Below are 288,358 nucleotides of genomic sequence, written 5' to 3'. Positions count from 1 at the left end.
CCATGGGTAGCCAGGCTCTTGATGTTCCAGTTGTGAAAAGCAGTTCCTGGTTTCCTGCCTAGTCTGTCAGAAGGGCAGGGGAACCAGAGTGCAGGGGTGAGGGAAACACCTCCTTTCTCTGGTAGAGAAAGGCTCTCTCTGAGGAATGTAGAGGAAGAATGCTTAATCACACCCCCGCTGGAATTGCACGCTGCGTTACTTCTCTGGTTAATGTTCTGAAAAGGAAAGTATTCTCTCTAATCGCCCTTCCCTTGTGCTAAGCTGCATTTTAAAATCTAAATTCCATCCAAACCATTTTAAAGGGGAGAAAGTCTTCTCAAAGGCCACCAATTTTGCCACGGCAACTGATCCCTTTCTACAGCTCCTGGGCTACTCTGTAAGAGTTAACATTACAGAGCTGTGGGTTAGAACTTCTGAGTACTCCTTCAGGGACACACACACACACACACACACACACACACACACACACACACTCGTGGGTGCACCTATACAATTTAACTCTGCCCAAATCCATCCCTGGCTTGGCAGCCTCCTTCCCTTTGTCCTGTACACCATCCATTCACATAGCTGTGTCTCAGCTGCACTAGAACACTCACTACCACCCTCCACATCCCCACCACATGATTACCACAAACCAATCCCTCAAGCTTCTCTTCCTCATTTCTCCAAGACCCATGTTAAAGGCTGTCCCTTCAGGAATCCTTTCCCCAAGTCTACTGAGGGGGAAGCAATCCCTCAGTTTCTGAAGCTCCTGTTTGCCTCTCCCCTCCTCTTTGTCCCTGCTTCTTGACGTAATCTTCATCCTTCCACGTCAGGGGATTCAGATTTCATCAGAACAAGGACTTGGTGTTGCCGAGGTTGCTCCTAGGCTGGGTTCTTAATGCAGAACTTTGAAGGTTGAGAGGGACCATAAAGAGCAAACTAAAAATAGAAGGAATATAAATGAGAAACCATGAGGAGTTCGAGACAAGAGGGGGATAATGAGCACTATAATCAGACAGGGAGCCAAGAAGTGAACGTAGAGACCACAACATGGTGCTCCTTCAGAAAAGCCCAGGAAGTGAGAGAACTTGGAATTCTCGGAAGGGGCAACGGCTGGAAACGTTAAACATCCTATTGCTATGGTCAAAGAAGAGACTTATGGGTACTGGGAGCTATTTCTAGAAACAATCTTAATCCTATATACTTGTTAGACTCTCTTGGGGCTTTCATAGTAATACATCCATGGAAGCCCTCCCCAGGCTATTTAAGACAGAACTAGGAGGAGTGAGGAAAGGGGTTGCACACAGAGTATGTGTCTGTTGTCTTAGTACTTTGGGGCAACGATACAGACACAGAAAGTATGAACTGAAAAGAGGTCATCGCTGTGTCTGTGGACTACGGACCACAGCTGACTATGTGGATATTCTCTCAAACTCCTTGCCATAAGGAATTTGGAAACTCTTGAAGAACTAGGTTTAAGAGGCCTACACCTCTCTAAGCAGGGCTTACCATAGGAGTCTGGTAGGGGCCCAGAAGGCAAGGATGCTTGTAGAAACGTGGAGAATGGCGCTCACACATTTCCAGTTGGAAGCAGGACCTGCACTAGAAGATACCCAGTTTACACTCAGGGAGCACCAAGGCCTATGTCACTATTAGCAGCAACACGGGATGAAACGAGTCTATGTCACTGGGGTACAGATGCCAAGGCTACCCTGAGATGCTCCTAAGTCTCACGGCTACAAGAGCATGGCCAGTTATGGGGAGAAAAGGAGGGCGGCTCCAGCAACACCCAGGGACTGGAAATCATGCTGCTCGCCATGTGTCAGGCTCTGCCTGACGCTGGGCCTGTGCTGGGGGGTCCCATCTGTGAGTTCATTCAGCTCTGCTCACGGGCATTCTGTACCAGACACTGGATATCAGCAGAGCAGCCCTGGCCTTGAGTTCAAGACGAAACCTGTGGCTAGCTGCCTTGCCTTGCTCCGTACTGAGCTTTCCCTACTACACCATCAATATTTCCCTAACTCTGTTCTGTTGTCTCTGGCATTAAGTTTCACCCTAGTTGGCCCAGTAGTGGGAGTGAAGTTCAAACCTGAACATAATTCTCCCTGCGCCCCCCCCCGCCCCCGTGTGTTTGTGCCCATGCGATACTGGGAGTTACAGGAGCTTCTGGGTGACAGTCAGCACTTCCCTTCCTGCCTCCCTCAGTGCATCTTTTCGTTTTGTTACTCTAGAAGAAGGCACAGTGGTCTCTCACCTGACCTCCTTGGCTCTTATGGAATAGTTTGGTGCATAAATAACTGTTCTGGTTGGCATTTCTGCAGAGAGACATCAACAGTCTTGCCCTGCAGACAAAATGTCCTGCCTCCTGCACTGAGTTGATACATTGTTTCCTGGTGAACTGAACATAGCATCTTTGAAAACAATAAAATGGATATTTTGTGAGTTATTTATATAACCTGAGAAGAGAGCAAATAGCAGGAACTCAGTGTCTACTCTCACTTTCAAACTGTTTCCTCTTGTCTTTCATATAGAATGCCTGAGGGGGAAAAGCTATGTTTCTGTATCTAAAAGCCTGAATGAAGCAACTCAGTGCTGTAAATAGCTGGTCCTCATTAGGCTTTGGTTGATAAAAGATACAAAGAAGAAACGCAGATGGTCCACAAGCCTAAGAAAAGACAGTTCACATCCCTAACATCAGAGTACTGACCAAAACCACCGAGAGGAACACTTCACCACAGAGGACCACAAGCACACACACAGCACACAGTAACAAGAAACATGAGTGGCTATAAGTGGGCGTGCCATGGAAACAGAATAATAAGTCCTCAAATGATTGAAGAAGAATCACCTTGGGACCTAACGGTTGAACTTGATCAGAAAGACTTAGAATGGAACCCTAAAGGGACAAGTGTAACAATGCTGGCTGCAATACTATTTAAAATAGTCAAGCCTTGGAAGCACCCCAGATGGCCACATTAGAGGAATGCATTAAGGAGAGGTGGTGCCTCCCGCCCTAGAATATCTTCAGTCTTGCTTTGCTTTGCTTGGAATGCACGCCCTCCCACCTCCACCCCCACCCCAATAGGCTCACATGTTTGAACACTTGGTCCCAAGCTGATGGTGCTGTTGGGGAAGGCTGTGGAACCTTCAGAAGCTAGAACCGTGCTGGAAGAAGGGAGTCACTAGGGACGGTCTGACATCTTACAGGTCTGTAGGCCAGCCTCACTTCCTTCTTGTCCTCTGCTTTTGTGAGCAGCTGTCCTCCTGTTCCCACCACCCCGCCTTCCCCACTGTGAACTGTTAAGTCTGAGTGAACCTGTCCTCCCTTAAACGGCTTCTTGTCAGGTCGCAGCCATCAGAGTAACCAATGCAGACCTTAACAAGAATCCAGGCATACACAACAACATGGCCGGAGCTCTCTTGTTAAACAAAACAAGCTCTTTACAAAAAGATGAATCCTAGGCAGATGCCCTCACACCTGAAGTATCCAGCCTCTGAGAAGGTGGGGCATGGCTGTGAGGATGTGGCCAGGCAGAGTGGGATGATGGATTAGTTTCAGGTTCGTGAGATGACTAGGGATCTGCTGCATTTAACCTGAAATGCTCACAGAGTTAGATGAAAACTTGTGACTTTCTACCATAATATTTTTAAAGAAAAGCACACAGGACACCAATGAGAACTAGTGCGGAGTTAGCACAGGGCCGTTCTGCCTTCTCGATTTATATCGTGAATTGTGCTGGAACCCGGCAGCCCTGGGGCCTGTAGATGAGAGGCAGTGAGGCTCTCAAAGGAGCAGTCGGCAGAGCCCGCTAGACCATTAGAGATGGCACCATCATTTGCCACTTAGTTCAGAGCTTCTTGCCTTTGACTGATTTTGGGATGAGGGCCTGCCTGTGCCGCATCTGTTAGGTTCCAGTGGCTTGCTTATCTAGGCTCCTCCTGACCCGAGCTGCTCTCATAAGAGCTTCTTCCAGTCAGTAGCTGTATTCAGCAGAACTTAACACAGATGTGAGTTAAGAGAACAGGTACCACATTCGCCTTGGTGGGTAACCTCAGCGGTGGCGCTGTACAGAAGACAGGAAGTGTGTCCAAGTGCACTACTGTAAAATGTGAGGTGAAGGTCATAGCATTTTTAACACCTTTTGGGGGGTTTTATTGCATTTTTAATTTATATTTTAAACGTTATCCCATTTCCTGGTCTAACCTCTAGAAACCCTCTATCCCACCCTCCTCCCAACCCCCCAGCTTCTATGAGGGTGCTCCCTCACCGACCCACCCACTTCCTCCCTGCCCTGACATTCCCCTACACTGGGGCATCAAGCCTTGACAGGTTCAAGAGCCTCTCCTCCCACTGATACCTGACAAGGCCATCCTCTGCTACATATGTGGATGGAGCCACAGGTCAGTCCATATGTACTCTTCGGATGGTGGTTTAATCCCTGGGAGCTCTGGTTGGTTGGCATTGTTGTTCTTATGGGGTCTCAAGCCCCTTCAAGCTCTTTCAATCCTCTCTCTAACTCCTCCACTGGGAACCCAATTCTCAGTTCAATAGTTGGCTGCTAGCATTCGCCTCTGTATTTGTCATGCCTTGGTGCAGCCTCTCAGGAGACAGCTATATCATGCTCCTGTCAGCATGCACTTCTTGGCATTCACAATGTTGTCTGAGTTTGGTGGCTGTATATGGAATGCATCCCCAGGCGGGGCAGGCTCTGGATGGCCTTTCAGTCTCTGCTCCACACTTTGTCTTCGTATTTCCTCCTATGAGTATTTTTGTTCCCCCTTCTAAGAAGGTCTGAAGCATCCACACTTTGCTCGCCTTTCTTCTTGAGCATCATATGGTCTGTGGATTGTATCTTGTGTAATCCAAGCTTTTGGGCTAATATCCACTTATCAGTGAGTGCATACCATGTGTGTTCTTTTGTGATTGGGTTACCTCACTCAGGATGATATTTTCTAGCTCATTCCATTTGCCTATGAATTTCATGAAGTCATTGTTTTTCATAGCTGTGTAGTACTCCATTGTGTAAATATACCACGTTTTTTAAATCCATTCCTCTGTTGAGAGACATCTGGGTTCTTTCCAGCTTCTGGCAATTATAAATAAGGCTGCTATGAACATGGTGGAGCATATGTCCTTGTTATATGTTGGAGCATTTTTGGGATCATAGCATTCTTAATGCTTTCTTCAGATACCGAACAAGTTAGCAAGCCCAGCGGTGCCCAGAGCCCCACACGCCACCCAGTTGTGCAGCCTCTATGTTGTATATCTGAATGGACGGCCAGAAAGGAAAAGTCACAGTCAAGGCCTGCCCCTCTAGAAAGTTATGATCTAGTAAAATTGCAATATGCTATCATGTGGATGAAGGACCTTAAAATTACTGACGTCATAAGAGGGTAATACAAACATGGATAAGACCATCGACTGAGTTAGATGCCTCAGGTAGGGGGACTTTTAAAACAAGAATTCCTACCTGTCCCATCTTCAGTACCCTAGTATAAAAACTAAATTACGTAAACTGCAGCCTGCTTTGCTCAAATGTGTATTAAATTTGTTCCCTTTTTAATGTTATCTATAAAGAAGGTACATTATAGGAACTATCACATCTTACTGAGATAGGATAAATTTTGTTTCCCTACTTAGGAAGAAAAGGCGCACCGTTAACTCAGTTTATAACAAGGTGACAATAGACCCCGCTGATCCTCTGAGAGATCTCACAGGAGTATGTTTGAAAAACAATCAAAACACAACAACTAAGGCTCATGCAGGAGGCTGCATGACAGAACGCAGCACATCCCCGCAGCTGCTTCTGTATAAATGGATGACACGACCAAGTCATGCTGTGGTTAAGGGGAGATCTGGGCTGGGGGGGGGGGGGGGGGGGGCCTGGGGACAGCCAGAGACATCTGGAAGAATCCAGAAGAGAAAGAGAAAAGAATAGACTGAGCATGACCAGCAGACTGGACCAAGGGAGAAGCTATAACAGGGTGGATGGGGAAGGAAGGAGTATGAGGGGGAGACAGGGAGGAAGAGGAGAGGAGCAGAAGAGAGGAGAAGAGGCCTGAGGAGAGAGGAGAGAAGGGGGGAGGGAGGGTGGGAGGGAGAGAGAGAGAGAGAGGAAGAAGAAGAGGAGGAGGAGGAGGAGAAGGAGAGGAAGAAGAGAGAAGAGAGGAGAAGAGGCCTGAGGAGAGAGGAGAGAAGGGGGGAGGGAGGGTGGGAGGGAGAGAGAGAGAGAGAGAGAGAGAGAGAGAGAGAGAAGAGAGGAAGAAGAAGAGGAGGAGGAGGAGAGGAAGAAGAGAGAAGAGAGGAGAAGAGGCCTGAGGAGAGAGGAGAGAAGGGGGAGGTGGGGTGGGAGGGAGAGAGAGAGAGAGAAGCCTGTGAGCTAGGATGCTAACATGGACTTTGAAATGTGTAGCAGGTACGGAGGTACTGAAGGAGCCTGAAGGGCAGACAGCACGGGCTTTGATATACTAATAGACACCACAGGAAGCCATATGTCCCTTTTGCCAAAGTTAAGGGAACCTACTTAATAGACTGTTCTTGGCTCCAACCTCCCACTTTTAACCTGGAGAAATGGATGTGCCTCAGTGTCTGAGCCTCACCGACACCACAGGACCCGCTTCTAAATCAGAAAAGAGAATGGGGACCAATAGAGACATCGTATTTACGTATATGCGCGATTCAGCTTATTTTTTACGACTCCCTCCACTTTCCTCAGTTTGTTTTTAAGCTGCACTGACGCCATTTCTCAAGGAAACAGAGAGCTGTATAATCTCACAGCACAGCTCTCTGACAGCTTTAAAGCTCATAGGCCCTCCAATAACTCAGAACCCAAGGGCATCTCTGTATTTTATTTATGTGGAGGAAGCCCAGTCACAGGGAAACCCAAGCCACTTCTGACATCACTCTGGCTCCGTAAGACGAGTTTCTGAGAACTGGGCCTGGAAGGTTTCTGTGGCTGGTGGCAGAACGGACCTATATATAGCACAGTGACTACAGACAGTGACTCATCCACAGAAGCAGAGCAGGCTGACGATCAGGAGGGATTCCCTCACCACCAGGAGACTGTCTTCAGCGGCATCCCCAGACAAAGCAGACTCCTGTGGCTCTAAGAGCTTCCACCCTGGGGAAACCCTGGAGTTGGTGACTTTAAGGGGAATCAGTGAAACGCCCTAGTTATTATCCCTTCTGTTACCAACCAGACCAGGCAGGCCTCCAGGAACTCCTAATCAGGGAGAGACATCTCAAGCCTGCAGGAGGACGATGTCTGTGAGGAGGATAGCTGAGGAATGAAAGACGCAAAGGGAATTTCTCACTGCCTCGCCTAAAAAGCAAGAACCAAGGTCGCAGGTTCTCCTCCGTCTAGTCGTGCTATGATTCGGCTTGGAGACCAGGCAACAGCCACCTCCCAGAAATCCTGGACTGTTCAGTTGAAGTTTGGAACAGACATGTTTAGAGAGTGCTATACCTAGTCTTCAGGACCGCTGTGGCCAAGCTGAGGGGAGTCATTCATATTCACCCTGTCCTTTCAGGGTGCATTCCCTTCTTTCCTTCCTTCCTCCCTTCTTTCCTCCCTTCCTTTCGTTCTTCCTCCTCATCTTCTTCCTTTTTTAACATTGGCATCATTCGATGAGTCTTTGGTATAGAAAACAGAGACTACCTAAATGAATCAGAATACTATTTAAAACCTTGGTCTCTAACAAGGCAGTTTGAATAGGACATCCTTAAGGCCCCGGTAGGTTTTGAGCCAAGGGTGAAAAAACTATTCAAAGGCAACACCGAGTATGAAAATGTATTATACAAACAGAGTCGTGGCACGTAAATAAGTAATTTGATTCACGTATGGGTTGAGGATGGCTTTCGATTGGAAAAAGAGAAAATTTGGACATCCTTTACCTGGCGAATTTCTCTCTTGTGAAAGATTTGTTGATCCTTTGGCATAAGAATCCTACAGCCTTCATTATCAGCCCCAAAATAGAAAACAGTGTTTGGAAAGAGAAATGATGGCATATTTCATAGGCCAAAGGACCACCCGATCGTAGTGTGAGCGTCTCATTGCCAAGAGCACAAGCGTGTGGAAAATTACAGACATAAATTCTGAAACGCATCGGTGTTCAGTGAGATCCTCAGTACTTAGGGGTCTCATTTTCCTCTTCTGAACCAAATAAGAAAACATTGAGGCGTCCTTCTAATGCTTGAGAAGAAGCAGAACATTGATAGTTTTGTTCCTCCGTATACTCTTAGAGAGTGTCATCGGGTACAGCCTCGCAGTCTGCACCCTTGGAACTGGCTGGTTTTCTTCATCAAGTTCTAATAGAGCCCCCGTGCCCACGCCCACCCCCACACACAACTCGGGGTGGAGAAACGGTGTTAAAGCTGTAAGGTGCTGTCCCACAACCACTGCAACATCGTGGAATTGCAGTCCTCTCTGCAACCGTTAGTCACAGGAGAGAGCAGGTTACAGAGCCCTCGACAGAGATCTGTGGTGGGCGAGCATTTCAGAGAGGGATTCAGGCAGGAATAACCCCACAGAGTTAGCCCAGGTAGGAGTGCTAAGTGCAGGCCTCAGCCCTTCCTGCTCTGAGTCGGAAATGAACTGAACCTGCTCACCACCTATCTCCGAATATGTCTCTAGTTTGCAACGGTCCCTCCCATTGGTCAAGCTAGTAACCCGGAAGTGATTGTGTGGACACTTCTCTTTGAGCTCATGGGTCTCTTTCACGCCTTCAAACACAGGCAGGTTATCACAAGTCTGGAGGCAAAATCTCGAAGGTGCTGCTTTTTCTCTTGTTTGTTTTTAATTCCCCCGTGTTTTCTGTATTTATTGGAAATTCCTCTGAAATAATTTAAGGCCGGGAGTAGATTTACTCTCGGGCTCATCCTCAAATGGGTGGAGCCCAAGACGAACCCCTGCTCTGCCCCAGACACCGTAAAGTGTGGTGCACCCGTCGGTGAGAGCTCAAGCAGGGTATGTGTGAGAGGGAACAAGAAGATACTAGCATTGTGTCTTTTCCAGGTAGTGAGAAATTCTAGCAGTCCCCCTACTGGTGGGGGTGGGGTTGGAGTGGGAGTTAGAGAGGCCCCAGAAACAGGACTGCCCCAGTACCTGATAAAGAAAACCCAGAGAACCTATTCTGGACTTCCCCTATGATTGGCAGCAGAGGAGGAGGGAGAGGAGCCAAGGTGGCAGAAGTGGAAGACAGATGACAAAGTCATCATGAGAAAAATCCAAGAAATCTCAGTAGCTTTAGCCGGGCGGTCTGCTGCTGGGCCACATCTACGCTGACGAGACTCCACTGAGAGGCAAATCTGTTCATTTACTGTCCCAGGAAGTTCCCTGCCTCAGCCTCCCAAGACTTCAGAGCAAGACACACACCCAGGGGAGGACCCCATTGCCCTCGTTTTAATAGCCCTTCTAGATTAATGTCATCTATGAGACAAGCTAATCGTCCTGACTGATTTTTTTTCCCCTCTCTAATTAAGACCAGACACACAGAACACACAGCCACAGGGGGCAGCCTGAGGCTAGTTGTAAGAAATGGGCTATTCTCTGACCAGTGTGTCAAACTTCTCTCTGGTAGTGTGACATTAGTCTACATATGACACAGAGCTAGAAGCAACCACAAATACTTAACTGGTGATGCGGGGTCTTTAAGCTATGTCACATGGCCCATTAATATATTTAATGTTACAAACCAACATGTAGTATGTGACTTTTAAATTATTTAGTCCATATATGTTCTCATTAAGGATGAACATTTTAATGTCAAATGTATGATACCATCTAAGAACTAGTATGGCTTAATTCTATTAGTAAAAACTAATTTAGAAGTCATTATCCATTTTAATTGCGTATTTTGATTTAGATTGTTCCTGCTCTCCAAATCAGAAAATGGCTGCCACCACTATTCCATCGGCCCAAAGCTAACATTGTTCTTTCTTATTAGCGCTTTCATAAATTACCTGATGGGGAAGATTGATTAAAAATAACCTTCACAGGACTCCCAGTGTGGCCCCATGATTTGGACACAGTTAATCCTGTCAGAAATCAGTGCTGATATTTAGCTCCAAATGGAGCTGTTGGCTAATTCTGTCCCCCTGGTTACAATGTTTAGCCTGGAGTAGTACATACGGAAGACACCTTAAACTTGATAGCTGAGCAGCCTTCCCTGTAATGCCCCAGGATCCTTGGGTCTGACTCCTTCTGGCCCCACCCTGCTTTGACATCACATTCCTAGCTGCTCCGTTACTCGACTGTGTATTCATTTTTCAGCTTCTATAGCTTCGAGACTACCAGGTCTGGGGCACCAGACACCATCTGGTTCCTGACCTTGGCTTGGAAAGGAAGGGTACAACAGTTCAGGTATCACAAGGCATATGTGTTAGAGCTGAGCATAGGACAAGCCGGACATGGGATGTCATATCTCCCACCCAGTGTGTCTGTCACGTGGAATAAAGCTTCAGACTCCCCTAAATATCCTCCGTGGAAGTCAGACGCAGTTCACCAGCAAACGAGCAGAGCGTTCTCTGACCTTGGTAGCTAATAAGCGTGTTACCATAGTCACTAAAGACCTTCAATTACAGGAAAAGCCGGAGCGTTTCACAGGGAGGCTGAGGTGTGTCAGTTATACACAAATGGCACTTCCTCTAGCTCAGGCTCCAGTCACAAAAGCTGTGGAGCCCAGTGGAAAAGAACAAACAGACAAACAAATACAGTAGCTGGAAGCAAACAGACTGCTGCCCAGGGCCTTCCCTCACACTGTTTGAGATGTAAAAGGAGCAGGAAAGCAAGCTTCAGACCAGCACTGAGATCACTATCACCCGGTGCTCTTCTTTTCAAGAGACCTCAGTGTAGTCTGTGCCTTAAGGGTCAAGGAGATGACACAGTAGGAAGGTCAGGGGATCCTGAGGTGCTAACTCATTTTTATTTTTGTACCCATCTAATGCTTAGCAATTTAAAAACTAAGGCGTCTTGATTTGCTTCCTCGATCTTTGTTAAGAGAACTGCACAGCTGTAGATGAAATTGAAGTTCAGCTCTGCTTAGTCCTGTCTTCAGATCTCAGAGGGAGGCAAAGAGGGCCATCCCATACATGTGCGTAACCATAAAATTGTTGACTGGAACACAAAAGGCTCAGGAGAATACCATCATTATTCAGATACATTAACACAAAAATGTATTCCTAAGAAGCATCCCTGTATCTTCATAGCACTCCGTGTGCAAGTCTATTAAAGTTCACCGTGGTCATTTCTTTGGGTGCTCTCCTTCCCTAGAATGTGACCTCTACAAGGTCAAAAGAGAAGGTTCGGAACACACATGCCATTCCCAGGGGCTGGCCTGTTGTTCTGCCCCGAGGATGAGGATAATTTCCTCACTGTTTGAATAGAGGGCGAAGCAGAAACAGGGGGCAGAGTTCAGTACACGGCTGTTGCTCTCTTATATACCTCTGACTCTTCCATTTAGAGTCGTCCATCCCAAAGGAAATGCCTGACTCTTTCCAATCTTGTTTGGCTTTAATTCCTACTTGTATCAAAACACGACACTAAAGTCCTTAGTATGGCACCTTGACATTGCCAGTGATTCAGTCGTTATTTCAGTGGTAGTCCTATATGTCACCTGCTTTACACACACACACACACATAACCTTACACACAGACTCATACACATATACACACACTTGCACACATATACACACACTCATGCACACCTACATACTCACACACACTTGCATACACACATAAATACACACACACACACACAACAGTGGCAAGCTACCTTATCTAGTTCATTGACACTGGTATTCTTCTAGTAGACACTCCAAATCAAAATATTTGTTATGGAGGATAATTATCTCTCACTCTATTCCCACACCCATCAGTCTTCCATAATGCTATGATAAAAACAAGGCAAAAATAGAAACCATATTATAATTCTACGTTAAGGTTAAACAAGATGGGACCGGAGAGATGGCTCAGCAGTTTGGGAGCATATACTGCCCTTTCCACATTCCATTCCCAGTGCCCTCGTCCAGCAGCCACAGCCGCCTGTAACTCCAGTCCCCAGCCTCCACCGGTACCAACACTCTCGTGCACACTCACACACAGAGGCACATAATTAAGAATAATAAATCTTTAATTTACAACAAAAGATTAAATATGGCTCTTGGCCAAGGAGATGGTTCCTGGGTACTTGCTAAGTTTGTCAACCTGAGCTCCAAACCCAGGACGACATGGTGGAAAGGGAGAGCACAGTATCCTCTGACCCCTACAGGCATTCCTCCACAGATCCGCGTGCACATGTGCACACAGGCTCACACGCTCCCCTGTACACACATGCTACTAAAAGCAGCAATGTGTCTGCTCAGGATTAACTGATGACACACCTGGAAAGAGAGAGAAGGCCTTGGAAGTTTGGGTCCTGAAAAGGAAATAATAGAACTGTAGATCAGGCCTTCTCCTGTTACCTTCAGTCAAGCTACCCTGGCAAGATGAAAGGATTCAAGGAAAGAGCTTGAACTTAAATGGATAAAGATTTACCCAGGACCAACTGTCCTGGTGCAGTCACTGTGTACATGGCTTCTGGTTTTGCTTCCAGTTAAGAGTTTGGGGGGGGGGGGAATTAAGCTTAATAAAACTAATAATTATATCAACACACATTTTGGGGGCTCAGACTTAACCCTCCTAACGTCTATAACTTGCTTCTTGGCACATTGTGAACGTATTTCCTGTGTCCCAGGGAGAGATGTTGCCAAAAATAAAAAATAAAAATGGGTTGTTCTTTGCTCATCCTGAGCCAATGACAGCGGGAAGTGTTGACTGTGGAGACTTTGGCCACTCAGCAGTTACAAATCCCTTTGACTTGCTTGACTCATTCAAGCTTAAATGCTAAAAAAGCAGAAAGGTAACAACAGCTAGCCTCTGAGACACCCTGTATCCAGCTTTGTCCATGATTCCAAGTGGATATAAACAGAGATTGTGGTCAGAGATTGTGGTCAGGAGGCCAGCTGACCCAAAGCTTACAACAGATCCTACTGAAACTTTCGCCAGCACACGGGTCCAGAGAGCTCACCGTGCTGTGCAGATAGATATCTCCCAGCCCAAATTCCACCGTGAACGCCAGGGCCACTGAGGAACCTGGGAGAGACGCCACAGCCTTTTACAGCAATTTCAGTTTTGAAAACACATCCCCAAGTAATAGACTTGATAAGCAAGCCTTTTCTCAGGAAGTGAAATAAATAAGAAAAGGTCCTTGCTCTATAAAAGCCTTTGTCTGACTGTTTCCTACAAGGCAGTTTTATAAAGAAGGTAGTGGATGAGGATAACATTTAACAGTTAAGAAACGAAGGCCTAGGGTTGGGGATTTAGCTCAGTGGTAGAGCGCTTGCCTAGGAAGCACAAGGCCCTGGGTTCATCCCCAGCTCCAAAAAAAGAAAAAGGAAAAGAAGAAGAAGAAGAAGAAAAAAAAGAAACGAAGGCCTAAAGAGATGAAACAGTTCCCCCAAAGGTCTCACAGGCAGTAAACTGTAGACAATGTACTTGAACCCAAATTCTTTCCACCTCATTGTGCCCTGCTGGCCTGATTCAAAGCTTTCCTGTGCTCTTCAGGGTTTGCTGGTGTCCCAGCATGGCGTCTATGTTGAGGTATGGCTGACCCCCTGGGTCTCTGCTTCTGGCAACTGTGTCAGACAGCTCCATTGTGTGTAAGCAGACATTCTTAGTTTTCATAGTTTGCATCTGCACATAGCTGATCGATGTGGGATATTTCTATGAGATTTAGTCCTGTCTGAGGCCTTTAGAGGGCCTCTTAGGAACTGGTGATCTTTTGGACAACCACCAGTAATAACCGCTCTTACTTAATTGCACGCTGGCTCCATGACTGTGTGCTCCACGGGGTGCCTTAACTTCTTCAGCTCATTCAGATATCACAATGACTCATCAGAGGCAGGAACTATCAACATTCACGTGGCTAAGAGAGGAAGATTTTTGGTGATCTGTCCCATTGGGGGAAATGATCTGGGAACAGAACTTGTGTCATTTGGACTCACAGTCCAGACATTTAAACCCTGCACTACGATCGCAGTAGGCCCCATGCCTTCCTAGACAACCTGTGAGATATCTAGAATTCAAACACACTATGGGCCATTACAGAGAATGTTGACTTTCAGGGAAATAACCAACTTGCCTTGGCCCTGGGCCTCAAAGGTAAGACATGTCTGAAGGACTGAAAAGAGATGTCATTTTAGTTCCTTAAAACGATCCCATTGTCCCTCCTTGGGTAATTCATCAAACTTGGGAATCAAAGAGCAGCGTTCCCAACCACGGGCAGCTGGAGACAAGTTCTTCCGATGCTTTCTCAGTAGGGTCAACCTCCTCCCATGGAGAAAGGAAGAATATATTATTTGACATCTCTGATGGCCTTATCCCCAAGTTGAGTCTTCTTTTGTCCTTTAAAAATGGCCCCTGAGTCTACGGCCATACCACCCTGAACGCGCCCGATCTCGTCTGATCTCGGAAGCAAAAATGGCCCCTGAGCTGGGATGCTGACACAATGCCTATGACCCAGCACTTTGGAAGCAGAGGCAGGAGGATCAGGAGTTCGGGATCACCTCTGGCCGCACAGCAAGTCCAAGGCCAGCCCAGGCTACATGGGGCCATGTTTTAGAAAGGGAAGAAACAGGGGTTGGGGATTTAGCTCAGTGGTAGAGCGCTTGCCTAGAAAGCGCAAGGCCCTGGGTTCGGTCCCCAGCTCCGGGAAAAAAAAAAAAAAAGGGAAGAAACAAAGGAAATACCCCAAGTAAAAAGGCCCACTAGACCTTCCTTTTCCACTGGCCCCTATAACACTGTAGTCGCTGGTCTATGGGAGTCTTACAGCTGTGGTTTCCCCTGTGCCTGACCCTTGCTTTGCCCCAGATAGCTCTCTGAGTAGGAGATGTGGGAGGAAAAGCTACTTTAAAGTGATATGTTCAAGGAGCGACACCAAGGAAAAACCAGCAGGTTGTATAGGCTATAGGCTGTAATCCCAGCCCACCAGCTGCCTCTCAAGGTGCTAACTTCCCACGCCGGTAAGAGCCAGGCAGAGCAAGCTGACCAAGGGTCTAGTGGAAGCAGTGAGTCTTGCTGTGCTGCTGTGGTAACTGAGTCTCGGGGTCAGCAATCTTGGTGGGTTTGTCTTAATGTCGGAGCTCTCTTGGAAGCAACTTCAGAGGAGAAGTACGTGGTCTCTGGGACTAAAACAAAAGTATCTCATTTCCCCTTCCCAGGCACCTCAAGCAGCCCTCCAAGCAGCCAGCAGACCCATCTGGGACACAGTGGAGAACAATGAGCAAACACACACAGCTTAGACCTCTAACGCCTCCCCAAGTTCGCCTCTCTCATCCACGCATAGGGCGGGCTGGGGATCCTTTGCCAGTCTAGGCCCACCAAGAGAACCCAGTAGGGTGACCTGGCCAATGCAGACAACGTGAAGGACATCTATGCGATTAGAAGGTCACCGGGGTCACTCGACTGCTTTCTAGCCAGTTCCTTCCCTTCTGTGCTCTGAGCATAAAGTAGAATAAGCTGAAGTCCTGCTTGCTCACCAACACGACCCAGGATCACTAATTCTCCCATTGTGTTCGTTTGGGGAAAATATATGCAAAAATAGCCCTGCTCCACTAGCCCCAGCAGGGCGTCTCCAGAATGCCCGAGCCAAAGCAGTCTCTGCAACGATTATAATGGTGGATTACGACTTCCCTGGTCAAGTGTGTATTAGACCAGCAGTGGGCTGGAAGCTGCCCTCTGAGTCACTCTCAACGCACAGAACGGGATCAACAGGTCACTTAGAGGCTCATCCACCAGAAGCACAGACTTAGAAAGCAAGTCTGAGGTGGCAGTAGAGCAGGGGGGCGGAGCCAGTCTGAGGCTGCAGTAGAGCAGGGGGCGGAGCCAGTCTGAGGCAGCAGTAGGGGGGGGGGGGGGTCGGAGCCAGGTCTGAGGCAGCAGTAGAGCAGGGGGCAGAGCTGGGTCCAGGACCTCAAGGCTGAGCAGTGATGAGCATAAGCCATTGCCCTTGGAGGGCGTTCACATTTGTCAAGCATTCTCTCCAGTTCATTCGTCTCCAACGCCTTCGCATTCTTCTGGCATAATCACCGTCCCTTTTGTCAACACAAAGTGATTGTCTAAACGACTCAATCAGATTGTGCCATGGGCGACCATTTCTGTATATTATGATTTATTGCCCGTTTGGCCCCAAAGTGCCAGGTACATTCAACAGAAGACACACATTGAAAGAAAGCGTTTTGGTTTTTTTTTTTTCCTTCCCGCTCTGGAGGCCCACAAAATAACAGCAACCCACTCAGGGGAAAGGAAAGATTATCTACGCTGCAGAGGGTCAGTGGCTAAGGACAGCTAGAGAAGGAACTTTAATTTTCCAGTTGACAAAGAACAGGATTCTTGTATTGCAATTTGGTCCTTCCACTGACCTAGAACACAGAGTAGCGTGATAAAGGAGAGGGGACTCCTGGCTTTCACCAAGTCAGAAAAGCATTTGTCACGGCTGCCTGAGAGCACGACGGGAGGCAGGAATCCAATGCTAGCATCCCTCGTCCCCTGCCCTGTCCCTCCGAGCTGGCATTTTAGGGTCTGAATAAATGGTTATTTAAGTGAATCATGCTTGAATAACTCAGCTACTTATGTTTCCCATTAGTAATGAAATCTACAATTTAGGATCTGAAGTTGGAAGCCAGGGTTCAGGGTGGCTGTTTTTAACTATTCGGGGAAGAGCCCATGTCTGTGTGTGTGTGTGTGTGTGTGTGTGTGTGTGTGTGTGTGTGTGTGTGTGGTGTAGGTGTGGAGTACTGTATGTATAGTGCAAAGAAGAGAGTGTGTTCGCATGTGGAAGGCAGAGATTAATATCCCGTGTCTTTCCTCAACTCCTCCTCCACTTTTATTTTATTTTGTAAGACTTATTGGTTTGTGTTAGCTTATTTATACCACATTCATGCCAGAGCCCATGGATGCCCTGGGGCTGGAGTTACAGGTAGTTGTGAGCCACCCGCTATGGGTGCAGGGAACCCATCCTGGTCGTCGGTAAGAACTGTAAGCATCCCCAACCTCTGGGCCGTTTCTCCAGCCCCCTCCACCTTTAACCTCTCACGGAGAGCCTGAGGCTCGACCTCCCTGCCTCCAGCCCAGAGTTCCCCCTCACTTTTAAGTCTTCCTTGTGGTGTTGCCAGTGAAAGAAAGGAGAAGCTGGGGACTAGCTACAGTGTCTGGCCCAGCTGGAAAAGCCTCAGGAACATATCCACTGGATTAATGGACTCCAAGTTGCTTGCTGTGACAATAACTAATTGACTAATATTAGGATTTTAAAAATCTCATGTGTGAATACTAGAGTCATTTGTAGAATCACTTATAATGTCCATAGCATAGGTACCACTCTCCAGTGGTAGAGGAGACGGTGAAGGTGTGGTTTCCACCCTCCTGACTGACCTATCTTCTGAATGTCTTCTTGGGCTGCGGATCCCAATAACACAGCAGGAGATACACTGACTTATGAAACCCACTAAGTAATACACCGTGCTCTCCCTGGAGTTCAGAAGCACGGATTGGCTGGTGAAGCTAAGACTCCCTCCTCCTTCAGAGACCCAGCGTGGGCTTCAGTGCCCACCGCTCCCAGCTGCCCCTTCCTCCCTCAGCTTCAGTTCAAGTGCCCCCTGCTGCTCCCGGGGTGATCCGACCACTACCGAGTCTTTCAGAATCTAGCTAACACCTTAAATCATAATGGTCTTGTGCAGTGCCGGGGAGTGCGGTCAAACACGATTCTCACTCAGGCGTCCAGTGGCGTGAAGGTAGCTCCCTTTGGGGTACAGGAGATTGGACCTAGAGCTTTGTGCGTGCCGTGTTTACTCTACCTCAGAGGTATACCCCAGGAACCCTTTCCACATTGTGTTTTGGAACAGTCTCCCCGAGTCACCCAGGCTGGCCTTATATGTGTGACGCTCCCACCTCCACTCCTCATTCAGTTAACTCTCTGTGGCAAGATGCTTCTTTCTGGTAGAATCTGTATTTTAGGAAAGGGAGACGTGTTTACCTAAGAGCTCCTCAGTAAATTACAGCAGGTGTGACAGAAACAAAAGAGGAAAAGAAAACGGGGAACAGCTACTTCATTAAAAAGTAGGAAGAGATGCTTCTGCTTCTGAGGTGACAAGGACGATTAAGGGTGTATTACTGCTTAAAGTGCATTATTCTATATTTGCGTATGCTTACACAGACACACAGACACACGCCAATATAAAAGCGCCGTTAGGCTGCATCAGAAGATAGATGAGCCCCTTCTTTCTAAAGCCAGCCCAGCTCACTGCCTTCTCCACCCACACTCCCCTCTGCCCACCAGGCATAGTGAAGGCCTGTCTAGAGGGAGGGAAGAGACTGATCTGAAATGGTCTCACCAGACAGCTGTGAGCCTGTTTGTCCTCCAGTCACAGTTAGGGTGCTTCTGCCCCTGAGATCCTGAGAGCCCCTTGGGGACCCCTGACCTATTCCCCATTATGCTTTCCAATTTCCAGTGCTTCCTGCCCTATGCTCTACATTGCTCACCTGTACAGCCCAACAGCGCGTGGCCATGACTCCTGCCTGGTGTCACCGCCTCATAGTACTGTTTGGTCCTCCTTGCCAATGAGATTCCTAAACACCTGCATGGCGGACCTCACAGTGCTGTTCTCTACAAATGAGGAAGCCCCACCCCAGCTTCTTCTCCTATCACCTCACACCTCACCCCAGAGTGTTAATGAAAAGCTTGCTTTCGCTGTAAAATGAGAGACAGAGAGCTGGTTTATCTTGTTTCGTGCTGTTTGCAAAGAACTACTTAAAAGAGAAGTTAATTAAAATGAGAGAGATGATTTTTCCTGCCAGATAAAATTGTAACCAACCTAGTCTTCCCGTAAGACCTTCTCCTAGCGAAGGCCTCCTGCAGCCCCTAAATGAAGCAAGCACTGTGTGAGGTATTTCTGTAGTGTTTTCTCTTTGAACTTCCCTTTAGTGACAACACTACGGTTGGTACCACTTGCCCGCATCTGCCTCTTACCGTAAGCTCCACAAATGCCAAGAACACCACTGCCCCCATGCCCAGGTCTCAAGTGCTGACTTCACACGTTGCCTGCCACAGAGTAGAAGCTCAATTTTAATTAACTACAAGATCAATCGTATTTCTCCGCCTAAAGAGGAATCCAACTTCTACTTGCCGGTACCGATAAAATGAAAAGGAACTCCATCTGTTGGCCAAAAATCATCTAAAATGACTCCGATAAGAAACAACACACATTTAATAAGTTCTAATTCAAGTCTAATTTATTTGTCGATATCAGTGGATTGACTCACCTGTTTAGATGAGGAGGGGACATTTGCCGTTCTTATTCTCCTGTTTAAAAGCCCCTGGCTCTCCACTTTCTAGGGTAAAATTCTGATTCTCCACAAGCCACTGGTCTTTACTGCCTTGAGCACATCCACAGCACACTGAGCCTGCTTCTGAAGTCCTCTCCCTGCTCTCTGTGTCTAGTACGTAGTCTTGTCCCTTCAACCCCAAACTTAAGCTTCCCTTGGGCCCCACCTACAGTTCTCTCCCTACCTAGGTTGCACACTCTATCACTGCCACTAGGAGCCTGTCCCCGCCAGTGGGGACCCAGTTATTCAGGGTCCCGAAGGGGCGCTACCCTTGGGCCTAAATGGGGGGCGAGAGAAGAAGGAGACCAAGCAAGATTCTGTTGTCAAGGTCTCGTTTATTGGGGTGAATGTTACAGCTTTTAAGGCTTTCAGGTAGGGGGAGTGTCCTTTGTGAAACACAGAGGAGGGGGAGGTGCGGATATAGGTAGTGATAGCTGGAGGCAAAGAGGTCAGGCGGTAGAGACACTGGGTGTTGATTCAGGAGGTAACAGGTATCTGCTAAGGGAGCTGAGGCATCCCTTGAATGTTATCTTCCTGTGCCGTAAATTCATGGGAGAGGCTTTCATTCAACAATCTTAAGACTTATGGCAGTCATCTTAGGGGTGAATATCTGTGGCCAAACAGCCCAGAGTCACCTAGCCACTTTGAGCCATGCAGTCAAAAAGCGGCTAGGCCCAAATCCAATACGGCTCCGTGCATCTCCCCCATTTTTCTTTTATAAAAGACCATTAGGTGGAAGTAGTGGTCTGAGAGAGATCAGACATGCCTCACAGAGTGCCCAGCTCGGCCATGGTGAGCCACTCTTGCAGTTAGGACTGCACCCCAATGGCTAGGAATGAACTTATGCTGTAACACACCGTTCTGGGCTATACGTGTGTGTTTATTGGGGGAGAAACTGGGCAGAGGAGCATTTGACCGGCCCATACATTTAAACGGGGTGTAGCCACCTCTGTCTTAGGATCGACCTCTCAAACCCCAGCCTTATCCATCATAGGATCACCTTGTCGCCCCCAAGGTTCCTGTCTTAGATTGGTCAAGGGTCAGAGGAAGTTGCCCGTCCCTGAGGATAGCTACATTGGATCATCTTCTCATTCCTCTTACTTGAGCCCAGGGGCGAAAGAGTAGGAGCCAGATGGCATTAATATAAGAGATTGTGGAAATTGAGCCTCTCCCGATAAGTAGTGGGCACCTCATCTGGTTCTCCTCAGCTGCTATGGCCATACCACCAAGGGCCTAGTCATGCCTCTCCTGTAATAAAATTTAGAATTCCCAATTGTTAGCAACTACTCCAGAAAGTTCACCCACTGTGCTTGCTTAACAATAGCACCAGTTAAGGCAGCAAGAGTAGCCAGGGGAATGAGGGGGGCAGGGGTAACAGCTGGAGTCCAGTCTTCTCCAGAACGCAGCAGTGCACAGAGGGTCTGAGCATAGGCCGTGGTGGGACGGGAACACGCAGTGGTAACACTGACTGTAGCAACGCCAAAATTTCTGTGATGACAAAAGATGAGGGGGAATCTTCCATATTCCTCCAAGGACACAGGAATGACTCCAGGGACCCGAACCAGGAGAGCTGAATCTTCATGCTCCCAGGATCAGCATGTCTCACCAGACACTCAGGCAGCTGGCACACTCCTGTAGCATCCTGTAGAAAAAAACACAAAGATTCCCTCTTCCCCGTATAAAATATCTGAACAGGGTCACGCCAATATGTGGATCTTTCTATTTCACCTAGGCAGAAGTATGCCTAGTTGTAGGATGCCATAAACTCAGAGTGTTTCTTGGCATCCAAATTTTAAAATTGAAATAAAAGGAGCATATTTTAGAATACAGGGATAACTCCCCCTTTTTTATTTACTAAAATATTGTTAAAATATTATTTATTAAGATAAGTCCTTGAGGATTAAATTGAGGACACTGAGCACTTGTATTTATAAATTGACTTTTATACCAAATTATTGTCTCCAGCATTACTGTTTTGGATATATAAAGAATGAGATTTTTTGACTAACTGTTCCTATGTAAGGCCTATAATCTGTCTGGTATCATTGTCCTCCCTTGTTAAGGGGTCTAGGCAATCCAGTTTGAGTTCTTAAATGGCCTATAAAGGAACAGTACTTAGTGCTCTTAACCACTGAGCCATCTCTCCAGCCCCTCACTAGCTTTATTTACCTAAACATAAGCATTAATTAGAGATGCCAAATCCTATAAATATTGTCCAGATTTAGTCACACTAGAAATCCCTGAGCCGGCAGGGTGAGGCTAGGAGTTGAAAGTAAGCAAATGGAGTCTTCCTCTTTTCAAGAGGGTGTGTTATCAACTCCATTACCATTTTCAAAGAGCTGGGTCTATGGTTTTGTTTAGTTGTCTGAGCCAGAGCACTGAAAGGACAGTGAGTTGTCAGACAATTCACACTGAAATCACTCATTGATTTTAAGTAGAAAACCTGTCTCTAATATAGCATTAAGTAATTGTATAATTTGAGGGCTAGTAGTATCTAAAAAGGGAAACTTTTTAATCAACTGTAAACCATAAGCCATACATTGGCTATCAGTATATGACTTAAAAGCTTGATTTTTTTTTAAAAAATACAGTGGCTACAGCACGTAATTTAATAATCTGTGCTAAAGCAGGGGAAACTGAAGAGAATAAACAAGTGATCTAATCATACATGTAGCCTTTTCATTAGATGAACCACCTATAAATATAGTAAGCTCATTTCCTATGGGTTGTATGCACATATTTATAGGAAATACAAAAGCATGTAAAGAGTAAAATTATCAATTTTGTCTGAGATTTGTATATGTGATAGGCCAAATATCAGTATTTTGTAATAACCAATTTAATTGTTGTTTGGAATAAGATATGTTTTACCAGACTCTCTCTAGTCAGGATCCAAAGACTAAAATATAACTCTAAAAGAACGCATATGCAAAAACACTTTACCATTACCTTGTCCCTTTTTTATTACAAGTTTTACTTAAGCTAGCCCCACACTGTTTAAAATTAACCAGGGACACCTTTCATCAATAAAACAAAAAAACTTGATTAAATCCTTTTTCTTTACTCTTAATCCTCTCTCCCTGAGTGAGCGCTTGATCTCTCCTATGAAACAAGCCTCCTTAGACAATACCTTCCCCATGGCGATGGGATGACACTTATTCGACCGGTCTTACCTCCCTCTCCAGCAATGCACGAGCGATGTAGCCTGAAGAGTCCTCAATCTCTCCGCGGATCCCCTGTCTCCGTCGTCCGGTAGTTGGCCGTACTTCGGGGTCCCTGTGTTCGGGCGCCACTTGTCCCCGCCAGCGGGGACCCAGTTATTCAGGGTCCCGAAGGGGCGCTACCCTTGGGCCTAAATAGGGGGCGAGAGAAGAAGGAGACCAAGCAAGATTCTGTTGTCAAGGTCTCGTTTATTGGGGTGAATGTTACAGCTTTTAAGGCTTTCAGTAGGGGGAGTGTCCTTTGTGAAACACAGAGGAGGGGGAGGTGCGGATATAGGTAGTGATAGCTGGAGGCAAAGAGGTCAGGCGGTAGAGACACTGGGTGTTGATTCAGGAGGTAACAGGTATCTGCTAAGGGAGCTGAGGCATCCCTTGAATGTTATCTTCCTGTGCCGTAAATTCATGGGAGAGGCTTTCATTCAACAATCTTAAGACTTATGGCAGTCATCTTAGGGGTGAATATCTGTGGCCAAACAGCCCAGAGTCACCTAGCCACTTTGAGCCATGCAGTCAAAAAGCAGCTAGGCCCAAATCCAATACGGCTCCGTGCAGGAGCCCAGACTCTTAAAAAGAACCCTGAGTCCTTGAGGGTACCGAGTGCCTCTTACTTATCTCTCAGGGCCTCCTGCAGTCTGCATGGAGTTTCACAGAAATACCCAGAATCTGGTCTCTCTTCACCAACCAGGTCTAAGCATTTTCTGCTTGAGCTGCCACAGCTGCGTCCCGCTCAGAGTGGATTCCACCTGGAACTGGTTCTACCTTTAGCAGCCACACTGAACCTCACTACTAGTTTCCAGTCTCTGTACAACACAGTGCCTTTTATTACGGTATTGTATGCACACTCGGGTAACACTGTATTTGATCATATCCACTGGCCTCCCTTCTGCCCCAGCCCTGTGCTCTTTTCCCTCTCAAGTAGTCTCTTCTGCTTTTCTGTAAGACAGATAGATAGGCAATAGATTGATAGATGATAGAGATAATAGGTGATAGACTGATTAATAGATGAGAGATAGATGATAGGTGATAGATAGATAGATAGATAGATAGATAGATAGATAGATAGATAGATAGCAAGAGTGATTCTGTATTGAGAAAAGACACAAAATCCCCTCCCCACTATTCAACCTGTCTCCCACTCTCTCTTCTTAAGACCATTTTATCTCCTATGGTCACTTTCTATCTTCATGTCATTTTTTAATCTATACTTTTTGCATATGAGAGAAACATGCAATACTCGTTTTTTCTAAGTCTACTTTATTGTGCTTAGCACGATGACTTCCCGTTCCATCCTTGACTTCACAAGTGACATAATTCTATCCTAAATAAATTTCCCCCTATCTCTCTGTCCTTCTACCCCTCCCCACACACAAGCATTTTTCTCTACCCATTCACTTATTCATTCATTCATTCAACCATTAACATCTAGAGTAGTCCTATATCTTGGCTGTTGTGAGTACAATAAGAAACACAGATGTGCCAGTCTCTATGTGGTACACTCACTTAGATGCCGTCTCAGTCATGGGGGCTGGCTTACAGGCTCAGAGGTTCAGTCCATTATCAAGGTGGAAGCATGGCAGCATGCAGGCAGACATAGTGCTGGAGATGCAGAGAGTTCTACATCTTCATCCTAAGGCAAGGAGGAGACTGACTTCTGCGGGTAGCCAGGGTGGGGGTCTCTTCCACACTTCCTGGAGCTTACACATAGGACCTCAAAGCCCACCCCTTAGTGACACACTTCCTCCAACAAGGCCACACCTACTCCAACAAGGCCACACCTACTCCAATAAGGCCACACCCACTCCAACAAAGCCACACCTCCTGTGTGATAGTTTGCATGTTTGGCCCAGGGAGTGGCACTATTAGAAGGTGTGGCCTTGTTGGAGTAGGTGTGTCACTGTGGGGTGGGCTTGGAGACCCTCCTCCTAGCTGCCTGAGGATGCTCAGTCTGTTCCTGGCTTCCTTCAGGTGAAGATGTAGAACTCAGCTCTTCCTGCACCAGGCCTGCCTGGATGCTGCCTTGCTCCCACCTTGATGATAATGGACTGAACCTCTGAACTTGTAACCAGCCCCAATGAAATGTTGTACTTTATAAAACTTGCATTGATCATGGTGTCTGTTCACAGCAATAAAACCCTAAAAAAGACATCCTAATAATGCCACTCCCTGGGCCGAACAAATTCAAACCACCACAGATTTCTCTGGGTAACCCAGGAGTTGTATAGCTGGATCATATTATAATTCCATTTCTAGTGTTTTGAGGAGACTCCATACCGACTGACATATTGTCACACACATGCGTGTGCACACCCACACACCCACACGCACGCACGCACACCCACACACGCACGTGTGTGTGTGCACATCCTTGCTAGCATTGCCCACTGCTGACCTTTCTTTAGGTCCTCTTTACAAAGTCCTTCCTATGTCTGAGTCTTCGAGCACTTTCCCCACCTAGTCCTCCAGCCGTTTCAATGGCTCAGGTCTTAGAGTCTTCCAACTATTTGGAGCTGGACTCCTGTGGGTCTGGAAGAAAGAGCAGCAAAGGGCAAATGGGACCTCAAGAGATTAAAACACCACACAGCAGAGAAAGCCTCAGCCGAGGTGAGAGAGTGGAACCTCGCCCCATTTCTCTGAGCAGAGCCGTCTCGTTTCTCCTGCATGTGTCTCTGTAATCGCTGTTAAAAGCCACGTAGCTGTGGCTCTGTGGGTTTATTCTGGGTCCTCTATTCTATCCCATGTATCTGTGTGTCCATTTTTGCGCCAAAACCATGCTTTTCTTTGTTACAATGGCTCTGCCGTGTAATTTGAAATCGAGTATTATACTTCTGCATCGTTATTTTCCTCAGGATCGCTTTGGTTCTAGGGCACCTTCCATACTTCCCAGAGAATTTTAGACATTTTAGGTATTTTAGGTGTATGGTAATAATCCTCAGGAGGCTGAGGAAAGAGGACTTCTTGGAGTTTGGGGCTAGCCTGGCCTACACAGTGAGTTTCAGTACAGTCCTGACTATGCTGTGAAGTTCTGCCTCAAAAACCAAGAAACAAACTATTTGTAATATACAAACCCTATTTATAATAGTTTTAAAATGTGTAGGAAGTGGGTAGCGGTGGGGTACACCACTAATCCCAGCACCCTGGAAGCAGAGGCAGTAGCATCTGTGTGAGTTCGAGGCCAGTCTGGTCTGTAGAACAAGTTTCAGGATTATTATCGAACACCAAAGTTCCAGCTATTAATGGTGTTTTCCCTTGTTTTCTTTCTCAGAAAGTTTGTGCATATCTAGAAAAAAAAATCACTAATCTTTGTTGATTTTAAAAAGTGTTGCTTCGAGCTTCGTTGAATCTGAGAGGTTTTTGGTGGAGTCTTTGGGGGTCTTTTTAGTACAGGATCCTACAGTGTGAAAACAGATAATCTAACTTCTTTCCTACGCACCCAGTCTTCCTCCTTCCTCTCACTTTGCTGTGCTAGCTAAGATTTTGAGCATCACATTGAATAAAGGTGAAAAGAAGAGGCACCATGTTCTCCTTACAGATTTTAGGGGAAACGTTCTCAGTTTCGCCCCCTCCAGCATAATGTCGTATATAGCCTGAGTTATTCTTTCATTATGAAGTATATTGTAAAATCCACATTAGCCTTCTTAAATGCCGTTTCTCTGCTTGAAACCATTCGATGGTTTCCACTGCCTTTAGACTGTAACCCACTCCTGTGTAACCCACTGTGTCCATGTGTTGTTGTCCCTTCCTCTGACTTCCAGTCTCTGTCTCTCTGTGCACATACAAACTCTGTCTCCTGAGCATCTTTGTGTGGAATGTCTGTGGCCAGGGTAACCGCACACCTGCTTCTCCTCTCTATTCAACTGCTTGATGCCACCTTCCCACCCCACCCCCACCTAAATCTGCACCCACACCCCACTGCCTGAACTTCACTTTCTTCTTTGCCCCGATTCGTATGAGGCTTTCCATCAGTACCTACGTGCACATTAACTCTTCGTCTCTTGCACGACGGTGGAAAGGCCCAGGAAGATGGAAACGCTACCATTCCGCAGGTCCATTTTCAGGGCACAGAGCTGAGCGGCACAGAAAGTAGAAGCTGACTTTGTTCACTTTAAAAAGCAAGACGAACAGAGAGGCTGGGTACTGGGTGAGGGGTAGGGAAGAAAGGAAAGGGCTTCTGAAGGATAAAGAGGAGGCTCTTCAGTGATCATCACTGGCTGCTCTTGCTCAAGACCCGAGTTCCATTCCTAGCACTTCACAGAAGCGCACGGCTGCCTGTCAATGCAGTTCCGGGAACAAGCTGCCCTCTTCCGGCTTTGCCGGATATGACATGCACACACTGCACAGACACACATCTGGGTAAGACATGCATACACATAACGAAGAAAAGAAAGAGGGAAGGAAAATAAATAATAAAGCTGGCTATGTATTAAGTTGTCTTGTGACAGCCTTGAAAGATCTGGTACCAAGACTGCCTGCTCTAGACCTAAGGTTTGGCTTCCACCACCATTTCTACTTTTTAAAATGGGCCAAAATATTTGAGAGGTGGATGCGCTTTGTCCTCTGAGGCCATATTGACAGAGAATCACCTGTTGCATATCTGGTGTGGGCTTTACCCTAGAAGGGCTTCCCCTGTAATCTTGGTCCTGAACTCTATCCATGAACCATTCCCAGAGGAGCCAAAAGCCTCTGAGGAAGATTACTTGAGTCACCCTACAGGTGGGTATAAATTTAGACCCCAGTAGGCTCTGATGGCTAGTCCCAAACCAGTGATCACACAGATTCTCCTGTTTAAATTAGAGGGGTCACTAACCGAAGAGAAAATAGGATAGGAAGGGATAGGAGGAGGGATTGATAGGGGTGACATGGAGAGGGATGGCTTTATGGGTGTGTATGAGACAGTCGAAGATGTAACCGTTACAAAGAATTTCAGATCAACAAAATAACAATGATATCATCACTATCATGATCCAAACACAGATCAGTTCCACAGCCTCTAACAGCATCTTAGCCCCCTCGCCACCAGAGTCAAGCTGTTCCCACCCCCTAGCTCCCGGAAGCTCGCCTGTTTGAGAACCTGGGATAAATGGGGCCAGTTGCATACTCGATCACCTTCTGAATCCGACGTGCTTTTCCTTCCGTTTAACATAATACATCTGAGATCCGCTTGTGTTTGTGGGTGCATGACTAATTTGCTTCACTTCATAGCCGAATAAGATCCCACTGTGCTTATCCATTTGCCAGTGGATGGACATCTGAGCTGTTTCATTGGTGGTAAAATTCACCATTAAAAAAAATACACACGAAAAATCACACTAAAACTCCACACAAAGGTCTTTATGTGGATGTAAGATTTTTATCATACCGAAGCAAGTCAGTTGGATGATAAATAAATGTTTAACTTTTTAGGAAACTGCCACAGTACCATAAGTTGCTATTCATTTCCACATACAGGGCAGGAGAGGGTCTGTGGTTCTATTTTCATTTGCACGGTTACTGCTCCTTAGCTCTCTCCAGTAGGGAAATGAGTATCTTCCCCTTAAACTCTTAACTGTCCTGTCCCTACTGACAATTGCCCATCTTTCTCATGTGCTTACTTGCCACCCACATACCATCTCAGCTAAGTGTCAATTCCTACCTTCTCCTCACTTTATAAAACTAGCTTCACAGTGTCGGCTTGCGAGCTAGTGTCTGTATGAGCGAACGTCAGGTCCATATACCTCATTCTGTCAGACCTTCACAATCTGGGAGGGAAAGAAAAGAGGCTTTATTCCATGTTGCCGAGAGAAATGGAGGCTGAGAAGGCTTCTGTGGCTTGCCAACTTCACATGTGAGACAGACCTAGAGCCAGAAGCAAGACTTCCCAATCCACACTCGCCACAACTTTGTGAGCTAACTCTTCCAGAAGACAGGCAGGGCAGGACTCTACTCCACCCTCCCTGTGGAGATCACTCTTCCAACTGGCTCCCAACTCCTGCAAAACTGCCCAGGACTTCACCTTCCCTCTCTTCAACCTCTCCGCCCCACCGACCCCCCAGCAGATGCTTGGGGACACTCTACCAACAAACTGTCCCCTGACTTTTCTACTACCTCGGTTTTTTTTTTGTTTGTTTGTTTGTTTGTTTGTTTAGTCAGATTTTGTACCACATGCTGCCTAAAACTTGCAAACCTTCCTTCTGCTCCGCCTCCCAAGTGCTGCAATTCCAGACATAGCCACTTCACCAAGTGATTAGGGTGGTGGTGTGAGGGAGTTGTTTGTGTGCTTTTGCGTTTCAAGTAGTATTAAGGACATCATCTCTTCCTGCACTGCTTTTGCTGTTTAGAAAGATTAAAATCAGGCTCTGGCCTTGGGCTCTGCATTATGGTGTCATTCACCCGGGCTTTCTAGCCGAGTGGTCCTGGCAGATTTCTTCATTGATTTAAGCTCTAGTTCTCTAACTAGTGGGATAGGGATAACAGACCGTAGTTCTCAGAGGTGCCATGAGGGTTAGAAGGTAACGTTCAGGATATGCACAGCAGTACTAACTCCTATAGATCGCTCACTGGTCCCAGTCCCATCATTAGGAACCCTGGCCCACCCTGAGGACTGCCTTTCTACTGGGGGAGGGGGGAGCCCAGGTGGTGCCTTGATTCATACTTTCAAAATGAGCGTGGACATGAAGCTTCAATGGGCAAGTGCAGCAGCTTTAAATGTTACAATGTTGCAGTGTCTAGTTTACGTCTTCTGAGAGTGAAAGTGAAACAGATACTTGTGTAAAGGCTATTAGCAACAGCTCCCAACTGGAAATGGTGCTTTGGAAAGGGCAGAAATACCATAAATAATCAATCTGTTCAGAAATTATGAACATATATCTTTCCTATTTAGATTTTGTTACCAAAAGTGATGATTGAAGAGATACAAATGAACCTATACAGTTTGAAACCAACCCTTGCAAAGCTTCTATTAACCAAATGGCTTTGATCTTAATAATATTTCTATTTTCTCTAATAGTCTAAGTTGGAAGCAAATGGATTCCATTAGAGCCACATCAGTATTCTCTAACCCCAGTCACTTGTAGCACTCAACAGGAAACGTGTATAGCAAGAAGTAGTCCCAATCCATACATCACTTTGGCAAGACAATTTTAGCAAGTTAGAAGTAAAAGGATTCGTGTGTCAAACTCCGTGTTCCCAATGTCTAACGTGAGTATTTTCAACTCAATTCTGGCCCAAGGAGTGGCAATAAGAGGAACAGTTTCAAATAGATGCCACTATCCCTGCCCCCGAAAGATCCAGGTTTATTGTCTGTTGAATCCTACCCATGTCTCCAGCATTTTCACAGCTCAACACAGTAACCATAATGACTGTCCGTCTGAGTCCAGTGTTCAGATAAATGACATTTCAGAGTCCCCATTAGGAAAACCAATAGATCTGCTTCTGATGGCCACTTCAGATGCAAGTCTCTGTTCATCACTCCAGAAGAGCAATTGAGTCCCTACTCTCAATAAGAACTATACGCAACAAAGGCAGCGTCGAGCAGGAACGCGGTCAGGAGGCTGTTCCGCACCCTTCTCTATTACCTACTGGCTTGGATGTGCAGCCCTTAACAAGTCACCTAACCTTCCTTCCTTAGCGTCACCCTCTGTAAAATGCGTCAGCCTGTGTGTGTGATGTGAGTTCAGTTCACGGGGTCTGGTACCTCACTCAGTGCTAGGGATGTTAGTAGCAGTACCAAACAAATTCTGCTGCTATTATCCTCCTGAACATCATAATCTAAAAGCCACCCCCTGCCCCCAGTATTGCCCTGTGCCTGGGATATGCACCTATCAGGAAAAGCAATGTAGAGACCCAGGAATTCAGAGGCCAGCCAACCATGAGGCCAAGCTGGATGCCTGGAGCTATCTATGGTAAAACAGGAGTAGATGATAGGTTCTCTTTCTCCTACCACAGTCTCTGGGTCCCTACTGAGAGTCTCCCCACCTTAGTCCTCCACAAAGGTTAACATCAACTCTTGACTTGTAGTCAAACTCTCTGCCACTGAGACACACCTCCAGCATTCTTCCTTTATTTGGATTATGTGTTCTCCAGTGTACAGATTTTTTTTTCACTGACCATAAGAGCCATCTGAAAAGAGATTTACTGCAACAAACATTGTATTCCCCTCAGGTCAGATCCTTGGTTACGATCATTTTGGTGGCATTTCATAAAGTAAGATGTTGAAATACAATCCCTACATAAGACGTTTAGAAGGAGGTTTTAGTGCGTGCATGTGTACATACATGCATGTGTGTGTGTGATGGCACATGAACACCCAGGTTTGTGTGTGTGTGTGTGTGTGTGTGTGTGTGTGTGTGTGTGTGTGTGTGTGTGTGTGTGTATGTACACCTGTGGAGATCACAAGGCAACTTTATAGAGTTGGTTCTCTCCCTCCATCTTTCCATGGATTCCAAGTGTCGAACTCACATCTCCAGGAATATACAGCAAACACCTTTCCTGCCTAACCATCTTATCAACTCAAGGAGGTTTTTTTTTTTAACCTCAACATATAAAGTGAACTTAGTTTGTTAATATTGCTGCTCTCCTAACAAGATAATTTAACAGACCATATATCTTATAATTCAAAAAATAACTGTGTGAACATAATGCGTATTATATATAAAAATACAAACTTGGGCATCGATCAGTGTGTATTCCAGAGGAGAAAAGAACTTAGTAGAAATAAAAGTGGGGGCAGCAGTGGTACACACCTTTAATCCCAATGCCCAGGAGGCAGAGGCAGGTGGATCTCTCTGTGAGTTCCAGGCCAGCCTAGTCTACAGAGCAATTTCTAGGACAGCCAGGGCTACACAGAGAAACCAAATAAAGCGAAACAAAAGAAAGAAGTGAAAGTAGGAAGGGTAAAAAAATGTGATCCTAACTTAAGAGGAGGACCGTCTCTCTCGCGTTGTAGCTTAAGATGTTTGGCATCTCCTTTATCTGTGGTCCTCTTCAGAATATTCCACAGCACAGTGGCCAGCGGCCCCAGGGAGGAAGCTTTTCCGGCAGCTGGTAAGACCGATGAGGAAAGGACAACTGCAAAATTCCAAGAGAGCTGACTCTGTCCTTGGAGCCAGAGCCTCGGTCTGCTCCTCTCCCTCCTGATCAGTCACCAGGAGAGCGGCGAACTGTTCCCAGCATGCTCTCTGAGCAGCGAACTGTTCCCAGCATGCTCTCTGTTGCTTCCTTTCCTCTTCCTGCATCACTTTCCTCCCCTCCCCAGATGTCTTTTCTGACTAACTCAGTCACCATCATCTTTCCTCTCAAAACAGATGCAAGTCACAGACACAAAAGTACTTCTGACAGACTAGACCTTAAATGTGAATCTTCTGCCCTGAAGTGGTGTCAGACCTTCCATTTCTATTCGTGGAATAGATTTTCATCCACATATCAAATATTCATCAAGCACTCATTTTTTGTGTGTGTCAAGCACCATCCTGGTTTTTTTGGTCCACTGTGATAAACAAGACCAGTATGGTCATTGTCTTTATGAAACATACAACTAGTAATCTGGACTGATGTCAATCAAGTAAATAGCAAAAACACGTAAGTACTATGAGGATATAAAACAGGACGCCATTGAAGAGTCCCGCTTACTATATATTGGAATTCTCTGGAATAATATTCAAGAGCTAGGGAGGGTGAAGGAGACCCCCCATGCCCCCACCTCGCCCCCACCTCGCCCCCACCTCGCCCCCACCTCGCCCCCACCTCGCCCCCACCTCGCCCCCACCCCTTATGTGAGCAGCTAGGAGTGCCTAAGTCAGCAAGCAGGGCAGTTGACAGTAGCATCCCAGGGTGAGCTTTCTGCACTTGAGAACAATTTGGGTGTGTGTGGGGTGGGGTGGGGGAATGGAGCCAAAGCTAGTGAGAACATCAGGACCCAGATCCTGAAGGCTCTCGTAGACTAGTTAAATCATCTTGCATTTTAATCTAAAAGCAGTGAAAATCCAGTGAAGGTTCAGACAAGAACTTGTTTATCAAAGATACTGTCACAGATGTTATGCGGAGACTCACTAGAGGAACTCAGGCATGGAGGCAATGAGAAGGGTGGCTTATGGCAGTAAAGCAGGTGACAGCCATTTCTGCAGCCCCTCTGTCTAAAACAATATCCCTCCATCCAGTGGCTTCCTGGCGCCAAGCCAATCCCTTGTACAGACAGGTAGGGGTTCACCATTGCTGTGCCTCTCTGAACAGTGCTCAAGTTTTTAGAATTTAGAACTTTTACTCTCCCCAAGGGAAGATGTCCACACGGGCCTTCTTTTAAACATGGCGGTCTTGCTCATCCTACATTAGCTGCGTCCTCCCAGGGGCTGACCTGTGTCTGAGGGTGAAGGTGGAGTATTTGAATAGAGCCTGTGCATGTCTGAAGACAGGGCTAGGCAGACACTTTGTATTTGTGAGATCCAAGAAAGTTGGGGACCAAGGGTGACACCATGTGATGACAGTACCATTCGCCCAGGAGAGACAAGGAGGCACGAAGAGTAGCTTGGAAGGGAAGGTTCCTGGCTTTTACTTGAGAAGGTGCCAGTGTATTTTTCAAGGAGAGGTATCAAGAAGACAGATGGATGAACCAATGTAGAGCCATTGGGAGGGACAGAGCTCAACAGGAACACTTTCGTTCCAGCTTCACAAGTAAGAGAACGTTCGGGAGATGCTATCGTGAGGAAAGACTAAATCCCGGATGAGGTCAGGGGAAAGACGGAGGGTAGAAAGTGGGAGTCGAGGTGGCAGGAAGTGCCGAGTACAGCCTGTTTACGGAAATACTCGGCCGCGGTATGGGAAGGGGAACTCACAGAAGTATCCTCTGGAGCTGACACTAAAGTATCACTGGGCTCAGTAGGTAGGAGAGGGAACACTGATGACGACAGTTCGGTTTTAGCTACTGTGCCTGGGACACTGTTTGTACAGAGGGGCTACAGAAATCCCAGCAGCCCACCTGTGGCTCATTTCAACGTCATAAGACTCTCTGCTGCAGTTCCTCTTAGAACATCGAGGAGAAGCTGTGGAGCCATCTTTCTCGAGTGCTTCACAATGTATATAATCACACTTCTCAGCCCGTGCTACGCCCATGACCTAGGCCTGTGCCAGGCCCATGCCAAACACCTCAGCCCATGTGGGACCAATGGTCACGCACCTCCGCTCAGCCGGTGCTGTGCCGATAACCATACTCCTTGGCCTGTGCAGGGCCCATGATCAAACTCTTTAGCCTGTGCCCAGGTACAAGAAAGAAAACAGAAAACGTGGCCAGAACGAAGTTTGAGTAATTCTTTCACTATGAATCACGATATCATGAATATTAGCATTTGAGAGAGTGGAGAAGGTTCCTCCTGTCCCCAGTTCGGGTCACCTGGCACAGTGGTGACTGGACAAGGTGTACAGAAGAAGGGCTGCCCACTGAGGTGCCTTGTGGAGCTCCGAAAGCTCACGCCGGTGTGCGCATCGCATGTCCAGCATGGAACCATGAAGTGTCTTTATATAGATATAAAAAATATACATGTATATTGATTTCTACCTCTGAAATACTTTATACAAAGTTAATTTTAATTTCTGGCTGATATTTTTTTAATAGGTGGTAGCTTAGAACACAAAAACTTTCCACTTCTCCTTCAGTTAAGTATTTAATTGCCTATTAAAATCTCTTGAAAAACTCTTTTTATAGTAAGGTTTGTATTTGTAGATAAGCCCGTCTTGTAGCTTATCATAAGGAATGACTGGAGATAAGAAAAGGCAGATACTTCAGTGTATGAATTAATGTTTTCCACCATCTGACCAGACCTCTCCTGTCCAATACCACACATGTGGTGGGTAAGATTTCAAGGAACAAATGCTAAGTACTCTGTTGGGAGATGGGGCTGGTCCCTTTTAGACAGGATGGTCACTAAGGTCTGGTTCTCTTGTTTTAATCTTATTTGCATGTCAATAGGCTGGGACAATTTTCTCACTCAGTAAAAAAGGGTTTTCTTTACCCAAAACGTTACTCTAGAGTGCCCATTCTATAATTTTCATCAAGCTACTTAACCTCTCACTGCCTTCTTCAGGAATTGGTGTAAATAACGTCAGCCTTCTCCTTGCATCTCAGAAGTGATATTTTGGCCAGCTAATTGACTCAACCATATGCGAATAATGGGGGGATGAGCTATTAACATGTAAACCACCATCATCATGGTCCTGGGCAGAAATTACTACTGGCAAACTCTGCTAGGTATTTTGAATGTGTGTTTAAGTGTTTAAGGCAACATTTTTACCTACACTGGCAAGTTGCCACTTTCTATCGATGCTAGTTTGGTTTTTAACTATAGCCCTCAGTAGGGTTCCACTGAACACATCCACTAATTCCAGACTATTCAAACCAAGGATACTTGGTTTCCAATGTGAAAAGATTCATGGACATCAGTTTATGAAGAAGAGGAAGATAACACTGTACCCAGAGTAAGCAGTTCAGATCTCACAGCAAAAGAGAAAGTTTGTACAACTAATCTGATATTTTAAAGGTGGCCAGAATTGTTGGGGAAAATGGCAACTCCATTGTCCTCTCTTTCTCCTCATCTAAGTCACCATCACCACCAAGTACTATATAAAAATTCCCAACTTTAAAACAAAGCAGACTCCTGGTATTCATGGACTGGATACACTCAAGATCACTGGCCCCTGTTACAGAGGCCAGAAATTCAATCACAGCCTTCAACCGGATGAGGGGCGAGGGAGAGGATCTTAGCTACTAATGGAGAAGAATCACCAGCTACCCAGAATTCAATATAAAGGTAGCTTGTGTCCCACACACACAATGCCTTAGAGAAAATAACACTCTGAAATATTATAAAACTTGAGAATTTCAAGGGTCCTAAGACATATTCCTCATGAATATCAAGGGTTCCTGTATTGAATTTCCCTGCTTTATTTTGCCTTAGGGTAAGAAAATTCAACGTTAATGTTCTTGTTCGCGGTCGTAACTAACTCATTGAATCCTAACACATCCGTCCCTTACTTGGTTTCTGGCCAGTGTTTTGTTTTATGACATATATGTTTTTCATATTTTTCACATATATGAAAATATATTTTTCAATACTTTTTGGAAGTAAACATAGTAAATCCTCAAGATCCTCAACAGACATAAAGCTTGACTCTCTAGAAACAGTTCCGTTTATCTTAGTCTAGGAGCCATCCATGTTGAAACCACAAAAAAAAAAAAATCAAAGACAATGATTTTCTTTTTAGGGCACGAGAGCAATGATAGTTTTCAGATGAATCAATCCAAATCCCAAAATGATTAGGCAATTGCTGAGAATTGTGCTTTGAGCGACCCCTAACGGTTAAGAAAATCACTCTCCCGACTCCTTCGAGGAGGGCTCAGATCCCGGCTGTTAACTACTCCCCAGAATCGCCTAGGGCCTGCTAAAAAGAGACAAGCACCGGGTCGCTTCACTGGGACCTGCTGGCCGGGTCGCCGGGCAACCTGTATTTTCATGACCACCGTGAAGTCTGAGACCCGCTGATGTATTGTCAAATCTGTGTCCGTGCTTAGGTGTGACCCCAGAAGTAGAGCAGACCGGGGCAAAGGGATTAGAATAGGCCCGAGCTGGGCTTTGAACTCCTGTGCAATGGAGGCTTGGGTCGGGTGGGGGACGGAAGCCCTGGGAGAGGCTGGCTGCCCTCTGGGCAGTGGTGGGTGTGTGTGGCAGGGCCCTTGAGAGCAGCCACTTGGCTGCCAGCCCCGGTCCCCAGCGAAGGCAATTGGAGCGCAGGGACGCGGCTCGCACTAACGCCTGTGCTTCCTGTCCACAGACGAACCCTACGCCTGGAGCGCTGCCGCTGCCGCCGCCCCAGGCCTGCCGGAAGTAGGCGTCTCCCTCGAAGACATCCTCTCTCCATTCTCTCCATCACATCCAGCCCCACCCTCCGACCCTTCCCACCAGATAGGCCCAGACCCAACTTGGGATATCCAAAGGGAACACGACGTTAGGAAACCAAAGGAGCTTTCGGCCGGCGGCCAGAAGAAGCAGCGCCTGGGGGAGCAGAGGGAGCGCTCGGCGAGCCCGCAGCGCAGTGCAAGGCCCAGGCTGGAGGAGGTGCCAGGCGGCCAGGGGCGGCCCGAGGCCGGCAGGCCCGCCTCGGAGGCGGCCGATGGAAAGGAGGCGCTGCGCGGCCGGCGCGAGGGCCCCGGGGCCGCGGGCGCGCGGGAGGCCGAGGCCAAGGTGGGCGTGCGCTCGGGGGCCCGACCCGCAGCACGGCCCACGGGGGGCGGCCTGGCGCGCAAAGCGGCGGTGGCACCGGGGCCCTGGAAGGTGCCGGGCTCCGACAAGCTGCCGGGCGCCCTGCAGCCTGGCGCCTCGGCCGCGGGCAGATGAGCCCCGAGGCGGGGCCCCCGCCCGCCTCCCCGCAGGCCGATCTTCCTGGGTTCCGTCTGACGGCGTTTTAATTTATTTCCACTGTCACACGCATAGATCTACACGAGGCGCCGAGGCCCGGGAGCACCGGCGTGCGACGCGCGTGGGCGGCACGGCAGGGTGTGCGCGCAGGCAGACCTAAACTGATCCTAAAGCCCCCGGTTCCATGGTGGGAGCTTTGGCAGCTATGGAAGAACCAAAATCACGCAAACATCACAGAGAGACAGTGCAGTGTAGCTTTAGTTTAAAAAGAGAAAAGAAAAAAGTTCCCCCCACTGCATGAAGGATTTGGATGTCATCCAAACTTTATATCAAGAAACTGGACAAGTTCAGAGCAATCACAAACTGGAATATCGCCTTAAAAAAAAAAATCAAACTGCACGGAGCAAGCGGAAACTGAGACAAGATTATATCTTTTAATTGATCTAAAGTGTTGTAAATAAGTCGTTCTTGACATATCTAGACAGGGGTTAAAGGGTTTCTTTGAGACATCCAGAACTGTTCGCCCATGATACTGATACGTTTCCATGGCTCCCCCTTAGGCATCCACCGACGGTATTAGCAGCATCGTTCCCTGCCTACTGCAGGATGAGTTAGAAACCTAGTGAATTCATTGGTGTGGTGCCATTTTTACTGCCATTTCTGTGGTCAAGTCACATTTCTGTACATTTTCCGTAGTAGGGAAAAAAAAGGTTTAAAAATTGTATCCTAGGGAACAGTTTGCCGTAAGTCAGAATTTTGCAGGTTAGCTCGTAGATCTTAATTGGTTTTCCTCTAAAATAATGAGTTTGATAATCAAAAGACCATAATCTGTTTAATCGAGATTGACAGCGCTGCAGGTCCTTCCTGAAAAGGCCTTCCTGCCATCCCAGGCACTCGGAGATACGTAGCTGCTCTGTTAGCAATCTTCTATTTTACCTATTTTATGTCTTATTTTAAAGCTCTTCATTTGCACTTTGACAAAGTATTTGTCCTATATTTCTCAAATTAGAATCTCTAATATTGAAAGCATTATGATAACTAATTTATTTTCATTAAAGAACATGAGTCCTTTGGCATTCCTTTCTGCTTTCCTTATTTGATCTCCCTTTTGTTTCCATCTGGTTAGCTTTCGCCTTATATTCGCTAATGGTTTTTGTCACACTAACGATCTATAGATGCGCCTTTATGTTCCTGGGTTACCATCTCAGGTCAGTGATTGTCCCAGTAGTAAAAACTGTCGAACATTTACTTCAGTCAGCTATCCATTGGTATTTATTGTAGCTGCACATATTAAAAGACAAAATGTCTAAAGGCATTTTGCCATGAATATGTTTTGTATATGTGAGGCTTCAACCCTTCGGATATTCTGCCCCTTACACAAGTTCCAAAGCAAGTAAGACCCATCCCTCTCACTTGTCAAGTGAGTAAAAGGGGTCCGTCGAGCAGGGTCACAGGGAACTGCTGTCTCAAATGAGTCTCCCCCACTCTCTGGGCACTACCTAGTTTAATTTCCATCAGACATAAAGATAGTTCCACAAGCCAATATGGTCAAAAGCCTCATGTGAGGGGTATTGCAGCTTGTAAAAGTAATTTCCAAAATGAAACACATTCATCATAAACAAAAGCACAAACACATGTAGCGGTTTTAGACTTTTTGTTTAATCTCAATTCGTCTTTCTCCCCTGGACTAGAAATCCAGTCTAGTTTGCCATTAATTTATTGACTCTGGGTTTGGACAATGCTTCTGTAGTGTAACTGCACGTCCCAGTACTGTATCCTCTGACCTTTATTTTTTCACACGTTACAAAAGGAAAAGAGTGAAGATTACCCTTGCATAAACTCTAATTTGCACAGTTCACAGCTACTACTTGTGCAGTAGTTGCTTTATGCGGCTGTAATCTATAACCCGTGAAGACAGCACATCATCTAAAATCTCATTCCAAATAATATTTCTGTGTAGTGTTAGCTGTGAATTTACCCTGTACAGCTGTATCTCTATAAATATAATTCCGTGTATTAATAGTCACAGAAAGACTGTAAGTGAGCAACTATTTTTATGAAACGCACCACTATGGATAAATTAACTTTTACAGAAATCTTGTTTACTGTATGATATTCTAAAACACTGTCAAATAAAATATATATCCAAAAATCTTTTCCTTTTTCAGCTATATAAACCGTGTGTTAATTTTAATTTAGTAAGGATCAGGGGTTATTTTATTATTTATTACTTACTATTTATTTGGTTGGTTGGGTTTTGTTTTGGTTTTGGTTTTTTGTTCATTTGAGACATGTTTTCTCTGTGTAGCCCTGGCTGGCCTGAAACTCACTCTGTAGACCAGGCTGGCCTCGAACTCACAGAGATCCACCTGCCTCTGGCTCCTGAGTGCTGGGATTAAAGGCATGTGCCACCACTTCCCATCCCACCCCACAGCCCCCACCCCGGCTTTTTAAAGCTGTCCCTTTTTTCCCCCATAGATTTCTAAAGTATAACTTTAATGACCAAAATAGAACTTCTTTGAGACTTCAATACATGGAGAGAGCCTTTTTTTTTTTTTCTCAGTAAACTGAAAGAAATCACCTCATGCTGTCTTATGCTGATATCACTTATGTTTTGGCCATATGGTTACTATATGAACACCTTAAATCCTTTTATGGGAAGTTATAGCATCAACATATATAACAGCAGTATTTCAATCCCAAACCAATGGCTGATTATCAGTTTTACCTTACACAGGAGAAAGATCCACGTCGGGGGGTTAGTCATGGAATTTTCGACCCAAGAGAACAGTTCTCAGCAACTGCTGCAAGGACTTTCCCCCCATTACATTAACAGAAGACCTAAAAGCCCAAACCTGTCAATCTTTCACTCCAGTACTATTTCCTTTATTAAACCAATCAGTTTCAGAAGTGAGGCAGGAAGTGGGAAATCAAACACTCTTTGAAATTGTGCAGTTTTGTCTTATTTTTAAAGGTGGACATGGTTAATTTACATTTTTTAAGAGCCAGTGAACAAGAAGACTAACACACATCCCTGACAAGCCACGAGCAGGCCGCAGCTGCCTCCAGCCTACCCATTTGCAACGGCTGTCTTGGAACACCAGCCAGCCCAGAGGCAGGGAAGCCTGTGACTTGCCTGGAAAAACTTCTGAAGCCTTTGCTGGCACAAGGCTCTCCACCAGCAGTCGACCCACCATTTCTGCAGCAGGGCGGGTGTGCTGAAATTCAGTCGGCCGACGCTTGTGTGGGACCTGAGTGTTATTTGGAAGTTTATAATCTTAGTAAGTTTTCCCCAGTGTGCAAGCTCATATCCGAACATGTATCTTTTCCACCCTTGTTTTGTTTTTTGTCTTGTTTTATTTGGGTTTTTTTGTTTGTTTTTGTTTTTGTTTGTTGTTGTTTAAGGCAAACTCACAGCAAAATAACCGAATAGCATCCCTACTAGTAGCAGGATTCTACTAGAACAAACTTCTTCAGACAACGTAGTCCCAGAGGGTGCCTATAAAGCCCCAAGAAAATGAGGGCACTCTGTCCAACAATAGGTTCAGAAGCGCATCTAGTTCATGTGGGGCCCTAATTAAATATATAGTGATTATGATTATTATCCGTAATAATAGCTATGGTTGTAAGCATTCGTGTATAAACAGTAGGGTAACACCCTAGAATTAAACAGAACCCTTGCTGGGCCTTCTGGAGCATGCTGCCCATGAGACACAACCTTGGGCACTCTGCAGCAACTCAGCTTTCCGTCACCACAGCTGGGGAAGGTTAACAGTAAGTTCCAGGGAGAGCCTCGCTCTTTCTGAGGGTTTTGAGAAGAGTTTGATGGAGCCCCACCTCCTAGGGTTCGGTGGGGGCCGCGTGGGACTAACTCCTAGAAAGGAACTTCATCTGGGAAAACCTAAGGCCACAAAACAATTTTGGATCTCCTGAAGATGGGAGTAAATTTCCTAAGACTGAGGAGATGGGACGGTTTGGTAGGTGGAAGCGCCCTGGAACTCACAGTGAAAGGAGAGAACTCTGGAAAAGTGTCGTCCTCCTTGGGTCCTCCTGCGGCACCCACACATTCAAATCCATATGCGTATATCATATACACATAGTAGCAGTAGTAAAGTTTAATGGAGATCTTAAAACTCTAACAAAATGTGTCCATCCATGTGAAAGACATCTTTGCGATCTCATTCTAGCTAAGACGCCTTCACGCCACATCCGGGTGAATGTGAACCTTGCAGGCAATAACCAGGACGGAAAGCATTTAATCCATTTCATCAAATTCTGTTCTGTTCTTGCCTTCCGCTTGATCTCTGGCGCAGGCTGCATTCAGTGCCACTGCATCGCTGTATGGTGTGAATATTTTTAAGTAGTCCCAAACAGAGGTCTGAGGGAAGCAACCTTCAGGGAATTACACCAAACCGGCAAAGCCACGCACAGCAGCAGGGCATGCCCCTCTGTTCATTTAGGAGCCCATCTTTCAAGCTAAGACACTTTCAAGCTACACACTCATCTGAATTCTAAAATCAAGGCAGGCTGTCTATGCTGTGCGATTTGGCTAAGTCAGGGTTCTTCTGTTGAATTAATCACTTGGCCGTTCAGCTTGATCACAAAGCCTGGATTTGATAGGCAATTGCATTATACAGGAGAACTTTTCCATAAATGGTTTCTAATATACAAGTAGGAATTTAAAATGAAAATATATTTAAAGTACCCATGCAAGAAGAAATACCACCTTAAAACATTAGAATTCACGATTAAGACAATAGAAAAGGGGCCAGCTATTCGGCTTAGTAGGTAGAGCCTGAGGTATGAGTTCAATTCCTGAATCCTACATGAAGAGTTGACTTTGGAGCATATGCTGTCTGCTGAACTCTTAACATGGTCTCTATACTACATAAAATTAACAAATAGAATTAAATATTAATTCAGGTTGTAGCTCAGCTATAAGCAGAGTGGTCACCTTGCATACGGGAAACTCACCAGCTTTAAACTGAGTTTTGAGGTCAGTCTGGGCTACATGAAACCATCTCAAAAATTACAGATATTAAATTAGAAATGAAATTATATCTAAAGTTATTTCAGGACTATGTGTTCATAGATAAACCTCCTTCATTTAGTACATGTGCTGATTTGAATAGGTGTGGCCACCCCAGAGACTCGTCTCTTGGAATGCTCGCCCCACAGGAAGTGACACTATTAGGAGGTGTGGCCGTGTTAGAGGAAGTGCGTCACTATGGGGGCGGGCTTCGGGGGCGGGCTTCGAGGTCGGGCTTCGAGGTCCGGCTTCGTCGAGGTCTCCTATGCTCAAGCTGTGCTCAGTGTACATATACACAGTCTTCTCCTTGCTGCCTTTGGATTAAGATGAAGAACTCTCAGCTGCTTCTCCAGCACCGTGTCTGCCCGCAGGCTGTCAAGCGTCCCACCATGACGATAATGGACTAAGTCTCTGAAACTGTAAGCCAACCCCAATGAAATGTTTTCCTTTAGAAGAGCTGCCTTGGTCATGGAATCTCTTCACAGCAATGAAACCCTAACTAAAACAGTACATACGTGTTCTTAAAAGTTGTTGGGAACATTACAGGTAAACATAATCCAGCCTGTAGTCTCGGTCTGTCTGTTCTCTAGGTAGGGGACCAAGACATTGACAGTCAAAATGCAGAATTCTACAGGATGCATGCATAATTAGAAGAGGTCCTGGATAATTGGCTATTTTTTTTCTTTTTTTGGTGATTTTTAAGGAACGCCTTGATTTTAAGAGGCAGAAAGGTATAAGAACAGCTTAAGTAAAAGAAAAAAAATCCTATTTCTATGGAATTGGGAAATTTAAAAGACTGTTGGGGGAATTGGAAGCCAGTATTTTGACTGAGAGAATGGGGGAGTGTGCAGATGCAGAGAACGACGAAGCACAATGCTGCTTGCAAATCACGGGAAAGGAAAATCAGCACAGGACTCTGCAGATCAGTCTCAGCCACTGCTCAGAAGTCCATGCATGCGCAAAAGAGACGATCCGGCAGGCGCTTCCTCAGTCAGGGTGAAAATAAAGAGGCCTGCACTCATGGACTAGAGACAGCGAGCTCCATTGGGCTACAGAGAAGGAAGACAGGCAGACCTTGGGATCAGTAATGGTCAGTAGTGGGGAATAATATAGACTTAAAGCCTGGGCGAATGGTGAAAGATCTACCTGGGGCTTCACTAAGGTTTCGGCATGCAAAGGTTGAGGTTAGCCAGCCAGTTAACCAGCCAGTGGTTGAGGTTAACCAGCCAGTTAACCAGCCAGTGGTTGAGGTTAACCAGCCAGTTAACCAGCCAGTGGTTGAGGTTAACCAACCAGTTAACAAGCTAGTGGTTGAGGTTAACCAGCCAGTGGTTGAGGTTAACCAGCCAGTGGTTGAGGTTAACCAGCCAGTTAACCAGCCAGTGGTTGAGGTTAACCAGCCAGTTAACCAGCCAGTGGTTGAGGTTAACCAGCCAGTTAACCAGCCAGTGGTTGAGGTTAACCAGCCAGTGGTTGAGGTTAACCAGCCAGTTAACCAGCCAGTGGTTGAGGTTAACCAGCCAGTTAACAAGCTAGTGGTTGAGGTTAACCAGCCAGTGGTTGAGGTTAAACAGCCAATTAACCAGCCAGTGGTTGAGGTTAACCAGCCAGTGGTTGTGTACCACAACGGGTTTGCTTCAAACCTGGTATGGATGGAGACTGAGGCCCTCCTACCCCACCTCCAGAGTCACATGTTATCAAGTAGGATGGGCCCTGCGCATCAAGATTTTTAGAAAAACTTCTCAAGGAGCCTTAATTGTGAAGCCCACCACCTTAGAAGGAGGGAGGGAAAGGTAGTGTTTTAAAGGTAGAGAAAGGGCAAGACCACACTTTGGAGGCTGGTACAGAAAGATGGGTCAAGAAGGAGTCGTTAGTGAGAGTGGACACTACGACCATGTCTTCTAGGGACGATACGGTTCACCAAATATGGGATGGCTGTTAGCATCCACACCTGCAACAGTGTTGCTCGAGGTAGGACCAAGTACTTTGATTACTGGAGGATCCAGAGAAGCTTGGGTAAGGAAGCAGGAACCATGAGGACCTAGGGCACTGTCAGCTCAGAGGGAAGGTTGGACAGAAGGTGATGGCTACTTTTGGTTCAGACACAATGTTTTCCCTTCTTTCAGCTCAGAAGGTGACAGAGAAGGGGACAAACAGAGGGTGTGGATGTCAGAAGTCCCAGGGGAAATGGAGGGAGGAAGGAAAGAGGCTCGCATAGGGATGGGGAGATGTTGAAGGAAAGCATTTTTCCCAAGATGGTAAAACCTAACGGATTTAGAGAAACATTGGGTCAAGGAAAGAGAACAATCAGATTAAAGAAGTTCACGTCACCCTGTAGGTTATACATGCAACACTAAACACAAGAAAAGACTTTCCTAGATGCCTGAATCAAGAGAACACAAAAGGAAACAAGAGAACAGTAAGGACGGGGGACCTTCGTGGAGCCAAGTCAATCCCAGGTCTGCCTTACGGCAAAGCCTGGTGCTTCCTAAATGCAGCTCTTGAGCAAATGAATATTCTTCTAAAACAGCATTCTGTGAGCACAAGCAATTTAAAACCACTGTTTATCTGCTAGGTTTCAGAAGCAGGAGATGCTGTCCTTGAGACTCCCTGGGGCCTGCTCTGCATAACTCATAGGCTCCTGTGCAGACCTGGTCCCACCCCAACCCTGGTCTTGGGCTAAGAGCCAAGAGCGTGACAGACGGGGTTAACCTGACATTAGAGTTATGGCTCTGGATGTTTATAGACACTGAACCCCTCTAATAGGACACTACAAATATCTCCATTTGGTCCTCAAACTATGTAAAATGGGAATAGAAAATATTTTGTTTTCAGACATGGAAAAGCCGTATGCCTGGAGACGAACCAAGGTCGCACAGCTACAGAGAAGCCCAACACACAGCCCCCAAATGCAAAGCCAAGGAGGAGGAGGAGAGCCAACAGAGTGGGCGGATTGTAGGGGCTCATACATTGCTCAGAAGGAAGCATCGACAGTGGTCCCAGTGCTGTAGTGCCAAACGTGGGGGCCTTCTCACGTCAAGTGACTAAAAATAGCTCTTAACTGAAGAACTGAGATGAATTAATGAAAGCACGCCACACTTAAAAATATCTGCAAACCATTTGTCTTTAGGCAAAGGCCACATGCAGCCAAGCAAGCCTGCTGAGCCTCTGAGGAGGGGAGTGTCATAAACACATGAAAGAAGGCCACAAAGCTTGGGGGAACACGGCTGGGTAGCCATAGAGTGCTTCAAAAGAGACACGACCGTGGCTACCAATATCCATCTGCCCCATGGCCTTCCAAAGAGGCATAGGAAAAGAAGACTCGGTATATTTCCTCATTACTTCTTTGTCACCTAAGAATCCTTGAGTTTTTGCTTCTTCAACTGGGTTTCCAACTCCACGATGCCCTTAAAGTTCCTCGGCAAAACGTGATCACACACAACTGCTATCAGGCAAGACCGAGAACACACAAACAGGGCCCCACACGGGTACACACAAGAGAGATCCACACCGACAGATATGAAGGTCAGTATGCATACACCCGGGAACCCCCGTCTTAACATTCATGACTAACTAGCAGATAGAGTCATTTTGAAAGCAGGAGCGTGTGTAACCAGCTTTCAAGCTGAGAACAGTTGAGGGTGCCTTAGTTGAACCTGACAGAGTGCATATCTCGCAGGTGTATTTACCAGTACTAGCACCACGGATGGAAAGGTATGTAAACACTACCAGTAGCACCCCAAATGTCCACAGATTCCTCCTCGTTGGCATCCATGGAGACTGGCACTCGGGCAGTGGAACTACACCAGCAGGTTGCTGGTTTCACAGGTCCAGTGTGCCGAGAGATAGAAGATAAACCAGATCAGGGAGCATCAGTGGAGAAAGGTGTCAGGGAAAGCTCCTCAGGAGGGAGCTGGAGGCTCTACTGAATGTGAGGAATGTCGGGGCCTCCCACAGCACCCCCATAGCAGAGACCACAGAGCCCAGGCCAGAGGAGGCCAAGGTGACCAAAGACGGTCCTGGTTTGAAACTGGATACTGTGCTCTGGCAAATCTTCAACTCTGGACAGCTTACTCACCTACAGGGGACTGACAGGGCCTGGGAGGCACAGATGAGGGGACTTTGACAGAAGCCAGTCACCCAGGATGCAGAGGACCAGAGAAAGCATATGGATCCATAGAACATGGATCATATGGGGGAATAATAGGCTTTGTCCAAGCCTTAGGCAGCAAGAAGCTACTGATTGTGTGTGTGTGTGTGTGTGTGTGTGTGTGTGTGTGTGTGTGTGTGTGTACATGAGGGGGGATTAAAGGACAATGGAGTGTGTCAGGCAATTTTGGGGTTTTGTGTCGCGCACCTAATGTCCCTCCAGTAAGAACGACGCGCGGCAACAGGATTCTTCTGCGAACAAGCCTTTACTGTGTTACAGCTCTTCTCAGTGTTACAGCTCTTCTCAGTGTTACAGCTCTTCTTAGTGTTACAGCTCTCTTGAACAGGGACTCCGAGCAGCAAAGTCGCTAGACTTATATACACAACAGTATGCTAATTATCTCTCAGGGATTGGTGGGGCTTGGATCACCCCACTACTTGTCCTCCAGTGATTGGCGGAGAATGAATCACCTCATTAGCATATTAACGGTCAACTGACACCTGGTGCATAAACCGCACATGTGCAGTACCGCTGTTCACCACTAGAGGGAGCCCTAGCAAGGGGACAAGCCTGCACATGCGCAGTAAGTCGTTTATATCCAGACAAGGCTGGATGTCGGCGCCATCTTTGTTTCGCCGCACCGCTCTCTACAGTTTTGGTTTTGGTTTTTCCTTGTCCCCCAGCCCCCTTTAAAGACAAGATCTCTCACTGGCCTGGATAGGCTAAGCTGACTGGACAGGGATCTGCCTGCCTCTGCTTTCTCAGCTCTGGAATTACAAGTGGATATCACCACACTTGGCTTCCCTGATGGGCAAGCAGAGCTCCGAGTTCAAAGCCAGCCTGGTACAGAGCAAGTTCCAGGTAGAGAAAGGCTTACGTCGTCCAGGAATGGTGGCACACTACTTCAATCCCAAACAATGGAAGTCAACTTAGTTTGCAGAAGGAAGCAAGCACCCATGTTTGAAAGCGATGTCTAATTGAGCGTCAGACAAAGTGACAAATCAGAGGAAGACTTGACACAGAATAGGATATGCCCAACTCACCCAAGAAAGGAGAGGAAGCTACTGAAGGGGCAGTGAGAGAAGGAGGTAGAGGCAAGTATTAGCAGGAGAGTTTTACAGAGTCAGGTTACAGAGAGAACAGGCTAGACACAGGCGAAGACAGAAGGAGGCAGAGAATGAGAAGGAGCCAGAAGATTAGAACAGACTGCCAGAGTTAGTGTGAGGCCAAGCAGAGCAATTCAGTAAGAAACTAAGAGAGGCCAGATTAAATCAGCATGAAGTTTGAGCCACAACAGCTGAGTTGAACCAGCCAGCCACAGTTCAGAAAGAACTAGAAAGGGTGAGCTTATTCAGCAGTAAGCCTCAGAGGCTGAAAACATTCTAGGCCTGGACAAGACTCTGCAGAGGCTGGAAGCTTCCAGGACTAGGCCTAGGTTAGCAGACAGAGGCAGGAGAATTACAACAGGTGAATAAAAGTAGCTTTTACATCCCCCATGGGTGTGGCTGACTATGTTAGTGGCCGTTTCTGGTAAGAGTGGCAGACTGCCGTTTTCTCTCCAGTTTGCAGCTGTGTCTACAAAAGTCTGGCCCAGAAGCCCGTTCTCTGAGCATCACTTGAGAAGAAAGCTAGTTTCCGGGGCTCATCCAGGAGCTTTCTCTATAGCAAACCCTGCAGTTATTTCCCCTAGATTGTTCTTGCTTGTACACAGGCTCAGTCTCATCCTTGAAACCAGGAGGACCTGAGCAGGCTTGGCCTCAACTCTATTTCAGGAAGTCAAGGCCAGGGCCAGAGTGATGGCAACAGCCCTTCTTCAGGCCTTCCTTGCTCAAACCGCAGAGAGACTTTCCATGAATATTCTTGGCTATATTCTAGCACACCAGCGCCAGCTGGTCAGGACCCTTAGATGCACTTGGCCAAGCCACTGCAAAAGTTTGCTGGAATTGTGCAATAGTTTTCTGCCAGTTCAGCACCCACATTCCCTCTGCTTCTCTGTTGCAACAGCCTCTCCTCCAGAATGCATACACGCACGCACACATGCACGCGCACGATCACACATGCACTCTTCTCATTCGATTTCCTGCAATACATGTCAACAGCCTTTAAGTGGAAAGTGGAAACACTTTAGGGGTGAACCATTCTGCTCAGCTTCAGCCCTGCATCCTATACCAAAACCTGATACTCAGACCTTTGGCAGAGTGACTCAAGCTTCAGGTAGGACCTCTCCAGACCCAAGAGCCTTCTGGTCTCTTCTCTTCTGACCCTCCCACCAGAAGACTCACATTACTCCTGACAGTCCTGTAGGCATAAATGTTTTGCAACCTACTTTTACTAAGGGTTCAACCTCTCCTCGGCAGCCACAGACTAGTCCTCTCGGCAGGCAGACATCAGGTGCGACCCAGCAGCTGCAGTTCAATCCTGAAGAAACCACAGGGCTTGCCAACCGGCCTGAGGGGAGGCCACAGGACCTCACAAGCAGTTCTTGAGCAAGTTTCTCTCTAAGATGGCTTCACCACAAGTTGAGCTCAACAATGCTACATAAGGTGAGCCAATGCACGCTTGTCTTAGCATAGAGTACGGAGCCAGAGCAAACCAAACCAAGGCTCAGTGCTCGTCTCCCACTGTCTGTGGGGTCAAGCATCCTTTCACGTGTTCGCTATAACAAAACATCCTTCTACCTGTGTCTGCTTCAGAAAAACATTCCCGTGTCTGCTTTAGCAAGACAGCCTTTCACCTGTGTGCTCCAGCAAGACATCATGTGACATCATAACTGACTGTCCAAAGAAACTAGAAGCTTCCATTTCACAGTCCCCAGATATAAATTAATTACTTTTAATCCCCCCTCTTTTACTACTGTTGTTAAATACCTTAAAAAAGAAAAAAAAGATTTATGCCTGGTGTGTTAGCACACGCCTTTAATCCCAGGATTAAGAGGCAGGTGGATCGATTTAAGTTCAAGGGCAGCCTGGTCTACATAGTGAGGTTCAGGCCAGCAAAGCTACACAGTGAGGTCCTTTCCTTAAAAAACAAAAAGTGTGTGTATGATTGTGTGTATATGATTGTGTGTGTGTGATTGTGTGTGTGTGATTGTGTGTGTGTGATTGCATGTGTGTGATTGCGTGTGTGTGATTGTGTGATTGTGTGATTATATGTGTGTGATTGTGTGTATATGATTGTGTGTATGTGTCTGTGCGTGATTGTGTGTGTATGACTGTATGTGTGTGATTGTGTGTGTGATTGTGTGTGTATGATTGTGTATGTGTGATTGTGTGTGTATGATTGTATGTGTGTGATTATGTGTGTATGATTATGTGTGTGAATTTGTGGGTGTGTGTGTGTGCACTCCCGCCATGTCTGTGTGTGAGTTACGTGTTCTCACCTGTGCACACATGCACACAGAGGCCAGGAGAGGATGCCAAGGGTCTTCCTCCACCACACTTTACCTGTGCCTCCCTGAATCTAGGGCTCATGTTTTCTGAAGTGGGCGGCAAGTGCCTCTGCCACGCTCAGACCTGGGCTTAGAAGAGGGCAAGAAATGCCCTCCTTGTGACCTGGGTGTGGGGATCCAAACCCTGGTTGTTGGGATGGCTTGCCAAATAGGTTTAGCTGCTGAGCCAAGTCTCCACGTCCTGTTTTAATCTTGAGTCAACAAATACAAAACAAGACTGCTCTTTCCTAAGGGGTGCGTCATCAAGTGGCACAGGACAAGGGTTGGGTGAGGCTCAGGGTATAATTAGGTGCAGGTCTTTTAAAGCATAAAGCAGGACCCAGGACTCAGGCACACATAATAAGGGGTGGAGGGACAACTCTGTCTTTAGTCAACATGATGCTTAAGAAATGACAGCCAGGTATCAGATAATTACCTTATGACAGAAGAGTCACCTAAAGCTTATTTCCCTCCCAGGGACTAGGCCAGGGGTTTCCCTCCATCTACTGAGCTGGAGCTTCATGCTTCTGTCCTCCTCGCCTTCTGAAAGAATAGTCTGAGCACCAGTGGGTGGCCCTGCTACCTCCAGGGGAGTGCTGGCTAGGGTTAGGGATCCCACCTAGGGTCAGATCTGCACCCTGACAGAGTGCCCCAGACACACAAAGCCTTGGAAAGCAGGGCCCTGGAACCTCAGAGCCTGTAACCTCCAGACAGCTAAAAAGTAATGGAGTCCCAGATCCCTGCCATTCATATTCTATTGAAATCCAGTGAGTCCCTGGGAGAGCTTTGAAATGTATCCCAGTCCAGCACAGCTACAAACCAGAGAGCCACAGGACAAGCTTTAACAGACAAACAGCCATTTCAGCCCCAAGTGATGGACAGATAGACATTTCTGACCCAAGAATACTCTACACTTTCCCACTGTGAGGGAGAATATGTCTTCATTTTCCCTAGAAACTGTCTCAGAAGAAAGGCATTGTGGGGATTTTCCCAGTCCCCACTGTAAAGTTGTTGCTCTGTGTCCCGACATTCTGACCTGCAGATGTTTTCCCACAATGCATCATATCCACCCAGTACCTGCTTCTCACCTCTCCTCCATTCCCCAGTCACCTCATCTTCTGAACAAAGCCAAGGCATTTGACCACACATCAACAAACCTTCTTTATAAAGTGTTGGGTAAGAACTATGGCTTCCCAGGCCATGTTGCCTCTGTTAATGATTAGCTCCACCACTGTGGCCTGAGAAGAGCCACAGGCAAAACAGAGATGAGTTCTCATGGTACAAATGCCATGCGAGAAGACACAGCTCCTTAGTAAGCAACTTGATGCCTGACTCCAAGGAAAATAGAAACTTCCCAAGGGCAGGGGTTGTTACTGTCCCATTCCTTGATCTGGTCCTGGCTTCAGAGATGGAGACTGAAGGACAGGGAAATGGCAGGCACATAGACAGTAGCACAGAACAGTGCAGAAGCATAGTCACACATCTATGGCCAGCGACTTCAGCAAAGACACAACGGCAATTCAGTGGAGGAGGTCATGCGTTTCAACAGCTGAGATCCTCGTGTCAGGGGAAAAAAATACATCTTCATTTTTTTTACATCTCGTACTACACGCCACGTTTAACTTAAAACGGGTCATGGGGTCAGTTGGATAGCTTTACGGGCAAAGACAATTGTTACCAACCCTGACCACTGAAGTTCCAGCCCAAGTCACACAGGGAAGAAGAGAACTAATGTGGGTAAGCTCTCCTCTGAGATCCATATGTACACTGTACCACCCACACGCCCACTGTAATGGTTGGAATGGGGACGGCTCCCAAGGGCTCTTATATTTGAATGGTGCCTATGGCTTTGTTGGAGGAAGTGTATTACTAGGGGTGAGCTTGGAGGTTTCAAAAGACTGAGATCATATCACTATCTCTCTCCTCCTCCTCCCCTTCCCTGTCTCTCTCCCTCCCTCTCCTGCCCCCCCTTCCCTTCCCCCTCCCCCTCCCCCTCTCCCTCTCCCTCTCCCTCTCCCCTTCCCTCTCCACCTGAGTCTTATACTTGTATATTAGGATGTAGGCTCTCAGCTATTACTGCGGTGCCATGCCTGCCCGCCTGCCTGCCTGCTGCCATGCTCCCTCCATGACAGTCATGGACTCACCCTCTGACACTGAAAGCCCCTTAGAAACTCTTCTTCAGGTACCCTTGGTCAGGGTATCTTAGCGCAGCAATGGAAAAGTAACTGGGACACCCACACAGAACACATAAAATAAGTAATTTTAAAATTTTAACGGATTTTTGACCTCTTGGTCAAAACCTAAATATTTGATAAGTTGAACTTAAAAAATTTATATCTCTTATCTTCAAAAGACAATAAAAATTAAAAAGAAAACATATCGGGAAACCATAAACACGAACCTATGATAAAAGCCTCATGCCAGAACATTGAGTCCAAAAAGTCAGTAACAAAAACAATTCCATTTTTAAAAGAGATATTAGTAATTAGGGATATCAAAAGCCAAACAGAAAGAGCGATTTTTTTTATCATCAATAATGGCTCCATCTTTTAAATTGACATGAACTACTGATCAAAATGCAGCAAGGCATAACCAGCTAGGAAAATCATTTGGCAGCCCTTCTTACAAAGCTAAAACATGGTTACCTAGCAGTCCCACTCTAAGGTGTCAACTCAAGAGAAATGAACATTAAATCCATATGAAAACCTGTATACAAATGCTTTTGCTGACTCTAACTCCATTTCCCAAGACCCAGAAACGATTCAGATATCCTTCAACTCGTGAATGCACAGCCAACTTGCAGAAAGTCTTTACGAGAGGACACCACTCGCCAAGAGAAAGGAATACATTTATATTCAAGGGACACGGTTTCTTGGACACTTTTCTATATCTGTGAAAAGACACCATGACCAAGGCAATGTACAAAAGGAAGCATCTAATCAGGAACTTGCTTCCAGGTTCAGAGTCCATGATCGTCATGGCAGGATGAGTGGTGGCAGGCAGGCAGGCAGGCAGGCAGGCAGGCAGGGCACTGGGGCAGCCACTGAGGTCTTACATCTGATCCATAAGCACAAAGCAGAGAAAGCTACCTGGGGATGGTATGGCCTTTAAAACCTTAAAGCTTGCACCCAGGGGTTGGGGATTTAGCTCAGTGGTAGAGCGCTTGCCTAGGAAGCGCAAGGCCCTGGGTTCGGTCCCCAGCTCTGGAAAAAAAAAAAAAAAAAAGAACCAAAAAAAAAAAAAAAAAAAGCTTGCTCCCAGTGACACACCTTATCCAAGAAGGCTAATCCCTCCCAAACCGTTCCATCAGCGGGGGATCAAGCATTCAAATACATGAGCCTAAGTGGGCCATTCTCATTCACATCCCCACACATGGATTAGTACCAGCTCCATTTACATGAAGCGAAACACTCCAGGGTAAAAGCTACATAATATAGTCCTATTTGTGTGATATTCTATAGATTGAATGAGTGGTGGGAACTAAAGAGAAAGCACAAAAATGAAGACAGCCTAAGGCTTCAGGTAGGGAAACCGTTGATCACAAAGTAGACTGAGAGAGCTTCTTGGGCAGCAAAACTGGCTTCTATCTTGACTGTAGTGGTGGTTAAATGGCTTTGTGTTTGTCAGAATACACAGAACTATAAACTTATAAAGATGAATTGTACTTCAGGAAACTGGGAAGAGAATTTCAGAAAGTGATCATTTATGCATACAATTCTAGTACATAACAAAATGGCATTTCATTCTTTGCATACACCACTTATCTCCTTACACACACCATGCATGCATATACACACACACGTGCACGCACATACAGGCATGCATACACACCCATGGAGGCATGCACACACAGACACAGACACACACTAACCTGCACAAGCATGCATCTCACACGCACACATGCATACATGTGCACACGTGTGCACACACATGCACACGTTCACAACCTGTCTGGTTACACCCAGTTATATTCATCTTCTAAGAGTATCTTCCTTTGCTTTGCACATATTACCCCTCTTTGGATACCCACCTGGCTTTCTCCTTTATTTTTTTCCTCCTGGCTTATGTTGTAGTGTTATTTCCAGTAATCGACCCATATTCGTAGACACTCTAATCTCCCTGGTTTTGCTGCAGGAGAAAATAAGCAAGCTGACGCATTAACCTGACCTGTGGATATGCATCTGTCACTGTAGATGTAGCCACTGAAACACTGTGGATTCCTCTTAGGCTTCTCTAGCCCTGTGCCATCACAACACCTGCAAAGGTTGAGGAAGACAGTGGAAACCAGAAAGATGGCTAACCTCCAGCTGAAGAGCAAAAGGTGACACTAACCACGTCATCAGAAGTCAAGTCTGGGGCTAATATCCAAAATATACAAAGAACTCAAGAAGTTAGACTCCAGAGAGCCAAATAACCCTATTAAAAATAGGGTACAGAGCTAAACAGTACATTCTCAGCTGAGGCTTATTGAATGGACAAAAAGCACCTAAAGAAATGTTCAACATTCTTAATCATCAGGGAAATGCAAATCAAAACAACCATGAGATCCCACCTCACACCAGTCAGAATGGCGAAGATCAAAAACTCAGGTGACAACTGATGCTGGTGAGGATGTGGAGAAAGAGGAACACTACTCCATTGTTGGTGGGATTGCAGACTGGTACAACCATTCTGGAAATCAGTCCAGAGGTTCCTCAGAAAAGTGGACATTGAACTACCTGAGGACCCAGCTATATCTCTCCTGGGCATATATCCAAAAGATGCTACAACATACAACAAAGACACATGCTCCACTATGTTCATAGCAGCCTTATTTATAATAGCCAGAAGCTGCAAAGAACTCAGATGCCCTTCAACAGAGGAACAGATACAGAAAATGTGGTACATCTACACAATGGAGTACTACTCAGCTATCAAAAATAATGACTTCATGAAATTCATAGGCAAATGAATGAACTAGAAAATATCATCCTGAGCGAGGTAACCCAATCACAGAAAAACACACTTGGTTTGCACTCATTGATAGGTGGATATTAACCCAAAAGCTGAAACTACCCAAGATGCAATCCACAGACCACAGGAAGTTCAAGAAGGATGACCAAAATGTGGATGCTCCCACTTCTTCTTAAAAGGGGGAAAAATCCATAGGAGGGAATATGGAAGCAAAATTTAGAACAGTGACTGAAGGAATGGCCATTCAGAGCCTGACACACATGTGGCCCATATATATATACACACACACAGCCACCAAAACCAGATAAGATTGATGAAGCTAAAAAATGCATGCTGAAAGGGGCCGGATATAGATCTCTCCTGAGAGACACATCCAGAGCACGTCTAATACAGAGGTCAATGCTAGCAGCAAACCACTGAACTGAGAACAGGACCCCTGTTGAAGGAATCAGAGAAAAGACTGAAAGAGCTGAAGGAGCTTGCAACCCCATATAAACAAAAATGCCAAGTGACCAGAGCTTCCAGGGACTAAACCACTACCGAAAGACTATACATGGATTGATCCAGGGCTCCAACTGCATATGTAGCAATGAATAGCCTTGTTGGGGCACCAGTGGAAGGGGAAGCCCTTGGTCCTGCCAAGGTTGGACCCTCAGTGCAGGAAAATATGGGGAGGCAGTGAGGGGGATGGATGGGGGCTTATGGACAGGAAACCAGGAAAGGGAGTAACATTTGAAATGTAAGTAAAGAAATATATCTAATAAAAATGTAAATTAAAAAAAAAGAAGTCAAGTCTGCCCACCTGGGGTCAAGTAAAGACCCTATGTACCAAGGGGGAAGCTATACTATTAATGACCAAGTTTCCATGGGGCTGTAATAGACCCATTCATTCAGCTGGAGACAGGATTACATTTAATTTTTCCTTGGGATTTAAATTACTTCCTATTTGTATAGAACATCATAACATTTGTGTTCTGATTAAAGTCTAATAGGGACTTACAGTCTATAAAATATTCAAACTACTAATCATATGGGTCTCTTTTCAAGCTATCCTTTAGATTTTTCTGATCAATATTATAATGTAACCAATAGTACTCGACATGGTTCAGATCCTTGTTCTTGACGGCAGAGTATTACACACGATGCTTTCACTGTTCTAATACAATTGTCAGGGTTGGGGATTTGGCTCAGTGGTAGAGCGCTTGCCTAGCAAGCGCAAGGCCCTGGGTTCAATCCCCAGCTCTGAAAAAAAAAAAAAAAAAAGAACTGAAAAGAAAAAAAAGACAGGAGTCTAATACAATTGTCTTGCTTATAGGCTACTCCTGCATCAGATTACCTGCAACATCTCAAATCAAAACCACTCTGGATATCCTCCTAATGGAAAACAAAAGGGGGAGAGATATCAGAACGCAGTCCAAGAATGGAGTCATGAGAGGATTCTGAACGCTAATGAGTACATTCCGAGAAAAATAGACAAGAGTCTTGTAACCCATTTCCCCAAAACATGAACTTGTTCTTGGATGGTTTTGTGCCCCTCCTGGGTGTGGGGGATAAGAGTGAGTTTACTTCAGCTATTATTCATGTGGTATGATGGAGAAACACTATTTTGCCGTGTGTGGACTGTCCTTGTGAGTGAACACCTTACTCATGTGATTCTTCTTAAGCTCAGGGTATAAATTGTCTGGTGCTCTGAATAAAGTCAGCTGTTTCCTAAGACTTTAGTCTGTCTCATTTCTAGGCCCCGATCTCCCAGGTTCATACCACCAACAAGAGCAGTGCATACCGCATGACTTGTCTTTTATAATACCAAAAGAAAAAAGGCAGTGATGGCAGGATGTTACTTTCTTGATGAGCTCCATTTTTTTTTAATCAATAGTTATTTATTGAGCACCTTCTGAATGCCAGATACTATCATAAGCAACAGGGAAACAGAAATCAGGGCAGCTAAATTCTCTGAATCTCATGAGTACATTATTATATTTCTATTCGTGAAGTTTTTAAGAAAGCATGTTATATACTATTACATGTAGTGTACTTATACATAACAGTCTATATACTATAATAACATGTATATATGACAATATATACATCATTTTGGTTATTTAAACTATATAGATACCATTTTACTAGTATGCACACACATTCATACACACACACACACACACACACACACACACACACACACACACAGCTTTTGCTTTTTAGAGACCAGGGTCTCATGTACCCAAGAGAGGTTACCTGTGTGGCTGTTATGACAGATCTGGAAAATGCAATAGAATTACCAGCTGAAAAGAATGAGACAGTTATCGGTGACAGGGAGCAAACTTCCAAGGTGCATTTTGTAAGCAATATACAAATAGCCTTGACCTGACTATAGCAGAATATAACCTTCAAGGTTTTTCTTTTGAGGCTGGGTCTTGATCCCTGGCCGTCCAGAACCCACTATGTAGACCAGGCTGACCTTGAACTCAGAGACCCACCTGTCTCTGCCTCCCAAGTACCAGAATTAAAGGTATGTGCCATCATGACCAGCATCTTGACCTCTTTTTTTTTTAAATTTAGAGAATACTTTATTAGTTTTTGTAATCAAACCCACGTAGATAAGACCTTACATATTTAATACAGTGTGTTACCCCTGTACAAATGGAAAAAACTTAAGTTCAACATTTCTAGACCAATATGGCTGTTAATTTCTGTACAGTGCCAACTCAACACAGTAAACGGGGATACTTTTTTCCAAAGTTGACAGCACAGCTAAAGTTTCAAAAAATTCAAATTATATATCTGTATATATATATTTATATTTATATAAAAAGACCAATAATAGCAGTGTGTTATGCATCAACAGCAGCAACAGCTTTTCCAGGTTCTGCAGTCATCTGAACAAAACTGTAGAGACATCCAGCACACTCCATTAAAAAAAAAAAAAGTAAAAAAACAAAACCCGAGAAAACAGCACAGTTCTGTTACTCTTGTGGTACCTGGCACCATTTTTTTTTTAAATTAGCTTCTCAATCATCATCTGGAAAGAAAACATTCTGAGCAACATCATTAAAAACAGTTCTGATAAAGCACTGTCACTACTACGTATCATAAAGCAGGTACAAGCTATTTTACATCCACAGAGGTATGATACAGTACTGTCGTACATCTATAATACTAGAGGATACAATTTAAAAGGCATTATTTGAGACTTGATTCTACTTTTCCAGCAGAGGGCCCAAAGGATGGTGTGACACAGCTTTGTAAAGAAACATACTCTAGACAGGATTTCCTTTCACTAGTGGCACAGTTCTAAGGATTCATTCTCTCCATGAATGTCAGCTAAAACCGTTATTAAAAAAATAAAATATCGGGGTTGGGGATTTAGCTCAGTGGTAGAGCGCTTGCCTAGGAAGCGCAAGGCCCTGGGTTCGGTCCCCAGCTCCGAAAAAAAAAGAACCAAAAAAAAAAAAATGAAATATCCCTAGAACAAAACCGTATAACCACCGGATTCACATGAAGATGACCTGGTGGAGACAAGCTGGACCTCACCTTACCAACAAGCTATCAAATCTGTTATGTTTAAACAGTGAGACCTCCAAGGAAGGAGATGCCAAGTAGTGCTTCAAAGCTTCGGACCACAATCAAACACAGCATCCTTTTCAACAGAAGCAGAAGCTCATCTGAATATGCTCAAGGATGCTGACATCAACATTTAATCATCTCCTCACTCATCCAGGAAGAAGGGGAGATCAGTTACTACTGTACTTTATTGTGTTCAACCAAATCACCATGTTACAAAAATAGCAAGCTGCCATAATAAAAAATAAGGCTCCTCTATCCAGCACCAGATAGCACCACTTTACTTTCAAGCCTAGAAATTGCACATGTGTGTATAAACCAACCGAAGATGAGGATTGAGAGTTCATCTTGGTGGATTTTTCCTTTGATGAATATGAAGTGTCCTTCCTTATCTTTTTTGATGACTTTTAATTGAAAATTGATTTTATTTGATATTAGAATGGCTACTCCAGCTTGCTTCTTCTGACCATTTGCTTGGAAAGTTGTTTTCCAGCCTTTCACTCTGAGGTAGTGTCTGTCTTTGTCTCTGAGGTGTGTTTCCTGTAGGCAGCAGAATGCAGGGTCCTCATTGTGTATCCAGTTTGTTAATCTATGTCTTTTTATTGGGGAGTTGAGGCCATTGATGTTGAGAGATATTAAGGAATAGTGATTATTGCTTCCTGCTATATTCATATTTGGATGTGAGGTTATGTTTGTGTGCTTTTCTTCTCTTTGTTTTGTTGCCAAGATGATTAGTTTCTTGCTTCTTCTAGGGTATAGCTTGCCTCATTATGTTGGGCTTTACCCTTTATTATCCTTTGTAGTGCTGGACTTGTAGAAAGACATTGTGTAAATTTGGTTTTGTCATGGAATATCTTGGTTTCTCCATCTATGTCAATTGAGAGTTTTGCAGGATACAGTAACCTAGGCTGGCATTTGTGCTCTCTTAGGGTCTGTATGACATCTGTCCAGGATCTTCTGGCCTTCATAGTTTCTGGCGAAAAGTCTGGTGTGATTCTGATAGGTCTGCCTTTATATGTTACTTGACCTTTTCCCCTTACTGCTTTCAATATTCTTTCTTTATCTTGTGCATTTGGTGTTTTGACAACTATGTGACGGGAGGTGTTTCTTTTCTGGTCCAATCTATTTGGAGTTCTGTAGGCTTCTTGTATGCCTATGGGCATCTCTTTTTTTAGGCTAGGGAAGTTTTCCTCCATGATTTTGTTGAAGATATTTACTGGTCCTTTGAGCTGGGAGTCTTCACTCTCTTCTATACCTATTATCCTTAGGTTTGATCTTCTCATTGAGTCCCGGATTTCCTGCATGTTTTGGACCAGTAGCCTTTTCTGCTTTACATTATCTTTGACAGTTGAGTCAATGATTTCTATGGAATCTTCTGCTCCTGAGATCCTCTCTTCCATCTCTTGTACTCTGTTGGTGAAGCTTGTATCTACAGCTCCTTGTCTTTTCTTTTGATTTTCTATGTCCAGGGTTGTTTCCATGTGTTCTTTCTTGATTGCTTCTATCTCCATTTTTAATTCCTTCAACTGTTTGATTGTGTTTTCCTGGAATTCTTTCAGGGATTTTTGCGATTCCTCTCTGCAGGCCTCTACTTGTTCTCTAAGGGAGTTCTTTATGTCTTTCTTGAAGTCCTCCAGCATCATGATCAAATATGATTTTGAAACTAGATCTTGCTTTTCTGGTGTGTTTGGATATTCCGTGTTTGCTTTGGTGGGAGAATTGGGCTCCGATGATGCCATGTAGTCTTGGTCTCTGTTGCTTGGGTTCCTGCGCTTGCCTCTCGCCATCAGATTATCTCTAGTGTTACTTTGTTCTGCTATTTCTGACCGTGGCTAGACTGTCCTATAAGCCTGTGTGTCAGGAGTGCTGTAGACCTGTTTTCCTGTTTTCTTTCAGCCAGTTATGGGGACAGAGTGTTCTGCTTTCGGGCGTGTAGTTTTTCCTCTCTACAGGTCTTCAGCTGTTCCTGTGGGCCTGTGTCTTGAGTTCACCAGGCAGGTTTCTTGCAGGGGAAAAGTTGGTCCTACCTGCGGTTCCAAGGCTCAAGTTTGCTCGTGGGGTACTGCCTAAGTCCTCTCCGCTGTGGCAGCAACCGGGAAAATCTGTGCCGCTCCTTCCGGGAGCCTCCGTGCACCAGGGTTCCAGATGGCGTTTGGTGTTTTCCTCTGGCGTCTGGATGTGCACAGAGTGCAGTCTCTTCTGGTTTCCCAGGCGCGTCTGCCTCTCTGAAGGTTCAGCTCTCCCTCCCACGGGATTTGGGTGCAGAGAACTGTTTATCTGGTCTGTTTCCTTCAGGTTCCGGCAGTGTCTCAGGCGCAGAGGTCCTGCCGCTCCCGGGCCCTCCCCTACGGGAACCCAGAGGCCTTATACAGTTGCCTCTTGGGCCAGGGATGTGGGCAGGGGTGGGCAGTGTTGGTGGTCTCCTCCGCTCTGCAGCCTCAGGAGTGCCCACCTGACCAGGCGGTTGGGTCTCTCTCCCACGGGGTTTGGGAGCAGGGAGCTGCTGCCGATGAGCTCCATTTTATGGGCAGACAGTGACACTCTTGAAATGATGCTGTACACTGTGACTCCATCTTGGTAGACCACAGCGCAGGCTATTTAGTCCTTGCTGCCTTGAGCAGTAGGTGGCCACGTCCTAAGGTGGTCAACGGAACTGAAGTCCAGTAGTATCTAAGTTAGTATATGGGAAACAGCCTTCCAGAAGATCCTTAGTCACATGATCGTAGGATGTGAGCTGTGCCAGAGTATGGATATGCTCAGGAGAGGATGGCTCCAGACAAGTCTCCAAATGAGGATGGTGCTGGCAGACACTTTGCCTGCGTCCTGTGGAAACCTGAACGGGGGGCTCAGGTGAACTGGAGATGCAGTCCTTCTTTGGAGGTTTTCTGTGCCCCCTTCGCTCCCACATAACTGACACTGAGACCTGGTATCTTTATTAACAAGCTGCAAATCTAAGTTGGGCAGGTTCTAGGCTATTCTAACCTTCTAATCTACGTACATTCACAACACACACACACACACACACACACACACACACACACACTTTCAGTTTGAGTCTCACCCTGACTTGCTCTGCCCCATGTGTGTCCTCATGGAAAAATCACTTCGCAACCATCATACTCTGCCTCGTGGCCACCTCTTCTTTTCCTTCCTCTTCTCCCTCCCTGGGACCCGTGGCTGGGATCAGAAGTCCAGCCTTCCTATCTCTTCTGCCCAGCTAATTGGCTGACCAGCTCTTTATTGACCAATCAGAAGGCGTTGGAGAAGAATGTTTACAAAGCACTAGAATGGGTGATGCTTCGTAAAAATAACAAGACCAAAGTCCGTACTCTGCTCTTTGCTGGTACAGAAATCAGCATTTGAATAATACAACCTCTAAACAGTGCCCAAAAATATTATTCCCACATGGTATCCCCAAAGGAACCATGAGATAATAAATGCACTCGCTATTTTTACTGTGTGCAGTCATTTGCTATACAGACATATAGAAAACAAATATGCCCCCTACCTTCAAAGGGCACGCCCTTACCCTTTCTCTCCCCTGCTCTTTGAGACAGGATCTTACTATGTAGCCCAGGCTGGACTTAAGCCAGCAATCCTCCTGCCTCAGCTTTCTCAATTCTGGGATTATAGATATATACCACTATGCCCAGTTCACTTTTTAATTATTTTCTTTAGCACTTACAACCATTTAACATTTAATGTAGTTCTTTATGTAAAATGTAAACTGTTAATGTTAAATGTAAATGTAAAAACATTTGTTTTAATTTTATTACATTTTTATGTACTCTCCCCCCCCGTGTGTGTGTGTGTGTGTGTGTGTGTATGTGTGTGTGTGTGTACACATGCCATAACATCCGTGTGGAGGTCAGAGGACCTCACAGAAATCAACATTCTGCTTCCACATGGGTCCTAGAAACCAAACTCAGGTTGTCAAGTGTTTGGGCAAGCACCTTACACTCGAGCCATCTCACCAGGTTGTCAAGTGTTTGGGCAAGCACCTTACACTCGAGCCATCTCACCAGCGCATTTAGCAATCTTCTGCTGGACTCACGTGCCAGGCTGACACAGCGTGCTTCTCTCATGACTCCCAAATAAGATTCCTACCAACAAAGGGCTTTTGGTCCTTTTCCCCATCCATCCTTCTCAGTGCCTTCAAACGCCTCCATGGATACTTGCCGTGTGGAGGAAGGGAGACATACTGCTACTTCTGTCACTTCAGTGGAAGAGTGTATTCCACTTACATCTCTCGGAGGTAAGACGTCACGAAGGAAATGGTTGCCCTTTTGCCAGCTTGTTACCGGAGGCCCGCTGAAGGGCTGGTTGCCCAAGTTGCTGCTTCTTGTAAGTCTGCTTCCTTCTAGGGGTAAATGACCATTCCTCAGAGCACCTTTCTTCTAGACCTTTGGACTTGACTCACGCTTTAAAGGTTTTTAAAATTAGGCATACATATGTGTGTGTGCACACAAGTTTACATGCAATGCCTGTACGCCTCAGAGGCCAGAAAGGGTGGGGAACTGGAGTTCCAGGTGGGTGTGAGCACCTTATGGAGTCTGAACCCAGATCTTCTGCATGACCAGTGAACTCTTAACCATGAAGCCGCCTCTCTGCCCCTCAGCCAGCATTTTTTTTTTTTTTGGTTCTTTTTTTCAGAGCTGGGAACCGAACCCAGGGCTTTGCGCTTCCTAGGCAAGCGCTCTACCACTGAGCTAAATCCCCAACCCTCAGCCAGCATTTTCAATACATTTCACACCGTGTCTGAGCGCGCACAACCAATCGTTTCGCACACGGGTCCTTATTCTTTCATAAACCCTCCTGCAGCTGCATCTCCGTTCTGAGATTTCTCCAGGACCACTATTGAAATCAAGAAAACACCCCAGCTAACCCCCATGAGGTCGGAGCCACTGGGCTGGCAAGCTTCCCCAAGGTCAGGTGTCTCTGGCTCTGACGTTGTTCTTTCTGATGAATAAGATGTCCCACTTCTTCTGAGCTTCAAGGGAAGCAGAACAATCTGCCTTAGCAGCCCGACAAGTTAGGGCAGAGTCGGCCTGAGGAGGAGGCACCCCACTCTGCTGGTGCAGAGCGTGACCAAGGCCTGAGACCTTTCATCATCGCCGTGGTGTAAGCGCTACTCTATTTCAGACTATTCGCAATTCATCTTTAATCGTGGTCACGTCTCGGGGGCCTAAATGGGCTCTGAGTCACCAGCATTTGGCTCCCACATCTCTGATCACAAAGTGTTAAAAAGAATTAAGACATTAGCCGCCTTATGTGGCTCCAACTGCCATAGCTTGCGAAGCTAATGAAAAATTATGGTAAAGCACTTTGTCATATAGCGCAGACTAATCAGGAAGCACAGACAGGCTGATGTTGATGAAGTGCCATTAACTTATGGCATAAAACGCCACCTGCGGGTAAATCTGGATCTAATTGCCTCTGCGAGTGGTTTTCTCTTAATTTGGATGTGCAATGAATCCTAAGAACGGCGAACGGTAGAGATAAAGATGTCCCAGCTTCAATACCGGCTTGATTCTAAGTGCTTCTGTCCTACAGCACGCAGCAGTGCAAGAACACTTGTTAACTTCCCTTCTGAAGTGCATGTTAGGCACGATCTCAACTACACCCTTCAGCCTGAGAAAACAATGGGCTGGCACCGTGCTCCATGCCTGCCTTGCCCAGAGTTAAGATGCCAGGCCATAGAGGCAGGGATTCTGCAAGACAAAGAAGCCAGAAGAAGTCTATGGAGGTCTATAGTGTTTCTTCCTGAATTTCTCTGCTAAGGTAGCAATATCCAGTCACTGTGTAGAAGCAACAGAAAAACTCCCATGTGGGAATCTTTACAGAACTGCAGGCCTAGGGGTGGGGACACTGTGGTAAAATCAAAGAGGCGTGAAACACTTTAATTAGAAACTGTCTTACAGCAGAAATAATGTGGTGAATCCCCCTTGCACAACGTACAGCTTCAACTTTCACAAAGGTTTTCTTCTTGCTTTAACTACCCAGGGGTGTGTGTGTGTGTGTGTGTGTGTGTGTGTGTGTGTGTGTGTTTTAGAATGTACCTATACTCTGAATGTGCCCTCTGGAATTCATGGGTTAGAAACTTAATTCTGAATGAAACCAGGTGCACTTTGTGGATGTGTTTAAGTCATAAGGGCTGGGCCTCCAAGAGTGGATTGATATCATTGCAAGTAATGTTTGCAGGGCTGAAGGGTACCGTTGAGTGGTAGAAAATGTGCCTAGAATGCACAAAGATTCCAGGTTCGATCCCTAGCACAGATGGGAGGAGGGAAACATGAAGAGAATGGGTTTCCTTGTTACCTTTTCCACCCTCAGATCCTGTAAGGACTCGCATTAAGAAAGACATCTTCCACGTATTAGGACGTGCTTCTGTAGAAAGAGTCAGAGGGGACAGCTGCGAGTTCCACACCATGTGACTTAACCTGGCCTCAGCTGGTGAGGGGACATAGAGCCAAGCACTAGGTAACGCCATAAACTTATCCTACAGTGGAGAGACTTGTTTTGTTTTGTTTCGTTTTTATCGGAGATGAGTTTGCTCCATCAGTCTAGTTCGGGGAGACTGTCCCTTTTTTGTCTTAACAGATGTCACCTGATTTCTCAGAGCTGGAGGATCTGTGACCTAGCAATTACAATACACTGTCCCTTCACACAAGCCCACAAAGGAATTCCTTTACAGTGTTACCACACATTGAATACTGAGCACCTGTTTGATTTTTTTCTTTGAATGGGATAAGCTAGTTTCTTTGTCGATGAATCTGTGGCCATCACTCTTGTCAAAGCTCAGCAGTGTGAAGCTTTGTATTAACACCCTCTCTAATTCTAACACTCCATGCTTTGTTCCTCTCTCTCTTTCTTGTTTCTTCAAAAAATTTTGAGTCATCGTATTGCATCCCTATATCTGCGAAGGCAGAGGTAAACTAGTGAATTCATTAGCACTAATTCTCTGAAAATTACACACATAAAATGTATTATAAATTTTGTACCTATAAATGTAGTTTACAATAATAGTAAAAAAAATTGTAAAATATGCATTTTAACCTTAAAATCCCATAATATTATCACAAAGGGGACCCCTGATCATTACAGAAAGCTTATCAATGGGTTTTTTTAATTGCAAATTCACAGACACCAGGACCTCCAAACAATTTAGATTAGCAACAACTACACATCTATAATTCCAGTGCCCAGGAGATAAAGGTAGAAGGACCATGAGTTTGAGGTCAGCTTGCACTAAATAATTCTACCTTGTCTGAAAGTTTGGTGACTCAAGCAGGTGTTTCTCACACACAAATGGCCTCCATGTATGTGAGAAAGTGCTCAATATCACAAATCATTAGAGAGATGCAAATCAAAGTCGCTTTGCTGCACCTAAAATAGTAAAAGGACTGAAGATCATAGGCAGCAGTCCCAGCTGAGGCCAGAGAACTGAGAACGCTAAGCCCTACATATCAAGACTCCATTTTAGAAGGCCAAGATGCAGACAATACAATGGGACGAGTCTTCCCACATCAATCATTAGTCAAAAACCAAAACAAACAATCAAAACCACAGCCCACCAACTACTCTGGTGGAGGAAACCTCTTCCTACGTGACTCCAGTTCATGTAAAATTGACAAAAACTAACAAGTACAATTCACCCATTGTTAACCTAACACGCAAATATGTCACTATTAAACCATAACCTTTTCTTTCTCACTTATCCTCAAGATTTCACGTCGATATTGCATTGTAAAACATAGTACAGCTATTACATGTCCACGGCCTTTAAAAACTTCAAATGCTTTACAAGTTCAAAGTCTTGTTTTAAGTTCCTGTAAAAAAATATGTAAAAATATATTTTTTTTCTCACTCCAAAAAAGGAAGAGGCAGGGCGTAAAAACAATCACACCTAAGCAAAACCAAGGGCCAACAGTATGAACAGCTCAGGATCTGGGACTCATTTATTGTCTTCTGAACTCCAAAGCATCTGTGGAACCTACTTCCTAAGCTCTGCCATCCCCAGCAGACACAGCTTGTCTAGGAGGCTCGGGATGGCCCTACTCCATAGCTGCCACTGTCCCTGTGGTCATCCAATGACCCTGGCATCTCTAATATGCTGTGCTCTCCATGGCATGTTGGCCAATGGCCTCTCTTAGTGCCAAACCTCAGCTGGCTGCCCTCCAGGATCCACCTTCAAGTCTTCAAAACCAGTGCCATGCGGAAGACTCTTAAATGTTAACAAGCTCAGCTTCCAGCTTGAGATGAGGCCATGGCCCCTCTGAACCACGGCTTCTGTGTGCTGACCCTAAGGGAATATTTTCCAGAAAAGTTTATCTGCTGCTGGTCTCTTACTAATCATAACTGGGTTTTCAGCCCAACTAGGCAGCATTTATCATCCTGATAAAGCAAAGATTTCATTTCAGTGGTGCTGGTCTCAGGCCCAGCTGCCCAGAAACCATGGATTCTTTAGTTAGACTGTCACTCCAATGGCTCTTCAAGGGACTCCCCAACTTCTCTCTGAAATTGTATACGCCATGCCTCCATTGTCTATCTGTGTTATATTCAAAGTTCCCAGGCCAAATAGGCCCTGAGCACTCAGAGCCCCCAAATCCACCACATCCTTTCCCCAAATATTCCAAGGCCTCAAAGTCACCTGGTCATGTTTAACAATAAAATTCCATGTACTTGGTAACAGTTTCTGTTCTAGTTTGCTTCTCTGATGTTATGATTAAACACTGACCCAAATTAGCATTGGGCAGGAAAGGGTTTGCTTTGATTCTACAGGTTACAGCCCCTTACTAACGGAAGCCAGCACAGGTCAATGCCAGAACCTAGAGGCAGAACCTGGAAGAGAAACAGAGCCTACAGGGAAATGGAGATCACTCGCTTGCTTGCCCTGGTTTGCTTAGCTACCTTTCTTACTCAACCAGGACCACCTGTCCAGAAACTACGCCACCCAGAGTGAGCAGGGTCCTCCAGTATCAATCACTAACCAAGAAAATGCCCCCACAAACGTGTCCACAGGCCAATCTGATGGAGGCAACTCATCATCTGAGACTTCCTCTTTCCCAGACGATGGACAGTAGCTTGTCTCGAGTTGAGAAAAGCCAACCAGTGTACAACCACACTAGCTGGTAAGATAAAGTGTGGTACATTACGAAATGGTTTGTCACTCCATCATTAAGAGGTCGAATTCCTATTATATGCTGCAACAGGGCAGAAGTGGAGAGAGCACTGTGTTAACTGAGATAAACCAAGAGCCCAAAGACAAGTACTGCATGACCTCGCTGTCTCATGTGGAGGAGACACACGAGAGAGCGAAGGAGACACAGAGAGACAGAGACAGATTAGCTCTCATTGAAGCAGTAAGTAGACCGTTCGCAGGAGAGCGGGGTGGTCAGCAGAGGAAGAGACTCTCGTCTGCTCCTGCACAGTAGCCTGATTCTTCATGATTACGTTGTGTACGTTTGAAAAAGTTGGAAGTATCAGGATGTTCTCATGTCAGTGAATCTGTTTTGAGGAGACACGTGTTCTCAACATGGTTAAATGTGATCCGATAAATGCATATATGAAAACTCTACATGGTACTCATTACATATGCATGTTTTTATATTGGTAAGATTTTCACAATCAGTAAGAACAAGTGTAATAATTTTATCTATCAGTCAAATAATTGTATCTTATCTGAATAATTTTCATCTATCAGTAAAAAGCATATTTAAAAGAGCAAGCAAGAGATTTATTAAAAGATCAGAAAGATTAGGGGTCGGAGAGATAGCTAGCCCAGTCTGTAAAGCGTTTGCTGCACTGAGTTTGATTTCTAACAGTGGGATTAAAAAAAAAAAAAAGCTGGATGTTGTAGCATGCAACTAGAACCCTAGTGAAGGGCAGGGAAGGGGCAGAGATGAGACAAACTGGTGAGCTCCAGGTTCAATGAATTCCCTCTCTCAAAAAATAACACATCAAAAAGCAAAAGACAAAGATGCTTACATTGACTTCCGGCCTCTTCATGCATGCACACACATCTGCACAAACACCTATACATACATCTCTACACACGGGGAGGAGGGCAGGGGAGGGATGAGATAAGGAGCTATAAGCAATGTGTTTAAATGATAAAATAAGGCAAACTTCCCAGGGGCAGGTATTTGGGTTGGTGTTCTGTTGCTACAAAGAAATACTAGAGTGAGTGATTTATAAAGAGAAGTTTATTTGGTCTGTGCTCCTGGAAGTCACAGAGCATGACGGTGACACATGTCTGTTTAGCGCTGGCTGAGAGGTTTGCCACTGGGTCACAATATGATAGAGAACACAGGGTTAGCAAACTAAGAGTCCGTTGGTTTCTCAGACACTGTTGAGAACTGGAACTGTCTTCGTCAGAGGAAAGAAAACTACTTCTGTGTCCTTGCTTGTCCGGGCCAGTCTGGTACTGAGACTTGAAAGAGTTAACGTTGCGGTTCCTAGGTGGCCGACTTTTCCTCCAGAGGAAGCTGGGGATATCAGCCCCGAGGCTGGAGGCTGCTGTGTGCTGGGTCTGAGAAAGCCTGCGTTCCCTCTGTATGGCATTGCTGGATTACTCCTGCTGACCTCTTCCCATATAGGACACTGCTTACTCTGTTTCATTTCTTCCCTGAGAATAGTGGATAAACTCCTGCGCTTAGTAATAACACTTGCATGGTGTGAAACACAGCTTCTGCAAGACCTCCTGACTCCAAACTTCATCTTCTCTGCCTTGTCTTTTTAACTAATTAATTGATTGATTGATTAATTAGATGTATAAGCGTACACTGTAGCTGTCTTCAGACACACCAGGAAAGAGCATCAGATCCCATTACAAATGGCCATGTTGTTGCTGGGAATTGAACTCAGGACATCCAGAAGAGAAGTCGGTGCTCTTAACCTCTGAGTCCCTCTGTCTTGTCTTCATATCTTCTGATCTCCAGTTTCTTTCTCAGGACCCTCTCACTAAAGAATGACCTGCCAGCCTGGGTCAGAAGACAAACCACTCCTTGATATCCCATCAATCCATTTCAAATCCATCCACAGACCTCAAAATTTGCCACCTCTTAAAGGCCTCACCTAGCCCCTATTTTCATACCCACCTCACAGTGAGAAAGAGATATAACATGACTTTTAATAGATAGATAGACATAGATAGATATAGATATAGATATAGATATAGATATAGATATAGATATAGATATAGATATAGATATAGATATAGATATAGATATAGATATAGATATAGATATAGATATAAAATTGAGATTATAGAATGGCATTGACAAGGCCAGGTGTGGTGGCTCTGGCCTTTAATCCCAGCACTTGGGAGACATAGGCAGGTGGATTGCTGTGTGTGTTTGTGGCCGGCCTACAAAGTACCAGAGCAGCTAGAACTATACTATTCTGTCTCAAAAAACCAACCAAACAAATAAAAGAAAATATCAACATCACTGTCCTCTTTCTCTTTCTTCCCCCAACCCCTCCCATGTGCCCATTCTTGCTTCTCTTCAAATTCACTACTTTTTTTTCTCCTGCACTATTTTTTAATATCCCAACTGCAATTTCTCCTTCTTCCTCTCTTCCAAGCGTCCCACCCCTTCCCTCTGCCTCTACATCCACTCCTCCTCCATTTCCCTTCAGAAAAGGGCAGGCCTCCCCTGGACATCAACCAAACATGGTGTACAAGTTATAGTAAGAATTGGCTCCTCCCCTCAAATTAAGGCTGGACAAGGCAACCCAATAGGGAAAAAGGGGGTCCCCAAAGTATTAGAAACAGTCCCTGCTCCCTCTGTTAGGACAGAATCCCACGAGATCAAGCTATACAAGTGTAACACCATGTGCAGAGGGCCTCGGTCAATCCCACACAGGCTCCCTGGTTGGTGGTTCGATTTCTGTGAGCCCCTACGAGCCCAGGTTAGTTGATTCTGTGGGTTTTCTTGTGGTGTCCTTGGCCCCTCTGGTTCCTCCTAGTCTTCCCTCCCTGCTCCCTCTGCTTTTCAGGATTCCCCAACCTCTGCCTAATGTCTGTCTGTGGGTCTCTACATCTATTTCCATCGGTTGCAGGATGAAGCCTCTCTAATGACACTTAGGCTAGGCATCGACCTATGAGTATAGCAGAGTATCTATCATTAGGAGTCGTTTCATTGACTTTTTTATTTTTTGCCAGTCATGTTTAGTTCTATCCTGGGTCTCTGGGCTCTCCAGCCTCTGGGTCCTGGCCATGCAGGCAGTGTCAGGGCGGGCTCTTGTGTCACATGTCTCAAGCTGGGCCAGTCGTTAGTCAACCACTCCCACAGTTTCTGCATGACCTTTACCCCAGCACATCTGTAGGCAAAACAAATTGTAGATTGAAGGTTTTCTGGCTAGGGTGATGTCCCAGTCCCTCCACTAGAAGTCTTGCCTGGAGGCAGTGGATGGCCAGTTCAGGATCTGTTTCCCCCGTTGTCAGAAATCCTAGCTAAGGTCACCCGCATACATTTTAAGGAGTTTCCACTGCATGAGGTCTGTAGCTTGTCTCCAAGATGTCCCCCCAATTCCAGTTATCTCTCCCAATACCCTCTGTAGTGAGAATTTTAAATTCTTAAGATACGCAGTGATATGAATACGTTTGTGTTTTAATCCCAGGGGTGGGCTATAGGGCTGCTTCAAGTTTGTCCACAAACCTATGATTGTCTTAGTCCCTAGTAGCCGTGTGGTTTTGGCCAGCTGCAGGTAGTTCATGTTTGGGATTCTGGGGACTCTTGAGAGGATAGAACTATGAAAGACCCCAAGAGGACCTGGTGCAGCTGCTGCTCCCCCTGTTGCTGCTGCTTCTTCTAGGTTTACTATTGCTGGAATTGCTAGTTTGCTGTTTTTCTGGACTTTTGGTTGGAGATAGCCTGATGATGGAGATTGGATTTGCCCCAAGGAGCTTACTGGCCCTAATTAGCAGGAAGTAGTCTAAAGAGACATACTGCCCCTTTCCCCCTAACCTTCTGTCTCTCCTCCTAGTGTCGGGGGGGGTCGGAAGGGATTGGGGTGGAATAAGGGTTAGAGGGTTGGATAAGAACCCAATAAAGTAGGGTCCAAGAAAAGTATGCCAACAACTCTCCCTCCATCCTACCTATACCTGATCCTTCCTGTCCCCGTTTCCCCCCACTGTTTACAGTTACAAACAAGGAGACCAAGGTGCTGGGTTTTGGGGGAAGAAGGCAGGGTACAAGACATTTATCTGTATATGCACAGCATGACAGAGGCAGGCTGTTCCAGAACCAAAGGCCACCACCCCTTACTGTTTTTTTCTTTAGCTGTTGTTATGTGTGGGTATCCTTAAATATATAAATACAGCACCCTCAGTCCATATGGTCTTACATTTATGTATGCTTTCAGGGCTGAACATTTGGTATCAGATAGCTAATTGTTAAGCTCTTCCCTGTGGAAGACTGTTTCTGCTCCCAGCATTCCTTAATTGTCTGCAGTGTTTTGTTTTGGGTTGAGGCCTGGTGAGCTTACCCCCTTTCCAAATGTTAGCATGTCCTATTGGTATCACCTTTGTTCCGGTCATGGTTAGGCAGCCATGTTGGTGGTGAGATTTCACTTGTGTAGTTTCTCGGACATTTCTAGGAGACATGGTCTCACAGCAAACTTTTCCTATGGCTCTTATATAACCTATACCTGGGGCTGTAAACCTAGCCAACTGCTCGAGGATCCTTGGAGAAGAGCCTAAACCGCTTAACCAAGCCATCCTAATCCCTAAGTATATTCTAGATATTTGGGTTTTTTCTAATATTTTATTTATTTATTATATATGGGTACACTGTAGCTGTCTTCAGACACACCAGAAGAGGCCATCAAATCTCATTACAGATGGTTGTGAGCCACCATGTGGTTGCTGGGATTTGAACTCAGGACCTCTGGAAGAGCAGTTGGTGCTCTTAACCACTGAGCCATCTCTCTAGCCCTAGATATTTGTTTTTATATCCACAGATTAAGTTTAATCCTGACTTATCAAGGAAACTTCTCTTTGCAACAGATGGATACCATGACAGAGAATCACAACCAGTCAAAATGCAGAGTTGTGAAGTCCGTTCTCAGTCGATAACATCTACACTACAATTTCTGTACCTAAGGTTCAGGCATCGCATTGTAGAAGCAGACAGAAAGATTGTCAGAGCCAGAGGAACAGGAAGTCAGCATGACGTTTGGAGGAGATGCTTGGGGCATCCAAAGGAGGAGCATCTACCTCTACCTTAATTCATCCCTCCCTGCACCCAGGCACCACCCTTAAGCTACCCCAAAGCTCAGGAGATGGGCAGGTAAACGGGCAAGCCTCCAGCTCAAGTTCAGGTCTCCTCTTAGCAATGAGAAAGACTGTTCTGTGGGCTCCTCATCCGTGGCCTGTCAGGGTCTCCATCACCCCAAGGGCTTTGATGAGCTTGATTAGAACCATGAAGTTCACCTTTAGGGACAGTGAAGGTCCCAGCAGCACAACAGCAGCAAGAGAGTGGGTGCGGGCAGAGAAGATGGCACTGGGTTCTACCTCCACACTCTGCAGGAACTTGGGACGCATCTCTGCATTGGTTTTCCTCATCTGTTGGGCCAGATAATTGTCAAGGCCTTCATAGTCCCAATGACTGGCATTAGATGTGCATCAGATACATTCGGTGGTAGATAGTATTATCTGTAATACTCAACTCTGCTCTGTGGGCACAACCCTTATCGCTTGCCACATACACAACCCATTTATTTACTCACAGAGCTCAGCAGCAATGTCCCCTCTCACAGCCTTGTATCCTGATGGTGTCCTCCTAAGTCCTCTCACACAACCAGATCTCAGAAGAAAAATGAAACAAAAGGTAAGGCCTGCCCTCTGCTTTGGTTTAGCCCTTTCTTGCCTTATCCAGTGAGTTCAGGTGTTTCAAGCCTGTGAAGCTGGCTCAGATCGTATGACTTCCACTCTGGGGACCAGATAGACCTTTATCTACCTGGATTTAGAAGCCAACCCCTACTGACAGCACACTAATAAGAGGCCAAATGACCTTTTAGCAACTGAATTAAATGGTCGCTGGCACCACAACTCTACCTGATTTAAGGGATGTTTGGGATGTGATTAGTCAGAGCATGACACTTCCCTCGATGTTCACACTCAGCTCTCCAGGATCTATGCCCAGTACCTGGTGGGTATTCCTGTGCACGCACTGTCCTCTGGACAGAATTAGTGCCCATCATTTTCACACAGACAGCGCCTCAAAGCCTAATGCTCCCATTTCTCCTCCTTATTGCTTTGCATGCACAGTTAGCTCCGTCTTTCACTAAATCAGTGCTTGGCCTCCCTACAGCTGTCTCCACATTCCTTACACTGCCCTCAGCCATGTGGGGCATATTGGTCAAGCAGATCCCCAGATGCCTCCAGATCTGGAGTCTAAGGCCAGGATGCCTGCTGCTCCCTACCCCACTAGGGAGATGTCTTTGTGAGGTCTGAATTGAACCTGTTCCAGGACCTCTTGAATGAGACTCACGGAGACAATGATCGATGCAATAGCAAGAGGAGTTTAATTCTAGCATGCTGGGGACCTCCCATTTCAAGGGGGAGATGACCCGGAGTAGACTCTGACAGGGAGTTACATACCTTGCAAACAATTGGTAACTAGGCAGGGTATTATTGATGGGGCAAAGCTGACTCGTGATCAGTGGACTATTCTGGACTTTCCAGGGTGGTGGTTGGGAGTCAAGGGGAGGTTGGTTGGGAGTTACAGGTGGCTTTGTTTGACAGTTTGGCTTGCAGTTGCTCCAGGAACTAACTACTCCCTGGAAGGGAGGGGTCTTTGTGCTTGGAGGTTTGTGGTGGAACTTAGATTGACCCCCAATCTTCTCTTGTCCTGCCTGGCTCCTTTCTCCTTGAGCACATTTGCAGAGTTTTCAGTGGCTGGCCACTGGCATCTTTTGTAATTGTCTTATTAAAGCCACTGGACCTCTGAGCCCCAAACATCAGTCTAAGGACCCACTGCGGATACAGCACCAAGAACTGCTCATTTAACTCTTAAGCAGCTGGCTGGCTGATGAGCCCTAGTGAGCGGTTTCTCCAATGGTCTCTAGAGGGGAGACACTGTTTATAGTTATAACAACGAGACCAAGGCCCTGGGTTTTGTGGAAAGAAGACAGGGCACATGACATCTATCTGTCTGTGCCCAGCATCACAGAAGCAGGCTGTTCTGGAACTAGAGAGGCCCAGTAGCTTCCAGGTATGGTAGAGTCATCAGCTTTTCCCAACAGCCCTCTTCTCTCTGTAGCCTGGAGATTATTCTTAGGAGTCTGGCTTAGAGGCCATTTCTTCAAATTCTCTAAGTTATTAAACTACTTCCCTTAAATATTCTTGTGCATGAAGTAATTAATTGATCAATTAATTTTTTTTGTCTGTAACTAAGAAATCTGTCCAGCACCCACGTGTCAGAAGAAAATGGAGCCAGCATTAGAGCGCTGGCAAAGGTGGTGGTAAAATGTATGTCTAGCATGGGGTAATTGTACTGAGAGTTCTGGGATTGTGGTTTCTTTAAACACATGCACACGCACGCACACGCGCACGCACACACAGAGGAGAGAGAGAGAGAGAGAGAGAGAGAGAGAGAGAGAGAGAGAGAGAGAAGAATGTGCCTTCATTTTAATTCCAGGGGTGGGGATATGGAGCCACTTTGCAGCAGCTGACTGTGGTTTGCCCTGTGCTCTAGCAGAGGCATGGTTTTGCCAGTTGAAGATTGTTTCTACAATTGTGTGATGTTTGGAATTCTGGAAAATTTTCAGAGAGTATATAAATGCTAGGGCCCTGAGAGACAGAGGGAATGGTTGTTGGTCATTCAGGGGGATGGTTGTGGTTTGTTAGTAGTCCTGCTCAGAGGAAAAAAAAACAAGAAAGAAACAAGATTCATAGATATCTCTCTGTCCTCTGGATCCTTCTTTCCCTCCTATCTAGTGATAGGGGGAGAAACCAGGTATGCATAAAAAGGTGGGGAAAAGAAGAACCCACAAGGTAGCAAGGAGAGGCTACAAGCAAAGATGAAACTAAATCCACAAATCTGTGTCTCTTGCCTATGTCTGTCTCTCTTCCCTCTATTCTTTCCCTCCTATCAAGTGATAAAGGGTAGAAGAAAGAACCCATGATGTAGCCTACAGGTAGCCATCCCCCTCTGATTGGGTTTAATGCCCACTCCACAGGAGGAAGCACAATGCCTGGACTATAAATCTAAAGCCAGGCCTAAGAAGCTCACGGGTGCCAGGGGTGAATGTGTCACTAATAAATAGTTTGCTAAATGGACAGAGTATAGAGAGGCTAATTAAATTAGCATCTTTGTAGCCACCGATTAGTGTAAGTCTCAGATATCATCAGAGAAGGTTCTTGGTGCAGGGGATGGTGATTAGTGCAGAAAACTGGTTCAAGTGCAGAAAATAAGTATGAGGGGCTACTCAGTCATAATAGGGACAACCGTATCACACCCTCCCCCTGTGCTGGGATCTGAGACAAGGGGCTCACCCACCTCTCACCCCTGCTCTCCCTCGAGTGAATCGGCTGTGATTCACCCACAGGCCAACTCTTATAAGGGACATCTGAGTGTGTGTTATTCACAGTTACTTGAATTTCAAGATGGCAACAGCAGTGTCGTGCCTGGAGGGTACCATGCTACAACAACTGCCTAAGGAGACTGCCTCAAAGGAAAAAAAGAGAAAGAGAGAGAGAGAGAGAGAGAGAGAGAGAGAGAGAGAGAGAGAGAGAGAAAGAGAGAGAGAGAAATGTAAAGAATTGTCTAAATTTTATAACATGAAATCTTGACAGGAAAAGATTGGTTTCTTCCCTCTGACCACTTTCACCCACAATCCTGCCTGGGCATCCCACCCTCTTTGCTAGCAGGTGAACCAAACCTTCAAAAACAAAGCCATTTCAGTAGCTTTAACCCTTGGACACGAAGAACAGGGTTCCCCAGCTTTTTCCTGGGGACACAACGATGTAGATTCTGGTTAATGCCAATCTCCTGATTGCCTTAGTCCCTCACCTGTGGGCTAACTTTTCAAGGTCGTTGTTTAGAAGTGAGCTGGAGCCTGAGGATGGCTTACAGCACTATAAACAGACATCTGTCCATCACTCATCCCCTGTCATCTGTGAGGAATCACATTGTAAAAGCCTTTCAAAGATGGTCGGGCAGAGTGTGTCCGGCAAACACACAATAGCAGAATCTGGAGCTTTAGTGGTGCCTTGGGTCTGACCCTACCTGACCTGCTCCCGCTAATGGAGCCCTGCAAATGTCACTCTCTCAGCCTTCCCCTGATGCCTCCTGCCTGTAATCATACCGAATACTAGGAGACTTGACGCTCAAGGCAAGGCAAGGCAGCCAAAACAGCGGCAGAATTATGGCCAGGCTCTAAAATGACTTGAGTCTTTACACCTGGCTGTTTAAACAACTGCTCAGACTTTCAAAGGTGACACAATCCAGAGGGGAAAAGGAAGTGATCATCCCCCATCAGCAAGGGAGGCTCCGGGAACTGTAGCCTGCTGACCCACAAGCATGTCAAACGAGTCAGGGATGACGCGCAGCAGGACCTCCCTATCGAAACGACAGAGGCTGGGTTGTTTCAAGCACCACACAATAGGCATCTCAGAGATGAGCCAGTCTACCCTCTTCCTTTTACGGCATGTTTAGGGATGTTGTCAACCCTTGGTCCATGCTCCTGCCTGCATGTGTCATAGCGTCTCTTCCATGGATGACCTATGTTAAAGGGCAACTGGAGTCAGTGACTTGTGGCCAAGGAATCCTGGACACTCAGGCTCTCCAGGGGCAGGGTTCTCTCGATGAGAGAGAGGCTCTAGGGAAGATGGAGAAGGCAGCACAGAGCTTGGTGGTGAACTCAAGAGCAAACCCTCCCATTGCTCATAAGTTAGGTCTATCAGACCTCAGGAGCAGAGGGACACGCTTACAGGAGTTCAAGGACAAAAAAGGAACCAGGGTTTCCTTGTCTAGAACTTCCCACTAAAACAAAATGAAACAAAACCACAGCAACAAAAAACTTTCTCTACTCAATGGTCTCTACTGTGTGGCCCTGAATGACTGACCCATCTACCCTGATTCAATAATCAGTCAACCCCCCAACTCCCAGACTCTCTATATCTATCATCTGTCTGTTTGTCTGCCTCTATCTATCTATCTATCTATCTATCTATCTATCTATCTATCTATCTATCCATCCTCCCCCCCCTCTCTCTCCTACTATAATCTCCCAAATTTTCTCTTTCTAAATAGCAACCCCACACTCCCTTCACCCTTGGGACCCCATCACTCATGGGCCCCTCTCCATCTCAACAGGAGTCAGTACTTGGTCTGAGACTCAGAGTCAAAGGCTAATGACCTTGTATAGTCATTTAATGAAGAAGAGTCATGGAGAGTCGCCTCTACCTGCTGAAGGAGCTGCTGAACCACCCCACCTCAGGCATACAAACTGACACTAGTAACAGCCCTCTCCATCCTAGCACAGAGAAATGAGAGTTCATAACAAACGAACAAAGGGGCAAACTAAGAAAGAGGTAAACTAAGACACATTCTCTTGTCTTAGCTCTAAAGACCATAAACGTCTTCGGTAAGAGAGTGGGCTCTTTGCGGGTAATGAGATGGCTCTGCAGGTAAGGGATCTTGCGTATGGGCCTGATGACCCACACGGCGGCAGAGAGAACCAGCGACTTAGCGTTGTCCTCTGACATCCATATGCTTGTCCTGGTACCATCACTCCCGTACTGAGTGTGCGCACACACATACACAAGCACAAACACTACCTTGTTTCACTGAGACGGGGGTCTTGCTATATAGCCCAGAACGACCTCCAGTTCTTCATCCTCCTGCCTAAACCTCAGGAGTACGTGAATGACAGACACGCATCTCTATACCTGGCTAGAGAGAAGTTCTCAGAACGACAACTGTAGCCTGGGCAAGGCTCGGGCACAACGCTGACAGACCAGAGGAAGGCATCAGAAATGTGAATAACATTTGTCCTCCACTCTAAACACAGCCCACTCATTACTTCTCTTCTATCTCTCTCTCTTAACAACGATGGAATAAACCCCAGTCCAGCAAATGGCAAATTTGTGTTTTAAAAATGCACTTGGATTTTATTAATTCACTTTCTTATACATAATTCAAAGGGGGATTTTATTTCAGTGCTTTGCTGTGCCTTTTAGTTGTTATTCCTTCTAGAAATAGCCCTTTGTGGGGTTGGGGATTTAGCTCAGTGGTAGAGCGCTTGCCTAGGAAGCGCAAGGCCCTGGGTTCGATCCCCAGCTCCGAAAAAAAGACCCCCCCCCAAAAAAAAGAAATAGCCCTTTGTTTATACTAGGTCTGAAGTTCCATTAAAGGTTTTGGGGCTTGATCTCTCCCTTCCCTGCCCCACCCTCCGCCTCTCTCTCTGTGGAGGGGGTTAATTTCATTTTCTTAAGACTGCTGTGTGGGAGTTAGTCTGGGTGGTTACTCTGTGGTGCAGTCATTTTGTAGGACAATGTGGGCGCTGTTGCCGAGTCAGGGTTGGGATGAGGGAGGAAAGATAGAAATTCCAGAAAACAGGCTCATTCTGGGGAAGATCTTGCCTCAGCCCCAAATCCTGAGGGCAGAGGAAATGGCCTGATTCTGAATCTAAGAGGCTGAACCCCTTTGTCAGAACCTAGAGACCCAGTTCCCAAATAAGCATAAAATTGGTAAAAGAAAGAAATCCATTTTACCCCAGTCCTGTGACGTCAGGCATTGTTGGTGCTGGAAGTCTCCCTGGTTTGGGAGATTAAACACCAAAGCCTCCTAACAGGGGAGGCAACCAAGAGAACTGCCCCCACCAGTCTCTCAGCTTCCTGGCTGTCTCCTACCAAGTTGGAACTAGTTAGTAATCGTGTGGCCAGGAGTTTCCTAGTCTCCTGTGGAGAAGGCATAAAACACAGATGAGACTTGTAAGAAGCACCAGTGCATCGGGAGGGACACATGGACAGAAGGGTGGAAAAGGAGGGCAAACCTGACTTGAAGAATGTGGGCTGTCAGAGAACATGGCTCCTCCTGTAGTACCTTCTAGACCACCAGACCTAATCCATTCTAGCTATGCTCACACTCCCCGTGACCCAACAGCATCGACAGCTCAAACAAGGCCAGTACCACTCTGCAGAGCCTGGAGCTGTAGACTGAGGTCTTGTGCCAGTCTGAAGCCAGAAATCCGTGGCACGGTGGTGCGTTTACAATCTATACCTCGAACCTCAGCTGTGCCCTCTGGCTGGGCCTCTCCTAAGATCAAGCTACCCTGTGAGGCCTGACAAAAGGGGTCCAATCACGCTCTTCTCAGGGGGACGCTGTAGCCTCAGGCTCTGCTTTCGAGGTCACTGGCTGGGCATCCATCTGAACGCAGTTACATTAAAACATAATGGCTTTCCGATCCTTAAAATAGCAGCCGATTTTTCTCCTGACAGTTTCTGTCCACCGTCCTCCTTACAACAGACCCTTCTTAGCTTCCGCTAGGAAAAGTCTTTTGCTAAAACAACCCCGCCTGTTATACTCCCGAAGAATAGTCCATAACTGTCCGGGGCAAGCAGATCAGTACTAGCTTAAAGGCAAAGCCCTTTGCTTTCGACTCACTGAATAAAACATGAGGTAAAGCTACCGGTCATCCCTCAAACTTGTCGAGAACAAGAGATCAAAAATGAAAGGGCAGGAAAAGTTCTTTGACGGCCTTAAGACCAGGTGGGGTCTACCTGCTAGGGCCTCACTTGATCTGCCTAATGGCGGCTGGAGCTATTCATAACTACGAGAGGCCAGCTTTGCCTCACTACTGCTAAAATGCTGTAAAGATGAGGACGCTCGGCAGTGAATGGCTACATTTGTGTTGTCTAAAGCCGAACCTATCTTAGTGCTCGCCAGCTCACAACTTTACATATCCATGAGAATATCTAAATATTTAAATATTCACGAGGAGGGGATGCCCCCCTCCACTGACTACCACTCTCTGCCTCATACATGCCATCCCCCAGTCAACGGCAGAGTTCCTTCTCAGAACAGTCAACAAAATATGTTTTATGATGATGGCATCTCAGAGGCAAAGACCAACTCGTTTCAGCTGAGTGCTTTCTGGCTGGAGGGTCCATTTTCTCATTTTAAACTTTCAGGGTGTGACTGAGAGGCAGAACGCTTGCCTGGCATGCTGGAGGTCGCGGGTTCAGACACGCATGAGGGAAATGGGAAGATCGGCCATGGCGTCTCCAATGGAATTAAAAAGATCATGAAGTCGCCATTCTCCTTTGACTTGACCCGTGGCAGCCCACTGTATACTTAGCGTCTGATTACCTTGTGTTACCAAGTGTTCTCAAGCATATGCTTTAGTAGACAGACAGGAAGATTTGGTGGCTGTATCTTCCTCAAAGGTGATCTTACTGACCAAAATAAAGTCAAACTCACAAGGGGAAATCATGCTATAGGATTGGTAGGCTCTATGGGGTTCCCCTTCCTCCCGTCGGAAGAGCACGTCAGAACGTGTGAATGTCAAAACTCATGGTGCTGATGAACCACCTTATTAGCACTTCCTGTGACTAAGTGCATTTAAGTTTCCCAAGGTGATGAAGTCATCAAGAGGTGACGGTACCGGCTGGCTTTAGCTGGCATGCTGTGCCTTTATGCCAATGTGCTCTGGGATTAACAACAGTTACTCACAGGTCCAACGGGACCTAACCAACAGGTTATATGTCTGATACACACGTCTATAAAAATTACTTTGTATATATAGGTCATAGATCACATTCTGAAACCACATCATCAGACTATTTGTCCTTGTTAGACATCATAACCCGGACAAACTAAGACATTTGGGAGAGCTGGGCATGGGGGGCGTGTGTCTGTAAGCAGAGCAGTTAGAAGGCTTAAGTGGGAGGCTGAGGAGTTTGAGGCCAGCATGGGCTACACAATGAGACCCTGTCTCAAAAGCAAAAAGTTAACTCTGGTTTAAAAGAGGCACTAAAATCTTCTGGAGCCACATTGGTCAAACGCACTGATAGAACTGCCATTAGGTGGCATTTGATCACCTGGGTTAGGACACAATTAAAATAACTGCCATCCATTAAGCAATTTCTACTGCTAACATTTTACCCACACATAGTTAACATCTTACAACTTTTCTAATATTCTCCCCACTTTCATGCATGAGAAAAATGAAATCTTAGGGCCTTTAGAGCCACGGTACAGCCTTGGGTGACCTCAAAGACTCACGCATGTCCGGCTCAGAGGTCTGGGGCTAGCATGGGTGAGCAGAACTTTTAGCAGGTTTCTATTTAAGACTGTTCTAGAATAAGAAGGTTGTGAGTCACCAACAGTAGTTCCCAGGGCTTGAGTCAGAGGACTGACTTCTGCCAACAGCCCTGTTCTCACAAGCACCCACCCACGACGGGGGTCTTCCTCTCGGTGGACACCTCCCGACCCCCCATTCCCCTCCCCCTCCCCCTCCAAATCTGGCAACCGTGCCTGCAGCTTCGAGGGAATGAATTCTGTTGGCTGTTGTGAGCACAGGCTAGGAAGGGGGCTTGGCTCGGTGATAAAGGGGTGACTTCCTTCTCTCTCACTCTCATTGCCAGAAGTTGGGTGAGAGACCTCATTTCGACTCATTCCAAACTGGTGGAAAACAGAAACCAAAACATTAAACTCTGTATCGACTCGCCCCGCCCCACACCCCGACACCGCCCCGCCCCCACCCCGCTCCTCCTCAGAGTGCGCATGCGGAAATAACCCACAGGAACTGAGTCAGGACAGAGTCAGAATATCCAGACCCTGATCCAAGCCAAGGCATTTTCTGTTGACTAGCCATCCCTGTTCGGTTAGGTGTAACTTTACCAAGAACTTTTACAAGTGGATGCTGATGTAACTTTTTGTTTTGTTTTCTTTTCTTTTCTTTTTTCTTTTTTTCGGAGCTGGGGACCGAACCCAGGGCTGATGTAACGTTTTAAAAACTATTCTCGTTCTGCATTAGTAGCTCACGGAGTTTCCCTGTGTAAACCAAGGTAGCCGTCGGATTGTGATGAGCCGGCCTCTGCCATCCAAGAGAGATTACAGGCACATGTCATCTCTCTCGTCATGTACACATTATTTTCACGATGGGAATGGGACGTGCTTAGTGCAGAAAACTGGAACCATAGAAAAGAGAACAAAGAGACCCACCTTCCCTTCCCTTCGGCCCACCTGTTTCTTGGCACACAGGGGATGAACACTGCAGTCTCTCCTTGATGAACTATGACCTCTCTCTGGATCTATAGGAGGTTCAGGGTACCCCACCATTTAATTCTAAATGCAAACCTCTCTGCTTGAATATTCTAGGGCTTGGTAGCTACTCGGCCTGTTGCTTTTCCTTCTGTTGATACTGACTAAAGCCCAACAGGCAGGGGACAAGTTGCTTTCCCGAAACAATGACTTTAGTGACAACCAGATATTCCTTTTCTACATAAACACATTCAGACTCCCCATTTGTACTGTACAGAATACTTTTGGAAGAGACAAGAACAAGAACCGAGCCTCAAATGTATGCATAGAAAGAGCTCTTCAGAAGGATGCTACTTTGAAAAGAGGAGGACCAGCCTGGCAGGCAGGAGTGTTTCAGCTCAGTGAGCAAATCTTCGCCCATACTTCACTCGCTTCCCCCGAGGAGGCCGGATGTGACTACTCAGCTAAAGACTAAATCCAATGAGGATCCCCCAGCAAGCTATCCTCTTTGCCTTTTTAGCCATGTGTGGTCTTTTTCTATCAACTCTGATCCCACATCTCGGTTTTACCTCAGGGTGACAGAGAAGTCAGGCAGGAAAGATTCACAACTGAAGAGAGCCACTGTGGTAGCGGGATTGGGAACGCTGGAGGGAGTGCTTTCGGTTCAGTGGGCTCCACTCTATTCTTGCCACAACAAAAGCTGGCGGGCGGGCGGGGGGGTGGGGGTGGGGGGTGGGGGTGGGGGTGGTGGGGTGGGGTGGTGGTGGTAGGTGGGGGGTGTGTGTGTGTGAGGCTTGCGGGGGGGGGGGGGGGGTGCTGTCTCAGACTGAAAATGAGCCATGCAGATGAAAGATCTGAAAGCTAATTGGAAAAGATTAAACTGTTACTAAGAAGGGATTTGGGAAACTCAGAAGGAAATGTCAGAGTCTGTGCTAGCCTGGTGGTCTGTCTTCCAACTCTTGAAGACAGCACAGGCAGAGTGACTTTGCTCGATGACTTCTCCCAGATACAGGCCGCAGTCCTCATGGTACCTTTTTGTCCATTCAATGCTTATCTGTTTCCCTCCAATTCTGATGGGGCAGAAAATTCCTGTCCTTCTGCTGCCCACTCCCCACTGAAGGGCTATCGCTTGATACTCTGTCCAATCTTGCTGTCTTCTGACCTTGGTTACGATCATTGAGTCAGAGAATAAACACGCCACTAAGGAAAACCAATAAGAATTTTTTAAAATATTATTTATTTATTATAAATAAGTACACTGTAGCTGTCTTCAGACACACCAATAGAGAACATCAGATCCCATTACAGATGGTTGTGAGCCACCATGTAGTTGCTGGGAATTGAACTCAGGATCTCTGTAAGAGCAGTCGGTGCTCTTAACCACTGAGCCATCTCTCCAGCCCGAGTCCTTTTTTAATTTTAATTCTAAGACAGCTTCTTGCATCCTTCAGCCTGGGTTAAGCCCAGACTGGCCTCAAACTTGTAATGGTCCCCAGTATCCCCTCCAGACACAAGCTACCACGCCTGACTCACAGCAAGAGTCTTGAAAGGATTCGGAACTGTGTGCTAGAGAGAGTGTCTGTCTCGTTGAGCTTATGGGTTCAAAAGCCCACACGAGCTTGAGGCCCGTTTAATTTGGTGGGAGAGGGACAAGCTTCTCAGATGAATGGGAAAAGTTTGGCTGAGAATAACAGAGCTCCTGGCTAGAGCAGACAGACCACAGGAAGAAAAGGGAAGGGAAAACAGAGGCCACACTCTGCGTCCCTTTCCAGCAGAGCCTGAGCCAGCCTGGATGGGCTTTCCAGGCAATGAGAACATTTGCAGTTTTGTTCTCAAGCTAAGAAAGTAGAGGTTCCTTTGACATGGAGGCAAAGTCCTGGGATGCTTTCTGACTCCCATTTTATAAAAGTGAGGACACTAAATCCCACGGGGGCGCTGGCTCAGATTAAATATCGAGGCAAGAGGAAGTCCAGGTGCTTCGACCGCTGGCGTCAATAAAACAACCAGCACAGTGAAAACAACCACAGAAAACACGGCTAAGATCCCTTTGCTGAGCCACCCAGACCTGGAGCCCCGTCTAGCAGCTTCCACATCACAAACACAGCCAGACTTTCACACAGCTTCCGCTTCCTAGACTCCCAAATTACCTGCCCCTAAGCCTCACCGTGCCTTCATTTCTCGTTTGATTTTTTCCCCTGAATAAAATACCTTTTTAGTATTACCTCAAAGACCCCAAAGACAAGGCGTTATAGCTGTGCCCCATGGGTAGCCACATAGCAGCGGGGACATTATCTCTTTTTATCCTGAGAGCCAATGACTGCTTAGCTTTTACTGTATGTGTGTGTCCTCCTCTCTGGCCACGTGTCCTGCTTTTGGTATTTGTGGATGTTTGCAACGTCAAGATCACCCAACCTTCCAGTTCAAGCAGCCAAGCAGGAAACCAATTGTTCTCAGAGTTTTAGTTCTAGAAACCTTTCCACTCTGAAAAAAAAAAAAAAAATTACTGTGTGTGCGTGTGTGTGCATGTGTTTGTGTGTGTGTGCGTATGTATGCACGTGCGTGCGTGTGTGTGTGTGTGTGTGTGTGTGTGTGTGTGTGTGTACATTAAAGCCAGACAGAGATGTTGGGTGTCTTCCTTAAACACTATTTAATGAGCCAGGGTCACTCACTGATTGGCTAATTGGCTGGCTAGAAAGCTTCATCAATCTATCTGTCCCTGCTACCTTGACTGGATTTTCAAGTGTGGGCTAGCTCACCTGACTGTTTACTTGGGTGCCAGGGACCTGGACACAGGTCCTCATGTTTATGTGACAAATACTTCCAGAAATGAACCGTGTCTGTGTCTCCATGCCCCCCCCCCCCCGCCATCCCCAGCAGCCCAGCCCACAAGAATTATGGAGGAACCCAAAGAGCTTGTGTGGGCTATCTTGAATCAACATTTACCATGTTTAAAATTAATCTGAAAACGCATTTAAAGACTTAGATACAGTGATAAGGGGAACCAGTTACATGTCTACATAAACAGTTTATGAAAACTGTTTCTCAGAACAAAAAAATGGCTTGGGTGGAATTATTTCAAACTTTCGCAAATACTGTAAATATGTTGCTTAAGTGTAGCCGTGGGTGGGGGTTTCTGCTTCCGAGAGGGGGTCTTGTTGACATAGGCACAGCTCTGTCTTGGAGCCTCCTACTTTGACGGCCGGCTGGCAAAGCTTTCCTTGGAACTGAGTGCAAATGTTGACAGTGTGGGCAGAAAAAGGCCACCACAGCCTTCCTTCCCACAGACTGTTCCCCCACGGAGATAGCTCCTGCCCAGGTGAACTAAGCCTGCATCCTTGATCCAGCTGCACACCCTAAGCCCCACTTACCTGCCTCCGGTCAACTCTGTGAAGCAAACAGGCTTCTATGGTGCTGAAGTTCCTTGAGCAGAGAACCCAGAACACCCGATCCCAGCTTTCTCTGTGTCTGTCTGTCATTTCTTTATTCCCTCATGACCCCAGTCAGGTCCACATCCCTGGAGGACCAAGAAGTTGTCAGTGGGTGTTTTTAAGGTTTCTGGGTCATTCTTATAAACAGGCTTAGAGGCAATCACTAAGAGGTCTTAGTCTCCAAAACCCATCTCAGTTTTTCTATTACCCTCCATTCAGTGAGCAGCTTTGCTACATACCTACCCTGTATGATTTAGAGCACACAGGCCTAGGCGGAAGTAAATAGCATCTTATGCCCTAGCTCCTTTAATGCTTGATATCATTAGAGAAAGCAAGGGGTGGGATTAAATTACAAGCAGACCTAGAGTTTTGCATATGTTTAAAGATGATAAAGTAAGTTGGAAACAAAGGGTCACATGAAACCATCTATAAATAGCCTTGTCACTGTCCGGGAAGGTGACCTTCAATCTCACACCTGAGGGGACACAGAAGGAAGAATGAAGGGCATACTCCAGGATGCTATCATCCAGTCTTGGGGTTCACCGTTGAGGAGGCCAGCCAGGGAGCAATTAAGAAACAATCAAAAGAGCTATGCTTTAGACCTGGGTAGATCAATGGGACCGGTTTAAATAAGGACCCACTAATGAGATGCACTCAGGTTCCCACAGGTCAGAGGGTGAGAGGAGAGCAGGGAGGAGACAGACTGGCTTCAAGGAGCTGTGAAATCCTGTAACTGAGGGGGGTCTGTTTAAAGCATGAACAGAGAACGGCTCATTTGGGATCAGCCTAACTTGCTGATGTGAGTGCCCATGGTGAGGAGGAAAATGTCTGCTCTAGATCACCTGCCTCCCACCAAGGTTCCCTTTAATCAGGACAGCTTTTTCAAGGCAGAGAAACTTTGTGTACACCACACACACACACACACACACACACACACACACACACACACACACACACACCAGAAGCCCTTGCAATTGTCTTCCAGCAATTCTACTCCTTACATGAAGTGCTTCCATCAGCATTTAGAGCAACAGATAGGATAGTAATTTGACTTGCACTGAGAGAGGTTGGTTAGTTGTGCATAAAAGAAGTATCAAGAGCTACTAGAGACGTTGTGTTATTAGAGGCCGTGAATTCTCCAACCCTAAAACACTCCAGGCACTTTTGGCTGTTGTGCGGGTTGGCATTTTGTCTAAGCTCCGCCCCACAGTTATCAGGCAACAGCCAAGTATGCTCCGCCCCGTCCCCTCACCCTGTCTCTCTCCACATGCTCATGGCCGGCCTCTATTTCTCTACTCTCTCTGACTTTTCCCTGCCTCTCCTAACCTCTTACCATACCGTTGTGTGGCTGGTCTCTCAGGGGGAAGGGATGCCTCAGCATGGGCCCGCAGAGGCACCCTCTTCCCCCATACCTTACTATACAGACCCTCTCTCTTTATCTTTTTGTAAATACATCAGTGGGTTTGCTTAAACACAAAAGTAGATTTCCATTTAAATTTTTTTTCTATAATACTTAATCCAAGTGATTCTGCCTAAAGCCGTATTTTCTATTGTTTTAGCAATTTTCACTGGCATTTAAAGTTTTACATTCTTATTTACAAAGTAAATTCCATTAACACATTTTCATTCAAGTATATCACGTGATGTAGAGGACCACATTCACCCCTTACATCTTCCCTCCACAGCACCCATCTTTTCCTAAGAGAGTATAATTTCCATTTCCACATCTTATATATGATTCATACATTTGTAGGAAAACTGCTAATTAAGGTCAAAGTCCACAGTGACTGGGCTCGGCACACTTTGGGGGGCTCACTTCAGTAGCAGGGCTTCTCCTCCTCTGACCTTGTCTTCGGTATTTTAAGCCCCCAAAAAGCCTCTACCTGAGGAATGTCATGTAGCCTCAATTCGCTTATAGAACCAACTTCCTTTCTCCTCACAAAACCTGATCAGCCAAAACCTGAGATTCCTGAAATGCTTCTCTGTGCCAATGAGGTGTTCCAGGTACCCTAAGCCCCCAGTCAACGACCTCTGCCTCTCCTGGAGGACCCTACCCTCAGTCCCCAAGATTTATAAGCCTTCGATCACCCTAAGTAAAGTTGATCTCCTTCCGACTGGGGGTCCCTGTTTGCTTTATTCACCATATGTGACACTTACAGGGCTTCCAACCCCATTCGCTGTCTCTGCTCCCGCCACCCGCGTGGACTATTATCAGCTGCGGATCCACGAGAGCAGGGAGACCCACGTGTCTTTCCTCCAAAGTACGTTTTTGGCATCTTTGCCAAAATTCTAGTAGTGGTTATAGCTGTGCGAATTTATTTCTGGGTCTCCTATGCCGTTCACCGGTCCCTGTGTCTCCCTTTGGCTACTGCCGTGCTGGCTTCGCTACGATGGCTCTGTGTAGAACCTGAAAGCGGGTATCAGGAAGCCTCAGCACTGTTTTTGCTCAGGGTTGCTTTGGCTACTTGGACTCTTGTGTGTTTCCATGTGACTCCCAGGATTCCTAAAAACTTCTGTGAAAAGTGTCAGTGGACTTCATGGAGGTCGTACAGACTTCATAGGTCGTTTTTGGAGCAACAGTCATTAAAAAGGCTATTAATTCCATCAGCCTGGAATGTCTCTGGGTCTTCTATTGTCTTCTTCAAGTCTTTCCTCAGTCTTGTGAGGAAAGTGGTTCCGTTCACTCTTTGGCTTTGTGAACAGGACAAAGCAGGGTCTCTAGTACCAACCCAAGAGTAGACCGTGAGCGGAAGATGCGGTCACAGGAGGACACCACATGCACAACACTGTGTATGCTAAGATATTGGTCACTAGGGGTAGCGATGTAAAGAAAACTTCAAGTCTACCAGACTCCCTAATTGACACTTGCGTGTGGTGATGTCTTCAGGGACTTGTACTCCTCTTCTGGCCTAGCTCCCTCAAAGGCAATTTGGCCCTCCAAGAGAGATGAGACACAGAACTGAGCCGTGCATGCTTAGAAAGTCCCGTCCCATCGAGTCTCTTCCAGTAGAAGATATCCTAAATTATTTTGCTATTCAATTCTGTGTATGGCTGCCTTGGCCTCCACAATAAATGAAAGAAGGGAATTTAACTTCTGTGTATCTAGCACCTCGCTCAGTGTCTAGCATGTCAGAAAAGCGTCACTGGAATGTATGGAAAGATAGAAAACTGGACGTCCCAAGTAACTCGAGCTCTTTCTCTTACTTTTTAAGGCTGGTCTCTTAGGCTAAAATCTTTCCCCAAACTGTGTTGTTAAAATTCCTTCCCTGCAAAAGGCATAAAGAATGTGTACTCCCTCTTCCTACAGCCCCAGTGACAGACCCAAACTCCGTCCCACCGGAGTTCACTCTGGAGGGCCAATGAGTTTATGAGTCTTACTTACACAGTAATGGGCGAGAGGTTGCAGGCGGAGCCTGGGTGGGTTTAACAAGCGGCAGTCACACTGGATGCTCTGCACCCAGGATGCATGATGACTTCCCCTGCCGGTGTAGAGCAGAGTTTCCTAAACCTTTCCTACCTATATCCTCTAGCCCTTCCTAGAGGCCCAGAGGCCATACTCAAATTAGAGCAGAACTGCGTACGACTGGGTGGGAGGCCTGACCAGATCAACGGGTGAACAACACGACACTCGCAGCTCCCTCATCCCCAGAGGGAGCTTTAACAGTCAACGAGGCCAGTGTGGTGCTCTGGTGAGTAGGCCCGACTGAACCTGAAGATAGTGGCGGGAACTCATCCTGTTCAACACAGTAGACTCCATAACACTCAGCACCAAATTACTGACAGCAAGAGGATGGTGATGAGTAGGAAGCCAAAGTCATGTTAACCCAAGGTCTGCACTTCCAAGGAAGAGGATGAGACCAATACCTCTGCAAATAAAACCCTAGATACAGAGCTCAAGGAAGGCACGGACTGGTCACAGCATTTGGAAACCAATCTGCCTTCCCATAAAGCACTTCCCCAAGTACGGAAGTTAGGAAAAGTAAAAATTCTCTTATATGCCGGACTGATCAAAAACTTGCAGGGTTTTAAACTAAGATTAAAACATAACCCCCAGACTCTTGAAAACCTGTCATGAATATTTATTCATAACTACAGGCAGTCATTCGGTTAAGAGAGTTGAGAGTTGGACTTAACATTAAAGGCAAGAGGAAAACAAAGCCAAGCGGTTAGGTTCTAGATAATCTGTCGAATGGCATCGAAAAGGAGGACTATGACAACATGTGGCGTTGAGTTCTTCTAGTCCTAGGAGGTGAGAATATGTTCAACGCGTAGAAGCTACACTTCCTGTGGATGGTACAGAAGCAACCACACTTCCCTCCAAAGGAGGGGAAAGACGTGAAGAGCTAATTAGAAAGGGGAAAGGTCGAGGCTAAACAACATTTGCCCGACGCCTCTTTAGGTTAAATTCGTTTTGCTTACTCTAGGAGACAAGGGTGTGTTGACTGTGACAATCGGAGACACCTGCACAGGATGCAGGTCTCGGTCACAACCACCTAGGACTAACTCTGAGGTGGAATAGCCCAGCCTGCCGACCTTGCACTCGCCTTCACTGCTCTGCTACCCTGGGGCAGTTTCCAACTTCTCTTCTCCTTTCTGCTTTATGATTTGACATAACTCATAACTTCCCCTGGTCTCTGCTTTCCCGGCCTCTCTGCTTATTGACACTAATAACAGACACTAACTCAATGACAAGTCTCAGAGCATACCATACCCAACAGCCAAAACATCTTCGGGCTGCTACAGGGCCAGGCTCCAAGCACCGACCCATTCAGCTAGAACTGAGGGGAGATCAGGAGGCTGGCAAGCTCGCTAACAGGTAACTACAGAAACTAGCTCCTGGATAAGAGCAGGGGATAGTGTAGGCTTAGATTTTTTTTAAAACCTACTTTTAATAAGGGTTCTTAAATGCTTTAGCGTTCTTTCCAGCCCACCGCCCACGAAAGGTTGTGGAAAGAGAAGGTTAATAGGGCAAAGGAGGATGTGGACCTGTTTAGAAATAGTTCTTTGTGGATGAAGCAAAGAAGTGCAGGCTGACAGGAACTGGATGTAGATCTCTCCTGAGAGACACAGCCAGAATACGGCAAATACATAGGCGAATGCCAGCAGCAAACCACTGAACTGAGAACGGGACCCCCGTTGAAGGAAACAGAGAAAGGACTGAAAGAGCTTGAAGGGGCTCAAGACCCCATATGAACAACAATGCCAAGCAACCAGAGCTTCCAGGGACTAAGCCACTACCTAAAGACTATACATGGACTGACCCTGGACTCTGACCTCATAGGTAGCAATGAATATCCTAGTAAGAGCACCAGTGGAAGGGGAAGCCCTGGGTCCTGCTAAGACTGAACCCCCAGTGAACGGGATTGTTGTGGGGAGGGCGGTAATGGGGGGAGGATGGGGAGGGGAAGCCCATATAGAAGGGGAGGGGGCTAGGGAGGATTTTGGCCCGGAAACCGGGAAAGGGAATAACAATTGAATACCCAAGTTAATAAAGATGGAGAAAAAAAATAAAAGAAATAGTTCTTTGGAGCAAATCTAATCTTATTGTCAGGATCTCAGCAGTTCAGTCCACAAGAATCAGCAGCGACTCATATACACCATTCACGAATCAGCGACAGCATGTTGAAAAGCCACAAGGCTCTGCCAATTGGCCCAAGTCCAAGGGAGTGGCAAGAAGCCACCGGTGGCCTGAATCTGCAGAAAAGCAGGAAGCCCTCGGAACATCATCAGGAGATTTTGGTACATCTCTTTTTATGAAGTCACCACAAATGATGATCTATAAAGAATGTTAAGGCATACCAATACCATCCAGAGTCATCAGAGAAGACCATGGTCAGCAAAGCCCTATGGTGACCAGCAAAGAACGGCAAGGTGTACCAATGCCATCCACCATCATCCACTGTCCGTTGGGCTGCATTTATATCCTTGCTAAACATCTTGTTCTCTCAAGCAGCCGCTCTAACAAAATATCACGTGCCCTTTTCCCAGGCTGCCTCCAGAAAACCACGTCTGTTCTTAGCAAAAACATCCCATCCTCCCATGTGTCTGCTTCACCAAAAATACCCCCTCCTAAGACAATTTCCAGAAAAACATCATGTGCCACAACTCTTCTCCCAAGAAACCAGAAATTTTCACTTCAGGGCAGCAAGCCCAGGTCACTCAACCCTCAGACCCAACTACTCTGTCACACTCCAGACTCATTTGAAATCTAAATGGTTCATCGCCTTGGGAAAGAATAAGCTAAAGACAGCAACAGAGGACTGGTGTCACTGTAGGGGTGGTCAGGGAGAGGTCACAGGACAATGGCTCCTTCGGGCAGCTGAGAACAAGATTATCCTTTTGCAAGATCCATTTTTCTGGGAAGTTGCGGGGGGGAGATGCCAATAATAAAAGTCTGACAGAAGAGCTTGAAGGTGATGAGGAGGGTTGGAGTCGCCAGCGTTGGGACCCTGTACACCATGAGGCAGAAGGGAAGGAACAACATTGACAAACTTGAGACTCAGGTCCCAGTGGTACCTTGATAAGCATCGATACAAGTCCTGTATGCTCCAGCAGTGCAGGGTGAGCCAAGGGAGGTGAAGGACCGAGAGTGGACCGCAGGCAGACTCTCCTCTGTGTGTGTGTGTGTTGGGGTGGGGGGTGGGCACACATCAGATATTCTGCTTATCAGATATTTACAATCCCAAACAGCATCGAAATTACAGTTATGAAGTAGTCATGAAATAGCTTTGTGGTTGAGGGTCACCGTAACCTGAGAAACTGTATTACAGGGCTGCAGGGTTGGGAAGGTTGAGAACCAAGGCTCTAGGGTGTTGGTGCTGGACCCCGAGGGGACAGAGCTAACAAAGAGTAGGTAGGATGGCAAACACACCTCAGAGTCTGGCAGGAGTGTTTGTGAAAGGCTGTTACTTGCAGACTTACAGGGAGTCGATGCCTGTATCTTTCTTCCTTCCATTTACTTAGCGACACTCCCCTGTGCCTGCATGTACATACACACAACTTCAGAGGACAACTTGTGAACGGCCCCTTCCTTCCATGTGGGTCTCAGGCATTGGTAGCAAGTGTCTCAACCTCTGAGCCATCTCACCAGCCCAGGGTAACGTTCCCCCTATTGTAAACAATTTCTGGTTGGCAGAGCAATGGTATTTGTGTATATATGTCATTGTAATGACCTTTCACTCACCTGCCCCCTTCACTGCCATCTACCCTGCTCTTGCTGGACTCCTTCTTCCCACAAACAGTACTCCTCCTCTGCTTTCTGGAGCTGTTCCTGCTGGCTTTAGATTTCTCCCTGCATTCTAATAGTCCCCTTCAAGTTCATGTCCTATAGTGTCTATCACGTATAAAAACACATGTACTCGAACCTAGAGTTCACTGAGGGAAAGCATGCAAACATTTGAGTTATTTTGCTTTCAAGTTCAATCCTCAGGAAGAAAAGCAATTCAATGTAAAAGACCTCATCTCTACCACTTAGATGAGGCATGACTTAACCAGCAGGGGGCATTTGACACTGAAACACTATTGGTTTATCTTGGAATTTTTGTCAACTGACCGCGGGCCACCACTAACTTGTCTCATTGAGAAAGGGGAAGAGGAGTGTCTCTCCACACAACCAACCTTCTATCAACTCCTGGGCTAAGTATTTAGCCTGTGTTCCCACAAACTCTTCTAATAGCCCCCAAAATTGAGTATTCCCATCCATAGGGGGCAGCTGGGAACATCCGAGCTTGGGGAGTATAGGGCAGGAGAGGATAAACTAAAGTATGTTTGAAAATGCCACAATGACACCATTACATGCTTAAACATTAAACAAGAAAAGCCAAGGTCAGAGACTAAGACCGAGAGGCAATGTTGTTCTCAGGAGGACACACGGGAGGCTATGCAGAGATTGGTTAGTTTACACGTGGGCTTCTTTGTTCTTCCCAGAATATTTTCCTACGGTTAAGGATTTTGGTTAGTCAACATGCCACCAGGAATGACACCTGCAATGGGAGCATGGACCACATGGGTTGTCATTACCTGTGCAACTGTGGACAAGCGAAACCTATCTTTGTGGCCTGTGGTCTACCCCATCTTTTCGGTCTAATGAGGCCTTTGCATGGGGGGGTGTGTAAGGGCCCTTGATTCAACCCATTTATCTACTCCTTACAAAGACCAGCCCACAATTACACCTAAGCTTTCAATCCCATTTCACAGTCTTCAGAGATAAGGGGCCAGAAAGGGAGTTAACAGGCCACGCCCATGTAATCACATGATGAAGTTTCTGATACAGTTTCTAACTGCAGAACTCAGGAAATCCCATGGGTTTCCAAAGTGGTGGGGGGTCCTAGAAGGTGGGTGTCCCTCAGTGGGGGCAACTGCTCCGCCCCCTCTTCCCCCCCCCCCCCCCCGTCTTCACTCTCCCTAATATCTCTTTGGAAAACTTTCCGTGGATTTTATGAACTGCTTAAACAAGCCAAGTAAACCAGTGCACAGCATTGCTGGAACCTGCTTCTCAAGCAGACATCCTACTACTGAGCTTGCTTGGCCCCGAAGTGACAGGAACTGGGCCTCCAGTCTCTGTGGGGATAGTGTTAGATTGGGTTAGTGACACTCTTGGTTCATGTCTGATATGGGGCTGTTATGTGGAGCGCTATGTGAAAGCAGAAACAAGGCTTTCTTACCCCGAGCAGCCTCCTAGCTTCGCCAGAAAGTACTGTGATGGAGTATGCAGAGTGATTCAGTCAGCATCCGTGCTAGTATTTGTAGGGTGGCAGGAGAAAGGTGACAATGTGATAGAGTGGCTAACGTAAGTGTAGCCATCTTGCTAATCCTGAAGTCTCAGAGAAGAGTCCCTAAAAGAGCTAGTTCAAAGTAAGCTCACAGTAAGTGTGATGTAGCCTGGATGATCCCTGATTAATCTGAGCCCCGTGGACAATTGTGTCCATCAAGTAACAAATATCTGAATGTTTAACTTGCTGGCTGTAATCTCTCAGCGTGACTCATGTGGCCAAACTGTGTTTAAAAATACCACTGTCCTGCTACTAAACTTGAACATTCCAAGCCACAGTGAGTTTCTTATATTCTCATAGAAAAGGCCACGTGTCACCCAGGTACAGCATCCTGGTACATACACGGTTACCCTATCATGTTATCAGGACTTGAACAACATACAAAGTGTTGAGGTATACTTAAAACTTTATTTTCACCGCCCCTGTCTAAAGGTTGTAACTAGGGTTTATATTACAGTAAATACAAAAATCAACCCACACATGTAACTTAAAATAACACACACAAATCAGCCTTAGAATGTTTTATTTTAAACTTGCTGTTCAAACTTTTAAAAACACGCAGCAAAGAAACAGCACACAGCATCCGCCATGATTGTGCCTCCGAGTTGCTTCTTCTCTATGATGTGATTGGTTACATTTCAACTTCTTACATCCACGGTGTCTGTACAGGCAGGGCTGTCACTCACTACTCTGAAATGGCTCTGGGAACATTACGAAGCTGCTTAACACACTTTGCTTTTAGTATTCTACTGCTGCCCATGCTAACGGCACGACCGATACATCATGTTCTGACAGGTATACTGTACAATCGACCCCAACTACAGCAAACACAACTGTGACCTAAAGCAAGCATGTTCCTAAGTCAGGATTCTCAGCTAGTTGGCTCAAAAATACTTCCAACTTGAAATAAGTTTTTTTTAAAGATACAATAATCTCACTTTATTCCTAACAGAACTCATGCTGTACTTTTTTATTCTCAAAATATATTTGATATACTCTGTGCAAAATGTTAAGTTCTGTATAGGTATGTACCTTATTTTGAAAAAGTTTATAAAATATAGTGCCTAAAAACAACCTCAACATTAGACAATAGGAAGGAAGAAACATATGAGACAAAGCCTAATTCTTCACATGGGAAACTAAGTGTGTTCTTAAAGCTCCAGCAATACATTCCTTGAACAACACTCAGAATGCACTTTGGTCATTATGGGACGTCTTAGAACAGGCAAACGGAACACAACGCTGTCTGCTGTTTCCTATACAAAGAGCCCTCTACAGTGAGGCTTAACTGAGGCTGCTCAAAGGAATGGGAAGAGAAACATTTAACACATGGCTCTGCTCGCTACACATTCCTGATTTTAAAAGTGATTTGGGAATTAGAACTGCACCAATCAAATAAATTATTTACAATTATTTTAAAGACCATAAAATATGTTAAAAATATGAATATATTCAGTATGACTTTGCACCAAGAAAACCCTAGATTGTTTCAAATAATTTCTTTGTTTTAGAAACCAAATGCTTGGCTTAAACAAAACAAAACAAAAAAAAAAATCAGAAAAACATTTTGTTTCATGTAATTCTTAAAACACTACTGATTGTACAAATGTAACGACTTAGGATGAAGGCCAGACATAGGGACTATCATATCTGCCCTATTTACCAAGGGGAAACATGATAGCTCCCACCGCACGCTTGGCCAGTTACCGGAGGGGAGAGCAGCTAGCTTTCCATGTTAAAAGCGTCTAAAAATAGCCCTTACGTCATGGAGCTGGGAAGGGGTGCACCAGATTAAATTTGGAGGCTAGAACTGGTAGGCTGAAGCTGTCTTTTGGAAAATTTGGAAATTTTATAACTAGCAATCAGATAAATATTCTGTTGGTTCTTAACTTGATTCTTAAGCTTTAAGTGTGGTAGGAACAGCATACGCTAGAGTGTACCATGGGGAATTCTAGAGTAAACGTAACGCACTTTAGTAATAACAGTAGGCACTTCACTTGTGAGATGAGGACGGACCTCACTCAAAAGGACACCATATTACGCCCTGGTACACTGTCGCATATCCACGTGAGACATACACGCAAAGGAACCATTTTAAAAAGTGCACATTTGAGCATGCACAGTCGGAGCTGTGCAAACAGCCCAGTGTTTAAATAAATACACTTATTACTAATTAATTCTTATCAAAATATTTTACAGTATGGTAACCATTTACGATTATTGCTCCGTTAAGAGTTTATCGTGAAAGAGCACTTGTTGACCTGTTACATAATACTATATATTAATACTGAAGGGCGCATCCACTGCAGCTTACTCAGTCTGCATCCCAGGACTGTTCTGAAATTACTTCAAGAGCGGTCCTGAGTGGATCCTGGTTTACCAGAGAAAATGTGTTTAGCTTAGACCAATGCACTATTTCAGAGTTAAAGACGTTTTCCTCAAGTAAGGCAAGTTCACGGCATTGATGAAGAAATAGTGCTTAGTGATGGCTTCTGTTTTCACAATCTGTTGGTCAGTTACTTGTTAACAATTACCAGGACCTCAGGTATCTGGATCAGTTTTGCCACCCTTTCAACAATTAAGAACTTCAATGCTTAAAACGGACTAAATGTTTAAAAAGAAAAAAAGAAAGAAAACAAACACACATACAACAAAACAGAACAAAACCAGTGAACACGTAAAATAAATATAAGAATTGCACAATACAGTCTGATGTAAACACTTCGTTCCCAGCAGACTCCTGGAGCAGATCAGCGACCGCTCCATCAGCACTCATGTTCTGGCCACTGGGCTACATCTCCAGTTCTCTCAACTGTCATGATTTGATCTTCCACAGCTATAAAAAATTGCAAGTCAAGATGGTCACTGATATGGAGGCTTATGTCTGACTACACATTAGCCTTACACTGCACTTGAAAGTCCCGTGACTCCTCCCTTCATCCTTCCAAGATGAACTCACCTGAAGCACAGCGGTGAGGGTCAGATGTCCCCTTTGCTTTAACTGAGAAATGTCAACATACATCGACTACTTGTTTAATATGCTATTTCTACCCACTGCTAACATTTATTTGTGCATCTACTGGAGTATGTATCCACTACTATAAAAATAATACATTTTGGCCAACAAAAGAATTTCTTCATAGTTGAATGACTAGAATCAGTTTCAATTAAGGAGGAAAAACTGTTCCTCTTACCTTAGAATATGAATATATACATATGTATGTATACACATACATATATATGTATACATACATATATATGTATGTGTGTGTGTATCCTACATATAATGATTCTATTCCAAATTACAAGTTCTACTACTATGAGAAGCCATGACATATAAAGTCTCCTAAGTTAAATGTGAAGCCACTGTAAGCCACTGTACACAAACTTGCCAAAACGACCCTAGTGTGCCAATCTCAAGAGTGACAGGGTAAAGAAAATAAAATAAAAAGTTGCAGGCTGTTACCTTTAAATTAAATCCAAGCAAGTCACTTATGACACCGGAGACAGCTGACAGGATGACAACCTGGGTGATGTTGTATAGCAGTGGGTTCATTGTGAGTCCGTACAACCTGAAGGGACTGTCCAGCTCCTATCGAAAAGACGACACGTCAGTTAACTTAAACTCTCACTGTGCGAGAGTTAGAAATCTACAGAAAGGACAAGCTCGTCTAAACAGGAGATGAGTAAATTTTAATAGTTTTTTTTTTTCCTTCAAGAAAAGTGACTTCCTTTAAAACTGTAGGCAGTCAGAGAATGCGTGGGGAATCAGAGCTGGAGTAGTCACTGAAAGAGAACACTACTCTTGTAGAACACCACTACTCTTGTAGAACACTACTCTTGTAGAACACTACTCTTGTGGAACACTACTCTTGTAGAACACTACTCTTGTGGACCACTACTCTTGTGGAACACTACTCTTGTGGAACACTACTCTTGTGGAACACTACTCTTGTAGACCACTACTCTTGTGGAACACTACTCTTGTAGAACACTACTCTTGTAGACCACTACTCTTGTGGAACACTACTCTTGTGGAACACTACTCTTGTGGAACACTACTCTTGTGGAACACTACTCTTGTGGAACACTACTCTCTTGTAGACCACTACTCTTGTAGAACACTACTCTTGTAGAACACTACTCTTGTAATGATTAGCATCATTAGCCAAGTCTTCCGAGAACATTAATATTTGAATAAAAACACTTATTTGAGTTAATTTATCTTCAGATATACAATTTACTGATTGACTGGAAGATTAAAATATTAAAAGGTCTGTTATATGCCAGGCACCATGCTGGCTCTGAGAAGACAAAATTCAGTCCTAGAGCTGAAAGACTGTAGTTTAGTAAACATGCAAACAATTAAACAATGGGGTCCTTCACCAGAGCCCAGTGGCCATGGTTACAAAGGCGGGGCTGAAGAAAGGCCCTCCCTAGAGCCACAGCAAAGGTGTGAGCTCTGTCAGAGCCCAAACACAAGGCAGGACACTGACTCCTAGAACTGGTTTCCCCTTAGGCAGACGACTATAAGCTAAAAATAAAGGGACCTGAGACAGGAGAGCATGGCGGTAGTAAGTGGAAAGGATCTCTGGGCTGGCAATGTGGAAGAAAAGGAGCAGCAGCTCCAAAAGCAAGAATGTTTTAGGTTCATGTGCCAGATCCTCATGTAAGACACAAGGGTCTCATGGAGGGCAGGCAGTCCTGATCAGGAAAGGGCATTGGCTACAGAGTACCTGGCCTCAGAACCATGGCCTTGTGAATTTCTCGGCCATGGAAAGTGGGAGAGAGGATACATAAGTCACATTAAGGCCCAGGCTCTGGACTGGACCAAAGGAGACCAAGCATGGTGACTGTCCCCGCTTTACAGTTTAATAGTCCCTGCTGGAAGTCAGAGCCCAGCACCTGAGGATGCCCAACACAAAAGACTAAGCCATCAATTCATGGTATCTTTTTGGCAAAAAAAAAAAGGGGGGGGGAGGGAAAGGGATAGGAGATGTGTCTGTATTCTCTAAAACCTATCATAAGATCTTTTTAAAGGAAACAGCTTAAAAGAAAGCAGTTAATAATTGCTATTTTACTATCTCCTTTTCTACCTCTTAAACTTTTGATGTCCGATTTCCTGTGAGGTACATACTCAATCAATACTTTAGCTGACAGAGGACTAACCTCCTATCACTGGGTCACAACTAATTTCATACTGTTCTCTGAAGTAGTATGCTCGACTAGTTATAAAGACTGAGATTCTTAAATATGTTTTTGTTTTAACAAAGAAAAGCAGTATGCCGAGAGCCAGGCCTGGTGGCACATCATAATCCCAGCACTCGGGAGACTGAGACCCGGAGTTACAAGTTTGAAGTCACCTTGGGAAGCACTTAATACTGAGCCAATCAGAGCAACACACTAAAACCCTGTTGCAAAATTAATAAAAAAAAAATTCTAATTTCTAAGGATATTATGACATCAAACATAAAAGACTATAGTCTGACTTATCAAAAACAATTTTCAAGTTAAACATTTCCTGAGGATCTGTACATATAACCATGACATTCATGGCTTTTTGAGCTAACGTGGGCCAAGCGGAAGACTGCTCTGTGAAATCTAAGATGAAAAACTACCGAGTCAGCCTCTAGCCTCCTTCTGTGAAATGTTTTCTAATATTCTAGGTGAAATACATTAAAAACATACACACATACAAAAGTCAAACAAGCAAACATAGCAACCCCCCATTAGTAAACTTCCAGACTTTCCAATGAATTATATGGGCCACTTGAGCAGTGGAGACACAACCCGAGTGAGGGCATATGCTCGCCCAGATGCCGTCTGGGAGCCATAGGTAGTAGGTAGACGGAAGGCAGAAGACAGACCAAGGCACGTCTCGGCCCAGCACACCCGCCCGTTTCAACTCAGCGCTTTGCTTACCTTTAGTAGCTTAGTAGCCAGCTTTAAAACATTGTTCACAAGGGTCAGCTCCTCCTTCTTGTTAGGTTTCTTCTCCATTTTCAAGTAGAGGTTTATCTTTTATACAGAAAGCCCCATGGGCAAGATCATTTTAGATGGTAATATATGTGTTTTTCGTTTACAGTGCTGGGGACTACACCCAGGGCCTTATGTGTGATACACAATCACTTTACCAATGAGCTACATCCCCAGCTCTCACTCCTAAGAGATCTGAATGGCGGTGACCAAAATATTAACAGCGGTTCTCTGAGTATTAATATTAAATGATTATAATATTTAACCACTATTATACATTTCAAATTTTATAATAGACCTATTTTATAATAAGAAAACTTAAAACTTAAAAAGGTAAACATTGTATTCTCAGGGCCAGATCAACTTAGAGAATGAACAGCAACAGAATAGACTCACCAAGTTGGTTCATGATTTTTATTATAAAAGTGATAAAAAACATTTGCATATCTTTATTATCTACTCCCTACTAGATACTTTGGGGGTCCCTGCCCAGTTCTGTTCCTTTCTGTGTAAAGGGTCTAACTCCAAGCCTCTGTCACACACTCATCTGATCCACCTTCCCACTGTACTCTGACAGCCACAACTCCAACAGAACCAACAGCCAATGCATGAACTGTGGGACTAACAATGCATCTGCCAGTCGTTCTAGGTGCTGTGAGCTGGACACCTGCTAATGCCAAGGCAGATGTCATAGGAAACAAACCCAAGTAGTACAGGGTACTGAGTGTGCAGGGCGAACTGGACAGGAGTGCAGGGGATGAGTCGAGATGCCATCAGCGTCACAGTCAGTGTGAGGGAAGTGGCTGATCTGTCTAACTCCACAAGACCCCAGGACTGCTGGAGATGATTATCTTTAGTGGTAACGCTCCTCTTCATCTAATCAAGCCTATTTAACTACTGAATAGTTAAAGAACAAGCTCTTCCCAACTAAAACATTCAAACAGGCTCATTAGCAAACATTTCTTTTGTACAATTCTTATGAAGTAGCAAGAGGAAATATTTAGCAAACTCATATAAAATAAAATCAATTATCAAAATTACTATGCTTTATTCTCTGCTGAATAAAAATTTAAACTATCTAATGTGGTTCTGTTACACTGCAAAGCCATCGTGTCCCACTAATGTTTTAAAATCTATCATTTTTGTAATACTATTCCTTCCTACCAAAGGAACATAGGACATGAAAACAGCAGATTAATTTGAAATTTGGATCAAGGCAGACACATTGAAAAAATGGTTGTGTACTCTGAAAACATAAGCTTAGCTCTAGAGCATAAATGACCTGTCCGACGGCTAGTGGGGACAGGTGCTTTATGCCAAGACTGGAGACCTGAGTTGGATCCCAAAATATGCATGCTAGAAGGAGAGAACCACATCGGCAAGCCGTCCTCCCTCTCTCCCCGCCTCCCACAGCTGGAGCGCAGGCAGAGCCTGGCTCGTGATGAACTCACCTGCTCTGTGAGTAATATTGAGGTATTGCTGTATTTTTTGCTGGTTTCTGATCCGAGAGTGACAAACCTCAGGAGAAACAGTGACAGGGAGATGCACCAGATCGCCAGCTCCCAGTTGTAGTGACAGTCGAGGAAGATCTCATGCACGTGGAGCAGCTGGGAAGGCATGAGAACAACATGGGAAGCAGCACTGTGGGCGGGCCAGGTTACTTCAAACGTAGTGTTGTGTGTAAAGCATATTGATCAAGAGATACTCAGGCATACCACAAGTATGGACACTAATATAACCAACAGCTATGGATTCTACCAGTTTTGTTGAATCTTAATTTTACAGTATGTACTTCAGATTTTTTAAAAAAGTAAATGTTTCAAATTATTTCAGTTAAAACCTTTAGATCCAACACTCCACTCTACTCCCAAGGTAAATTTTGTGTTTAATTTTTTCCAGGCAGGCTTTTAATAATTTAGAAAGAATATTCATCCTGTGGTTATATTTCTCCTTCCTTAGTACTGAGAACACAACGCTGCCAGCATTTTCTGTAGGGTACGGATGTGCTCTACTTCTCTGACGGTGGCAGGCCGTCAAGCTTCAGCAGCCATCTTTAAACTACGGTCTTTTATCTACATCGGACTGCTATGGCACAGTACCCAACATCATATCCACTTTACTTCCTTTCTCACATTCGTTTGTTTACTCTCCCAAGGGAGGGGGAGGAGACGTGTGTGCATGCCACAGTGCATGCATATGTAATGATCAGGACAGTTCTCGGGGCTCAGGGCTCTCCATCCGCCATGCTGGTTCTGGGAACTGAACTCAGACCATCAGGCTTAGAAGCAACCACCCTTGCCCACGGTGACATATTACCAGTTCCAGTTTAATTTTGATTCCACTGAACCTTATTTCTAAGACTTACCAGTATCGAAGCACTCAAATTTAAATTAGTTCATTTTAATGCATATGATTATTTTAGACTACTCCAAAAATTAAAGTTCACCTCGTCAATTTCTTTATCACCAACAATGCGGCAGCACTGTGCATCCTTGTGCAGAGATGCAAGGCTTCCTTTGGGTATTAGTCTGCAGGGTAAGACTACTAGCTCATACATAGGTAGTCTCTCCCTCGACTCTGTAGGTGGAACATACTTATCTCCACACAGTGGAGGCGCTGTGTGTTCAGCCATGTCTCCCTCAGTTTTGTTTACATCTGTCTAACTTCTTACGCTTGCCACCCTTGTGGGTGTAAATGCACTCTACTCTCATTACCTTCATTTTAACTTTCCCTGAAACTTGGGGAAGACAAGAATGCTCCCTCTTGGTGGCCACCGGGTTTCTCTCTGAGTTATCTTTTATATTTTATAACTTTCCCGTGAGGATGCTTTTCTCTCTGACTTGAGAAGACAGATCTACAGCATTCCCACTGACGTCATTGTGTTTGCCCATGTTTTCCCGGAGGCTACCGTGTCTCAGATGGTGCCCTCTGCAGCACAGACTTTTCATTTGTGGCTGAACTTAAAACTGTGATGCTTATATTTCAATCTTTTTCTATTTAGAATTTATTCTCAAGAATGAAATACTTTTAATTTACTTCAGTCTTGTTTCCCGTCCCTATCCCGTAGCCCCTTCATCACGTGTCTTGCACGGGTTTGCAGCCCTCTACCTCATCTATTGGACATTCCATTTCTTTATTAACAGCACAGTCCTCCTGTACTTTGGAAACAATTCTGATCTCTAGTCAAGCAACTTGTTCCTCAAAGCTCCGGACTGTTCTTGCCTTTGTGCTTCCTGATGAATTCCAGAAAGCTTAACAAACTTAAACAAACAAACAAAGGCAGGGTGTGAAATCAAATGCCTTTAATTCTCGAACTCAGGAGGCAGGGGCAGGTACAAGGCCTGAGCTCAACGCCAGCCTGGTCTACAAAGCAAGTTCCAGGACAGCCAGGGCTACACAGAGAAACCCTGTCTCAAACAAATAAACAAACCAAAATATAAAGAAATAATCCAAGCAACAACAATATAGCATTCTGTTTATCTACACGGGATTGTGATCCCAACTGTCCCCTGAGGACTGAAGATGGCCGGTGTACATATAAACATGTATACTGTCATGGTAAAGTGTCACAGGGAACCCATTATTTTATATGATTAACAATACAGATTGGGAAAAGATCTTTACCAATCCTACATCTGATAGAGGGCTAATATCCAAAATATACAAAGAACTCAAGAAGTTAGACTCCAGAGAGCCAAATCATCCTATTAAAAAATGGGTACAAGGGGTTGGGGATTTAGCTCAGTGGTAGAGCGCTTGCCTAGGAAGCGCAAGGCCCTGGGTTCGGTCCCCAGCTCCAAAAAAAGAACCAAAAAAAAAAAAAATGGGTACAGAGCTAAACAAAACATTCTCAGCTGAGGATTACGCAATGGCCAAAAAGCACCTAAAGAAATGTTCAATATCCTTAGTCATCAGAGAAGTGCAAATCAAAACAACCCTGAGGTTCCACCTCACACCAGTCAGAATGGCTAAGATAAAAACTCAGGTGGATAGCAGATGCTGGCAAGGATGTGGAAAAAGAGAAACACTCCTCCATTGTTGCTGGGATTGCAAACTGGTACAACCACTCTGGAAATCAGTCTTACAGTTCCTCAGAAAATTGGACATTGAACTACCTGAGGACCCAGCTATACCTCTCCTGGGCACATACCCAAAAGATGCTACAACATACAACAAAGACACGTGCTCCACTATGTTCATCGCAGCCTTATTTATAATAGCTAGAAGCTGGAAAGAACCCAGATGCCCTTCAACAGAGGAATGGATACAGAAAATGTGGTACATCTACACAATGGAGTACTACTCAGCTATCAAAGAACAACGTCTTCATGAAATTCATAGGCAAATGGAATGAACTAGAAAATATCGTCCTGAGCGAGGTAACCCAATCATAGAAAAACACACTTTGTATGCACTCATTGATAAGTGGGTATTTGCCCAAAAGCTGGAGCTACCCAAGATGCAATCCACAGACCACATGAAGCTCAAGAAGAAGGATGACCAAAATGCAGATGCTCCCATTCCTTCTTAAAAGGGGGAAAAATATTCATTGGAGGGGATATGGAAGCAAAGTTTAGAGCAGCAACTGAAGGAACGGCCATTCAGAGCCTGCCCCACATGTGGCCCCTATATATACAGCCATCAAAACTAGATAAGATTGATGAAGCTAAAAAGTGCATGCTGAAAGGGACCAGATATAGATCTCTCCTGAGAGACACATCCAGAGCATGTCCAATACGGAGGTCAATGCTAGCAGCAAACCACAGAACTAAGAACAGGACCCCCTTGGGGGAATTAGAGGAAGGATTGAAAGAGCTGAAGGAGCTTGCAACCCCATAAAAACAACAATGCCAACCAACCAGAGCTTCCAGGGACTAAACCACTACCAAAAGACTATACATGGTCTGACCCAGGGCTCCAACTGCATATGTAGCAGAGAATAGCCTTGTTGGGGCACCAGTGGAAGGGGAAGCCCTTGGTCCTGACAAGGTTGGACCCCCAGCTATGGGGGGCTAGTAAGGGGGATGGATGGGGGGGATACCCATATGGGGGAGGGGGGAAGGGGAGGGGGTAGGGGTGGGAGTAGGGAGGGATTAGGGACTTATGGACAGGAAACTTGGAAGGGGAATAACATTTGAAATGTAAGTAAAGAAATATATCTAAGAAAAAAATTTTAAAAATTCTAAAAAAAGATATTACTAAAAAAAAAAAACCCCAAATACTGATAAAAGTGAAAAAGAAAATTTCACATGTAAGAGTCTGCTGAAAATCTGCAATTTGTTTTCTGCATCTATTGAGATGAGTACATGTTTCTCTTCGTTTTCCAAATGAAGTTTGTAGCTTAAACAAGCTGTATGCATGAAACTCTATTGATGGATACTCTGAGGTTAAAGACGACTGCACTGCGGGATGAGCCACCTTGGCCATGGCTTACGCTCACTGGATTACCTCATGCTCCAGGCTTTTCCTCTGTAACGCTTTGGTGAAGGACTTTCCATTTGAGAGCTTCCCTGTTCGTGCTCTCTCTGGCCCTGAGACCAAGGCTATGCATGACCTGAGCTAAGAAGGTGCTGGGGAGATGGGAAAACACCTGTCCTCTAAGTGTGAGCCTCAGATTCTGTGCTCCTAGAACCCACGTACAAACCTGGCAGCTGTGGTAAGACCTGTAATTGAGAATTCACAACTCAAATTGTGCCAGGAAAGTAGCTTAATACTGGCTTGAAATTTTTAAAAATATATAAATGTTCTTTAAAATTTCCTAAATGTATACATTTCCTCATTGCTATCTTGTTTTGTCTTGATCATATTATAGCTACATCATGTGACATTTGAGTTTTTGTTTTCTTTTTTGAGACAACCCTGCTAGCTTCTTGAACGCCTCTGTGCCTCTGCTTCCCAAGTGCAGGCATGCATTCCTACACCCTGTCTAGCTGGTAACTACTGTGTGGCCCAGCACACAGGAGAGCTTTACAAACTGTCCTTGTACACTAAAAGAATTTCACTAATTCTAAAAATATTCAGAGTCTTGGTCTCTGGAATAGTGTGTCTCCTTTTTCCTTGGATCTTTGTTAAACTGGGCAGGCTGTCGCACATCTGTGGGTTACAGAGCATGACTTCGAAATCCCAGTTCACTAAATGTGGGCTTTAACCCTCGACTGTTTTCATTTTTGATTGAAATGTCAAGAGCTGTGTTTTTCACTCAGAGGTACTACTAGTTCTTTAAAAATGTGTGTTCTTTTCTCATAGTCTTTAATCATTGTAAACAAGCTTGGTTTCCATCTTGTTTAGTCTATTGTCTGACACTGTTGACAAAGAATCCCGCTGTTTACTGATCTGCTGACTCATGATGAGTTTTTCTTCATGTCTTTGAGTCTATGTGGTTTTACCTCTGCTCTGTATCCAGAAGCTAAGGAACACTTTATATTAACATCTTGACATGGGAAGTTTAAGATGAGATATGAAATGCCAAATTGAGCCCTAACCCTATAGGGTTATATAGTAAGGGCAGACATAATTATATATTTCCGTGCTGACTGCCTGTTTGACAGGCACAGACGTACCTACCTTTAACAAGGCTGTAGGCTTGGGGGTTCTGACTTTAAGGTACGCTTACACAGATGCTGCTCAAGCCCTCAACTCCTAACCTCGTGCTGGCGACAGTTTACTCAAGGAACAGGAGGGTGATAGTAAACCTCACCCTCTCACCCTGGGTTGTTATAGGACTAATGTATACACATAACTGCTCTAGTTGGTAAGCCTTGATGCTTTATTGTCTTGTGAATTCATATATTCAGAATGTTCACATATACATTCATGTATATAATATAAGCTAACCCCAACCATTAGCACTACTGGTGTTTCAGAGCAGAAGTCATCTGTCTCATCTGAGGTGGATGTCTGTACTGTGTTTCAGAGCACAGACTGCTTGTTAAGTGCCTGACCACTGAGAAGTCTTTCAAAGGTGAAGCGGTCAAATCACAGTAACAGTTCAGGGAGAAGAAACTTTTAAATTAATATTAGATGCGAGAAAATTGATGGCTGGATCATTTTTAACTATTGAATTTAGGAGATAAGAACAAATACATAGATTCTAGACAGAAATTATTCACTGTACAATAATTCAATAGGCCTATTACTTATGATATAGAGAAAGATAAGATGCAATTTCTTATTCTACAGGAAGTTACAAAACACCGGTTTCATAGCTTTCTTGGGGCTGAGGAGGTGGTTCATTGGTTAAGAGCATTCACTGCTCTTGCAAAGGACACAGGTTTGGTTCCCAACACATCCAAGGTTAATAAATGTCTGTAACCCTAGTTCCAAGAGATATGATGCCATCTTCTGACCTCCAGAGGCACCAGAATAAGACAGGGTAGAGAAAAGGACACACGAGACATGAGAGAATGACAGAGATTGGGGTCGGCAGGAGAGGGCTTCTAGGGAAGTTCAGTAGCAGGAGGCAGCGAGGAGACAGGGGAGGAAGAAACTACAATACACACTTCATTCACAAACAGAGATGAAACTCAATGCCTGTGTGTGAACTCAAACCCAGACGCCGCTTTAGGAACTGTTTACCAGTGCTGGCTGACCCTGTCCGTTGGCGTGCGTCATGACTCACCTGAGCACAGCAGACGAACACGACGGAGATTGTCAGTAAGAAGGCGGATGAGACGATGACATCCACGGACCGCTGAGGGCCTCGGCGCTAGCAGGGGAAAGGGAAAGCATACATTTACTATCAGCAGAGAATGCCCGTGCTTTCAGTTAAGGTGTGACAAGTGCTCGGAACCTAGAATGCTGCAAATAGACCTGCCCTGCCAGGTGAACTGTAAGTGTCAGTACTTCCTCATACTTTTGTAACGTTGTCCATATGGTGTCTGCACAGCACAGACTCATTAGTCTAACTTCGCATTCAACACTATACTCACTTATTCAACAACTGTTTCTTGAGTAACGGCCTAAGCACTGCGCTAGGGGCTAGGAACACAGCAGGGAACAAAATGCAAACTCTCTCCCTTCACAGGACTAACCGGAGAGTGAAACCCTAACCTCACAGGTACAGAGACATGTGATAAGTAAGTTTCACAGTGCTATGAAGGAAAACTGTACACTGGAGTCAATGTCAGAGAAGTGGACTTAGATGTGGGGGTTACAAGTGTGTGCCTGAAGAGCTTCCTGAGGAAGCGGTATTTACACCACCCTCAGAATAAGGACGCAATGCCTAGCACTGCCTAGACAGAGCAGGCGGGAAGCAGAGGCTCACCGTGCATTACAGAGCTAATGCCCTCCAAAGGCTGAGAGAGGAAATGTTAGAGTAAGCAAAGAGACAGCAACGTCTGGATCCAAACTGCAGTCAGAGCAGATTAAGGGTCTGATCTTTATCCAAGAATAACAGAAATTCCAGAAAGGAGAAAGAAACATGACCAAGTCTCAGTTTAAAACCTCTCTCACGGCAGAGATTGGGGGGGAGAGGGAGAGAGAGAGAGAGACAGACAGACAGACAGACAGGAGAAGTGAGAATGCTGGAGAACAATTAACAGCAGCTTTAATGGCCAATACGACTAAGGATTTCCACTAGCGGGAGGCGGACATGGAGCAGATCTGAGATGTACTCTGGAAGCCGACAGAACAGGATCAGTGATAGACTGAGTACCACAGGACAAGAAGCTGTAAGGATAAACAGCCTTGGATTCACCTGAATGCTCTCTCCATAATAAAATCCACTGCTGTTTACTACGAAAAATGAAATCTCCAGAGAAAAGGCCTCCTTAAAATGAATTCTGCTGTCTGCCTTTTTCCTAGGGCCTAGAGTTTTCACACTTTACTTCCACAAACAGCAAGATTATTTAAGAGACCAAAGGAAGGAGAGCAGCATGTAGAACCGTCCTGTACAGTTACGTTAAACAGTAGTGTTCTCGCTGGTTAGAGTCCCCAGGGTTGGTTTGTAAGCAGTGGGCTCCCTCTGCTGGTTCCTCAACTATTCTAGGGTGAGACAAAATCCTTAGCCCAGCCTCTGGGTGAGAAACCCCTGACTCAAACACACACCCCATACAGAGACAAGAAACTGGAACTACTGGGAAAGGCAGATCGTGTATGGGTAGGATTCTACCTTAAGATAGGAACGGAGAGACAGCCACATTTTTATATTCTGTACTTTCTTCAACCGGAAATGAGGAACCTCAGATTTCCGAGCTCTCCTTGCAGATGTCAAATGTCCAAAGAGTTTTGCAAAGAGTAATCGCTAAAAACAAGAAAAGATTAATTGGAGTATTTTTATATAAAAAACAATCAACAATATATGAATTGTTATGACTTAATATAAAAGGGGAAAAATTACATCAAAGTGGTTAGTGAAATACTTAAAATACTTGAGTGCTAAGAAAGGGTGAACTGACGTCTTCACATCGTACTCACTTGCTTATATGTTCTCTCTGCTACACACAGCAGAAAGAAGAAGATCCATACAAGAGACACGCGAACCACAAAACTTATCAGGACCATAGACAGAACCATGAAATCTTCGTTCGAGCCAAATGCAATCACATAAAGTTCTGAGGCAGAGTGGGCTGTGAGCTGCTCCAAGTCTGTGGCTTGTGACAGTCGGAAAACAAATGGGGTGAAGCCCAGGATCAGGGAGACAGCATTTCCAAAGATCTGGTACCCTATGCCCGGTACGTGGTTGTTCACCTGAGGGAGCAGGGACAGGAGAGCACGAAGGAAAGGGACGGAATTAAATTTAAAGTAGAACGAATTCCTACAAACTTTACTTTTTATAATAGGATTTTAATTTCTTTTAATTTAATACCTTATAAAAAACAAGCCTATTACTAATTATAAGATCTCTAATTCACTGGTAGATATGAAAGGAAGATTGACCTTAGATACTTAAATCTATGCATATCATTTTAAAAGTTAGAAATATCTACAAATATTAATATTAGAGTGAGATCATATCCTAAATTAAACCCAATTCAGTGAAGAGAAGATTTAGAAGCTAGTGATGGCTCAGCAGATAAAGATGCCCATCGCCAAAGTCCGGTAACATGTGTGACCCTGGCCCTCGGCCCAGGACCCCCACGGGAGGAGAACTGCTTCTGACCTTAAGAAGCACACTGTGACACATGCATCCTGGCCCCAAAACCAATTATACAAAAATGTAATTTTAAAAAGTTGTAACTATTCGATAAATCTTTAACTTGTGTTTTTCTTCTGAATTTGGCATGCAAATAAATGCCTCCCAATACCATTTAAAAAGATATAAAATAAGAGAAGAAATTAAGCAGGAGGAGAAAAGGTAAGGATGTAAGAAAGTGAAAAACACTACGTATGGGGAAAATGAAGACTTTGAGCATGCTGGACCAGTAAAGCTGAATTACGTAGAGCTAACTTTTAACTCACACACTAAATAAACCAGACTAAGTCAGCTTACAGAGCACAAGGCACCTCTAGTTTCAAGTCCCCAAGTTCTTCGGTTGACTGACAGGTTTTAACTGTTCGCCGTGAGAACTGTAATATGCGATCTGCCAATCTCTAGCTGTGGTTAATTCCTGTCCTACACAAAGTCCTATTACAATAAAGGACGGTAGACATTTTAAACTCCAGATTGGATTAGGTCTAGTTATCCAGAGAAATAAGGAAAAAATATTGAAAGAGGTAATAAAAGAAAAAACTCAATACCAAATCCATAGTAATTGTACTAAGCTTCAACCACTGCAGTTTGACCACTGTATGCATTATATTTTATGTCTTAGCAAGGAAGCACAATACACATTTCTTGCTTGAGTTTTAGATGCTAATAAATTCACACATACATACATACACAGACACACTCACACACACAGACACACAGACTCTCTCTCTCTCTCTCTCTCTCTCTCTCTCTCTCTCTCTCGCTCTCTCTCTCTCTCTCTCCCACTGAAGGAAGAGAGAAGAAAGAAGAAAAATTGCGCTGTGGCGCCTATTCCAGTCAACAGGAACACTAGCTACATAAGCCTGCGGTCTGCGTTTGACCCCCAGGATGCTTGCCAAGGCAGAAGAGAAGAACAGAGCGCACAAGGTTTCCTCTGTCTTCCACAGTTCAGCTGGGTCACATGCACACCACACACCCCACTGTCCCTCCAAATGATGAAAGGGTCTACTACTTTCTTAGATGGGGTTAAAAGAAAAATAAATAATCTTTCAGTGTGAAAAAGAGAGAAGGGTATAGTTATCAACACTTAGGTAATTAGTTCATAGCAATGGCCACTAAATTTACCCTTTACCTAAAGAGCAAAAATTGAGAACTCGGGGGTGGGGGCGGTAATGGGGGAGGATGGGGAGGGAAACACCCATTTAGAAGGGGAGGGGGAGGGGATAGGGGGATGTTGGCCCGGAAACTGGGAAAGGGAATAACAGTTGAAATGTAAATAAGAAATACCCAAGTTAATAAAGATGGAGAAAAAAAAAATTGAGAACTCACTCTGTTCATGATCATCCCACTGATTTCAAGTACGGACATGTCTGCTTTCTTACAGTCATTGCCTTCCCACACTATAGCACTGATTTTTTCTAATCCCGGGTGGGAACTATGAAGCCAGGGTAAATGAGTCTACAAAAAAAAAAAAAAAAAAAAAAAAAAGAATTGAACACATTTATCACATTTTACAAATCAAAGTGTCTACAAAACTATATACAGCTATATGTGTACATACAATCATAACTATACCAATTAATAAATTAATTAGTAAATATATACTTTATAAGTGGAATGTATTTATCTGTATGTTAGCCATACTTAAGCAATACAATTTTACCTACATAAGAACCTCAATTTATAATTAGTCATACATTAAACAGATGACATAAAAATTATGCAGTTATAAAAATGTAATACTTTAACAAATATCCTTCCATTTAAATATATACCAAAGTATGTTAAGAAAAGTACTTAGCTGTTAACCAGTCTAAGGCTAAAAATCACGAATGCCAAATTGTACACTGAGAAGTGTCCATTTCATGGTCACTCAATACAAAATGTGATGGCTGAGATCTTCTGCTCTTTGAAAAACTACAGGATTGAATTTCATCCCAGAAGAGAATTTCCCTCATTACCTTTATTAACTGACTCAGTTACTTTTGTAGAATTTTAGAACAGCATTTCTGGAGAGGATCAATTAAGCCTTTTCTTTTCTTCTCTTTTGCAGATACAGTAAGCATTGTAAGCATTAAGAATTACAAGTATTCTCTGAAATACCACACATTGTCTCCCAATGTTTCAAGAAATAATAAAAGTTTAAGAAGTTGAAACCTTTGGTATGGATCATCAAATGTTTAAGTTTGGTTTGTGAACGGAACTAGAGAACAGGATGGTTGGGCTGCAGGAAGAAACAAAAGCAATGAAATGCTTTCATAGGAGCGCAGAATGGATGGTGGACCCTGAGACGCTGGAGCTGGAACAGGACTACTTAGTTTACATCACAGCATTTCACACTCACAGTGAACCCAAGAATTGATATATTTCCCACATTTCATATAAAGGATATGTGTCGCATTTTCAGTAACCCAAGGAACACAATCAATAGATTGTTGACATATAATATTCCAAAATATTTCCATAAATTTAAGAAATATAATATTTCATATGGGTGAGCCAAGGTGATAAGATAAAGGTGAGCCAATAGACTTCAACTGAGGCTGTCTAAAAAGTCAATAATATATAAAAAGAGGAACATTTTTACCTTTTTAAAACATTTTTACCATTTCTAAATACTTTCATGGTCTTTATATATTTCACTATCTGTGGAGCTTACATGCTTTGAAATATTATGAAATATCACTTGAAGTAAGTGATATTTTATAACTTCTTGACAAACAATACAAGCTAGCTGAGAACAGAAATAATTTTATATCAAAATATATATCAAACTTTCTCTGAAAATGTAATAATACATTCTTCAATATAGTAGAATCAAAATGCCTTAGAGGTGTGGCTCTGAGGAGGGTGCCTATGGCGTGTCCAATGCATGTGGCCCTGAGGTCGGTCCCTAGTGCTTTAAAGGAAGGGGAGCAGCCAAGGAGCATAAAATGTATACAACACTGAATGAAAAACTGAGGCTTAGCTGATGTACAGAATTTTGTACAGGCGTGTGGTTGTTTCCTAGGTGACACCAGATCCTGTCAGGCTGACAGTAAAGCTAGCCAGCACAGAACAGTAAGTCTAGGTGGTAACACACTTGAACCAAGTAACAGTAGATTTCCAGTCTCACTGTGTAACAGGAATTACAGGTCTGCTCAATTACACAAAGAATATGTTTGTACAATGGAGGTCAATCTAGAGACAGAATAGGAAGTTAACTTCTTTGCTGTCCTCAAAATACTTCTCCCAAGTCATTTTTACAAACATTTGGCTTCATTTTATTGCATCCAAAAGCCAAGAGAGAAGATGGCCATTAGAACTGGTCAATTTAGTTATTCAAAAGAACAATATACCTCTCAAAGTATTTGCATTTTTCTCAAATACAAACTTAAAAAGTCTTGTTTAAACACACACAGGATTCAGAGAATATGATGATATGAGACATCCTAGCCTAAAGGGCTCAGCAGAAGAGCAAGAGCAAGGAGCTACGAAAAGTCTGTAACTTCATCACACGGCACCACAGCATGACACGGCTGTGACAGACAGCTGTGCTGAGCAGCACAGGGTCAGCATGGGTCACGTGTGGCCTGTGCAGGCTGGGCACACTGAAGATCATGGGTTGATGTTCAAGCTGAATCTCCATCCCAGATCTCCAGTGCCTTGCTCTTATCATCAGTCAAAAGGAAAACCTTAAATTACAATGATGTTGAGTTTTACTTCAAATAAATTCACTATGACAACTGCTTTTCTCGGTGATCCCAAGTATGGGAACGTAGTCATTAAAATCTGGCTATACCTACGAGAAAATATCATCATCTGAATATGGCTTTTGAGTTCAGCGACAATCAGCAGAAAAAAAAACCCTAGTTCTATGAAATATTTGCTATTATTTACAAACATAACAAAACTACGTATTTGGCAGTATCTGAAAGGGACATGCCAACCCAAATGCTCAGGAAAAACAGAAAACGGTCTTGCAAACCTAACAGACCTGCAGCCAGACAAGAAAACAACCTGGCAGATTCTCATCAAAGGAAACTGACTTCTAGGACCTGATAACTAGTAAGGCTGAAAAACATGAGCCTTCTGGAAGCTTGAAAATATTAAATGGTGTAAGAAAAAAAAAGCCTTTATTCTAAAAACAATAATTAATATGCAGAGTAGGGTGCTAAGAGGTTTTTTTTTAGTCTAATAGAAAAACAAAAGGATGGCATTGAACACATAGGGCCAAATGACTAAACAATTTCAGAAGTAACTTTGGAAAGTCCTGCGAGGCATGTATTTTTCAGGTAGTATTTACTAAATACATATGTGTACCAAGGGTAAGTGGGACAACAATACAATAGTCACACAGCCCATGCAGGGGTGCTGTTTACGGAGTTACAGGGGAAATAGCTTCAATCCGTTTGTAGAACTCTGCGGTGGGGGATACGTATGCACATGCCTCACCCACATCCCAGTCTAGTGGACTGTTCACTTCTGTTTACATTGCTTCAGATCCAGGGGACCTTAGGTATTCCTGTGGCCACACCCAGAATCCCTTCACCTCTGAAGAGTCACCGTTAGCAACCTCCCATGTGACCAGGTCTCTGAAACTGTCCATTGAAGCACTCGTTAACACAATCATCCTTCCATTTGTCAGCCAATCTGGCATCTGGACTCCCACAGAAACATTATTCACGGACCCCTTTCTCTGTTTCTTTCCCCTGGCTGTTAGACCTGAGTGAACCTGGGTCTCAGAGAGCAGAAGCCAGTGTGGTTCTACTGCCTTGCCTGTTCTATACACTCCTCCCTGCTATCCCAGAGCTTGAGGTTATGCCTGCTAGGAGCTGTGGATATTCTTCTTTGACAGTGCTTTTTTTAAAAAAAATTTTATTAGATATATTTCTTTACTTACATTTCAAATGTTACTCCCTTTCCCGGTTTTCTGTCCATAAGGTCCCCCATCTCCTCCCCCTCCCCATTCAGGTATTCTCCCCATCCATCCCTCTTACTGCCCCCCCCCATATTCCCATGCACTGGGGGTCCAACCTTGGCAGGACCAAGGGGTTCCCCTTCCACTGGTGCCCCAACAAGGCTATTCTCTGCTACATATGCAGTTGGAGCCCTGGGACAGTCCATGTATAGTCTTTTGGTAGTGGTTTAGTCCCTGGAAGCTCTGGTTGGTTGGCATTGTTGTTTTTATGGGGTTGCAAGCTCCTTCAGCTCTTTCAATCCTTCCTCTAATTCCCCCAAGGGGGTCCTGTTCTCAGTTCAGTGGTTTGCTGCTAGCATCGACCTCTGTATTGGACATGCTCTGGATGTGTCTCTCAGGAGAGATCTATATCTGGTCCCTTTCAGCATGCACTTTTTAGCTTCATCAATCTTATCTGGTTTTGGTGGCTGTATATATACGGGCTACATGTGTGTCAGACTCTGAATGGCCATTCCTTCAGTCGCTGCTCTAAACTTTGCTTCCATATTCCCTCCTATGGATATTTTTCCCCCTTTTAAGAAGGTGTGGGAACATCTGCATTTTGAGCTTCAAGGATGAAGTGGTCAGTGAATTGCATCTTGGGTAGTTTCAACTTTTGGGCTAATACCCACTTATCAATGAGTGCATATTAAGTGTGTTTTTCAGTGATTGGGATACATTACACAGGATGATATTTTCTAGTTCATTCCATTTGCCTATGAATTTCATGAAGTCATTGTTTTTGATAGCTGAGTAGTACTCAATTGTGTCGATGTACCACATTTTTTGAATCCATTCCTCTGTTGAAGGGCATCTGGGTTCTTTCCAGCTTCTAGCTATTATAAATAAGGCTGCTATGAACATAGTGGAGCATGTGTCTTTGTTGTATGTTGGAGCATCTTTTGAGTATATGCCCAGGACAGGTATAGCTGGGTCCTCAGGTACTGCAATGTCCAATTTTCTGAGGAACCTTCAGACTGATTTCTAGAGTGGTTGTACCAGTCTGCAATCCCAGGAACAATGGAGGAGTGTTCCTCTTTCTCCACATCCTTGCCAGCATCTGCTATCACCTGAGTTTTTGATCTTAGCCATTCTGGCTGATGTGAGGTGGAATCTCATGGTTGTTTTGATTTGCATTTCCCTGATGACTAAGGATGTTGAACATTTCTTTAGGTGCTTTTTGGCCATTCGATAATCCTCGACTGAATGTGTTGTTTAGCTCTTACCCATTTTTTAATAGGGTTATTTGTCTCCCTGCTGTCTAACTTCTTGAGTTCTTTGTATATTTTGGATATTAGCCCTCTATCAGATGTAGGATTGGTAAAGATCTTTTCCCAATCTGTTGGTTGCCATTTTGTCCTAACAACAGTGTCTTTTGCCTTACAGAAGCTTTGCAGTTTTATGAGGTCCCATTTGTTGATTCTTGATCTTAGAGCATAAGTCATTGGTGTTTTGTTCAGGAAAATTTCCCCAGTGCCCATGTGTTTGAGACTCTTCCCCACTTTTTCTTCTATTAGTTTGAGTGTATCTGGTTTGATGTGGAGGTCCTTGATCCACTTGGACTTAAGCTTTAATCTGCCCCTACCTGCCTCCTCCTATGTACCTTAATGTGCTCAGTAGCTTACACGTTAAGCACACCTGTCAGGTCTCCACCTCTGCTGTGAACTCCCTCGTCTTCCCGGCAGCCATGCCATGCTTCTCAGACATCACTCCTTCCTACTCTCCCCACCTCGCAGGGAGCTTGCTTTCACCTGGCAGTAGGCCTGGAGCCAAAACCAGTGGGCATATTTTTAAAGTGGGACATTTTCATTCAACTACTCAGGCAGCTGGCTTTTTTTAGGTAAACTCAGAAATTATTTTGTTAATCACCATGATGTACAATTGTAAATTGCATGCTTATTACTCCCTTGCATGTTTTTATACCCAACTGCATATGCTCATATATGAATATGTAAACAGTATTACATAGTTCTTCAAATTACTTTCATTCAAAAAATAAAACAAGTTTACACTTGTTTATAATTCAAATTATAATTGAAAAATTATGTTTCCCAAGGTGACTTGTGTTGACACATGGCTAAGTTTAATTACATTGCTATCAACTGTTTATTACAAGCTTTGACTTATGTTTGTGCTGCCCAACACTGCAGCAAAACACCCAGCAGGAAGAGACACAAGGAAGCCTGACTCCGGCTCACGGTTCAGTTGTGGTACAGTCTGTCATGCCAGGAGGGCACGGCTCCAGGAAGGTCTTGGTGTGCGGCACCAATGTGAAGGCAGAACAGGGAAATGCCAATGTTGGGCTGGCTTTGTCCTATTGATGCAGTCAGGATCTTACCTATATTTAGGAGGGTGGTCCTTCCCTCAGATTAAGAGGCACCAAATACCCGATGTATTTTCCTGGGTGACTGAAACCCTGCTAAGCTGATAGTGAAGAGGAACCATCACAGCTCGCCATCTTCATTCACTGTTTTCTTCCCAATTTGGGTTTTTTGAGACAGGGTTTCTGTGTGGACCAGGCCATCCAGGAACTCACTATGTAGACCAGGCTGTCCTTGAACTTAGAGATACACCTGACCTTGCCACTCCCACGTCCCGGCCTCAGGCTTTACCGTCAGAGTGGTGCACATTCATGTTTCCGGTGTCCAGTATCTACAATGTCACTGAGGTGGAAGACAGGGACCAGCTCATGGCCCCTTCACTTACCAGACAGTGGCCAGCCCTGCAAAGCACCTGTGCCGATCTGCACCCTGCTTCATGGCCCCTTTAACCTTGTCAGTGCTGAGCATGTCTAAAAATGCTTACGTATCGACTTACTTAAGACAGGCTCTCTATCACGCAGCTCTGATGCCCTGTGACGCACTCTGTAGACCAGGCCTGCTGGGATTAAGGTGTGACCACTGCGCTCGATGTTTGGAGTCTGACTCTCAGCAGTGGTGTCTCCTGGCTCTGATGTGCATTTGCCTGAGCACTAACTGGGAAAGTCTATCTACTGTTATTTAAATTTTCGTTTATTTTAAAGGCAGGATCTCACTGGATACCCACCCAGCCCTGTCTCCCAAGTGTGGGTATAAAAGGTAGGTGCCAGTAGACTCAGCAATTTCTGCTATCTTAACATTTCATTCTTATTACACATTAACTAGTTCAAATCTGACCAAAACTGACAGACAAATGAACAAAATGTGTGTGTGTGTGTGGGGGGGGGGGTACTATGTCATGGCTGAGGTTCTCAGGTAACTGCTCTTGATTAGATTAAGGAAACTGTCTTCTATCTGTAGGTTTTAAGGATGTTTGCTTTTCTTGACATCATTTGATAAGAAGTTAGCTAGAAGAAAGTGAGTAGACAGGGTAAGGCTCTATGAATGAGTGTGGGGTGGGCCTGTGCGTAGAGGGAGGCACCTGCACTTACCTGTGCAGAGGCCAGGGCAGCCCTCAGGGCAGACTCTGCTTTAAGAGCATGGGTCTCTCACTTGCTCTGAGCTTGGCTGGTCGGCTGGTCAGCCTCAGCACCCGTCTCTGCACTGCCGTGCACCACCATACCTGCTTCTTTTCTTATTTTAAACACCAAGACTGAGTACAGTGAAAAGACTCACAAAGGAAGATGAGGGGTTCTGTTAGCGGATGGGCATCAGAGCACTCAATACAGTCCCTGACAACACCTTAAACGTGCTCATCTAAATGAGGAGCACATTAAAGGCTCAGACTAAAGTTTGTAAGCTTAATATAAAAAAGTCATCTATACCATTTGTTTTCACATTAATTATATAGTAAGGAATAATACGTTGACTGTATTTGGTTTGTAATGACACTGGAATTCGGCCTCTTTGAAGTGTTTTCAATGAGGCTAATGGAAATTTATATACATGACTCGTCACATTCCTACTAGGTAATGTGACTAGGGTTCCAAGGAATACAAACTTGATACTCAGGGGACATGGAATTTTGAATCATAATCTGGAAGGCAGAGATCAGGGCAGGTGTATATGCATCTGAATAGGACCAAAGACTAGTGCATCAAAACCACAAATCTGATCCACAGAACTCCACCTACTAACTCAGGAACACGTGTGTAAAAGACGAGAGATACAACCACAACATAAACACCGAGACTGTAATATTCTAATGAAGCCAGCCAGAGGCCACCACATTAAAATAAAGATGCCTTATAAGTATTAATTATTAAATGTAAACGCTTTTGTCACCTCTGAAGATCTGTACACACATTCAAAGGAGATGGTCTGACAGTCCCAACAATGCAGCACTGTAAACTGACCTGATGGAAAGGGTCGTCTCTATATTCTTTTTTCCCACATGGATTTATCTGAGGATTTCCCACATCTGTCTCACTGGTACAGGAGGAGCGGCATTCTGCACAATGTAACAAGTCTTCCCATAATACATCTTCAGTTTCAGATTCTGGCCTTGTGCTCTCAGAATCCTGTCTGGAACTTGAACAGCGAGAGCTGCAACTAGTACCCGATTTAGGGGCATCCTGAAATCAAGATATTCTTTGACATTAATACAATTTATGTATTCTTTCCAACTCAAAGGCTTTTATCAGAACCGTATACTGCTACACCAAACATACTGTCACGGGACAGTAGAAGAGACATCAAAACATGAAAGTACAGGTTAATTTTTAGGACTAAAGATGATGCCCTCTCATTTGATTTTTACATTTCAGGTCAGATGTTACTCTGCACGCAAAAAGGATGCCTGTTTTCTCTTAAAATTTACATAAAGTTCAGAATTCAAGTAGACAGAGAGTAGTCCATGCTCATATGGTATAGATTTCCAATATTTCCTGCTTAACCCCAGGCCTCCAACACTCTACCATGAAGCAATGTCCTCAGCCCCTGGCTTGCTGAGAGAATGTTCACTCATGTAGCTCCAACTGGCTTCGGGTGTACAATACAGCCCAGGTTAGCTTCAAAAGTACAGTTTACCTGCCTACACTTTGTGAGTACGAGGATTAGAGATGTGTGCCAGCAAGCCTGACTTATTTCACTGGAGCTAATTTGCATATATATCTGCAAAAATAGATTTCATCATATTACTGCCTTTCTCAAGGCTTAAACATGGCACTCAAAACCAGGAAGACAATCCTTACCTTGTGCTTCCAAGATAACCTATGGTACACAAGCAGAGAGCTAAACTGCACAGGTAAAAGGACCTACCAAATACATTTTCATAATCCGTTCCAGCACTTTATTCCGCTGGAAGTGTCCTCTCAAAACTTACCATCTGGTGGGCCTAGAAACCTGTGCCATGTTCAGATTTAGTGTATATCCAAGATGTCACCCAAGGGGCTGGGGATTTGGCTCAGTGGTAGAGCGCTTACCTAGGAAGCGCAAGGTCCTGGGTTCGGTCCCCAACCCCGGAAAAAAAAAAAAAAAGATGTCACCCAAGTAATTATTTTGGGTGTTGTTCTTTTCTCTTCTGTTCCTCCTCCCTCTTTCTCTTTCTCTAAATGAGACGGGACCTTTTATATAGCCCAGGCTGGCCTTGAACTCCTATGCCCATCTCGTCCCAGCCTCCCAAATGCTAGTATCACCATGCCCGGAAACAGGCAATTTCTAGTGCCTGATTTTATTCTCATTTTTAGTTTATAAAATAAACATGAATAAAACTGATTTAATGTAAAAGTAAAAAAGAAAGGTGACTGAATAAAGACAGAAGGCTGTCCTTACAACCAGATCAAATTTTACATTTGTTATTAGTTGTCCTCTGCCTCGAAGGACTGTTCATTTGACTACTGAAAAAAGTACAGCCTGGAAAGATGGCTCAGCAGCCACATGTTCTTCCGGAGGACTTGGGGTCAATTTTGAGCGCCCTCAGAGAGGGTCACGTGTCTGTAGCTCTGGTCCAAAACACCTGATGCCCTTGTCTGGCCTCCACAGGCACAGTGGTGATGCATTCATATACTGAGGGAGAACACCCAGACACATAGAATAAGCATTAAAAGGAGACATTGTTATTCATGCCTCTGTTAAACGCAGACTGGCCCACACCTAAAAGCCTTCTCCTTCCTTATAGATTAGCTTTCCCAAATCAACTACCCTTCTGCTCCTCTAACCACAATCTTCCAGCATGGCTTCCAAAGTGACTCCATCAGGTTTCAACTCACTCTCCAGCACACTCCGTGCGCACAGCTTTTCTCTGATGAACCTGCACTGCTCCCTGGCTCCAATCACAACTGTCTTGGCTGCTCTGCCCTTTGATTACCTTCCTACACCACAGCATTAATCCTGCCTTTCTTTAGAGAGATGTGGATAGTTTATATACCTTGACGCCTTCTATCTAGAATAATTACATCATCACTAAAGTGAGCTATAGGACATTTTTTTCATCTAGTTTCTAGATCAATAATTCTCTTAGCTGTTCATGCAACAGTCTCACATACTTGAATCACAAAAGACAGAAACAAGCAGTACTTTTTTGTTTATTATCCTTACTACAGATAATACAATACTTTGAATGAAATGTACTATTTATGATCTATTAAATGCAGACCTACTATTAATGGGATTAATATACTGATATCTATTAGTAGAAGGGAAGATGAATAAGAGGCAATTTATTTTTAAAGAAATGAACAGGAAAATGAACTTAACAGAGCACAAACTACCTGCTGACTGGTTTTCACAGTGCGGTAAAGTAATATGTAGTCTGCTCCAGGAGAAAAGACAAGAAAGTCTTACCCAAATGCTGGACCCTACAGGACACAATACCAGATGGTCCAATAGTGGCACAGCTGTTACGGGAGTAAGCAACTGCTTTGAGCTTCCACAGAGGGAGTCATGCTTGTTACTATAAAACTGGTCAAAAGCCCATGGTTTGGGAGGCTCTGGGGAAAATCTACTACTGTTGTTTTGTTAAATGTTTATATTGTTAAATGGCTTTCTAAGTATTAGTCAAATGCTGAGAATAAACGACTGCTGGATGCTCAGTCCTAAATGGAACATCTATGTAGTAACCCCCAACCTCCAGGCTCAGGGGAAGTCATAGACGAGGAGGTAGAAAGACTGTCAGGGCTGGAGAGCTAGGAAGAGGGCTATGAAATGCCACTGTCATGTAGCACAACCTGGCTGTTGTACTCAAGAACTCAAGAGCAACTATGGCTCACCTTTACCATAAATGCTAAGCCAATATTGCAGCCTGGGTCAGGAGGAGCTCACAAGGCCCCAACCCTAGTTAAAGAACTCTATTAGCATCTGCAGGCTGCTAGGAAAAGAAGGTCAGTTTTCTTTCTGTTGTGGCTCCTTAGTGCCCATGCTCCAGTGGATGACCCATGTGGGTATGGACAATAATAATTTTTTTGATTATTTGTTTTGTTTTGTTTTTTAAGGGACAGGAAGGTAGGAAAGGAGCCTGACAAAGGAGACGAGGCAAGAGAAGGAAAAGAGATGAGTGGATATGATAAAGATATTTTTGCACATGTACATGAAATTGTCAGAATAAATACAAATATTCCTTAAATAGCACAATGTAAAATATAGAAAGTCAGGGTAAAAAAAAAAACAGTCTGTTTTTTAAAAAAAAAATTCCCAAAGAATTTCAGATAGTACTAAGTATTAAGAGCCCAAGCAGTTTTCATTTTAAGAGGTTTTTTTTTAGTGTTTGAGATAAGAGCCCAGCTGTCCTAGAGCTGGCTTTGTAGACCAGGTTGGCCTTGAACTCAGAGAGATTTCCAGCCTCTACCTCCTGAGTGCGGAGATTAAAGGCTGGCAGCACACTGCCCAGCTGTTAGATGTTTCCGTACAGTTCTCCAAATCCTATTTTAATCATATGAGTGCTTTGCCTTTACATGTGTCTATGCCGTGTGCATGTCTGCTGCATGCAGGTCAGAAGGGGTGGGCCAGATCCCCGGGAGCTAGAGTTACGGATGGTTGTGAGTCACCATATGGGGTATTAGAAATCAAGCTTCGGTTCTCTAGAATAGCAACCAGTGTTCTAACTGCCGAGCCATTTCTCCAACCCATTTCAAACATTTAACAAAGGTAGTTTATTATCTAATAGGAAGTCTTGATATAGATTTTCTAGTCATATATTAAAATTAAGTGACAAATTAAGAGGTATTATTTTTAATTAAAACTAATGGGTAGGTTTATGAGTAAGGAAGCATTTATAATTCTAGCTATATCCTGCCAAAAAATATTTTACAATTATTACATTACAAATAGAAACTCCAAAATAATTACCGATGGTCTTTACATTTAAAATCAAATTTAATCTAACAACTCTTTAGTCTAAAAATAAAAAAATATTGTAATTAACAAACAAACAAACAAACAAACAAAAAACAGTTCAATCTAACCCTGGCCTTTGAAAACAGTTTTGCCTCCCTAAAGTAGATACATAAACTGGGCCTCAAAAAAGTTTGGGAAAAAAAAGTTCTCAAAGTCATTTAAATAGTCTGATTCCAAACCCACAGGTTCTTAATTAAGATCTCCATCACACGCTTTCTTCATTTAATGATAATCTAATCTACTAAAGTAAATGGACAATATTTGAAGAAAAAAAGAGATAGAATTAAGTAGGCAGAATAGAAGAAACAGGACATAGAGTCCACTCTCTAGGATACATTCTGTCTTTTAGGTAACCAAGTAATTCCACAAGTCTCTTCCTAAAGAGCAGAACTTGCTGGAGCCAGTACTCAGTGCACAGTGGACAAGAGCAAAGACCAGGGAGGAAAGGACATAGGATGGACATAGAATGGCAGGGTTCCCACACGAACTCAGGGAGAGGCCTCACATGGAGGACAAGGACCACAGTACCTCAGGTACTGACACACTAATTTCTCCAACATTCAAACAACTTCTCTCTATGATCACTGAAATTATTCTACAACAGGAAAGTAAATTCAAAATGTTTTCTTCAGGCGACATTCAGGTCACCTGAAAAGACCTTGACATCTCAGAGAGATTTATTGTCATTTTGTATGTTTCCTACAATAAACAGGAACTAGAATCTAGTCGTTTCAAAGAAAGTGTTGGTTTATTTTTATTTTATGTGACTTTTCTTCTGAAGTGGTAATTGCGCAAGGTGATAAATACACTAATTGTGTTGCGTTTAAGTCTACCCTAATGTTGTCTGAGGGGAGGAAGGCTTATTCTTAAAGAAGAAAAACAAAACAAAACCCAAAGTCCTTTGGAGAGTTTGGTATTTGAAGAGTCCAGTGATTATAAATAAAGTGCCAACAATCATACATATCTACCTCAACCGCTTCTTCTAGAACGGTGGTTCTCAACGTCCCAACACTGCAACCTTTTCACACACACGGTTCCTCATGCTGGAGTGGCCCCAACCATAGGATTATTTTGTTGTTACTTCATAATTGTAATTTTGCTACTGTTATAAATCATAATATAAATCTCAGACATGCAGGCTATCTAATATGAACCCCCAAATGGGTCACAACCCACAGACTGAGAGCCACTGTTCTAAAGGTTTTGTTCTCTTTTAGAACACGGCCTTTAAAGTTGGCTCTGTTTCTAAGGTCAAATCTGAGGGAGCTGAATGCAACTATTTAAACATCATTTATTTTAAAGCCTTTGTAAATGAATCTAAGAAGATTAATTTTTATGTAATGTTTACTGTCAATGTTAAATAAGTTAAATTGTTTCTTTTTTTTTTCTTTTAAGATTTATTCATTTATTTTATATATAAGTACACTGTAGCTATCTTCAGATACACCAGAAGAGGGCATTGGATCTCTTTACAGATGGTTGTGAGCCACCATGTGGTTGCTGGGAATTGAACTCAGGACCTCTGGAAGAGCAGTCGCTGCTCTTAACCGCTGAGCCATCTCTCCAGCCCCCAAATTGTTTCTTTTTAAAAAAAACTGTTTTGATTTTATGTGTATGGATGTTTCCCTGGATGTAGATGCATTTACATTGTGTGCACACTGCCCAAGGAGTTCAGAAGTTGTCCAATCCCTGAACTGGAGTCAGGATGGCTGTGAATCATCATGTGGGGGCTGAGAACTGAACCCAGGTCCTCTGCAGGACCAACAAGTGCTCTTAACCATGGAGCCCTCACTCTAGCTACGCTTAAAATGTTTCTCAAGCAATATTTATTTAAAATCTAAGTCTAGGAGAACGATATCCTGCTCTTCAAAAATCTCAGTAATTAAAACTTGCTGTGCAAAGAGCAAAGATCACAGAGGCAAAAATCCCTCCAAAGTCAGATAACTATGCAGGAGACGTGTCAAGGCCCTCTACCTTGCTTTCAGTGCCAAAAAACTTCTGACTGCATAACATAAGATTTGGATGTCCCAGGCTTGGTTATTTGATTTAAAAGCAGGATGTGGGTCCCCAAGCAGTAAGCTGGTGTACTGTCTTAGTGTGTCTAATGCAGTCTCTGGGGGAAAGACAACCACAGCCCAAGCAAACACTAAGAGAGGACCATGTGAAAGTAACTGTCCTCACAACCTGAAGACTCATATTCTACCCCAATAACACTTGATTTTTTTCCTAAGGACAACTCAAAATCATCCAGAAAAAGAAAATTTGTGTATTTTGAAAAGACTAAGGGTAATGTGAGGGGACAAGAAGTGACACTGGCACATCTTAGGGAAGTGAACACTAAATAGAATGACATTATTTTTCTGTCTAAATTGTTTTAAGTCTAGAGGTGTCAGAAAATTGGGAAAAAGTCTGAGAAAACCAATAAGCAAAGAAACAAATTTATAAAAAAAAGAAAAACTGGAATCAAAGAAGAAAATTTCTCAATGTTGTACTGTGGGGAAGTTAGGAACCAGCAGTAGCATCACGAGAGAAGTTAGCTGGAAAATAACTTCACTATAATGAACTATGGAAAGACCGAAACAGAAGCTGGCAGACTGTCCCAGCTGGTAAGGTCACTCTGCGGCAAGCCTGATAATATCTTGACAGCCTGGAGCTCACCTGGTGGGAAGATAAACTACCACAAGTTGTTCTCTGAGCTCCGCATGTACAGAAGCGGCACTGCTCCTAAGCCAGTACACAAGGAACGGTAAAGAAGTACTAAGTGAATGACTCTTACTAGATACTGCAAAAAACGAATGTGCACGGATAGCTATTGATCAGTGGATCAGTGCTACATTATCCATCAGGACTGTGAAACAGAGCTGGTATTTGGAAGGCAGAGGTAGATGAATCTGGGTAGGGCTAGCCTATAACAAGTTTCAGGATAGTTAACAGAACATAGTGAGAATCTTTCTCAAATAATAATAATAATAATAATAATAATAATAATAAATAGTAAAATAATAATCTATTGATAATGGTGGGAAATATTTCAATAATAACATGCAATTGTTGAAAGTAATATAACACAGGCATATGTGCATTTAAGTAAGGTCAAACTGTATACCTCATTTGCGTAATGCTTTTTATAATGGTGTGGCTTTCTATTTCGAAGACCGCTTTCGGAAGTTCTGTCCCCATGACAGCGTGATGGGTATCCTGTTTCAGGACCCTCCTCACTGGATACTTCATCAGAGACATTTGTTATCTTTCTTTGGGCATCCTAGTTGGGAATAGAAAAAGAGAACGGTAAGTAACATCTGATTGATATTTGAGCTTTACAATGGCAATTATTAAAAATTAGACAAATAAATATATACCTCTATACCTTCAAAATATCTTCAAATGCCACCAAGAATCTGATTAGGGCTACCTAATTTTCAGCAAAAATGTCTTGAAGTTAGTGATTATACTCTTCAATATATATTTTCTTTTTAAAATTCAAGTAATTCACCAAATACTATTCTGTAACATATTGTTCAGAAAAGAATCTGAAACATCTTACAGAAATAAGAAATATGAATAATACACAAATGTAACAGACCATCTGAAAGAAGCTGAAAGACCTGAGAAAATACTACAGCATTTTATAAAGTTAAATGGTCATCAATTATAAGCTCCATCACTGATTTAGAAATAGTATGAGACAGCAATGAAGAGTTGAACATGTGTGCATTTCTCATACATTATGCATAAATCAACTGTAAGAGACCCAGATTTTAGATATTCTGAACCTGATCAAGAGATGTAAGCTCTACTGATAGTTTTTGCACAAACCTCAGTAGGTAATATGTACCTGAAAATGTATGTGTGAAAGATATGACCCACGTTATGTTCATAGTATCAGACAGCTGATGCTTGAGTAGTAAACTACAGCCAGACTTAGGACTTACAGCTGATACTACAAAATGTAAGTACATACATTATTAAAAGAGTTTTCAGAAAATCTCTCCATCTCCTTCAATACAAGAATGCCCATGCTCATATTCCTAAATGCAACCTCTTGTAACTTGACCACACTTTAGGAAATTGGTAAGCACAGTATTGTGTTGCACATTTCATACACACTTACAGTTTTCACATACACTTGCTTCTGGTGATGTCCCTCTCTGCTCCTCCTGTCAGCTCTCTGTCCTATGCTTTGCTTGTTCCCTTTCTAGAGTAACTTGTCCCTGCACTTGCACACATCAAGTATGCATCTTACTCCCCTGCCCCATGAAAGGTTTGCTTTCCCCTCTCAGTTGGTACTTTCTACGCAGTCACTCCTACATAAATGTACAAATATACAAATTAGACCCTAGGATTCCCACAAGAAGGTAAATGCAACTGGAAAAATAGATAACAGATAAAATAGATTTAAAAAAAGACATGCAGCGTTTGTCTTTTTGAGCCTGGGTTACCTTACTCAGTACATTTCCAGTTCTACCCAGTTTCCTTTCTTCACTGCTGAATAAAATTCCATAGTGTATACACACACACGCACGCACGCACGCATGCACAGAAGCAAATAAATTATACACATAAAACAATATAAATCAAACTATCCATACATTTTAAAACTGTTTGTAAAAGGTTTACTGAGGTGTCTATAGCTGTACAGGTTTGTTTCCAGGGTTTGTATTATGCTCCATTGGTCTACATGTCTACTTTCGTGGAAGCAGCGTGCGGGCTTTTTCACTATGGCTGTGTGGTATAGTTTGAGGCCAGGTGACACGATGCCTATAGCAATATTGTTCTATTAGGATGGCTTTGGCTACCTATGTTCTTTTGCATTTCCCTATGAATTTAGGATCCACATCCCCTTCCCCCCAGTTCCTAAGGATTGCATTAAGCATAGATTATTTTTGTAGTCACAATATTTAATTGTGAGCATAAATCTTTCCTTTGCTTGGTGTCCTCCTCAGGTTTTTTGTAAGAATCTTGTTTTCACTGCAGAAACTATTATGATTGGGATATTCTAATTTCTTTCTCATCAAGTTTATTCCCAGTGTACATAAAAGTCACATTGTATACTAACTTTGTATCTTGCAACTTACTCTAAGTGTTTATCCTATACAAAGGTTTTCAGATTGGAGGTCATGGTGTCTTTTAAATAGACTCATGCCATCTTCAAATAAGGATGAATTTAACTTTTCCTTTCAAACGCTAATCCCTTTTATCTCCTTCTCTTGTCTCACTGTTGTAACTAAGACTTCAAACATTACACTGAGTAACAGTGGAGTGGAAACCTTGTCTCACTCCAATAACATGCTTCAAAAATGAGAAAACCCACCTAAAATCTGTATGGAACTGTGAAAGATCCTGAATAGCGATCTTGAACTAAAAGAACAAAGACTTCACAAAAGTGCTAACAACATACAGATTGAGACTGCTGCAAATCAACTAATTACTGACAGATGACGAGACAACTAATTATGCAGTCCACAAAGACAACAATGTTTTGTCTTGTGAGGCAGAAGAAACAGAACTGGTAATAAGTCACACTCACAGTGTGAGTCTTTCTGCATCAGACTTACTTCATAGACTTTAGAGCTATACTGTATTATTACATAGTATGATGTGTGTGTGTGTGTGTGTGTGTGTGTGTGTGTGTGTGTGTGTGTGTGTGTGTGAGGGGGGGGGAGGGAGAGAGAAAGACAGAGACAGAGACAGACAGACAGACAGACAGACAGACAGGGAAGTAGTTCCCAGAGTCTAGAGGAGAAGGAGGGGATGAATGGGCAATACCTAAGGAACACAGGAGTACATGTGCCTAGGAAGAATAACCTATTTTCTGGAATTATGGTTGACAAATTACTGCACATTTAAACACAGAAAAGGAAAAAGGTTTTTCAGTGTTGCCAGCATACGTTAACACCTGTAATTAATAATCAATTTGGAATGTACTGAGTTACACTTGCAGTCATGTTTAGTCACATCGCCCTGATCTTCAACGTCCTCACTATTATTCACGGAAGGTCAGAGAATCAATCCTAGAGACAACATTTGCTTTGAGAGCAGCTATTCCTCCATCAGTCCACGCTAGCAGATACAGACTCAAACAGACTCTGGCAACAGCACTGACTTTGGCAGGAACACTCCTCGGCGTTCGTGTGGCCCAGGCGGTGTCTTCTGGCCGAATGGTTTCACACTGAGGCTCATGGTCCTGTGCTCCATCCTCGCTGCTTTTTACAGTCCTCTTCCCATCCAGGGACACATAGCCATTGTCAGTCTCAGTTGACTTATCAATGGAATTCTTTGTCTTCTTTGACCTAAACCCAAGAATGTTTAGAAATATGTTAATGTGCACTTAGCTCACTCTGGATGGGTTGATAGAAATTATAACATAAAGCAAAAATTTTCAGATTTTTAAGGGCTACCCTTATGTTTTACAGTAAATGAAAAATACTATCCGATAAAATGACCATTCAAATTAAAATCCTAGTTCAACTGGTAGGTTTTAAGGTCTTCCAATTCACAAAGAAAAGCCAACTTTACAGAATAATTCTCAGTCCTGATCACCTGGCCCGGGGAAAGTGTCTAGAATAAAACTTTTGCCCAATTTCTGAGGGTCAATGTATTTTACGCTTTTATTTTAAAAAGAGTAGCTTTGAAGTCTCATCAGATAAGTTATAATTAATGACTTAACACTATCTCCAATACTTTACCTTTGGTATATACACACAGAAGATCTTTGATAAGTCCCTTTTAATATATAATAAAAACATCAAGACTTTTTGAAGCACAAAGTATGGGAAAAGAAAAACAGAATAAAGTTATAAATCTGGCAAAAGTAAAAATGAAGAACATAAAATTAAGAAGTTAACTCTTTCTCACACCAAAAAAATTGCTTTAAAAAGTAATTGATGGTCATGTTTATTGGAGCCTATAAGGCCAGAATTAAAGGATACTGATTTATAGGAATAAAATATTTCTAAAATACAATGTGGGAAATAGTCATTTTTTTAACAAGCAAATGTCTGAGGAATCTTAAAAGACTGCAACTACTGAAAGTGGTTTCCAACAGAAACCTTTAGTAAAAATAAGGTGTGTTCAATGTGGAGTGAAGTTTTTATAAAATACAATTTAAACGTATTTTTATTCAAATAACACCCTTTGAGTTTTTCTAGAGCATATTTTGTAAGAAAAAAATTAAGATAGTGCTTCATCTAGATAGGCTTTCAATGCACTCTACTCTAAATCCTAGTGACTCGGTTCTATGGGAATCTGCTTCAGAACTGAGCAGAAGGTGGGCGAAAGGACACGAGGGATGGGAAAGGGAGAGAGACTGGATGGAGAGGCTACAAAGGCGGATGGAAGTAAGAGGCAGGATAAAGAACCTACTCAGTCATAGTACCCCGATATGCTAAATACTGAGGATTCAGTGAGGCTTAGAACTTACCTATTCTAATGCTGATTTTAGAATGAAGAAATAACACAAGGAGGTTACAGGTGAAATAGCACAGTTAGTATGAAGCCAATTACAATACAACAATAGTCTTAAACATGAGATCATTTATAGTCTCCACAATTCTTCCAACCGCCCCCTCTTTTTGGAAACCACCCACTAGGAGTTTGTCAAGACACAGGAAGTTTCTGTCATATACAAAGAAGCCCCTCTCCTTCCTGCTCTTCTGCAGAACTAACAGAACCAGGCAGGCCACATTCCGTTACACTCCATACAGTTCTAGTACTTCATATTCAGAGCACATATCCAAAGAGTTACAAGACGGGGAAGCTCAATCTCCTAATGTTTTCCTTGCATGTGATCCCTGTGATGAAAAAATCCAAGAGAACATGGGCCTCGGATTAAAGATAATCAAAGATAACCAGAAAGTGTGCCATGGAGATAGGGAATGGGAAAACCAAAATTACGGAAGAGCACAAAGGTGCCCTGTTACCACCTAGGGAAGAATATTAGGGTATCAACAATTCCTTTTATTTGTCTTTTACATAATGTAATATGCAGATGTGGATTTAAACGGTAAATTACCTTGAAATAAATAAATTCACACTATGCTGGAGAGAAATTAGAAGGCTAATGGAAAGATATAAGTAAAAGACATCTAGAAAGCAGATACACGAGTCAGACAGAAAAAAAAGGTAAGCGTTGAGAAGACAGAAAACCCTAAGATCAGCAAGCAGCTAAGAACACAGGTCTGGAAGCCAGTGGTCAAGGAAGACATAGCGGCTGAGGACATATACAATAGACAGACTTCATCTAGATAGGTATGGAGTTAAATAATGCGCCCTAAAGTATTTGATCCATGCCAAACACCCAGATCTTGCACCCAGATTTTGGTTTCTAAACACCACTGTCTGTAAGGGGAGGTTCTAATTATAAGGTCTAGCTCCCTAGCTTGTTTCTGATTTGTTAATAGAGAAGGCCAGGAGCCAATTGCTAAGCAGAAGGTGAGACTTCAAGGATGGAGGAGGAAAAGGCAGACTCAAGAAAAGAGAGGGGCTTTTCTGCAATGCCTCGGAGGAAAAGGGACACAGCACTTATGCAAGGCCTCGGGGGAAGTTAGGGCCTGCGGCCTCCACCCACCTATGGGTGAGTGGCCAAGGATGTGGAAGAAGAGAAGGAGATAATAAATTCGTAAGGGCATGTCTGAAAGGCAAGAGATATCTCTGTGTGTGTCTTTTATCCATGAATTCAAGGGTCTCGGGTTTGGGCTGGTAATGTGACCCGTCCTGGAGCAAAGGCGGGTAGAAAAGGAAACCGGGTTAGGACAGGCTGCACTATCCCGGAGCAGCAGAAGGGAGCCAGGATGGGCTGGTAGCACAGCCTGGTCCTGGGCTAGGTGATCTACAAGCAGGTCCCATGAGGTGCTGAGAAGAAGGGATATTCTTTTGTTTTAGGATGAAGTGTTCTATAGATATCTGTTAAATCCATTTGGTTTATGACTTCGGTTAGTTTCACTGTGTCTCTGTTTAGTTTCTGTTTCCATGATCTGTCCATTGATGAGTGTGGGGTGTTGAAGTCTCCAACTATAATTGTGTGAGGTGCAATGTGTGCTTTGAGCTTTAGTAAACTTTATGAATGTGAGTACCCTTGGATTTGGATCAAAGATATTCAGAACTGAAAGTCCATCTTGGTAGATACTTCCTTTGACTATAAAGAGTCCTTATCATTTTTAATAACTTTTTGTTGAAAGTCAATTTTATTAGATATTGGAAAGGTCCTACTAAAACTACTCCAGCTTGTTTTCAGCACCTCATGGTACCTTCTCCAAAACTGACCAAATAATTTGTCACAAAACAGGTTCAACAGATAGAAGAAAATTGAAATAACCCCATGTATCATATCAGATCACCACAGACTAGAATGGTCTTCAATAACCACAAAAATAACAGAAAGTCCACATATACATGGAAACTGAATAACATTCTACTCAATGATAACTTGGTCAAGGAAGAAATAAAGAGCGAAATTAAAGACTTTTTAGAATTTAATGAAAATGAAGGCACAACATACCCAAACTTGAATACAATGAAAGCAGGAAATTCGTAACTCTGAATCCATCCAAAAAGAAAGAGGAGAGAGCATATATTAGCAGCTTGACAGCACACCTAAAAGCTCTAGAACAAAAAGAAGCAAATACACCCAAGAGGAGTAGACAGCAGGAAATAATCAAATTCAGGGTTGAAATCAAACAAGGAGAAACAAAAAGAACTATAGAAATAATTAACAAAACCAGGAGCTGGTTCTTTGAGAAAATCAGCAAGATAAACTTGTATATAGACTAGCCAGAGGGCACAAAGACAGCATTCAAATGAACAAAATCAGAAGTGAAGACGGAGACATAACAACTGAGGAAATTCAAAAAAATAATCAGATCCTACTATAAATGCCTATATTCATCAAAACTGGAAAATCTAGATGAAATGGACAATTTTCTAGACAGATACCAGATACCAAAGTTGAATGAGGATCAGATAAACCACCTAAACAGTCCTATAACTCCTAAAGAAATAGAAGCAATCATTAAAAGTCTCCCAAACAAACAAACAAACAAACAAACAAACAAAACAAAACAAAAAAAGCCCAGGACCAAATGGGTTTAGTGCAGAATTCTATCAGACCTTCGAAGAAGACCTAATACCAATACTCTTCAAACTATTTCGAAAAATAGAAACAGAGGGAACACTACCCAAATAGTTCTTTGAAGCCACAATTAGTCTTATACCTAAAACAGAAAAAAGACTCAACAAAGAAAGAGAACTTCAGACCAACTTCCCTTATGAATATTGATGCAAAAATACTCAATAAAATTCTCACAAACTGAGTTCAAGAACTCATCAAAACTATAATCTATCATGATCAAGTAGGATTCATTCCAGGAATGCAGGGATGGTTCGTTATACGGAAATCCATCAACGTAATCCACTATATAAACGAACCCAAAGACAAAAACCACATGAGAATCTCATTAGATGCTGAGAAAGCATTTGACAAAATTCAACACCCCTTCATGTTAAAAGTCTTACAAAGATCAGGAATTAAAGGCCCATACCTAAATAGAGTAAAAGTGATACAGCAAACCAGTAGCCAACATCAAACTAAATGGAGAGAAACTTGAAGCAATCCCACTAAAATCAGGGACTAGAAAAGGCTGCCCACTCTCTCCCTACCTATTCAATATAGTACTTGAAATCCTAACCAGAGCAATTAGACAACAAAAGGAGGTCAAAGAAATACAAACTGGAAAGGAAGAAATCAAAGTATCACTATTTGCAGATGATATGATAGTATACTTAAGTGACCCAGAAAAATTCCACCAGAGAACTACTAAACCTTATAAACAACTTCGGGAAAGTGGCTGGATATAAAATTAACTCAAACAAATCAGTAGCCTTCCTCTACTCAAAGGGTAAACAGGCTGAGAAAGAAATTAGGAAAATGACACTCTTCACAATAGACACAAATAACAAAATATCTTGGTGTGACTTTAACCAAGCAAGTGAAAGATCTATATGACAAGAAATTCAAGTGTCTAAAGAAAGAAATCAAAGATCTCAGAAAATGGAAAGATCTCTCATGTTCATGGATTGGCAGGATTAATATAGTAAAAATGGCCATCTTGACCGAAAGCAATATACAGATTCAATGAAATCCCCATCAAAATTCCAACTCAATTCTTCATAGAGTTAGACAGAACAATTTGTAAATTCATTTGGAAAAGCAAAAAACCCAGGATAGTGAAAACTATTCTCAACAGTATAAGAACTTCTGGAGGAATCACCATCCCTGACCTCAAGCAGTATGACAGAGCAATAGTCATAAAAACTGCATGGTATTGGTACAGAGTCAGACAGAAAGACCAATGGAATAGAATTGAAGACCCAGAAATGAACCCACACACCTATGGTCATCCGTTCTTTGACAAAGCAGTTAAAACCATCCAGTGGGGGGGGGGGGGGAAAGCATTTTCAACAAATGGTGCTGGTTCACCTGTGGTCAGCATGTAGATGAATACAAACAGATCCATTCTTATTGACTTGTACAAAGCTCAAGTTCAAGTAGATCAAACACCTCCATATAAAACCAGGTACACTGAAACTAATAAAAGAAAAAAAATGGGGAAGAGCCTCGAATACATGGGCACAGGGGAAATTTTCCAGAACAGAACACCAGTGGCTTATGCTCTAAGATCAATAATAAACAAATGGGACCTCACAAAATTGCAAAGGACACTGTCAACAGGACAAAATGGCAACCAACAGATTGAGAAAAGATCTTAACCAATCCTACATCTGATAGAGGGCTAATATCCAATATATATAAAGAACTCAAGAAGTTAGACTCCAGAGAATCAAATAACCCTATTAAAAATGGGGTAGAAAGCTAAACAAAGAATTGTCAACTGAAGAATATTGAATGGTTGTGAAGCACCTAAATAAATGTTCAACATCCTTAGTCATCAGGGAAATGCAAATCAAAACAACCCTCAGATTCCACCTCATACCAGTGAGAATACCTAAGATCAATAACTCAGGTGACAACTGATGCTGGCGAGGATGTGGAGAAAGAAGAACACTCCTCCATTGTTGGTGGGATGGCAAGCTGGTACAGCCACTCTGGAAATCAGTCTGGAGGTTCCTCAGAAAATTGGACATTGCACTACCTGAGGACCCAGCTATACCATTCTTTAGCATATACCTAAAAGATGCTCCAACATGGAGCAAAGACACATGCTCCACTATGTTCATAGCAGCCTTATTTATAATAGCCAGAAGCTGGAAAGAACCCAGATGTCCCTCTACTACTTGGCTATTAAAAACAATGACTTCATGAAATTCTTAGGCAAATGGGTTGACCTAGAAAATATCATTCTGAGTGAGGTAACCCAATTACAAAGAACACACATGATATGCACTTGCTGGTAAATGGATATTAGCCCAAAATCTTGGAATAATGAAGATAAAATTTACAGACCACATGACGCTCAAGAAGAAAGAGAAAAGGGTGTATGCTTTAGTACTTCTTAGAAAAGGGAACAAAATACTCAGAGGAGGAATAAGGAGACAAAATGTGGAGCAGACTGAAGGAAAGGCCATTCAGAGACTGCTACATATGGGGATCCAACCCACATGCAGTTATGAAACACAGTCACTACTTGGGATACCAAGAGGTGCATGCTGACAGGAGCCTGATATAGCTGACTCCTGAGAGCCTCTGCTAGAGCCTAACAAATACAGGGGAGGATGCTTGTAGCCAACCATTGGACTGAGCATGGGGTCACCAATGGAGGAGTTAGAGGAAAAAACTGAGGTAGCTGAGGGGGTTTGCAACCCCATAGGAAGAACAATATCAACCAACCAGACAGCCTAGAACTCCCAGGGACTAAACCACTATCCAAAGAGTTTTATTAGGATTTGTACTCTATGGCTACAACTTCATCTGTGGCAGAGGATGGATAGCCCTGTTGGACGTAAATGGGAGGAGAGGCCTCTGGTACTGTGAAAGTTTGATGCCCCAGTGTAGGGGAATCTTAGCTCAGGGAGGTGAGGAGGGAGCGGATGAGTGGGGGAGCACACTCATGGAGGCAGATGGTGGGGAGATGGGATGGGTGGTTTCTGCATGGGAAATGGGGAAAGGGGATAATATTTGAAATGTAGATAAAGAAAATATGCAATAAAAAATGTAAAAAAATTCCAGCACCAATTCTCCTTGAAGAAGTGTCTGATTTGTAGGCTGGAGCAGATGTACAAGCTGAAACTGGAGTATTCTGGTGTGTCAGAGTTGAGTTAGTGCTCCAAGAACAGTAGGAACTTGTTTGGAAGAGAGGGAACTGCTCACAGGTGCTCCATTAGCTCTCCTGACTACATCTAGGTCAGCCCAGTCACCAAACACATCTTAGAGTAGTAGCAAAACAGAAATTCCCGAGCAAACAAGGGAAGGGGCCAACCTGAAGCAGAAGGCCAGCTCAACCCTGAGGGTGGAAAGCAACCATGTAGAGCAGACACCACGTCAGCCAGAGAGAGTGTGTGCTGCCTGTGACCTTCCAACCTTGTCCCACTTCTCAGTGCTTCCTGTTCTCTGTGGCCTCCCTTATGTCATCCCTACATGCACTTTCCAATGCCTTATTTACACTCATATAAACTCCACAGATCAGAATCCACATACAACAGGATATGCATGTTTTATTTTCTAAGACTGAGTCACCTCACTTAATATTGTCCTCTGCATTTCCAAGTTTTTTTCTCCAGATTTCATAATTTCATTTTTTCTTAAGAGCCCAATAAATGTGTATATCCACACACCCACATGATGCCACATCTCCATGATCTAGTCCTCTGGCAGCACACGCTGTGGCTGGTTCCACTTCAGTCAGCGAGGCATGGGTGTGCACGCGCCTGTCTGAGGCACCACTGCACTCTGGGAATATACCCAGGAGCGGCACAGTCGGATCAGAGTCCTGCTTTAATTGCAGGGAGCCCCAACCCTGACTTCCACAGTGGCTCTGCTAGCCAGCGCTCTCACCAACAGTAGATGAGGGCTCCTCATTCACCACAGACTTGGTTTGTTTTGCCTGATGACGGCCTTTCAGAGAAAGGAACTCCAGTGGTTTTAATTTGTCTTTCCCTAGTTGCTAAGGATGTTGAATTTAAAAATAAAAATTATTGGTTATTTGTTGATGGCTTTTGTTTTTGTTTTGAGAACTGATCATTTTATGGGATTTACTGACTGGCAGTTTTATGTTTTTCTATTTATTTTTGTAAATCTTTACTTACATCAACTCCTCTGTCAGTATTAGCTGGGAAAGGTTTTCTCCAAGTCTGCGGGCTCTGTGCTGGCTGACAGTTTCCCCTGCCACCCAGAAACTTTAATTTCATGTGGTTCTATATATTGGTTCTTTAAACAACTTAAAAGAAATGGCCTTATCCATTTCCTAAGAACTTACTGTATTCAATTTCTTGTTAAAAGTCACCTTCAGCTGGACAGTGGTGGTACATACACGCCTTTAATGTCAGCACTAGGGAGACAGAGGCAGGTGGATCTCTGAGTTCAAGGCCAGAATAAATCCCAAAACTGTGTGCCAGTGCTACACAGAGAAACCCTGCCTTGAAAACCCAAAATAAACAAAAGCTCAGAATAAAGAAACAAACAACAGAACTCACTGGAAGAAATAAGGCCGGCTCTTCACGAAGGCTCTCCCAGTATCCACCTCAGTCCTTGGGCACTCTACTCACAGTGGATTTGGTGGATCATATGCACCTCCACTAAGTCAGCATCATGTTTTGTTGCCAGCAAGTCACATAATGCCTACTCTGACCAGTACTTAATAAATATGATGTTTATTAAAAAGAACATATATGAACTAGATTTTGAATAGAAAAAAAACTACAGATAAAAAGTTTCTGTTATAGCCAATGTTCATAATCCCGTTTCTTTAATTTTTGGGTAGTGAGACGGCTGCAGAATTTTCTACAATGCATTCTGATTGGTACTCAAGATGAAGAAGTCCTGAGTCAAATCCAATCAAGGGAAAAGAACCTTAAAAACACACTGATTTAATATTCTTACTTCCTTTGAGAAACAAGTGATTATACTATAAATGAATTGTTAAAGTATTACAATTTTCATATTGAAAACTTTAGCCCAAAAGTTAGTACAACTTTTTAAAGAACTTGCTCATGAGATCGGTCTCACTTTAGAACACAGTGTTTAACAAGTTTGAGTTATCAGGTTACGCTCATCAACTGTCTGAAAACACTGACAGCTTCTCCTACTATTGTCTGCAGAAGGCAGCTGAGTACCTGGTTTATACTGTAAATGACTCAACTACTTCAACTCTATTCAGAAAAGGCCAATTCTTAATATTTGTACTGAAAATTTCTGGTAGGACTGAACTTCTATAGTATATTTAATTCCGTAAATAGCATCATGTATTAAATCTTGAACCTTCACTTTAAGTGTTGTAAACAGTAGATAAGATGCAAATCTCCCCATGCACGCTCACCCCTGCAGTACAAGATATCCAATCCAGGTCCTTGCCCATGTTCTAGGCAAGTGTAGGTCAATCCAGCATATTAACTAACGTGTGGTCTGCTTCATTCTGGTAACTGTTTTTAATCCACTAAGTCTATTTATATAAAGTTCTCTACCTAAAATCAGGAGCACAATTCCTGTTCATCGGTCTATTTTTATTTTTTAGAATCACAGCGGTTAGCTCTTCAAGGCTGTGGAAGAGAATGCGGGATTTTCTTAATTCTGAAGTAGGTACAGAGTTGAAGAATACAACTCAAAACCCAACATTCCACCTCCTATTTAATATTTTCCCAATGGACACAGTAACTCATTGGATTAAAGTACTAAGCTTAGGAATCTGAGTTAGTTTCTATATTTTTAATTGGCATTTGTTGAGTTTAAGCTGTTTTATTTTAAGAACTAAGGTATTTAGACATAGTAAGACTTAAACATCACTTTTCGTTCTTACCTCTGGAAAACCGTGCTGCCACTCATACAAGTTACTGTCTGCGCTGTCTCTACCTGCTTTCCCTCGTTAACTCAGAAACCTAAATGGAAACTGCCAACCTTTTCCACTTACCACAGAAGTTACCGCCGGAAAGCACTGTGTCAGCTGCTATTTTAGTACTAAGCCTGTGGTCACTTATAAGGCTTTAAAATGCAGAATTTTAAGACTTCAGAATTCAGCATGGGGCTTCTAAAATTAACATCTCCCCTAGGATCGGTTCGTACCTAATAAGTGAAATAGTCTCACTCATATGAGACTGGTGAAGCACAGCCTAAAGGAACCCACTGACACTGGCCCATGTTTTAAGCTACTCATAATACAGTTGTCATGATCAAGCGGAGTCAATGCCAAGGGAGTTGGACACTACCGAAGCAATGACTAGCAGTCCCAGCCATTTTCGTGCTATGGACCAACAGAAGGAAAACTGAAGTCTGGGTCTTGTTTGAGTAGAAAAAGCAAGTAAATTAAGTAGCTAATCTAAATGTTGTCCATAACGTAACAGCATCAGCTACAGAAATGAAAACAAGCCAATGACTCCCTGAAAGCTAAATTCATCTACCTTGCTATTTAAACTGTTTACCTGAAAGTCTTGGGAAATACTGAATAAACTGACTTTGCAATAATTAAACTTTTATATCTCATGAAAGAAAACTGTGTTAACACACACACTCACTTAGATGATACAGAATAGAGTCCAAGTTAAAAATAGAAATAAAAACACATCATCTTAAAGGAGAAAACAGACAGCTGGATTAAGTGCTGACTATCAAAATGATTTTGAAAAATCACTTCTAAAAATTATAAACAGTAAAAATAAACACAGGATACATTTGCTTAATGCATGGTAAACTTTATCATAGGAGCACAAAGCAATGAAGAACGTGGGAAGCAGGAAAGCTAGTGAGCCCTGCGAAGTGATAGAAGAGTTCCTTCAACTGGACGCAGTATTAGTAATGGAATACACAGCTGGGTTTATAAATAGCCTCTCCTGGCTGCTCACTATTTACTGGTGTTACGCACAACACAAGCCCGAGAACAAATGAAGACTTTGAGGCTGCAGCACACAGACTATTCACTTACCTCCCCACAGCACTGATCTCAATTAACTTTAAAAACTGAGGTAGCACTATGCCACTGCTGTACGGAGATCTCAGAGTTCAGAGCTTCAGCATTAAACAGTGGTAATACTAACAAGTCTGAAATTTATCTTCTTTGTAAACGTAAGGAGATTCTCACAAGCTTCAAGGAACAAACTTGAATCCAAGTCAAATGGACTCCGGAGAAATACTGTTCATCGACAGCCTGTTTCCCTCCCTCCTACTGATTCCCGAGGGTGGGATCTATTCCCTTCCCCTGGTCATTGGACCACACCACTAAAACTACCAAGACCATGGGCCTAAAAGTTTCAAATGTACACCAAAGAAATTTTTTTTTCTTCTTAAACTCCTTAATCTTGTTTTCTGCAATAACATGTCTGTTCCAGCATCCTGCCAGATCCAGATGTTCCTTCAAAATCTGCTCCAAAAGCAGCTGGACCTAGATGATCCCACAACCTGGACAAAAGAAACAGCCTGTTCTACCTGGACTTGGCCAACATTCTAGCTTTTTTGGACCCACTCCCAAATAACAGCGCCCCAATGTCAGCAGGAAGTAGTCATAGATGATTACGTTGCCCCTTATTCATTTATTATCCACAGAATCTGGGAAGTTGGGATTCAGATGCAGGGTAAACAGCTGAGGTGCATATTTAACATAACAAAACAGACCTGGCCTCAGGAACTCCCAGCCCCTGTTACAGGGCCTGGCTGGCACACCCTACCCTCTGCCCTAAACTTTCCAACTGAGAGGCTGGCTTCCTTCCCGTCCCCCGAAAGCTCTTCCCTGTATGATGCATACATTCTGTTTGCTCTCTCTCTCTCTCTTCCTCTTTCTGCATCTGCTTTGTTGCTGTGTGTGCACCCTCTTTCTATCTTTCTCATCCCCCGCCCTTGTATCTCCCTGCCCCTGCCTTGTTCCTTGGAACCAGAGAACCCGCCCAAGAGAGGCTTCTCAATAAATCTGCTCTTAATATACTTTAAAAACAAAAAAGAAAAAAGAAAATTGAGGCAGATGTAAAAGAAAAGGCAATACAAGTAACAAGCTGTATTAAAGCAAATTCTGACCTACAATACTGATTAAAAACAATGAACTAATTAACAGAGTAAAGTAATACCAGAAAAAAATTAAAAAATTGAGAACTCTTCACTGCATCTTGCTACTATATACTCATTCCCGTGTACCTAAACGTATTTACACATAACCCCAAGTAACTTCATGCTTTCTCCTTAAACTCTAACACTCTGATTATCAAAACAAAATGAATAATGACACTGTAATATTGAGAGCCATTAATATTCACTGTCTAGACAAATATCTAAAGGAACAGAGCATATTCACGTCATAGGAAGCCTTGTGTGATACCAACCCTGATAAGAGGAAGGCCGCGTGCCAGAGATCTCTGAAGACCGAGCCCACACTGTAAGGGGCGCCTGCGCCGGGACTCTGCACCGTTCCCTCCTGGGTGTTGTCTGTGGTGCTAGAACCGTCTCCTTCCCTGTGGACCTCCAAATGGGCTGCTTTCCTTAATTTCCTTAATCAGAACACATTAAGAGTGGAGAGTAGTTTAAAATTTTAACAACTATTCAAGCACCTTCAAAAAGTTTACAGAACACAGGAGCTTATTAATCAACCACGAAGTTCAAATGTACTAGACAGAATGTGAAGCATGTGTAATGGTGCATATTCAAGTTCAATTTGAATAAATACAAGGATATTATTAGGATACTATTCCTCGCTCAGACACACACTGGCAGCCAATGTATACGCGACTGTATGGATAATACTGGAAAGATACTTATAAAACCAATCCTTCCCTATGTGAGTATTATTTCTCTGTAGATGAAGGAAGCTTTAGATTGGAGAATTATAACCTAAAAAAGTAAAGTGATTTACTTCATGTTGGTATTACCTTTCAAAACCGAGATGGATTGAAATCTCAACAGTCCCAAACCATGAATAATACCACAGTGTCTGAAAGAAACGTTGTTCCAAAGCATCCTAAAGCAGAAGCACTGAGCTAGGAAGCCGGCGAGGAGACTTGAGGAGACTTGCCATGTTGCCTTGTTAGCACACATTATTATTAACAGCTTCCAGTGACATTTCACATACAGCCTGTTTGTTCTTGGCTCTGGTTTTGCTAGACACAGTAGTGGAACTTAGTTTATTCCACATAACAGCTATTTCCTGTATCGGTACTGCCAATTAGAAACGAACCTCAAGAAAATCAAGTAAAGATTACTACAGCAAGAACAAACCCAGACATGTGATACCCACGTGGGCCGTAAGCACACAGAAGCCTGGTCCCTCGGAACTGGCTCTGGAGTTCACAGTTTGATCTGAAAGAGTAACTTTGTAAATTAACATTAGACTCTGTGAAGTCAAGAGCAGTTAAGAACGATCCCAACAGCTATAGAGATGGTTCCTAGGTTAAAAGCACTTGCTGCTTTTGAAAATGACCTAAGTTCAGTTCCCAGCACCCATATCCAGCAGTTCACAACCACCTGCAACGCCAGCTCCAGGGATCTGATGCCTTCCTGGTTGCATACAGGAACCTAGGCGCAGACACACACAGACACAGACACACAAATAAAATACTGAAAGTAAAATTTTTAAAATCCCACATTCACACAACAGATCTCTGCATTTCTGACAAGCAGTACCTTCTTCTTTTACCGCCTGTGCTTAGAGGAGGTTTGGGTGTTCTCGTTGACACGATCTGGCAATGCACAGTTCCCAGCAGCAGCATCAGCCATACTGGCCCAATCACTTCAGTTAGAGGTATGCTATGCGGGCTAGGGGCGGAACAGAATAACACTATTGCAGCAACTACAAATGGAGAGAGAAAACACAGTTAATTGTAGATCTGGAGTCACTTATTCAAAACTTTAAAAATTACTCTTTGATACTTCTTACTAAATTCTTTTCCTAAATTAAATGTTCATCCATGTTGCCAGGCATGGTGGCACCATGCCTTTAATCTCGCCACTCAAGAGGCTGACCTGAGTTAAAGGACAGGCTGGTCTACATGGGGCGATCCAGTTAGGCCAGAAAACAGTGAGATATTGTCTCACACACCATCACCACCATTGTTCCACTCCAAATAGGCTCTTTCAACTCTTTTATTGTTGGCCACTGCCTAACCATGGTACTTAGTAATACAGTTGGAATAGATAACACTAAAATATACACACTCGGCTTTGTCATAAAAATTATATGAATTCGAATCTAAGGTCATTTTTGGTTAGGTCACAATAAAAAAAATCATACTAATTTCAAGTACGTTTATTCTGTTACACACAATAAGGAAGTCTTTTAGAAAGTGTCTGGTAAAGTCACAAAACACTTGTTCCTACTCAAGGTTTTGCAGCCCGGGACAGGACCTCATGTTTCTCAGCCCAGCCAGAACTAAGAAGACAAGGATGACCTTGAACTTCTAAGTCTCCTGCCTCTGCTTCCCCAGTGGTGAGAGTACAGGGGTGCACCCATGTACCCAGGTTTGTTTATGTGGTGCTGGGGAGCTAACCCAGGGCTCTATATCCACAAATGTGCCTGTACATATTTCCCCGGAAACCCAATGACCCCTCATCAATGTCAATCAGTGCACTACACAGAAGAGTCCATGTCTGCATTCCTTCAACTTTCTGGACACAAACCCTGTACACTCCTGAAACAGGTTTAGTTCTTCTACTTTCGGCATAGATGTAATCGTAGCTCACTACAATGTTAGTAACTCTAGGCATGAGTTTTTGTTTTGTTTTAAGATATCTACATGAGTTTTAAAAAGTCAAAAATTGCCCCCTTTCCTTTTTGTTGTTATTATTGAGACGAAGTCTTATTAAGCAGCCCAGGCTATCCTGGAACTCATGGCAATCCTTGCCCTACCCAGAGCAGCACTCATACTCCACCAGAGCTGCTTCAACCAAATAGAAAGCTCAGCCCCCAGGACCCCGCAGCCTGTAACTCCGGGTCTAGGGGGTGCAGCATCCTCTCTGACCTCTGGAGAACCAGGCATGCATGTGCTGCACATACACTTGAAGTAAATAGTCTTTAAAAACTGTAAGACCTAGCTAGCACTTGATCAAAGTTTAAAACCCTCAGACAAGGCATGTTCATGGAATGCTGGATCTGTGCTATGGGATCGGAGTGCTTAGACTCAGCTCTCGGTGACCACACGTCTATGGGAGAAGTGAGGTCAGAGAGCCTCAGGTTCCCAAGTGCCGTGTCCACACAGGTAGATGAGTGACGGTCTTCCCACTCTGCCGGGTTACTGTAGATACTAAGTAGGAATCTGAAATAGCATTTACCGAGTGGCTGCGCAGATCAAATCACAGTGGTAAAGACAGGAAAGAAGCCACACTGTCTGCAGAGAAAGTTAACTGCAGAGTGCTATCAACAATAAATATACAAAAGGATAAACCAGGCATGCTGCCCTCCAGTGATAATCTTAACTCAGGAAGCTAAATCTGTAGTTCAAGGTCAGCATATGCTACACAAGGAAGGTAAATATCTATGTGTGGTGGATGCTAAAGGTTTTATCTAATTAAAACCCTGTTTCTCTCTCATCTCTTCCCACCTCCCACTCCTTACACAAAGAGCATGTGAGGTCAAGAACAACTCTGGGTTATTAGTTTTCTCTCTCTCCCATGCCACCATACTGGCCCCAGGAATCTAACTCGAGCCCCATTACCTACTGCCTTTAAATATTTTTAATATTCAAATAGTTTGTATGTAATATAGCAATAGCTACTTCATGCACAATAATAGAAAATGTTTAGAACAAAGCCTTAATATCATTAAATACAACACCCTCAAAATAAAAAGCACATATATTTCCATTACTTAATTATACCTTGAAGAAGATAGAGAACAAGAAGCCAGGAGAAGATGACCTTCGATGTCACTTGTAGCCACCACCGGAAGAAGAAGGGGAAAAACACAACTCGAACAATCCCTTTTCTAGTCAGAGCCGTCCAAGGACTTTCAGGCTTTGCCTTAGCAAATGCAGACCCTGAGAAAAAAAGTAAATTATAATGGCAGACTCCACGAACCAACCTTTAACTGCCTACAAAAATAAATTCAATGTTTGAAAAACAACAAATGGCATATAATTTTATTCTATTCTATGACTAAGAAATATCTAAGATGGGATAGTGGTCATTTTTAAAAAGCAATCTTACTCATTCAGACATCATATTCAAAATATACTTTGAAAACGTTCATCAGCTGAAGTAACAGGGTTTCCTACCCATACTTCATTAAGCTAGGACTTACTTTAACTCATTAGGAATTATAATTAGTAAAGGGGGTGTGCCCACTGAGTAAAGCAAGGCCTGGAGCTCAGATGCCCGACATCCACAGTGAGTGGCCAAGCTGTAATCCCACACTCTGAAACCGGACAAGGGATGCCTGGGGGCAAACGAACCAAACTGGCAAGTTCTTGGCCAGCAGTTCTCACCCTGTGGGTTCTAACCCCTTTGAGGTCGTGAAATTACAGCAGCTACACTATGTAGTAGGAAACTACAGTTAGGAAGTAGCAGCGGAGATAATGTTTGGGTTGGGGGTCACTGGAACAGGAGGCACTGTATTAAAGTGTGGCAGACAGCATTAGGAAGGTTGAGAGCGACTGCTCTAGGCTAGGGAAGAGACGCTGCCTCAGTAAGTGATGGTCCAGGAGGACACCAGAGGAACCTCCAGCCTCCACATGTACTCATGTATCTTTCACACGAGAGGCAGAGCTGGGTGACTCTTGGTGACTTTAAAGCCAGCATGATCTACACAGTTTAGTTCTACATTAGATAGAGTTACCAAATGTGACCGGGTTTTTACGTTGTTTCTTTTTTTTTTTTCTTTTTTTTTTTTTTTTTTTTTGGTTCTTTTTTTCGGAGCTGGGGACCGAACCCAGGGCCTTGTGCTTCCTAGGCAAGCGCTCTACCACTGAGCTAAATCCCCAACCCCACGTTGTTTCTTTTATTCACTCACCCACTCACCCACTCACTCACTCACTCACTCACCCACTCACTCACTCACCCACTCACTCACTCACCCACTCACTCACCCACTCACTCACTCACTCACCCACTCACTCACTCACTCACCCACTCACTCACTCACCCACTCACTCACCCACTCACTCACCCACTCACTCACTCACTCACCCACTCACCCACTCACTCACCAACTCACTCACTCACTCACTCACCAACTCACTCACTCACTCACTCACTCACCCACTCACCCACTCACTCACTCACCCACTCACCCACCCACTCACTCACTCACTCACTCACCCACTCACTCACTCACTCACCAACTCACTCACTCACTCACTCACTCACTCACCCACTCACTCACTCACCCACTCACTCACTCACTCACTCACCCACTCACTCACTCACTCACCCACTCACTCACCCACTCACTCACCCACTCACCCACCCACTCACTCACCCACTCACCCACCCACTCACTCACTCACCCACTCACCCGCTCACCCACCCACTCACTCATTCACTCACCCACCCACTCACTCACCCACCCACTCACCCACTCACTCACTCACCCACTCACTCACTCATCCACTCACCCACCCACTCACTCACCCACTCACCCACCCACTCACTCACCCACTCACTCACCCACTCACCCACTCACCCACCCACTCACTCACCCACTCACTCACTCACTCACTCACCCACTCACTCACTCACCCACTCACTCACCCACTCACTCACCCACTCACTCACCCACTCACTCACCCACTCACTCACCCACTCACTCACCCACTCACTCACCCACTCACTCACCCACTCACCCACTCACTCACCCACTCACCCACTCACTCACTCACTCACCCACTCACTCACCCACTCACTCACCCACTCACTCACCCACTCACTCACCCACTCACTCACCCAATCACTCACCCACTCACTCGCTCACTTACTTGTTTGTTTGTTTTGAGTGCCAGGGTCATTAGCTATCTGCCACAACACCTAACCATAATTTAAATTGAATAGTAAGTCCTTGGTATGCTGTGCAAACAGGAACTGTTATTCTTCTACACCATTCCCTGAAATCATATTTCAAGGAAGGAAAACCAAGTTGGTGTCTCTATTTTCTCTCATGTATGCTACTGCTGCCCTCGTGTACACTGCACATGCCTTTATTTCTGCACAGGTCCGTATCTACACTACTGTGAGCTGTCTGCCTCTCAGGTGCACTGTGCATGGCATTGCAGTTACTCATCCCAGACTCACCTCTCACAAGATCAACGTCGATGAGGTCTGGTTTCACATGTGCTGTTTTCTTTGGTTTATTCCTTAAGCCCTGCAATATATTCAAAGCAGTCTAAGAATTCTAAATATATTTAGTTTAAATACAAAATAGCAAACTTATATAAGGGTTTCAATTTAAAACAAAATCCTGAATAACCTGCTAACTAAAAAGATATATTAAAGATTTGTTACAAATGGAACACATTACAGCATTCCAAATTTTATTACTTTCCAAAAGAAATGATTAGAGATACGTGTAACATGCAAAGCCTATTTATTATGGACAGGAAACTTTCAAATCAAAGACGTCATACACCAAGCAATATGAGCATACAGCTTAGGCCCTGGATGACCTAGGAGACTGCCAGCCTTAGACCAGTAAGACAAGAGTGAGGTTAAGGGAGAACTGGGCCCAACGCACTCAAGATGTGATGCTGGAGGTGCCGCTGAGGACAGGACGAGGTGCAGATTTCTCAGCAGGTAATAGCACGTAGGGTGATACCAGCAGAACCACCAAGAGGGTGGACATCTCAACTGCCAACTACTGACCAGACCGTAATGTCATCATCTCATCGCTTCAGAACTTCAGATACTATGACCAGAAAGAGAGGTCATGGAAAACAGTTGTCATAGACTGAATTAATTTAAAATCGAGATTAGTGGATTTTAATTAACACCAAATTTCTGCCATCACTAAAGAGTGCAAGGCAAAACTTAGCGGGGAGAACAAAACTAGAGGAAAATAAATTATCCTAAGCTAAGAACTGGACAAGCTTAGACTAAAGTCCTCAGGAACCAATTGCTGAGAGATGACACAGGGTTTAAAGGACTGTCAGATTATCTCTCAGTAAAGCAAGCAATTGTGCAGTGGTCCTCTGGTCCCACTCCATGACAATGGCCCCTGAAAGCCAACAACTTTTTGCATAGAGCAAGCAGAGGACATCATAAATCTGAGTTAACTGACATGTCTGAACTGAGAGTGCACCCCGAGTGAAATTGCAGTTAGCATCAGAACCCCTCACGTGTTCTGCCCATTTCAGGTTAGAAACTCCACAGAGATACAAACGAAACAAAGGAGAAGGTTCTGCATGAACAGTACAGTAACAGTATTTCCTTATACGGTTGGTCCTCATGTTTGCAAATTCTCTAGCTACAAACTCATTCACTATTACTTATACTCAGATACATACTCTCTGGTTCTGTCTCATTTGACATGCACGAAGTGGCAATAACAAGAAACAAAAACAAAAACCCACATGTTTTTAAGATCCCCTGACACACATTCCAACTGAGCTCCACAGAGCAGCACACTGCCTTCCTGTCTCAGTACCCACTGCTATTACCAACTGTCCTTCATACCAACTACTTAGTGTTTTTAACGTGTGTGTGTGTGTGTGTGTGTGTGTGTGTGTGAATTCTGTTGTGTAAAAAAGTCCACGGACAAGTCTTCAGTGTTGTATAATGTTGCCAAGTGTATGTACACTGTGGAGTGCTTTCAGAGAAAAGGTCAGGTAATTTATGCTTAGGCAGGAATTAGAGAGCTACTAAGGAAATCAGTGCTATGCATTGAATAAAGTGTCTGTAGACTGGTTCTCCTGTACCAGGCCAGCCTGGATTCACTATGTAACCAAGGCTTCCCTTGAATTCTTGATGCCCTGTCCTCAGCAATTCTGGTGCTAGAATTACAAGACACGGTGATCAGTAAATCAGTAGTGTCTTCAGGAGAAAAACATATAATAGTATGTGCTGACTAGCTAGTTAGTGGTGTAGTGACGAAGGCCCAAAGGACCCACCAGAAGTTCAGTATTCATACTCGGTTGTCATGGTGACTATCTAGAAAGTAGGATGAGGAAGATTGGTGATGATGATAATAATAAACAACTGTAGCCATGTCATTTTATTTACTGTCACTATCGAGCAGTTCAGAGACTATATATGTTCTCGGCCTTTTCTTAAGCTGCACATCTGAATACAATTTTAATAGTAAGGAACCATTTTAACTTCTACAAATTTTATAAAGGGATTTTTGTCTTTATTAGTATAAAAAAATTTACAGCTATAAATTTTATTTTTTATAATTTTTCCTTATCAATTTAATAACAACCTTTCTGTCAATCTGAAGCATCATTCACTGCTGTACACCTACAGGTTTTTTTCAGGATCATTTTAAAACTAAGCCTCCTTGTACGGGACACGGTCAGTTGTTTTATTCTTATAGGTGGAAGAGTCATCCCCTGGCTCACATCTTGTGACGTGACTTTGAACTCACTGTACTGTCGAGCCACACTACAGCTGCCAGCTTCAGTAAAATCCACCGTGAGTCTATGATGACATACTTTTAATCCCAACACTTGATAGGCAAGGCAGGTGGATTTCTGTGAGTTTGAGTCTATCCTGATCTACATAGTAAGAGGCCAGCCAGGGATACACGGTGAGACCACATCTCAAAAATAAAAATGAATAAACAAGTAAATAAGTAAAAGCTACTTGAAGGTAGCCTTTAAGAATATTTTTAGCATCTTAGGCAAAAACCTTCACCAAAGAATTAATAATTTTAGTCACAAAAATAAGAGATCCTATCACCAAGGGTATGAGTATTCCATAAGACATGATTCTAATTAAGTGGACATTATTAATGGAAAGTTTACATTGTTTTGGATTAAGCTTTTTATTTTATTTGGTTTATACATTTTTATAAATTAACACAGCTTTGCAAACTAACTATAACTGCGAGCCTTCAAAGAGAAAATAACAGGAAGTACAGGCTGCGGGTGCTCCTTGTGGAGAGTGCCTGCCTGGCCTGTGAGAGGCTGAAGCGAGGAAAGCAGGCAGAAAACTGCACTCAGGAACATATGAAAAAGATTGCAGGAGTACCCGTGTAACCAATCCTCAAGGGTCAGGCAGGCTTCAGCAGGAAGCTGATAATCTATTCCAAGAAAGCCATAGCCCTGGGGCAGGAAGTTCCAGAAGGTTCCACGTACATGGATAATGACATAGAAACTCCTAGAGAGCTTGTGTTCAGAGATACCATCACCTTCATATTCTACCAAGGACACTGATACTCGTTTAATTCCAGACCCTTATACCCTCCATAAACTTCATAAACGTACATAGTTATGGGGCATCATGTGATGTTTTGAGGCATGCATTGCAAAACATTTAAATCACGGTAAACAGGCATGTCACTTATTTATGATGAGAATATTCAAATCCTCATATGAGCCTGTGCAGTTCCTGTTGCTCTGTGGCTGGCTTATTTCACGAAACATAGTTAGCTCTCTAGTGGTTGGAATGAGAATGGTCCCCCCCTGGCATTTCCATTGAGCCTTCACAGGACTGAGGGCCTCTCCTCCCAATGATGCCCAACAAGGCCATCCTCTGCTTCATATGCAGCTGGAGCCATGGGTCTGTCCATGTGTACTCCGGTGGTTTAGTCCCTGGGAGCTCTGTGGGGGTTTGGTTGGTTGATGTTGTTGTTCTTCCTATGGGGTTGCAAACCCCTTCAGCTCCTTCAGTTCTTTCTTTAATTCCTCCATGGGGACCCCATGCACAGTTCAATAGACCTGCAAGCGCCCTGCCACGATGATCATGGACTAACCCCCGAAAACTGGAAAAAACATCCCCAATTGAATGATTCCTTTTTAAAGTTGCCTTGTGTGTCATCACAGCAAAAGAACAGTAACTAAAACTAGCTCAACTGAATTCATATGCTTATAAGTTATAGGACTCAATGCTGTCTTATGGCTGCATAACTGCTCCCCTATACCGGGGAGCCGTCACTCATTGTGGGAGACTTAGATCCCCACTTCCTAGCTATTGTGGATAGTGTGGTAATAAGAATGGACATTTGGGGGGGTTGGGGATTTAGCTCAGTGGTAGAGCGCTTGCCTAGGAAGCACAAGGCCCTGGGTTCGGTCCCCAGCTCCGAAAAAAAAGAACCAAAAAAAAAAAAAAAAAAAAAGTATGGACATTTGGATACTTCCTTGACGGACTACTGACTTTATTTCCTCCAGATTTATAACTCTGAATAATTGCTGGATAAGAGGGTACTTTCACTTTGGATTTTCTGTACTGGCTGTACTAATTTACATTGCTACAGTTATCGTGGGCAATGGAGTTTTGTTTTCTCCACAACCTTCTCGGCACCTTTTTTTTTTTTGAGCAACTGCAGCTCTGTAACTTTCTTACTCATTTGCCTAGTCCAGCTCTTCTTCTCTACTCTCTCTTCTCTTCCCCATCCTCTTTTTTGTTTTGAATATTGACTTTAGTTTTGCATGTGTGTCTGTGCTCCATGTACTTGCAATGGCCCTGGAAGCCAGGAGAGTACAACTCCCTGCAACTGGACTGCGCTGGGAAGCAAACCTGAGAGATCGGAAGAGCAGCCAGACCCCGTAAACACTAAGCCATCTCTCTCAGGCACCTCACTTTTAGCTCTTCTTGACACATCATCAGACTCTTTGCTAATGGATTTCCTATTTTTCCTTCTGTCTTCTCATACTCATTAAATACTGGCATTTCAATGTTCTGTTCTTGGCCATTTTTTCATCATTCAATGAAAGTCTACTTATACGTAGACTCTATCTATATAATATGTAAAATGCCTAAGGAAGATACACATAGTACCTAATATGTACAACATACATATCTATCCATATGCAAAGGTTACATGCCTAGGACTCCCAAGATCTGCCTGGCTATTTCCAAAACAATTTTAAATCTCTCTTCCAATATTTCCTATCATACCTATCACTGCCTTAAGGAATTTATAGAAATATAATTTTAACTTTCTGCTTAAAACCCGTCCGTGTCTTCCCAGCTGTTACAAAGTTAGCTATGGCTTGGGTAAGGTCTCCCATCACAGCCTTCACATGCTGACTTGTTCTTCTTTCCTGCTTTACTGCTTATCACCTTCATCTTCTTCCTCAACCCAACTGCCAAGTCACATACTCAAGGCTTCCTTCCTCAGTGTCCCCTCCCTCCCTCCCTCCCTTCCTGGATACTTTCATATGCCCTTCATCTATCTGGTATGTCTTTCCTATCTGTCCACCATGTGTCGAACTCCTCTTACAAGCTGCTGACTACGCAATCTTCCCTAACCTCCTCACACATTTCCTTCTGCATGGCCCTGCAAAGAATGCACACAGGCCAATCTATTCAGTGATTTTATCTTATCTATAATAACACACTGGCCTTAGAAATTATAGCTTATTCATCTCTCCATCCACATGACCTTTAGTCTTATTTTAAAATGTTAGGACTTTGCTAAATGAATGTATCCTTCATAAAAACATTAAAGATTAAAATTATTAAATATCAAAGAATTAGTTGCTCTTTCATAGATGATGCAGGCTGAACAGTGAGAAATCTTTTGAGCAGATTTTTGAGTATCTATAAACATTAGCTCTTAATCTAATATTTCTATAGAAAATGGCAAGTGATTACAGTAACATTCTCCAGGCCCAAATTACACTTAGCTCGTGCAAGGACATACTGATTAGTATCTATGCAAATGAAAATATATAAAATTTATTATCAAAGAATGCTGAGAGACAACAAATTAGTTTTAAAACTGTTTTTCATGCCAGCAAGAGAGCGTACGAGAACATCCTATAAGGATCAGACCAGTAATCGCGTGGTCCAGAGGAAAATGCCCACTAAAAGCATCTGAGTCAATAGTCTGTTTTCCTAAATTCCTTTTGAAATTCAGCAACTCTTTTGCACCCAAGTCACTCTGTTAGTAGCATCGAAAAGCAGACTCCTATGAAGCACAGCAGCGCTCGCAGAATCACGCGGGGGCGAACATCCTGAAACACTTACCAGTTTAATAAACTGTACAGAGCAAGGACAGCATCAGGGGGAAGAAAAGCAAACTAGAAGTAGAAGGTGACAGGTGAAAGGGGGAAAGCTGGCAAAACATGACCAGTAAAAAGAAGGGAAGGTGCTACAGAGTAAAGCAAAGTAAAAAGACAAGACTGGAATCAGAGGCTTATGTCTTAAAGGGTCAGACAGAATAATAGTAGCTAACATAGTAAAGACAATGGGATGACAAAGTGACTGACAATTTAGATAATGTTTCAGAATAAACAAAACAAAGCTGGTACCTTGATTTCTCTTTGTTCAACAGACTTTTCCCATATTTGTTGATCATAGGCTCCGATCTGTGAAGAAGACAACACTGTGTTAAGTGAGCATTTGTCAATGCTCCTCCTGCTCCTTAGATGTGGCTCTGCCACGGATGACAGCGGGCAGCGCAGCGCAGTGCTGCATGGCTCTCAGTGAGCTGCCTACAGAAGGGCCAGTACTAGCAGCATCCTTGCTGCTTGGTAGAGAATGAAAACTTCCAGGTTCACGGTACCGTTGCTGGATATTACAGAAATATGAGGATGAGGTTAAAAAGAAACACAAGATAACAGTCAATATGAAAACCAGTTTAAATAAACAAAATTACTACAGTATTAGTATGGACAAGAGGAAACACAAAATCTCCCAAATGACAAACTCACGACATTAAGATCACAGGGTTGTTTCTTTTTCAGACAGCTCATAGCCTGACTGGACTCACGCTCATGCAACCTCCTAGGCCAGCATCCCGAGTGCTGAGATTACATAAGTGAGCCAGCACATCAGTTTAAGTCAGCAAACTGGGGAGAGAGGTCAAAAGACAAGAAGCAAGATACGGTTCCTTGTCTGTTCCTACTGGACTGGAAAGGTGTTTGAACTCAGCTTTGACCAGGGCAGGATGAGCAGTCATTCTCTGGTGTTTATTTAAATTATTTGCTTAAATCTTACTGTCTTGAGATTCCACTTAATTCTCTGTATCCAAACGAAAACAAACAAACAAAAAACCCTAAAAAAAAAACAACAACAAAAAAATGCTCAACTGGTCATACATGAAGGCCAAGCACCCATACAGATAAAACAAAATAGTACAACCAACCATTCCAACACATCAAATATTTTGGTGAACCAATAACCCAAACTACTAGAGAGTTACATACTAATGTGTTTAAATTATTGTTTTCCAAATGCTATTTTCATATGTGAAAACGGCCCAAGTTCTGTTTTAAAGAACACTTTTATTTCAAGGTGATTCGAGTACACAGACACAGAGATACCTTTGCCACAACCCTAAAACCACACTCAGTCTAACGTAAGGCACCACCGCCAACAACCACAGGCTCCGTATAAGAGCAGTGTATAAGGGGGTGGCCTTTTGAAGACTGAGGTACTTTATACTCAGATACTCTTGTAAGAGCAACCCAAAAGGCTTGGTGGGAGGGCAGTCCTATGGAACCCATATGATGACATGGGTTGTTTGACTGGAGAAACTTCTACTCTGAGACTAATGGGGAGAGGAAGGGCAGTCCCCACTACAATTGATGCATTGTGGGTCTCAGGACCATGGATCAGAAACAAGATGCAGAGCTGAGCAGCCAACATACAAATGACTTGACAGGCTTCTCAGTTTCTGTTTTGCAACTGTCATAGAAGCACCTGGACGGTCTAAGTCACAAAACCTGATAGCTGTTCTTTCTGTATTTCTGCTACATAAAATTCAATGGCAGGGTCAAGTTCAACTACAATTCTCATCAAAGTTCATGAAGAAATTAACCACATCCCTGCTTTAGTGTCATCCAAAATCTAAAACAACAACTGCAATGATACTCCCCGGGTAGGACAGGAATCTTACACAGACAGCACATCTACAATTAGGAAAACACTTAGTGTTTTGGACTCTGTAATCTCATACGAGTTGTCATTGTTCCCCTGTGCATCCCTCAGTCCTCCAAAGTGTGTGATCTGAAGCACACTAATATAACTGCAAATAAGGCTGTGTCTGCGTCATATCGATAAGGAACTGTTAAACGCTGTCGTGAGTGATGGTGTTAAGGAGGGAGTGCACTGCTTTTTTTACAGGAGTGAAAGCTCCTGGGATCCCAATTCACGTTTGTGACCAGTCATTCTCTCTAGTTCTAAGACAGTGAGCAGCTTTAGCAGCACTCGTGCCATGTCCTAGAGGCATCTGAAGGCAGTAGGCTGGGCTGGGTTTATTGAAGCAGGGCTCATCTACTATCAGTCAGGCTTCTCACTCCTGGGACCACACAACACTCCGCCCTCTGCAGCTCAAGCTCATCCTTATCTACAGCTTCAGGCCTCCAGCAGCAGGTCTAGCAATCCTCTCTTTCTTGCAATCCTCCTTACAGTGGCAGTAAAGATAACTATATTCTCATCCTCCAAGTCTGACATCCTAATCCCTGTGAGTACCAGCACCCCTGGGGAGTGTAGAGACATCCATTTCCTTTTTGAAGTTTGTTTTTTTTTTTTTAAAATCTCTATTACGCTCTCATCTAACTTATTTTCCCCTTTCTCTTATTTTTATGAATAAATGCTGGTATTTATACGTGAAAATTAAAAAAAAAAAACAAGAAAAACAAGGGCACAGCAGCATCCTTAAATCAATACAGAAATAAAAGAAACATAAAGAATTCATAATGGCAAACACGTACGATTGAAATGAATACTCACGACCGACTCCTGCAGCTAACACACTGCCACACTCACTGTACACGTATGCAGCAGATACAAAGGACCCAGGAACTATTAACAGTCACCGTCCCGGGGTTGGGGATGTAGCTCAGTGGTAGAGCGCTTGCCTAGCGAGCGCAAGGCCCTGGGTTCGGTCCCCAGCTCCGAAAAAAAAAGAAAAAAAAAAAAAAAAAAACAGTCACCGTCCCTCACACCTATGAAAAGACCAGCTGTATACCCACACTGTATACGGCATATACCACTGGGGAACCCAGTTCTCACACCCAGGTCCACTCCAGCTGCACTGTGAATCCATCATCTAAGAAAGGAAGTGTTTCATGTCTACCACCGCAGTCACTAACAAGAATCCATCCCCTTCTGCTGTTGATTGTCAAGTTTTGTATCTTTCTACACACAATATAAACAAAATACAAAAGGACAATATGAAGAAAGCAGAGAGGGAGAGGAGGGAGGACTGGGAATACAAGATAAAAAAGAGAAGACCAGCGGATACAGAGAAAGACGGCCATAAGTAACTGTAACAATCAGCTCTGACTCCCACAGAACAACTGGAAATATTTGGTGTATCAGACACACGTCTGTTAAAATGATGAGGTGATAAAACAGTAAACAGGAAGCATGTACGAATTCTAAGCAAGTGGTTCTGAGAAACAAGCTCAAAAGCTACTTTTAGGGGCTAAATTACGTCTAAGGTCACTTCGTTCAGGTGATCAGCAGCTCGGATATCAAAAGGCTGAAGAGCCAGTAGCATCAATCTTCCCAAAGGTAGCTATCCACTGTGTGACCGTCCTGGAATCTTCCCAAAGGTAGCTATCCACTGTGTGACCGTCCTGGGTGCTTGGATAATACAAAAGGCTAAAAGATCAGAAATGTACTTCAGAAGAGTGAAAGGCAGCCTGGACTCATAACTTTTAATCATCTAATTCCTTTAATAAACAGACATACTAAACTCCCACAAACTAAAAACCTTTCCCCCATAATATTACTATGCTCCTATTTTTCTGAATATTATTTGAAAAACAAGTCTTTAATTCTCATAAATATCAAGTGTTATTTTTTTTTTTTAAAAAAAGCTAATACAGAGAGCTCAAATCCCTCCATGGCAAATATCAGATGATTACATGTCTGCCTTTGTTTGCAAGAATGTATCAGTTTAATGCATGACAATATCTCAAAGACAAGTGAAAACTTCAAGAAAGTCTGAGGGGCTGGAGAGATGGCTTACTGCCATCCTTCGCAGTAATCAACTCCGGGGTTCCTAAACTGCGGCTTATGCTGCCATAATGATCCATCTGTAAGTTTCATAAAAAGTCAGGGAGTTAAGAATACGACATAAAGTTGGAAGAAAAGCAATGGAGGCCAGAATGAAATACTAAAAGGCCAATGATAGAAATCAATGAAAGAACGCTGCAGTGCTCCAAATCACACTGCCCTGGTGGGTACCAGAGAACTGTCACAAGTACTTCTACTCCTCTCTGTGAAGCACACCGTGCAATCACTGGACACTTACAGCAGAATCTGGAACCTGTCAATCAACTGCCCAGAATTAACAGTTATTCTGGCTTTTAAACAAAGCTCTGAAAATCGCAGCTTTCCACAATGTTTTATTTGTAACCACTGCCTCTCAGATGAATCTAAAAGTGTCTAAGTTATGTCTCCCTCTACCAAAGGAATCAATGCTCACATGTCAGACAGTCAGATGACTTCAGTGAGGACTAAAGGGAGAGGTTTAATCATGTGACATCATTCACTGTGGATGACAATGACCAAAAGGTGTGGCCTGAGGAATTCACACCTTTGCAGCCTCTAACCTGTGAGTAGTCATTTCCGTGATTGTTTTTAACCAGATTCTAACTCTTTTGACTCAACTTTTGTTTAAAATTAAAAAAAAATGATAAAAAAAAAAACAGAATCATAAGTTTTCGACACAGTCATTGGAAAATTTACATACAAAGCCAAATACTTAGGCTTTGTATGTAAAAGCATTTGCTGCCAAGTTTGAGGACCTGAGTTCCTGTAACCCACATGCTGGAAAGAGATGTGACTCCCACAAATTGTTCTCTAACCCACACAGACATGTAGTAGTGCATATATGCTCCCCTGTAAATAAACACATAAATTTTAATGTTTTAAATATCCCACTATAATCCCGGTAGTATAGGAAGTTAATGAAAGAAGGAAGTATAATTGAAGAAATAATTCTAAGTTGTATAATAAATATACTTCTACATCCTGTAAACTTGTATGATTTAACTACTTTTTATTTTTTTAATCAATCAGCACCAGGATTGTTCCATAACAAAAGGTATTATTAGAGAAAAATAAAGTTGGTTGACTAGAATGCAAATGAAACTTTTAAAAGGATTTGAAATCCCTTGGTATGGAGAATATGACTTTTTCTTGGGGCAGCAAAATTCCTGATCAGGCAAAGTCATCTGTCAAGCAAGCCTAACAACCTGAGTTTAATTTCCCTAACCCATAATAAAAGAAGAGAATCAACTCCTCAAAGCTGTCCTATGACCTCCACACATGCACACACACCTACATGCAAGCTTACACTAACACAAAATAAAAGTGTGGGGGGAACAGTTTCTAATCAAGAGGTAATAACATGTCATTAATTACTGACGCTTCCATTTGTCCTGTTAATCATAACCAGCAAAAATCTCACAATCATTCCAAACCACACCCTACCGCGCACTAACCCTAAGAATATGATAATACACGCACGCACGCACACATGCACACACACTCAGGGTTATCGATAGGAAAGCAGACTCTTATAGCAAAGAGGGTAGCTATCTGCCCAGCTCTTGTGCGGTTTAAGGCTTAATGTAAATATAAAGGTTGTGTGGGTGTCTTTTATCCAGGAACTGAATGGTTAAATATTCACATATATAATTCAAAAAGAACCAAATAAACACTATCAAGGAGGGATGGCATTAACACATAAAACAGACCTCGATATGCATAACAAAGGTGGGGATGGGGGTTGGGGATTTAGCTCAGCGGTAGAGCGCTTGCCTAGGAAGCGCAAGGCCCTGGGTTTGGTCCCCCAACTCCCCCAACTCCGGAAAAAAAGAAAAAAAAACAAAAAACAAAAACAAAGGTGGGGATGGGTGGCTTGTGTACTGGGACTCTACACACAATAAAACAAAAGGTTACAAAAAGACAACTAGAAATTGTAACCCAAATTCAGGGGATAAAAATATAAAAAATCTGGAACTCAGTAGCAAAAACTGTGTGTGTCACATTGCCTATTTGATCATCTCTAGAAAAACAGTAACTGGAAGAAACCCAGAACACAGTATAGGGACAGCTAATACATATTCAAATGAAGAGAAGGCTCAAAGTCAAGGAGAGCCTTAGAAACCAGAAAGGTATTTGACGGCAGGGTGTGAATTCATGTGCAAATTCCACTGTTGACACTGGGGCACTAGGCCCTCTGCCATCAAATACCTTACAATATACTGTTGCTACACACTTAAGATATATACACTGTTTAATCTTGATTAATTCCTTTCCTCCTCCCTGCCCCACCCCCTTACTTGTCCAGAACAATTCATTGCTACAGCAAATTGGATGAACCGGGGTTAGGGATGAAAACCAGGTTGCCAGATCCAGTGGTGAACCAGACACAGGGAAGAGAGGGTCAGGCACAGAATGCCATGGGATGGGAAGGGAGACGCTGTACTGAGGGCTGACATCCATTGGCTGGGGCTGGCAAGTAAGGTGATGGGGCACTGCATGGACAGCAAGGTTCAAGTAGGGTGTGGAGGGCCCCCAAGGGTGAGAAAGGGTGAAAGGAGTGCAGCAACCGGCCCTGACTATGACCATCAGCACAGAGTGGAAACGACCAGAGGGCAATTGTATGATTTGGGCTTTGATGGGATTTTGTTTGCCTGCTTTTGGTTTGTTTGTTTTTGAGTCAAGGTCTCTTTGGCTGGGTCTGGAACTCACTATGTCGAGGAGGCTAACCTTGAACTCATAGAAACTAGTTCTTGCACTTGACCACCATGCCCAACAGAAATTGTTTTCAACTTCTCTTCTACTTCCTGCTTTTTTCCCATTTTCCTATTACAGTCATGTATTACTTTTCTGACTGTGATAAGACATTTAGGAAAATCGGGATTAGCCAATAGTTCATATTCTCAAGAAGCAATGGAGTGTCAGGTTAGGACTAGGCAGAGGCCTCACATGAAGACTGAGGAGAAGGAACCACGCAGTGGAGAAAGCAGCTACAAATGATCATTAATAAAGTCTCGGTGGGAAAACACATTAGAGTTTTGGTTTCTGAGTTTTGGAGAAACATTTAGCTAAAAAACTTAACTGTCAAAAATGTAAATCCCACAAAAGGACACAGAACATTTCGAAAGAGAAAAGGGATGAAAAGCCAGTCCACGCACACGCACCGGTACTCCAGGGAAGGCTCTTGTAGCAGAAGACACTCGGCTGGCTCACACAGGACCAGAGGGAGCAGAGGGGAGACAGCCTGACTGGCAGATGTGAGCGGACTGGGAGACTGCCAGATGCTGAGGAAGCCAAAGAAAACCTTCCTAACTCCATAACAAACAATGGTTGCCACCTAAGAGGCAAAAATAGCCATGACTGTCCTTCCCCTCAGTCCATTCTCAAGGCAGTAGTAACACACGTTAGTTACACTGGATCATTTCAAGTCCCATATTAACTCTCTGATGGAAAGCTAACAGCTTTAATATGTAAGGTCTTGATGAATTAAATCTTAAAAGCATGTACCTAGTTAATTCCGTTCCTATCTCTTGTACACTTAGGGAGAATCAGATCACTAAGCATAAAGGCCTGAAGTTCTACTGTATTCTGAAGTGATTCCCACACTCCAGGTCCATGCTATTTGATCCAGCATATTCCCCTCCCCCACAAAGACCTAAAACCAGACATCCAGCTCTAGCCAGTTCTCCCCGCCCCACCACCAAAAAAAAAATTCAAAGAAAAGTATGACTAACAGAAAGAAACAGATTAATACTACAAGCTCAGAAGAAATGTTTGTATACACTGCTGTGAAGAATGTAACTAGGCCAGGCTGGCCTTTCCTTCGGAAATCTAGGCTGTTGGTGGTTGGCAGTTCACATGTGCTGGGAGAAGCAGAAGCAGGGTACAGGAGCGTTGTTTCCTGGCCCAACTTGAAAGAGAGTATTGCTGTAATGGAAACCAACACCGTCCTGCATAATTTACAACAACTGTTTACTTTCCAGCTTGCTGGGACACGCAGTATGTTCTCAGTGGGTTTACTGAAGTACTGTCCCAATAATATTTTCTCCTACAAAGTCATCTGAGCAAAGATAATTTGAGGTCCAATTTTCTATTTAAACTAACGTTGGATCATGAATTATGAAGACTCTACTAGTGAGAACAGAAAAGATTCAGTATTCTACTAACAATAAAAGAGTAGTTCAAATATATCTTTATTATCAAACAAGGGGTCAAAATTCAACATGTAAGTTCTAATAAACCTACCATATTAATTCTTAAAGTTTTGAAAGCTAAATCAACACCATTCAATTGCTGATTGTTTATATTTTTGATAAATGTCATTTCAATTATCATAGAGTAGAAATTATTTGTAAAATTGTTTAAACTGTTAAAATAGCTTTCAAAATCTATATATTACTGAAAAATAAAGTTTGGTCTTAAAAAGTAGAAGACTTTCCTGAGCTCTAAGTAAACTACAGTAGAAGACCAAACAGACTTCCCTTCATCTTTATTTTAATCCCTAAATAGTGTTGCTCATATTTTTATAACAAATGTATGGGGAAAATCTCCAAAACCCATGAATTTTATAACCCCACCTAGTATAAGAAATAGCATTCCCAACCATTAATGAAAATACTCTAAGCTTTGTACATAGTTTAAAATAGTAATCCATATAACCTATCAGTAATGAACAACACTTCTGAGTCACCGAAACAGCCATGCACCACTCACTGACATGTGGTCATGACCACACATGTCATCTATGAGCCATACTGAGCCACCTATGAGGCATTATTCTGAGATCAAAACACCCCTGTCACCCAGTGACCTTAGGGCCATCCTAGAACACCTCTCTCTCCTGTGGCTCTGATGAGACTGACCCACACAAACCTATGGCACATCTGTGTAAAGCAAAAGGCCGTGAGACCGTGGATAGACAGCAGTTCCTGCCTGGGAAGTCAGAGTGCTCCTACGTTTACTAAGTATCCATTCACCTCCACCGCAAGAGACGGAGTGCATCAGGTTACCCGGGAGAAGCCCCATACATCTCACATTTACACTGCACTGAGAGGCCACAGTGAACCATCTACAGCATCTGTTTCTTACAGGAACACTCGGATAGTAACAAAAGGACCCATTTCTGAAAAGAAGCCGGTGGTTAAGCAAAAATGACAGTATGTTTTATTTAAAAGTCCTGCTGGGCTGATGAGATGAACTGGGCAAGCTTGCTAACCTGAGCTCCATCCCTGGAACTGACTGAAGAAGGCAGGCCTGCACCCTCTCACAAAAGCTGGCCTCCACGGCATGCACGCCTGCGCTTATGCACGCTAATAGTAAGAAATGAGAATAAAATTAGCAAAACCTTAAGCCAAGTGCATTAATAAAGTAACTACTGCTACTATTTATTTAAGCATCTACAACTTTTTGATAGCAGTTCAAGTAGGGAATGAGCTACAGAGGACACATTTAGTGCCACTTTTCACAACTGTAGCCAAGTAAGCCAAAAGTGGAAATGTGCGCCTTTGTTTGTGGAGTCACGGTTAGGCAGGTTACAGACAGCCCAGAGCAGCTAGGTCTGAGCTCTCACTAACCCTACATTCACATGACTGGACACCGCTGGGCTTCTTGGAACCTTCCTTTCCTCATTATAAAATCAGCATAAGGGCAGTAAACCCTTCCACAGGTTCCTGCGATGACTAAGTGTGTGTGTGACATACTTGAGGCAGCACGGAACACGCAGGTAAGTGTTCAGTCAGTGCTGCCAGCTACTGAGTCAACAACACTCACGGGCAGCACGAAGCTGGAATAAAAACATACAATTTTAATCCAACACTGATCCAAAAACTCAAAACGTGTTATTCTGCTGAGTCCAGTTGCACAGAATCTCTGCGGTTGGACCTGGTACTATTTCAGCCAGGGCTAGACAGAACTCAAAGCGAGACACTAAGGACTGTGACAGCTCCTTACACAGTGACACTTAATCCTACCAACAATCCTTGAAGCAGAAGACGTTACCTCCAACTCCAAGGAGACCGTGGGTTTTGTGTTTCGCTTTCATTCCTGTTTGACATTTAAGTAATTAGGATTCAGAGTACAAGAAGGACCTATCTCTCTATGGGATAAATTTGTAATTGTTCATACAAAAATGAAAATTAATATATATTATAGTTTTTGCAAATGTGACAACTGACAGTGATCATGAAATTAATTACTTTTCCTTTGGTATGTCCCAGTAAAAAACTATATTTGTATATTAAAGCTCTCAGATAATATGCTAGAATTTTCTGACCCCCACCAAGAGAAAAAAAATAACAAAAACCAAGCTCCTCCTATCCTTCCTTTAAAGATTAGAACACAAGTGACAAGGAGATTGAGGCTGTACTGCCCAAGGGCCACAAACTTTCAAGCCAGTCTGGATTCCATTCATAAGTGCGACTGACCATCATTTGCCAAGACCTTCACTATATTTGTAATAGAATAAAAATGCATAATTTTACATCAACACTGTGATCTAAAAATTCAAACAGGACTATTTTGACCAGTTTACCCAGAATCTCTGCAGTTGGACATAGTGATATTTTACACAAGACTAGACGTAACTGAGATGTATCCTATATGCATAATCTTTGGAGTTCAATTTGTAACAACTTTATATATGTAGTTTTAAGTAAATGCTACTATATGTAATATTTGCACAGCATAGCCAATTTCCCTATGGTAACATTTATTTCTCAACTGCAGAAAACTATTATTTATAGGATATAATGCTTAATTATTTCAAGTCATTTGAAAAGTATAACCTATAAATATCTAAGTTGCTAGGACAGTATGAAAATAATATTAATGCCCCTTTATGTACAACAAAGGGGAAGTGGTACTCATAGTTCTGTGAATATATAGAGGAGAAAGCTTCGTGAGAGTCCAAACATCCTGCAAACTATTCCATTTGACTCTTGTCTCCCTAGGATACCCAGAATATAGCCCTCTATATGTAGAAATTTCATCTAAGTATTTATGTGATTTTATTTTTAAAATTTTGTCTGAAATAGGACCACTTTTTATGAAGCTTTTTAAATGAAATACACAACTTTGATGCTGTAAGTTTGGATGTATACCTCAAAGTTCGCTGTGTGGGAAGCTTTGTCCCTAGTGTGGCAACCAAGCATGGGGACCTCTGAGAAGCTGAGATCACAATGCCTTCGGAAGGGACTAACTCAGTTCCCACTGGACTGCAGGCAGCTCCCAGGACAGCAGAGTTCTACACAAGGCAAGGCTGGCTCCTGAACCCTGGCTTCTTGTCTTGCTAAATTACTCCTTCTCCTTCCCTCCTCTTGCCATGAGTCCGTCATGCAGGCTGTGACGCAGCTGCCAGACATCCTTACCAGAAACCAGTGATGCTGGTGTTGTGTTCGTGCCTTCATAGACCTGAGCATTCAGTAAGCTTCTTTTCATTATACACTGTTCAGTTTTTGGGTATTTTGTATAGAAATTAAAACATAGACTTAGACAGATGCCATGAAACATATTTATTTATTTAAAGTATACAATTGAAAGTATACAATTCCATGGCTCCTGGTAAATTTGTACACTTGTAAGTACAACCATTTCCACATTCTAATTCAGAATATTTTCATTACCATAAAAAGAAATCTCATACTCACTTATAATCGCTACTTATTTCTACTCTAGCAGACCACTGGTTACTTCTGGTCTATAAACTTACATATTTGCCCCTCATTCCATTTCCTCTTAGATATGGAATGTCCAGCACGGTCTGAGTATGGTACCCTGAGACTCATTCATCTGTGACATGCTGGGCACTTTCCTCTTCAGTATTGCATTACAAAGTGCTGCTTTCTCACGAGTTGTCACCTCGAAGACAAATGACAACAGCAGTTTATAGGAGAAAACATATCAAACTACTTGCTTAGATAAAAATTAAGTAAATACATCATCTACTTTAGATACATAAAGTTTAAATGCTGAGGTGTTTTATCAGATTCCTAAGAATTATAAGTTAATATCCAATTTTATGACTTTTCCATATAAAAGGCCAAGTGCTGTCCTGGGAGGTATTTCATGTAGGGTGGAGAAAAACAGGAACATCTCCTAACATAACTGTGTATTCATGGGTCGTACTTCACTAGAAGCTCTGGGCATGACTATCTCCCTGCGTATAACTAGCTTTCCAGTTCCTCCAACCCTGTCTGTGCTCTGAACAGGCATTCGTCAACAGAGCAAAATGAAAAGGTCACATGTACACAAGAACTGGACAGACATTTTTACTTACTCAAGCTGTAAATTAAATATTCACTTCGGTATATCTTCTAACACCAGTCAGAGATAGTATTAGGGTTTAAGAAAAAAACGGAAATCTCAGATATTTTGATGCCAATTGACAGCTATCAGATAATTTGTTTTACTGTGACATACCAAAAGGACAGTGACAAGATCTCCTCCCACCCCAGCCACATCCACAGTACTTCCTTTTTTACTTTAAGACTCCCAGCTGAGCTTTAGCTCACAGGACAGTCAGAACCTTCAGGAAGCTACTATCTAAGTCATTCATACCAGTTTAAAAGAGTCTCGTCCAGAGCTTGTAAAGCTGCAGGCGATTCACACTAAAGTCCACAGTAGTCAATCAAAGGAGATACCTGTACAAATCAACGTGACAAAGTCACTATTTTACTTACACCGAGGATGGCTGGGATAGAAAGGCAGACAGCAACAAATGCAGTTACGGGAGTGTGGAGGAGCCGACTACAGTGGCTCACACATTTATCCTAGCACTGGAGAAGCAGGCCTAGGTAGGTTTTTGAGTTCAAGGATGATATAATTGTCATCTCCAGTGCTTGCTGCCCCCAGTTGCTAAGCTAAGCCTGGTCCCAGAAGCTTCTAGCTCCCCACAATCTAATCCAGGCCTAGAATGTTTTCAGCCTCTGAGGCTTACTGCTGAATAAGCTCACCCTTCCTAGTTCTTTCTGAGCCCTGGCTGGGTGATTGAACTCAGCTCTTCTGCCTCAAAATCCTCCCCAAGCTGACTGATTCAATCTGCCTTCTCTTGGACTCTGAAGTTTTGCTCTGCTTAGCCTCAAACTAATTCTGTCAACCTATTCTAACCTGGCTCCTTCTCATTCTCTGGCTCATTCTGTCTTTACCTGTGTCTAGCTTGTTCTCTCTCCAACCTGTCTTTAGAAAACTCTCCCAGAAAAACTGCCTTTCTTCTACTCTTCTCTGCACTGCTCTCTTAGGAGACTCTTTTCCTCTCCTTGAGAGTTGGGCATATACTGATCTGTCAAAGAGTTGTCACTTTGTTGACCACTTGATAAGACATCACTTTCAAACCTAGGTGCTTCCTTCTACAAACTAACTTTACCTTCACTGTTTGGAATTGAAAGTGTGTACTAACGGCATGTCTGTATTCCAGATAGAGGGATTAAAGGTGTGTGCTAAGGTTGAGCCACACTACAACTAGAAACAGCTTTTCTCAGTAAAAAACACAATCTTGGGGTGCATTCACAGTGTAATCAAATGGCTGCAACATTTCCTCCTTTTTGTCTATTCATAACTGCAGCCCTGATCACCTGTCCTTCAGCAAATGCCCATTTCAGCACCAAGGTTTGCAGGCTGCACGTCTGATGAACCACCTGTCTGCTGTGCCGAGCTGTCTCCATGCAGGAGTCTGCTTCTGTGTAGTCCGTGCTGCTGTCTTTCTGTGTAGTCCGTGCTGCTGTCTTTCCGCATCCCTTCCTTCCTGGATTCACGCCTTTCATGTGGCTTTGGTGGAACCCAGTCTTTTCATAGGCAAAAACCTCTTCAACTTAGCACACTCCATGAGTTCCATTCTGTTGTTCAAACATCTTTAACATACACAGGTTGGTCTAATTCAGCAATCTGTGTTCTATACTCGAGTCTTCAGGTACTCTAACTCCCTCTTTCTGTTTATCAAGGTAACATCAGATCTTTATGAACCCACAAATAAACCGGAGAGTTGGGCATTTGCACTCCATGTCTGGCTCGTAAGCTGGGCTCCACACCTCCTCGCCAGGCTTCTTACACATTGTCAATGGACTGTCTTGATCTTCCATTTCTTTAGGTTCATAACTAACCACTTCCTGTTTCCTTATTTCCTGTCTCTTGTCTCTCAAGCATTTGCACTACCCTAGCTAATGTTTCTTGTTGTGCTGCTATTTTTCCATGTTTCTTGAGAGGAAACATACAGACTGCAATTGGAGGTGGGGAGGGGTTTACTCTGGTTATAAATGCGATGAGAACTACAGTGACTTTTTCAAGTACTGTGTCCATCCCCTCAACCCTATCCTGCTCTCACAGAATCTGAAACAGAGTTCCCGTATTTTAATGCAGGAAGAGTCTGTCTGTACAGTTAAAATGGTCCTGTGGGGCGCTCACTGTGCTTCCATGATGACCTGCTGTCTCAGAAGCTCCGGCTTCTTTCCTTACTCTGGGCTGGAGGCTCCTGCTGCTCTGGGGTCACCTGAGTTTCTTTGGGTGTCTAGCCAAACTCTAAAATCTGATGTTTCCTCTGGAGATGATCGCGGGCAAACTTCTCTGCAGATTCTGTCAGATGTCTCCTGTTCTAGGAAATATTTCTGTCAGATGTCCCCTGCTGTCTAAAACGCTGGTGGGCTTTCTTTCTTTCTAATCACATTACTGGGTTTCCCTTACAACCACGCTTAAGTAAGTATTGACACGGAGGCTTCCTGTTGCAGACTAGACAGTTATAGTTTCATAATTAAGCTTACGCTGTTTAGGATTTAAAAATGTTTTTAGGTGTAAAAGGATGTTTTTAGATTGATAAATGCCAAGGTATAATAGAAAGTGATTTAGGTCCAGAACGCTGAAGTCACTGAGATTAGACAGTACTTTCTCCAATTGCCAAACACTGGACTGGACATTGTGAATGTAATTCTTACCAGATAGTACATAGTTTATTGATGTTATTTCAGGCAAAAAGGAGGAAATGTTGGAGAATATTTGCTCAGATTGTGAACCCCAATACTGTAACTGGAAAAACATAGTTTTGGTGTGACTCAGTCCTAGCACACACCCTCTCTCCCAGAGCTCTCTTTTTATTGTAAATAAGTAGTTGTGGTGTGGCTCTCCCAGGCACATCCTTTTAACCCAAGAGCTTTCTGTAAACAAAAGTTAAAAAACTCAACTATAGGTCAAGAAGCAGAGCAAGTTACCAGTTAACAGGGAGTGAAAATAAGGAAGTAGAAAGGAGGATCTTTGAGTTGAAGGGTATTGAAGACAGCTTGAAGAAGGAGAAACAGGAGCTTTCTCCTTCTGGGATGGTGACAGAATAAGAAGGTCTCTCTACCTCTCTGACCTAGCAGGTTTTCACCACGTCATCTGGCTCCTAAATCTTCATTGAGAATACTGGGTTTGTTTTTAAAACAACATTCAACTCTCAGTTTTCTCATTATTGTAAGAGAACTTTTTGAAGAAATTTCCCTTTTTAAGAAGAATTCACTAAGTTTTTTACTCAGGAATCATATAATAGCAATGTTTGTATTAAAAGTTTCATTTGATAAATAATTTTTACAAATTGTGGGTTAAAGTGCTGATTATTAATAGTTATATTTAAACAAAACACAATTTCTAAGGCACCCAAGGTGAGACTACAAGATATCAAACTCTTAGCTAACTATTTGACAACTGCAACCTGGATCAACTGAGAACAGGAGGAAAGATTGAAGCCTGGTTATTGGATACTAGGAACTCGGGTTTCTAATTCTCTGCTAGCTAAAACAGTTAAAGTTAATAAGAATGGTAACAACAGCAATACCAATGAATAGTTAACAGAAAACGCCAGGCATATGCTAAACACACTAACCCAAACTCCACAGCACTGTACACAGTTAAATAGCAAACAGTAGACCACAGAAGTTCAAATCCAGACAGGTTAACTTTCTGGTTGAACCCTTGTCAGTAAGTCTGATAATCTTTAAATAGATTAACCCTACGGTTAAACCCTTATCAGTAATTCTGACACCCTAAAATAGGTTAACTTTAACAGTTGAAGCCTTGTTAGTAATTCTGACATCACACACACACACACACACACACACACACACACACACACACACACACACACACTGTTCTTTGGCTTGGACTCTCATCACCAAAGGGATTTGGAAAGGGCGGCATTAAATGTCTACTCATTTTCCTCAGACACTTCTGCTTCTACTGATCCGCATGGGCTGCCATGCCAACAGGGAAATGTCAGGTCCTGGTAATGTCAGGAAAAATATACAAAACCCTTCAGAAAATTGAACTTAGCCCTAAAAATATGAAATAGTTGATATAATCAGAGGGTAATCATAAGAATTAAATGTACTAATACATGGTTAACAATAGTAAAAACACATAAAAGCTCAAAAGACATTACATATGTCATCCCAATGACTTACCTTTTCCCTTGTATTGTAGAATAAGCAAAGAATATAAATGTGCATTGCATGCTTTAGTATTATTAATCACAGAATACACTGATTATTCCAAAATAAGACATCAAATAAGTCATGTGTACGCAATTTAAAAACTCAAGCACCTCCTCTGTGTGTGTGTGTGTGTGTGTGTCTGTCTGTCTGTCTGTCTGTCTGCCTGCCTGTGTGTTACTAGAAGTAACAAGGAGAGCTTCTTCATATTCTCAACGCTATGGCTATTAACATGCTTTGGTTATTTAAACAGCTTTGTAACTTTTAAAGACTACTTAACATATTATTCTTACTCAGTCATCAGCAATTTAAAGCAAACAAACAAACAAAAGAGGCCATGAAGCATAACTGAATTAACGAAAATTTATTTGGCTTCCTTCTAATTGCGTACACTGGGTAAAATTAACACAGTGAAAAGATGCAGGATGCTTTAGTTCAGGCCATCCAAATAGGAGTCTAAGTAACCCAGACCTCGTTTGAGCCAAGAAAAAGTGTGCTGTGGCACTACAGTTTCTACTGAGGAATTCTACAAGTCGGTCAACTGCTCTTGCAGGCTTAAAGAAGTAGGACAGAAGAAGTGAAATAGTCACCTACAGCCACTGGTAGACTTGTAATGAGCCATTTACCTAGATAAAACTGTGACTAAATACCTAGTCTTTATCAAATATGATCAGGTCAAATTAAGTCAAAATAAATTGGGAAACATTTCTCTATCTCTTTGGCAATCAGCCACACTGCACATTATCTGCAGTTAGATCCTACATTCACAGATCTTACTTACCCTTGTCTTCCCTCCACAGTTACCAGACTAATGTGGCCTCATTATTAGAACGCTTTCTATGGTCAGACAGAACACACTTTGATAATAAATGTATTAGCAGGAGAGATTGATTATGCTGCTGTGATAAGAGCTATGATAAACCAAATGTCACTGTAACACAGAGGCAGGAGAGTAATGGCTACTGTAAAAGCTATTCTCATGTAACTGTGAGACAGAGAAAGCTATCAACATCTCAGGATTTTACACCTAGAATAGCAAAAACCAATCAAAAGAAAGACCTCCCTGAAGCTATATGCAAGTAAGATAGTTCTCACTATTTTAATAGTGCCATCCAGGAATATAGTCTAATACTACCAGGGTCAAAGAGAACAGACCCAGAAGCCAACTCAAACAAGTTCCTTATGGAGGATGCAACACTGTTAAGGAGTGTAAGGAAAACAGAATGAATCAGTACACTACCTTAAGGGCCAAGAGGTCACAATCATCAGGACAAACTAACACACTGACTTTGTAAGTATGCTAGAAATTGTTATGGCTTAAGAGGCTCCGTTTTATGCTAGGCATCCATCGTGATACCCAGCAGCTGACTTCAGTCCCTGGAAAGTAAGCTCCTAGTGATCCTCTTTTAGTGACATCCCGACCCCCGCAGTGTACGGCCATGGTTATCTACTGCTATGGTGTGACTGGCTGCCTTGGAACTTGCTTATGCTGATACTGAAGACTGCTTGAGTTGCCCTAACCACCTAACTTGGCAGAACAGAACAGCTTTTGCTTGCTTACAGACACTGAAGGTTTTCGTGTGGTTTTCCCCTTTAAAAGTCCTTCCCCATAACCCTCCTTCTTCATGGTAATCTCAAATTTAGCTCAGAGATTGTTCATCTAGCTAGCAGCTAATCAATAAATCTTTAATTAGGTTGAGTCTGTGATCCTTTCCCAGGGGTCACAAATGCTATAACAGTAACAACTATATTATCTTATAAAGTCTTTCTTAAAAAAAAGGATTGTGAGACTAAAAACATTCTCCATGAATGTGTCTCCATGAAACACACACACACACACACACACACACACACACACACACACACACACACACTCTTGTTCTATAGGCACACTAGGTCTCCAGAGGATTATGAAAGATGCCCTTTAGGATAAGGCAGGCAAACTTCTATAAACTGTACCGAAAGGTGGCATTGAAACGCAAGGAAGCTGAAGGTCTCGGCCGCCATATGTAATGAGACTACAGCTCTCTCTGAAGCTCTCTTACCCACCTGTGAGACCCTAAGACTCGATGGTCTTAAAATGCTTTGGGGAAGGGCAACCACACTGGAGGCTGGGAGGCTGGAGAAAAGGCTGGGTACTAGGCTCAAAGGCCAACATCCAGGATAAAGAACGAGCTGCTCTTGATGGCAGACACTGCTGATCTTTGCTGGTAAGCAACTTGCAGTGAACACATTTTGTCTAAGGAGTCAACTCTTGGCCTGCTTTGAGACTTCTTGATGGTGCTCAGAAGTTTTATGTAACTCCTGAGAATAAGAGAAAGGAGATTAGTCCTCCCGCAATCATTGTATAACAGTGAAAATGGCAAAATGGAGCCCTTGGTCCAGAGTACCCGAATGATGAAAATGATGCTGGAGTGTTTATAGGCAGTCACTGCCTGGGCTCACTATGGTAAGGGCTCCAACAGGCCAAGAAACAAGCAACTGTGTATGCGTTAATAAAAGACAGTCATACACATACATATGTACATACATATGCACATACATTCATACATACATACATTCATACATACATACAGTCATACATACAACATATACATGCATATACATACATACATATATACATACATATGCACATACATTCATACATACATACATATGCACATACATTCATACACACACACACGTATATATGTAGTTTAACATCAGAAAAAAATCTGAAAGTTCTGTGAAGACACTTGGATTTTACACTGTATGTAAGAGGATACTTCTGAAGAACGTTAAGCAGGTAAGAGACAAGGCCAAGTTTTTGCAATAAGCCATCTGGGGCAGGAGTGAAGAGAAACTTCTGTTGCCAAGGATAAAGGAATACTAAGGAGACCAGAGCAGATTTGAGAAGCATTGTATTATATCAATTTCCTGAAAATGTTATGATTTCTATTTTCTTTCTGGCTGCATAAAATTCCATTTTGTATACATGCCACATTCTCTTTTTTCATTCATCTGTTCTAGAGAGAGAGAGAGAGAGAGAGAGAGAGAGAGAGAATGGTGTGTGTGTGTGTGTGTGTGTGTGTGTGTGTGTGTGTGTGTGTGTGTAGTCCAGGCTGGTCTACAACTCAAGAGATTCCCCTGCCCCTGCCTCCCAGAGTGCTAAGATTGAGGGTGCGGACCACCATGCTCGGCCTGTAGCTGTTGTCTTCATCTGTAATTGCACTTCATCATGGGGGAGGTAACAGAAACAAGAAAGCAAACTAAAGCAAGATCTCACCTCACTCGCAGGAGAGAACATGCAGTCTGTCTGAAGGTTCAAACAGGAAAAATGTTAGTATCTAGTAAGAGTGCTTTATTCTCTGTGATTTAATCCTCAGTAGTGAGTCAACCGCTTTTATTTGAATAAAAACCATGGGTGATTCCAGAAAGCAATTTAGCATCTAAGTCACCCTGTTAAATAGCATTTACAAGTGTCTTTTTTTTTCTAGGACTATAAATATGGAGCAGTTTAGAAACAGTGCTTTGGTCTTTCCAGCCCCTCTCAAAGCTGGCATACTGGTCTAATTTTAGGCTGTCAATTGGTAGTTTACCAAATTACTTCACCATTATGTCTGTTACCATGGTTAAAGATACACAGACTGCAAGATATGTGGAACTTAGCTGGCAAATTCTTCAACCTTGACTAGTCTGTTTTAAATTCATTCATCAGAGAATTGTTAAAGTTCATTTCTAGTATGCCATAGAATGTTTACCCACAGACCAAACAACAACAGGCTTTGCCCACCAAGTTTAACTAACTCAAGCTATTTTTTACTTCCTCTCTGTTTGGACTTTTATAATTCATGGCAGAGTTGACAAAATCTCTAAAAAGTGGGCCTTTTAAAAGGCAAGAGGATAAATTCCCTAATCTTACAATGTCTCAATTTTTTTGTCTGTAAATTATACGTAACAGGAATAACTTTTTGTTGTTGTTTAGATTTGGGGATTTGCTTGATTTTGCTGTTCCTTTTGATGATGATGACGTAGTAAATTTAAGTTCTCATTAGGTAGCCCAGGCTGGACTTGAACTTTGTAACCTAGGATGGCCTTGAACTCAGAGAGACTCCTGTCTCGAGTGTTCTGATGATAAGTATGTGCTACCACAATGAACTAGAAAAGATAACTTCCAGGAACATTTCCTAATTGTGATTCTTTAGTATAAGATATCCTCAAACAGAAGGAGTGTGATAAGCTCGGGCAAGAGCAAAGAAGTGAAAACTACTGCAGGGCCTGTCAGCAAAAACAAACCATGGAACCCAGCTCCTTCAACTGTGGTCCAGTACCTGAGTGCACTCACAAAACACTAGCAACTAGAAAGGCTTCTGTCTGCACAGCTACAACACTTAATTCAAAATCAGAGTGCATCTAAGGGCCTGCAGCACCCACAGCTGCACTGCTGCCTAGCTTCTGAACACACACACACACACACACACACACACACACAGACAGATACACACACACAGACACACACACAGACACACACACAGACACACACACAGACACACACACACAGACACACTGTCTGCATTTGTACACACAGTCTGCATTTGTACACTCACACACACAGTGCATTTGTACATTCACACACACATATACACACACACATACAGTCTGCATTTGTATACATACTCACACACACACACACACACACACACACACACACACACACACACACAGTCTGCATTTGTATGCTGTCCTGCCACTCGTAACTGTCTGCGTTATGAACTGCAGTGTTTTTACTACGTAAATCGTTTTTCTGGTCTTTATGGAAACAGAAGGTTATAATTTCTGAAAAAAGAATCGTTTGACATTTTCCTACCATCATTTCTCTGCATGTTAAATTGGTATGTCTTTGGATTGTACTACGTTCCAATGTTTGGTTTTAAAAACGACTGTTTGACTTGCTGACTTGAGTTCCACTTAAAAAGGGAAAGTTAAATGATGTCTGGGAAGACAGTTCAGTCATTAAGGTACCTGTCTTGAAAGCAATGAGGATTTGCACTGACTCCTCAGAACCCACGTGAAAAAGCCAGGCATAGCAGCACACAGCACACCCTCTAATATCCCTGAAGCCAGGCACAGCAGCACACAGCACACCCTCTAATATCCCTGAAGTCAGGCAGTCTAGGTTACTTGGCAAGTTGCAAGGCAGGGAGGCAGACCATCTCAAAAAGAAAAAAAGAAGGAAGGGTGGATGCCCACGCAAACACAAATTACTAATAAATTTTGGCTTGAGATTTGGTACAAAATGATACAAGAGCAGTAGAAGTTCAATAAGGAAAACTTCTGGTCAAGATGAAGGAATCTTTAATCTGGGTGGAGAGCAGGTGAGCAGGTCACTGACCTGATGATAAATGACTGCCCTCAGGAAGGTGGGTCTACCTTAAGCTACAGTAAAGGAATATGAGGAATACTAAGCACTTTACTGAGATGATGTACCTCTCCTTCTCAGAATTCCTACCCGTTAGTGCAGCCTCTACAAGCAGCCTTGAAGTTCCGATTATAAGTATTGCCTTATGTATATTTATTAGGACAATAAAGATACTAAAAGAAGCTCTTGGGAAACCTGTTACATGGAAATATGGTTGGTAACCTCACTGTCACCACCACCATCATTACTGTGGTCAAAGTCACTGTATACATACACACACACACTACGAACCAAAGCTTAAAAGAAGTGGGTACCTCTCAAAGACGCTCACATTAGAAGTCACCTTTAAAACCTCTCAAATCAAATGTGTGAATTATGTAAGTCTTCAGAGGCCAGGCAGATGGATGGCCCTAAAAGTGCCTATGCTAGGGTTGGTGACTGAATCCATCTCCATGGATGGCAAGCACTGGCTCCCAGAAACTGCTCTCTGACCTCCAGACCACCCCATGGCATACACCTCACCCCATACAAATATAAACAAACAAATAGGGGTTGGGGATTTAGCTCAGTGGTAGAGCACTTGCCTAGCAAGCGCAAGGCCCTGGGTTCGGTCCCCAGCTCCGAAAAAAAGAAAAAAAAAAAAAAACAAACAAATAAATGGACTTTTAGGGTACACCACACCTACCTTTATTTTAAAAAATGTTCTGAAGAACGAGGCAGCTGACTTTGGGTTGGGTTGTGACTGTGCCCAGGTTTCAACCTGTATCCACAGTGCACTGGGAACTAGGTTTCTCAAAGTCAAACTCCTGACTATATGCCATGCTTTCCGGGCTACAGATACCCAAATTGGTGGGTGTGGGTAAAAATTCAAGAACCTTCAGAAGAATAGAGGGAAAAATCCTAAGTGAAAGGGCAAATATCGTAGCAACTAGATTAACTAAAGTATTTCGACTAAGACTAGACTTACTTTTGAACAGTCATGACCAGTAACCAAACAGGCAAAATTGAGGTTTTAAAATGATACTTCATTGTGACTCTGCTTATAACAGTTAGAAAGCAAACATCAATTTAAGGCCCACTGTTCTAACACTGGGTATCAGAAGTCTGAGAGTTTGGAGCCCCATTCACAAGTAAGGGTCATTTTTAACTCCATGAGAATCTTAATCCATTTTAAAGGACTCCATCAAGTTTGGGACAGCAATTCCTCTGATGATATTGGCCATTATGAAGAGGTAGTCGTGGCAATAGGGGGACACCTTTACAGCAGCTGCAGCATGTTTGAAACCATGACGTCACTTTATATATCCCAAGAATTAATCTATCATTTGAGGAAGCTACTCAAAGGGCCAAGCACACACGTGCTGGCCTGCAGTCTCTCCTTCCCCAGATCCCACCGCTCTTTATTCTTCCATCTGCCGCCCTCACCAGGCTGTGGAACACATCCACAGGCCGTGCTCAACTTCCGCCTGCTACCTCCTCGACAGAAGAGACCAGAGTCTTTTTCATCAACTCGAATTCTCTTAAATGTCTGAGTAACAGCTAGGGATTTGGAACCTCCGGGCCGACCACTGTTGCCCCGGTAAAATACCATCTCTGGCCCTGCCGTGGCTACAGACCAAACTCTCGCCCACTAGAAGAAGTATGTGTAACACAGACAGTCATCGGAGAAACTGGTGAGTACTGGGAGACATTTTAGTTTCTTTTTAAATCCCATCAGCAGTTGACTAATAGTAGTTTTAAGACTGGGAGCTCATAGTTATTAAGCAATTCATACAATACTTCAAAACCTTTTAAAATTCCTAATTAACTTACCCCTCACAATTTGCCTCATACAAAAGGAAGAGCAACGCACCGAGACTAAACATCTCCGGTATTACAAGCTAGAAAATCTCACAGCACAAACACAGATCCAGACTCTTAAGGACAAAGAGCCCCGAGGGTAAAGGCAGCTGCTGCCCAAACATGAGAACCAGAGTTCACTCCCTGGGAACTACATTGTAAAGGAAGGATTGACTCGAAAGTTGTCCTCTGAGCTCCACACATACCCATGCACGCATGCACACATACTCAATCACACACACTCAACACATACACTGCCTTTTTACACACACACACACACACACACACACACACACACACACACACACACACCACTTAAATGGATCATTTTAAATTATGTCTTATTCTATGCTGAGGGTTTGCCTGTGTGTGTGTACATATACCACAGATGCTGCCATGAGGTAGCGAGGAACTAAATGCGGTCCTCTGTAAAAGCAGAAAGTGCTCTCAGCCACTCTCCATCTCTCCAGCCCCGTAGTTACATTGAAAAACTGATGTATATTAAGAATATGGCTGGGCTTGGGGATTTAGCTCAGTGGTAGAGCGCTTGCCTAGCAAGCACAAGGCCCTGGGTCCGGTTCCCCAGCTCCAAAAAAAAAAAAAAAAAAAAAGAATATGGCTTAAGGAAAGAAAAAAGGAGAGACCACAATATGCTCAATGTTCTGTGGCTTAGTGCTTCTTGTTCAGAAAGCCGTACTTTGAGTGAACGTCTGAATAACACTTTCAGCTGCAAGGAACCAAAATATCCAATAGCCTGAATGAGTAATTTTTCAAAAATATTAATATGGTAGCCAAAGTGGTGACTCATGCCTTTAATCCCAGCCCTTGGGAGGCATAGGCAAGCAGAGCTGTTGATCTGCCTGACCCGAATAGCACGCTCTAGGCCAGTCAGGGCAGCTGTCTCACTAAGTAACAATAATGACATAAAACAAAAGGGTAACTTTTATCTCACACATAGAGAAGATCAAAAGCAAGACGTTTTCAGTGTTAATTCTGCAGTTTACAAAGTCCAGAAAAATTTATTCATCATTGAAATCAGCTATTATGAACTTATTGTCACATTCCTATGGAAACAAGGTCACTATAAAAAGTGGTGACAGCAGGATTTTATCCAACAGAAGTCCAAAGATATGAGATGTCCTCCATTTCATTCATTCAGCTAACTTTAAAGTACTCAGTACTCTCTCTCTCTTTCTTTCGTTCTTTTTTTCATTCTTTTTTTGTCCTTCTTTCCTTCCTTCCTTCCTTCCTTCCTTCCTTCCTTCCTTCCTTCCTTCCTTCCTCCTATTGTTACTGCTGCTGGTTATCTTTTTAAGAAATGGAAGCCTTTTCTTAGAAGTCTTCCTTCATTTTCATTAGTGAAAATCAGGACACATGCCCTAATCTAAAGCGGACATTGGCAGGGAAACAGAATGCCATCATCAGTTGGAAGTAACTGAGGTTTCCCTCCCCTGAGAGTTTATACAGTCAGTCTCTTATTTGTCTAGGGACTATGGACAATGAAAATTTCTAAGCGAGTTGAAGCTCTTAACAGGGAAAAGTCTTGAATGGAGTGTATTCTTGAATATATTCCAGTCCTCCATAGATCATTTCTTCTCAGAGAAAAACAAGGGTCCAGAGGTGCCCCCAGGTTGGTCCCCATTACACACATAACACCCCGTGTGGTAAAAGAAAAATGTTAACTCTAGAGAAGCAGAGAAGGGAAAAGAAGCAGAAGCTGGATTCAGGGGACTCTGCTTGTTTTAGCATTTAAGCCGATACATTCCCCTCCTGGTTTGGGTTGGAGTCATCTCACAAGGAAATCCTTACACAGAAAGACATTAAAATAAACAACAGCAGTAGTTTTGGAAACTGACAACAGACACTTAATACTTCTTAACCATCTATACGATGCTGTGCAGGTTAACCTGTTGCAGATTTGGTTTTATGCTTGTATTATTTTAATTAGGTCCCCAAGATTGCAGGGGAATCCCACGAGTAAGATGCTGAGGGTCCCTGCCCCCCAGTAGGTTCTGATTGGTAAATAAAGTTGCTGGCAGTCAATGGCTGGACAGGGAGACAAAGGCAGAACTTTTAAGATTTGGCAGGCAAGACAGAACCAGCATGCTGGGTTTGGGGGTGGGGTGGGGTGGGGTAGCACAGGACAAAGACACAGCCAGCATGTAAGAGTCGGGGAAGAGCAGCCCCCTCCCCCTCCCCCACTGAGTCTAGGGCAGCAAAGTAAGAGTCAGGAGTATCAGAAGGGAGGCATTAGCAGTGTGAAGATTGGGAGTGGCCCAGCCATTGAGCTGATTAAGGCATATTAAATATAAGGTTGCACGTGCGTGCGTGCATGTGTGTGTGTGTGTGTGTTTGTGTGTGTGTGTGTGTGTGTCTGTCTGTCTTTCATTTGAGAGTCCACAAGATTAGGGCAGGTAGTGAGGAACTCGGCTGTTGTAGCTATGGGCAGTTAATAAGCGATCACGCTACCAATCTGAAACGCTCTATACTTGTATTTACAAACACACATAAAAACACTCACAGATGCCTGTGTACATATGTGGCACATGTGTACACATCACGACTTAACTAAGAAAGTAGAGGATCTGAAGTTCCCAAATATTTATAATTAACACGAGTTACAAATGAAGTTCATGTTACTCCGGATAGCTGGTTTAAGTTAATGAATGAATCCCACTCTTGGCTAACATTAGGCAACACTGGCCACAAAGCATGCATCTGTGGGACTTGAGAGACGGTTAAATGTGTATGCTGAGCTTGTAGAAGACTCAAGCTGAGTTCCTAGCACATACAGCAATCAACTCAAAACCACATACAGGGAGATCAATGACCTCTTCAGGCCTTCGTGGGTACCACACATAGGATACATATATGAACAAGATCATGCACACACAAAAACACAGAGAGACATATACACACACATAAAAATAAATCATTAAAACAACCACAGGGGTTGGGGATTTGGCTCAGTGGCAGAGCCCTTGCCTAGGAAGGTAAGGCCCTGGGTTCGGTCCCCAGTTCTGAAAAAAAGAACCAAAAAAAAAAAAAAAACCACAAAATTTCAAGCAAGTTTTACTGTTGGCTACTGTACTCCAAGTTTTTAATTCCCATATATTAGTGCCTCTCTTTGCTAGTTGTTTAGGGGTTATTTGTACATCAACCTCCTTTTATACATTTGTCTTCTAAAATCAACCTCATTTTCTCTAATTTGACTTGTATATTCATAAAACTTTATTATCACTAGATTTTTTTTTAAAAAAAAATAATTCTCAGTGTGTCAACTAATTACCTATGGGTTTATATTTAAGATAGTTGTGTTATAAAGAACATTCGACTGTCCGTTATTACCCTGAACTGTCTGGGTTCTCTCCTGTTGTCCTGTGTTGCATAAGCTGTACCTGCAAGGTAACCGAAACTACTTTTTTAGTAATAGGAACTTGCAAGCTGCTCATGATTTTAACTATGTAGCATTAAATGAAGGGTAAGACAGAACTGTAGGGAACTTTAAAACTACCAAAGTAATCAATGCACAAATAAAGATCCCTCATATGTAATTTTATTTTCTAAAAACATTGATTCTAATTGAAAATGTTTTGTTTTACATCCTTCTGGAAATGTCACATCTGATATTAGAGTTCAAGTTCAAAACGGCTCATGAGCTATTGGAGCTAATTAACCTTTGGTATTCAAACAAAAACAGCAATGGAACCATTTTCCATGAGGGAAGAGTGACTCTAAGGTGAGTGGAACAAGTAACCAAGGAAACAAGGTAGACACACTCTGAGTTTTATGTGAGTGGTAATACCAGTCTAGGTTGAATACTATTAATGACAGTCAGAAAAACAAACTATTAAATATTAAAATGTTTAAGGTATATAATCCAGGACATATTAACTAGCATCCAAACCAAATGTGACATTTCATATGTGTAAACATTATATATATATATATTTTTCCAAATATACATACCACTTATTTTAAAGTGGTAATTGGAGCCCAAAGAATTTTTTGCCTGTGCTCAAATAATCAGCAAGCATCAAGTTCTTAAAGCTTCTTAGGGACGGAAAGCACTTTTAAAAGGCTCTGTCAAAAACAAACTTGTCTGAACAAAGACGTGTGAGGGGAACTCTCAAGGTATATTTCAACACACACACAGTATTGGAAAGCATCCTGCAGAAGCACATGCAACTCTAGGAAAATCATTCCCTAGGAAGCAAAATAAACCATAAATAAGAATGATTGCAACAAAAATGTTTCGTTTTCATCAGAAGCTTCAAAAGAGAAACTGAAAACCTAATTCAAAAAATAAGTCATATACACTGAAAAATATCATTACAGTATATTATAAAACACTTGTAAATCATACACATGCATGCACGCACACACACACAGTCATGTAAACGATAAAGACATTAATCAGAACTTTTAGTCATTGGTCAATAGTAGAACACTTATTAAAAAAACAATTTATCATATAGTCCTAAATCCACAAGTAACCTTACAGTAAAATGACCAAGAACAGATAAGTACACAGTGTTACTTGAAGGGTACTACTGGACTGTGTGATATGAGACTGTTTTCAAGTACTGTTCAGCAACTAAGGTGCACAGGTCAACTCTAGTCATGACTTCAAGTCTTATGGGAAGCACAGCCACGCCAACTCAGGATAATGTTTTGCGGCCATTTTTATACAACAGCAGAGCTGATTAACTATAACAACTTCATAAACTTAGAAAGCTACACCTATGTGATCCAGCCTTTATAGAAAAGTCCACCAATCTTAATTCAGAGCACTATTTTCCACTGCTTATCTACTTCCTATCCACAAAGGGTGAGATCCTCCAGAAGGAATTACAAAACAAAATCTCACGCGTGGCATTTGCACTCCCTCTCCTGAAACCCTGTGAAGATGAGGAATGAAAGACTATTTTGAGAGCCAGTAAGCCATAAAGAACTAAAAATGATGGCCTCTGGGGAACAGAACTGAGGGACTAGGTAAAGACAGAAAAAGGTACTAGTTGTTGGGGCTTTTTTATTTTTTTAATAACAAGTTTAATAATAAGCAATAATCTCTGAAAGATCCATATGGTTTTCTGAAAGAAAACAAAATTTAAAGGTCAGCTTGTTCTGACAACTCCCTCATAGAAAATACATAATTGAATCTGCTGGTATAATTTTGGGAGACTTTTTTACAAGTGTTCTCTAGAATCTTAAGTTACACATGTCCAAAACATCTAAATAAATTACCCTCAGACAGGAGCAGTGTCATTCACCTAAATGTATGGAAGGATCCGCCAAAAAGTTCATTTAGCCAAGTGTGTTCTATAAATGACCTTAAGTGAAATTCTAAACTCCCTACACTAAAGGCTAGAGAAAATTATAGATACATTACTCTCATCAGTAGAAACTAGAAAACTGTGGGGGGGGGAAATATATATATATATATACATATATATATATGTATATATATATCAAATGTGTGTGTGTGTATTTGTACGGATTTATCTAATTTTTTATTCCTACTTTTTTGGGGAATTTTATATTCCATCTCGTTAGAACTTTAAAGGCAACATCACTAACAGATCATGGCGCTACAATTCCAACACTGATTCTTCAATGAAGAACTTCATACAGAAAGCAAGATACTATCTGTATGCCTGTGGTATATTTTACCAAGAATTAAATAACATACCCTTAAAACAGACTAGATTCTCAGATTTGTCCCACTTTTAAATGTTTTAATTATCATATCACCAATTCAAAAGTTTAAATTGTCTGGCTTGCTTCACATAGCAGAAACAAGTATATAATTATATTTTTAATAAAAATCTAAGAACTAAAACCTCATCAGTGTTTTTAAGGACTAAAAGTAGCTCAGTGGTAGGATATCCACCTCATAAGTATAAAACCATGGGTTCAGTGGGTATTCCCAAGGGTAACAAGAAATGCTTTAATATGTAACAATAAATGTAATTCACCACGAACACTAAAAACTAAGGCTATTAGACTTTTTACATAAGACAAATCCTGACAATATAGTATTCTTTTAGTAGAGAGAGAGAGAAGAAAAAAGGCAATAAAACTTGGAATACTTCTATTTCTCCTTACACAAACAGTCCTGGAGACTCGCCATAGATTCTAAATAGCAGTGATTAGCTAGCTACTTTGAGATCTTAGGAGAAAATTAGAAGAAAATGTTTTAGGCACTGTTTTTCTAATTTAATGAAAGATAATATAAGGAAAAAGAAAAATTACAATAATATCATCTTCTTCTGCCCCAAAACCTATTTAGTCTTTCCTTTTGGCAAAAGCTGACTTAAATTGATTGCAGAAAATCCACATCGATTTGTGGTATTCAAACTGTTAGAAAAATGAAAAGCTTGGGCTATCAACTCACCTTCTTCTGATACCAGACTATAGCATCTGTGACTCTGGACGCCATTTATTCCATTGAAATTACTCATTCGTCATTTTACGCTGTACAGAGAGAAAAACATGCAGTGACTTTACCCACCATCCAGAAGGAGTCTAAGAACATGCACACATGCACTCTGGTCATGTGTGAAGTAAGGGTATGACTACACTTAACTACCCCTCCCTCATTCCAAGTTTAGCACAGGTCCTCTTAAGCAAACAAAAATCAGTTGTCATAATAAAGTTGTTTTTAGATGGCTACAGTAATACAATGTCCCTAGAAAATAAACTGTTATCTAAGGAAAAGAAATCTTTTAGATAAGTTTCAGAATATTCCAGGCTTTATGGGAAATTTTATCCTTATAACTAATATATAATAGAAATGAACTCATTCACAAAGTAACAGGTTAATTTTTCTCTACTTTCTATCAAAGAGCCAGCATCAATTGCTACAGCTAACAGATGTCTCGGAAGAAATGACTGAATCTTAAGTCATATATTTTTATAATAAAATCAAATTAACATCAAGACAAGCTTATTAAACATTAAGCCAATATCATAGTTAATTACACAGAAATAATACCTCTAAGAACATGTCAAATACCAGTTAGCGGGTATTGAGAAATATAATCTTTCTTTTATTTATGTAAGTCAGACAGTTCACAGCCTACAAAGATTTCAGACTGACAGCAGGATGCTTTCCTAGTCACAGAACAGCAATGCCACAGACAGCACCTCTGCTCTGCAGATTCTGGGCAGAAGCCTCAATGCAAACCAGCACCCTGAGAGCCCACCCAGGACCAGGGAGGCTAAGGGAGAAGGGCAGTGTCAGGTACAAATCACCGTACATATGGAAGGAAGAAAACTCATCAAAACAAGAGACCTGAATTCAAACATTGGCTCCAATATCTACTATTTAATACTGGAGAAGTCACGGAAGCTCCTTAAACGTTGGTGGCCTTCACCTATGAAAGCAGGAGGAATGCATGTGTCTATTTAGCCACTGTAGGCTTTTGTGACCAACAAATAACGTATATAAGCTACAACAGAGCACAACACATACTACATGTCAACTATAATTAACCTTTTTATTTAAAAGTTCTCCAATTCAGTAAGAAAATACTTAGTTTCCTTTCCTGGGGAAGTCTAAGTGCAGTAATAGTTAGGTTTATTGACAACAAGAATAAAAGTAGCTGTCTGGAGCTCCTAAGAGACAATGTCGGTCCCGACTACACATTATTTAGAGGTGTCTGTGTCCTCCTCCTTTACTTCTCTCACCACTCGGTTTTGTTTGTGTTTTGTTTTTACAGAAGCTCTGCCTTATTGACTTAAGATCTCCTGTTTGGGTTTTTGCCTTACATGTCGTCTCTGGGGTGATCAATTCATTTAAAGCATATTTTCTCACGATTTTCCCAAATGAGTCTACAAAAGGTCTATTTACAACATTGCACCCCCAAACTGTCTGTTTTGTCAAGACAACTGTATACACTTTGCAAACTAAACACAATCTCCCATCATGCAAGCTACAATAAATGAATAAATGGTACAAAAATTAGCAAATTCTCACCCTTTCTTATTCTACCCAAACTTGGTGAAAAAAATTCCAGATTATCTATGTATATTATAATATGTATATATGTAATAATACTGAGGGTCAGCAAGAGAACTCAGTTCCCAAGCATGACAACCTAAATTCAAACCCCAGGACTCACATGATGAAAAAAGAGGATGGTGTCTAAGCAAGTTGTCCTTTGACATGTGCCCATGTGCACCATGGCACAGACAGACAGACAGACAAACGATAGGAGTTAAACAAAACAAAAAGAAAATCCTGAATAAAAATAAGAATAACCTATGCCTCAAATAAAAGGATCTAAACAGTCAATTCCTGCTTGAAACTTCCAGATTTTAATTTATTCTTCTTGTATGTATATACAAGCCACAGTGCTTGCAGACAGGCTCCCTACCTTTGCATGGGTTGTGGAACAGAACTCGGGTTGTCAGGCTTGCCTGCTTCCTCATCTCCGCAGCTCACAACAGCAAAACTGACTCAGTGAGCAACACTTGAAAATAAACGTCACCTAACAACTATTAGTTACATAAAGTATTCTCTAAACTTTAGTTATATAGATCTACAGGACTGAAACCTTAATTTTCTGTTTTAAAGAAAATCCGCTTTGGTAAGGTGTGTGCTTTACAGATCTATTTAATACTTTTTCTAGCATCAACAACCTTTCAGTGACACTGAGGGGTTCAGTCCTAGTTTTAAAGCAGGTTATACAACATGCTGAGGCAGATTCCTGAAGCAAACACCTGACAAAGCACACTCACAATAAATGATTTTCAGACAAATAAAACTTAGCAAAAGCAAAAAGACAACAAATTTCAAATGAGTAAACAAAAGTACTTAATAGACAATGAATGATTTTGTGGGCAACTAAAGCCTTTTTCTGACTTTTATCCTGTAACAGTCCAAGCTTGCAGGCTTCAGGCTTCTCATCTCTACTGTAACTGTCCCTGTTAAATAACCTTGTTAATAATAAACTATATTCAGGTTAATGTAAGACCTCTCTGTAGGTGTTTGTATCCATGTGTTTACATGCATGCCAGAGGTCAGCTTGCACATCTTCCTTCACCTTTCCTGCACTGCATTTTTAATAGGGATGTATCTTTATTTTATGCGTATGGAGTCCTATGGAGTCTTTCGCCTGCAAGCATGTATGTACACCGCGTGAATGTCTGATGCCCACAGAGGAGGGAAAGAGCCTAGGGAACCGCACAATTTGTTGTTTTCACTTCCAGGGGTTTTGTTTGTTGTTCATTTTTTACTTTTGTTTTGAGGGGTTTGTTTGTTTGAGCTAGATTCTCTCTATAAAGCCCTGGAACTCAACATGTAGAGCAGACTGACATCAAAGTCACAGAGACCCACCTGCCCACCTCCCCAGTACTGGGATAAAAGGTGTGTGCCGTGATAGGCATGGAATTGGGAGTTATAGAGGGCTGTAAGTTGCCATGTGGGTGCTAAGAGCCAAACCTGGGATAGGCGCTCCTACTCACCGAGCATCTCTTCAAGCTTGCTACTTTCCTTCTGAGACAGTGTCTCTCACTGAACTGGGAGCTCACCGGTTCAGCAAGGCTGGAGGCTAACCTGCTCCAGGAACCCTCCTGTCTCTGCTCCTGTAAGCACTGAGGTGTCAGGGATGCTCCCCGACGCCCAGCAAGAACATGGGTGTTGGAAATCTGTTCTCAGCACCTCATGCTTGTGTGGCAACTGCATTACCCCCTGAGCCATTTCTCTAGCCCACTAAATCCTTTTTATAATCAATCATCTCCAAGGATGGGTATCACAGTAAGAATAAGTCTGTTAACTGCAGGCATGACATTTCAACTTTGCTATCAGTTAATTCTGTTTGTAACCTAGGGTTAATCACTGTATCTATCAAAATACCTGAAGTGTTCTTTATTTATTACACTTCTGCATTTATGATGCCAAAGGTTAGCTTTCAATGGGAAGGCGACTACAGGAGGGATAGTGGGTGAAGGGTGCTCTCCCTGTAATAATGACCAGGAGGAAGATTCTTTGTACAGATCTACATGTTTTAAAAAAGCCAGATTTTTAACTATCTTCAAAGTGCTCTATGAAATGTCATATATTATAGTGTTATTACCCTTATTATTCTGGAGCCAATTCATGTTCCAGCACGCCTCTCATGATGCTCAGAAAACAAATTATTTCCACTTGACACTTTGCTTCTGCCTTTTATTCCCATTCAGTGCTTTCTCCACTCTCCATCTCAACTGCAAAACAAAACCTTCCAAACAAGTGCTTCCTTGAACTAAAAGTTGGTGTTTGCTCTCTCTCCATCCACACTGATGCGGAAGTATGACATCTAGCTTGCAAACAACCCAGCCATACAGGTCTCCTGATTCAGTGTAAACACTTGAGGGAACAGAGGCCATGTTCTTCCTTTGCATCTCCCTGGGCACCTACTACTATGACTGCAGCAGAGGACAGAGCAGATGAACAGGCACCAGGAGGATTCTAGTTCAAACTTTAGGGCCATGCACTGCCGTTCAGTTCCTGGGTTCTCGGCACTGAAGCTCTTCACCAGATCTAACCCTTAGGTCCACAAAGACTAGAAAGAGTGGCTCCAATTATGCACGATCCCTCTGAATTATTTTACACATCTAAAAATACTAGATGAATCTATATGAGGTTTAACGTGGTACGAATTATCAGATGAGCGTGTTTTAAAGATAGTTTCTCCTCAGGCCCTGTGATTTCATTATTACTACCTTCCCTAATAACTTTTCATCACCTGTCTGGTCACAGAATAAGACTCCCAACTACCTTAGAACTATATATCAACATTCACTGCCACACTCTAACCTATTAACCAACCCTGCTGCACACAGTCCTCTCATCTTAAGTTTCAACCATACCTTACTTGTCTACCTCTGCCAAAGGGGCCTTCTAAATTCTACTTTCTCTACACAATCCCCCCTCACCCTCCACTAACAATCTTTAAACTGTCTTTGCTCCGTGTTTCTATTATATCTCTACTGTTTGCAAGTACTTAGCTGTACTTATCTACATATACCTCTCACCCCCAGTTCCAAATGTTAAGAAAAGTAACCATCCTATAACCCTGTGGTTCTCAACCTCCCTAAGGCTGTGACCCTTTAATACAGTTCCTCATGTTGTGGCTACTTCATAACTGTAATTCTTCTACGGCTATAAATGCAATATAAATATCTGATATATAGAATATCGGCATGTGACTCCTGTGAAGAGTTGTTTAACCTCCACAGATGTCACGACCGACAGGCTGAGAACCATGGCTGTAACTTTTTGACTACATTAAACACTGAGGTTTATAAAGAAATTTAGAAGTTAGCAAAAAAGCACAACCACAAATGAATTTAAGGGCTAGAAACTAACACCTAAACCTCCCCACAGTGCACACAAACACATAGACACACCTTTTCTTAACATTAAAAATATCAAAAATATAATAAATATGGCTGACTTACTGACATATCAATCAGTCAATACAGAATAATCTAGAGCTTAAAAGGTCCAATGAAAATTCCTTAAGCCTCTGAAGTCTAGACTAATTCTACTTCTAAATGCTAAGTTTAACAGTTGCTTCTTCTTAAGACAGTAAGAAATGCTAAGGGTCAAGTAAATTCTTCATATTGATACTGATGCTATGGGAAAATAACTGAAATCTACTGACAGAACGCATATGGTGTGAACAGAAGGAAACCCACTAGCCTGGTCTGTAGGTTGTTAGAATGACATGAAAGGTTTTATGGCTTCATTTGGAAGGAGGATATTACATAGAACTGTTGTAAAGAGGAAATACTACATTATATACTAAAACTTCAATTTTAGAATAGAAATGAAATTTGAAAAAGTGATCTAAAAACAGTTATCCATTCTCTATCTTGACAGTTCATAAAAGGAATGTTTAATTTTTAATTTCCTAAATAGAATGGATGCACAGACAGCGCACTTCAAAGTGGAGGATGATAACCCGTCTAAGAAGAGAAAATCACAGGCAAGTATGAGCTTGCATTAACAAAACACTTTGTGCTATTAAGAAAGCTAAGTGACAGCAGGGAGTGGTGGCATACATCTTTAATCCCAGCATAAGCAGAGGCAGGTGGATCTCTGTAGGTTCCAGGCCAACCTGGTCTGCAAAGACAGACAGGACAACAGAAACCCTGTCTCAAAAAAACAAAAAACCAAAAAACAAAACAAAACAACAACAACAACAACAAAAAAAGAAATCTAGCATTCAAAAGTTGTAACCTTTTAAAAATTTTATTTCTTAAAGGTGTATGAGTATTCTGTCCACATGTGCAGCATGTGGCCACGGTACCAGAAAAGGGTGTTGGAACCCCTGGCCTGGAGCTACAGACAGCTGAAAGCTGCCATGGAGCGCTGGGAACTACTCTTAACTATTGAGCCCAAGCGTTTGCATCTTTTATGACTGTGTCGGACTTCCAGATGAGCATAATAAACCACTTTGCATGCTCTTCAATGTTATTTTTTATATTTCAGGGTTTAATTTCAGCATGTTCTCAATAAAACCCTACAAGTCCCTTACTGTTCTTTGATGCATTTTGTTTTAAAGGCCTAAAACATCCTTTAAATACCCAATTACAGTGTATATGATTAACCATTTTGTGTTTTGATTGATCTGATTCTGGGAAAACTCAATTATGAAATATGATCCACATTAAATAATTAAATGGTTTAATTACCTTATTTACCCTCAAGAAAGGTCTATCAATCAAGCAAGCTTGACCCAAATCTACACATGATCTTACTCCTACTAACAGAAGAGTTAACCAAATGCTCACTCCATGTGATTTATCCACACTGTCAACAGAACTTCAGTATTTTATGTAACACTGGCTGCATTTAGAGATCACAAATTATTGACCACACATCATCATCAAAATGCTTGGATAAACAAGAGTAGTACGTAGTATACTGAGGTTTTAGTTAATAAGGTTAAAAGCGGGAGGGATGAAAGGAAGGTAAAGATAAGAAGTGTTAGGTAACTGTGAAAAGAACAACTCTTAGGTGGGTACAATAGCTAGGAAGGTATGGTGGTTCATACATGATTGGCCCAGGGAGTGGCACTACTAGGAGGTGTGGCCTTGTTGGAGTAGGTGTGTCATTGTGGGTGTGGGCTTTAATACCCTCATCCTAGCTTCCTGGAAGTCAGTCTTCCACTAGCAGCCTTCAGATGAAGATGTAGAACTCTCAGCTCCTCCTGCACCATGCCTACCTGGACTCTGCCATGCTCCTGCCTTGATGAAAATGGACTGAACCTCTGACCCTGTAAGCCAGCCCCAATTAAATGTTGTTCCTTATAAGAGTTGCCTTGGTCATGGCGTCTCTTCACAGCAGTAAAACTCTTAGACAGAAGGGGAAGGTGAGGTATTTGTTATGGTGCCCAGACTTTAGAGACTGTTAAAGCTACAGAAGGGTGTAACTAGGAAATATGACAAGGAGACAAGCATGTGAGAAAGATGTGGAGTAAGAAGGGAAGTATATGAGATGTGGCTGATAGTACAGTAAAGACCATAAACCACAGCCCCACAAACCTGATATGTACAAACAAAATGAAATCCACCATGATACCCACGTGCAAGAATGAAAATTAACAGGAAGGACGGAAGTACTTAGGTAGTGAATTGCTTGCACAACTGTGCTGAAGTTAAAGGTGGCATTCTAAGATTCTGTGGCTCTAGACCTCTCTACATGCTGCAGAGGCAAATGAGAGCCACCAACCTCTGCACCTCACTGTTTCCAGGCTCTCGATCCTTCAGCATCAGCTCCTTCACCTCAGCACTCCAGGCATAACGCATGTCTACAGTCGCTTCTACAGTATCATACAAAGGGAAGAGCTCAGAGATTAGACCATGTACGCTTAGCTCTGGACTGTGTTTTCTCAACTACATGCTCTCAATTTTAGCACATCCCAGTCTCAAATGAAAGGATACAGGTAGTGTTGACAAACAAACAAACAAACAAACCAAAAGCAACAAAACATTAAATATGTAATTCTAACACAGAAGTATGAAAAACCAAAACAACGTAACTCCTTAAAAATTATTTATGCGTTAGTAATATAATAACACCTAGTGGGGGTGAGTTAAGTACAATATCAGACAGGAACTCAAAATAATGATTTTTAAGTACAGTCAAAATGATTTTAAGTCCAAGAAAATAAGCCTTGACTAAGTTCTTTTTCACATCTTGTAAACAAACAACTGAATACAATTTTTAAAGATTGTTACAAGATATGAAAGAAGAATTTAAAAAGGAAAAATAAATACTGAAAGTGAAAAATACAGTAAGGAGAAAGAATTTGGAAAGTCTCACTCTTAGAATAGATCAGGGAAAAGACGAGATATCTAGGCTTGAAGACAAAATACAGAAACCAGACACAAATAAAATTAGAAAGTACCAGCCCAAGACCTCTGAAAGTATCAAATATATGGATAGGCATAGGAAAACCCATTTTCAAAGGCATTGAAAGCATTTTTAAAAATAATTATAACAAGAAACTTCCCAGATTTAGGAGAAGAGACGTCAATCCACATACAGAAAGCATCACACCAACAGACAAGACCAGAAAAGACTCTTCCTTAACATATTATCACTAACGCACCAAGCATGCAAAGCAAAAAGTATACTGAAGGCAGCAAGAGAGAAGCAGAAGCACCACATGACAACACAGAGCAATGCCAAGGCAGAGCACGACTCCCAACAAAGCTATCTGTCATAACTACAGGAAAAATAAAAACTTTCTGTAACAAAAATAGACTAAGGGAACTTATGACCACGAAGCCAGCTCTACAGAACATCCTTGCAGGAATCCTTCACACCGAGAAAGAAAGCACAGCCATTCACAAGGCCACAGGGAAAAATAAACTACACTAGACTGCTAAAAAAGACAGGAAGAAAAAAAAAAATCTACAAAATCAACACACTGGCAGGAACCAATACAGGACTCTCAATGATAACGCTAAATACTAGTGGTCTCAGTTTCCCAATCAAAAGACACAGACTAGAGGACTGGGTCAACAACCAGGAGCCATCTATGTGCTGCTTCTAAAAAAACACACCTCACCACCAAAAACAAACAGTACTTTAGGGCAAAGGATGGACATTTTTCCTCTCCGCAAATAAACCTAACAAACAGGCAGGGGTCACTGCTCTAGTGTCAGGAACAAAACAAGGCTGTCCTGTTTCTCCACTCTCGTGCAGTGTAGTGTTGGAAGTCAAGTCTTAGAACAAGGAAGACCAATCATGCAAATAAAGATACAAATAGGAAAAGTAAAAGCACTTCTTTGTGTAGATGACGTGATTCTACAAATAAAGACTCTAAAGACTCAATCGGAAAATTCTTAGAAGTGATAGACAATTTCCACAACAGGGCAAGATACAAATCCTCAAACAACTGAAAAACTACAGAGGTATGAAAATCTACTACTTTGTAAGCTAATTAAAAATATAGGCTTTTTTTTTTAAAGAAGTTTGTCTAACCCATGCATGGTATTTGTGTTCAATGTTTCCCCCTGGGAGACATGAGTCATTAAACTTCAATGCCAGGGTTATCTTCCTATAACTATTGGTGTTCCCACCCCCCCCCACCTCTAGAGTCTTTATTTACTCTTGGTTGCCTACAATAACCAGATGATAAGATTCTATTGAAGACACACACACTTTGGTTGTAAGACAGGGATTTGTTACAGCAACGTATGTGTAGAGCTGCCCCATCAAATGTTTACAATGAGGGTGCAATCCTGAGGTCTGTTCACCCTATTGTTAATAATTCTCTAAAACAATACTTGACACCCTTACCTTAGCTTAGACCATGATTGTTTCCGTGCATGGATATGTGTACACCATAAACATAAACTTTGAGAATGGCTTAATGATTTTAATCTACTTTTCTATAATTCAAACACATAAAAAGAAAGAGAGAGAGAGAGAGAGAGAGAGAGAGAGAGAGAGAGGAGAGGGAGAGAGAGAGAGAGAGAGAGAGAGAGAGAGAGAGAGAGAGAGAGCGCTAAAGTCTAAATATAGCAATTCCTGAGCGTCACTGGCTATCATGTACCAGAGAGGCTAGGCTGCCTTCACCTAGCCTTTGGCTGCTACCCTTTTATTTAGAATGCTGTTCAAACCTGCATGGCTCTCTGACACTACTGAGGTACAGTATTTCGATGCAGGGTCATCACAAGAACGTTCCCTGACTGCCTCCTTGCCTCTGAGAATCCTTAGGTTTTCTTTCTGTCCTTAGTGTCACGGGACTAGAACTGGAGCCTTTCCATATGCTTCACCGTCCTGCCTCGTTACTTTTGAAATGTGTAGCATCGTTGTAGTCTCTGTCTGGTCTTCCCTGTCTCTCTCCATCCAGCCCTAGTCTTTCTCAACCCCTCACCATCCATCTTCCAGCACGCCTTTTCCCCACGCTGGGCTTACTGAAAGAAAATGCTGTGATCTTATTTAACAATTACTTTAAAATCTCTTCACTTTACTGTTAGGGTTTTTTTCTCTCCCACTTTTATTTTTGAAACAGATTTCATGTTCCAGGCAGTTCTCAAATTTACTATGAAGATGAGGATGACCTTGAACTTGTGATTGGCATGTGCAGATGCTGGCATTAAGGATATGAACCACCACGCCCAGTTTGTATGAGGCTAAGCGGTTACCTGTCCAACCCATCTGTATTTACTTCTTGACATCTTTCTTTTTCAGTACATGCTTTATGCTACGGCACCAGTAAAGACAGTAAAAACATTCTAAGACAGAATTGTAAATTAGCAGCAGCTGTGCTTTGACTTCCGCTGTTTCTACCAGAAGGAAGTAAATAGAAGACACACGGTTTCCATTCTTACTATAAATTCAAGACACTAAACAGCAACTACAGGGCTGTACAGTAAGCTCTTGTGTAAAAACACTGTAAAACACTTCAAACCCCTCTCGTTACTGTGGACTCCTCACTGCTAATTCTGCCAGCCCTGTATGACCCCAGGAACCAGTCAGCAAACACGTACGCACACAGCACACTACCACCTACTCACCACACAGCCAGCCACCACACACCTTCCTGATCCCACTGCCACAGAACTAGCACATGCCCACGTTCTCTAATTCCACGACTACTCAGACTCGTTTCTTATTTCTTCATTTTCAGTATAGGGAAGAAAAAAAAAAGAAAAAGAAAAAGAAACTGATTACATCACTTAAAAACCTCTAGGGATTTCCCAGGGCCTAAAAGAGGAAGAAAATTTTTACTTGACTAGAACATAAGTTCTTTCTTCCACAAACTGCACGTAGATCTACTATAAAATCAACGCAACCACCTACCCCTCAGCTGCCAACTGCATATTCTATACACATACAACATACATACTATGCCTGTCTTCTAACCCTAATAGTTCATCCACCTAAGAGCTTTTTTCTCCTTCTCATCTATTTGACACATTTCTTCAGATTTATCTTGGCCCAGATCATTCATTATAGAAAATTAACCTGTGAAAAATAATGTTGCAATAATTGTATTACTACAAGAGTAATTTGTGTGAAAATGTATGTATTATGTGTTAGTGTGATATTTACATGCTGTGTGTGAGCACATGTAAGTGGGTATGCATGCCTGTGTATGCATGTGAAGAGGCCAGACAATGCAGGCTATCCTCCTGCTCTGTCACTCCCTGCCTTATTCCTGGAGAAAGAAAGGGTCTCCTCTCCCTGAACCTGGAGCTAAGGAGATCCTCCTGAGTCTCACCACAGGGCTGGGTGGGGCTATAGGTAAGAGCCCAGCAGTCAGAACCAGCTCTTTTTAAATATAGGTACTGGCATCTGGACTTGGGGCCTTGTTCTTACACAGCAAGCACTCTTACCCGCTGAGCCATCTCGCCATCCACTATAAGAGTAATTTAATATTTCAAACTTTCAGAGGAAAAAAATGGCAAACTAAACATGGGCATTTAACTTTACTCCCTTATAAAACGTAGCTGAAATCAAAGCAAAATCATAAACACACAAGGACAGAGAAGATCACCAAAATGAACTCTGAAAGATGCATGACTAGTAACTGAATACACACACAGATCTGAGAGCATCAGGACATCACAAGGCAGAAAGGAAAGTGCTGGCCCAATTTATCCCACATCAACAAAACTCATTAACCGACTGCTAACTGACTTGATGATCCCCACTATGAATGTGACAGTCAAGTGGTGAGTGCCATCTTAAGACCAGATGCCAGGGGCTGGGGATTTAGCTCAGTGGTAGAGCGCTTACCTAGGAAGCGCAAGGCCCTGGGTTTGGTCCCCAGCTCCGAAAAAAAGAACCAAAAAAAAAAAAAAAAACAAAAAACAAAACAACCAGATGCCAGTACCTATATTTAAAAAGAGCTGGTTCTGACTGCTGGGCTCTTACCTATAGCCCCACCCAGCCCTGTGGTGAGACTCAGGAGGATCTCCTTAGCTCCAGGTTCAGGGAGAGGAGACCCTTTCTTTCTCCAGGAATAAGGCAGGGAGTGACAGAGCAGGAGGATAGCCTGCATTGTCTGGCCTCTTCACATGCATACACAGGCATGCATGCCCACTTACATGTGCTCACACACAGCATGTAAATATCACTTTCCAATTCAACATTACTGAGTATCTCTGTCACTCTACAGACAACTGAAAGTCAGAACCACCTCTTGAGTGTGTTGACAGCCCAAGTCTTTCCCACTCAGGATACGCCCTCTGCACACAAAACCTATCTCATTCCGAGAACTGAGCTGACTAATAAAACAATCTTTTTGTGTCCAGGATGTCTACTCATCTCAAGAATAGTGGAGTTAGTTCTTTCTTTGTTCAGAACTCAGAAATGAACCCATGGATCAGTGAATGAACTCCTTGTCATTTTCCTGTAACAGGATCGCACAAACCTCAAACTTGCAATGCACTGCAGTCAGCACAGGTCTTCCAAGTGGCTGCCACTGTAAATACATTTAGCCACACTCAACCTTACAATTTCTTTTAAGAACAATAATGAAGTATGTGGCCAAGACTACATCCCTGCCTACCACTCTCTCTGTTGTTTGTTTTTTTTCGTTCAGATAAGGTTTCTCTGTGTAGCCCTGGCTGTCTTGGAACTCAGAATTGTCCTGCCTCTGCCTCCCCAGTGCTGGGATTAAGGTGTATGCATCTCCAGCCTGTCTTTATTTTATTTTATTTTTTTTTGGTTCTTTTTTTCGGAGCTGGGGACCGAACCCAGGGCCGACTATCTTTATTTTTAATAGCCAGGACACTTTCTGAAAAATAAACATACACTACGCATGCCCCTCTACATATACATACATATATATATATATGTACATATACATTCACATATACACACATATATACACATATATATAGTGAACATATGCATTTGACTATGCCCACTGTGTAGACCTAGAAGCAATAATTCCTTAGTAGCAATAAGATCTCTAGCATGAAAATGTCTAAATCCATTTCACATTCCTTAGAGAAATACTGGATCCTGCTAGGACAGTCATTTTAAAGTGATCCTAAACTATCTTGCTGATTCACAAAATAAGAAAATGCTCGAAGACTCACAGGAACACTGATACATAAATTACCTATCAGTGCGTCTATACTAATACTGAGTGAATGAATGGTTGAGTATCAAAGGGAAATTTACTCTATTACAGGCAAGTTGGATCTGTAGTTAAAAGATGCTTGCCTGCCATCAACCCTGGTAACTGCGCTTTGATCCCTGGGGCTCACACAGTAGAAGGAAAGCATCAGCTCTCAGGAGCCGCCCTCTGACCTCCCTATGGACATCACACTAACATACAAGATATATAAACAAGTGCGATTTAAAACTAAAGCCATTATTGAACTTCAGTAAACATAAATCAGAGAACTAGAAAAAATACCACTTGACGACTATTTTAAAATAGTATATTCATGCAAGAATAATCACTGTTAAAACCAATCAGTATGTTCAAGAGTAATAAAATAAGGGTACAGTCTCAAAATAATTCTAAAAAAGATACATGGTATTTATGAAGACTAAGACTGAGAGGAGAGGGTGTGACAGTAGGAGAAGCACATGCTGGAGTATCCAGTGAGACCAGGGGAGGGACCCTGGGGGGAGCGGGTGACCAAGATACCCTGTATACAAGTATGAAACTGTCTAGGAAAAAATAAAAGATATTCCAAGAAAAACCTAAGAGGAAGAAGAGGACCATCTAGTATTGGATGTGAACACAAAGCTGTAATCTTTGCACTCCAGAAGCTAAAATAGGAAAATTTCCAGTAAAGCGTAGCCTAGGTTGACCAGTGAATTCAGACCAGCTTGGGTGCGTAATAGTAAGACCTTGACTCAGGAGAATAAACAAACAAACAAACAAATAAATAAAGATGATGCTATAATAGAGAAACACTGATGAGCTCCAAAACTATATAATCAAAACTATCATCAAAGCATTTGATTCCTCATATTCTAAGAGAGAAAATGGTATGTCTGAGGTGTTCCTGTCCTACAGAAGAAACCTGATCATAAACATGAATAAAAATCAGCCAAACTAATATAGAAAAATGTTCTACAAAAATAACTGCCCTCAATGCTTTAAAAATGTCAGTCATGAGATACAAATACGGGTTTAGAAACACTTTGTTGTTTAAAGGAATCTAGATACATGACAATTAAATTAACATAATCCTGGACCTTCTTTTGCTCTAAAACACACACTATGGTGGTGAAATATGAACATGTGCACATTAAAAAACAGAAGCATAAAAACACTAGTTTACAGACTTCATCACCTTACACATGCTGTGTCTGCATCTGACTGACAACCAAGACAAACTTAGAATGTGCTAAGGCACAGTACAAGACTCAAGGCCATAACTACACTAACATGCTAAACTTAATATAGAAAGATGCAAAACAACAGGATATCAAAAGCTCGAAATGAAAGGAATGTAATAAAAATGGTTTTCATATTAGTGTTTTTCTTGTTCTTCATTTCTATCTTTATGACTATTCTAAAATGCTATCATTTCAAAATAGCTGGCTATAATCCAAATACTGTTTTTATATGCCCCAGAAAGCACAAAAGAAAGATCTACAGTGTAAAAATACCAAACAAGGAAGAAATCAAGGCACTATAGTAGACCAAATCCTGTAAGCATAAAGGAAAACAGTACGCAGTCAAGAAGGTGGTAATAAGACTAGAAAAGGCCATTAGAATGGTCTCTAAACAACAACAGTCTTACCTATTAATTATCTGTGGGAAAATAGATTAAATTCTCCAAATGTATATAGAGTAACTAAATGATTAAAAAAGAAAAAGACCCAACTGTATGCTGCGTCAAGGACCTCACTTGGCCTCCAAAGGGACAGAGTAAAGTGGAAGGACGGAGCAAGATAGTCCACAGAAATGGAATCCTAAAAAGTAATAGAAATATACTGGATTAATCTGGGTTTAATTTGAATCATTTAGTCTCTAAAAATATAGAAAAAACCTGGAAGCTGTAATACACTTTTAACCTACCTCCTTTTGCGGGGCTGGAGAAATGACTCAGCAGTTAAAAGCATTGTCTGTTCTTGCAGAGGACCTGGGTTCAATTCTCGGCACCCACCCATACATGTAAGCAAAGCATTCATGCACATAAAATAAAAATAAATAGGGGTTGGGGATTTAGCTCAGTGGTAGAGCGCTTGCCTAGCAAGTGCAAGGCCCTGAGTTCGGTCCCCAGCTCTAAATAAATAAATAAATAAATAAATAAATAAATAAATAAATAAATAAATCTTAGAAGAAGAGGAGAAGAGAGGGAGGAAAAATGGGGGGGGGGGGGAGAGAACAAACGAACTGGTGGAAATGAACAGAACCATGCTCAGTCCGCCTGATATCTGCTATACTCTGGCTAATGCCCTCTGAGATCACCGGATTTATTATAACAACACTAACAATGATGCCTTGTTTTTTCCATGCAGATTATTATTTCAAAACTCAATACACAAGAATTCCATGCTATGGGGCTGAAGCCATGAATCCGCAGTTAAAAGAACTGGCAGCTCTTCCAAAGGAGCGGCATTCATGACAACTCTAACTCCAGTCCTGAGGGATCCAACATCTTCAAGCCTCCACGACTACCACTCATACACGTGGTGCACAGACATGCAAATATGCCAAACACTCACATACATAAAATAAAAAACTCTACTGCTAGGCATATTAATTAATCTAAACAAACATGCTAACATTAAATGGTTTGACAAATACATTTTAACACAGAAAGCAATAGGCACACGGTAATCTTCTAAAGAGAAAACAAACAAGCCCAATGACTGGCTGTTATGTTTCAAAGATCAGTGTTTCGATGAGAAAACCAAAGCCCAGAAGCCTCCAAGAATGAGGGCAGATGTGAGTATTCAGATACCAAGGCAGCTAAAGTTCATAGGAAAGTCCAGAAAGACAGCTACCCGGAGAAAAGTTGAGGAACTTGATTTCTCTTCAGTCTTCAACTGAGACCTGTTCAGTACATATCTGAAGGAAAGCCTCACCAACTCAAAGAAAGAATCACCAAAAAGGGGTAGGCAAAACAATCAGCACACTTCACAGCCAGAGTGAGGAACCTATACAAAAGTGTAGGAGATACGACACGCGTTGGTGCCTTTATAGTAGCACCAAATTAGCTCTGTACTGGGCTGAGATGGCTCAGTGAGCAGGAGCGGGCAGGTAAACCTGGAGACCTGTGTTTCTCCTCAGGACTGAAATGGAGGAGAGAACCAACTCCCAGAACTGTCCTCTAATTTCCACAAGTGTGCACTTACACACACACACACACACACACACACACACACACAGAAACAATTTTTAACCAAATTATCAACAAAAAAGGGATACTTGATCTCTCCAAAGAGAGCTGGCGCAGCAAGATCTGAAGAATTTTCCTGTTTTCCAGACTCTCTAACTGTGTACTAAAACAATGCTCTGACATGAAGTAGTAGCTCACACCTTTAATCCCAGCGCTCAGGAGACACAGATCTCTGAGTTCGAGGACAACCTCCTGGTCTACAGAGTGAATTCCAGGACAGCCAGGGCTGCACAGAGAAACCCTGTCAAAGAAAAAAAAAAAACAAAACCTCAAAACAAAACAACAAAGAAAAAAAACTGGAAGGGAGAAAGAAAATAATGCTTAATAATATTAAAACTATTCAAAGAAAATACATATGGAAACATCATAAAGTACACAACTATCTAGCACTCAGAGAAAATTTACAAGCTGTAACAATTAGGAAAAAAAACAGAAACAAAAGTAAGAAAGATGACATGATTTGTAAACAAAAATATTAAAATGTAGAGTTTTGTTATGAATTAGTATAGTACAAAATAATTACACGAAACACTGCTGGAAGAAATCAGAAATTTGAAAAGAAAAACATTTCATGCTCCTTGATTGGAAGACTTGATATCATTAAAAAATAATGGCGAATGGTAAAAAAATAAATGGCCAATAAATGTATGAAAAAAACTATTTTGCTACCCATCAAGTCAAAATCTCATATGCAAATCGAAACCCCAATGAGAGTGTCCCTTGTTCCAGTCAGCATCTCAGTGAGGAGGACAAGTAACAATTGCTGGTGAGGCTGCGGACAAGAGAACCTCGTGCGGAGGTGGGAATGGAAGCAGCACAGCCACTGTGGAGGTCAGTTCAGAAAAAGCCAACAACAGAGCTCCTGTGTGAGTCAGCCCTGTCACTCCTGGGTGTACACTCACAGGACTCCAGTCAACACATCACACAGATCCTTCACAGCAATGCTCGCTGCAGTACTACGTTCAATGCTAACTTATGGAGCCATCTTGGTGTCCACTAGAATGGAGAGGAAAATGTGACACAGGGACATCATGGAACTTTTTTTTAGCCATAACAAAGTCCTGTCCTTTGTAGGATACAAGTGGACATAATCACACTTGTATCACATAATGAATTAAGCCAATCTCAGACAAACAAATGTCTTCTCTTATTTCTGAGTCCTAGATTTCATACACACACACACACACACACACACACACACACACACCATAAAAGCAGAACGGCCTAGGGAGTCAAAGGGCACACCAGAGAAGGGAAGGTAGGGAACAGAATGAAAATATGCCCTATATACAAGATATACACATATGAATGATTTTAAAGTAATTTTGTTTCTCTCTGTAGACCAGGCTGTCCTGAAACTCATAGAGATTCACCTGCCTCTGCCTCCCCAGTGCTGTGATTAAAGGAATAAGTATACCACCACACCTGACTAAAAGTAAAAATTTTAAAACCACTATGTCTTAGTCAGGGTATCTATTCTTACACAAGCATCATGACCAAGAAGCAAATTGGAGAGGAAAGGGTTTATTCAGCTTACACTTCCACATTGCTGTTCATCACCAGAGGAAGTCAGGACTGGAACTCAGGCAGGTCAGGAAGCAGGAGCTGATGCAGAGGCCATGGAGGGATGTTACTCACTGGCTTGCTTCCCCTGGCTTGCTCAGCTTGCTCTCTTATAGAACCCAGGATCACCAGCCCAGGGACGGCACCGCCCACAATGGGCTGGGCCCTCCTAGTTGAGAAAATGCCTTACAGCTGCTGTGTCTCAGGAAGGCATTTCCTCAAGGGAGGTTCTTTCTCTGTGATAACTCCAGCTTGTGTCAAGTTGACACACAAAACCAGCCAGTGCAATGACCTTGCCAGAGATGTCACTGGGGATGGATTCTGAGCTTTCAAAAGTCCACACCATTCCTAATTAACTCTCTCTGCCTTACACTTGAGGACGAGATGCTGGGACCTGCTTTAGCGCCATGCCTGACTGCTACCATGCTTGCCACCACGATACGATTTAACCCTTGAAATTGTACAGCCCCAGTACACACTTCTGAAGGTTGCCTCGACTATGGGGACTTTTGAAGATGGAATAAATGCGCTTTGCATTAAAAGATGGCTACAGGCGTACAGTATAGGAGCCAGGGAGTAGAATGTGGTGGCTTGAATGAGAATGCAGGCCGTAGGCCCACATATTAAAATGCTTGGTCCCCAGTCTGAGGCTTCAAAAGTCCACGCCATTCCCAGTTAGCTCCCCCCTCCTCCATCTGCCTCAAGGGTGTAGATGAGACATAAGCTGCCAGCCACTGCTCCAGCAACACGCCTGCCTGCCACCCGTGCTCCCTGCCATACAGATGTGTATTAGCTTCTGAAATTCTAAGCCCCCAAAAAACTATTCCACGAGCTGCCTTGGTCGTGGTCCTTTGTCCCAGCAGCAGAAAAGTAACTAAGACAAGGCCCCAGTAGACAAATAGCTCCGTGGGTAAAGCACTTAACCACACAAGCCTGACCTTCTGAAACCCATGTAAAAGGTAGGAGAGAACCAACTCTGTAAGGTTGCCCTCTGACCTGCATACACATGTTGTGACACACTCACACTCATGTCTCATATGCAGACAAATAATGAAATTAAACAAAACATTTTGAAAATGAAATAATTAATGTCTATTAAATATTTTAGAAATAAGGGTCCAGGAGATGGTTCAACTTCCACCTACTCTACGAGCACGAGAATCTCAGATCTGTTCCCGAAACCCAGTAAAACCAGGTGCAGTCCACATGTCATCCGTGCACATCGCCAGAGTAGAAAGGCTGGTCACCCACATCAGTAAGCTCCAGGTCCAGTGAGGAGGACACTCAGTGACAACTTCTGGCCTATGTTTATATACAAACATGTTCCTGTGCATGACTCCACCCCATAAACACAAATGCATATATACATATCACACACAAACACAGGAAGAACACTTTAGAAATAAGATAGACGCTTGAGGAAAATAAGTCCCTTTATCTATAAACTTTAATCACATTGCTGAGACCAGTTTCAGTAAGTTTATCGGTTTTTTAAAGATTTGTTTATTTTATGTATGTGTATAAATACACTGTTCAAGTCTTCATACGCACCAGAAGAAGGCATCAGATCCCATTACAGATGGTTGTGAGCCACCATGTGGTTGCTAGAATTTGAACTCAGGACCTCTGGAAGAGCAGTCAGTGCTCTAAATCGCTGAGCTATTCCTCCAGCCCAAGTTTATGTTTTTGACATTAAGAACATTAAACTCTCTCCATACATATGTAGCCCTATAATTTTTCTCTGAACTCTATCCATGAGTGACTTAGCAGAGTACTGCTCTTCTTGAGTTATTCTCCTGTCCGACATTTTCTGGTTCTGTTACCCTTTTCTAGAGTTTTCTCTTTGTTTTGTTTGTTGTTTTTGTTTTGAGTCAGGGTTGCCTTATTATGTAGCCCTGGCTGTCCTAGAACTCACTACAACAACCAGGCTGGCCCCAAACTCACAAAGATCAGCCAGCCTCTGCCTCCTCAGTGCTGGGATTGAAGATATGTGGCATTTCCGCCAGACAGTTTTTTAAACTTCAATGTGGTCAAATAATCACAACAATTAGCTTTTGAATACGTCTAATAAACCAAACACTATGTCAGGGCATCTAATAGCTCACTTAAATTTCTTTTTAAGACTAAAGTATAACAAGATGGACATCTATACTTCAAGAATAAAACCAAACTTCAAAAAAAAAAAAATTACAGAATGAACCCAGAGCTGCTGAATTGGTCAATGACAGAATTTAGACCTAAACCTCAATGTACAGAAGATTGAAACTTGTGTACATAACTTTTAAATATCTTTCATAAATGTCTGCTATCTCTATCTCTGTTTTTTCAGGTCCTATAGTCCTGTTTTAATAATAGCTCACTTGAGGTTTTTTTATTGAGTGTTATCGGTGCCTGCTATTGCTCTTCAATATTTCTGCAGATAAACTCCTAATAATTCTTCTACTGCTTCTACATTCAGAAGACTGCATTCTTTACTTCCTCTCACTAAATGTCAAATTTAATCTAGCTATGATTATTATCAGGGAGTTCTTCAGCCACAGCCATTTCCGGCCCCAGTTCATGTTCACTACTCAGAATTAAATCCAGCCTATTTTCTTTCTTGCCTTGTGCTCATAAAAAATACCTGCTTTAGGAAGCAGTCAGCATTTTTCTTTGCAAACTAACCTCTGCGTTTTTTTTTCAGCCACTTGCACACCACTAACAACCTGAACTGAAAACACAGCTGTCCTAAATGTATTTGCATCTTAGTCAGCTACTTCTGGTGATCAGGCGATGGTTCAGTTTTAAGAACACAGTGCGTGCAGAGTCCCGTGCTAATGTAAGAAATGTAAACAGGGAGTCTTCCTCTCAGTTTCAGGTGAGGTCCCACCATGTATCCAAAGCTGGTTTTAAGATCGTAAGCTGGCTGTGCTGGCACAAGGCACATACCTTCAGTCCCAGACAGAGGAAGGAGAGTCTCTGAGTTCAAGGACAATCTTACTTATATGGAGTTCCAGGTCATCCAAAGCTACATAATGAGACCCTGATTTCAAAAAGGACCAAAAAAATATTTTAAAATAAAATAAAAAAACGAAGAGAGAAAGAAAGGAAGTCGGCTGATAAAGAAATTTCTAGACTCCTTTGTAGAGTAGAGATTAGGGACAACAAAGGCCACTTGAAGATTCCTACATAAAGAAGGGAAAATACAGCGCAAGTGCCTCTGGGAGCACTTTGTTGTCTTCATTTACGGCTTAGAAGGGAAAAGCTCGATGAAATGGTGAGATGCCTGACTGGCCAGACATGTTTAAAAAATGCACTGAATAGGCACTTGGAAAGTAAGTGTGGATGGAGAAGTAGTAGGCGAAATTTCACAACAGATGAGAGCTTCTCTAAGTGTACGTGATGGTTTAAGTGAGAATGGTCCCCACAGGCTGCGTAATTGAACATTGAACTGGAGAATGGCCCTCCAGTTAGCAAGTGTTAGAGAAGAACTAGAGGGGATGGCCTTGTTGGAGGAGTACTTCATTTGGGGGTGAAAACCCATTTACTACCAGTTTCTCTTTCTTTTCTGCCTCACTGCTTTGTGGATCGACTTGCAAGTTCTCAGCTGCTATTTCAGGGCCCTACATGGCTGCCTGACACCAGACTCCCCACACCAGGACTCTCAACCTATAGAACCATGCCACAAATTAAATACTTTCTTTCATAAGTTGCTTTTGGTCATGGTGTTTTGTCACAGTAACAAAAAAAAGTAACTAAAATGATTTATTATTTAAGTTTGCAATTTCTGACCTTCAAAAGTGGATATACTCACACAGCCTAGACTGGACACTCTCACGGCTTAGACCTGACCTATGCAAATTAGCATTTATTGATGGTATTCACAAGGGCTTATATATAAAGCTACAATTCCCATTCTCTCAATCTAGACTCGTGTTGTGAGACTGCCTTCTCCTGTATGGAGAATCTTCCTTCCTTCCCTATTTATGGAAACTACGTAAGCCTCCAGTGCTCAAAAGAAAGCTCCTCCCTGGACCTCCCAATCATGCTCTTAAAAAAGATACATGTTCTTTCTTCTTTGTTCAGTGCTTATCCTGATATATTTTATTTAGTGCTTAATATACACTGAGAAGTACTATCCTCTCTGTTAAACAAATAAGGAACCTGATGTGGTACCATATTCACAGTTAAAAAGAGCAACTGGTATTCAAACTCCAGTAACTATGTCTTGTTTTGGTTTGGCTTTTTCCATTTTTTTTTTCATTTACATTGATATTTTGCCTGCATGTATGTCTGTGTGAGGATGTTGGGTCTCCTGGGACTAGAGTTACAGATAGTAATGAGCAGCCATGTGAGTTCTGGGAACTGAACCCTGGTCCTTTGGAAGAGCAGCCAGTGCTCTTAACCACTGAGCCATCTCTCTAACCGCCCCCCCCCCTTTGGTTTGGTTTTTGTTCTTAGTGCTTGGAAAAAGGTCTCACTATGTAGACTTGGCTGTCCCAGAACTCAGACATCTCCCTGCCTCTGCCTCTCAAAACCTAGATAGAATTAAAGGCGTGTGCTACCACACTTGGCCCAGGTACCTATCCTTTAAACTCTCCACAAAGTCAGTCCACACACTGTCACAATACGATGAGGTACTATCCTTTGTTTAAGTATCTCTCCTCTTAAACCGGTGACTCCTAAGGACAGTGACAGTGACAGACTTCATCCCTACATCTTCCACACTGCGTTTACAGGGTGGTCTGAAAGTGTTACAAGAGAAAGAGCTTGGATTCCCTTTCTCACTTGGCAACACTGTTGTCTTCTACTTATTAGTCTCTTACTACCAAGTCTACTCCCATTTTACTGTAGTCCTAAAGCATATTCGAAATGTAATCCTTGTAATCAAGTGGATTATAAGTAAATCTATCAACTCATTACCATTAAAATCTCAATGAGTTAACGAAATCTAAGTTATAAAATAGAAAATAGTAATTAGTCATTGGATCAAGTGACATATAAATAATCCGACTAATTTATGATCTTCATTTTTTTCAACATATTAACATAAATTCTTTTACTGACCACAGACGCATTACGTATTTACGTATTCCTTACAACTACACAAGAAATGGACTAGCCAAAAAGGTTTCCACTTAAAAACTGTTCAGGTCATCTTTATTTTTAGCATCAGCTCTCCGGTGCCAATCTGGCCTTTAAAATATTTAACTCTTGCAGGCTTGACTATGCAGGAGTGCCCACACTGTTAGATGCACTTGAAACGAATACTTTTTTTTTTTTTTTTTTGGTTCTTTTTTTCGGAGCTGGGGACCGAACCCAGGGCCTTGTGCTTCCTAGGTAAGCGCTCTACCACTGAGCTAAATCCCCAGCCCCGAAACGAATACTTTTTTATGACCTACTGCAATATGGTAAGAATCAGAACCCTCAACACCCAACATTGAACAGTATTGGTACTATCGAATGAACTCAACAGCTTCCCTGTGCAGGAGGCTGACTACTTCCAAAGGGGGAAAAACTTAAGAAATTTCCTGGAACCACCTTGTTGTTTGTTGTTTTCTGGTTCCAGACATAGTTCAGTGTACCCGGACCTCCCAACTCCTTTCCTCTAGAGCCTGAGCCATAAAACTCACAGGAATACCCGTTTCTGTCTCTTTCAATCTATAGTGCCAAACCTAAGTTAGGACCTGAGCTAGGACCTGCATGTGGAAGTCCAGTGTTAGAAAAAAGTTTTTATGAAAGTACCTAGCAAATTCATAATCATTCATAATCAAAAAAGAAGAAGAAATAATAATAATAATAATGTTTGATGAAAGCAATAAAAAATTACAAAAGTATTATCGGTAAAGTAACATCAAAGTAAGCAAGATCTACCACTGACACAACAATCGTAAATTGCATACCTAATTTACATACACCCAAGTATGTAAAACCTACACGGAGATTAATTAATTGTTCCACATTGTATTTTCCCAGTAGCACGTTAATGCAGTTCGTTGGTGTTATCGGGATAAAAATAAAATGGTTAACAACATGATTTCTGAAGTTTAACAGGGCGGTGATGAGTTAGAAAGCACAATACCAGAACAATACTAGAAGGCTGGCTGTCAACACGAGGCAGAAACAAGGTGAAGCATGCCTATGGACCATGGCATTGTTTGCAGACCTGAAATGCCCTGCAAGGCCCACGCACCGGACTCCGGCAGCCGCCCCTCCGCAGTCGCTGTAGGAGCCGCAACTCCAGTGCGCCAGGGCTGCCCTTCCGCGCGGGCAGTGCCTGCACCACAGGGCGACCGCTCCGCGAGCCCGCGCCTCGGGCCGCTAGAGGACCTCGCGTGGGCCAGGGCCGGGCCACCCGCCGCCCCCACGCGCCCTCTGGGGACCGTGCGACCCAAAGCCGGAGGAGCGCAGAGGCGCGGGCACCCACACCGTGCCGAGCTCCGGCCTGCAGCCGCCTCGCCCCAGCGGTGGGAGGGGGCCGCGGCCGAGCGGGGCCCGCAGGTGCCCGTGGCAGGGGGCGCCTGGCTGACCCCAGAGCCCGCGTCCCCATCCCGCCCGCCGCTCCGCCGCCCGGTCCACACAGCCCTGGGATCCTGTCAGAGCGCGGTGACCTCCACATGGCCCGCAGAGCGTGGAACTGTGGCGCTTACCTTAGCCGCCGGCGCCGCGCCGCTGGGAAGCGGCTAGGAGACGCGCAGAGTCTCGAAGGCTAGCGCCGCCGCTGGAGCCCGAAGTGCTACAGCCCCGCCACCGGCGGCGCTCTGCCTCCACCCTCGCGCCGCCCGCACCGCGCTCCGTCTCCAGGAGCGCCGGGTCCCGCCCCTGCTCCTTGCCTGGCCACGGAGTCTGCGCCGCCGCCTGCAAGTTGAGGGGGCGGGGCGAGCGGGGCGGGGATGCCAGGTTGAGCGAGGGCGGGACCGACGGCGGGCGGGAGCGGAAAACTGACTCTTCTTTCAACCTATAAGACTAAGAGGCGGGCCCAGGAGGCGCGGTCATTGCCGAACCAGAAAGGAGGGCGGTCAGTTACTGGCGGCCAAATGAACCAATGAGCGAGAGGAATGGGTCTGAGAACGCAGGCTGGTGTCCGCTCCGCTCTTCGGGATAGGCCAAGCGCGGCCGGAACAGCCCCGGATGTGGGCGGAACCCTGAGGTGTGGAGGGCCTCCGCTGCGGCGGTTTGGAGAGGCGGAACTATGTCTTCTCCTTAATTATCATGTGAGGGCCTAAGAATTTAATGGGGGGAAAAGTGTGGAAGAGGACTAGGATCCAAACTGGCGTATTTCCCGACCTTCGCTGCCCTCTCGGCTCTCCCGCCAGCCGCGCTACCAGGTGAGTCTGGAGCTCGGCCCTTGCCCTGTTGTTGCCGCGGCGCTGCCTCCGGGTGACCCTCACCCCTTCAGACTGCGGCCACACTGGCTTGCGGGGCGCGTTGCACGACGGCTATGGGGTGCATCTTGCAAACGCCGCATTAAATTCCAGCATGAGTTTGGGTGAGACCGGACAGCCCCACGAAAGCACCATAAGCATTTCCAAATCAAAGACCAGGCTAGTTTAGCAGGATCCTGAGGTTCCACGGCAGATGAACCCTAAAGTCCACCAAGTTTTAAACAGCGAGGCCACTTATTTTGACAAGATGTAAGCTGATTAAACAGAGGTCTTTGGGTAAGGAGAGTTCGTTTAGAAGAGTATTGAGTAGCGGGAGAAGGGAAATAAAATGGTATGGGAAGGACCTTGGGTGAGTCCACTGCACACAACTGATTACAAGATGCAGGTGTTAGAATAAGAGGCCTGTGTGTTTCCATGTGGGAAAAAGGCTCTGAATCAGGGTTTCAGCAATGGATCCGGAATCATACGAGCAAAAAACCTTCTGTACAGGTAAAACCACCTTAAGTGGAAACTATCTGTTGAGCAGATCTTAGGCCTGGAGAGCGAGTGCCTCTGACCAACCCTTAGAAAGTGGTGGTTTAAAAAAAATTAATTATATTAGAACAATTAAGATATCTTAATAAATTTGGAATCTTGTATCACCATTTTAGTCCAGCGTATGCAATCCTAAACGTTAGTTAAATATCAGTAAGGTCATCTCCATTGTTGAGAGTATTTTTCTACAACTAAGTTCTGTTTCGACCCACAACAATAAACTTGTAACCTCAATAAGCTTAGGCCCTGACATCTCTTATCCTAAATGCCTGGTCATTGCACTCGACTTGGTTCTTGTTCCTTAAAGGGGGGGATGGGGAGATTGAAGTTTGTATTATCCTGAAGCATATAAAAAAATTGTGTTCAAGGGTATTAATGACCACAAACTTCATTAAAGGTTCTTTAAATTGACCACCTCAGAGGTTGGGACTGAGTGAACATAATTCACAGGTTTAATTAAGCAGCCTGCCCACATCTCCACCTCTACTTCCAAATTTAATCTCATTCGGTATCCTTCCTGGAAGAACTGGTACAGAAAATTGCCTTCCAAGACTTAGCCTAGTGTCAACAGTTCTCTTCTACCCCTGTGCCTTTAGTCCCAGCAGAGTAATCAGGTAGCTCTTTTGAGTTCAAGGCCAGGCTGGTCTATATAAGCAAAGTTCTAGGCAAGCCAGGCTATGTAGTGAGATTTGTCTCAAAAAGAAAGCCTCCCTAAAAGCCAAATTTCCTGCAGTCCAAAGCGTTTGCAAACTAACCAAAATGCAGATTTATGGGTGTGAGAAGGCGGTGATACATCAGCATCTAAGTCCTGAGCTGCAGCAGTGTGGACTTTACCCGCGGCCCTGGAGATGGCAGACTTTAGCAATAGATTGGCCACACCGTTGTGCAGTTGGTCTTTGTAGCCAGTCTTCAGCTCTTCCTGCATCTTGCTAGCACCCACACCTTCTGTTTACCTCTACAGTCAGTGATCTCTCCCTTCTCTGGAGCTTATTGTCTTCACTCTCTCAGTTGCTGGTGGCTTTATCACGGAGATCACTTTCTAGATATTTCTTCCTGGGATGGTAAGAGCTCAGCAGGTAAATGCTGCACTTGCCACCAAGGCTGATGACCTGAGCTCAGTCTCAGGACCTGTATGGTGGAAGGAGGGAGCGAGATTTTTCTCCTTGTTCCTCTCACGGTCTCATGTCCTTCATTTCATTTTCTTCTCCGTGGAGTCAAAGGAATAAAATGTTACTCAGTTGTTTGCATTTCCTTGCCCTCTGTTGAGTAAGTTGCCTTAGTCAATAGCATGTAGGGTTGGGGATTTAGCTCAGTGGTAGAGCGCTTGCCTAGCAAGCTCAAGGCCCTGGGTTCGGTCCCCAGCTCCAAAAAAAAGAAAAGGAAAAAAAAAAAAACAAAAAAAAAGCATGTAGTTTGCCTTCTGATTCCCTGTTGTTTCTACCCTTCTTCTTAATGGTCACAAGGTTTCGATTTTTAAAAAATCTTGAATTGTAAATCCATTTCTGAAAATTAGATATAATGCATCTTTATACCTGAAGCTAAGATATGTTAATGTGTTCACAACTGATAGTAGAAGTTCTTAAGAATTATTAGTGACATTAGCATTGAAAAAAATAGAGAAATTGAAAATTTTCTGGCAGTGAGTGGGTACTGGGCTTTCCAAACGTAAGGATGCACCCTAAAGTAACAGACTTTAGGGTCCTGGGTAATAGAGAGATGGCTTAGTAGTTAAAAATGCTTGCTGCTCTTCCTGAGGACCTGAATTCAATCTGCAGTACTGCCTGTAACTGTAGCATCAACCAGGGATACCAGATAAAGTTCACATTCAGAGAGAATCTTAGCACTGGACATTTTTTTTCTGGGCTCCATGGTCATTTGCACATGTGGCATACACATGGAGACATATACATAAAAAGTTTTTAAAAAAACAATCTATTTTAAAATAGAAGAGAGAACAGTGATATAAAAGTTATCACTGTCATTGAGTCATTAAACACTAGGTGGTAACAAAATCCTAAGTTTTTCAGTGGTCTGCTCTAACAAGGAAATACTTTAAAAATTCAAGAAACAAGGATTATGTGAAAGTATAGTTACCAGTCCTGTCTGGATGGTTTAGCCCAGTGACACCTTTGCAGTCTTGCTATTCTTACAGTCTGTATCAGTCATTCTGTCCTTACAGACCTCACGATGCACCAGGCAGTGGTGGCACGTGCCTTTAACCCCAGCACTGAAGAGAGGCAAGTAGACCACTGACTTTGATGCCAGCTTGGTCTACAAATCAAGTTCTGGGACAGCCAGGGCTACACAGAAATCCTGGCTCATAAAACATGTTTCATTGTGTTGACCTCGGGTGCTTTATTTTAGCACCTCTCAAAATTAAATGCAAAACTCTAGGTTGGCAAGTATGCAGAGAGGTTGAGAACATCCCTGAGGTGCAGTAAAGTCATGACTTGGACTTGATTACACTGAGAAGGAACCAGCTGCTCTTGAATGAAGTTCCCACTCAGTGTCCACACTAAACATCTTAATAAGTCAGCATGACTGTAAGAAATGGTGGCAGTGGCTAAAAAGAGAGCTTCACAGTAAACATAGGCTGCTCCTACAGACGACTGGAGAGCTGTTCCCAGCACCCACTGCTGGGAGGCTTGCAAGTGCTCAAACTGCACTCCAGCCGAATCTGCCACTTTCAACACTGAGGGCACTTGCAGTATGCATATACCCACACACACACAGGATTCAGAATTGGAAGTATGGGTGTGTGTGTGTGTGTGTGTACGGACATACAAAAATAGCTGGTGAGTGCTAGAATGTTTCCTAAATTAGAGAATCTGAGGAGCAGAGGCAGCCAACTCTGCTAGGAATCAGTGATGTCTGCTATCAAAGTCTGACCTTTGTGTCTTTTCAGGGTGTGTCTCCCTTCCTTCATCCCTGAAACAGCCTTTTTAACCTGTTTAAATGAGAATGTCCTTGGCCCAGAGAGTACTGCTCACCTGGCTGTTCACACTGCTCTTCCTCATCATGTTGGTGTTGAAACTGGATGAGAAGGCACCCTGGAACTGGTTCCTCATATTTATTCCAGTCTGGATATTTGACACTATCCTTCTCGTCATGCTGATTGTGAAAATGGCTGGACGGTGTAAGTCTGGCTTCGACCCCCGACATGGATCACACAATATTAAAAAGAAAGCCTGGTACCTCATCGCAATGTTACTGAAGTTAGCCTTCTGCCTCGCACTGTGTGCTAAACTGGAACACTTTACTACCATCAATCTCTCCTATGTCTTCATTCCTTTATGGGCCTTACTGGCTGGCGCCCTAACAGAACTTGGATATAACGTATTTTTTGTGAGAGACTGACCTCTGAGTACATTGTCTCATTTATGTTGCTGTTCAACAAGCTCTACAGTATTTTGAATCTTTACAAGTTTCAAGAATAACAGAACCAAGGGAAAATACCAAGTGTAGTCTTAAACTACTGTAAAACAGGATTGGTGCGGCATGAACTTGTAGCCAACCCAAAGCTAAATTATTGAATATTCGAGTTGATATCTTTATTATCCCTGTGTAAATAAAGCTTGTTTCTGACCTCATTTTTCCACATGCCTCCTCTTACCTTGTGTACAGTCAGGACTTGATATAAATACAAAGTCTTTCGTTATGTAGCTGCATATGCCTTTACTAGACTGTGGCTCTGTATAAACAAAGTAAAAATGCTTTTAAACTATGAAGTGAAAAATTGGTTATGTAAGTATTTTAGGAATGCCAGTTCATGTTCCAATCAACAGTCTTGGTGTGGCGGTTTCATATAGGATGGCTCGGAGCTTTCCTACTGCTTAGGATGAGTGAACTGCCTATTACTGCTATTACCGAAGTCAGGAGCCTACCTCCCACCCCATCAGAAACCAGTTATGCCAATTTTTATCTTGGAAATCTCAGACACAGTGCCTCACTCACTCTGAAAGTGTTCAGGTTTGAGAAACTATGTGGCTACCATAACAAGGTCCTTAACCAGTGCCGATAAAACCCAGGCAGCAATACTTCTGAAAAGTTTGGAAGTGATACATTTCAAATCCTGAAAATAAAACTATTTTGTTTGTACTTTGTGTGAATGTTGTGTGTGCCTGCATGAGTTCATGTGCACTAGTGTGTATGCAGCAGTGCATAGAGACAAGAGCACAGGGTTCTCGAGAACTGGGTTACAAAGGTTAAGACCACCTGGGTGCAAAAAACGCAACCCTGCACCTCTCTACAGGAGCTCACACTGCTGAACTCACCAACCCTGCTCCTCTCTACAGGAGCTCACACCGCTGAGCTTACCAAGTGCTCACACTGCTGAACTTAGGACTTTTAAGGTCCTTTACAATGACTTTTGAATTTTGTGTGTGCATGCATTCATGCATGCAATAGTATGTACAGGGAGATGCAGGTGCTTGCAGTGGCCAGAGAGGGCAGATTTCCTGGAGCTAGAGTTTGTCTAGATGCTTGACTTGGGTCTTGAAATCAAACTCAGGTCCTCCTGAGGAGTGGTTTGAGTTCTTAACCACTCTGCCCTCATTAGGCCTCAAGAGATTTTGTCCTATGTAGCTTTGACTTGTAGCTCTGTCAGCAATCTAAAAGTGGCCATTTTGATGTTTTAAAGGTCTGACAGAAGCAGAAGGTGTCGTGATGCGTTCTAGAACACTAGCTGGAGGAGCAGAATTTTGAGTTTGAGGTCAGCCTGGCCACAGAAACCCTGTTTTCTACAGGTCATTATTTCTTCACTACTAATACAGAGTTTTTTTTATCTGGTGGATACTGGTGTGCAGGGATCTAGGCATGTGTGTGGAAGCCAGAGGTCAACACCTATTGTCTTCCTGAATTGCTGTCGTCCAGTTTTTGAGGCAGGATCTCTCACCAAACCTGGTAAAACTGAATAGCCAGTAAATGCCCTGCATCCAGGATCTACTTGTCTCCAGCACACAAACGTCTAGCTTTCATGCAGGTACTGGGTATCCAAATGCAGGTACTCACACTTTAACAGCAAGCATTCAACCTACTGTGTCATCTTTCAAGGCCCCACAAAGATTATTTTAATACATTCCTGTCTTGTAAATAAAAATAAGAAAAGCAGCCACACACCACAAAAACAGTTTATATTAGGTTTTTTAAACTAAAGAGCTAACCAAATAAAATCTAGTTACAAATAACCTTCCTTTGTGCAACTGCCCCTGGAGTCTTACTTCTGACTATCTAAAACTAGGAGTCATAAAAACAGTATGTGGAAATGAAAATTCCAGGCTTGATCAGGTAACTCCAAATTTAATTGAGAGGTCCAAATTGGTTGCTGGAATATATGACTAAGTAAATGCAAATAAAGTTCTCATTACATAAGCCAAAAAATCACTTGATTCAGATAAAGTTAGTCAAGCAATTGTCTTAATTGGAGGCTCTTCTGTGCGAGGAAAAGTGTAAAATGTTTTCCCAGAACAATCTTAATAAAAAAGAAAAGAAATGGGTAAGAAGTATATGCAAAAGGCAACACGATAACCAACCTGCTTACACATGAAGATAAAACAATTTTAATGCCTCCGAGTGGTTTTCGATATAAAATTTCTCCTTGTGTAATATACAATAAATTATTAATGTATGTCTCAATAGTAAACAGCACACTTCACTGTCATCAGAAACAGTAAAAAAGAAATAATGCTTACAAGTGGAAAAAGATAGTATAGGAAAAAACGCCTTTCTGAGTCCTAAGATACTTCCTTTATAAGAGTATTTACTAATTATAAGTAACATTAGAGCTCTTACAAGGCCATTAATTTCCTAAGTTATGATAGATACATAACTTATGGTTATCACTGAGCAAAAGGTTTATCATAACGTCTGAGAGCAACCCGTGAGCAAACATCTTCATGAGTGTTAGCAAGTTGTGTTCTGTATCTCACCCCCCCCCCCCAGGTAGCTCTATGAAACAAAACCCATGAATGGAGAATTCTCAAGTACCGAGGATGGGTCTGTGCTTGGATTGATGTAAACATGTCTAACTTGTAGCACACGCGTGCCCCAGGACCAGCTTATGGTGTCAGAAGATTGGACACTATGAAAGGTTTACTGTCCTTTTAAGTTTATTAGCCTGACAAATTTGGTGTGTTTCCCACTTTGCTGTTTTACACCAAATGAGCAGAATTAATGTTAACTAGAGAACACAGCTGATGCAGGAAGGAAAGCAATAATCATTTTTGTCCACAGACAGGCAGGCAGGCATGTCTCTGGGCACCCGAGTCATTCCTCTTTACTGAGACTCAATGGTCCGTCCCTTTACATTAACAAACATTAACAAACCACCAAAGGAATGCAATGTCAACTGTGGCTCACAAAATAAGCACAAAATTGGAGTGTCCATGAGGGCAGGACAGAAGAATATCAACTCATAATGGTAAAACTAAGACTGAGGCAAATGAAGCCTGGCCACGGGCTCTGAGGAACAGGAGAGTTGGACTCCGAATGCTCTTACAGAAGGTAGAAATAGGTAGAAAATGCTCTTTATCAAACACTAGGCATTAAATGCTGTTTCTCATGAGCTCTTTGCAGTGCTGACTCTCATTTTGCTTGCCCTGGATTTGCTAGTCATGCTGTACCTTAAGGCAGCTTTCTGCCACCACGTTCCACACCACTGTCTGTGTAACCTGACAGGACCCTTTAAATGTTCACTTACTGCCACACCTTTACCCTGACCTCTCTCATGAACCTTTCTTCTTCTGTATGCCCATCCTTCACCCCAAACTAGAAGCAAACATTAAGGAAATGGTGTGAAAGGAATCAGGGGACCCAGAACACAGCCCTCATAATTACTGTTCTAATTTAATCGCAGAAGCAGAAACTAAGTTTGTCTATAAGAAGCCAGCAGTGGGGCTGGAGAGATGGCTCAGTGGTTAAGAGCACTGACTGCTCTTCCTAGGGTTCTGAGTTCAATTCCCAACAACCATATGGTGGCTCACAACCATCTGTAATGAGATTTGATGCTCCCTTCTAGTGTGCATGAAAACAGCTACAGTGTACTTATACATTAAAAATAGATAAATCTTTAAAAAAAAAAAAAAAAAAAAAGAAGCCAGCAGTGTGCTCAAGCATTTGTCATGTTATTTGACTTTCACCAATCAACATGGGTATTGCCTCCCACAAACCAGGTGAAGCAATTTCCTCGGGTAATACATGGCTATTTCTGTCAACACACTTGTATTAAACTACAGCTGCAGTTCTACAAATGTAGAACTGATATCTCAGTGAAGCAGCCTTACAGGATTGACTGATAATATATCATATTTATGTACTTCCCCAACCCCTGAGAGTTCACCAACCAAAAAGAAAAACTGCAGTTTCATGATCCAGTATTTCTGATTTTTCTGTTGTATACTGTCAGAATGAAGAACCACAAACTTGTAGACAGAATGATCAAGAGTTAAAACCAGTTTAATTCTGCTTCAGATCACATTAAGGTGCTGATTATAGGATTGCATTTTAATCATTTGATGAAATCTAATCCCGGCTGGGTGGTGGCAGTGCTCCACTTTTAAGACCAGCACTTTGGAGGCAGAGGCATGTGGATCTCTGAGCTCAAGGCCAGCAGCATGGTCTACATACTACATACTACATACATTCCAGGACAACCAGGGCTACACAGAGAAACCCCACGATTGGGGAGAGGAGAGAGCTAATCCCAGCACTCAGGAAGAAGTTGATGGAGACCTCTGAGTTTCAAGTCAGCCTGGTCACATGGCAAAGCAAGTGAGTTCAAGGATAGTCAGGACTATGTGAGACCCTGTCTCAAGGGGGGGGGTGGGGCAGAGCGGCTTTAATTTATATAATTTATAATAACTTTCAATATTGAAAAAACTTAGCTGCAAGGGGGGCAAAGACTGTTACATAAGTTTATCTAACACATTAACTCCTACATAGCTACCTTAAAGCTAGCTAGCTAGGAGTACAGTACAAAACAAACTTGATTTCTCCACAGTGCTTGCTTATCTAATTTGTCCACATTTCTATTGAATAATATTATTCCCAAGAATTGAGTTTTTAAAACTATAGAATCATACTCCATTTGTTCTTCTGTTTCTGAGGTGTCAGGTACGAGAGGAGAAATAAACTTAATGGCATTTGTCTGTGGTTTAACAAGAGCCCACCATACATTACTAACACGTAATGTCAAATCTGTGCTCATGAGTACTACTCATGCTACTGAGGCAACGGCAGCACAAAGGTGGCGCTGTAAAGAAAGACAAGACCTCACCGTGTTGTGTTCCTGGTATGTCTCCAGCAAAGTACATAAAGGGCATGGCAAACAGTCAGCTCTCAATAGCCAGAAGCAAATAGCCTTGCCAATTCTAGACTGAGAGTGAATGGGGAAAATCCAGCCTCTGCATTAAACATGTATATAGACTTGTCCCTGAAAAAACTAACATGGCATTTACATTATACTAGGTATTGTAAATAAGCTTGAAGTGGTTTTAGGTGTATACAGAAGTTAGACAAATATTTATATACTAACAAAGTATCTCGATACGCAAAACAGGTCTCAGAACCAATTCCCCCCAGGAAAACCAAGATGACTGTACACGTATCTGTCTTTTGGGGAGGCCAGGCACGGACCACATCAGATGGAAAATACTGTAATATGAGGCTGGGTAGGAAGAACTGTATCATAAAGGATCTTCCTTACTATAGTAAACGTACGGCCATTGCCTTTAGGGAAAACACCATGGAATGTTTCTAAACAGAATAAAAACCCTAAGAGTCATCTGGAGCAAAACAAAATGACTGAGTGAAGGCAGAGGGCTGTGAGCACCCCAGAACGTGTTGGACGGTTGAAAGAGTCCACGTGGACCGTCCATCTACTCTGTCATGTAACGCTGTATGAACTAAAGACATTCCGGCAGGGTGTGCTGAGAGATGACAACGTAGATGGAGATGCCGACAACGGGAAAGGGAGAAAGGGAGCAGCTAATGCTTGAGGGTATAAGGAAAGGACACACCAGATCTGACCATATGGTAAGTAAAATGTGAGTGAGAAACCAGGCCAGCTAAAGGCCTGCAGTCTGAGACTACCCACAGAAGAGAACCAAGACCACGGGGAACACTGAAAACCCACCGCCTGCACCTCATGGAACAGATCACAGAGCTTTAAGGACAAAGGGATGAGTGCTGCAGGACCAACCCCAGACCCAGGAAGTATGTGGATGGATCCGGCAGCAAATGCTCTCTGAGAACACTGTGAGGGTTAAAGAACCACGGTTGGTGAGACGGGGAAGATGACACATCTGCTCGGGGTCTAACAATTTTACCTCAAGAATGAGGGCTAAAAAGCCCAACTCAAGAAAAGGGGTTTCCTATCACAGAATGTGGCTCCGTTACATAGAATTTCATCAAGACAATTCTGTGAGGACTGGGACAAGACTGTTCAAATTTATAGAGCACAGCTCTTATATTTTCACAATAATGGTAAGAAGATCACAGTGAAGAAACACAAGTGGGACGGAGAGAGGGTTCAGTGCTTAAGAGCAATGGTTGCTCTCCCAGAGGTCCCGGGTTCAATTTCCAGCACCTATATAGCAGCACACAACCTCCTGAAGGGACAGAATGACCCTTTCACAGTTCACCTAAGACATCAGAAAAGACAGATATTTACATGTTTGGTTCCTAACAGTAGCAAAATTATAGTTATCAAATAGCAAGTACAATCATTTTACAGTTGGTGCCTCCTCACCTGAGGAAGTGTATGAGAGGATCGGCACTGAGGCTGAGAACCACTGTCCCAGAAGAGCCAAGGCCCTTTCCTGGCCTCTCTGGGCACTGTACACAAGACATGCAAACACACATGCACACAAAAGCCTACACACATAAAGATACAGTACTTTCCAGAGAACGTAATGCATTTTGCTTTACGTTATGTTACGCTGTTAACATAGATCCTACCTGCCCATACATTCCTCTCAGCTCACAGACCTCCTTTAACGTGTGATGTACGAGACAAGCTAGAAAGAGCTAACTGCACTACAGACTGCACCCTCCTCCATCCTGGCTATTCAGAAGACAGTGCATACGGACAGAAAGAGGAAGTCTGAGGCCAAAATAGGTCAAAATCCAAGGAAATAATTACAAGCCAAGGTAAGAAGACTGTGGTTACCATCATAGTGTTTATTGAAAGGTGGAAGACAAGAAGAACAGCCTCTCAAATGCCAAAAGCCAATCTGTACCCTGGCTAAACGGAGATAACTGCTTTACATATAAATAGTCCCTTCCAACGCCCCCCAAAAACGCAAATTCACCAAACAGCGCTAATTTCTTATTTACAAAAAAAGGGAAAAAAAACAAACAAAAAAAAAACCCCTTACATAGAACTGAATTTAGAAAAAAATTCTTACTTTGAGTACATGAATTATATTCCTTAAACCTTTAGCCTAAGAAACGTTTTCTTATCCTCCATTTTCTACTCCTCCTGTTTTGGAAACGTATTTCAAACAAACGTACTCAGAAACACACACACACACACACACACACACACACACAACACACAGTGCTGTGCCAAACCAGCCTGACCGTTAAGGTCAACAGTTTATCATAAGGAAGATAATCAATATATGGCTTTAAGTCAATTTCCAACTAAATATCAAAAATGTTTACTTAATTCTTTTGATAGCTAACCTGAGTATGGGATATGTACTACTTAGCTAAGAAAATATAAATAAAATTAGAAAAAGGGGGAAAAAAGTGTGTGTGTATATATATGTATATATATATACATATATATTGAATACCACTGAGGTACCTAAGTTTTTATGTAAAGTTCCCTATCACTTAATAACTTATATAACATTCACTCTATACAGCATATGACCTTTTAAAACTATACCTTGAGTGCTTTATTGTTCTGGTCCAAGATACTGGAAATAAAAATCTTATATTCACATGGAGAATGGGAGTGTACTAACTAGAAAACCATTAGTATGCAGTATTAAAATAGGAATTTGTGTGTAACAAAGGTAGGTAACAAGTTCTCAGATGGCATCTGAAGAGGATTTTAAAAAATAACCCGTAAGCCTGGGCATAAGCATGATTCAAGTCTGTAAGGCTTTCTCTTGAAATCTTGAGCATGCTGGTTTAAAATACTTCACCTTCACAGGGATGTATGCATTTGACAGAGCGATTGAATCTGTACAGATAACTCTGTTAACGAGGGGTTACATAAGAAACTGCACCTACAAGCAATGGCTATGCTAGCTCAGATGCGCCTACCTTTAAGCTAGAACTTAAGGCTCATATATTTTGGAGATACCCTAAGAGCGTTTTCTTACAGTATGACCTCGGTGGGCCTACATATACGTGACCGGAAATAAACATCCTGTGATAAATAGATCACTGTCAACTTAAAGAGAGAATTTTAACAACATCCCTTCACATTTCTTAATTATCGTTTGTTAAGAATTTTTGCTGTCCCATCTTAAGAAAGATGGTGAAGAGCCCTAAATTTAGCTAGAGTGGATTAAGTAAGGGCAGTGGGAGACAGCCAGTTCCATAGAAAGCCAAACCCCTACCTACACTGTCATGACTTCCTCTATTCCATGAAACTTCCCCACTGCGCACATCCTGAGTTCCTCTGAGAAGCCACCAGCATCTTCTACCTCAGGTCAGGAGAGGATACCGCTGCTGCTGTTGATACGCATCAGTTCTAGTGGAAAGCTTTTCTCTAAGTGGTTTCTCCCCAACTAGAAGCATGAGTTTTGATGGCTTACCAAAAATGAGGTGGAAATGAAACCCACTGAAATGGAAACAGTGGTCTCCCAAAGGGCAGCGAACTCAGCACAAGAAAAGCCAACTGAGAGTCATCAACAAGGCAGGGACCCAGAATAAACAAACAGCAAACCGCAGGCAATGGTTAGAGCTCCCTCCATCCACACACGTCCACAGGGAAGTGGAAGCAGACTGGGACCATGCTCAAGTCCGTGGGTGCAGATGTCTACTCACCTCGCAGGCACTGGCCATCCTGTCTCCTACACTTGTAAGCATCTTTAGAGGAAGCACACCTTACGTTCGCCCTGCATGCTGGCAAAGGGTCCTGAGGAAGGCGCTGTGACAGTGTTTGCTAGTTATAGCTGTATACGACAGCTAACCACTGTCACTGCCTTTAGCTTAAAAGTTCATTTTTGTGACATGGAAAAATGTAAAAGAAAACTTTTAATTACTCATAATTAAACTCTGTATGTCAATTTTTAGTCAGTTATTACTAAACATACAGGTGCTTATTACAAAATTTTCTAAACTTATTACTTGCACACCAAAAAATTATACTAGGGCTAAAGACTCCAGCCACATTAACTTCATTAATTCGAAGGATAAAAACCATCAACATACTTAGTTTCTCCCAACTTCTAAAACTCTACTAATTAAATTATTTTCTTACTGTTCAACATAAATATTTTAGAGTACAATCCAGGAAGTAGAACTAAGTTTTATATATTCATCAATTTAAGAAATTGTGCAAAACAATATACATATATACATTCCCAAGCACACATGTACATATGCACACACCCCCACACACAGCACACACATACACCTGCACACAGACAGCACACATGTACCCACACGCCCGCACGCACACACAGCACACATCTACACACGTACCCACACACACGCATGCACACTCGCACGCACACACACACAAACAGCACACATGTAGACGCTCATGCACACACACGTACGTACACACGCACATGCACACTCCATATATATATATGCTTTCATAACTGAATCGTGGCTTTCTGAATGCTTGTACAGTACGGAAAATTTAAGTATTTACGAGATTTGAACACACATTTCCCCTCCATCACTTCCCCTCATGTATATTTTAACAAACATAATATATCAAACAATTAAACTGAATTGTCAGTATGTTTTTGCAAATTCAACAGAAAGCATTTAGTATTATGAACCTTTATTAAGTGGCTCACATCTCAATATAAATCGCACTAAGAAGGTTTTGTAGAGCTATTTACACTACAGTGCTGACACGTTTAAAAGGAAAAAAAGTTGGTATAAATAAGCTCTATGGAAAAAACCTTAAATTGTCAAAAGAAGAATTCTGGCTCATATTACAAAAAATATATTTATATGATTTTTGTCAGCTCTATTCTAAAACCTAAAACTCCAATTCAAATGACTTTCCTAAAGACTCCTGCGTATTTAACCCTGCAGTGTTTACAGTGCATCTGGCCCTAAGTGCACTCGTTATACTTCCCGGGTATGGACAGGCACTGAGGAATGTTACAAAGCTACATAAACTATATTTTGTAACAGACTTGAGAGCATTTCCTAGGCTTGCTTTCAGATTTCATGAATCATTACAAATTATTTTTAAAGAAAGGTCATATGCAATGTCCAAGTTTAGCACACATTGTTCTCATCACTTCTGTCCTGGTTTGAAGGTATACAACTATGTTGCCGTGTATCGACTTCCTGAACACTTCCAGGACACAAGTCTTCCTTTAAGTCTTTGTTGGTGTTCTCAAATTTAGAATCCATGTCAATGTGAAAATCTGAAAACTGAACATGATCTGACTTTGCCTTACTGCTCTTGCCTTCTGTGTTATTTGGTGTTCTAGTCTTTGCAGATACAGTAACCGTCACGGGTTCTTCCTTGATGTTTAGAGACACAACAGGTTCCTGTTTAACTTGTGGGGATTCATACTTAGAATGAAGTCTGTCTGACAACACAGGGTCTGAGGAGCTTTGGTTCTCCGTGTGAGTTCCAAGAACTGATGATGTGGGACCTGATGGTATGCCTTGTTCGTGAGTGACTGTACTGTGACAAGTGTCCTCTGCGTGATATAATTTAAGTCGAACGTGCCATGCCAAACTGCATACAGCCGAAACTGTCTTGAATTGATGGACAACATTCCGTGGAATAAAATAAATGTCATTATCATATAGCTGAATCCTGGCATAGCGAATGCCTTCTCTCCTCAGCTGATTAAGTTTTGCATCGTCAACCCACTGTACACACTGAAAAAAGAAACAAGAATACAGGTAAGTCTTTGCACAACAAAACCTAAATGAAAAATGGTAATTATTTAAGTTTTACCTGGGACAGTGGAGGTTCGTGTAAATCTAATTGCATTCGTTGAACTACTTCTAAGAAATCTTCTGCGTGAAAACAAATGACATCTTTGGTTACTCGGGGTTGATCAGGCCTGTAAAAAAGAGTGATGGCGATGAAATCTTCCACGCATGCTCCATTCTCTTAGGTCCTTCATACGCTCAAGTAAAACTGGTGTATGCTCAACAGATAGAGGAAATCAGTTATACATTTAAGCCAAAGGTTTACACCATGAGCTCCAATCTAAGCAACTTTCTTTAGTATTGCTGTCGCAAGAGCTTGAAAAATTAGAATACAGAATCGATTTAAAATTAGAATTGTAATGCTTTGTCTAAGTTATACAAACCATAAAAACTAAGTATCTCATTTTACAGTACAGCTCAATGCTCCTTTAAATGAAGGATTAAAATCACAAGAGCTGCAGAGAAGACGTTGGAGCCTGCGTAGAAAGGCATGGACCACATACATGTCCTTGGGTCTGTGTGTACACTGCAAGGGCTGAGCTTGGGAAAACAAAACTGTGGTTATCAGAGACTGGGAGGAGGAAGACTTGTGTACAGAGAGGATAAGTAAAGATGGATTTGGATAAGAAGAGTAACTGGAAATGTTCAGGAGTTTACAAGATGGTGACTATGGCTAACAATTGTATATTGCTAAACAGAAGGAGAACTTGATTCCCACCACATAAAAATGGTGCATGTTATGGTAGAAGTAAGTGACAGATAAAGCAGCTGCCCTGTTCTGACTGTTACAGTGTATACCTGTGGTTGAAATATTACACTGTGACTCACATGTTCATTTAATGTCATTAATTTTTATAATAAGAAGTGTGGGCAAAGGTGGTTCATGTGTATAACCTGAGCTGGAGTGACAAGGAGCAGGGGGATAATTTCTTGTTCTATAGCAGATACTACCTGTCTACCTGAATCCCCCCCAATCTTAAAGAATCGTGGGCACTGAGCAGGTCGGGCCACGTAGTAGTAGATGGGGTGCACACAAGTCCTCAGTGACTCTTGCTCAGTAAGCTCACTGCTGTAGTTACTAGTGCACATTAAGTCTGCAGAGTAGTGAGACCTAGCAACAATAAGTTAAGAAATGTTCATTACAATATTCACATTCTTCACCGCAGACATTAAGCTTCCGAAATATATAAATACATTTTCACAGATGCTTGAAATAAATTTTTGAAGTAAAATTCCAAGCAATGTAATATGTAAGAAAGTTCATAACAGGGTCTATCCAGCCTGACAGAGTCAACTAACGAAAAACATAACCCATCAATATCCAAAGCTGTAGAGCCCGGTCTCACTCAGCTACCACGCCTACAGAGTACGCCCATACCGAGGGCTCAGGAGGACAGTGCAGACGATGGGTGGTAAGAGTCTAAGAGCCTGATGGCAGGGGCTATGCTATGAGACTGTGTCTCCTAATAATGTCAGGAGCGCCACCATAAAGCCTCACCAACATAACCACCCACAGAGCACACCAACAAACATGCCAAATTGCATCGGGGAAACCATAGGGCCTCAACCCTACACAAAGAATCACAGGCCACTTGTGCTCCCCAGAGAAAGGCACACTGACTGGTTGTCAAGGGCCCAACGGTCAGTCCTGAGAACATACACACAGGTAACAGTAGATGGAGACTCTGTCTGTGCACACGAATACACACATGCATGCAGCAGTGACCGATGAGAGCAGTGAGGGATGATGGAGGGGCTGGAGGGAGCAAAGGGAAGGGAGAGACGCTGGCGTTTAAACACAGTTTCACACACAGAACTGATGTCACAACACAGTCAATTCCCAAGGTTCAGTGACAGGGGATCGTGGATGACGCTATATACAGAAAATGACAGTAACCAGTCACTGGAATACAGACTTTTCAAAAACAATACAAACCTGAAGAAAACTGAACTGAAAGAAAAACACGGTCGCTCAATAATCCTGCCTCCACGATGTTCTCTCCCAATGCATGGGAGCTCATGGCCGTGCACTAACCCCGCTAAAACCATGTGTAAGTCCAGGAAACCCACCCTTCTTTAAACTGTTTCTCCAACATTTTTTATCACAGCAACAAGAGAAGTAACTGACAGACTAAGCCTGAGAGACAGAAAGTGGTAGATTAATGGGTATTTGAGGGGAAGAAAACGGAAGTGATTAGCTGCCAAGAATACTGAGGGAGGTCAAAGTTCTACATCTTCACTGTGGTACCAGTAAATAAATTAGTCAAAATAAGCAACAGACTTAAAACTGGTGTATGTTTCATTGAATGCAAATTATACCAACTGAATTATGGGCAGAAGGGCTCAACAGGTAAAGCAGGGGACAAGCAGATGTGAGAGCCTGAGCTCATCCCCAGAGCCCACGAGCAGAGCTGAATAGTGCAGTCCCAGAGTTCATGGGGCAAGCTGGGAGATGAAAGCAAGAAAATCCTGGGAGCCTGCAGGCAGCTGTCCTCCTCACAGATGAGGGTAAAGACCAACAACGGAGGCTATCCTCTGACCTTCATGTGCGCGTGCACACACACACACACACACACACACACACACACGGTTTACAAAGGAAAACCAAATTTTTATGAAGCAAACCCCAAATACACGCATTACAGAAGTCCTGTCTCAATAATGCGTGTACACTTATGTAGTATGGGTAATGATCCACAAAACCTGCCCTATGTACAAAAGAGTTCTCTGTAGTCTAAATCAATGCTAAACTAGACACAGCACAATACTGTCATCTCAGCCATCAAGACACCTGAGAAAAGCGGTTGGCAGAGGCAGAAAAGTTTATCCCAGGCAACATGATGAGATACTACCTCAAAAAAAAAAAAAAAAAAAAAAGACAAAAACAAAAACAAAAAACCCACTGTTTACAGGCCAGGCATACAGACGCACATCTGGAAAGCAGAGGGAGGCAGACAGATGTCTGTGACTTCAAGGCCGGCCTAGTCTGCATAACTAAACTGGGGGTCAGAGAGACAGTTCAGGAGTTAGGAACACTCACTTCTTCCAGAGGAGCTGGATTTGGTTCCCAGCATCTGTATAAGTCAATTCACAGTTACCTGTGATGCCAGTTCCTGAGGATCCAACACCCTCTTCTGGCCCCATGGATGCATCGAAATCTTAAATGGACACTAACATAGCCGCAAGAACACTTTAGTTCCGCCAGGCATGGTGGCGGTGCATCTCAGCATGTGGGAGGCAGAGGCAGCCCAATCTCTCTGTGACCTTGAGGGCAGCCTGGTCTACAGAGCAAGTCCAGGACAGTCAGGACTACGCAGAAAAACCCTCAATCAAACAAAAAAGAGGCTGGAGAGATGGCTCAGCGGTTAAGAGCATTGACTGCTCTTCCAGAGGTCCTGAGTTCAATTCCCAGCAACCACATGGGGGCTCACAACCATCTGTAATGGGATCGGATGCAGTCTTCTGGTGCATCTGAAGACAGCGACAGTGTACTTATACAATACATACATACATACATACATACATACATACATACATACATACATACATACAAACAGACAGACATGCATGCATTCATATATATGGCATGGAGAGAGGGAGGAGGAAAAAAGAGAGAGGAAACAAAAGAATGATAGTTTGATACTTAGTATAAAGAAAAACATAGCAGAACATAAAACAAATGAAAGTAGGAAGTGACAACAGCTTCCCCAGTGTCAGTACACATCAGAACCCAGTGATGACACATGGCCTTGTTACAGACCAGGCCATAGTCTGCTGCATGGACCTGCACATGGTCCAAACAGGCTCTTGCTCCTTGGAGTGATCACTAGGACTCTGCCACACCCACAGGAAGCAATAGCACAGCTCTTACAGGGCTAACAGGACCACTTGCCACCCATCTTTAATATTAGCACAGTAAAAAGGCGCAATGGGGCCTAAAGTGGCCAGCTTGCTCCAAGCACTCAGGCTAACTGCTGAGAGGCAGGCCCAGTCAAACAGAGAGGGTGGCAAACAGCACTAGACTCTTTGTGGTATCAATCTACAAGGCAGAACTACAATTTCCCCTTAATGAAGAGGTATGCTACATTAGAAGTCCCTATTTCCTTATACGGAAATTTTAAGTTATACTTTTCATAAAACCTTAAAGGCTACAGAATTTTAAAAGCACTTTAAGAATTAAACTAGTTTCTGGAAGTTATAGAGTTGGTGCAACAGGTAAGAAGCAGCACTTGCTGCTGAGGACCTGAGTTTGGATCTCAGCACCCACCCATGTAATAAGCCAGGCATAAATCCCTGCAACTCTAACCCTAATACTGTTCAGGCAGAGACAGGAAGAAGCAGAGACGAGAGGAATGAGTCTTAGACCTAGCACTTACTACCTAAGTCGATGACCCTGCACGATGCGTTCCTGTGTGTAAGTAAAAGAGCAGGTAAACTGAGACAGCATGTGTAAATGGGCACATAGTAAATACCAAGTCAATCTGGCTAACAGTGCTACCACTGCCCGGTCTGACCGTCTTTAAATGGCATACAACTTAAATTCCAGCACTTGGGAGACAGAGGCAGATGAATCTCTGTGGCCAGCCTGATTTATATAGTGAGTTCCAAGCCAGTCATACATAGTAAGGCCAGCTATATAGTAACATCCTGTCTCAAAAATAATGAAATTACATTTTTAAAAAAGAGAAAAGTAGTGATAAAATAAAATAACAGTAGTTAATGTCTGCAAGACTCTGGGTTCATACCCTAATACAACCATCACCAACCAATACCAATAGTGGGGACTGGAGCAGCAGCTCAGTAGTTAAGAGCACTGGCTGTTCTTCCAGAGGATCTGGGTCCATCCCCAACGCCCACGTGCTCCCGGTTGTCTGTCATTCCGGTTTCAGAGCACCAGATGCCTTCTTCTGGCCTTAGCAGGCCCTGCACACATGTGGTACTCAGGTAAAATACCCATGTACATAAAGTAATACATCTCAAAGCAGGCAGTAGTGTACGTACCGCTGTCCACAGTGCACAGCCTTCAGCACGCCAACAGCTGCGGTGGTCTGTCGTTCAAAGCCTTGGCCTATGTGATCCGCATGGGCTCTCGTCCTGTCTTCAAACAGCATCTCCCGAGGCTCGCTGGTTCGAGGTAGATACTGAAGGTTTTTTATTTCATTGGTAGTTCTGTTTTTAGAAAGAGATTTATATTTATATACTGTAGTTTGTTTCCTTACCAGATATTTCCATAATCACAATTTCAGACAGAAGGAGATTTTAATTTTTAAAAAGAATAAAGGCAAACAAAAAGTACACACACCAATTCCCTAGTCTGGGAAACACCTCTCACACAGTGGCAGGGCTACTCTGTATAGGACTGTGCACTTATTTAATATATATAATGCATACTTCTAGAACAGACAAATTTTAAATGCATCCTGCATGACACATGCTTTAGGCCAGGTGCTACATAGTTACTGAGACTACTAAAGGAGACTACAGTGACAGATGAGGCTGCTATCCTTAGGAGAATTTCAAAGATAAAAACTTAATAATAAACAGATTAACAAGAAAGGATCAAAGAAAGAGGTTAACAACAAAAGCCTAGGCTGTGACACTCTTCACAAAAGAGTTTGCTGAAGGCAGGAAGAAGCTTCTAGCTGTGCTCTACAAGACAGCAATCTTCCACTGACGCTGGTCCCTCCTCATCTTCTAGAGTTCATAAGCACAGAGCCTGTCAGCCAGTATCCTTGCACACTGGAGAGATCTCACCTGTTAGTCTACAGACTGGGGAAAGGGGGAAACCAGTCTGCCCAGAAGCTAGCGTTCTCCTCCTCTGTAGTTTGTGGCTGCTATTCCAGACTGCCCCATAGTTGGTCTCTGCCCAGTTACTCTCCCCGAGAGCATTCGCGGGCTCTAGCTCCCCACTCTACTGTTTGCTGCCTTGTGCATCCTGTGTGGGCTCACCAGACTGTAACTCTACTGTTCGCTGTTCTTTGTGATTAATATTCTACCTGTGTCAGAAGTCACATCAGGCTCCAACTTTCTACAGAAGGCTAGAGGACTTCTAGTTGATACCACATACAAATCCTTCACCACACATGTAGCATATGTACCTGATATTAGTTAGACAGCAACAGACCATGGAAGCTCCATATATCATGGCCAATAATCATGGAGTACAGAGGAACTCTGCCAGGGACAGGTGAACGTTTGTAAATTATATGTGAATGTTTGTGTCTGCACTGTTCTGGGAACAGACTCTCTGACTAAACTCTCTGCAGACCCTCAAACAAGCAGTGGCAGTGGCAGTGGCACAAATCCTTGATCCTGGCAGTCCAGAGGCTGAGGCAGGCAGATCTCTATCAACTTGAGGCCACCCTGGCATACACAGTGAGTTCCAGGACAACAGGGCTGTCAGGGCTGGAGAGATGGTTCTGCAGGTAAAGGCAGGACTGCTCTGGCAGAGGACCAGAGGTCAGTTTCCAGAGCTCCTGCTGGTGACTCAGAAGCACTGTAACTCTTAGCTCCAGGGGGATGGGCCACCTCTGTCCTCCACAGGCACCTGTACATACCCCCTCCACACACACACATACCCAAATATAAACACATAATTCAATGTTCAAAGTAATCTTTCCAATCTGAAGAAGGAATAAGCTCTGAAAAACACAGCTCTACAACTGCTATCGATTTAGGGACTTCCTCCCAGAGCCCAGGACCTGCCAGGCAGCAGACACTATGGAACAAGGATTTACTAAGCAGCAGACACTGTGGAACAAGGATTTACCAAGCAGCAGACACTATGGAACAAGGATTTACTAAGCAGCAGACACTGTGGAACAAGGATTTACCAAGCAGCAGACACTGTGGAACAAGGATTTACCAAGCAGCAGACACTATGGAACAAGGATTTACTAAGCAGCAGACACTGTGGAACAAGGATTTACTAAGCAGCAGACACTGTGGAACAAGGATTTACTAAGCAGCAGACACTGTGGAACAAGGATTTACCAAGCAGCAGACACTGTGGAACAAGGATTTACCAAGCAGCAGACACTGTGGAACAAGGATTTACCAAGCAGCAGACACTATGGAACAAGGATTTACCAAGGAGCAGACACTGTGGAACAAGGATTTACCAAGCAGCAGACACTATGGAACAAGGATTTACTAAGCAGCAGACACTGTGGAACAAGGATTTACTAAGCAGCAGACACTGTGGAACAAGGATTTACCAAGCAGCAGACACTATGGAACAAGGATTTACTAAGCAGCAGACACTGTGGAACAAGGATTTACTAAGCAGCAGACACTGTGGAACAAGGATTTACTAAGCAGCAGACACTGTGGAACAAGGATTTACCAAGCAGCAGACACTATGGAACAAGGATTTACTAAGGAGCAGACACTATGGAACAAGGATTTACCAAGCAGCAGACACTATGGAACAAGGATTTACTAAGGAGCAGACACTGTGGAACAAGGATTTACTAAGCAGCAGACACTGTGGAACAAGGATTTACTAAGGAGCAGACACTATGGAACAAGGATTTACTAAGCAGCAGACACTGTGGAACAAGGATTTACTAAGCAGCAGACACTGTGGAACAAGGATTTACTAAGCAGCAGACACTATGGAACAAGGATTTACCAAGCAGCAGACACTGTGGAACAAGGATTTACCAAGCAGCAGACACTATGGAACAAGGATTTACTAAGCAGCAGACACTGTGGAACAAGGATTTACTAAGCAGCAGACACTGTGGAACAAGGATTTACCAAGCAGCAGACACTATGGAACAAGGATTTACTAAGCAGCAGACACTATGGAACAAGGATTTACTAAGCAGCAGACACTGTGGAACAAGGATTTACTAAGCAGCAGACACTATGGAACAAGGATTTACTAAGCAGCAGACACTGTGGAACAAGGATTTACCAAGCAGCAGACACTATGGAACAAGGATTTACTAAGCAGCAGACACTGTGGAACAAGCCCAATAGAGTCCTGCAGTAACGAAACCCACCACTTACTCACTCAAGGACAGCTTGGTCTGTTTTGTTTGGGTTTTGGATTAAGTCTGATTTTTGTTTAAGTTTATTCAGTGTATGTGCATGAATGTTTTGCCTGCATATATGTAGTACATCGTGTGTGTACCTGGTGCCTTCAGAGGTCAGAAGCAAGTGTAGGATCCCCAGCACTGAATGGCTCTGAGCATCATGTGGGTGGTGGGAATAGAACCCGAGTCTTCTAAGATAAAAAGGCTCTAACTACTGAGCCATCTCTCCAGCCCCTGGTCTATTGCTTAAAATAATCCATGTAATCATTCAAATAATTTTAGTTATCTACAGAAAAAGCCACTACTTCGCCTTCTGCCACCAACTCTATGATCACAAAGTTAACTTAGTACATTTGTCTAACCTTTTCTCCACATACAGTTTTAAAAATATATTCTTAATAATTCTTTGAGAATGTCACACATGTGTACAATGTATTTTTGAGGATAGTCACCTCCTACTCCTCCCTATAACTTCTTCTAGATGTTTCCCCCACATCACTGCCTTTTTCCAACTTTATGTCTTTAATTTTAAAAACCCAACAACACTATTTTTACTGCCCATATACTCATGGACATGAAGACACCCTCTGGGACAAAGCTGACCAGGAACCACAACCTGGAAGAAACCTGGCCTCTCCCTCCCTCAGAAGCTATCAGCTGCCAACAGTTAGGAGTCAGGCAGGGCTCATGACTCCCTGGCCCTTCATGTTAGAATGTTAACTGGCTTGATCTTGTGCTGGTCTTATATAGGTAACCGTAGTTGTTCTGAGTTCTTGAGTGCAGCAATGCTGTATTTCCAGAAGACACTGCCTCACTGGGGTCCTCTCTGACCTCTGGTTCTTATAATCTTTCTTTCCCTTCCTCTAAAATCTTGAGGAAAAGGGAGTGTTATTAGGAGATTCAGGCATGAAAGTCTCAAATTCAGGACCAATTATGAATATGTAGTAAGGCCCTGTTTCAAATACTCAGACTTATCACTGGTTACTTTGTGAAATAGCCATCTTGAAGATCAGAAACAAACAGGGAGAGAATTGTGAAGGTCATGAAGTCATAAAGAGAATGTACTGAAATATGTTGCAGGAGAGCATCTGACAAGGAGAGAAAAGGGACCAACGAGCTAAAATGCAGTGGCTGTTGTTTATAGCAGCTAAGGAGAGAGTCCCTTGGTCTTACCGCATGGGCCATTTGTTCCTTGTTTGGATAGATAAGTGAGCACCTGTTTCAAAAATGTGACATTATTTTTTAATATCCTAGCTATTTGTTCAGTGCCCCTGGACATTAGGGCTGGGCTCCAGATTACTTGAGAAGACATCGTGTCGCTGGAGTCCATCTCCAAGTAGTCCTGGCCTGATAGCGAGTAGGAATTTCACGCTCCTGCTCCCATGCCTTCCCTGCCTTGATGGGGATGCCCTCCTACAACATTCAGTTTACTATACGCCTCACACACACGTGCGCACACACACACACGCGCGCACACACACACGCTCTCCTTCCTTAAAACTGCTCTGTCAGGCACTTTTGTCCCAGAAACCTATGAAGTGACCAATAAAAATGCCCTTCCAGATCTAAACAGTTTTACCATATTTTTACAAGAATATATAAAATATATTTAATGTTCCCTGGTGGTAGACATTTAGACGTGTTAAGTACCGTGGTGCAAACAATGCCACAATTAACACCCTTACATACTAGCTTCTAGTGCTTTTATTTCTCAAGATAGATCATCCCAAGAGTAAGGGATCACAACTGGATATTACTTTCACAGAACTCTGCTAAATCTTCTATAAACGATATATAAAAAGCTTGCCTCATATGCCTATTAGCCCATAATCTTATTTTACTATTTGTTGACAAATAATGAACAGAAATCTCTCATCTACCTCTCTCTAAATGAAAACTTACCTGGCAGGTGATTATTTCTCTACCAGATGCTTACATGTTCTCATTAGCTCAGGAAGTCTCTCCTTGGCTCATTAGTTTCAGTTTGCCACATTTAATCCAGTCAATCACCATTATGAACCTGGCTGTTCAGACCTATTGCTCAAACAGTACTGTCACTTGGTGGCTGGGTTTGTCTGCGGTTGCTGAGGTTTCTTTCAGGCTAAGTTTTATGGTGACATTTTACTGTTTACCTGTTCAGCTCTAACTTTTTTTAAAAATGTTTTTATTGCTGAGCTGGAGTTTTTCCTATAGGAAGCTACTTTTAAAGATTTATTTGTTTGTTTGTTTATTTATTTATTTATTTATTTATTTATTTATTTATTTATTTATTTATTTATTTATTTATTATAAGTACACTGTAGCTGTCTTCAGACGCACCAGAAGAGGGCATCAGATCCCATTATCGATGGTTGTGAGCCACCATGTGGTTGCTGGGAATTGAACTCAGAACCTCCAAAAGAGCAGTCAGTGCTCTTAGCCACTGAGCCATCTCTCCAGCCCTATCTCTAACTTTTTTTATGAGACAGGCACTCTGCCTCTATTTTCTTTAAGACAGACTACCGACAACTTATTCCAATATAATTTTATCCACATATCATATATTAAGTGGTAAATATATTCACATTTGTGAGCTTTATCCTCTTCCAATAACCTATTTGAGTCTTATTTTGGGGGAGAGGGCGGTTTGGGGGACTCGAGACAGGGTTTCTCTATGAACTCTTGGCTGCCCTGGAACTCACTCTATGGACCAGGCTGGGCTCAAACTCAAAGAAATCTGCCTGCCTCTGCCTGGCAAGTGCTGGGTTAAAGGTGTGCACCACCATGCCCAGCTCTATTTGAGTCTTCGGGTAATTTTCAATAACTAAGTGCCTTGCCCTTCCTCTTTTTAAACTGTAAACTCACTCTCTGCAGTGCAAGGAGCACAGATCCAGCTGAGGCAGACAGTCCGCTGACAGGATCTCCGCTCTGTCGATCCGGAGCACAGCGCTCTGTGTGTCACTGGGCACCCCCATCAGGGGGTTCAGTCCTTAACACAGGTTCAACAGTCGGTAAGTGTGGTCCAAAATCTCTGTGTGAGCGACACCTTCCAACTCCTAGTTGTAAGTTATTTCAATGGCTGATTTCTCATGTCTGTGTTATAAAACTGTGCTGTTTAATAACCAAGTATATTAACATGTGGCCCGTGCCAGTCATTTTCTTCAACTTATGCTATAAAGTTTTTCTTCTACAATAGACACACACACACACACCCAAGCCCATCCTCACTAATAAAGATGTGTGCAACAAACCTTTTCCTTTTGAAGGGTGACTTTGGCATATCAGCCACAGGGATCATTTGTTCTCCTGGACGCACCCACATGATGGGACCATCATCACTATCTTTCCGACTCTCTAATTTTAGACTAGATAGTGTTCCCCATGGCAATGTACACTAGAAATAAATAATTACATAAATTAATTATTTTCAAAATATATCTTCAAATACATATTAAAAATACTGCATGGAGGGATATATGGGTGGGGGTAGGAAAGAGAAGGGGGAAAATGTAATTATATTATAATCTCAAAAGGAGAAATTAAATGTTGACCTGAAAGCCAATAGATGAAACAGATTGATAATTAAAAAAAAAAAACAACTCTCTAATTCTCCCTGTAAGAATCCTTACAATGTACTAATAAATTAAAAGCTAAAATGAGACTATAGGAAGAAAAAAGTTGTCCCCCCTTACACACAAATTCATACACAACTTAAGCATTTGAAATACATACTAACATATCCCTATATTTATCATATGTTTAGCTTCAAACAGTTGTGCTTTAACTCCTCTCAGAAGAACAAGTGTGCTCACAGGGCTCGTGGGCCTGCCCTCCTAGAGGTGTGAGTCAGCGTCCTCATCATCTGTCACTCTTCTCCCCAACAAACACAGGGCAATATAATTCCAATACGTGGCCAAATAAGCAAGTGGCCTCCAAACAACCTTGAAAACAAATCTGAGTTTAAAAACCTAAGTGTTTCCTTAATTAGCCATAGTCAAATACAACATCAAATATATATATATATATGTATGTATGTATGTATGTATAATATATATATATAATATATATATAACAGTGAAAGTAAAGATATACATATTTGTTTAGTAGTTTCTTTTTTGTTTTGGCTTTTCTGTAGCCTTGGAACTTGCTCTGTAAACTAGGAGAGTCTCCAACTCAGAGATCCACCTGCCTCTGCCTCCTGAGTGTTGGGATTAAAGGTGTGAAGCAGCAGTACCTCCTCCTCCTCCTCCTCCACCTCCTCCTCCTCCTCCTCCTCCACCTCCTCCTCCTCCTCCACCTCCTCCTCCTCCTCCTCCACCTCCTCCTCCTCCTCCTACTCCTCCTCCTCCTCCTACTCTTCCACCTCCTCCTCCTCCACCTCCTCTTCCTCCTCCTCTACCTCCTCTTCCTCCTCCTCCACCACCTCCTCCTCCTCCTCCTACTCCTCCTCCTCCACCTCCTCCTCCTCCTCCTCCACCTCCTCCTCCTCCTACTCCTCCTACTCCTCCACCTCCTCCTCCTCCTCCACCACCACCTCCTCCTCCACCTCCTCCTCCTACTCCTCCTACTCCTCCTCCTCCTCCACCTCCTCCTCCTCCTCCTCCTCCTACTCCTCCACCTCCTCCTCCTCCTCCACCTCCTCCTCCTCCTCCACCTCCTCCTCCTCCTCCTCCACCTCCTCCTCCTCCTCCTCCTCCTACTCCTCCTCCTCCTCCTACTCTTCCACCTCCTCTTCCTCCTCCTCTACCTCCTCTTCCTCCTCCTCCACCACCTCTTCCTCCTCCTCCTACTCCTCCTCCTCCACCTCCTACTCCTCCTCCTCCACCTCCTCCTCCTCCTACTCCTCCTCCTCCTCCTCCTCCACCTCCTACTCCTCCTCCTCCACCTCCTCCTCCTCCTCCTCCTCCTCCTCCACCTCCTCCTCCTCCTACTCCTCCTCCTCCTCCACCTCCTCCTCCTACTCCTCCTCCTCCTCCACCTCCTCCTCCTCCTCCACCACCACCTCCACCACCTGGCCGTAGTTTCCTGAAAAGGCTACTGGTCTTAAAGCAGAAATTAAATTGGAATTAAAAAATGAGAGAGAATAGAAGGAAGATCACAAGATCTCTATGATGGAATGGTGTTTTTTAATCACCTCATAGTTCCTTTTGAAAGAAATAATTTCTCTAGAAAATGCTTAAAATAAGATTTGAAGCAACCATTCTATAAAATATCACTTAATAATGATTATAATCAAAGTATCTGACATGACTAGCTGGAAGAAAAAGAAACTTTAAAAGCTATAAAAGGGGGAAAAAAGATTACAGTGAAAGTAAAAATATCTATAAACACTTGAGACAGAAAATCAGGTGTGCAGAAGTGAAAACAGAAGATGCCCATGTGGTAAGTAAGCTTTAGATTGGTCTCATACTCCGCTGTGAGCGAGGGCCTACATTTCAGGGGAGGTTCACACTGACCTCGGAATGACTGATTATTAAAAACTTACCTACCCAGCTCAGAGGCTTCTCTGTCGATGGGATGCCCCAGATAACCCATAGCAAGAATGCAGCAGCTCAGCAGGTAAAAGCTGGGCACACAAAGCTAGAGATCTGAGTTTAATGCCCACAACTCATGCCAATAGGAAAGGAGAGATGAGACTCCACATGAAAAAGGAAAGAAGGGGCTGGGGATTTAGCTCGGTGGTAGAGCGCTTGCCTAGCAAGCACAAGGCCCTGGGTTCGGTCCCCAGCTCCGAAAAAAAAAGAAAAAGAAAAAAAAAAAAAAGAAAGAAAGAAAGAAAAAGGAAAGAAAAAAAAAAAGGAGGAATTCCACAGCGCTGTCTTCTGGCTGCCACGTGGAAGACCTGCCCCACGTGGACTAGTAATGATGAATACATTTTTAAAAATATCAAATGGACTTTGACTAGAAATTTCTTATAGACTATAATGGGGCACGAGTTCAATGTTTTATTCGACTGTACAACTCCCCGGACCAGTTTCCCACAGTGTCAAGCCATCACACCTTTGTGCTTGCATATGTTTAACAGGCATCCTGCCTGTGCTTAGTCTACAAACACATACAGGGGCAGTAACAGGCCATGGCATTTGCAGGTGTACCATTTAACTTGGCCATTACAATTAAGACTGAGAAATTGCATACATATATAACACGAGATCACTATTTTCTTCCTTTTCCCTGAATTTAAATAAAATGTTTTTTAAAACTATGTTGAGTGGCATGGTGGTGCACACCTTTAATCCCAGTGCTCAGGAGAGAGACAGAGGCAGGCAGATCTCCGTGACTTGGAGACCAGCCTGGTCTATAGCATGAATTTCCAGACAACCAGGGTTACAGAGAAACCCTGTCTCAAAACCAAACAAAAATAATAATAACTGTAAGAAGCCATTCACCTGCATGAACTGTACCCTGAAACCAACACCCACACTGTGGAACGCCAAGGCTTTCTCTCACCTTTAAAAAGGGTGACTCCTCTAACATGTCCAGGAACTCGGGGAAGTAATCTCCCACTTCCTCGTCAACCGCTCCCACCAAACTTATCTGCCGCATCGGGCCAGCTCTGTAAGTACCGTGAGAGTATGTTCTTTTTACCTGAGTGACACAAATTTAATTCCAAGTTAGACATGAAGTGTTCGCTACTGACGCATAACAATAAATTACACCATTTCAAATAATACAAGGCAAGGAAAAACAAAAGCCTGCAACAATACAGTGTTTGTATATTTATAAATATTAACATATATTAATATAGTGTTTATGATATATATTTTAAATAATACATTTATAAATATATATTTCTATATATGAAACTAATCAAGCCAGCTGATTTCTATTTCTCTCTGTAAAGTACTCATTAAAAGAGTCAGAGGGTGGGGCTGGTGGCACCCACCTTAATCTGTTACACAGAGAGACCCTATCTTCAAAAATAAAAAAAGAGAAGAGTTGAAAGAAACAAACTGCATAAGTGACTCAGTGCACCATCTCCTGGTAGCATTAGAGTTGTTGTCTAGTACATATTGCTACTAAAAATATGACACACCTTCATTTTTTAAAGTGATAGTGCCTATCTTTTATTACAATTGTCAAATTACTCTCATTATGAGTGGTTATATATCAAAAGACCACTAAAGATGACCTTTCCACCAGTTCACATTTCTATCACAAACTCTGATGAAATGATGGAAATTCAGAGTGCAAAGTCCAAAGGCACACTCCCCTCTGCTGTCAATAGCTAACTTCAGAGATCTCATTAACCCCAGACCACAGAGGAAAACACAAAGCTCGTTCATACAAAGCACTTGTTAAAATGCAAGCCAGCGTGAGATGCCCAAGCGTTCAAAACAAAGCAGCCTAAAACCCTCAGGTTTACTGATACCTGGATTTCCAATGGTACATTAAATTTAGTCCTCGGAGAACTGTGGTATTTTTTAATATACAAACACTAAGGGGGGGGGTATTATTTTAAGCTTCTTAACAAACTTTGAGCAAAATCTCAATATTTTTTTTTAAATAAGACTTTGTGGTCACCATATTAGAGGATCAACGTATCGGTTTGCCCAAAACTAAGCTCATTTAAACTAAGTCTACAATGCAGGCAAGCTGGATGGACAAGCTTTTGTGACATTCTAAAACCTATATGACACAGTAATGTAGTATCAACATTTGGGAAGTACCTTACTTCCAACCCACACCTTTTAAGAAACACAATAATAAATATTCTATTATACTAGAATAACTGACATCAGAATTGTTTTTATCATAATCAACAAGTACTGATTCTTTAAGTTTTTGTTATATTCAACATTAAGTTTATTTACAAGTATTCCAAGCTAAACTTTCCATTACCCATTAAAAACTCCCTTCTCAGATTAACAAACCAAGCCCCAAGTCACAAAATTATACTCTGTTTTAGAGTCAGGGTCTCAACTTTTTTTGTCTCCTAAAAGTCCCACCGTCTGTATATCAGCATATCATATATTCTGCATTACATTACGATTCAGAATAGTAGCAAAGTAACAGTTATGATGAAACAGCAACAAGATGATTTTATGGTTAGAGGTCCCCGTAACGTGAGGTCGCAACATTAGGAAGGCTGAGAACCACTACCCTCTATGAGCAAAATTCAAAATTTAACCTTGTCTCTCCGGCACTCTCAGGCCCTAGGAATTTAAATGCACTAACGGCATCACAGTGGGAAACGTGGTCATGAATGGGGTGCAGTAAGGCAGTCTTTAACAATGCTAAGGTTACCAATCTGAACTCTAGCAAACACACCAGAATACAACACAAACCTCTGTTAAATGATTCTGCATACCTGTCCTTGGATTGGACCTGTGTATGACAGCATTAGTACTGAGAGACCATAAGGTTACTAAACAGTGATGTTAGGGCTAGGGGACAGATGTGTGGACAAGCCCTTGCCCCACCATTATAACATACTGGGTTTGGTTCCCACACTAGTGGAGAGGAGGAGGCAAGGGAAGTCAGGACAAGAAGTAAAATCAACTTACACTGTAAGACACTAATTCAGCAAGGGTTTTGAAACGTAGCACAGGGCAATTTAAATGAGATGTTTAAGTATCACATAAGTTACTAATCAGCTCTACACACCAATGCATCTTTGGTACTCATGTACAAACAGAAAGGCAAAAAAACCCATGACATTAGTAAATTATGGAAAATGAGATGTGGTCTACTTTACCATATCAAAGCATTAACAATGACCCATGAAGTACTGTGTATGGCTTATCAGGAGAGGAAGAAAATGACCTTTGAAAAAATTTCCTCAGTGAGTGAATACTTCTAAAGTAGTAAGCACAACTTGATACAAGCTCCCCCAAAGATATGAGCATGATTAATACAGTTTAATAGCAAAATCAAATAAACTTTTTGTCCTATATGCAGGAATACTTTCATACAAAAGATACCAGAAAAGAACACTGTCTAAAGTGGTTTTAAGGGCAGTTTAGGAGATAGGGGAAATGTAAGTCTGAAATTATAGGTCAATTTAGCTAATATGTTAATGAAGATACATTATATTTGAAATAATTTATTTCTCTAATAAGTAATAAGTTGTCTTCTACACCACTATCATGTAATGTTCTTATATTCAGTTAACTATTTTCACTCCACAACAGAGGGAGAAGACTGGATGTGGTGGTGCACACCTTTAATCCCAGCACATGAATGAGAGAGAGGCAGGCAGATCTCTGTGCGTTTCAGTCCATCATGGTCTGCATAGCAGTTTCCGGACAGCCACGGCTACATAATAAGACTTTTCGAAGCCACAGGAGGCAGAGGTGAGCCCGGTACAGACCTGTAGCCCAGCACTGGCAAGGTGGAGCAGAGCATTCACATTTGAGGCCAGCTGAGGAAGGGAGGTAGAACTGAACCACACTGCTAACCACTAAAGGACAGTGGCTAATACTCAGAAAACCAGAAGTATTAAAACTTTAATACTCAGCCCTTGTAAAATAATATCTGTGTTTAAATATAAATGAATTAATGCATCACTAACAGAAAACAGCGGGTAAAACTTGTTAAGGAGCAATAGCGCAAAAGGTAAGTTGTATCACTATTCAACTGTATCGACTGATTTGACTGGAACTGGCTGCTTTAGATGACAGTGATCACTCCACTGATTAAAATACTTAATCCAACCAAAAATGAAGTAATGAAGTGCAACATTTAACTATGACAAATCCATAGGAAACTAGGATTAGGAACAAGTGACTTGAAGTTTTGAGCATGATAAAGCATTAACAATGATATACTGAAGATGGAAAAGCATTTACCCCTTGGTAAAAACATACAGATGCGAATAAACAACAAGATACACGAGCTTTTCACAGACACAGGGATGGTTTTTCATTTAGTGACCCCCCATTTCACTTTAACAGTGTGATGTTCAAAATGGACTCACTATAGTAAAGTTGAGTAATACCACATGAAAATAAAACCTCAATTCTCTAAAAACCACCTATGACAGTTCCTAGTGTGACTGACCCAAGAAAGGAAAAGATAAAGATCAGAAGACTCTCTGAATATCTTTAAAGGAACCGTCACCAGACTGCTCAGAAACCTTCCCCATATGCAGATATGTATTTTAGGCACAATTTTAACAGTCTTTCAGATCAGATCAAAAAGGCTAAAACCCCACAAATCCAGAGAAGGAAGAGTACAAGGCACAGCTGAGACAGCTCCAGGGCACCTCACTAAGGAGACACTGACACAGACACAGTTACGGTAGAGCACACGTTCCATGAAGACTGCATCCTTCCTAAAACCTTGGCAACTAAAAGTACATATTCATTAACAAGAAGAGTCCCTTCTGTGGAACCCTCAGATCCTCATATGATTAGTATTTACTTCATGAAAACATCAACCCATTACTTTTCTGATCCATTTTTTAAAACTTAAGAAAAACCCGATACATGTAACTATTTGCTTCTAAATGGTAAACGCAATGAATTCTCAGTCTACCTCTATAGTTCCTCTACATTTGGGCAGGGGGCAGATACACAGATTTCAAAAAAGAGTAATAAAGAAAAGAACAATACATACTTTTTTTTTTTTTTTGCTAAATTCTGTATTTACACAGTGCCATTTAAAGGTAAGTAACATGAAAAGATAAAAACCTGTTGAGGCAGACATCCTTAGATGGCAGGACAGACTGCCACTTCTGCACATCTCTGCCCACATCCCCAGTCTGAGGGGAAACTGCACAGTGTCTCTGGACACAGAAATATAGGAACAGTCAGTCACCAGTACCAGTAGTTCTGGTCTGTGCTGAGGACCGAAATGAACCAGCCAAACAGCTCCCTACACAAAAATCCTGTGGGGGAGAGAGCTGGACCCTCAGAAGTGAGGATACTCCTGAGAAGTCAGAGGAGACTACCCTCTGCCCGCAGTCCAGACCCAAGAGGGAATCGCATAGTGCCAACTGTGTCCCCTGGGTGCAAGGACCTAGGAGTAATCAGGGGCAGGACCCTTTGATTCCTGCCCATGCCTAGAGCTGGAAGACAGTCTCCAGGAGCATCCACACACCTGAAATCAGAGCACCTGTTCTCAGGAAAGGCTGAAAGAAAACAGGGAAACAGTTCTACAGGAGTGATGATACAGAGGCCTACAGCAGGGTCAAGTCACTCCCAGAAACAGCAAGACAAGCAAACACCAGAGACAACCCAATGGCTAGAGGCAAGCACAGGAACCTAAGCAACAGAAACCAAGACTACTCGGCATCATCAGAGCCCAATTCTCCCACCAAAGAAAATACTGGATATCCAAACACACTGGAAAAGCAAGATTAGATTTAAAATCACATTTTTTGATAATGATGCCAGACTTTAAGAAAGACATAAAGAACTCCCTTAAAGAAATGCAGGAAAGCACAAGTAAACAAGTAGAAGCCCTTAGGGAAGAAACACAAAAAGTCCTGAAAGAATTACAGGAAACACAACCAAAAAGGTGAACGACTTGAAAATGGAAATAGAAACAATAAAGAAAGCACAAAAGGGGGTTGGGGATTTAGCTCAGTGGTAGAGCGCTTGCCTAGCAAGCACAAGGCCCTGGGTTCGGTCCCCAGCTCTGAAAAAACGAAAAAGAAAAAGAAAGCACAAAAGAAGACCCTGGATATAGAAAACCTAAGGAAGAGACAAGGAGCCGTAGATACAAGCATCACCAACAGAATACAAGAGACAAAAGAGAAAAATCTCAGGGGGAGAAGATATCATAAAAAACATTGACACAACTGTCAAAGATAATGTAAAAGGCAAAAAATTCCTATCTCAAAACACACAGGAAATCCAGGACACAATGACAAGATCAAACCTAAGGATAATGGATATAGAAGAAAGTGAAGACTCCCAACTTAAAGGGGCAGTAAATATCTTCAACAAAATCACAGAAGAAAACTTCCCTAACCTAAAGAAAGAGATGTCCATAAACATACAAGAAACCTACAGAACTCCAAGATTGGACCAGAAGAGAAATTCCTCCCATCATATAATAGTTAAAACACCAAATGCACAAACAAAGAAAGAATATTAAAAGCAGTAAGGGAAAAAGGTCAAGTGACATATAAAGGCAGACCTATTAGAATCACAACAGACATCTCACCAGAGACTATGAAAGCCAGAAGATCCTGGACAGATGTCATACAGACCCTAAGAGAACACAAATGCCAGCCCAGGTTACTGTATCCAGCAAAACTCTCAATTAACATAGATGGAGAAACCAAGATATTCCATGATGAAACCAAATTTACACAATATCTTTCTACAAATCCAGCCCTATAAAGGATAATAGATGGAAAACACCAATACAAGGAGAGAAACTATACCGTATAGAAAGCAAGAATATAATTTCCTTGCAATGGGACCAAAAGAGAGACCAAAGAAAGAAAAAAAGAAAAGAAAAAAAACAACCAAACCATAATTCCACCTCTAACAATGAAAATAACAGGAAGCTACAATCACTATTCCTTAATATCCCTCAAAATCAACTGACTCAATTTCCCAATAAAAAGACATAGACTGACAGACTGGACACATAAAGAGGACCCAGCATTTTGCAGCATGCAGGAAACATACTTCAGAGACAAAGACAGACACTACCTCAGAGTAAATGGCTAATAAACAACTTTCCAAGCAAATGGCCCCAAGAAACAAGCTGGAGTTGCCATTCTAATATCAAATAAAATTGACTTTCAACCAAAAGTCATTAAAAAAGATAAGGAAGGACACTTCGTATTCATCAAAGGAAAAATCCACCAAGATGAATTCTCAATCCTAAATATCTATGCTCCAAATACAAGGACACCTACATACATAAAAGAAAGCTTACTAGGTAGCAATGAATAGCCTAGTAAGAGCACCAGTGGAAGGGGAAGCCCTTGGTCCTGCCAAGACTGAACCCCCAGTGAAGTGATGGTTGGCAGGGAGGGCAGTAATAGGGGGAGGATGGGGAGGGAAACACCAATATAGAAGTGGAGGGGGAGGGGCTGGGGGATGTTGGCCCGGAAACCAGGAAAGGGAATAACAATCTCGAAATGTAAATAAGAAATACTCAAGTTAATAAAGATAACAAAAAGAAAGAAAGAAAGAAAGAAAAGAAAAAAGAAACGTTACTAAAGCTCAAAGCACACATTGCACCTCACACAATAATAGTAGGAGATTTCAACACCCCACTTTCATCAATGGAGAGATCAAGGAAACAGAAATTAAACAGAGACATAGAGAAACTAAAAGAAATTATGAACCAAATGAATTTAATACATATTTATAGAACACCTCATCCTAAAACAAAAGGATATACCTTCTTCTCAGCACCTCCTGGAACTTTATCCAAAATTGACCACAAAATCGGTAACAAAACAGGCCTCAACAGAAACAGGAAGATAGAAATAATCCCATGCATCCTATCAAACCACCACGGGCTAAGACTGGTCTTCAATAACAACAATAATGACAGAAAACCCACATGTACATGGAAGCTGAACAATGCTCTACTCAATGACAACTTGGTCAAGGAAGAAATAAAGAAAGAAATTAAAGACTTCTTAGAATTTAGTGAAAATGAAGATACAATATTCCCAAACATATAGGACACAATGAAAGCTGTGCTAAGAGGAAAACTCATAGCTCTGAGGAGAGAGCATATGTCAGCAGCTTGACAGCACACCTCAAAGCTCTAGAACAAAAAGAAATAAATAAACCCAAGAGGAGTAGAAGGCAGGAAATAATCAAACTCAGGGCTGAAATCAACCAAGTAGAAACAAAAAGTACTATACAAAGAATCAACAAAACTAGGACCTGGTTCTTTGAGAAAAATCAACAAGACAGATAAACCCTTAGCCAGACTAACCAGAGGTCAGAGAGAGTGTATCCAAATTAAGAAAATCAGAAATGAAAAGGGAGACATAACAAAAGAATCTGAAGAAATTAAAGAAATCATCAGATCCTACAACAAAACTGGAAAATCTGGAGGAAATGGACAATTTTCTAGACAGATACCAGGTACCAAAGTTAAATCAGGAACAAATAAACCATCTAAACAACCCCATAACTCCTAAGAAATAGAACCAGTTATTAAAAGTCTCCCAACCAAAAAGAGCCCAGAACCAGATGGGTTTAGTGCAGAATTCTATCAGACCTTCATAGACGACCTCATACCAATACTGCCCAAACTATTCCACAAAATTGAAACAGATGGAGCACTACCGAATTCCTTCTATGAAGCCACAATTACTCTTATACCGAAACCACACAAAGACCCAACAAAGAAAAAGAACTTCAGACCAATTTCCCTTATGAATATTGATGCAAAAATACTCAGTAAAATTCTGGCAAACCAAATCCAAGAACAGATCAAAACAATCATCCATCATGATCAAGTAGGCTTCATCCCAGGGACGCAGGGATGGTTTAATATTTGAAAATCCATCAATGTAATCTACTATATAAACAAACTCAAAGATAAGAACCACATGATCATTTCATTAGATGCTGAGAAAGCATTTGACAAAATTCAACACCCCTTCATGATAAAAGTCCTGGAAAGAATAGGAATTCAAGGCCCATACCTAAACATAGTAAAAGCAATATACAGTAAACCAGTAGCTAACATCAAACTAAATGGAGAGAAACTTGAAGCAAACCCACTAAAATCAAGGACTAGACAAGGCTGCCCACTCTCTTCCTACTAATTCAATATAGTACTCAAAGTCCTAGTCAGAGCAATAAGTCAATGAAAGGAGATCAAATGGATACAAAGTGGAAGGGAAGAAATCAAAATATCACTGTTTACAGATGATATGATAGTGTACTCAAGTGACCCCAAAAGTTCCACCAGAGAACTATTTACCCTGCTAAACAACTTCAGCAAAGTGTTGGGGTATAAAATTAAAACAAACAAATCAGTAGCCTTCCTCTACTCAAAGGATAAACAGAACCCAAATAATATAAAATATATTGGTGTGACTTTAACCAAGCAAGTGAAAGATTGGTATGACAAGAACTTCAAGTTTCTGAAGAAAGAAATTGAGGAAGATCTCAGAAGATGGAAAGATCTTCCATGCTCATGGATTGGCAGGATTAATATAGGAAAGATGGCCATTTTGCCAAAAGCAATCTACAGAGTCAATGCAATCCCCATCAAAATTCTTACAATTCTTTATAGAGGTAGAAAAGCAATTTGCAAATTCATTTGGAATAACAAAAAACCCAGGATTATGAAAACTATACTCAACAATAAAAGAACTTCTGGGGGAATCACCATCCCTGACTTCAAGCAGTATTACAGAGCAATAGTCATAAAAACTGTATGATATTGATACAGAGACAGGCAGGTAGATCAGTGGAACAGAATTGAAGACCCAGAAATGAACCCACACACCTATGGTCACTTGATCTTTGACAAAGGAGCCAAAACCATCCAATGGAAGAAAGATAGCATTCTCAACAAATGGTGCTGGTTCAACTGGAGGTCAGCATGTAGAAGAATGCAAATCAATCCATTTTTATAACCTTGTACAAAGCTCAAGTCAAGTGGATCAAGGACCTCCACATCAAACCAGATACACTCAAACTAATAGAAGAAAAAGTGGGGAAGAACCTCGAACACATGGACACTGGGAAAAACTTCCTGAACAAAGCACCAATGGCTTATGCTCTAAGGTCAAGAATCAACAAATGGGATCTCATAAAACTACAAAGTTTCTGTAAGGCAAAGGACACTGTTGTTAGGACAAAACGGCAACCAACAGATTGGGAAAAGATCTTTACCAATCCTACAGTTGATAGAGGGCTTATATCCAAAATATACAAAGAACTGAAGAAGTTCGACTCCAGACAGCCAAATAACCCTATTAAAAAATTGGGTACAGAGCTAAACAAACCATTCTCAGCTGAGGATTATCGAATGGCCAAAAAAGCACCTAAAGAAATGTTCAACATCCTTAGTCATAAGGGAAATGCAAATCAAAACAACCCTGAGATTCCACTTCACACCAGTCAGAATGGCTAAGATAAAAACTCAGATGACAGCAGACGCTGGCAAGGATGTGGAGAAAGAGGAACACTCCTCCATTGTTGGTGGCATTGCAGACTTGTACAACCATTCTGTAAATCAGTGTGGAGGTTCCTCAGAAAACTGGACATTCCACTACCTGAGGATCCAGCTATACCTCTCCTGGGCATATACCCAAAAGATGCTCAACATACAACAAAGACACATGTTCCACTATGTTCATAGCAGCCTTATTTATAATAGCCAGAAGCTGGAAAGAACCCAGATGCCCTTCAACAGAGGAATGGATTCAAAAAATGTGGTACATCTACACAATGGAATACTACTCAGCTATCAAAAACAATGACTTCATGAAATTCATAGGCAAATGGAATGAACTAGAAAATATCATCCTGTGTAATGTATCCCAATCACTGAAAAATATACTTGGTATGCACTCATTGATAAGTGGATACTAGCTCAAAAGCTCGAATTACCCAGGATGCAATCCACAGACCACAGGAAGCTCAAGAAGAAGGATGACCAAAATGCGGATGCTCCCACTCCTTCTTAAGAGGGGGAAATATCCATAGAAGGGATATGGAAGCAAAGTTTAGAACAGCGACTGAAGGAACGGCCACTCAGAGTCTGCACCACATGTGGCCCATATATATATACAGCCACCAAAATTAGATAAGATTGATGAAGCTAAAAAATGCATGCTGAAAGGGACCGGATATAGATCTCTCCTGAGAGACACATCCAGAGCATGTCCAATACAGAGGTCAATGCTAGCAGCAAACCACTGAACTAAGAACTAGACCCCCTTGGGGGAATTAGAGGAAGGATTGAAAGAGCTGAAGGAGCTTGCAACCCCATAAAAACAACAATGCCAAGCAACCACAGCTTCCAGGAACTAAACCACTACTGAAAGACTATACATGGACTGACCCAGGGCTCCAACTGCTTATGTAGCAGAGAATAGCCTTGTTGGGGCACCAGTGGAAGGGGAAGTGTAGGGGAATATGGGGGGGGAGGGGCGGGCAGTAAGGGAGATGGATGGGGAGATAACCTGTATGGGGTAGAGGGAAGGGAGGGGAGCTTATGGACAGGAAACGAGGAAAGGGAATAACATTTGAAATGGAAGTAAAGAAATATATCTAATAAAAAATAAATAAAATTAAAAAAATGTTGAGCATCTTAACTCACTCACAAATACAAATGAAATGCAGGATGAAATGCAGTTGGCAGTGTCTGGAATGCAAATATGCAAATCTCCCAGCTCACCCCCCACCCACACACTGCATGTACACTGCTTAATCTCACTCTCCCCTGCAGTCTCCCTCCCTCTCTGAAAAACTAGATTATCATGGCTGCACTTTTACTTCTCCCCTTCTATATTCACTATCTTTTTAAAAACGACTAACAAAATATCCGAAGCACTATTAAATAAAAAGGAATCACTTACATTTGACCTACAAAGCTTCACCATTCCTCATGCATTCCTTAGACAAAAGAGTGATCCTGTAACAAGTTCCTTTTTTAGTAGGCTCATCACATTACTCTGTAAAATTGTTTATTTGTGCTTGTTCTGTGTGTTGCATTCATGGGAGGGGAATTGGGGTAGAGACTGGAATATGTGTACACATGCCAAGGTACATACAAGTGTACACTGTGGAGGTCTCAGGACGACCTATTGGAGCTGACTCTCTCCTGTAAGCACGTAGGCTCCAGGGATCAAACTCAGGTTGGGCTTGGTGACAAATGCCTTCACATGGTGGTTTGACACTACTGGGAAGTGTGGCCTTGGTAGAGGAAGTGTGTCACTGTGGGGGTGGGCATTGAGACCCTCCTTGCTGCCTGGAAGATGGTAGTCTTCTCCTGCCTTCCTTCAGAACAAGACGTGGAATACTAGCTCCTCCAGTGCCATGCCTGCCTGGACACTGTCATGCTTCCCTCCAGTATGATAATGGACTGAGCCTCACAGCCAGTTGCCAGCCCAATTAAATGTTGTCCTTTGTAAGAGTTGCCTTGGTCATGGTGTCTCTTCAGGGCAATGAATCCCTAACTGAAACGCCTTACCTGGTAAGCTATCTCCCAGGCCATTGTTACATTCTTACTGATGCAATCTAGACATGCTGTGACATAAAGGAAAGTGCCACAAGAGGGAGCAATTTCTATGCCACATCTAGCACACACTTCCAAATAGAATGGTAATGAATGGTAGAAACGTGGCCGGGGAAGGAGGTCTACCTCAATCAAAATCATCCTTCACCCTAATTTCTGAGACATGGTCTGTCACAGAACCTGGAATTTAGAAATCTGGCCAGACTGGCTTGCTAACAGACCTCAAGGATCCTCCTGTCTCAGCTTCTTCCCTGGCATGACAATTACAGGAGTGCCCAGCTGCCATGGGCTTGTGGGGGTTGCTAGAGATAGAACTCGGGCCCTCATGCTTACACAGCAGGTACTTTATGTCCTAAGACATCTCCTCAGCCACTTTATTCATTATATTTTTTAAATAGCTACAAGTTCAATAAAATTCATTTTTAAATTAATAAGGCAGAAAAATATACTTTCCCAATTAGAGCCTCTGATCCCTGCCTCTAACAGAGTAGATATCTGTAGATACCTTATTGTACAATGGCATGCAAGCACTTTAACTTATTTTATGTATATGAGTGCTCTATTTGCATATACACCTGCATGCTAGAAGAGGGGATCAGATCATGTTATAGATGATTATGAGCCACCATGTGGTTGCTGGGAATTGAACTCAGGACCACTGCAAGAGCAGCCAGAGCTCTAACTGCTGAGCCATCTCTCCAGCCCCCATGCAAGCACTTCTTAATCCTAGCCAATGTAATGTAGTTTTCTCTGAGTGACCCCCTTCTCTTCTTAGCCACTGCTCACCACCATTCATTCTAGTTTCTCAAACTGAGTTTCTGAGAACAACTTTTTAGGTTCCGTGCATGAGCCCAAGGGAATGATTTGCTGGGCTCATTTCACCTAATGTAATGCGTCAGTAAATGACAAACTGTATTTACAGCATGTATATATTTCACTGTGACGGGATTGTCACAATAGTGTTTCCCTATTGCAAACACTGCCACAGTACAGATCAGTACAAACGTCTCTTTGACTTCCCAAGTTCTCCTCTGAGTAAATCCCCTGAGCCATGGGGCGGCAGGACCACCATCAATTCACTTTGACATACTTAGGGAATTGCATACCTCACTATAACCAACGGCACTGCTAATAATATTTTCCCATAGTACGTAAGGATTTTCTTTACTCTGCTTCAGTAAATTTGTTGCCTTTTGCACCATTCTACTTTTTAAGCTTAAAACAACAACGACTTTTAAATTACATTTACTTATTTACTTGAAGGTGGTGGAGGAATGTGTCAGTCAAAGGCCAACGCTTCTTCGCTGTGGGTAGCAATCAGGGGTCAAAGTCACGTCGTGAGACTTTGTAGCAGGGGTCCTTACCCAGTAAGCCATTCCTCAGACCATTCTGAATGGAGGTGGACCTGTGGTTTGGAATGTGTTTCCCTGGTGATTAGTAATAAAAAGAACAACAGAATAAAAGCCCAGGAGGGACCCAGGTGTATGACCAACTGACTGAGGAAATGTAGTCAGCGTCCTGAGGAGTGGGCATTTCTTCAGCTCATGCTAAGTCGTCTGGACCCTGCTGCGTTTACAACCATCACCCTGCTTACGTTCTGAATTTTTAGTAACAGGGTTCACTCTGTAGGCTATGCTAATTCTGGTACCGGTGACCTTCCTGCCTCTGCCTCCTAAGGGCTCAGATTGCAGCCATGCCCACCACACCTGGATGGACTCTCATCTTTTTTATCCTGCTATGCAATCAATCCGAGAACTGTAGATTTAAATGTGCAAGAAAAAGCAGTTCCCAGAAGAAAATTTCAAAGAATATGTCATTATCTTTGGGGTAGGCAAAGATTTGTAAAGTAGGACACAATTTTTAGTGTCCTATTGACACTAAAATTGAGAAAAATTATACATTAAACTTAACTCCTAGGCATTAAAAGTCATTATGAATGATAAATCAAGTCACTGAGTGAATATTATTTGACTGTTCAAAATTTTTTAAGTTACTAATTTGGAAAAAAGCAAGTTAAAAAAATGGGCAAAAGAGTGGAACAAAACTGCCCCAAAGACAGTTTAACTCTACAATAATATTTAAAATGCACCTAACACACTTAGTCATCAGAAAAATTAAAATTAAACTACAGATAGATAGTGTTGTCAGTCCCTACAATGGCTAAATGAAAAATGACAGACTAACTGTGACCAAAAGTATGGTCCACATTGACAGGAACACAAATGATTTTTAAAAAGCGTCATTAATCTATCAAAATTAAGTATCTGTGCCCTTTTCATCCTGATAGTCAAATGATAGGTATGCCTTAACAAATGCACATGTGCACAGCAAGCACAGAACCCTGCTGTTAATAACACCAAAACAAGAACAACTCAATGTCCACTTACAGTCATCAGGACAATTGTGACACATGTATACCTAGAATGGTACCACCTAACAATAAGAAAACAAACACTGTGATCTACAAGATGGATGTCACAAACAATACTATAAGGAAAAATATATGTATCATTAAATGAGTTCAAAATACATAAAAACGTTTGTTTTGACTCAGTATGCTGGTTACCTGGATGTTTATATGTGGGCTGGAGAAATGGCTTGTGATTAAGAGCACTCACTGTTCTTTCAGAGGACTGGGGTTCAATTCCCAGCATCTACATTGTAGCTCACAGCCATGTGCAACTAGCTCCAGGGATCCAACACCCTCTCCTGATTTCCACGGGCTCTTTCACACACACAACATATACACACACTACACACAACACACACAGACACAGACACAGACACACACACACACACACACACACACACACACACGATAATGGTTTTTGTAAAACTGTATATACTTATGTGTTGGGGCTCGAGGCTAGCAGAGTAGTGCTAAAGGCTAGTTCAAGAAAGCCCTCTGGCCACTTTCAGTATTGAACTGAAGGGGTCTGCTCACTTTCTGAATAGTCATCTCTAATGTGTATACTTTTCTTGTACACACTATCCTTCCCTAAAAGACTTATGGGAAGAGGAATCAGTTCCTAGGGGATAAGGTTAAGAAACACAGCTTTTACAACTAGGTGTGCTCAGCGCATGTAACTCAGGCAATCAGGAGGTAGGGCAAGGGGACCAGGAATGTAAGTCCAGCCTTAGCTGTGTGAGAGACCAGATAGGCCACACCATGCTGCATAAGTTCCTATTTCAGAAATAAACAACAACGAAACACAGAGCAGCTCTGACTGGGAGAACAAGAGACTAGAAATAGAACTGCTCTAAGGAGCGTGCTCACTTTTTCTACTGTGTGATCTCTGGGACTCCAGTTCATTAACCCAGTGCTTGAGGACAGGCCCAGAGCTGCTCCCACTCTGAGACAACTGCCTCATTCTAGGCTTTTGGTTTCGTCTGATTTCTCAGTTTTGACTTTTCCTAAGCTCTTAGTAAGAGGGATGAAATAAATGAGATGGCTAGTGATGGATGTTCTACTACTGCCTTATCATTCTAGAGCTATTCCAGTTCTCAAATAACCCTCATCCATATACATCAAAAGTTAAAATATTCCCTACTTCCCAGGCTTCTGAATGCTGTGGAATACACAGCAAACATGCTATTGGGAGCTGGGGGTAGAAACTATATCTTAAATAGATAGTTTATGTAAGGTAGAAATGTATCTTAAACATCAACTGAAGGAGGATACTGGAGCAAGGAGAAAAGCCAGAAATGAAGGTCAGATCTTGTTCTATTCCTAGCAGTGCTGACAAACCTAAACTAAACTACTTCTCTTTAGTCTGTTAGCTAATCTTACTTTACTAGAAAAAGGTTAGGAGAAAAGCTCACCAAGATCTGAGACTTTACTGTATCTTCCCCATAAACTAGAATGTTATTATATCAGTCACTACCATCTCCCAGAAAAAAATATTTGCAAACTAGACAGGGGCTGGAAGATGGCTCAGAGGTTAAGAACACTGGCTGCTCTTCCCAAGGAGCTGGATTCAATTCCCGGCACCCACGTGGCAGCTCACAGTTGTCTGTATCTTCAGTTCCGGGGCATCTAACACCCTTACAAGACACTGACTTTAGATGGGCCCCACATAAACCTTAAAAGGCAAAAACTCAATTTTGTCTCTGGTTTCTGTAGAAATGACTAGGAAATGGAAACTAACTTAAAATATTGTGGCAGTTTACATGAGAATGGCCTCCTCTATAGGCTCATGTCTGAGTATCTGTTTCCCAGTTAGTAGACTGTTTTGGAAGGATTAGGAGGATTAAGAGGTTGGAGAAAGTCTCTGGGAGATTTCAAAACCTCAAGCCAGGCCCTGACGGTCTCCTGCTTGTGGATCTCCTGCTTGTGGATCAGATGTAAACTCTCAGCTACTGCTCTAGGACCATGCCTGCCTACCAGCGGCCATGCTCCCCACCATGATAGTTAAGGTGAGCCTCTGACACTGCAAGCAAGCCAATAATTAAATACTCTATATGGGGCTGGAGAGTCGGCTCAGAGGTTAAGAGCACTGGCTGTTCTCCCAGAGGTCCTGAGTTCAACTCCCAGCAACCACATGGTGGCTCACAACCATCTGTAATGGGACCCAATGCCCTTTTCTGGTGTGTCTGAAGACAGCTGTATACTTATATACATAAAATAAATAAATACATCTTTTAAAAAAACACTCTGTATGCTGCCTTGGTGACAGTGTCTCTTCAATGACAGAAAGTAACTAAGGCAAATGTGCACTGATATCTTCACATAATCACATACTAAGTGGTGATTGTTTTATATTACAATTTATTTTTTACCAGTCAGCTCGGATTTAGCCCCTACTTATTTGATGGGCCCAGTGATAAAATTTACTGGGCATTTACAAAGAGGATAATTGTAGGTGATTTACAGGTTTAGGGTAGTAGGGTTTTTGTTTGTTTTGTTTTGTTGAGACAAGGTCTCTCTCTACATAGCCTTGGCTGTCCTCAAACTAACGATGTAGACCAGGCTGATCTCAAACTCACAGAGATCCACCTGCCTCTGTCTCCCAAGCTGGGATCAAAGGCCTGTGCTACTACACTTGGTTGATGTAAGTTTGAAAGCAACTGGGGTTGGGGATTTAGCTCAGTGGTAGAACGCTTGCCTAGCAAGCGCAAGGCCCTGGGTTCGGTCCCCAGCTCCGAAAAAAAAAGAAAAGAAAAGAAAAGAAAAGAAAAGAAAAAAAAAAAAAAAAAAGAAAGCAACTATTTTATGAACTGGAAAAAAAACTGGTTAAATTAATTTCACTTGACTCAAGTGAAATCCTTGTCTGACAAGGGGTTGGGCGGACAGAATCTTGAGTATTTCATTAACTGATTTTTAAGTAGAATAAAAAAGTGAAATTGGAGGCTGGAGAGATGACTCAGCAGTTAAGAGCACTAGCTGCTCTTCTAGAGGCCTGGGTTCCAGTCCCAGCACCTAGGAGGCTCCCCACTGCCTGAAACTCCAGCTCCAATTCTGACACCTTCACACAGATACATGCAGGCAAAATGCCAATGCACACAAAAATAAGATCAACAATTTTTTTTTAAAAAAAGGAGAAAATGAAATCTAAACTTGTAAATTAACACCAAGAAGTTACTCTCAAAACAGTTTCCCAAGACCCTTTCCTTTTCATCTCAAACCTACAGTAAAATTAAGAGGAAAAGCACAAGTTTATCTAAAATGTACAATTAAAAGCTATTTTAAAACAAAACTAAAGCCTCTTACCTGAGCATGAAAATTGGACATAGTTGTTGTCTCTATATCTTTCTTCCCCAGGATCTCCATCTTGACTGGCGAGTTGGGGAAGTTGTATGAGAAGTAGTCTAGGAAGTCAGGTAAGTATGTAGCTGCCCCGTGAACAACGCCCATCACGTAGAAAGCTGCAGAGCTCTCATTCTCACTGAACGCCAGACCCACAAATTCTTCCGCAAACCTCCGCATCTCCACGGGAGACAGGCAGGAGAGCTCGCTACAGTAGGCGTGGATGACGGACGCACCTCCATTGGGCTGGTGTTCAACGTGAATGAGCTGCTTGAACTCCAGAGTATCCAACCTTTTCAGGTCATTCTGAACGCGTGGCTCCTTTAATGAGACAAAGGGAAAGTCACTGTTATCAGGAACCTTTGAGTCACAGTTTTTGGTATCCAAGTGTTTTCCAATGCAATCCTTTACATTGTCGTTTAAGATGCCTTTGGCTTCTTGATCTTCAGCAGACAGCAATCCTGAGCAGATGGTCTGAATAGATTTGCTATACATTTTTGGACGCTTCCGTTTTTCATTCTCTTTGTGTTTCTTTTTCTTTTTCTTCTTTACTTTTTTAATTTGTAAGTCTTCTATGTTTGTTTTTGGCTTCTCCTTCCCACCTGTTGGGAAAAATTTTTTTGAAACTCTGTATTTTAATTACTTAAAAAAAGAAACATGCTCTTAGGAACTGTTCTATAACACATAAGTTTACTTGTGATGATTCTGAAAATTCAAATTCAGAGAACTTTTCTATTCACATCTTACTGTCTTTCCTTCTTTCTCACCCACTTTCTGCCTTTACACACAAACACAGACACAGCAGGCTTGGCTGCTGATAAGACATAGCCCCGCCGAGTGCCCACTCTAGTAATGAGTGAGTCGTCTCAGAAACCAGGGAGCAAGAACCTGCAGGTGGCTCCCATGGATACATCCTTCAGTTTACTGTATCTGGTTTTCAAAACTCCTATCAAGATACTCAGGAGACTAAAATAACCCACGCAGTCAGAAGTGTGTGCACATTCAACAGTGCAGAGCACACCCAGCCCTGAGCACGTCACTCCTCCTCAGTAAGCTGCCCTTGTACTAGCCTAAGTCAGTCACAGCATACAGCGGGTATCCTACAGGAGATGACAGTCAGAATCCTTCTCATGCACTAAACTCCCACGGTGTCCAGGTACTCAGTAAAGAGAGAAAAGAGAAAGGAGAAAGACGTGAGAATGGAAGGACATTATAAGGTGAAATACTAAAGACTTTCTGTGAACAAAGGCAATAGACTCAGGGTCAAAACACGGGGAATCCAGGAATAAAAGACTAACCCAATCTGCACAGGCTACTTAATCAGAGGACCCCTGTGTACAGATGAGCATACATGTCATTAACATACATGCACAGTAACAGAGAATATGTTTCTATTTTTCTGATATAAAAATAAGCAGACTATGAAAATGTTACGTGCATTGCAATAAAATACTGTTTCCTAAGATAAATATCAAAAGGACAATTAAGCAGCAGATCAGGAAAATGCTCATCTCTCATCTGTCCTTTTCAGTCTTGTTGTGGGGTGGGGATGGGGCTGTTTGGCTGAACACTAGCGTTTTACCTGCTTGTGTGTCTGTGTACCACATGCATACCTTGGAGAGCAGAAGAGGGAGTCACAGATGGTTGTGAGCCTCCATATGGGGTGCTGAGAATGGAGCCCGGGTCCTCTGAAAGAGCAGACAGTCTGTTAACCACGACTCATCTCTTGCCCCTTAGGGGGAGTTTTGCTGTTCTGATTTTTAAAACAAGATGAGCTTGAACTCGTGCTGATCCTTCTGACTCAACCTCTGGGACTGTGCCGCTGAGGTTACAGGCCTGAGCCATCACTCGGCTTTGTTACTTGATTCCTACGATAACTTTCCATGAATAAAATGATCCAACCAGCCTTTTTTAAAGGGATGAGGAGGATGGATTTTGAGATGAGCCTCAAACCTGGTATCCAGCTGAGGATAGCTCTGGGCTTCTGATCCCCCTTCCTCTTTCCCAAACTCTGGGACTAGAGACATGCACCACCATCCGGCATTCCCCTGGGCTGTGGACAGAGCCCAGGGCTTCCTGCACAGAAGGATGGGCGTTACCAACTGAGCTCTGTTCCCAGCTGCTTCACATGACATTTTCTGTGTTCACGTGGCTCTCATTGCTTTACTTTTCAGAACTGAGGTGAAATTCTACATATTTTCAAAACTAAATCGCTCAGGACACTTCCCAAAAGACTTGACTTCCCATAAAAACCACCTACATATAGAATCTTTTTCCGTTAACATTCTCTTAGGATGTGTGTGTGTGTGTGTGTGTGTGTGTGTGTGTGTGTGTGTGTGTGTGTGTGTGCGCGCACACGCGCGCGCACACACACGTGCAGGCCTGCATGTGCACTGTCATGGCACGTGTGCTGCAGTGAGAAAATAACCTTCAGGACTAGGTTAGGTTCCGGCTCCTTCCATGCAGCTGTCAGAGATCAAGGGATCACATTCAAATCGTCAGCCAGGTGTGGCAGCTATGCTTTTAATCCCATCACTTGGGGTGCAGAGGCAGGTAGAGCTCTGAGTTCAAGGACAGCCAGAGCTAGAAAGAGACTGTGTCTCCAAAACACACAAAACAAGTCATGTAGCTTTCCCTTCTGAGCCAGCCCTGTGGATGAATTCTTAACTATGCAATGAAGAACAAACTAATACGACTATTATGAGTAAAAGCAGAGCCTGTCAACACGGATAAGTCTATAAAGTCCTAAAAGTAAAATGTTCATTCTCTGAAGAGTCTAAATTAGCAGTTTGCAACCTGTGGGTCTCAACCCCTTTGGGGATCAAATATCAGATATCCTGCATATCAGATGTTCATATTATGATTCATAAAAGTAGCAAAATGGTTGGGGGTCACTGCAATATGAGGAACAGGTCACAGCATTAAGAAGGTTGAGAACCACTGCTCAAATTAGTTCAATGTATTCTATTGGATACATTGTATTCATTGTATACATTGTTCAATGTATTTTACTTCCAAAACATCAGATCAGATACTCATCAAAAAACAAAAACTAAGGAGTTGGTTGCAATACTTGTCTCAGATAAGAGGAGCATAGGGATCAATGCTTTCCAGAGCTACTTAAAACCAGTTTTGGTACCCTGCTGGCCCCAGAGGAGCCCCCAGGAGGTAGAGGCAGAAGGATCTGGAAATTCAAGGTCACCCACCGCTACATATTGGTGTCTACCAAAAACCTAGAGGCCTACTTTTAACCTTCTATGCTTGCTCATGAGGAAAACAACATTGACATAATGTTAAAATTTAAAAATACTAAAATCAAAACGTAATTTTTCTTATAATTTACTGTTGAGATTTGGTCTGTTGCTATGTACTGTAATGCTAAGTGCAGGCCCCACGGCCTGGCTGCCCCAGGAATGTACAGTCTACAGGTACACCTAAGTGACTCTATGTGACCTTACCCCCAAGTTACTTCTGATTGGTGAATAAAGATGTCTACAGCCTGTAGCTGGGCAGAACTGAGATAGACGGGACTTGGTGTTCCTGGGCTTGGAGTCAAAGGAGACCTCGAGAAGAGAGAGGAGATGGTAGAGAAAGGAAAGGATGCTGTGGGCTAGGAGTCAAGAAAGCATAGCCAGGAGGGCTGGCCAACTGGAGGTAAGAGCAGCCCGGATGAAACAAAACTGGAGGTCACCAATAGGAAATAGATGTTCATAGCACAGAGGGCAGACATTCTGCCCAGCCTTAGTGCTTATGAAGATAAAGGCCATGTGCATTTTTTATCCAGGAACTAAATGATCAAAGGTGGGGTAGAGGCCCCGGATTGAGATTAAATATTTTCTACAACTAAATTTTAATGAAGTATGTAAGATGGCTGGAACATACCCACATGTCCAAAAGCAGTTGTTGGACTTTGGTAGAAAAGAATAAAATCCACTAAAGTATTTGTAATGCATTTGACTAAGAATAAGTAACCGCTCTATAAAACAATTTTTCTACGAAAATCTCCTCACATGTAATTATGTATAACATACACACATGTGTGTGTCATATAAAACGTAATACAATTTTTAACATGTTTTCTTTCTTTTGTAAGTCAGGGTCTTGCTGTGGAGCTTGCCACCATGCTCAGGTTCAAAACACACACACACACACACACACACACACACACACACACACACACACACACACAAGTCTACCTTTTTTTAGATTAATTTTATATATATAAATGAGTGTTTTGCCAACATTTATGTATGTGCACACATGAATGCCTGGTGACCAAGGAAATCAGAAGGCGGCACCGAATGCCCTGGGACTAGAGTTACAGACGCTGTGAGCTGTCATGCTGGAAACTGTATTAGAATCCTCTAAAAGAACAGCAAGTGCTGATAACTACTGAGCCATCTCTCTAAACCCAGCTCAGTAAAAGTTTTAAGGAAATGAGACTCAGGCAGAACAGATTTAGTAAGGTTTCTATTTTCAAATGTCTGTATGTTACAACTTGTAACATTATAGAAGAAACCTATAAAGAGAAGAAAAGATAGACACACACACACACACACACGGGGGGGGGGGGGGGGGGGGGAGGGGGGCTGCATTCATGGTAGTAGATGTGTACCGCCCTAACAAGGTGAGCATTTTCCTGCTCCACAAAACCAACAAATGACTCCATTCCCCGGCCAAGTCCACACAGTGGTCAACATGGACAATTGGTTTTGCTGGATAATGAAAGCCAACACATGTTACTTACAAAGGCAGAGTCCCTTTTCCAAATGAATCATGCTTTTACTGTATAATTACTTCTACACTATATACCGAGGAGGAAGGATAGGTTTCACTTTGTTGCTTTTTAAACCCAAAATTACTGTTTTAAACAAGAGACTCATACCTTCTTCCTGAGTGAACGACACGGTTACTTACATGACCTGTCTTCACAACAGCAGAAAGCAGTATGAGTCATTACTTAGCTCCACTACGGTTTCCTTAAACTGTCCTCGTCATCTAATTACAAACTAAGTTCTAAGCCGACTTCGCTCTGTTCTCATCATTAGCTTCGCCCTTGCACAGTTCAAAATGTCTCCTCATTCTCCATCTACTTCAAAGACAAGGTTGATAGTGTATATTCCTAGGAAACCTCTATTTTCATACGTACAGTCTCTAGGAATCCAGGCATCAGTGAAGAACATACGAGCTTAAGTGTCCTGAGGCCACACACTGTTTCTGTGATAGCATAAGTATGCGTCACTGCACATATAAATAAGAACAAAACTAACAGACTAAGCCAACAGGGTCAGCTGAGTAAACACACAGAGGGAGCGTCAGTCACCAATGCTTGAAGCCCGGCTGCAGGCCTGAAGCTGTGCAAGCAGAGGGAGTGTGGGCCGACTTCAATCCTTACTGCACATGCAGGCGTGATGCTGCACACCTCAGTTCAGGAGCCCTGAGTTCAACTCCCAGAACCCACACAGTGACTCACGGCCTCCTGTAACTCCAGTTCCAGGGACCACACACTTTGCTCTGCTCTCTAGGCACAGGCATGGTACACACACACACACACACACACACACACACACACACACACACACGAAATCGAAACATTCATATACACAGAATAAATTAGAACAGCTTTTTTGAAAACATGAATAAAGAAAACAATAGCCAGGCATGGAGACACACGCCCTTAATCCTAGCACTCCAGAGCTCGTGGTTAGCCAAGACTGCATGAGAGCCCATTTCAATTAAAACAAAACAAAACAAACCTAAGTCAATAAAAATTTAAAAATAAATAAACGTTACAAGACCACAGGGGCAAAAGAAACAAAAGGATTGAGAACATTAACCAAGAAGTCACCTAATTGGTGATATATTTCTTTTAGGGTGTGAAGAACATTATAGAAAAGAAATATCTAGGTATGCAGAATTCTCAGCGGTTAAGCACATCTGCTGCTCTTCCAAGGACCTACGTTCAGTTCCCAGCTCCCACACTAAATGGCTCACAACCACCTATAACTGATCTAACACCCTCTCTCTTCTGATTTCTGAAGGCACTGTATACACACAGTATAAACTCAGGCACACATACTCAAATAAGTAAATCTCTGAAGGTTAAATTCTGACTTGTAGAAAAGCTTATTATGTAAAGAAACAAAAACAATTATAAATGTGACAAAGAATGAAATGAAAATGCAGAGCCCACATATACCACAAGTAATATAAATTAGTTATTGTGTTTCATATCTGTTGCAGGATTTTTTCCCTTGTGAATATAAATGTTTATCCACACCCAAATTCACACCAAATGTTTCACACACTGAAATCAATCCAAGTCAAAGGGTTGATCAGCAACTTTCACAGTCTAGTAACTATCTAATTTAACAGACTGGCCAATGCCTTCCCAATTGCCTAAGGAGAACATCACGATTCAGACATATCTCAGTGAATGTGAGACTATTTTTATTTCTACTGTAACATAAATTGTTTTGTATGACTTATTATGTTACTAGCCAACATGCTACACCAAAATTCTTCCTGCTCTTCCCTATGTACAAACAGTAACAGAATACAGTTTAAAAGAGAAACAAGAAACAAAGAGGATGCTTGGGGTTTTCCTTTTTAAACCTAAAAGGATACTCTTAAGCAAGCAAAAAAACAGAATAAAAGAGCGTCCCTTCTGGTTTGACTCAGATAAAGTGTCCCCTCCCAATCCTGTTCTATGTTGAGTGGTTTTGCTCCAGTGTCTGCGAGAAGGGATGTCGCCATCCTACTGTGCAAAACTTACCATAGCTTTTCCTTTCCAGTTATATAAAGACATGCTAATAATGCACATACCAAAGTATACAACTTGTTTTGAAAATAACTTGTTAGGGAAACTTAACCATAAAGACTTAATAATTCTTTAAATACATATGCATATGTTACCGTGCAGATTACAATTCCCCAACACTAGATTTACTCTTCACTGGGACAGTATTCTTATTCTTAGCCAAAGTCGAAATCAAATAACATTTCTTATTTAACAGCTTGGCAATGAGTATACTGGACATACACAATGTAGAAAAGGGTCACTGAAGATAACTTACTTTTCAGGAAAATCTTTACATCTCCATTTTCTTTCTTGATCTCACTCATTACTTTATGCTTCTTTCTCTCTCTCTCCTTTTCTTTGTCTTTCTCTTTAATTTTGTCTTTGATTTTATCTGAAAGACAAAAAATATTTTAAATGTTACAATCTTTGAATCCATGAACTTCAATTCAATTTCTAGTGGTCTAAAATACACAAGCAAGTGGAGTTTGGTGTTGCATGCCTTTGACTCCAGCAGAGAGGAAAGATGAGGCAGGCAAACCTCAGTGAGCTGGAGGCCGGCCTAGTCTACACGGCAAGTTCCAGGGTAACCAGGGCAACATGATGACCCCTGGTCAAAACAACAAGCAAACAAAAAAACAAGATCGAAAACAAAGTAAACACAATACATCCAAAAACCATGACTGGAGCAAAAAATGCCTTGTTTTCTTTCTTGGTTATACCTCAAAATTTCTACATTTCTTCTTCATTGAGCATACAAAATTTATCGTGCACACTTAATTTCAAGATTATTTTTCATTCACTTTATGTCAAGCAAAATACAGGATTAATTTCGGATCACATAAACTAACTGGCTAACCTGCAGAGGATGTGTCCTCTGAAAAGTCACAGCTCTAACACTGAGCACGTTCCTATCGTTAGCCAGCCTCCAAGCCTGAGAAGTGGTGCAGCAACCATCCTCACGCATCACCGTCGGAATTAAATGAAGACACAGTGACTGCACAAGCCTGGATACCAAGTTCCCTTAACCTTCTACGTTGTAAGAAGAACATGACTAACATGACTAGCTAGTGTTACTGTGATGATAAATTCTGGGGCGTAAGAACTCATCAGTGGAGCCAATCAGTGGGGTCAGAAGCCTTTAATCCCAGCATTCAGGAGATGGTGGATCTCCTCTGAGTTTGAGGCCAGCCTAATCTACAGAGTGAGTTCCAAGATGGCTGGGGCTACACAGAAAACCCCTATCTTGAAAATCAAAAAAACAAACAAACAAACCCATTGATTTATATCCTAAAAACCCCAACGGTTTTATGAAATGCATACTATCTTATGCTTGTTTGTTCACTCAATCCTATGACTCCAGCCAAGGGTAAGTATATGCAAAATGAAAACACAGCAATACTGTCCGTGCCTTCAAAAGCTTGTTGTTATTACAAAGCAATAACGGAAGCCCACAGCCTTGTAAAATGGGGCGTTTGCAATGTATATGAACACTGAAGAATCCCTTACAAACATCTCTTTACTTTCTTTTAGTGTTACCCTAACCCAGGCTATAATCCTGATAACTAGATGATGATCTCAAGGAGAACTCCAACAGAAATACAATGCCATCTGCGAATTTGCATTTTTAGCAGCTACATTAAAAGAATAGTAATAGGTGAAATTACTTTTAGTAACATTTTATTTAACCCAATATATCTAAAACATCATTTCAACATGGTGTTTTTAAATTGCTGAAATATTTTACATTTATACCTCTCCCTGTCTGGGGGGGTGGGGTGGGAGATGGGGAGTGGGGTACATACCACAGCATGCATGTGGAGGTCAGGAATTCTGAGAGTAAACTCAGGCCATTAAGCTTGTGCAACAAGTGCCGTAACCTGCTGGGTTGTCTCAGCAGCACTGAGAGCTGACAACCCAATCTTAACTGCCTCCTGTAAACCACACGTGACTGTAACCTGTAAAGCCATGATAGCATGCAAGCTTGACTGATAACTAACACGCTTTCAGACCCCCAGTCTCAGTTTTAACTTTCCATATTGTCATTCCCATCTCTTCACAAGAAAGGGATCATAACGGAAACAGGGCCTTGGCACTGTTGGTTTAACACACTGTTCCCGAAAAGACGGGCTGTTTACCAGTTTAGATTCACTTATTTTCATGGCCAACAATTTAGCTGGTTTGTAGTGGCTCATGCCTTTAATCCCAGCACACGGAAGGCAAATGCCAGATGCCAGCAGATCTCTATGAGTTTGAGGCTGGCCTGGCCTACACAGTGAGTTGCAGGACAGCCAGGGCTACATAGTGAGAACACGACTCCAAGAAAGTACAGTTTTATCCTTCACAGTCTAACCTAAAGCTTAGAATAAACTCTCTAACTTGTCTCTCATTATGACTCTCAGAAAGACAGTAAGAATTTTCTACTATAAGAACACACAGTTTGAAAAGTCAAACACGGGGTTGGGGATTTAGCTCAGTGGTAGAGCACTTGCCTAGGAAGCGCAAGGCCCTGGGTTCGGTCCCCAGCTCCGAAAAAAAGAACAAAAAAAAAAAAAAAAAAAGAAAAAAAGAAAAAAGAAAAAGAAAAGTCAAACACAGTACAGTTTTACTTAGAAAGTGATAAAAGGTATGAAGACAGTTATTACAACAACAACAATAAAGATCAGAGAATGAAACTGGGTGCTCAGAAACAAGCCCACCTTACAAGAAGCTCATTTTGACAATGGAGGAAAAAGAATCTTTTCAACAAATAGCACTACAACTGGATGGTCACATCCAAAACAAAGGAGGACCTCCTGAGAAGGCAGCCTAGAGGACCTACGTGGTGTATGTGTAGGGCTGGGGAGAGCATGCCAGGGAAAAGAACTGATAGGCTCCATTCATCAACATCCTCTAACAGAAGAACTACCAAGGAACAGAAAGCAAGCCACAGAAGGGAAGTACATCTGATTAACTACTATTCGTCAGTGTAGATGCTTCTAATTCCCCCAAACATGCCAGATTTTAAAATGGGTCAAAGACTTCCTCATAGAAACTGTACAGAAGACAAAGAAGCTTGCACGCAAAGGTGCGCAAACCACAGCATGTCACTGCGTGACTAAATCTAGTGAGCACGTGCAACAGGCGTTCTCATCCACCGCCATGGGAAAGCAAATACTACCCCGGAGGACTGTTTTCTTACTGTGTTACACACGCTTCTATAAGAGTCAATAAATTCACTGCTGTTTTTATCCAAAAGAGCTAACAGTTTCACACAACACGTACATAAATAGTTATACCACGATCACTCATAATTATCCAAAAACAGAAGGAAGCAACCAAGATAGTCCTCAGTAGATGGATGTAAACTCCAAACAGCATGATAGCCCTAAAAGACAGGAACCACCAAGCCATGCAAAGACACAGCTAACATGAGTATTTCTAACTGAAAGAAAAAAGTGTAAAATACCACATACTACATGACTTCAACAACACAGCATTCTAGAAAAGTCTAGAGATCGACTGACAGCCATTCTAGAAAAATTGGCAAGCCTTAGGATCCAATGAGAAAATCTGTCCCACAAAAATAAAAAGTTAAAAAAAAAAAAAGTGAGGGCCACCAAGTGGCTTACCAGTAAACACCTGACCACACTGACCCTCAGAAAGGTGGACAGTGAGAACAACTCCACTGAAGTTGTTCCACACAGGAACACGGGGGCTGGGGACACAGCTCAACTGATAAAGCACTTCCCCAAAACACCAAAGCCCTGTATCAATCAGTAAACCACATATGGAATCTCCAATCTGTAATTCCAGCACTGAGGATGTGGAGACAGGAGGATAACAGCTTCAATATTATTCCATGCCATGACCCATACAATTAGTAAAAAGGGAGTTCTTTTAACAGGTTCACTAGTTGAAGAAACAGCTCAACAATAAGAATTTACTGCTCTTTCAAAGGACCAAAGCTCAAATTCCCAGTACCCACATGGTAGCTCACAACAGTCTGTAACCCCAGTTCCAGAGGACCCCACAAACATGTTGTGTGTGTGTGTGTGTGTGTGTGTGTGTGTGTGTGTGTGTACGCACATGCGCGCGCATGCAGGGAAAATATTCATACACATAAAGTAAAATACATAGATGTGAAAGGAAAAACTAAAAGGTTCATTAGAATTTATAAATTTTAGCTATTATACATTTTTGAAGCAAAAAGTCAAATAGGCTTCACATTATCAGTTTTAACTATCCTGGATATAAGCCTTAAGTCAAGACCATCATAATGAAGTTTATGAAATCAACTGATCTGAGCAACCACACAGAAATCTCCCTATCCCTCCCACATCCAGCCAAGAATAATACATTGCTGGAAATAGATCAGAGAGCAAGCCGGAAACAGAAGGAAAAGAAAATGAAGAAGCAAAATAAATAGTGGATATGCAGAATGGAAACAAGATTAACGAAAAAGTAGACAATGAAGGAGACGAAGGGTCCTGAAGAAAGAACTCTAGGAGCAGATGATCTCTCACAGCCTCTCCCTGGCACATAACTAAGAAAGTTACCGACCCCCAGCAGGTCGGCCCTTCTTCAGAGGACCTCTGCTAAACATTGGCCTCTCCATCAAATTTTCTTGCTGTATTTCAGTGATATTGTCATATACCAACCTAATTCTCACACTCCTGTCATCCAAACCTGGGCGTCCCTCTAGAGTCTGTCTTAGGTATCTTTCCTATGTATCCTGCAACTTACATGATTATCGCGAAGTAAGTGAATCTCCGGATCTGCCGAACCAGTCTCTGCCAAACGCCCACCTTCACTCCTTATATTTTTTGGCGTGAGCCTATCCTTTAATGGCTGAGCTACCTCTCCAGCCCCCACTTTCACTCCTTAAGAAATACTTATAACCAACTTGTCATCTTTCATTCTCTTTCTTGGAAAAGTGTGAAGGGAAGAACAACGGTAAAAGTGCATATGGCATGAAGGCAGAGGATAGTTAGTGTGGGAAAAGGAGGCATCAAGGGGGAGAAGCAACAAAATTGGATGTATGAAAATAACCTAACAAAAGCCTTTTAATAAGTCTGCTTATTAATTTTTAAAAAGCTGAAACTATGAGTGTCTCAAGGAGGCAACACATTAAACCTCATCAAAATAGACATATCACTCTCTATTGCTTAAAACAAATCAAACAAATCCAACTTGCTTCTGTCTACCTAAATTAAAAAAATGCCATTGGTGTTAGCAGGCCCCAGAGATCCCACTCTAGGGATTGGTGAAGGAGACAGTTTAATAGGTCCAGGCTTGGGAAAATAGGGTCTAGCTATGTCTCACAGACTAGCAGGGAGGGCGGGGCCATGATAAGTAGGAGACTTCCAGAAATTTCTTTATTCTTCCTTACACTCTTTGAAAGACTGTCAGTAGAGAATGGCTGTCATTTTCTTCCCACTATCCCTCCACGTGTGTCTCACCCAGCTCAGAGCAGCCTTAGGATGGCAGCGGGCTGTTAGAGAAGACGGGAAGGAAAGGAGGACGGTAGACTGGGCAGAGGTTTGCTTACATGGCATGGAAAAGGCAAGCAAAGGGAAGGCTGTCCTTCCAGATGAGGCCCGGCTCCCTTAGAAACTCACTGTTTTCTCTGCATTTTTAGTTCTCGTGCACTAGCATGCCACTCAAGAATGTCTGTAGTCAATACACACATACAAATGCCTTTCCTTCCACTGCCCACCAGTGTCATCCCAGGCTGATTCCTCAGTCAAATGTGATAGCTCAACATTTCTGTAATTATACTTAGAATGCCTTTGCTCAACCCATCTCCACCTGCCAAAATCAGACACTCCTTTTGCAAGAATTTCTTGATCTCTACCAATTGGAAATGATCTTATCTTCCTCCTGTTATAATTTGATCTCTCCCTCCCTTGTTCTTCTTTCATGTCTATGTGCTTGAATTAAAAAAAAAAAAAAGAAAGAAATAAAAGGACAGGACGCACCTAGGCGTGTGGGAGATGATTAACTGTACATAAGAGGGAGAACACAGCTATAAGCAGAGGTAGAGCTAGCTGGGAAAATAGAGTGCACATGACCAGCAGGCTGAGCTGGGCCATGTGAGAGGGGGAGGGGACTGGGGGGAGCCAGGAGCCAAGATGACAAAAGGTAGCCAGGGCCAGCACAATCAAGTGGCTGGGTTACATAGGAAGCAGAGTAGTTCAGGGCAGAGATGGGATATGCTCACCAAGATGACCCTGTAACAGGTAGGAACTGAGGGATGCTGGGAAACCTGGCAGCCAGTGTCCACTTTAATATGTTCTCATAGATGTTGGTATTCTGTCTAAGCTCCACCCCACAGCTACCCGAGAACAGCCAGGTTCGCTCCGCCCCACAGTTGCCTAGCAATAGCCAGCTGTGCCTGACACTATATAAGGGGCTGCTTGCCCCCTCCTCTTTCTCTTTGTTCTCTTCTCTTCCCTGCTTGGGAAGAGCCAACACCATGTTGGCTTGGTGTGCTTTATCCCGGTGCAAGACGAGATTTAAACCCCAACATTGGTCCTAACATTGGTGGCCCGTATGGGGAGATTGATCTCCCCATGCCTACATGGCCTGGTGCCTGACTGCGGGGGCGGAGGGTAGGCCTTTCCAACAGGTACCACTGTTAGCCTTTTGTCCCAGGTTCAAAGCCAGTCTGGTCTATACAGAGCAAGTTCCAAACAGCCAGGGTTACACAGAGAAACCTTGGGGACAGGGCATGGGGTGGGGGTGCACACGCAGAGACTGAAGCGTCTAGCTCCATTCAAGGGATGCTGTAATCACTTGAGAGCTGTAAACTGATGGTGCTTCCCTCTTGATAAATGAGGGAATGTAGCATAATTACTCATGGAGCAACGACAACTTACACTGTTGTAGTACTCCAAGTTCTCTTTTCACTTAGTATCTGAGGGCAGGAGAGCTGGTGCCAGAGGGATGAAGCAGAAGTTCAGACCACTTGATGCTCTTGCAGGGGGCCAAGGTTTAGTTCCCAGGATCCACAAGGAACAAACATGGAGCAGACCATTTCTAACTGCCATTCCAGGCGATCCAATCCCCACTCTGGTAGCCACAAGCACCAACATGCTGTACATACTCACCTGTAAGCACTCACACAGAATTTGGGTTTTGTTAGCCTGACATAAATCTATACATATCTGGGAAAAGGTATCTGAATTGAGAAAATGTCTCCATAAGTTTAGCCTGTAGGCAACCTGTGGACATTTTCTTAAAATAAGAGATTGATATGGGAGGGCCCAGCCGTTGTAGATGACAGGACACCTGGGCAGGTAGTCCCTGGCTAGAAGCCATGAGGAATAAGCAGCACTCCTCCACAGCTTCTGCCTTGAGGTCCTGCCCTATCTTCTTTCAATGATGACTATATGGTGAACTATAAGCTGAAATAAACCATCTCCTTCCTCATGTTGCTTCTGGTCAGGGTGTTTTAATGAAACAGAAACCCTAAGACACACACATAAGAAAATAAACAAATAAATAAATATAAAAACAAAGCAAAACAGTGAGGGAAAAGCAAACTTTTGAAACTAGGGCAGGTACAGATGCTAGGACTAAGAGGTCTTCAGTGTACTATAACGGAGTGGAAGCAGCCCAGACTTCAGAGTTCAACATATTCAAATTCAAATTCAGGTCTGACAAGTAAGTGGTCATCAGACACAAGCAAGTTACTTAACTGTTGTACCTTTTCAGCCTCCTCTATAAAAGATAATGGCATTTGTCTTTTAATTTTTATGAGGATTAAAGACAGCATATGCTATATTTCCTATTCCAACACTACACTTGATACTAATTAAAAGTTAGCTAACTAACAAATACAGCTACTATCATGAAGTTTTGACTGCAGAATTGTTTGGTTTTTTTAGACGGTTTCTCTATGTAGTCCCAGCTGTATTGGAACTCTCTCTGTAAACCAGTCTGGCCTCAAACTCACAAGAATCCACCTGCCTCTACCTCCCAAGACATGCACCACTACTGCCTGGCCTGATAGAATTTTATTAGGAAGGCACCACATAACACAGCACAGAAACAACAGCCACAGGAACAAAGGACTGAATAGGAAAGTTGTATTTTATTTTATTTTATTTTATTTTATTTTATTTTATTTTAGGTTCTGAGGCCAGAAGAGGAGTCAATCCCCTAGACCTGGAGTTACCTGTTGTGAGCTGCTGTGTGGGTTCACTGCTTTTAACTGCTGAGCTATCTCTCCAGCCCCAACAAGTTTGTCTCTAAATAAAAATCCTATTTCTGTTCTCAATATTCTAGAAAACTAAGACAAGAAATAGTAAGACATTGTATGTTATATACAGGTTATAGAATGACTGATCATTTAATCTTAAATAGACTAAAAGGTTGTTTTATTAATTGTGATTGATCAAGTAACTCCTGTATTTAAGGTCTACTTTACAAGGCAAACGATAACTAACACAGTTGTTTCTGATTAATGACGACAACATAAATGAAAGAATCAAACTACAACTAGAATTTTTTGGTTTTGACCAAATGTTTTGGGCCAGGGAAGATGTCTCAGCAGGTTACTATGCCTGTCCCCAAGCCTGATGACCTGAATTCAGTATCTGAGTGCTGTGTGGTGAGAAAGACTCCTCTGTCCTACACACAAATACAAGAAAATGGAAGAATATAATAACTGGTTTTTTAAGTCTAGCATGGTAGTGCACAAGTTTAATACCATTCAAGAGAGAAAATCAGACAGAACTCTGTGAGTTCAAGGCCAGCCTGGCCTACATAGCAAGTTCTAGGCCTGTCAGGGTTATATAGTGAGACTATGTCTTTAAAAAAAAAATAGTTTATTTAAAAACTGAAACACACAAACAAAGGCAAACATTCAAAAATAGCAAGAGTCTTATTTTCTCTCTACAGTATTTTATCATTCAGAACAAGCAGGCTCCACCCCACTCAAAACAGTCCTACAGATGGATGGGGACCTGGTGCCTGGTGTAGGAAGGACATCTTCAAAGACTTCCTGAAGATTTATCTAGCTAGGACTGACACCCACACCAACACCACCACCTCAGCATGTAGCCTCATCACACACCCTTGGAGAAGAGCATCACATGACAGGGCGGCCTGGAGCCTGCAGCGGCCCTGCTCTTAGCTCTGTAAGTAACACTGCCCACTCTTCTTGTGTCACAATGAATATGGAACTCGGGACTTTGCTGTTTCTTCTCTTGTAACAGCAACAAAGGTCAATGGAAACATGCATGCACGCTCGCACACACTCACAGCAGAAGGGGTGGAGGGGAGGGAAACAGACAGACAGACCAAGACAGAGGAGAGACAGAGAGACAGGGACAGAGAACCTGTCCCCAGAAAATAAACTACACATACTTATCTTCTCTTGGGGGGTAAAACGGCTAGTCTGCACAGGCCTAACAACTTGACTTATTCTCCTGAACCCATGGTAGAAGAAAACCAACTCTCGAAAATTATCTTCTACCTCCAATGTTTGCTTAACACTTGCTCTCATGCACAATACTCTGTGTGTGTGTGTGTGTGTGTGTCTGTCTGTCTGTCTCTCTCTCTCTCTCTCTCTTTCTCTCTCTCTCTGTCTCTCACATACAAGAGAGTGGGCTTTCCCCCCTCCTTTTTTTTAAAAGATTTTTTTATTTAATATATATGAGTACACTATAGCTGTCTTCAGACACACCAGAAGAGGGTATTGGATCCTATTACTGATGGCTGTGAGTCACCATGTGGTTGCTGAGAACTGAACTCAGGACCTCTGGAAGAGCAGTCAGTGCTCTTAACCACTGAGCCATCTCCCCAGCCCAAGCTTTTTTCTTAATTGTATGTCTGTCTTCCCTTTCTTGTTTCCTTTTGACAGGCTCTCATGTGGCCCAGGTTGGCCTGAACTCTTGATCATTTTATCTCTCCTTCCCAAGTGCTTGCAGATGTATGCTACTGCAACTCGCTCAGAACTGCTGACACAAGTCAGCAATGCCCCTGTACGTTGTCTGAAGAGCCCACACCCGATTGGTAAGTAGGCAAGAGTAGCAGGGGACTTGGAGCTGAGTCTCTTCCCTGAGCCTAGAAAGCAACCTTCAGGGCCCCAGATTCTGCAATAAGTTGTGAATGTTCCTGTAGTGGGCATTGTCTGTGGTAACAATGTCTCCCCTCCTTTAAGCATCTGAAAGGGCAGCTCCAGAAAGACTGATTGGTTGCCCTGGAATAGGAGGAACTACTCTTACGCCCATGGATAGCTCTGGATTTCTTGTAAGGATGGCAGGAAGAATGCCTAAAGAATGCTGATTTTTATTTTTAAAGAAAGTCCTTCAACTCGGCATAATGGTACACGCCTTTAACCCCAGCACTCAGGAGACAATGGCAGATGGACCTCTGTGAATTCCAGGTCAGCCTGGTCTACATAGTAAGTTCCAGGCCATCTGAAGCTACATAATAAGACCCTGTTTCAAACAACAACAAGAACAAGAAGACAGGGTCTGAATACATAGCCTTGGCTGGCCTGGAACTCAGAGAGGCCTCTCTGCCTCCTCTCTGCCTCCTCTCCACCACCTCACCGAGCCTCTGTACCTTTGTGCCTGTGCCTGTGCCTGTGCCTCTGCCTCTGCCTCAAGACCTGGGAGTAAAGGCATGTGGCACCAAGCCCACCAGATAATGAAATTTTGAAGAGACCCTCTGCTTGAAGAAAACGTGGCCCCCGATGATCGCTTTAAGAGTGTTCAAAAGTTCTTAATATATGATATGCTTCAGGATTGACAGGAACCAGACAGCTGCTGACCTCTATGGCAACACTGGTAGGAGGGTTTTATTCTGCAGGAATATACACTCTGGTTCCAGCAAATTAAGTGTCCCTAATGGCACCCCTGCCAAAAGATGGTGAATTTGAGCTTGCAGCAACTAACATCAATCATGTTCTCCTCACTGAAGCTCTCAGAGGACGGGGTTCAGTTCTCTATACTCTATAGTCATAGCTCACAACTCTGAAACTCCACTTCCAGGGGTTGCAGGATGCTCTTCTGATCCCCACTGGTAGACACCACTTCTCTTGTAGGGCCCTTTTTCCATGATGAATTCAAAGGTTTTAGCCACAGTCCAGGCCCCTCTAGAATCAAGATGAAGCTGCTGGGTGTCTTGAACCAGTCTGGGAACCTAACGTGACACCAGGGACACTCAAGCTTACGCTCTTTGGCAGGACTATTCCCACAGGCACTCGGATGACACTGGGCAGCTGTCCCCAGCTGGGAATCCAGTCCTTTTCCATGTGTCTGATAGCCATTGATTGGCAAACTGCCCACAACAAGGGTGTCTGAGAAGACAAGAGCCAAAGCCACACCCAGACGACTGCCAGCCTGGTACTGACACTTCAGTGACTCTTCCTCTTTGCTGCCCCCAGCTAGGGGTGTGCACATCACCAAAGGGTAAGTCCAGGTTCCTGGGCATAAGGGTGTCGTGGAGACCAGCAGCACGGGCACAGGGCTATGGCAGTAGCTGTAGCTCTGGCTGTAGATGGGAGATCACGCCAGCAAAGCTAAGCTGTGCTAAGCAGTGAGGTGAGCTCTTCACACAGCCCTAAGGGCAGCACTGAAGACAAGCTCTGGTGGCTGTGGCTTGTGTTGGTAGCACCTACAACTAACTGGTCTTCAGTACTGTCAATATCTCTCCTACACTTTCACCCAGTCCATCACAGGTTTTACCAATTCATTTTTCCTAAATTATCAATCCAAATATATTCTCAAAAACAACAAAAATCCACCTTGTTAATGCCCAGAAAATGAAGTAAACTCCTTATACTGGCAAAAAGAGAGTGCGAGACTTTCACCTACCACACTGCCACCCTATCTTCCCACTGAGCACAAAAGTGTCCCCCTCGGGGCTAGTGAGATAGTTAAGCATGTGGTATGAATGAGAAGCAGCTCCATTAGGCTGGGTCCCAGTTGGTGGCACTGCGTGGGCACTGTTGGGGAGGTGTGCAACACTGCCAGAGGAAATAGGTCACTGGGGGAAGTGTGAGAGTTCACAGCCTTGCTCCACTTCCGGCTCTCTGTTCTGTGCTGTGGTCCTAGATGAGTGTGCTCAGCTGCCTGCTCTTGCAGCCAGGCCTGCCACCTGCTGCCCTGCTTTCCTGCAGGAATGGACTCTATCCCTCCAGACCACAGGTTAAACTCTTTTTCCCCATAAGTTACCCCGGTCATGGTGCTCTATTTATCACAGTAAGAGAAAGGTACACAAGGGGTAAGGCACTTGCTACCAAGCCCATCAACCTTAGTGCAGTCCCAGTACCGAATGCTGGAAGAGAACTGACTACAGGAAGTTGTTCCCGATCTCTACACACACACACCACGGCACAACCCCCAACCCCATGCACACACACATTCAAAATAAATAACAAACACTTGTAAACCATCAATCTTATCCAAGCAGCTTTACTCACAGACCACTGAATATTCCATACACATTAATTTTCCTCTTTTTTTTTGCATAAATGTATGTGTGCATACTGGGGAACAGGGGTGCCAGAAGGGGCATTGGATCTCCTGAAACTGGAGTCACAAGAAGTTATAAGCTTCACAGTGTGAGTGCTGGGAATGGAACTTAAGTCCTCTTCAAGAGTATCTAGTGCTCTTAACCACAGAGCCATCCCTTGGCCCCCCTTACTCCTTTTCAATCATCCCCATCCCCATTCTCACCCCCACCCAACCCCATCCTCATCCCCAAAGTCTCTCCATCATTGCCATTTACCTAAACCCATGGGTTTTCCAAAGCCCAATCTCCTGACGGGCAAATAATCTCACAAACCAACAGTGGGTCTGGTTTAAGATCTAAAACAAAATTAATACAACTTCCTTAGTAGTTTAGAGCTTCAAGTCTGAAACCTAGACATATATTCATTTCATGGTTATTTTCCTAGAATACTCATTTCATGGTTACATTTTATAGACCTCTACCCACTATCTATAAAAGATTAATATCTAACTGCATTTAAAAAGTTATAAAAGGCAAAGCTACAGGTAAAATGCTGACTACAGTTCCCTAAATGTTGGTTCCTGGGTGACTGTCATTCTCTTCTCAAGATTCATATTGTAGCTCCAGTGGTAACTGAGGACACAGTGCATCATCAATCACGATCCATCACAAACTTACCTGACAGCATTCACTCCTTCTCGGGTCTTCATTATTTTCAGACAGGAAGAGTGAGTAGGAGTCAATATTATTACTTTTGTTTTGTGGTTTTTTGAGACAGGGTTTCTCTGTGTAGCCCCGGTAGTCCTGGAACTCACTCTGTAGACCAGGCTGGTCACTCTATAGACTAGGCTGGCCTCAAACTCAGAGATCTACCTGCCTCTGCCTCCCCTTGTAATAGAATTAAAGACATGTGCCACCATGTCTGGGTATATTTGGTACCTTTAAGATACAATATTCACCAGTAATTCACAAGAAAACAAGTCTAGCACAACTGCTTCCCAGAATATTGTTCCACAAGACAAAGCAATGGGAAGAGGTCTGAATTAAATACAGCACAACTGAAACACTAGCAGGCATGATTATACCCAGAATATAGTTTTCTTCTGTATTAATTTTTCATTATAAAATCTTAAATATTTTTTAAATCTATAGTTCAAGAACATAAAATATGTGCCATAAGGACCAGCATATACTTGAAAATGAAGTGGCTGGAATTACAAAGTAGTTTAGTGGGTAAGAAACACATTGTTATCTTCTCTACTACACAAGATTCTGAAAGATATATTTCCATAATTACTTATTTTTATTAACAAAGAACATTTTTTTTTTTTGGTTCTTTTTTTCGGAGCTGGGGACCGAACCCAGGGCCTTGCGCTTCCTAGGTAAGCGCTCTACCACTGAGCTAAATCCCCAGCCCCAACATTTATTTTTAATATACTATTTTAAGCAGTTCATCTATTATGTGAAAGGGATAAAACTGAGAATCAATTAACTTAAATCAATCAACTTAAAGCCTCTGAAACATTCTCTCAGAAAGCTAGTATAGGGTGTCACGGTGGCCCAGCAGGTAAAGACGCTTTCCAACAAAGCTCAAACCCTGGGACCTACACAGTGAATGGAACACAGGCTCCTTCCTGAAAGCTGCCCTCTGACCTGCACACACACACACACATTGTGGCACAAGCACACACCTCCAAAAACATATACAAAAATGAACAAATACTTTTTTAATTTTTTAAACAAAAGCTAGACCGTGACAATGTTTATACTAATGCACACATGGGACTTCCAGACACCAGGAGCGCAGGTCTATCAGTGCTACGGACACCAGGACGTCACAACAACCAGTGCATTTGGTGACCCTGAAAGACTTCAATATATTACACAGACAAATCTCATTCCTTAAGAATATCTTCAATGAAAACCAACAAACAGGAGTGGAGCTGCAGTGACAATGTTAAGATGTTGAGCTCAGTGGTTAAGGGCACTGCTGGTTTTTCAGAGGACCTAGTTGGTGGCTCCCACTGTCTGTAATTCCAGTCCCAGAATCTATGACCTCTTCTGGCTTCTGGGGATACCAGGCACACACCTGGTTCAGACATACATGCAGACAAAACACCCACACATACTAAATAAATAAGTAACCTCTACATTTTCATAAACAAGGTCTACAAAAGGTCAGGCTCACATCCTTCCCGTGAGCAGCCTGTGAAAAGAGAACATCCCCACGTCACAAATGCGGATGGACTCTCAGCCATCAAGAAGCCGTCATGGTTTTCAGAAAAACGAAGGCAAGTAGAGCTACAGTAAGTGAATTAAGCGAGTCTTAAAAAGACAAATAGCATATACATGTGGCTTATATAGCTAAAACTGTAAACGTATATGTGACATAAAAGTAAAAGTAAAACTATCTAAGGGAAGGGACTAACAAAGGACAAGGGAGGATGATGAGCATAACGTCACAGAACATACTTGTACAAAATTCCCCACGATCATTTAAAAATATGTGTGCATAGACTCAAAAAGAATTAAATACTTGACCAATGGTATATACAAAAAAGAACAAATCAAAATAAGGCTAAAATTCAGTATCTCCTCTAAAAATACACTTAGACAATAGAAAGGAAAAAGGAGAAGCATGCAGACCACCTGTGGTGCAGACGACAGTAACTGTAACCTAGAATATAGGGCATAAAACAAAGGTGGACGCTTTGGCATAGGAGAACCGAGAAATGATGGCAGGCTTGTTTTCAGTACTAGGTTTGAACCTGGAGCTTTTGTCCACACCAGGCAAGCACTCCACCACTGACGTCTACCCCAGCTTGGTAAGGATACTCTTCTCTACCATCCATATGATGGACATGAAGGCAGCAGCAGAAGAAGGCCACATGCACAGGTGCAAACTCCCTAACAAACTTGCAACCAGAAAGGCTGCAGGCTCAGGCACTCCCGAGACAACGGTGGAGAATGAAAACGGAAACCGGTGAATTCTCAAACAACTAGCCTGAGCTGCAGCTTCCCTCTCGCACTCATCACTGGGACCCTACCACCTAAACTTACCTCTGAGAGGTGTTCCTTCCAGCTGACTGGATCTAGAGACTGGCCATCTGTGAGGGAAGAGTCATAACCAAGTGAGCCTGAGGCCTTCTAGGAAGAAAAGAAGCCAGTGCCTCCTTCCCCGCCTCACAAAAACCAAGCCCCTGAGAAAGGCATGTGGGCACACAGAGAAAGCAGACATCTGCAGGCAGGAAGTGACCTTTCCAGAACTCAACCACGTGGGAACTGATCTCATGCTTCCGGCTTCCACAACTGTGAAGAAATTAGCCTCAGCACCCTAGGCTACAGTCTGGGATACTTTGCTCCAACATCACGGTGAGTAAGATACCATCCTGTCCAGCATCTCACCCAAAGGAGACAAAAAATGAAGCTTAGTCTGAAGAAGCTTAGAGTGCTTAACCCAGAAAAATCAAAACAGATAAAGCCATGAGCTCAGTCAGTTAAGCCCTGCCCATGCATGCTCAGGAGCGGTCAGTGAATCTTGGTAATGTTCTCCTACATATGAAAGAACTACTAAAAATAACGCAGACTTGAGGACAGCCTCCAAATAAATGAGACCAAAACAAACAAAAATGGTTAGAAGAACCAAAAGCAAGACAGGAAACAGAGCATTGCAAACAAACTAATTAGCATCCCTGAAAAACACTGAGCCCATTTTAAAGAAAAAAAATATCACAAGGGTTTAAACCTTTCCATTGTTGTTCAAAGCTAAGCATTTTAAAACTAGTAAAAAGGACTGAAATACCTCAAAACAGAATAGACAACTTTTTAAGGATTAGTTCCCTTTAACATCAACTTCAGAAGGCAGATAATAACCCTCTTCAAACTTTCCGGAGCCAACAGCTTGAGAAAAACCTCTCAACAGATAAGCACCTAAGTGTGGGGGTAAAAGTAGAATCCAAAACCATACAGTTTCTATATACTCCTCACACACTGCTAGGAGAATAAACAAACAGAGTCAACTAAAAGGCATGCGATGCAGAAAAACAAGCACAGCAGCAAGGAGAGGACATCCGGGTGTCCACGAGCTCCAGTCAGGTAGGCAGTTTAGCAGCAGGCAGTTAGGAAGGTGGTGCAGGAGGCACTGCCATTTACCTTGCTGACTTATCAACATGGGAACTGTACTGTGAGCTGCTGGAGCACACAGAGAGCCTGGGGAGGAGGGGTGAATATACAAACGGTCATCCCAAACTCAGTACTGGTGAACTGCTATTGCTCAGCAGTGCCAATCATGATGAACACTCTAACCTCAGGCTGCTCGCCCAAGAGGACCTGAGTTCAAATGCCCAGCACCTACATAAAAAGCCAGGCATGGTTGAGTGTACTGTAACCCCATATTAGGGGACAGAGACAGGGGGCTCCCTTGAGTGCTGAGGCCTGTCACCTTGGCCACAGTTCAATGAGTACCAGTCTCAAGGCACTAAGACAGGGAACCATAGAAGCCCAAAACCCTGCTCTGGCCTCTACATAGGCATGCACCACAAGAATGCACCATGCAGGGTTGGGGATTTAGCTCAGTGGTAGAGCGCTTGCCTAGGAAGCACAAGGCCCTGGGTTTGGTCCCCAGCTCTGAAAAAAAGAACCAAAAAAAAAAAAAAAAAGAATGCACCATGCAAATGCACCACACACACTAATGACACACACGCCACACTCTCACAACACATACACACAGAAAATATTCATTACTGAAATATATGGAAGTAAATGATACCTTCAATATGGCACCTTTTCTTTTTTTTTTTTTTTTTTTTTTTTTGGTTCTTTTTTTCAGAGCTGGGGACCGAACCCAGGGCCTTGCGCTTCCTAGGCAAGCGCTCTACCACTGAGCTAAATCCCCAACCCCGGCACCTTTTCTTTTAAAGGCAGTAGTCTCACTAGATCGCTCAGGCCGGCCTACACCTCCAAATCCTCAGACTCCCTGTTAAGTGCTCAGACTACAGACATGAGTCACCACGCCCAGTTCTACACTTTTCAAACCAAACCTTACTTGGTGTTATAGAAAAATGTACTAGCTCGTCTGCTTACTTTGTAATTTTGAAAACCCAGTCAGAAGCCAGGGGACACACCAGGCAGAGGCAAGCAGATTGATGAGTTCGAGGCCAGCCTGGTCTGAAGAGTGAGTTCTGAGACAGCCAGGGCCACAAGTCTACACAGAAAACCTTGTCTCAAAAGAAGAAAAAAAATCCAGTCAGGCATGGTGGCCCTTGTCTGCAGTCTCAGCAGTCAGGGTTCTTAGAAGGAGAACACAGCTGATTCAAGGCCAGCCTGAACTACACAACACTCTTTAATTTAAACCCTAAAAAGTTCTATTTAGCAGCTACAGCTCTCAGCAGCAGGAGCTCTGGAGATTATAGGCGCATACCACATCCACTCTGTACTCGGGGTGCCTGGACTAGGCACGTTTTTTTATCTGCTGCTCATTTATCCCCACTTGCTTTAAAGGTGGCTTGCAACTGACCCACCTTTAACTTATTGGTGGGTTAAGAAAACAAGGGAGGCTGGAGAGATGGCTCAGCAGTCAAGAGCACTGACTGCTCTTCCAGAGGTCCTGAGTTCAATTCCCAGCACCCACATGGTGGCTCCACATAATGGGATCCCATTCCTCTTCTAGTGTGTCTGAAGACAGCTACAATGTACTCATATCCACAAAATAAATAGATCTTTAAAAAAGAAAAGAAAAGAAGCTTCAGACTGAACGTTGTCTCAGGTTGTTTCGAATGCATGTTTATTTTATCTGAATGTTCTCTGTTAGGTTGATTGCCAATGGAAAGAAGATCTAAGCAGACGTAGGAGCTCACACCTGTAATCCCAGCACTGAAGAGCCTGAGACACAGGACCACAGGCTGAAGCCAGATTGGTCTACATGGTGAGTTGGCCAGCCAGAGCGACAAAGGGACACCCTGTCTCAAAACAACATAATAAATGAAACAAAGCACAAAGGCGGCCACTTCTAAGGATCCTTAAAACCCTATGTAAACAGAAGAGCAAGCGTTTAGGATGCAAAACTACAATCTACTTTTCCTAAAAGTCTTTACACCTGATTTCTGATACTGAGTCTGTTAAATCGATGAGCTATGGGTAATCAAGGGGTTACCCTGCTAAGACAGCAACTTTGAGAGTCATTTAGAAAGTATATACTTCAATCAATAATCACCTGGCCATCCATTCACGAAGATAACCCTGTTCTGTAAATCAGTACCTGCACACTTGAACTGTGCCTGCAGAACAAACGTACCTAAATCCTGTTATTTTGCTATCAAGGTTTCTAAAGCAGAACCCAAGTTCAGTAATCTCAACTCTAGAGTCCACCAAAATAATGAAAAGCTATCTGCTTTGATTTCATCTTTTCTCAATAAAATAAGTGTTTCTGTCCAAAAAATAAATGTATTTAAATAGTGAATATCTAGCCAGGTGTGGTGGCCCATGCCTTTAATCTCAGCACTCAGGAGGCAGGCATATCCTCCGAAGTCACCGTGGTCTATTATACATAGTGAGTTCTAGGACAACCAGGGCTATACAGAGAGACCCTCCCTGTCTGGAAGACAAAAGCAGTTAACATCTAATCATCCCATACAGTTCATGGGAAATATCTTCCCCACATCCTGACATAAAAATGATCACTGTTTATACTAAAGTAAGCCATACTACATTTATTGGAGGGCACACTTGTGTCACAGAGGACCTACGGAGATCAGAGGATACCATATGGGGAGTTGGTTCTCTCCATCTTGTGGGTCCTGGAAATTAAAGTCAGTTGGTCATGCTACACGGCAAATGCCTAAACCATCTCAACATTCCCAAAAGGGTTTTAAATGTTAATTTAAGACTGTAAAAACGTACCACTAACAGATATCTCATTATAAGTCAGATAGATAGATAGATAGATAGATAGATAGATAGATAGATAGAGAGAGAGAGATCTCATATCGATCTCATAGTTTAGGCCAGTACTACTTCTTAAAATACTTATTTCTTGCCACCACTCAAAAACTCAAACAATGCAATACCTACACTCACTTCTGCAGAGAATCCAGGAAAAGCAAAAAAGAGCAGCTTACCCAGTAAGAATGATTCCAAACTGCGTATGGACAGACTCTGCAGCATCTTGTAACTTAAATCTTATATTTAACCACTGCAACACAGAGATTTAAAATACTAACGGCCTAGAAGTCCTAAGCAGAAGGAACTATATTTCATCCTCAAAACATTCCTAAGGCAACACTCTAAAACCTAGGAGAGTGTTACTGTTACTTTGGGAACAAGGGTACCGCCCAACCATTGGCTTGGCTCAGATGTAGAAACTATATAGTCACATGTAGCATTCTTTTACGTCGTGAATGATGAACCCTTCTATTCAGGTTTTTCAAAATCTAAGATACCATTAGATCAGCAAGGGTACTGGCATTTCACTTGCATTCCAAAACAGAACAGATACTTCACAACAATGTGTGACAATGACAACGTAGCCCCATGATCACCTAAAGATCTACTTTCCAACCCATCACTTTGTATTAGATCTCTACATATTCACAGATAACTAGAATGACCCCTTATTTTTAAAGAAATAACGAAAAGTATACTAGCTTACATTACAGAAGAAAACTGAAAAACAGTTGGGAAAACTCCCCATTTTTTTACAGAGAAACACTCTGGGGTCACTTGATCCGGCCATGAGATGTCAAAACATCTGATTTTATCATTTACTGCCCCAGGGGAAAAAAAGGGATATAGCAGAAAGCTTCTGAGGGGTAATAGTATTTAAAACAGGACCACTCAAAACACTTTAACAATATGGAGGGTGGGCACCTCCGAAGCCACACACTTGGTGCCCTGCGCACGACCTCATTTCCCTAATAGGGATGAAACAGTCTGGTCCCTGTGGTCCCCGGTAGCGTGCAGCTGAAAGACCCCCAGATTTTGGGGAGACTCACAGCTTCCGCCAATACACCGGACCACCCACTTTTTTCTTTTTTCTTTTTTTCCTTTGGACGGGATTTTCTGGCGTTGGCAGCTGCGTCGCAAACACGAATTTCCTGCGATCCCGCGCGATCCCTTCCGCAATCTTTAAAGACCTGTTCTGTTCTCTTCTGCCTCCCTAGCCAAATCCACCCAGGAGCGGGGTCCTCTAGACCCACTCCTTCGCGTCCTGCTGCGCGTTCACTGCAAGGCGAATCCGGCATCGCAAACCAGGAGTTTCGGTCATCCCTCCAGCCGGCGACCGAAACTCCAGGCTCCATTTACTTCTGGCCCCGCGGCAGGCTGCAGCCTGGCCGCCCCGGGCCCGCTGCCTCCCGCTCCCCGCGTGCTGGCCCCCGCGGCCGCCGCCGCCGCCGCTCCCCTCCCCCGCGCGGCACCCACCTCGCGGCAGCGGCTTCGCCTCGCCGTTCTCATCCCGGTCGGCGCCGCCGAGGCCGTGCCTCCGCTTCTCCTTCTCGCGCTTCTCCTTGGGTCTGCGCGGCTTGGCGGCGGCCGGCGGAGTGACGGGCGGGAGCAGGACGCGGTGAGGCTGAGCGTGCAGCAGCGAGGAAGCCACCAGCAGTTTGCGCGGCACCGGCTGAGACGAGGAAGCGGAGGCTGAGGAGACGCTCGGGCTAGCGGAGAAGGCGTAACAGCCCCGAGGGGTGGCCTGGGAGGAGGCGGCGGGCCGAGCCGCGAAGCTCCACGCCGCCGGGCTGCCGTAGCTCTGTGGCGACGGGGCGGCGGGCGGCTGCAGCTGCCCGCCGTTCCCGCCGCTGTCCCCCTCCCCGTTCACTCTCCGCGGCCCCTTCTTCTCCTCCGTACGAACCTTCTTGGCGGACATAGAACCCGGTGACTCCCGCGAGGAAGGCTGTAGTTTGCCAAATGCCTCCTTCTCAGAGAGGACAGCCACGGGGCCACGGGCTGGGTTCGGCGGTTCCGCCATTTTGCGCTCCTGTTGTATTTACTCTCCGCCGCTCCCCGGAGCGGGGGCATGGGGCGGGGTCCCTAGGTCCAGGCCGAGCTCCCATTGGGCGCACTAAACTGAGGGATCCTTAAACAAACCAATCAAAGATGCGGACAGAAGCCGTCGGGGGTGGGATCACGGAGCGGACCTTCTTTGGAGGTCAGAGGTCTTTTCGGAGCGGCCGACGGAGGGGTTACCGAGGAGGGTCTTCTGACAGTCGCTCGGCAGCCCCCAATCTGCGAGGACCGAGGTAGCGCTGCTGTTCTCTCAAAGACTTTGCCTTGTTTGTACCGCCCTCTCTTTTTACCTTGAGGTGGCTTGGGTCCCTTCTTGCCTCTTCACGTTCTGAAAAGCGGGTTCTGGCGTTGCTCAAAATGGGAGGAAATTTGTGGAGAGTCCGATCAGCAAAGACTGAAATGGTGCAAAGTTGCCTTATTTTAACTAAGGTCGTAAAAGTCCGTGCTTTAAAAGAGAGTTTTCTGCAGAGCTGGAACTTGGACCACTTCCGATCATGAAGATAAAAATCACCCACCGTTTGGAGACTTTAAATTGAGTTTGAGTACTAAAGGTTTTCATTTTAACTATTCTCTAAACTACACCAAGAAAAACCCATTAGCTGTGTTAATAAATGCTTGCAAATCCAGCTAGGTTTCTGTATTTCAGAGTTAGCACTCTGAAACTTCGCCAAGCATGTACCTTGATTTTATCTCAAAAGATAAGGAATTTGCAGGGGGATGGGTTACTACACAGTTCAAGCTTTAGACAAGAGCATGCCTTTAAGACTTAGATCTTGGATGATAGCAGAATGTTAAAGGGCTGGATGGAAAGACTTCACGTGGTCAGGTTACTTCACCAAAGAAAAGGAGTTTTATGGTCCCTAAGAGGGACATTAGCTGTTACTTCCTGCAGTTAACAGTTACCTTTCAGGAAATCGACCTCAGGAAACTAGAATGATCTGTTTTGTTACTCTTTCAGTACCATCCCCCTTCCTTAGGACTTGGTGAGTGGAACACATCAAATTTCAATGTTGATTATAAATACTTTTTTTTAAGGATTTTGGTTGGTTGGTTGACTCTCTGTGTAGTCCTGGCTATCCTGTGAACCAGCCTGGCCTTGAACTCATATCTACCTGCCTTTGCCTAACTCCCTTTCCCCCAGTGCTAGAATTAAAGAAAGGTGTGTACCGCTGCATCTGTCCTCGTTTTTTTAGTTTTTAGAAATAGATTGTTAATATAGAGAGTATTCCCTGAAGCTAGACCCAGAGAGACAAATTTGGCATATTTGCTCTAATGTGTGTAATCTAGGTTTGAAAACACACACACACACACTTAACATAAAAGTAGAAGGGAAATGGGAAGAAAGTCGATGAGCATGAGAAAGTCATCTCATATTCTCTTGTTTGGGGAATGAGCATGCCTGTGGCATGAAAGCAGAGAAAGACTGTGGAGAAAGGGCGTGCCGAGGGAAGGGGATGAGAGAGTGGTGGCAGGACTGAGCAAGCAAGGATACAGTGTGCATGAAAATGCCGTAATGAAACTGAATGCTAAATGAGAAAACAAGATGAGAAGGGGGCTCTTCTGTAGATTATCTAGTTGGGACATTCATAAAGTATCAGTTTAACAATCTTTGTAAAACTTATCTATTTTATCTCTTAGTAATCATTTGCTTGTGCAGAGGGGGGCAGTGTCCAGGAGCAGAATGAGTGCTTAGCAGTCTATTAAATACACAGCTATGTTATGTCTGCATTGCAAAAATTGAATGTCCCAGCAGAGGAGGAGTGCTGCAGTAGACAGGCCTGCCTTCCTGAGGAGAGGCCTACAGTGAGAGAGAAGATAGGCCTGGTTTCACGTACCCACTAGCCTTGAGAGTCTAGTCAGGCCTCTTTGCCTGGGAAGACCTCGGTCTTATTTGGAAAATGAGTAAATCTCACAACATGGTTCCTATATTCCTTAGTCATTTTAGAGATTTTTCAGAATCACGTTGAAACCACTACAGTTAAAATAATTTCTGTATGGGCCATTAATCTCAGCACTCTGGAGGCGAATCTGCAGGCAAATCTCTAAATTCCAGGCCAGCCTTGTCTGCGGATCGAGTTCCAGGACAGTCAAAGCTACACAAAGAAATTCTGTCTCAAAACAAAACAAAAAAGTAAGGAGACACCTAAAATAATTTTTCATAGGCATGGTGGTACAGTCCTATGATCTCGATGTTTGAAGGGAGCCACAGAAGGATCAGAAGTTCAAGGTCCCCAACTAATCGCATAGTAAGTTCAAGGCCAATATGCTCTACATGAATACCTGTCTCAAAAACTGAAGCAGAGTAAATCTTTAAGTATTTCTTTATTCCTGTTGTATGTGTACCGCTGTACGCCTGCATGTATTCCACATATATATCAGGTGCCTGTGGAAGCCAGAGGAGAACCTTGGATTCCCTGGAATCATGGTTATGGCTTGGATTCCCTGGAATCGGGGTTATGGCCAATTGTGAACTGCCTTGCTAGGAAACAAATCCATGTCCTCTGCTAGAACAAGTGCTCTTAGCCATTGACCATCTCTCCAAATCCCAAAATAACTTTTGTAACTACTAGCCCTAAAGAGAAGCCATCATTTCTCACCCCATAATCCACTGCTAACGGGCCTATTCCTAAACTTGATGAGTCTAAGCAACAATGTGGTTGTGGAGGCCCATGTACCCTCATAGATCAAAACAGCAAACATGTAAAGTACTGTAGAAGTAGAGTGAGAATGGCCTCTGTTCGTGTGCTTGGTCCTGGTCACCTGACTTTGCCCTCTGAAACTCACATAGGTGAAGGAGAGACCTGATTTCTGCTGCTGTCCCTGACCTTCACACGTACCATGTCTGCACGCGCGCGCGCACACACACACACACACACACACACAAACACACTAAAAACAATAATTTAAAAACAGTAACATGGGGCTGGAGAGATGGCTCAGTGGTCCTGACTTCAAATCCCAGCAACCACATGGTAGCTCACAACCATCTGTAATGGGATCTGATGCCCTCTTCTGGTGTGTCTGAAGACAGCTACAGTATACTTATATATTAAATAAATAAATTTGTAAAAATCTTTCTAAAAAATGATAATAACACCATGCTAGGCATACAAGTGTTTCATCTTGAGAGCCTTTGCACCAGAAGAAATACCCATCTCACAGTTCTGTGAGGGCATGCAGCTAAATCCATATATGCATAGTTCCTGACTGTTAAATCTTTTGTTAAAAACTGTAACAGTGGGGTTGGGGATTTAGCTCAGTGGTAGAGCGCTTGCCTAGCAAGCGCAAGGCCCTGGGTTCGGTCCCCAGCTCCGAAAAAAAAAAAAAAAGAAAAAAAAAAAAACTGTAACAGTGCTATGGACACAGAGCAGACAGTCTGAGACACAATATTAGTCAAAACTACAGAAGTTTGTTTTCCCATATACATGTGGTTTATGTGGGTATTTATATGTATGGGGGGGTTTCTCTCTCTCTTGGGGGGAGCTTATTGGCTTTGTCCAAGTTCCTGACCCCCCTCGGATAAAGAAAACAATGGCTTTCCCTAGACTTCATGAAATCATATACTAACCCTAGGGACATTTTCTCCTATATTTTACTAACTGGATTTCCCAACCACCTAACACCCATCTCATAGACTGACTTCCTCATCCGTATGTTTTTTTTCTTTTTTAAAAAATGTTATGCCATGCATGGTGGGACAACTTAAGCCACCGCCCCAGGCCTGTGAGCCTTGAAGATTGATTTGATGCTGGGACAGGCAGTGATGGTGCTCACCATCTGGCACTCGGGAGGCAGAAACAGGCGGATCTCTGAGATCAAGGCTAGCTGGTCTACACAGAAAAAAACAAATGAACCAAAAGATTTATCTTTTTCCCCCCTGCCCCCAATGTGTGTACATGCAGGGAGGCCAGAAGAGGACAGTAGCTCCCCGGAACCTGTGCTTAGATGATGCTGTGAGCCACTCGGTATGGATGCTGGGATCCGAACTCGGGTTCTCTGCAAAAGCAGCAAGTGCTCTGCTCCTGCCCACTGAGCCGTTTCCCCAGCCCTGTGTGCCTCTGCTTTTAAAACATGTACTAAGAAATCGGAGGCAAACGTATAAAGTAACCACATAATCTTTGTTTTGCCTTACAATGTCCAAAAGTAAT

General features: G+C 43.0%; 4 protein-coding genes and 3 long non-coding RNA genes across 39 annotated transcripts in view; 4 read left to right on the top strand and 3 right to left on the bottom strand.

Annotated features, from left to right (window-relative positions):
* Magi2 (membrane associated guanylate kinase, WW and PDZ domain containing 2) overlaps window positions 1–39,170 on the top strand; it is a 1,487,762-nt gene extending 1,448,592 nt beyond the window's left edge. For 9 of the 10 annotated variants that reach the window (XM_087655501.1, XM_087655502.1, XM_087655506.1 and 6 more), the window contains one exon: window positions 36,410–39,145. In XM_087655501.1, the coding sequence (XP_087511627.1) occupies window positions 36,410–36,972 (563 nt within the window). In that variant the 3' untranslated portion in view covers window positions 36,973–39,145. 10 annotated transcript variants of the gene reach the window in all.
* Window positions 19,712–24,319, bottom strand: LOC120102478 (uncharacterized). Its single transcript, XR_015686326.1, has 3 exons — window positions 24,119–24,319; window positions 22,571–22,749; window positions 19,712–21,039 (listed from the first exon to the last, which is right to left on the bottom strand). It is a non-coding gene; the product is annotated as an uncharacterized LOC120102478 (long non-coding RNA).
* Window positions 39,171–44,360: 5,190 nt separating the features above from the next.
* Window positions 44,361–56,268, top strand: LOC147994698 (uncharacterized). 2 transcript variants are annotated; one of them, XR_015686320.1, is made up of 3 exons: window positions 44,361–45,547; window positions 48,530–48,715; window positions 55,868–56,266. It is a non-coding gene; the product is annotated as an uncharacterized LOC147994698 (long non-coding RNA). The 2 variants fall into 2 exon arrangements; XR_015686319.1 differs by lacking the exon at window positions 44,361–45,547 and adding an exon at window positions 46,666–46,755 and having other exon boundaries at window positions 55,868–56,268.
* Window positions 56,269–94,932: 38,664 nt separating this feature from the next.
* Window positions 94,933–208,854, bottom strand: Phtf2 (putative homeodomain transcription factor 2). 19 transcript variants are annotated; one of them, XM_087656417.1, is made up of 19 exons: window positions 208,703–208,854; window positions 200,651–200,751; window positions 184,072–184,151; window positions 154,301–154,357; window positions 148,182–148,272; window positions 145,775–145,933; window positions 143,586–143,751; window positions 142,292–142,456; window positions 129,930–130,116; window positions 126,933–127,088; window positions 119,851–120,069; window positions 111,968–112,096; window positions 109,924–110,196; window positions 109,619–109,750; window positions 108,128–108,214; window positions 101,961–102,116; window positions 100,456–100,551; window positions 98,000–98,125; window positions 95,040–97,369 (listed from the first exon to the last, which is right to left on the bottom strand). In XM_087656417.1, exons 3-19 carry the CDS (start codon window positions 184,114–184,116, stop codon window positions 97,349–97,351), a joined length of 2,265 nt encoding a protein of 754 aa, XP_087512543.1. In that variant the 5' UTR covers window positions 184,117–184,151; window positions 200,651–200,751; window positions 208,703–208,854; the 3' UTR covers window positions 95,040–97,348.
* On the top strand, window positions 206,325–214,069 carry Tmem60 (transmembrane protein 60). 2 transcript variants are annotated; one of them, XM_087656415.1, is made up of 2 exons: window positions 206,325–209,380; window positions 212,877–214,069. In XM_087656415.1, exon 1 carries the CDS (start codon window positions 208,188–208,190, stop codon window positions 208,737–208,739), a length of 552 nt encoding a protein of 183 aa, XP_087512541.1. In that variant the 5' UTR covers window positions 206,325–208,187; the 3' UTR covers window positions 208,740–209,380; window positions 212,877–214,069.
* Window positions 214,070–220,127: 6,058 nt separating this feature from the next.
* Rsbn1l (round spermatid basic protein 1-like) lies at window positions 220,128–284,625 on the bottom strand. 4 transcript variants are annotated; one of them, XM_087657149.1, is made up of 10 exons: window positions 283,629–284,199; window positions 263,041–263,157; window positions 257,578–257,652; window positions 256,376–256,566; window positions 255,929–256,285; window positions 238,540–238,677; window positions 235,341–235,483; window positions 229,070–229,237; window positions 224,091–224,199; window positions 220,128–224,011 (listed from the first exon to the last, which is right to left on the bottom strand). In XM_087657149.1, the coding sequence occupies exons 1-10, from the start codon at window positions 284,170–284,172 to the stop codon at window positions 223,394–223,396; spliced, it is 2,460 nt and encodes an 819-aa protein (XP_087513275.1). In that variant the 5' UTR covers window positions 284,173–284,199; the 3' UTR covers window positions 220,128–223,393.
* Window positions 284,078–285,381, top strand: Aptr (Alu-mediated CDKN1A/p21 transcriptional regulator). Its single transcript, NR_130137.1, is given in 1 exon segment — window positions 284,078–285,381. It is a non-coding gene; the product is annotated as an Alu-mediated CDKN1A/p21 transcriptional regulator (long non-coding RNA).
* The last annotated feature ends 2,977 nt before the right edge of the window (window positions 285,382–288,358 follow it).

Source organism: Rattus norvegicus, chromosome 4 (assembly GCF_021556685.1).
Source record: "Rattus norvegicus strain SHRSP/BbbUtx chromosome 4, alternate assembly SHRSP_T2T, whole genome shotgun sequence".
Classification (NCBI taxonomy): domain Eukaryota; kingdom Metazoa; phylum Chordata; class Mammalia; order Rodentia; family Muridae; genus Rattus; species Rattus norvegicus.
The sequence above is the reverse complement of the archived record's forward strand: the minus strand, read 5'-3'. Positions and strand labels throughout refer to the sequence as shown.

What these genes read in the sequence shown, in the direction of transcription:
- Phtf2 (XM_087656417.1), bottom strand. Translation starts at nt 184,116, where the DNA reads ATGGCGTCCAGAGTCACAGATGCTATAGTCTGGTATCAGAAGAAG. An exon ending in GCGGCCTTCCTCTTATCAGG is followed by an intron (nt 130,117 to 142,291) that starts GTTGGTATCACA and finishes TCTTGGGTTTAG; the next exon opens with GTCAAAGAAGACAAAGAATT. An exon ending in GAGACGACCCTTTCCATCAG is followed by an intron (nt 112,097 to 119,850) that starts GTCAGTTTACAG and finishes TTTTTTTTGTAG; the next exon opens with ACTCATTTACCCTGGCTTCA.
- Tmem60 (XM_087656415.1), top strand. Translation starts at nt 208,188, where the DNA reads ATGCCTATGGACCATGGCATTGTTTGCAGACCTGAAATGCCCTGCAAG.
- Rsbn1l (XM_087657148.1), bottom strand. Translation starts at nt 284,172, where the DNA reads ATGGCGGAACCGCCGAACCCAGCCCGTGGCCCCGTGGCTGTCCTCTCT. An exon ending in GGCGAAGCCGCTGCCGCGAG is followed by an intron (nt 263,158 to 283,628) that starts GTGGGTGCCGCG and finishes TTTGTCTTTCAG; the next exon opens with ATAAAATCAAAGACAAAATT. An exon ending in AGGAGTCACCCTTTTTAAAG is followed by an intron (nt 235,484 to 238,539) that starts GTGAGAGAAAGC and finishes ATTTATTTCTAG; the next exon opens with TGTACATTGCCATGGGGAAC.